Source organism: Pleuronectes platessa, chromosome 19 (genome assembly GCF_947347685.1).
Source record: "Pleuronectes platessa chromosome 19, fPlePla1.1, whole genome shotgun sequence".
In the NCBI taxonomy this organism is placed as follows: Eukaryota; Metazoa; Chordata; class Actinopteri; order Pleuronectiformes; family Pleuronectidae; genus Pleuronectes; species Pleuronectes platessa.
This window is the reverse complement of record NC_070644.1, coordinates 12,369,320-12,657,677: the sequence shown is the minus strand read 5'-3', so window position 1 is coordinate 12,657,677 and position 288,358 is coordinate 12,369,320. Positions and strand designations below refer to the sequence as shown.

The following is a 288,358-nucleotide window of genomic DNA, read 5'->3' as shown; positions in this document are numbered from 1 at the left end:
TCTGGTGAGAGTCGTCAGCCCTAACACGACGTGATAGGGAAAGGAAACATCACAAGATTCGTATATTCAACTAATGACTCCAGACTTCATTATGGACATCTCCACAGAAGGGGGAGATGTTCAATAACGACTTTCTAAATGCAAACCGTTTACGTCAAGGACTTAGGTGGGGCTAAAAGTGATCGGCTACAGTTATATTGCCCGAAAAAGGGTGCGGATTTTAAAATGCACTTTTCAGAATCACACGCATGTTTTAGTCAATTGGCTGCAGGAATGATAAAAGTCTTTACCTGTTGATGAATTGTCCCTGTCAGGCATTCTTAGTCAAGTCAACCCTTGCTCTCATCAATTCCTGCAGCGGCAAGTTATAGGTATTGATGAAAAACAATTTTAGTTAATTAGGGGATGTGCTTATTGACGGCGGCCCATTGACTACAGATTGACAAGGAAAGTGGCAGCGTGCTGGGGGGACATTTGCTCCCGTGGTTGAGGTTGTTCATCAGCAGTGATGCAAGCTCATGGCTTTTAACTTAGCAGTTAAAGGAAGAGGGAAATTAAAAGGTGAAGAATGGCATGTTTAGCTTTTGATCCATTATCTAAATAAGGAAACATAGTTGCTAAGAGGCTTTATCTCTGTGAACAACACGCAGAGATATGATACAGTTTAAAAACAAGTTGATTCATTCATAAAATTCTATTCGAAATGAGTGTCACAGATATAAACTCAGAATATTTTGAAAATGTACCATGATCATAAACCTGACCCAAAATGTAATTATTTTATATATGCACAAGGTTATATACATTAAGTTATTTTACAAAACAGGTTTTTTAAATTGGAAGAGTTGTTGATGAAATGAAGCTGTTGTTGTTGCATTGTCAGGAGCAGAGGCCCAGTAAACACCTGCCTAATCGTCCCTGTTAAAACAGGCTCTGCTCATTATCGCCTGTTGCCGCAGAATAGACTGAGGGCCGAACAGCTGCTTTACAAAGGTGGATTTGCACGCAGCACTTCTAGGCCGGTGTACAGGCATGCATCACCTGTAGAGCACAATGCAGAGGATTCGTCTGCTCGGCCCCGTAAACAGCCGCCCGGCTTTCACGGCAGCTACGAGCTGTGCGATCAAGATGCTCGTGGTAAATGCCTCAGATGTGGACCATGTGTCAGAAGTCTTTAGCTTGCCTTACGTGCCACCACTCGGCCACACGAGAGATAAGCATCTCTCCCCTTTTCTATTCTGAGCACTTGCGAATCTTCCAGAGAACCGTTTTGCATGCAAAAAAGCAAACAACAGAAAATGGGAAGCAGAAGAATCCTCAGGTTATTTGTCATCAAGTTAGCGCAGTATAAATACGTTCCTGCCCTGGTTGGAAGAAGGCACTGGTGAGGGATAATTTGGGGTTTGAATCAAAAAGGGGTTTGGGTTTGCAGAGTGCAGTGGGCATACAGGGAGGTGCCCTAATGTGGGTATCTGCTGTCCATTTAGCTTCCCCGCCATTGGCACCGGCTTTGCACTGCTTCAACTTTACGGTCTCGCAAAGTAACAAGGTTTTGCCACTGAGCCCAAACTCAAGACCCAGTGCTTTTAAGAGGAGCATGGTATAAAGCGGTGCATTCCTCCACCGAGGGAATCTTGGGCTAAGGGGTTAGGGTGGCTTCTCTCCAGAGGTTAAGTGGGATAAGTGTGTGGCTCATGTCAACCCCACTACCCCCCCAATAGTTTCTGGAAAATTTGCAATGGGGTCAGATTGGATTACTTGTGTTTTGGTATTTACATGGAGACAGAGGGCTTTGAAATGGAAAACCATAGGCGGAAAAGCAAGTGCCACGCAGTCTGAGAGGCTGGGTAAGAGAAACCAGTGCTGATTTCCACTGATGGGACGGTTGAATACATGTCTTTTATGTCTCTCCGCCCCCACAATCCCAGTTTGTACCGGGGAGTGGTGATTGGGGTAAATGGATCAAGTGCAATGCCAATCTTTAAAAGTAAATCCACGCTAAGAGCCATGATAGACATTCGGTAGGAAATAAGGAGGTTTCAAGGCTTTGTGCTTATACGCTCACAGAGCTTGGCCTGTGGGGACTGTGGCTTCAAGGGAGCTCCTTAAATGCAGTTAAGGAATTTTGCAGCACAGTTATGCTACATAAACAGCAGTACACCCATCCCCAAATGACCTTGTAAAAAGTCACTGAGGTGTCAGATCCCCTCGGGGTATAGCAGCCAGGTCCTTCTGGATTAGTGCCTCGGGTAGGCCCTCATTTTTCTTGTTGGACCTCATCGCAGACCTGCTTGGAGAAGTGATTTCAGCAGCATACTCCAGCCACTCCCTACAGGTGCTGTGTGCAGGTCTGAGCCCATAATCCACCTATTCCAGTGCGGATTTCACTGAACCTTGTCCCAGTAGGTTTCTGTTTGACTGTGTTCAGGTGAAGCAGCGGAGGAATAAAAGAGAAGCAAACCCTAATGAAGCAAGAATCTTTTCTTTGTTTTACATATTTCATCACCTATGACAGTAGCTGTAAACATGTGCTGGACTTTATCAAGAGGTACCTAATAATTTGAGCACCTTCAGAAAACTTTGAGGAATTAAATTCTTCTTTACTAATTTAACATTTGATGGAAAATCCAAGTTACTTTTAAATACAGCAATCCCAGCATGTGCTATATATAAGGGAGTGTAGGTGAATGTTTATTCTGCATGGGGGAAAAATTCTTAAAACTTAATTCACGTAATTGTCATATTCTTCTCACTGTTTCTGTTAAAACAGAAAAAAAAGTGTATTTTCTGGTCCTTTTTGATGGACTCCAAAACATTTTAAATGTGAATTGTCTCACTTGCGCAGATGCTGCTTGAAGCTTAAAATCTGTATTTAATTTTTTTCCCATGCACACTAATAAATACGTGCAACAGGTGTTAAATGTTTATGGCGAATACTTTCGTAGAGGATTCTCTTCATGTGCGTAAAACCTTTGCGCCCTGTCACAAATGTTTCTGTAACTTCTCCGGGCTCCTGTTCCGCCCCCCCCTCTCTGCTCCTGCTGAAACTTGACCTCCAGTTTCTGGGTGAATTAACGGTTTTGTCAGTAGCGAGAACAACAATTTGAAGTGTATGCGGCAAGCTCAAGCGGCGGCAAAGTTGAGTGCGGTCAATTGAATCTCCCACATGCTTCTCTGTCTGCGCAAAAGATGGACCCCTCTATTAAGAGTTAAAGCCATTACGCCTTGTTAATGTTTGCACAAAACTCGTGAGTCCTACGTGAAGATGTTTGGAGAAGGTTTTTACATTTTTTTTCCAGGAATAGAATAACCAAAAAAAAAGAAGATAATTGAATGAATGCTGTTTTTTGGAAATACTTTTACACTTTTAAGAATAATTCATTAACCTTTTTCTCTGCAGACACTTTTTCACTTACAAAATTAAAGTATAATTTAATTTTGCAACTTTGAGGAAAAATATATTTGAATCTATCCATTTGTTGCAGAAATGTAAATTTCAATGCTGGACTTAAATCTGAATTTGAACCAGCAAATTAATAATGTTTGAATTGCCTTTGTGTTTACACTGGAGGCAGATTAACTTGAAGTTAAGTCTCTTTGCTTTGTGTTGTGCGTCAACAGGTTTATGTGGGTTGGTGCACACATATATGAATGGGGTGTGTTCATTTAAAAAAAAAATAATAAAAAAAATACTCTACTGTATTTCCAGTTCGCCTAATAGTCTATTATGTTTGACATAAAACTACCAGTTCGCCATTTTATACTCTGCACTCAGCTATGTCCGCAGAAGTGGAATAAAAAACCTCTTTCTTTAGATCCATTATGAGTTAAAGACAGATTTGAACCCACCTTTTTTCCTTTCATTTTTTATTAACTGTTTGCCCTCTCTGGTTTTTTTTAATGTTTAAATTGCAAGTCATCAGAGACTTGTGACATTTTGAAATACGAGAGCACGGTCGCATTTACTAAGTCAGACAATACACGAAAACCACATGAAAATCAAAATAAGTATGATGCGGTTAGGAGCCGTGCTTTCATTTGCTGAAGTACAGATGTTTTGCATAAGAGACATTTTTGGAAGGGGGTAATGATGGGGAGTATTTGAACGTAAGTTGAACCTGGTTGGCTTAACTCAGCCTATAGGATTTTACAGTAAACTGGAATAAAGCACGAAAGAGGCGGAATCTGTGCAACAGTTGCTTGAAGTAGTCCACGCATGTTTTCCGACGTAAAAAAAAAGAGGCCTGTGTCCCGTTGAAGGTCATATATGTTTATAGGCGCCTTCTTAACTTAATTTTAATCCGGTGTAACATTTAAAAGTGGATTAAGCAGGTTATTTCCACAGTAGTCGTGTGAGGATGTAGTTAAAACTCTGCGTAAAATCGCGTAAAATGAGGATTTATTTGTCAAACCTGCAGTAGATGCGCTTAACACCTGTTGCGTTTACCTCTATATGTTAATTCAATATTGGTTTTAAAGTTTGTTAATTGTGACTCATTATAAATGTTCCATTTGTGTGACTGCGCGCTGAAATCCCAACACATCCCTGCAGTGCACACCGAGTGGACACAAGCACCCACCACGCAACCAACCAATTAAAATACGATTAGGAAACATCTTAGTTTTCCAACCGAGGGCAGTGAAAAAGCCTGTAACCTTTCCTCGCTGAGGTCATCCACCTAATAAGATCCATTGCCTATAGTGAAGCCGCAGACCTTCACAAATGCTCCTGGCGACCGAGTGTGGCCCCAGAGACCTTTGGCATACATGGCGGTTTAATTGGTCACTGTATTTATGAATAAGGTGGGATTCCAGTTAATTAGTGGAGAAGTGAATATGATTGAACATTATACGATTTGCTCCCGGCCCCCGGTTTGTTAGCGCGGATTTGGGATGGATCAGCTTTTGTGCGCGACAAATGAGAAGTGAGTAGCGTGGTGCCGATGCACAGTGTCGTTTTGTGGACTGGCGACAGTCTCGATTCATGGGAAAAACTTAAAGGAGACCCGCGTTATCACAGGACCTCATTATCTCATGTCTGCAACCATCCTTTGGGAGCAATCCCTAATCAAGAGTGGCACAGACCTACTTTGTGGAACTCTGGTATAATAGCCCCTCTCTCTCTCTCCCTCGCTCGCGCTCTCACTACAAACACACACACACACACACTTTGCGTGACGTGGGGTGCCGCATGACAATGTGGCAATGTGATCGTGGAATGGGTCTATATTCGAATCACCTTTTTGGCATGGAAAAAATGTTTGCAATAATTGCACCCGCGAGTTTTCACACATGGATGCCCAAACACTGCCATAGCTCATAGACCTACACATGAAGCGGGATTAATATGGTTATTTATTATTAATAGCAACGCTAAATGCTATATATTCTTCATAGGAATAAGGAGTTTTCCAAAAGCTTCAATGTGCCCTTTTTTTTATTATAATAAGTTTTTTAAGTTTCTTGGAAATAAGTTAAATTACTGGTTAAGTAATACAAATAGTTTTTTCATTTTACGCACGGGGCTTCACTTCTTGCTTTTCTTATTTAGTTAAATCAAATTGTTTTTTTTACTCCCCAAACCGTCACTTTTATATTGTCTGTTGTCTTTTCCTGCACAATTTAAGTGCATGACAGTGACAACACACACACATGCACACACAGACACACACACACACACACACACACACACACATACACACACACACACACACACACCTCCGGGGGGAGTTCCCTTGCCTCGCGCACACAGCCCACGAGACGGGAGAAGTGGTTCATTTACTTGACCATAAACCATTTATTTACCTTCAGGTGAGTGTCGCGGTGAGTGCGCGTGTAAAGATCGCAGGAGAGATTTACACCTGTCTCTCGTGCTCAAATAGAAGCAGCAGCCTGCAGCCTGCAGAGATGGCCGCTGGAGCCAGCTTGTCTGGGGCTCTGCTAGACAACCCCCCTCCCCTCACCACACCACCTTCACCCCCAACCCCCTCCTCCTCTTCCTCCTCCTCCTCCTCCTCCTCCTCCTCCTCCACCACCACCACTGTGGATTAAAACAACATCATAAAAAATGACCATCAACGTGCGCACTGTAAACAGATTATTCTCCTCGGCGCCTGGCGCACAAACTCAACGCTGCAAGGGCGAGACGCGCGTCCTGCAGCAGCAGCAGCAGCCATGTGTTTCCAGCAGCTACACGGTGGCTGCAGTGCTCGGTCATCCTTCTTTCTCCCCCCCAGACATTTACGCACACACACACATCTCAGGACACTTCCCGGTCATGTAAATACTGACTTCTTACAGGGAGGCTGCACAGGGAGAAGAGGAGTCACAGTCCCCACAGAGCTTATATGCGCCAGGAAAGTTTTTGTACTCTGATTCTTTAGAAAACCTAATTGGTACTAAATCTCACATGCAAGCGTGAACTTGAAAACGCCGAATGTATTCTCTCTGCGTGACCTACATTATAAATAAACTGCACACGCGCATATGGACGAGACCAACTTCACGTGACCCCTATTTTACCTGCCGCTGCGTTCCTTCTCACAACTGATGAGCGTTGTCCATTAGAAACTCTGCTTTTATGACAGTCGTTACAGTTAAGGAGGCCCATGGCTGTTTCAACATGTTGAAGTGGCCTCGCACCACTGTTGTCTCTCATTTCCCCCCCGGAGTAAGGTGCGTGCGTAAAGTCTGCTCCAGAGCCTCTCAACCTGGTGAAATCAATTCATCACATTAGGAGCAGAGACGCGTGTCATCATTTCTTCATTGCTCCATGATAATCAGCCCGGAGATCTCAATTTTCGGTCTTGTCCTGCAGCATTCTCCACGCGCTCCAGGGCCCCCCTCTCCTAACGTGGATGTGTCTACTTTCTCCTGCGTTTAAAGCGCCTGGTGGCTGTTTTCACATGCAGATAGGAGCAGGTATTAAAGCCTGTGGGTTTCAACAAGTTACCCTTTAATTAAAAGTGTTTTCATGATTTTATTCGGAGGTCATCAAGGTCCTTTTGATTTACTAAAGGTGGATTAATTAAAGTGTTGGCCACTTATATTTACAAACAGTAGTATAATAGTTAAAATACTCCCGTTTACCTATGTTGAGATAAAAATAACTCAAATTCAAAATAATACAAAGATTTCAGGGTCAAAATGTTTTGGGGGAACAAAATCAACAGGAGACCGACAAGAACAACAGCACACAATTAAAAATGTCTACTCAAAATAGAAACTCTACAAAAGCCCATGTCAGTTGCAAGGACACACAAACACACACACACACACACACACACACACACACACACACACACATTGGTAACTCTGTTGGCCTGAGAACAGTCAGGGTGTCTAGTGGTCAGCCAGTGAATTTCATGCCCTATTGATGAGAGTAAGCCCCCCGAGGGAGTTCACTCTCACACTGTTACATCGGCAGTGTGGAGGGTTCTGCCTGATTCCTACAAATTAAAGGCTGTCAACGTCCACATTAAACTCGGCTCTTCCGCCACTATCCCCGGATTTTATGTAGAATTTTCTAGTTTGTTCAATTGAGTTGTAGCTTATCTGTGTAACCTCTTTTTCTGGCCTGTCTTTTCTTGTTTTATGTGGTGACTGCTCGCACTCACAGATAGAAACGTTTGCCCCCGATGCTTTATTTTTGAAATATGGGCCTAGACACAAAATGGGTCACGGGCCCCCTTTTTAGTGGCTCTTTGTGTGACAGCGTTTGGATGAGCCTGGGTCACGGAGGCCAGAGTGATTTCATTCAAATTTGGTCTGAGGTTTACAATCGTGACTTATTGTGACCCATACAATCGTTTATTTCACTTAACGTCATTTAGATAATTTAGCTCTGGTTTGTGCCCCTCAAACGTAAAACAATGGTTTGCTTGGCTTACATTGAATCCAAAGAAAAAACTCCCGGTTCAAACACACTGAATAAGCATGATTGATTATTTGCTGAGTGAGCAGGCATAGGTCACGATTATTAGTCTCCTCTGGTAATGGAGGAGCTTTTAGCTTAAATACCGATATGTGGACCTCGCAAACTGTAAATTATCCTGGGAGCTTCAAACTTGGGTTTTGTTGTGAAATCTTCAATAACGGTTTAATAGTTCTATCAATACAAATGCATCCCTCTGTCTACTGACAGCTAATGGATAAATTCAGAAAGTACGCCCCTTCTCATTTTCTTTTTTACTTCTATCAGTGACTCATTCAATCATGCAACTCAGCCTTTGACATGTGTATGTTATTCTGAGAGGGGGAGGTTGGTGGCCCGCGTGCAGCTCAGAAAATTGTAAAAGGAAGCCTCCCATCTAGTGCGGCCATAAGGGAATACAGAGAGGGAGGCGGCAGGAGCAAATCGAGAGCGGTGATTTCCAAAATGGCTCAGCCATTGAATGACAATAGCCAGGCCCCTCGGCTTGTCTCTTTTTTTTCTTTCACAGCCGCAGACTACAAAAAAACTAACATAATAAAAGGGGGCATTGAAAATTACCAAATGTGATTTATTCTGATTTGAACAAATCACTTGTGATGTAAATATGGCAGGAGGGGGGATATCAATAGTAACCGTATTTTCTAGTTGTCTGAATTGGTGCCTTCTTTGTTCTTTGCGTTTCCTTGTGGCCAAAAACAGGGGTTTGGGGGGGGCGGGCATCCTTGAATATTGCTTCTTCCCTGTGGAATCCCTGACATTTTTGTCAGTGAGCGTATACACTGAAGTTCATATTTATTCTGGTAGATGGCATTTGTTAAAATACATCATTCAAGCTTTTTAAGGAGGAACTGAGAGAATGACACAGTTTTGGTAGAGTTTTGAAGAAATGAACTGTGTGAAATGGCCCAGAAGATGACATATAAAGACCTGGGTAACTTTAATATACTTAATTATTGTATAATTGAATATTAGTCAATGTAAATAATTTAAACACGTGTCTTAACGTTGATTATTGTCACTGAATTAGATTAATATGCTAAACAATTTAGAGCAGAAGAGAGTTTTCTCCACGTCACGTAATTTCTTCACTGGCAGTACTTTTTTAAATGCTACACGACATTTTGTCCAATTTCTTATTTTCGGTGAATCCAGTGTCGGTGTTTCCACTTCAACAATGTTTTCATCATTCCTCTAATATACGGCAGAGTCGGTGAGCAGCCCTACATATTCTCTCATCCGTCAAGGAAGATGGGAGGGGGGGGGAGAGATTTTTTCAATAAATAATTCACCACTGATAGCCAGCCCTAATGCTTACATGAACAAATCTCTCAGTTACAGCCATCTTGGGAGTAAGCCAGTCCGAGAGCATACTTAATAAACAAATACAGGGCCTGACAGGCTCTGGTTTCACCGATGTCTCTCTGAGAGGAGAGTATTTGAAGACAGTCGGTGAAAGGACATCCTTTCCGCGGGTGAAGGTTTAGGGGTCAGGTGTGGGTTATTGCTGCAGTGGTCTCGTTGTATTGTTACGGCTGATCCTCTGGATGGATTTATTGTCTGTTTTACACGAGGCGTAATTTCAATCCCCCAAAATGTTTACGATCTGTCACCGTTTAGCAGGAGTTAAATTACAAAGGATTGTGTTGAAACAATGCTTAAAATACTAATGAAGAAATAATCTCATTAATGGACACGGGAATATCTCATCTGTGCGGAGGTATCAGCTCTTTGATCATTTTTGCCCTTTGTGTCCACTGCTCAGACCAGGGCTGAGTCAGTATATCACAGCCTTATATCGACCACATGTTTGCTGGGACTAGAAACACGATCCAGACATGACTCCTCCAACCCAGCCCTTTGGGTAAAGTATGTGTGTGTGTGTGTGTCTGTGTGTGTGTGTGTGTGTGTCTGTGCAACATCTTCTCACGGAAGTGTTCTTGTCATACATTACAAGCAGACACCACCTTATTTTTTTTGTAGCACTACAATGGATTTGTTTTCAGTATTTGGGGCTTATGGTTATCATCATTTTTTTTTTTTTGGCCCATGGGTTAATTTCCGCTACATCCTGCTTGAGCCAACATGGTCCACAACAGTTTGTTCATTAGGTATAGACAGAAAACATGGCATTTATGATTTTTTTTTACAAATAGGTACAAATTTGCTGTGTGTGTGTGTGTGTGTGCACATCAGGTCTGTGAGTGGACATGGTCGTTGGCCAGCTATGTTGCTTCTCTGTGCGTCTGCTTCAAGAGTATCTCCATGAAATATTCAAGGTCCAGTGAAAATTGATCTGCTCCTCCGAAGTCTGTTTCTCTTTCCCTCTCTCTCTCCCTCGTTCTCTCTCTCTCTCTGACCAGATCCCCGTGGAGCTGCCTCGAAGAAGGATGCTAATATCACATATCAGTTAGATGACCAAGTTCAGGGCCTGCACAACTGCTGCAGCTCCAGCGCCGGAGCTTGGATCAATGGAATACTGCTGGGGATACACTGGACCACACCCACATACTGATTAGTCCCTCTGATTGGATATCACATGGATGTCTTGACCACTGCCATGGCTTTCATGCAAATTGATAAAGGTAATTTAAGTCCCTTAAAGAGAAATTTGATTTGCGTTAAGAGGCTCTGCTACTTTTCCCTTAATGTAAAAATGGTTGTGATTAATAGCCTGGGAGAAATATTATCAAGTGTAACGGTTTAATGTATCTCCTCAACTCAATTAGTGGTGCTGCTGTTTGTCATCTGAGTTTATTTTAGGCAAGGGAAAGCTGATGTCTTCCATATACCCTCCACTAGAAATTGAAAGCTCTCCTTGACTTTAGTCTTTTACCATGAATCTGAAAATACAGCCTCAAAATACACACACACAGAAACTAAAATGTTATCAGCAAACAATCCCCGCTATACCATTGTGTCCACCTACCCTGGCTGTGGCTGTTACGAGCTCCCCTAAATGTCTGCGACACTCCACCTCACCTTCTCTAGAGCGGCACAGCTCTGCAACCTGACTAAAGGAAAAACAATCTGCGGAAGCGGGGAACAATCCTAGTCAGGCTCCAGCAGGCTGCCATAAAACCGAGGGGCTGCCTCTCCAGCCTCTCCCTCATGCCTTCAGCTCTAAGTCTATGGGCTGATGAAAGATCAATGGGCCGACCGGGCAGCCGCTGCTGTGCCTGCTGTCCGCCACTGCACCGGGAAGCGAGCCAATTACAAAACACCAGAGGAAAAAAATGGGAAAAGCCTCAGTCTTTATGAATGCAAACTGACTGATTAGTGAAATTGTTGTGTGTGTGAGTGTGAGTGTGTGTGTGTGAGTGTGTGGGTGTGTGTGTGTGTGTGTGTGTGTGTGTGTGTGTGTGTGTGTGTGTGTGTGTGTGTGTGTGTGTGCGTATTCCCTTTATCTCATCTGTGCTGTGTCCAGCCTCGTTGCAGCACCTAGACTTACTGTTTGAGAAATGTTGAACGTTTCCAGCCCGTGGATCATATTCCAAACTCATTTTAACCCCGATCTCTCCCTACACCCCCCCACCTTCCCTATACCTCACCCTCTTAAACACCCCTTTAACCCTTCGCCCCCCGCCTCCAGGAGCCTCGCTCCAGATCTGTACCAGCTAACCAGCCCTCTGGATCTCCAGCCGGAGTAATGGGGGTTGGCGCTGGGGCTTGGTGCAAACACGCAGCAGCAGACAAACAAATCATGTTAAGTCTCTGCTGCCACGGCTGGCAACACACTCAAAGGGGAGCCGGTGCCCTGCCAGGGAGGAGGGTGCACCCATTTTCCCAGGGAGGGGGTGAGGGCGAGGGTGAACACGAGGGAGGGCGGCGTGGAGGGGGAGGCCTGGTCCTTATCGAGCCCGGATCACAGACACCTCTGCCCCTCCTGGTAGGAATGCACACGGGCCCTGTGGGAGGAGAGAGGGAGAAGAGAGAAGGAGGAGGAAACGAGCAGACATGAAGAGGGGAAGTAAAAAAAGGAGAAGAAAAGGGCGAGCGAGGGAAAGTGAGAGACCAAATGAAGGCAGGAGACGGAAGCCAGGAGAGAGAGAGGGAGAGAGAGGGAGAGAAAGACCTGCCCGGCTTAACAGAGCACACCGACAAAAACACAGCAATCGCAGCACTCAACACACTCTCACTGGGTTGAGAGCACCAGTGGGAGAGCACATAGGAAAACAAACTGGGGCATTAGGCCGCTCACCATCCTCACCATGCTGCTGTGGGTCTCATTACCTCGGTTCAATCACAGCTCTAATGCAACGTGTGTCACTGATGACGGACAACCAGACATCAGCAAGCCAGCGATGTGGTCACACCTTACAGACGTGTTAAACTCCAGAGTCATTCAGACGTCCTCGTTCTCAGGTTGATCTTTTTGTACTTTGTCGTTTTTCAAAATTAAACTCTTGCTCCGTTTCAAATCGTCAACGCTTACCGAGGAGGCCTTAGTGTGTGTTCCCCCCCCCCCCCCGCGAAGACAATCATAGAAAGCGAGCTGATAAAATATCGAGATCCTCAATTATCGGATTGTGTGATATTTCCGCAGCGTCTCCTGGGACGGAGACATTTCCCCTTAAAGCCCATGGAGAGTTACTGTAATTGTGATCTTAACGTGACATTCCTTCCTGCTGGCTGCGAGCTCTCTGCGGTCGTGTGTCGGGAGGCAAAGAACAGCTCCTGTCAGGTGCAGATTGGGGTTCAGGGGTTCATTCGCAGTTCACGCCATAGCATTCCATGCGATCTTTGCATTTCCATACACCCTCACTCTCGTCCCCCTCCTTTGCTTTATCGTACAGTTCCGAAATATCTACAAACAGTTGTTCCTTCCCTGTTGACATAATTTGCCCTTCAGTTAGAAATGTGGGGAGCTTTGACATGCTGTATACTCTGCATGCTTTGCCGAGCACCCGGGAGCCATGACGGAGATCTGAGCCACAGCACAATGTATGCACTGTAACTCCTGTGTGCTGCTCCCCAAGTGTCTCTGAAAAGCTGCGATGTGCAAGAAAAACATACAAACACAAACTCCTCCGACAAACGTGAGACCAGAGCAGCTCGGAAATCAGCCTTTTTCAGACTCGAGTGAGTTGAGCGTTGCAGAAAGCCTGGTTTTATGAGCAGGTTCTTACAAAGAGACGAGACACACAGACAGACAAGTCCTTTATTCATCCAGCCAGAAAGTCAATTAAGGGATCAACACAATAATGGAATTGAATCCTGTCACATAAAGGTGCCACTCATGAATGACAGGAAAATTAGCCTATGACAATGGGTAGTTGTATCAACAAGATTAGATAAAGAACGAGAGGATTACGTTAATGGTATATTAAAAACATAGAATACTGTGCTGGAGTGATATAAATAATTGTTTTACGCGGTCAAATGGCAAAATACATTTTGAATCGGCCAAAATGTTCATGAAAATAGCTTTATGGTTTAATGTGCTCTACTTAACAAACGGTAAATATTAAATATGATAGATTTCCAATAGTCTGAATTATTCTCTGAATTACATTGAATTAAACAAGATAAATTAATAACTGTAGAATTCTATACATGTGTTTAATATATATTTTGTGTGTGTGTGTGTGTGTGCATGTGTGTGTGTGAGTATGTATATATATTTGAATTATATATATAATTATTCTAATCCTCTTGTTAAAACTGTAGTAATTCTTAAAACTGAATATATACATATGTTTGTGTGTGTATTATATTAACAAGGTACAATTGTTTTGGAACAACCTATAACAATGCTTGTACTTGTTTAGGTTTGATATCCATTGAAATCTGCTCTGTTGCTGATAGAGTTATAAAAAGCATCTCGGTGTAATCCAATAGAAGAAAATGTTTCTTTTCTCAGGCTTTTTATTCTATTCCCCGTCTCAGTAAAAGTGCCCGAGCCCAGTTCCATGTGTTTGTCTGATCGGAGTAGCAGCGAGGCTAACTTATTGCTAGCACATGTGACCGGGTGAGCGTGGGTTTGGGCCACGGCCTATCACACAGTATCCCCTTGCCTATCACGGTCAGCCCCCCTCAGATGGATCTCAACCTTCATTAATGCAGGCCCACGGCAAACGCTTGTCTCCACATGTTACCACACATCTGGCCTATTTTGAATGTTGTTGTTCCCCCTTCCCTCTCTTAAACCTTCTCTTCTCGTTTACCTTTTTTTTTCTTCTTTTTCTCTCCTGGTTTCCGAAAAGGGGGCGACTCACCGTCGAGTCATTTCTGGAGCAGAGGAAGTGGTGCCGGTGTTGTTGTGGCGAGGGGACTTCAAAGAGGCTGGGACATCAGTCACGAGCGAGCAGAGGGCAGAACCTGGTCATTGGCAGGGATTTGTCGTCTAATAACCCCTCTGGGGGACTTCAGGTCTAATTTCAGAGGCGCTGAAAGTAGGAGTTTGTGAACTATGCCATATCCTCAAGTCTTTGCTCTCACATGTTTTTTCCATTACACAGAAGCTAATTGTGATGATAATGGGAGAGAGTGAATAAATTCGTGTTTTTTTAAAGTTGTCATTTTTCTCCAGATTTGAATCTCCCTGAACATTAGCGGATTCTGACGTGCTGTAAGTAAACATTGTTCAGCTACGTCCTTACTTTCATAAATTAAACCACACGACTTAGTCTAACCTGGTGATGATGTCATCCAGGGATAACCCATCGGGTAATACAGCTGGGCAGTAACTCCAGTTCACTTACATATTGATGTCTCCCTCTCCTTGTCTCTCCATCAGCAATATATTTAATGGTCACATTCGGTGCTTATTCAGCACAAGAAAACCGAGAGCAAGGTAAACATGCCAACTTGAGAGCGCAAGACATTAGTCTCGTAGCTTGAAATAACTGGCCTGCATTTAATGAGACGTACGTAAGCTGAGGGGGGGGGGGGGGGGGGGGGGGACATTTGTTTTGTTCCTGACCGCATGTGCCGCATTAACTGGGAGAACGGTGAAGTTCCCTGACGTCGGGGCGGCGCCGTGTTCCAACAGCCATCGATACAAGCTCGTGATCTGTAGCCGTTGTCAGTCGGGAGGTCGTTAAAAGAAAATGCACATTTAATGGCTTGATCCATTGTGATTGGAGTGGTTAACTGATGATCTGGTTGTAAATTTCTGTCTCATGGCTGTCACTGTCCCTCCTCCCCTCCTTTCATCGTTCTCTCCGTTTATCCTGTCTGCCCTCGCTCAACCCTTCGCTCTCCGTGTTCTCTAACTAGAATTTGTGTCTCTCGCTCCCCGTGATCCGTCCCCTCTCTTATCGATTGGAAAGTGAAACGCAGTGGCGATCTTGAAACGTTCACAGTTGAAACCCATCTAATTGCCCAGTTGAAATCCATCTCGTGAAATTATTCACAGTGATTTGCGGGGAACCGTTTGTACTGGCTGCCAACCAACACCCCAGCCTCGGAGAACGCCAGATTGACGTGACGCTGGGATGCCGCCGCTGGGGCAGATGTGCCGCCTAATCGCAGCTCCCGCCATGCGGAAACTATTCTTTTCAGACCATTTCAAAGCATCTGTGATAGGTGTCAGTGCGAGGTTAAACCAACTTGGAAATGCAAGTCCTGCTTCCAGTCCTCACCGCTGAATGGATCGCAGAGGGCAGTGTGCCCTCGGAGGAGAAGAGGTGAAAAGTATCAAGAGTATCACAAGCATACTCATGGCTCACAATGGTTCGCTAGTGTCTGCTTCACCTTTGACATGACGGAAAGAATTAAGAAAACTAGGTTGTATTCCAAATTGTGAAAATCATTTTGACCTCAGTGGTTCTTGGTAAAAGACTCTAGCTTGAAACCATATGCCAGTAGTTCATTTTTTAAATTGCAAAATGGGTCTAATCCTGTTAACGGTTAAACGTAGGCGAGGACAGAAAACAGAGAACAGAGCGTATTACTCTGTCTTGAGCCGATTTGAATGCTTTCTGGGAAGGTATTGATTTAGTCAATTGCAGTAGTTAATGGTGTCTGTAGATGCTAATTGAAACCTAGAAAAGAAAGTATAAGGTTTCATGCAGCAATAACAGAGTAAGCTAAACAGCGGTGAATGATGTGCTTCTAGTAAAACAGCAGCTGCAGTTTAAAGGCTGAAATCAATGGTGTCTTCACAGAGACACCGAATCGGTGAGTGGTGAGAGAAGAGCACAGGGGCTTCATCAGTGGACAGACCCGATTGTCCATTTCTGGAAAGTTTTCTGTCTCTGGCCACATTACATCTGTTCCTTTTAGCAGCGGTAAGCTTATTAAGATAAGAGCCTTGTCTTGCATGTGTGGTGAACACAAGCTGCACAGTGAGTTGGTAAACAATCTCCTCAGTCCCTAAATCTGTCGGTAATGAGCTCTAATGATCTGTGAGAATTTGTTTTGGACAATTGAAGCAGTTTTGGCTCAGGTCCTGCTGAATTTCTTGCTAATGTTGTCCCCCTTGTTTGACTGTAAGCAAGATTACGTATTAACCTTTGGATGGATGGAAGCTCGGCGAAGGGATGAGGTTTGTGTCAGGGAAGAACCCATTTAATTTTGGAGAGGATCTGGATCAGGGGGCTTTCTTCTTCAGTCTTTAACGTTGTGAGATTTTCAACATTTTCCTCAATTCCTCAGAGAACAATGTATCTTGATGAATACATTTAGAGGGACTGATATTTATGAGTGTGTACAATTTGGTGTGGATCCAAGTAAAAGAGAAAATCTGGATCTACTAAATTTAAACTCTATTCTAGTCTTTGTCTTTTTCAATGTTTTTGTTCTATCCTGTCACATTTGTCTTCCATAGTTTGTCATAATTAATACGACAATATTATTTATGCTTATTCAACCCAATTATAGTTTTGTTGCTTTTTGTGAGAAGACCCATAAGACTCGTACTTGCATTGAGTGTTGCGTGTTGTCCTTTTTTTGTGTATGTGTATTCATACATATACTGTATAGGTGTGTGTGTGTGTGTTGGTGTGTGTGTGTGAGGCGGCGTGCAGCCCTGTCTGGCCGGCCATGGCCACATCTGTTTGTCATGTTAGCACTTAAGCGCCTGCTGGAGCCACGATCCTAAGTGGAGACAGAGTCCTCTCTCCCACTCTCTCCATCCTCCCTTTCTCCTAATTACATTTGTTCATTAATCCATTTTCTGCCCACTTCTCTTTCTTGTTTATGTTCTTGCTCCGCTGGGCTTTTGCCTCCTCGGACCGGCAGACAGTGACCTTTAAGGAGATGCCAAAAGACTCTGTAAGACAATGTTACCCCTTCACCCTTTCACCACACGTGCACATAGACTTGTGCACACACACACACACACACACACACACACACACTTCCACCCACCCACGCACCCAGTCCCGTCTTGGCCCCTCAGTATCCCCTCAGGCCATCTCCTTCAGAGAGGCTAATGGAGTTAGCCTAATGTCTGCACAGCGCCAGTCATAAAACTGATTTGAGGCTAAAGGCTTGGTGCCGAGACCACCACTCTGCCTACAAAAAGGAGAGATGTGAGTGAGATGTTAAAAGAGAGCGAGTGTATCTTTAGAGGCAGAGAGGTTGGGGTGGCGGTGGCGGCAGTACGGGGCAGGCTGGCGTAACTAAGGCAACTGCAGACAATCTAATTGGTATTGACATCCTTGTCTCGGAGGAAATTTGACATCTAAGGGCAAATCATTCTATTTAGTCTGTTTAGTCGCCTGAATAGTCTCCAAGGCGGGGCCTGAGGAGCACAATCACGCTGGAGCGTTGTTCTGGTCCTCATATCTGGGCCAGCTCTGCCACGCAGCAATCGATCCTAATCCGATCGGGGGAGGGGAGCAGGATAAGCGGCACGGGGAGAAAAAAATGAAAATAAAATCAAAAGCTCTGTTGGGGTAATATTTAACAAGAGGGAGTACAATTGGTCTGTGCCGGGGCGGCAGGCTGTAATGCACTTGTGCTGCTGTAGCATGGTTAATGTATAGAAAAGCTCGGGAGTAATGGCTCTTCAGCCAAGGTGGCCGGGCTTCAAAGAAATCTGCTTGTTTAGCTAAAAGACCGGCAGGCTGGGCCGCCAAAGACCTTCATTCTGTTAGAGCATCAAATATGGCCCCCGCTCAGGACACACAGACACCCTGATTTTATTATCCTCACTCCCCTGAGAAACTCATCTCATCCCTCTTTTTGTTTGTGTGACTGACCATCAACGTGAGAGGCTGAAGTGGTGCTGTCCATCAGACGGCACACACGCTGCCTTTTCCCAGGTCAAAGAGGGGAAAAGGTATCTGTGGTGTCTTCACACTCCGACAGCAGTGGCAGTGGTGGTGGAGGCAACATTTAATAATGCACCAAACTCACCGGACAAGTTATATAATAGCTTATTTGTTAAAACAACTTTTTTATTGTATCTCAAGCTGTTTTTTGGAGATCACATCCCTTCTGTTTACAGCTCATCCACAAACTCTCTCGAGATCTTTATCGGTGTCTTCTTTGTGTATAGCATCGCTTTTTTCCCCCTGAGATATTTGTTTTTATTTAGTTTCAAATTTTTTTTTTTACATCTGTCATGTGTTAGAAGCATCATCAATCCCCTGCTCTGTTCTCTCATCGGATTCTACCGTCTTTATGCAGACGCTTTACTGAAGGGCCAGGCGGAGAAAGTCTTCAGATAATTCGGAGCCTCTCACTCAGACATTTGCGTCCACACGTGCACTTCCTCTGGAGAATGTATGTAAAATCTCTTGAGTTCAGTGCATTTCTGAAAGCAGCTTTATTGTGTTCTGTTCTGTGTCTGTATCCCTAAAAGCAAAGCCTTTTCTAAAACAACATTCATACAATAAACTCCACATCAGAAATGTGTACAAGATGAAAGTATAGGTTCAGGGTTATCTTTATGGCATCTGAAGTACAAAGTCCTTTCCCCAGAATACAGTCCCCATATAATCTTTACATTCTCACTTTATTCTTTGGCCTTGTTGCATGCGTATGTGACTGCCAGCAAAGTGTGCGTCTGACATGTGTATGTACCAGGGAGGACTCGTACATCCAGGTAATGCATCTTTTCATCATCTTCCGATCGCATCAAGATGCTTCTCCTCTCAGCAGAGGCTCAAAGGAAGGTCGACACATTGCTAATAAGCTCCACACAAGTTCACTGAAGAAGCCCATGGTCGATATAGACCGAAAAATCTGGTAAATGGACCTTGAGATTTGAATATTTTATTACTTCACATTGAATATAAGTCAATCTGACGTTATCTGTCACGGCGACACAGCGACAGGACTGTGTGTGTGTCTACAAAGATGAGAAGATGGAGAAGCATTTTCCTTTTTTAAATTTAAATGTCTCTTTTTCTTATATTGACAAATATATCTGAGTTAGGTTTAGGGTTACTGGGTTTAAATTTCTTAAAGGTCTACCATTACAGTTGGTCAGAGTTTAAGTGAGGTTGATAATTAGATTGAAACAATATGGTTAGGTTTAAGTGGGTAATTTAGCAGTTTGGGACTAATGAAGTACAAGTTGCCTGAAGATTAAATTCATTCAAAGAATGTAGAAGTTAAGTTGTGCATGTGCGTGTCCTGCTCAGCCTAAACAGTAATGGAGGTTAGGCTACAGTTGGAGTGAATCTGTGTCCACGTGCACGTGTGTATGTGTGTCTCGGTGAGACAGAGAGTGTCTGAGTGTCTGTGTAAGTATGTGATGAGGGCGTATTGAGCTGATGGCTCCAGATATCAGTCCCAGATACTTAAGTCGTAAAAGTGTGTCTCTGAGCCCCGTGGCTGTGCAGACCCTGGTGCCTGATGTTATCAGAGTGAAACAGTGGCCACTCTATCAGGACAGAGGAGTACAGAGGCATTCCTGTATTACTGCAGCTTTTGTCGGCCCCGCTGCGGTGATTGGGGGCTGGAATGGAGCGCGCTGCAGGAGTGCACTTACAGGGGAGTCGGGGAGTGGTGTGGGAAGTTGCCACATTACAGGACCGGGTGCTGGATTATTTACAGCGGGGTGTTTTTTAGGGCTTTGCCTTGCTGGCTTGTCAATAGCTTAACTAGACCGACGGGGTAACCAAAGGAAGCACAGAAGTCCAAATTAAGTTTTGTATTTCGATACAGCCTGATAAATCTGCAGGGCCATAACAAAGGCATCATTCACTTCTTGCAAGCTCTGTATTTCATGAATCACTGCTCACCACTGGGGTTATTCATATTATGTTGCACAAATCAAATGATATTTCTTTCCCCTGGTTCCATTTTCTGTGCAGGGCTTTGAGAGAACCTGAATTATGTGTGTGAATTGGTGGAAGACATTTATATTCTTCAAGCAAGTGAGGCTAAATCCTCATCACTTAGAGTAGCCCTCGTCAGTGTAATTCTATTGTATATATTACATTATTGGATGGACATCTGCAATAAAGCAAGGTTAGGTGGAGGTCATTGTAACAACTTTAGTTAAGGTTATTTCAGTGGAAATTTCATAGATCATATTTTTGGTTTAATAATCCTTATTAGAAAAATAACTAAAAACAATAAGAATTGAATAAATAAAGTAAAATGTAGTAAAAAGTACAATATCTCCTGAAATTTGGTGGAGAGGCAAAAAGTCAATTTGGACAGAAATACTAAAGTGCACTCCAGTGTGTGGAAGGGGAAAATGACAAAAAGCTAAATAAATAGTTTTGTAACGTCTCCATTATACCTGAGAGACTGAGGGCTGGGGGCGTTGACAAGTTCATAGACACAGATGACGAGACAAACAGTGAAGGGCGACTCGACGTCTTATGTCGTCATCACCTCCTTTCCCCCCCGTGTCCTCACTTATTCCCACTGTCTGTCTCCTCTCTGACCAGTAGCACCTTGCAGGCCTGTGTGGCTCCAGCGCCGGAGTCAAAGGTCTCGTGACAGAGACGGCGTATCGTTACAGGGGGGTATCAGCACCTCCGGGGCCTCTGTATGCCAGCAATTGTCTGTGGCCTGGATTAGTTTTTGTATCCAGTTACGGACTTTTATTCCCGTGGAGTCAAGTTCAGCATGGCACTGAGGGCCAGCAGCGCTGCTGAGAGCCCAGTGATTTATGTGTTGCTGAGTGAGAGCAGCAGGTTCAAGTCAGAGGTCTCCGGGCAGGGTAACGTGCTGTATATGTTTGTCTGTGTGTGTTTGGATTTGTGCATGAGAAAGTGCGTATGAGTCACCGCTGCCCTTTTCCAAACATAAATGGGTGTGTATGACTGAGAGGCTGCGTGAGGGCCGACCCCAAACTCTCGGCAGGGTGCCTTGGTGTGTTTGCCTTGGACAGGTTCCACTGGTGTGACTGCGAGCGTGCCGGGGAGGGTTTGGGTTCTGTCAAAATAATGACTGGCACTGAGGGGTGGGATCATCTGCGGACTGACCGCGCTGATTGGTCGAAGGGGGACACCGAATATGGCATTTTGATGATTGACTAACTTTGCGAAATTTGGAAAAATGATTCCAAATGACTGGATTAAATTTCAGTTTTTAACTCAAGCGGTCCACTTTTTAATCATGTGTTTGACTATCATGTGACTTATTCACACAAATAGTGGAAGAATACCATGTATGTGCACCAAGACCTTCAATTTCTGAAGTGAGGTCACTGCCTCCTGGTGAGGTCAGCGTTTGTTGTCTTTTTCTGAACATGGACGGGGGTCTTGTGCCAACAACAACAACCTGGTCCAATTAGTCCCATTTCAACAGTGCTGCAGTGTTATGTCCAACATTTGTTCATTGTTCGATGACCTCAGTAAAGTTAAGACATCGATTATTGTGCTTTGATTCTGACTTTAGGTTTATTTCTGTAAAAAAACGTTGGAGCATGTCACACATTTTTCTTAGATGTGTTTCAAACTTAATGATTTTCCACTTGTTGCAGGATTCCTCATTATATCTACTCTTTAGAAAAGTGAATGAAATCAAATGGTTGAAGCACAATCCGTGAGGAGGAAGCTCCTGCAACTGGACCATGAATCAATTAAGGCATGCTTAACACAGCCTGGGCTTATGCACCCTCCACCCTTCACCCCCCACCTCCCATATCCATATTCCTTTGAAATATGATGTCCCGAAGATGGAGCCATATTTATTCTCGATGGTGCGTTTTGGATCCCTGAGATATTTTAAAATGGGGGGCATCTGTCCCGTGGCCTGCTCCGCCATCTGGATGAGACTGGACAGGGAGAAGATGTTAATGCACTTCATGATGAGAAAGGAGGATGACACCTTTGACCTTCCCTAGCCTTTGACCTCTGCACCCGATATGGAGCCACTGACGCTATGGGTTTCCTATATCTAGCATATGTTGGCCAGGCCGATATGTTAAAAGAAATTCCTCATTTGCCACACAGTGTTTATATAGCCGCTCCCTCATGTTGTAAACAGCCGGGCTGCAAGAAAATAGATATTTACTTCACAGGCTTTCTATTTGATTAGAGAAAGGAAAAAATTGACATGCATATTGGATATGTTGCCGTGCTTATTGCCACAAATGCTAATGAAGAAGGAGCTGCAGATACCTGAAGTGTACACAGTGTATACAACCTAGGCTCGGAGTTGATATTTGTATGTATACAGTAGTAACTTCTGCAGTCATTCCCTTGCATGCATGCAGCAGAGATTGGGTGTGCACATTTTCTCAACCCAAAAGAGTTTCGGTTACACATCGTAGAAGCTCAGGTCCACTGCTATGTAAGGAGAGCTCGCCCTAAATCACTGCTGCATTTCCAGGAACCACCACTAGAGTTAGACGAAAGAGGAAAACGAGCCGCAGCGGTCCCCCCCTCTTGTCTGATGGTGGCTGAGACTCCTTCAGTAGTAGTTTCTCAGTACGCTGACATTTATATAGTGTTTCCCCTGGGGTGCAGCCAGGGAGCCCAAGGTGGCTGGAGTCCAGGGGCAGTGACTGGTAGAGAAGTTGAGGTGGGGGGGGGGGGGGGGGGGGGGTCGATCCCTTTTACGTGTGAAGCCAGTGTAGCTGAGCCCTTGTCAGGAGAGGACTGTGGTCAATGACAGATCACTTTTCCACACTGTGATTTAATTAGAAATTAGAGTGCACATCACCTCTGACCTCTAATCCCGCGACGCTCTTGTCATGGGAAGGAATTCTTAGCATATTTATTTGTGAATTGGGACCCGACAGTCCCCATCTAATGTAAAATAATAATACTCCAATGAAGCTGTTGTTTTGATGAGAAAATCCATGGGAATGTCAAAGAGTGGTAAGAATCGATCAATCCTGGGTGCAGCGGAGTTTATGCAGAATGTCGTTAAAAGTTTAATTAAAAAAAACAAACTGTAAATGGCATAACTTTAATGAGTTACACAGTAAGATTGAATCAAGGTCACAAGACAATTGTAAAGTGCCTGTATTTAAAAAAAGAACCCCACTTAATTATGTCTTGAATCAAATGGAAAAAGTGTGATAACAAGACGCTGTGGACGACACAAACAGATTGGAGTGGGCAGCTGAAGCCTGTGAGGAGTATTTGTCATTATTTAGTGTGTCGATGACTCAATTCAGATGAGCTGTTAAGACAAAGATGTAATAAAAGGTAGCTTTCAATCAACAACAGTAGCTCCTTCACTTCCTGCACACGTCCATCCATCGCCGAACTGATGGCTGCCTGTCCAGGATGCATTTCCAGTCATCTGGCCGGTCCTGTGTGCTAAACATTGACCTTGTGACCTCTGCTCATGACCCCTGACCTGTGATGTTGACCCCTTGTCCAGGGGGATGGGTCTCTTATATATCTCAACTGGCTGTCTGCATTGACTACCTGCCAGGCACCTGCTCTGAGAAATGAAGCCAAGGCGAATGCCTCTCTTGGGAGCCTTTTGGGCTCAGCAGACAACAAGGCCTGGCCTCAGCCCTGCATTTGAATAGGCTTTGAGTGGCCCTGGTAAACCAATCTCCCTAATTATCTATTGAAAGAACATTCTTTTTCCCTGCCCAGTCATTACCTTGATTTCAATTGCTGAAAAGTAACATGGAAGATCTAAAAAACACAGAGAGAGGGAGGGAGAGGATGTGGAGAAACATACATGCAGGCTCAAGAGACGTCTAGAATCACACAAGAAGATGTCTTCCCAATTTCATTAAGGTTAATTGTAGGTCAGAGGGAGCAGATTCCGGATGTAAAGCCACAGTACGGGTGCAGGTCAAGGCAATAAAGAGAAATTAAACATGAAAATATGACCTTATGATGCAGCAACAAAAACTGCAGTGAGGGCCGGCTCCTGTGATTGGTTTGTCCCCAAATTAATCACAATTCCCCCCCCCCCCCCCCCCCCGATGCAAATCTTGTTTTACAAACTATTTGCTTTGGTGCTCAGTAGATTTCAAGAGGGCCTTCAGTTACTTCATTAAAACACTCGCTTGAAACTTACTCAGCATTAGCTTGGGAAATGACGAATAACTTAACTGTAATAAAACCATGCAACAGGACAATGTTACACAGTGTGACTGGGTATAACCAGGCTACGATTAAAGACAAAAGACTTTGAGCATTTGGCCGTGCAGGAAGGGGTCAAAAGGTTTCTTGAGGACACCTCAGTGGCGATCACGTCATTATTGACCTTGGGGACAGCAGATGATGTAAAAATAAAGAAAAAAAAAATACATCTGGACAATGGATTCAATGTTTGTATATGTGCATGAAACAGAAACTGTGATATTCTCGGTGCTTCAGACGGGGTCATGATCCTCCTGTTTCCTCACACTGAGTTACAGGGCTGAAGTATCCTCCATAGTTCACGCATCATCCGAGATATCATGTGATCCTTGAATGATTCATGAGCCTCGCAAGATGCACATGATTGGCATGTTTTCGGCCGAGAGTTGGGTTTCCTGGTGTTATGCACCCCTGAAATGACATAGTGGAATCATTGGCGATACACACAGAGAGAGCCTGATGCCAGCGGTGTTTAATAGAGTCCTGTTATCATGGAGAGTCGCACTGGCCATGTCACAGTGGAGGGCAGGGTCTAAATATAAGGGTTATTACAGGATATACTGTATCTGATCATCGGCGGCAACGCAAGATGAATTTTGAGCCGTACGTATTTTGCTACCTCCTTATTTAACCGATCTAAATATCGGCAGAAGCAAAACAAACCACTTGAAATGGAAAAAGGAACCATTCACACTACTCTGTGAAGAGTTTTTTTTAAAACAATGAATTAAGTCTCTTTGCATCAGTTACCATGGTTAATGCTATCTACACGCTGTACCACTGGGTCAAGAGCACGGAGATAGTCACTCAAGAGGAGGCTCTTGGGGCTCTCGGGCTGTTCTCAGAAAGCACTCAAGACTTGCATGCAGTCACCATGTAGAGGAGGAGATAAGAGGGGACAGAGTTTCCCTTTGAATCTAAATTTAGGTCATGACAAGCCGCATTTGTGTTCTCACCCAGCCCCTAACGTATATATGTCTCCTGTTTTACCTATAATTCTTCTAGTGTTTGATCAACCTGCTGTATGACGCTTTGTTGGTTGAAGTGTTTTAACGTCTACTTTTGAACATAACAAGATGAAGAGGTCCAACAGTTTGACCCCTGTGGCTTCAGAGAGTCAGGAACAGATAGAACGTGATATTTACCGCAGTAACTTTCATGTTGTTTGTCGAATGCAAGTTTCTCCTTTTCGTAATTATTGCATTATTTCAGTTAAATTAATATATTTACCTTACAAAGTATAAAGTCTTTCGGCTTCTTTTCTGAGCCGTACATGTCATGACGAGCTTGTGCTGCGGCGGTTGGCAATCTCCACAAATCCTCTCAGGAAAGTCTTTGAACTCCTCGGGATGTCGGTCCATCTTAAGTTCTTTAATCTCCACTGGTCTGTCTGCTCCAGCCGCAGCACCTCTAAATCTCCTCCCATCCTCAGACTGTGAGTGGAGCCTCGACTGTCCGCACTCTGTGATCTCACCACACACACACACACACACACACACACACACACACACACACACACACACACACACACACACACATACACAACACACATACACACACACACACACACACACACACGTACACAACACACATCAAGTCCACTTTATAAGCATACGTGTCCTCTTCCGGAAAAAACTCTGAGGTTAAACTCAGATCTTTTCTTTGTGCATGTGACTGTTTGGCTTGATGAACTTTTTTTTTTAATTGTGTGTTAGATTTCATCACGTCACATGAACTCTGGAAAAAATTACCAGAAAATTTGACCTTGACATTTTCCAGAATTTGCTTTCTCACATGAGAACAATTTAGCAGGAGATTGAATGTCCGGGTCGGACGCGTTCACAACAACAGGAAGTTTTCGTGAGTTAATTAGATGTGGGGTGGCACCATGGTAGAGCATGCAGGAGGACATGATGGAAAAATTGCACTTTGGAAATCCCGGCGTTTTAACACTTTACATGGAAATAATAAGAGTTTGGACTGTACATTGGGACTTATGGTCTGCACACACTCATCTCGTGCTGCTCAGAGTTTACAGATTAGATTTTAATCCTCATCTTGCCGCTCTTATCTGAGCTCCTGTGATCTTACTGTATCAAACACCTGGTCCCACAGTGTGAATTTTAGAGGATTACTGAATCGGACCCATACTGGGAACCATCAGAGTAACACGTTCTTACTGTGGTGAGGCCTGATGGATGTTTTAATGTTCCTGGATTATTGAAATCTTTATGGAGTTTTCATCATATCCTTACTATGTATTAACTCACTAAGGTCCAACGTAAACCCTGTTTCATTGTGTATCCGTTTAATCTTCTATTCTCTGTAGACGTATCACAGATTCACATGTTCCTTTTTTTCCTGGATCTTCTTCCCCGACGCTCACACTTGAACGCGTCGCTCCGTGTCTCCTCCAAGCAAAGCTGTTGCCATATTCATATGACCACGACTCTCTTATGAACGCCTACAGTCACAGTTGATCCATAGTTACCTCTGACATCCGGTCAAGGCCCCTGACCCCCACGAGGCTGCCGGGCTTCACCAGCTGGTTGCAGTGGTCAAAATACCGAAAGCCCATCGCGACGTGGCGATGTTCTCGGCAGCTGTGACCAAACTCACAGCCCCAGTGTGGCTGCTGTCAGGAACAATAAGCACTGTGGGTTTCAGCTCTTTGCCCCTCACAGCTTCCTCTTATGGAGCCTCTGGGCCGCTGTCCTCTTCACCAACACCACTCGGCTGACATCAAACCGCTCAGGCCGAGCACACCACCCCGGCACATATAAATATTTCCTCACATTTGTACTAGCATCGTTTTTTGTGTAAAATACTCATATATGCACGCACGCATTTGGTGGTTCCAGCCGTCTCGTGCTTGAGAGTGCTTTGACTCTGCACCAGCTCCAGTAAATTCTCTGTGCAGCTTCTTCAGTCACATCATTTATCTTCCAGACCAGAACCACTTCAAGGCCCTGAGAGGGGCATGGTGCTGAGGTCAGCGGTGGGGGTGGGTTTGTGGACACGAGGGTAAAGATGAAGGGACGTGAGAGAGTGATGCGCTCACGGCCTCGAAGTTAGCAACTGCACAGGAGCGTTTCCAGGGACTTTGGGGGCCCCAGGAAAAATGAAAAGAAATTATCACAAGATATTGATGAAAGAAAAGTTCAAGTCTTAGACTTTTACTTTAAAGGACACGGAAACTAAGTTGCTATAGTTCTAACTGGTTCATAATTAGTGGCTTGACACTGTGAGAACTCTTACCATCGGCAGTGTGACAGGATTAAATACAGTGGTGGGATCTAAGAAAGTATATTTACTTAGATACTGTACTTAAGTAAATGTTTCATGTATCTGTGCTTTACTGAAGTATGGTTATTTCCAGGTACTTTCCCCTTTACTCCACTACATATCAAGAAAAAGACATGTTCATATTGGTCTTTAATTATTTTGAAAAGTAATGACTACAGAGAGTGGAATTGGTCCCCTGATCCAATCACAGCAGGTAACATTAGACTCCGCCTCCTTCAGCAACATCACTGGTGAAGAAACACATGAAACGGTTTTGACTCAGCCATAATGAGGTATTATTGTATTAGGAAATAGGGAACACTTTTACTTTCAATACTTTAGGTATATTTAAAAGTAAGTATACTTTTACTCAAGTGGAAAAGTTAATGTGGAACTTTAACTTTTACTTGAGTACATTCTTGTCTATCAATTCGCACTTATACTTTATTTAAATGCTTGAGAACTTCCTCCATCACGAGTTCGGTTTGATAATTAATCATATGATTCCTTTTGTTTTGGCTATGTGTTGATCTGTGAATCTTGTGAATGTCTTTAAAACATAGCCATGTGTCTCGGTTAGTTTGCTTTTGACATCTTGGGCAAGAGACTTGAATCCTGTTTTTACAAAATAATGAAATGATCCTGTGTCATTCAGGGAGGAAGTGTTTGGTTTAGTTGGATCTAGGAACGGATCATGTAGGCGTTTGGTTTGGTGAATTTGGATCCTTTCATTCATGAACTCGACTCCCCTCCTTCATGCCAGACTCCCAGAGGAATACAAAAAAAAAAACAGCTTCATCTTTTCCATGCTTTGTCAGAGTTCTTAGGAAATTTACTCCACCCTGGCAATATTTCAAACTGATCCACCAGGAAAAAAAAGCAAGAGAAAATCTACAAATCTAGATTAAGATTAACTTTCATGGAGCAATAAGTCAGCATTCGCCGGCTAAACACTTCCACGTACATCGCATTCCAGCAGCTGCCTCATAATAAATACATTCCAGCGGTCCCTTCAGGAGCCTGGTGTGCGAGTGTGCATGTTTCCTCTTCTCTCTCTGTGGTTTGTTCATGTTTTAGAATCGATGTGATTTATGTGAAGGAAAAAGTTTCGATCGAAAAAGCTTCTTGAGGAATCTGTGATCGTGAGATTTCCATGCTCGGTATATTTTCATACGATTCACCTTTCATGAAATATAGGGTAATTTAACTGTGGCTTCACATCAGTCACTGATGATCCTTGGACGTCTTGTAACTGTGTGGACTGTTGAGAGCGCTGTGAAACTTTTCTTACTCTCTCTCTCTCTCTGTGTGTGTGTGTGTGTGTGTACTATAAGTATGTATGGATGGAGGTGGGGCTGTGGGGTGAGTGATGACACTGGCGGTGTAATCCCACCAACATCTGCTTCTAATCTGCAACATGAAAAAGACACTCTTGTGACCCCATACCTGCCCCCAACCATCCTCCTACCCCCACCCCTCTCCCGCTGCCCGATGTTGCTCTCTCTCATTTGAGCCCAAATCAAACGGCGTGTCGGGTTACCAGAGATTTCCACCGCAACTCGCAATCAAACGTACAGAGAGCGGGAGTATTTATTCGTTTTATGTGCTCTCATTCATCCCTCCGTAGCTCGGAGATTTCCCTCGGTATGGAACAAAACCGCATGTTTTGCTGTGGCACCCCCCCACCCCCCCCCCCCTCTCTTCCCTTTTTGAAAGACGAGCTGCAGATAATTCAAACCAACCTGTTGGTTTCTCAAGCTGCACAATGATGACAAAAATTAAGGAAAAATCAAAAGTGCCAACAGCTTCTCACAACAGCTTCCATTTCCTCTTTGCGTCAGTCCCCGTCCAGGATCGAGTTGACCTGAGAGGAAGAGAAGGGAGCTGGGAGAGAGAGAGAGAGAGTAAGAGAGAGGGAGCACTCGGGGCTGGGGAGAGTGTGGGTGGATGTATGTGCAGCGTGTGGGGACTTTCCAGTGGATGAAGATTTCCTCACTGGAGGAAAGTATTTGTTCAGGAGTAATTGAGAGAGGAATAACACAGCAGCCAAGAGCCCGGTCGGGGCGGATGAGCAAGCAAGAGGATGTGGGCGATTGAAACATGGCTGCAATTTGTTTTAACTGGCTGTAGAAATAAGCATGGCAGAGCTCTCAGGGCTCGGTAGCTGTAAATCTGGAGCCATTGCAGGAGTATTGTTGGTTCATAACCTCTCTCTGTTTCTTGCTCTGTCTCCCTCCCTTACGCCTCCCAAGGGAACATTTAGCTGCGGAAATGGAGCCTTTCTTCCCTTTATTTGACTTCCTTGTCACTGGCAAACTCCCTCTCTCCCTCTCTCTCCTCCCTCTCTCTCTTTCTTATTGTCTCACACACACACACACACGCGCACACTCGCCTTGACCCCTGTTTTGCAGGACCCCTAACTGGTTGGTGTGCAGGCCAGCCGTGGGAGGACAAAGACACAACACAGAGATACATTAGAGAAAATCACTTCCCCCCTTCGGCCAACAGTGGTTCTGGGAAGTCGGGTAATTCTTCCGTGATCTGCGTGCTCTCTGGCTTCCGATAAATGCTTATTTAAATACATTATGCTGGGTTCAGTCTGCGCGTATAGAATACGTATGTTGTACTGTCTGTGTGTGTGTGTGTGTGTGTGTGTGTGTGTGTGTGTGTGTGTCCGCTTCTATTTGAGATACATGTTTTATATGCCAAATTACAAACCCTGCAAAGTTACAGTTAAAATCCATGCAGATTTTTTGACATTTTTTGGAAGGTTTTAATAACTTTATATCATGTTTTTTTTTTATCATCGTGCTTTTATTTAATTAAAAAAATAAATCAACAGTTTCAATCAACACTCTTTAGTAAAAAATGTCTCAAAATTAGACAATTTCTAATGTGTATGATTTAATATTTTGTATTTTTTTCAAACAGATATCTCCAATAAAAACGTATACCCCAGTTATACCAGGACTCTGTTACTGCTGATTGTTCGTTTTATTTATTTTGTAACTGCAGCGCAGAAAACTGTATTAAATCGCAACTGTTCTGAGAAGGTGCCAGATATCTCACAGACAAAGATCTAAAAAAGTGGGAGAATAAAACCATCCAAAAATGAAAAGTAAGTCACGTGCCAAACGTGTTGGTGGATTCCTCTGTTCACACCTCTGGTTCAAGGCCTCTGCCTGACGGCCTCCTGCCCCCTGGTATCCCCTTCCCCGATTCCTTCCTTCCTACCCCAGCTTTGACCAGAAAGCGCTGCCCTGGCGGTGCACTCAAATCAAGGCCCGTGGGTGACACGCCGCCGCCGTGTCCCAAAGAGCTGTGTACTTCTCACTCTCCGCCGTGGATCAGTGCTCAGGGTTTACACAGGGGGCGGAGGTGTTAATGCTACATGCTTTAAAGAAGTACAAGATGTCTTCACTTCAGCTCTAACAGGCACCCTGGGTAAAAGCTGGAACTAATCTGAGGTGTGTGTGTGTGAGTGTGTGAGTGTGAGTGTGTGTGTGTGTAAAAGAGAGAGGGAGAGAGAGAACCAAGACGGAAAGCAGGGACATGAATTTGTCCAGATTGACGTCGGGAGGTGCACTCACAGCTTGACAATAGTAAATATGGCTGACATTATTCCTGTAGTGTTGAGGTCTCTCGCTGTGTTTACAGAGGAGAGGAGCCTCCACTTCCTTGCTTTCTCTGTGATTCTATTCGGTGCCTCCATGTTATAAATAAAACCGATTCTTCTGCATCTTCTGCTTCCACGGAGACTGAAATAGCACAGGTTGATATTTAGCTGCTGCTTAAATTGTCAGAAGTAAATTTGCACCTTGATTCTCATAGTATAGTTTTTATTTAACATACTTAACATTCACTCTGCTCCACTGAGCTTCATTACTTACACGAACAGAGCTCTCTCATTGTTTCCAAGCCGAGTCATTTTTCAAAGCCTATTTGATTATATGCTTGTGATCAGCTGCTGTGAATGTGGGGGTTTGTCGGGATGTATGGAAAACATTTGTTTTATTTATTTAATTTTTTCAGGTTGTTAATATAAACCAACCGAAGTAAGACTGGTCATACGGTTCGTTCAGCAAAACTTGGCTTAGGTCACAGCATCGGTAATGAATGAAAACACATTTGTGAGCGAATCAATTTTTATAACCTTTGTGTGTTTATTAGATATTCTGAGGCAAATGCAATAAAACGGCCAAAGCCAATATTGTACGCCACGAGGGCTGGTGGAACAACTCCAAACAGTAATGTCACCTCCACAGACCCAGCAGCAAGTATTATACACGGCCGGAGGTTTGAAATCGAAGTGGTGTGTTTACAAGTGAATATGTTTGATTAAACCCACACAGCACTGACAAAATGTCCATTTGTTTCTGTGCGGTGCATTTGTTTTTTCTTTTCTTGCAGGGATGGAAGCAGACGCAGACGTGCAGCCTCTAGTACAAACATACATGCACACAAACACGGTCGCACACCCGTCGTCCTGCCCTTCTACAGCCAAGGGAAGTAATGAAAACAAATGGCAGAGTTCTATTCCCGCCGGGACCCGAGGAGGAACTTAGTCATCAAGCTAATTTTATTCTTGTCTGGCCCAGAGACTCCATTTCCTCTGGGTGTTTTTACAAACGCCGGGCTGCACCACGCCATCGGCCAGTGATGGATATGAGGGCCTGATGGCCGGATGGCAGATGCTGGCCCTGTAACTCAAGCTCCAAACACTCGCTGATGACCCCCCGTGCACCCCGTGCGTCTCTCACTCAACCTAATGTCACCGCGTTGGCGTGCATATGCAAACTTGTACTTTCCAAGCATAGTGTACTTTCATTTTCTAGATGTAGAAATGCACAAACGGGCTTATTATTAAGTGATGCAGTGTTGGTATGGGGAGCAAAAGCAAAAAAAAAAAAACATACAATACAGAACCAATACATAATTCAGATAAGTGCCATCATTTATTATAAAATATAATTTTCTCATCTGTTATGTTCATTTTTAATATATCTTTTTAATAATTACAGTTGTTTTCATAAAAATCTCTACACTCTTTCTCTTAAAAAAAAAACACATTTGCTGTTTTGTAAAAATAAAGATTAAAGTAATACTCGGCCCAGTCAGGGTTTTGAATTTCATTGTATCAAAGACACGCTTGCAGCCAGTAGGAGTCAACTACACCCTAAACAAATCACAGATATAGTCGAATGTGTAATGTCATTAGTTACAGTAAGCCTGCTAATCACGCACTTACAGGCTGTGACCTCCTCCGTATTACAGAATTGTGAGTACGTCTGATTACCTCCGCCTTCGCTTCCCTTCGTATGTTGTGAGCCAGAATCATGTTACCAGCGGTGGCAAATTGTAGGTTATAGCAGCTTAAGCAGCCAGAGCTCTTGTTTCGGCTGCAGGCTACCGAGCAGACGTTTCAAACGGCCGCTTGAGCCTGCAACAAATTAATCTATCACATCATTTGTTGCTAAACTTATTTTTTTTGTAATCACGACCCCGTGAGGCAGACATAGTCTAGTTTCCCAGAAAGCAGATCATAATCATGAAAAAAAAAAAAAAAATACAATTAAATCCAATCGCACTTTATCTCACTTTGTATATAGCTGCTAAACTTTTTCAGAAAACTTTGTTGTTTAGTGTTAAGTGTTTATGATTGAGCAGTAAACATCTCTCCTCTTCCTCTTTAGAATACAATGCTCAACAACATATGGCACAATTTGCCCCATTTCCCTGAGATTCTCCCGTAATGGATTGTTACACTTCAACTGGAAGGCAGTGCAGAACAGAGGGCCTCTTCTTTATAACTGTGTAGATTAATAATGAATGCTAAAAACTCTAATTTTGCCCGAAGTTGTGGCTCAAGAGGGAGAGGGCATGTCACAACGCGTAATTGGGTTAGCTGGATCAGTTGGATCAGTGTTACATCTTCCCATCCCCGCTTGCACCAGAGTCCCACTCTGCAACATGTGCACAGCTGGGAGCAGAGGACACTTGGGAAAAAAAATCTGAAAGAAGCCAAATGGGCTCCCGCTGCAACTCCTCTGTAACCGGCTTGAGTCCTTCGTTCCAGTGCACCCTGCATGGATTATTCAGTGACTGCACCCTTTTAGTCTCGGCCGTGGCCCGCAACAGCGAAAAAAGAACCTTATTGTTGTTGATTTGTAAGTATGCAACAACTTTCAGGAAAGAAGGGAAACATTAAAAAGCAATTAATATACGGGAGTGTGAAGGGAGAGAGGAGCCGCCCGGGCCTCCAGAGGGACCGGCGCTATCCGCGGTACGACCTGGGAACGCAGGAAACATGGAAAAGATGGCTTTTAGTGTGACTTCTGCTCGTCCCCACAGACGGATGACTGACAGGAGGGAGCGGGGGACAAACAAAGGCAGTTTACGATCAGCATAATCAATGTGACATCAGCACAGCCACATAATGCGCAGGGGGTTGGAGCAGAGCAGGGCTGGAGCACAAGATGCTCCTTTTTATTAGAACTACAACATGTTCCTTAGCGATTACACCTTCCCCATCTTTTCCAGAGAGACGTCTGTTTTTTTTCTCAGGCTTTTACCGCCCGTCAGAAAAGCCTTAAAGTAATGGCAGGGTATTGGTGGCACCCACTTAAAAAGCAATCAAGTATGCTCACAGGCTCAGCACAGGTTGTGTTATTTGCGGTTATTTATTGTGAAGAAAGTGCAGCTCTCTGTTTCTCTGCTTGTGTATTACCCACAACAGTGAGATTTAAAGGTTTCTCGCGCCACTTGAAGACGGAGCAGCTGATAAAGATGAATTATGTTTTCTGTAAAGAGCACGTGAGCCTCTTTACATTCATTACTGTTTTTATTTTCGTATATTTTTTCATGGACGGCTTCATTAAGATTCACCCACTTTCAACACTTGTTCGATAGGTGGGTGATCCGCTGTGTGTAGCGCTTGCACCATGTTTTCTAATTTGACAGAGTAACCCCCCTTGTTATTTGCAATCCTTCGACATGATGAGCTTTTTCCAGTATTTTTTTTCTTATTGGCCATTGAAACGGTCCATGACCACCACCACTCCATCTGACACGCGCACATGTTCGCACAGGCAGACAGACGGAGATGTTTACGAAACAAGGCCCCTACCCCCCCAACCCCCCCGCGCCCCCGCCTCTCAGCATTCATTTGGTCCAAGGATAAAAAGAGGACGAGGGCGTCACTTTTAGTGGGAACCACTCAAACCTTGTATACTTCCTCCATCGCAATAAAGGAAAAGGAAATCAATTTCGTCTGTGTCTCCTTCTGTAGTGGTTGTGGATTATTTGAGAACAGCCGTGCTAAATGTGCCCGGCAACAGTGGAGGGCCTGAAGAAAAAAAGACACATTGTGAGAAACAGAATGGTTAACCTTGGTCCGAACACCATGGTAACAGGGCCCATAGAGCTGATAGCGAGATTTAAAGATGAAACCCCTGGAAAAATGTGATAATTATGAAAATTGGTAACTGAATGAGTGAAGTCAAACAAAGTTGTGTTGCAAAAATACCAATAAATCCTACAGCGAATATACATTTCCGTACACTCGATACTGGTTCAAGCTACACGGGTATCCACCACTGCCTTAATCCAAACATCCAACTAAGCCGCCCGACTCGTTTCTTCTCTTCCTGGTCGAGCTACACGATGAGACATGTGTTGGGCCTGTGCACCAAAGCCGAGGTGTCATGGTAGCTACACGATGGCTTCTTTTTTTTTTTGCCTGCTACAAAACTCGTTCATCATCCAAGGGGGCCTGTTGGGTTTTTATCTCTGCCCGGCTTACTTTGAAGCACTTGATCCTCCGTCATGTCTGGCATTTGGGGCTCATTGTGTCATGGACGAGGTCACGGCGGGGGCAGCGTCACTGGCTGCTCTTCCTCCTCCAATCCATTCATCTTAGTCTGTCTAGACTCCTTATTCCCTGTGATATTAGATAGATGCAGAGATAGAGGAACGGAACCATGGATAGAAATATGGATAGATGGAGGGAGGAAGGGGGGAGGGTGGTGGTGGGGTTGGGGGGGGGGGGGGGGGGGTGCATGCAGGCAGACAGACAGTGCCAGGCAGAGCTGAATCAATTAAGGCACATCAAATCAAGAATTCATGCACGCTGAAAGTGACAAATATTGGCTGAGGCGGTCAAAGCTGTCAGGGCCTTGACATAGCTTACCCCCCATCATCATCATCACGACTGTCATCATCGTCTCTCTTTCTCTCTCTCTCCTTCCTGCTCGCCCCCTCTCTCCTGCTGGAAACATGTTTGTGTTGTCGCTTTCCCCAATGAACGTACATATTCACAGATATATCTAAAAAAGCATGCATTTGCACAATATGCTGCTGCCGGACCTAAAACTGAGATCTTAAACCCAAGTAAAAATTCCAGACATGATCTCTAAATGCGATCCCAAGTCTTGAAGCTATATTTTTGGTTTGTTTTATCCATTAGTGACAGTTAACTAATAAAACCTAATGCAACAAATGCTTTATTCCTGTTTCATCTTATCTCTGCGGAGGAGAATTGTACTTTGCAATTTATTACACGTGCAGTCAGAAAGAAGGAAATATAAGAAGCCCAATACTTAAGTCTACCCATACACTCACTTTCCCACACAAAATCCTGACCATACCTCTTGCTTTATTTGAAGAATCTAATGTAAATCTGCTTATTATTAATAAAAAGATTTTCTATTTGGCATCTTATGAGCTTAAATGACATTAAATACACAGGATTTGGAGAAATTGGATATATTTCAAATACTTTACCCTATAATTTACATAGTTTGGACTCTTCCAGCAAGTGAGGCCCTTGTCCCTTTCTATAAAAGCTGCTTTTACAGTGGCTCCTCTAAAAGCCTTCCTCGACACTTGTTGGATCGCTCAGCACTGAATCAAAAGAGCATGTACAGGGAAGATTTCGTGTAAAACGGAAAGGATACAATAAATCAGTGCAGACGCTCAGATCCCGGCAAACTGTTGAACTCGGAGTATCGCCCATTACAACATTTGTGGGAGTTATCAACTCCTCTCTGCCCCCGATCTCCCCTTACTCCTCCGGGTCATCCCAGTGTCGTCAGCTGGCGTGAGCATATGTCTTACATCTCTGTCCGTCTGTCTGTCGGCTTCTCTCTCCCCTGTCCTCCTTGTCTTAGCCCGCAAACCCCCAACCCACCGTCCCTGTCACTTCTGTCGGCCATGGTCCGCGTAAACATGTAGTGTCCACTCGATATGTTTGTGTGGGGATTTTGGGGATGAGCGTTACCGTGTTTTGAGAGGGGAACATCTGGCGGGGGGAAAAGGTTACAGTATAGGGATACCACCAGAGCCAGAGCCCTGTGCAGAATTCCTTCCATCAGATAAATCAAGCCAGCAAGTCACTGCGAAACGGGAGGGGCAGGGGAGGGATGAGAGGGCGAGCGGGGGGGGGGGGGGGGGGGTTAACTCAATCCTGCCTGAGAGGAATCGAGTGCTTCGTAAAAGATGAGCTTCTGTAAAATGGCCATCCCGCTCTTTCGGTGTGTGCTCATGGATCTGTCTCTCACCCTGTTCTCTTTTTATTTAAAGTTCAATGATTTCCCAAACTACCCAAAAAATATAATAAAAGACAATATCTTCCTGTTTGTGTGCTCGTGTGATCGATTTCCCTTAAATCAAATGTGTTGGCAATCCTGTTTCACTCATCATCTAACCCTGCTCTTCATTCACTTTCAGTTTTGCACTACGGGAAAGGAATTGGACACATAAGGAACATTTTAACTCATTTATAAAAATATAATGTTTGGTTTACCTGCTTGTATTCTCTTCATTATGCTTTCTATGTATTCTTATTACTTCATCATAATCTGTGGCTTTATTATTAAAAAAATTCAAGCTGTCAATTCCATCAACTTTGTTCTCTCAATAAAAACGTATAAGAACATTTGCCGACTGGTTTTCTTCCCTTCTCGGGCCGATGACAAGTGTTTCCGCCGACTCCTCTTCTTTGATCGCTGAGACCAACAAGCACTGGCCATCATAAAAATCCCTCCATCCATCTCCCTCCCACCATCCCTCTCCTTCCCGTCATGTCGAGGCAACGGCGAAGCGGGGCAGGCATGAGTAAAGCACATGTCAGGAGACGTAAGGGCCTCTGTGGTGGCCGACGAGATGAAGCTGTCAGAGGAAATGCTGTCAGCGCCGACACCCAAGTATCAAGGGCATCTTTCTGTCTTCTCCTCCTCTGTGCCTGTCCTCTGTTGCCTTGCTTAATTACGCCGCATGTGCACTACTACCGCTATTGTCAGGGGCTTTGACGTGGCCGCACTGTTGGCATGCACAGAGCCAAGTTTTGACACAGTGCCCTGCAGACTGTGCTGTGTTGTTGTGATGTGCTGTTGAAGGCTTGTGTGCCGAGGCAAGCCGAGTGGAGATCAAGAAAAGGGGGTCGTGTGGTCTCTCTGTGATCGGAAGATACTTAAAGATTGGTCCGGGTTTTTTTTATGCGTGTGCATGAATTTCTTTGTATGTTCTTGCATGTCAAAGTGTTTGCTTTTCCCAGCATGCTTGTGCACACGGCTGTCAGATTAAGATACAGTCGCTTGGTGTTTACTCGCTCCTAAATCAAGCGGCTCTGCTTGAGTTTCAGATTGGACGGGTCGGTTTGTGCTCAGGTTTCGCGGTCGTGTAATTCTGTAAATGCGCGCGCGTCGTGCTCAATGCAAAAAACCCTGCTATGAATGTGTGTATGCTATTTTCAAACATGTGCATGCCTTTGTGCAAATCTGCACCAGGGCGCGCGGTGCAGGGGGGCTGGCAGTGGGCGAATACTTCACACCCCAGATTGACCAGGAAGTAGTTGACAGCTCTCAGTGCCCTGGCCCGCCGCTAAACTCTCCACTTCCTTCCCGCTAGCCTAGCTTAGCATCAATCACCTCTCTGCACTCGCAGCGCTGGTGCAAACCAATTTCCTTAATGCTGATTGCACTGTAAACTAACTCTCCTCACCCGCTCTGGCTCTCGTTCCGCTCTGCTCCTTCATTCTTTCTTTCTTTCTTTCTTTCCTTCCCCGGCTTCCTCCCGACTTGACAAAGCAATGATTCAAGCCCTAAAAGCTCGCTTAGCTGAACGGATGAATGAAAACGTCTTCCACCATAGACTTTTATAAATTACACATATTGCTCAGCGTCTGTCAATGTCACATAGTGTTCAGCTAAAGGCCATAAACATTTAGGACACGTTTTAATCAACCTCCTCTTAAATCCTGCGTACACTCCACGATATCTAAATCCAAGAGCCGTAAGATTTTTCATTGGCAGAACTGGACTTCTAAAATGATCGGTGTGGAATGGACAGGGTTCAGTGAGCGAGGGCTGCGGGGAATCCGTGCTTCCCACCGAGGCATGAGAAATTCCCTGCATGTTTCTCAAGTTTTGGAGTCATCATCAACACAAGGGGAGGCTCGCTATTTCTCACCTTCGCAGAATCTGTACACCGGGCCCCCGTTTGAGGTCAGGACCTGTGCCAGAGCATGTGCATTGAGCATTTGCCTACGTGTGTGTCCCTGTTTCCTTTTAACTCTGTCTGCAAGGCGAAGGCAGAGCAAAGTCCCCCGGCGCTGAGGCCCGACCGGATTCCTCCAGCTGCAGCATAACAAGCGATGACAAGGAAACCAGACCACATTTTAAATGTCTCTTAATCCTTTTTAATTTATTGTGTTAGCAGCGTGTGGGCTGTGACCGCTAAGATCGTGACAGTTTTTTTTTTTTGTGTCAGTGCTAAAAGAAGGCAAACGTATATTTGGCCGTGAGAAGAGTGGAGTCTGAGAACAGCAGCGATCACCTCTCACCTCATCATTGTCATTCCAACCAATTATGGGATCCAGTGCCAGGTTCTCTCACCACACCCTCGCTCATAGCGTGGCCTCTCCGACCGACTGTGGGAGAATTAACACCACATCAGTCTATCAAAAAATAAATCAGCAATTTGAGGAATTTCCATGTTCTTCTTTTTAAATCTTTAGAGAGGCCTAACAACAGTGTAATCCTAAATCAGGGGACGAGTACTCACGTGGTAATCTTTAACTTCTTTCTTTTAAGTGATATATCTAACATGAGAACGTGTCCCGTGTAGTGTCTGTCAACTGTCACTCACGAGGAGATTATTGGCTCCCTCGCCTTAAGGAAGATTTGTTTTTAACCAATTCTTCACTAATGTGTACAAATCACAGCGAGTTCTTTCCACTGTGAATAAATAAAAGGTTTTCAAAGGAGATGGAGGAAAACTAAAAGTCTAAATCTAAAACTATTTAGAACTCAGGTACACATGAGAGCACATACCTCTGCCAAGGCTCTCTCACCCCCTCTAAATTCAATCAAGCTGCACCAAATTTCACACACTCAGTATGTATATCAGTTCCCTAAATGTTCCTGTTTTTTATTCATCAATACTAAATTATTCCCTGGGAAAATGGGAAAACGTGCATCGTTAAAGAAAGTGAAAACAAATTTCTGGAGCCTCATCTGCAACAACATTTAATGGGTTCTTTCCCTTGGTGGAGATTATAAAAGGATAAATATTGCATTTAAGAATTTAAATAAACTCTAAAACTCTCAGGTAACTCAGTCACTACACGCTGATGAGATGATACCTCGGTGATCGTTGCTTTGAAAGACCTCTGAATGGAAAAAAAACAATAATGTTAAACTAAATTTCCTAAACACTCCATCATATCCCTCAGATTATGTATACTTCAGTTGGTCTGGTTTTCCTTCCTCTCTCTCTGAGCGAATGCAATCGCGTGTGTGTGTGTGTGTTTGAAACTCCTGCGTTCCTGTAGCGGGCCTTCCCAGTGGAGAGATTGATGAAGTGCAGTGGCCTCGGGGCCAAGGGAGAAGTAGTCCCCTGCTGGGACTTCTCTCTGGCCCACTGTGCACACCACAGCCACACAGGATACATCACTCAATCTGCTGCTGGCACCAGTGCATACACACACACACACACACACACACACACACACACACACACACACACACACACACACTGCACTGGGCAACATAAGGGCTGGATGGCTAAGAAGAAATCGTAGCTGCGTTTACTCTTGTCCTAATGGCTGGTACAGAGTGGTTCATGTTTCAGTCTTGCTCCAGGGCCCACCACTGACATGCTGCTACGTTATGTTAGCCTGTGTTTTATTTGGCTGTGTTTGGTAAAGTGTAGTAGGATAGGAAGTGGGGTGAGGGGGGGTTGTTACAATTGGAGGCCCAGCAGGAGGGCCACTCCAACACAAACAGTAGGAGGCTGAGGCCTGGTGTGTTTTGCTGCACTCAAACTGCTGTGCTATGTGCGGTCCCGGCTGCAGACGGAGCAGTTCTGTCACTGTGTTCCTGTGCCTGGTTGGATTTGCATTGGAAATGTCAACAGGTTCAGCTTCCAAATCATCCGGGTGGTACAGTCCATTGTATACTTTGTGCATGAAATGTATAAGTGTTTGGTGTAGGGGAGAACAAATGCTGCGTGGTGTTGGGTGGCGTGCGCGTCACATAGGGCTGACGGATGGCTCGGATTGCCGTGACCAGGATGCCCCAGCTCCCAACACGCGCCCACTAGCGTGAGCACTGCTCATGCCTCCACTGACTTGTCTGGGACCGCCTGGGCTGGCGACAAAGTCTAAGAGATTCGTGGAGAAAGCCCCTCGTGCATACTTGCCTGATGACACACACAAGCACGAAAAAGAAAAGAGGGGGTTGCGTTGCCCCTGTCAAATTACCCACATCCCCGGCACTCCGGTGTCTCAGCATGGGGGAAACTCGATGGCCTGGTAGGAGGTGGGTGGATAAGTGGAAGGTCAGGGAATTGAGTGGCGAGGGCGCCCGGAGCCCAGGGTTTCTCTACGCAAGGAAGAGGAGGAGGACTTGGGGCCGGGAGGCATGCATTTATTTTAAGTCTCTTTATCCAATCTATCACCACAACCTGTGCTCATTGGTGCATGAGGGACACAGACTCAGTATGTGAGAGTTGTACATGTCTGTGTGTGTGTGTGTGCGTGTGTGTGTGAGAGAGTGTGTGTGGACATGCATGTATGAAGCAGTGAAGGCCGGCGTTCCAGACTGCAGGGAGAGGATTAGGAGTCTGGAATGCAAGACACTCCTTGACCCCAGTGCGACCTTTCAGGCTAAATCCCTTGCCCATATCTGTCCCTCATGGGTCATGATCCGATTGGTCGCCCCTTTAGAATGCTGACCCCTTGTGCACCTTGTCACTCAGTCTGCTCGAAACATCTCCATTCACAGACAGCGGTCCCTCGGCCGTCCCGCCAGGATAACAACTGGGGGGACATTCTAGTCGTGGACGAGTTCCTCAAGGTACGGCAGTGACATTTCCGAGCGGAAATCCAGGGACATGTCCGTTAATGCAAGCCTACTTAAGGAAATAAAAAAAAGATACGACTCTTGCTCTGCCTTTCGAGTGTCCATGTACACCTAAAACATAAATGAAGTGTTTTTCCTTCCCCCCCCACCCTATTTCGGAGGCCTGTACAGCTTTCCATTTGCGAGCGTGTCGACCGGGAGTGACGTTAATGGAGGTGGAGAGGAACGAACACATCAGAACGGCGAGTGAGTGGCAGTGACACTGAGCAGCAGCAAAGAGCTGGGTGGCGGGCGATCAGAGGGGGCTCTCTTTCACCTCGGTCCCACATGACATGGCTGGCTAGAGAGATGAGAGACAGATGGGTGCCCCGCTCGCGACTGAGGGCCCCTGAATAAAATATCACACTTCTGATTAATTCATATTTCATCTGCATCGAGAAAAGCGATATTGTCTTTAGACGCTATTCAGAGACTCCGGCTATTGTTTACGCAGCTTCTTTCAATGCATTGTGTGTGTTTCTTTTGAATGAGTGCCCTTTAGAAAGTAAATGTATTGGTTTACTAATCAATTCAAGTGAGGCATTGTGATGACCCTCTCAAAGCAGGCCTCTCCCTGTTTGATTTAATAATTGGTGGAGGCTTCCTTCAGACTCAAGTTTAAGTAATTTATGTTAAGTTAAATTAGGGTTCATCAGTCAATATCACACTTATTTTTTTTTTAAACGAATGGCAGAAATTAAAAATGTATCTCTACTTACTTTCCTGTCACTCTCTCTTTCTTTCAACCATGCTAATTTGTAGTGTACACAATTACTGCTTTTATCCTTAACCTAATAGAGGTCGTTTTTCTCTGTTGTAGGAGCCATGAGTGTATTCACAAGGGAGTTCATTGTTTTTGTAAAATTATAATGTTTGTTATACTTTGGTTTTGTTATCTGTTAAACATTTTTGATATTTTATTATCGTGTGATCGCCATTGAAAAAGTTGATGTCTTGTGGATATGGGTGATAATAAAAGCACCTGGATTGGGTTGCCACATTTTTTGTTGATCCCCACTTGTTTTGACTGTTTGTTTTGATTAAAAGCTGCGTACCTTAAAGTATGCCACTTAAAGAAAACCAGGCCTGAATTCAGCCTCTCAGTAAGTTTCCTAAAGTCGCTACATCTGTGGTACATTTTCTGTCTCAAATGTTAATTTAGCTCAAATTGACCAGACAAACACTTCTTGAGCCGTAGGAAATAACCTATCTTCAAAGCATCACAGAAATTCCTTATCTTGGCTATTTGCCGGCTCCTCATAAGTCAGAAGCAGGATGGTGGCTAGCATCTACCGCTAACGTTAGGGGCTATCTGGGGTTAAATGAATTCAAGTTAAATTAATAACAATGGTAGAAGGCTGAGAGTATGGACGTCTAGAAAGAAATGAGAGTGTGACAGTGATGGAAGGTGCATCAATCTCCTGGTATGGAGTTCTGGCAGCAAGGGTTGAAGTAAGTTGGAGGTTAAGGAAGACAAACAGTGGAAGACACTGATCAATAGCTTTTGATTTTAGTTGAATCTAAAATATACATTTTCCACCATGACAGCAGCTAAATGAAAGCCCTGGCCTCCAGTGGTAGTGTTGTATTAGGAGATGAATTATTCAGTTCCTGAAGAACAATCAGAAAAGCCTGAATTAAACTTCTGCTCTGACCCGTCTCGGCCATGAGTGTGAGCATGATTGCGCAAATGAACACACATGATTGCGTCTGGAGCGTGCAGCGGCGTCTCTGGGCATCTGTCCGACACGGGCAGAGAAGCAGCTGTGAGGAGCCTGGAAGGTGCCACAACTCTGCCCTTCACCTGTGTCACGTCTGCCTGCCAGTGCCATCAAGGTGCGTCAATCTTCCACCTTGGCATCTCTTTACCTGTGGCACTACGCTTCACCTCGCCCGCTAACGCGCCCCTGCCGCCCCCCCCACCCTTTCATCCCTCCCGCTTCTTCAACCTCAAGGCGCCTGTCACTCACCTGTCATTTCTTTCATCAACTCCTGTGTTGCTGCGGCTTCTTGTGCCGGGGCCTTGGCGAAAAGCGGGAAGGGAACCATCGGAGCGCAAATGGTGACCACTTTGTCCTAGTTTTGGGTTTAGCTTCTGTGAGGAATGACGCACCAGTGAGGTGTTGACTGACGGCAGCTTCAAACTACAGCAGGTTACGGAAACACTGGAGTTTTGCATCATTGAAATGTTTGGTCCCCTTGGGGAAATACATTCTAATATATAACCGAAATTCACAGCTTTGTTTTGCATGAGAATATTGAGGGATTAAGGTTAAAAAGTTTGCATTTTTGTTGGACTCCCAAATTCGGTCCTGAGATCAACAGACTGTATCAATCCAATCTCCAAATCAAAAATAAGAACAATAATTGATCAAGGTTGAGGAATTGTTATTGTTACACACACATGCACATCCTTGTGGCAGCTGAAGACAAACACAGTTTTTCTGAAATCTGTTGGTGGCCTTAGGCTCTTTGACCCTTCTTACTAATCTGAGGAAACTGATCAAAGCAGTGCTGCTCCTCAAAGGTTAAAAAGCATCACCAGCAACAAATTTGCCTCTGCTAAGCTTGTAAACAAGTCAATTCCACATCTACTGACAGCTTCACTGGAATTCCTTGTCCTCGTGCTGTTTGGACAGACCCCACAGACTAAACCTATCTTGAGGCGAATGGAAGGAGGTGATACTTCCACACATATAGGTTTTTCTATTTGAAGTGTCCTCTGTCGTGTGAATCTCACATGAGCAGGGGGGGGGGGAGGCTATGTCAGCGATCAGTGGCCGATCGTCAGTACTTTGTGAGATATTGCATAAATAACGATCAAAGCTCCATGCATTGGCTGGGCCCAGGTCAGTAAATCCAGCCCGGTGAGGGCCAGACGGTGATTCTGTTTCGCGTTCCTGCTTAAGACACAGGCACATGCAAGGAAGAAGAGAATAAAATAGATTTTTTTAAAAGAGCCCTTGGCTGTGGCCCAAACTCCGGCCGTATCAGTTAGGCTTTGCTGCCACGTGGCATATGGTACAAGACAAACTGTCAGCCTTTTTCCCTCCTGTCTGTGCTTGCTTAGAGATGACAGGAGCAAGAGCACGTTTGTGTCCCGGCAGCAGGCATCAGGCAGGCTTAGCGGTGATTTGGGGGGAAAAGGGGAGAAAGGCAGAGCATCTTGCTGTGGCGAGCGGTGATGCGTCTGCATGGCTGGGCGTGGGGGGCTACACAGTAGCTGGGGGGGACAGCGCGGTAGCTGCGATTGTGAGGAAACTGCAAATTGATCAAATTGTGGAGGCAAGACTTTGGGCCTATTATCTGGGTCATGTCAATGTCTCTCTGGTCTCCAGTTGGTCACAGGGGCAAATAAAGTGTGTGTGTTTGTGTGCGAAGAGTCGGAGATTTAAGAGCCAAAACTGGATTTTTAAGTGTGTGTGTGTGTTTATGCGTGTGTGTGTGTGTGTTTGTTTAGTCACAGCCTTCATGCACGTGTTATTTACACCAAGACTCTGCAATAGGGCACACAAACACCAACGCACAGTCTCCATTAACACCAGAGTGACACTGACCAACACTTTGTGGTGAAGGTGAATCTGAGGTCAAATCCTGCAGAGCACCGAAACCAAACCGTGACTGCTCCTTTTCATTTGAACTCACTGGGGAGTTTTTTTTTTACATTTCTTTTCAAGTTTTCATCGCCTGGCACAGAAACCGTCCGCCAGACAAGTGAAGCTGCCATTTCCTCATATGCAGTCCGACATCTCCGAGTCACATTGCTCGCCTCTCAGCAGTGATCACAGAGCCGGCTCTCTATCGGAGTTGACTTCAGCCGAGCGTATCGTGGCTATTAGCCTAGCATGGTGCGTGATCTCCGTCTTGTCTTGTTGCTGAGGGTGCTGTCCTGTGCAGTATGCTGAAAACATGCATGAGGGGGGGGGGGGGGGCATTGTCGTCACTTGTCACCACGCTTCTGTCATAGTCCCCGGAGTTTCAGTGGCTCCCTCCGGTCCCTTGTCACTCTGCCTGGCTGCAAACAGCTGGTTACCAGAGTCAGTGGCATGCTTCTCAACATGCAGGAGCGTATGGTACATGCTGGTATGAAATCTACTACTCGGAACAGATTATTCATTTTTTCTACCATTTCTTTATCATAATATTGTTTGGTAAAGTACATGTTGATTTACATTGATGTTTTGTGCTGGATGTTCGTACCAGCTAATGTCAAACAGGTTGGATGAAAGCAGCTCCAGAGTCCACAGACCAAACAGCCTGAATCCTTGTAAATCAGCAGTGCAGATATTAGCTGTTGAAGGCTAAATGGCCATTATGCATCCCCAACACTCTGACACGTTGTGACCTGCCTCCTCTGGCGAGGTATGTAGCGCTGTGTGTGGGACACGCATACGCACACATATACATGCATAGCTGCTCACGGCGCCGTGTGTGGGCCATGTTTGCCACCACTTAGTGACAGGTCAGACTCCCATGGTGTGATCAAACAGCAGCCACAACTCTCTGGAGTTCCCACAACACTCTGCTTGGTGGAGAGTGGACAATAAAAACAAGAGTGGTGGGCTTTCATCACAGGCTTTACCAAAGCCCGGCCTATTCTTTCTCACTCGTCTGGCCTAGGTTTGTCAAGGTCGACTTAAAAAAATTTAATTACATTTTACTTTGCGCTGGGAGGGGCTCTGAAGAGAATGTACAATATATATTTATGCTTTAAAGTAAATAAATGAGGAAAACTATGATCTGTTACAAAAGGCAAAACCAAAAGTGGGAATTGCTGAGTTAGAAATAATAATCCACAAAATAAAACGGTCTCCCTATTGAGGTAAATACCAGTTTAAAGGTGAACCAAAGAGTCAGCTATTAATTTAACTGTTTGCTTGTGTGCTTTTCTCTAAAGATGGGATCCTGCTTATCTGCTCACCGGTGACATTTCTGCCCTCCCAGATCTCAGCTACTGACCTCACTCTGAAAACAGGAGCCAGGTATTTACCTCATGATGACAAAACACTGTCGCAGATCTATCCCTCAGGTGCACACTGCCCCATTTATTCCGACTTGTGCAAACAGCGCTGATTAGCTCTAATAAACTTCAGGATAAACAGGTTGAGGTATTGTTGTAAGGGAGAAAGGGGGGGGGGGGGGTCTATCTGTAGTGCTATCTGCCCCAGCCCCTGTCCTCCACTAATGGAATTGTCCTCCACCCCAGGTTGTGTATTACCATAGATCTGTGGGATAGTCTCACTCCAGCGAGGGAGCCCAGTGATTTAATAAAGGGCCCCTTTCTGACTCACTTACAACACGACAGCATCAAGGCCGGCAAGTTCAGACATCTAGCAAATAAATAAACGGAGGCTTCCTTCGGACATGGGATGTGCAACTCAATCACCGTGTGTGTGCATGTGTGTGTTTGTGTGTGTGTGTGTGTGTGTCAGTCAGTGACTACTTGGATTATTCAAACGAGCTGTACCTTTTAGTCCACAGGAGAAAGCAGAATTGACAAGCAGCTCATTGTTGAATGGGCCGTGTCAGCTCTCAATCCACAATGAACGTTCATTTGCATTAGCGGCTCATGCTTTACATATGAGATGATGAAGCACTTTGAATGCAATTATAGTTTCACTTGTTCTAAAGCAGTTTTGGATTTATTAGTTCTGGTCTTTTGGAATTAAATGACACAAAACAACGAGTTAGGGAAATTGTGAATATTCAAAAGGATCCCCACCTCACAGTTTTTAGTGAAAATTATGCAAAACCTCTCGATCCCTTTTAGTCAAGATACAAGCCAAAATTAGAGGCATTAAAAATCCTACCTCTCTATGTACTCACATTTAAACCAACTACATCTAAATGTTTATGTGGATCTGCACCAAATTGCTCATATTCATAGATATATCAGTCTCCTGAACTTGCCAAGATCTAAGAATATTTGATGGAAAAATGTGTTTTGGACATTTTGTCAATTTTAAAGAAAGCAAACAAAACCACAATCTTCTCCTTTCTTTCAGATCCACGCCCAAATCCTATAGGTCCTCCCTTGATCCATCCTTCCACCAAGTTTCATGGAAATCCTTTCAGCAATTTTTGTGTAATCCTGCTGCCACACATGCAAACAAATGGACAGGAGTAGAAACAAAAGAAAACTGAAACACCTTCATAACTGTATTTTCTGCGGCGTATCCGTAAATTAGCATCTCGGTTTGTAGAAACTCTTTCTTCTTCTTCTCTGACTTTGTGTTCAGCTGGCTGGCTGCCAAGGGTGAGTGACAACTAACCAAACAATGGGCTGCAGACAATGACATAATGCAATTTAATCCTTTCCACTTGGAATCGATTGTTACACCTTAGGGTGCAACATTTTAAGATTATGTTGCTTTATCCTGGAGTTTAATATATTATTTCTGAAGAAGCAGCATTATTTTTGCCGCAGTCTCTCATTGACTCCGCGGAAGATGCAACCACAATCGGGCTGTCAGCAGAATTTGGACTGTGTTCGAACCGGCTTTATTACATCAGTGGTGTGAAAGATATGGATCGTCGAGAAGTGAAGAATCAATTACTTTTTTTTCTGTCTACATTTGCTGTAAGTCTTTATTCACATTATTCATGTCCGCTGGAAATTAATCTACTTATCTAATCCCCGTGTTGTTCAAGAATTCCACTCACTTCAAGTTACACCAACACAGTGTCATATTAAGTTACAGTGGCGTCTGGCTAAACGCTACTTCTGCCCATACAACCCAAGCGTACACAGAGTATACAGTGCAGTATCTGTGTGGGCCGGGGTGGCGAGCAGCCGATGAGCCTCTGGCTCCATGTTACGAGCTCCTGGACCATGGTGCCATTACCTCCACACACACCTAATGAAGTTATAGCAGGACTGGGGCTATAGGGCAACGACTCCCCATAGATTGCTGGGTCTGGGACCGCCGTGGCCCACACACAGACGTGCATGCATACATAAGTATACACACATAGACACACACACACACATTTTGTCAGTGGGTAGTTGAGGTGTGTGCAGCCGCAAAACCGCTGGTGGATGGTGCCAGCAACACTCATTCGTCAAGCAGCCCCTCCTCCACTTCCTCCATCTCGTCTTCCCTTCTTCCCTAAATTGGAGAGGTGGGGTGGATAGTTGTCTTATCTGCTGTCTAATGGGCGGTTACACAGAGTCTCACTGTCTCTGTGTCATGGTAAACACACCTTTACACACATTAAGTCCCCTTGACCACCCTGGAGCACTCGTTGGCCGACTCTTAAAAATCCCACACAACGCAGTTATCTTTTATGACCTGCCAGAAAACGCTGGCTGTGGGGAGGCCACAGTGGAGCCTCATGGAGGAGGGACACAAGTTGTCACCCGACTGCGTCTGTCCTGCTGGAACAGGACCGACATATTTACAGTAAAGTCTTAAACACCCGACTTTAATTAAAAAGACCTTGTTTCTCTTTCTTTTAGTCGCTGTGTTTTTCTTTCATACATTTGGTTTTGATGAATATTACATTTATTGGTTCATGCACCAAGTCAGCAGTGACTCTTGAACATATTGAATTGAATTACTTATTTCCCCCAATTTCAGAGGTTTTACTACAGATGTTCTCATTCTCATCTTTGATTTTGGAATTTAACTGCATTTGGATCCACATGTTGGAATAAGTTAGGATCCATTTTTTCTTCTGACCAAACACTTATACTGACTGTTTGTCTGTTGCCCTGCCTGGTGGTGTGGAGGTATGTAATGGTAGGGGGCAGTAATATGCAGATACACAAGAGGGGGAAGAAGCAGCTCCGAGAATACATGTTTTTTTAATCAATATTTAAAGGCTGGTTATGCCCTTATTGGAGCGTGGACAGAGGCGATAGGACGGGGAATGATGGGACGTCTAAGGTCTTCAGCCTGATGCAAACTGGGGCCATTGTGGTACATGGACAGACAGAGCTTTAACCCCTGAGCAAAAATAGGCCATGCCTGTTTGTGATACATAAAAAAACTTCCATTTTATATATAAGAAATGGGTTAATTAACGTAGTATTAAGGTATTCAGATACTTCAAAAGCACAGTTTGAGACTTTATTGCAGTTTTTCCTGATTTTGATCCTGTTTTTTTTTTATGCGCAATAATCATTTGTTTTTCTTCTCTAACTAACTCAGTTTGATCAAATTTGTGTTAGGAAAGGACAATTCTCTTATCCATCGGTCCTCTTACAGAGATGGCAACTTCGTTGCCCCTAGAGGGATAGTGCCTCTGCAGTCAGGGCGTGCCGTGGGTCAGCACTGTAAATCAGTACGCAAGGGTTGGTCATTATATACGGCCTTCACTCCCCTAACTGGTGTACAGAGGCAGGAGCAGGAGGGAACCTACAAGAATGTCAGCTATCAATTCCTGAAGCCCTCCCTCCTGCTCATCTCATTAAAGTGCAGATGGATGGATCTGGCTCCAGCATGTCCATCACAGAAGCACCATCAGGAAACTACACAGACTTACCGAGGGGTCAGGATGAGACGGTAAAGTTTTAGGTTTAGTTTTGATGCTGATGTTGGATTTTTTTCAGGTTAAGTTTAACCAGTCGTTTGGTCCCACAAGATAAATCAGGAAAGCATTACATCAGGTGCAAATTTCCACATGGGCTCAAAGATGGTGATTTGATTATCAAACGTCAAGATCACTGACACCTTGCAAATAAATATGGTTGGGCATAACTCAAGAGCCCACTTGCTATTTATGAAATGATTTAAGCAACCCAACATCCAATGGGATGACACAATAAAACTGGGACATTTATATTCTAAAGGTCAAAGGTCAATCTCTGACTCTGACCATATACAGTAAATACAGAGCTATATAACGGCGAGGTGCTGTATCTGGGATTTTATTTAGGGTGTTTTTATAACTCACTCAAGGATGGCTCAGTTAAGTCAGAAATTATGAATGTTATTTTGAATTGCTGTCATAATCATGTGTTTAACATTATTTGAATGTAAGATAAGGAAATCTGTCATTAAAGGTAATCTCAGTTGTTGATGATGTTGGTCAAGCAATGCCGAATAGTTGCTTTATAGATCTCACGGTAATAAAAATAATATTAATACATTTTATATACATGATTTTTTTTATATTGACATTGAGTTATTTTGTGTTGCAACAAATGATTTCATTATATTTTTGTCCCATATTGTCTGGAATGCTTTTCACTCAGGAGGAAAAGCACTCGACACGTTCTAGTTGATGAATGTACTGCATGTTTTCTATTTCATTATTGTACTACAAGGATTACTCAGAAACTCAGAAACCCCAGAAACCTGTGTTGAGCCACAGATTTATATTTTATTATTTTAAATGTTTCAATCCCTATGTGACAAAGCAATTCTCGACCCACACATCTTTTATTTCCCAGTATTTTTTATTATTATTTTGGACTTGATTATTGAATAGTCCTTTGACCTTTTTGATGCTTGTCCACTGGCAACAATCTTTCCAGATAATAACCCGATATCCGTAAAGCTGGGGCCTTCACTGAAGGACCCTCATTGTAGTGATGTGTGCATATGGATGCCGTACAACCGCGGGGAAGAGTGGAGTGCCTGTGTTGGTGTATCATATGGGACAGGCGGTGTCATACCAGGGCCCTAACAGGCCTTCTGATCGTCCCTGTAGAGAATAAGAATAAGGGGAAGGTCTGACTTCAACATGTCCCCAGGCCCTGAATATAACTGGGAAGCCTGCTAGCAGAAGCTGGTGTGCCTGTTTACCATCTTACCAGGGGTCGCCGCGGTTGGCGGCAGCGCCTCGTCTGCACGGACTAGAAATGTCTTGTGAGTACGGGCAAACACGCTGTGAAGACAAGAATATGGAAGCTGACAGAAATAAACGCGGGTTGGGGGAGAGGCGAGAGGCAGAGAGGCGCAGGGAGAGGCAGCGAGCGACGGGGGTCCCAAAGTGCTGCAGAGATTGTGCTGGCATGGTGGCCAGAGGCCTTTCAGTGGAGTGGGCACCACTAGCTCTCCCCTCTCCCTCTGAGGAGCTGCATGCTGGTGCTCAGATGCCGGGAAGTGTGTCAGACACACACATACACACAAACGCACAGGCAGACGCTAGTGTGGCGTCATCGCCTGCATTCGCTCGCCATTGTGTTTGTATCCAGCTGCGTGTGCCAGTGTCTGTGTGTGTGTGTGCACTTTAAATCACAGAGAGGATTTTATGTATTTAGTGGTGTGCTTGTTTGTGTGTACAGTCACTTATTATTGTGTTACCTCAGATCGTGGGACCACAACATCACTTAACTGATGAGATTTCTGAAAGTACCAGCAGGGCAACCTGTGCAGGATACATAACAGACATGATGTATGTGTGTGTTGGTAAAGCTAGATGTGGACTGTATGTTGACATAAGCTAAATACAGGAGCACAGAGATACTGCAGCAAATACCAATGCTTTGTCCAGAGTCAAAACTTTAAATATAATTGAGTATGAAGGATAATTTCTGTCTAATTATTTCAAACTTAAAAACAAATGTAATTCTCTATAAATCAGTTAAAGGAATAGTGTTTGAGCAGATCAGCCTCAATTAGTCACGTTGTAAAATGTTTTCACTTCTGGGTGGAGATGTAAGTGCATCAAGCTAAAGAAATGTCAGCACATCCTGGATTAACTAGTTTATTTCCCCCGGGGGCTAATCCATTCCAGTAGCACGGCGGCTCCTTCTGGAAGAATTAAGGAGTTTGCTCAGTGTCTTTACAATTCTGTCTTGTTTTGCTCTTTTGTTGTCTTAACTCTTGCACTTCACCTCATTCTTCATCCCTCCTAATTCTTTTTCTTCTGCCACTCCCTTCTACCTTGAAGAGCAACCTCGTTTGAACCTTAAACAGTAAGACAAATAAAGAGAAAATCTCTTGCAGGTAAACGAAAAGAAACAAAGAAGTGTGAGACAAGTGCTGATTAAAAAAGAGAGTTACGTGGGGACGACTGCTGAGAAGTTCAGGACACATTTAAACTCAGAAATACAATTCCTCTGTACCTCGCATTCTGTTTCTTCCTCTTTCCTCCAACCTTGGTTTTCCTCCCTGCTTCCCCCTCAGTTTGGGGGGGATAGAGCAGGTCAGAGGTTTGGGGCTAGGGTTATGGAGAGCGTAGCGGCGCCTGGGTGCTGCAGATGCAGTAAAGCGATTCTGATTTGTGCCCACAGCCATCAGCGTCACTCTGCTCGGCTTGTCAGTCTGTAGGAGCATCAAAGCGCGCTGTCCGGGACTGCTGTCACTAGCAGTAATAGATATCATTTCAAAAACCATTGGACCTGCCCATTGTGTCTGGCTCGAGCCAGTGGCTGGGGCCCACCTTGGCCACGGTTGGATGGGCCTACTCCGCATGCCGCACACAGAGGCCCCGGCGCCGGGCTTAACTGTTGGGTCACGGTCTGATATGTAGACATTCATGGATGGTTAACTCAGTAAATGTGTTGATATGGCCGGGGAGCAGCAGTGAGTGGATGGTTAAGAATATGTTCGGGCATAAGCACGGTCATGTGAGGTGGGTTTTACAAGTGGAGGAACGATTTAGGAAATGAATGCACTGATGTTTGATTTGGCTTGTGTCTGGTCGGGTTGGGTCGCGGCTTCGACTGGGACGGCGTCACTGGCGAGCGCACATTCCGGGTCACGTTGTCCTCCTGCACCAATCAGAGTCTCTGCACAGCCTCTAATGGCCATTAACTACCCAGCTGGTGGTGCAAATAATCTGACATCACAAGTGTCACTCTGCATTAGACCCACTTTACGTCAAGACTCCCTCCGAGATAGTTAGACTCTCTGTCGCTATGTGAGTGTGTGTGAGTGTGCACGTGAGATTTAGTGCGTGTGCATTTTTGAACATGCATGTGTAGTCATGTGCCTCTGTGTGTGTCAATGCTCTTATTTGAGAGAACCATGTTTTGCCATTGAGGATGTTCTGTGCACGTGTGCCAATTGCCACTGCTTTTGTGCACCTGCACCTGCACAGTGTATGCTTGTGAGTGTATACATGTGTGTATTTGTATTTATTTAGATTGCATGTGAACTGTGTGCCTGTTCACTCTCATCTTTTCTTTCTCATTGTAGCATTGTTCCGTCATTCACGTCCAGTGCGAGCACCTGTCAAACACACATCCATTCATACAGCGGACGCAAAGATCCAACCCTTTGAGAAGCCTGTTGTGGTCGCGTATGATTCTTACCTTGATGGACTACAACACCATTAGCCTCATCTGCCCTCTTTACACGACACGGTTACAATGGCCACCGTAGACTCCCCAAAGAACTAGGGCATCCAAACAGCACATGACACCGTCTGCTTACAGAATACTGCCTCGTGACAACATGCCCCGAGCAAATAACAGGGTCATTCATTGCATTAGCCAACTTTATAATTAATGGAGCACTTACATGTTGATAAGCATTCTCGGACGCTCAGAGTGTCCAGTTTCACCCTGGTGCTAGTGTGCACACCAACCCCGTCTATGAGAAGTGCTCTCAGGGCAACATATGTGCTTGCCCGGACTTTGCTCTCCAGCTTTGATTCCAAGAAAAATGCCATTCTTCAATTGCACAGAAGTCCCAGAGAGCTGATGGATGATGAGCAGAGAAAGAGTTGAAATTCATACCAGCTTCGTTTGCTTCGTCTGGATATTATAGGATAGTAAAAACTGACAAATGGTCATGAAATATTATCAACAAGAGCTCATAGGTCTCTATCCAAATATAAGGCCAGGCTCTAAACAGATCTGAGAACATTTATTTAATTTAATTTAATTAATTAATGCATATTTCTTTCCACTGCTGTTATGTGAATATTTGTTCACTATGTTATATTTATTTTAAGTCAATCAGCTGGTGATGCTGAGTCTCTAGTTGTCTGCCAGAAAATGTCCTTTCGTCATTGTCAGTATAGATGCATGTTTCGTGTACAGATTCACATCATTTTTTTAATGATGGCATAAGCTAAATACAATGATATATTTCAAATATGGGTCCTAATAATATATTCAGCACATAGCCTAATGCTAGAAAGCTGAGATTTTTTAAGATTATCTCGGGCCACGTTTTTATGAGGTCATTGGTTTTACATGAGGAGGACGTGTCTCATAGCCGGTCCCTGGTGAGCGATGTGTGAAGCAGTTCCAGTGAAGCAGAGAATGACAACAAGACAGACAGAGACAGGGATGGACGGCGGAGGGAGAGAATAGCAGAGAGAGAATGGAGATCAACAGTAAGTTGACAGAAAGTGCTTACGACGCACTGCCACTTTGCCTCATCCCTCCCCCCCCTCATCCCCCCCCCCCCCCCCCCCCCCCCCCCCCGACCCCCGCCCTCCTCAGCCCCTCCCTCGTGCTCTCGTCAGCTAATTATCAGGAATTAGAATCTTCGTTCACACCAGTGGTGTCAGGTTGCCTTAGCCTGATCTGTCAAGGCCCCTCATGACTGGGTGCTAAACTCACGACAGTTGATGAGTGCGAAGCCCGCCACAGCTAATTGTAAGTGAAAAGCTGGACAGGACTGACAGTGCAGACGGAGAGAAAAAAAACGAGAGGAGAGACGATGGAGGGAGGTTGTCTTTGTTTGAGGACGGATGAAGGAGGGAGGTTTTGTTTGTGTTTTGCAGGTGGGAAGAGGGTGGCATGGGGAGCTGGTGCCGGTGGTTGATGAGCGGCTGGGGGTGTGGGAGGGGGGGGGGGGGGGGGGGGGGGGGGGGGGGAAGACACAGAGGGTCCTGAGGGCACTGAAATATCTGCTCAGCAAAGGGGGAGGGGGAAAAAAAGATGACCGAGAGGGAGGAAAAGAGTAGAATGAAGCCAAGTGTGAAAAAAACAGGTAGGTGCGATGGAGGAGGACAACAAATCCTTTCTTCCAGGGCATGTCGACCAAGATCTTGCTCATCAGCCCTCATGGCCTGTCACCACCATCGGTATGACAACATGGAGGCTGTGTGTGTGTGTGTGTGTATACATATTATACAGTTAAATTTTTCAGTACATGCAGGTACCACATGCTCCAGCAGAGAGGCCTGTGACATATGTGTCAAGGACATCATTTGCATTTTAGTGTGGGTGTGTGTCAAAGTATGTATAAATCAATGAATTCATTTATTCATTTATTCTATAACATCAACATTACATCTCCTTACATTTAAAGAATTATATAAAACATTATAAAGGTGCATCAAAAGCATATTTAGAAATTGTCATCATCCGTTGGACTTTTTTTTTTATTCCTTTGGTGTATTTCTCTGCAGATGTGACGGTGTGCGAGTGCATCCACGTCTTTGTGTGCCAGTTGGCCTGCTTTGAATGTCTCCGAATGTAATCTTAGGTTAAATGCTAACTTGCCACGCCAAATTAAGTGTGTCACCAGCAGAGAGAGGGCGTGATGTGGCATGATGGGAGGTTGTCACCTGTCTCCTCGGGGCATCTGAGTGTCTGACGGTGGCAGAATCCACTCTCCTCCCACTGTCAGTCGACGAATAAATAAATAAATAGTTTAAAAAAAAAAAATCCTTAAACGCAGAATTTGTTCAGGATTTTTATGTGAATATTTCATCTGTTATTTTCCATCCCTGAAATAAAGATAAAACGATAGATTGCAATTTATCATTGAAATATATTTGTCCAGAAGCGTTTCAGGGACATTTTGATTAAGCCAACATATTAGACTTTAAAATTGTATCTAATTCAAAAATGCCTATTTTTATTTAGTTACTCTGCTTTCTGTTTTTAGATTCCTGAAATTCCTGATGCACAATCTGGAAACTTACCTCATCCGAATCATAACATTTCAGGACAAACAAGCTGTCTGTAAACAAAGAGACGACCAGGTATGTGCTCCTCAAAAACAAAAACAAATTCTCTCGCTCTCGGAAAAAGTACGTGAAGACACTTTGTAAAAAAGATAATTTTTCAAATTCAACAATATTTCTTTTTTATTTTCAAAATGTATTTGAATCCTCCACAGAATTGAAGAGTGTCAATTGTTATGATAATTCATTGTTGTGTTAATGATTACACCCATTATCTTATGAATCCGGAGGAGCTGTTGACCTTCCGTTTATGTGTTTGCTCGAAAGCTAAACAGGCAGCCACCGGGATTCAGCAGTCGGCCAACAGCCTCCACTCCAACAGCGCTTTCACCCACTTGAAGGCTGGAAACAGCTTCTTTTTTTCCAGCTCGTGTAGATTTGTGTGGATTAGGCCGCGGCTCTACGGCTGAGGGGCTGGAGGGACTCCGCCGAATAGGCCAGGAAGCTGTTTGGAATTGGATGTTGTTCCTCCCCTCTCATCATTACCGTCAAACCCTCACAAAGGCCCCAAATCTCCCAGAACCTTTGAACCTGTGTTCGGAACTGAAAGACACGTCCACTGAAGGGTCTTTCCTTAGTCTCCTTTTTACTGAAAGGAGGAGAGAGAGAGGGAGAAACAGAGGGCGAAAGGAGCTTTAGAGCCTAATTTTCCTTCCAGCTCTCCCTCCTCGGTTTTCTTCCGGCCCTGAGCCACTTGTTGGAGGAAAAGGCAAATTTCTGGAAAAATTCCTAGAGTTCCCCCCCCTCCCAATCAACCAGAGCCCTCATCCCCTATTTCATGGCAGAGAAGGAGAGAGCCAAAGAGCGGAGGGGACGCATGGTTAGAGGAGGGGACAAGAAAGAGGGGTCTCTGGAGACAGCTGCTGGAGAGGTTAGTTAGAGATTTCCAGCCATTAACTTCAGTCCGAGCCAGTTCGCCCACTTGAGGCAGACAAGGGCCGGGGTAAGCCAGAGGCCCAGAATGAAAGGGGACGGGACCCAGCTTGATCTTGTGGGGAAATTGTTTACAAGTGGAACCCTCAAATCCACAATGGAGCGGAGTGCAAGAAAGAGGGACGGGAAGAGGAATGAAAAGAAAGGGTGGAGGGACAAAGGAAATAGTTTATTGAAAGAGTGAAACAAATCTGCCAAAGGACAGGAGCAAAAGTGAAAGAGCATGGAGCGAGAGTGATTAAGGATGGACCAATGCGGGCCTCAGACGGGCGTTGTCTGTGGTTGTGACACAATAAGTGGAGGACCTATGGAGGGGAGGGTGGGGGTGTGGGGGGGGGGAGGGGGGTCTCTTTCTCTTTTCAAAAGCAGGATAAACACGGAAATGAGTCTGTAATCATTTGCAGAAATTGCCTTCCTCTTCGCGTCTCCTTCCCGGGGCCGTCGACTCGCCTCCGTTCATTAGCGGCCAATGGGCCTGATTAAAGATAGTTCAATGTCCCATAGAGAGATACAGGCAGAGGATCTTCAGGTCAGTCTGCTGTGAACCCAGAGCAATACATCGGGTATGGTCTGTGTTTTTACTGCCATCCTGGTTTACAAGTGACAATCAGATGCTACAATTGCACTGTACTGGAAGAGCACTAGTAAGATCCTCACGCAAAATGCGTATATGACATATATATGTTTTTTTTAAATGCAAATTTCAGATTAAAATTATTATCCAATTGAATAATTCCAGAAATATCTGTATGTCACAAATCATGAGAACAGTTCATCTGATCTTATCTGCTCCACAGGTTGAAATGTGGATTGTTAAGGGCCCAAGGACATGCAGTATTTCATTTGTTAAATCTGGGGCATGCAATAAGTTTAATATTTATAAACTTATATTTATATACAAGTGGTAAAGGACTTTTCAGTGTAAGTGAAGTTATTGATCACGACAATGGCACATCCACAGCAGCTGATTCTCCACTTCTGGGTTCCTCATACTGAGTCAAGTTTCACAGAACTTTGAATCAACACTGCACACGTTCCTTCTAATGAAATACATTTATCATGAATCAGAAAAAGATGTCATGAACATGCATGTTTTAAATGGTATCGTGACACTGAAATAGAGATACTGACATAACCTTGATCTCCTGTGTGTGCGGAACATTTCCATTCAAGCCTGACTGGACATTCGTGGAAACGATGAACTCACCACACGGACGTCTGAATTGTATAATCCATTAATGAACTATCATATCCTTCCCTCCCTCTCTCTGCCCTGCAATGCTCTGCAGCTATTCAGGCTTTAAGGATTCCAGTGCTCGCTGCAAATCTCACTGAGTAAAACTTAATGAGCTTTTTGCTCAGTCAGACGTCCCAGTGGAGAATCTCTGACCTTGTCGAGATGAGCCAGATATTGTCTTTGCAGCGTTTAAGTGGTTTGTTTTTAATGGCGCAAACAGTCAAGTGCAAATATGATTGTGTGTCCTCACATATAAGGGTGCACACCACTAATCACATTCAGAGGAAGCTTGGATGGTTTCCATTTCGTAAAAGTCATTTTAAACGCAGGGAATTTGAAACATTTTTAGAAATTTAGATTAGTACCATCGAGAGTCTATTATTTACTTGCGTTCCATTCTGGTAAAAGGTTGTTATGTTTTTCACACCATTATTGCATGGACATGTTAAAGTAATATAATATATTTAAGATTTACAATGATTTTTGTAATAACCTGGTATCATCCACATGCAGTCTTTTTTAAATAATCTACATACGTCCTTTGTAAAAGGTTGCATTTAAGATCATTGCGTGCCAATGTTACATTTCATTGTTAGGTGACCTAACGTAACCCTCAGAGTTTCGGTAATGATGACGGGGAACAAACAAGGAAGTCAGGCGACGTGATGCAAATTGTGAAAACGTCTTCATACGAGGACGATGCGTCAGATGGATCGATTGATAAAGAGACTGCTGTTCTCATTTTTTTTTAATCCAAGACTTTTTGCGCAACTTTAACGTCATGTTTACTATTGTAACCAAGATCATAGCTCGTCCTCTAACCGTGAGGAAGTACATATCTCAAATGAAACCACAATCTTTCCCCATGCCAGTTTTAGTGCGGCGACATAACCAAACTGTTCCGTGAGCTCTAACCACATGTTTATTCATGTAATGATACCCCTAGCGATGAAGGCACGGTTTCAGGAGACAGGACTTGTTGATACAGAATCATTTCACACGTCTAATCATGGGAACCAGTCGTGCAGGCTCTCTGATTGTATGCGTGAGCTCTAAGTGCTGATCAATGACATCAGCAGAAAAAACAAAATGTTGGGGAAAGGGTAGGGTGTGAGTACGGAGGTCAGGGAACAGTAGCTCAGTAGCTTCTACGTGGTTTGTTTGTCTGGTTTCTTGCGGCCTCACAGTGTATTTTTTTCATTTATATGAACTCTTACGGAGTGCTGGTCGTTCCTGTAAGTTTAAATCCTCTAAAACCATGAATCTGCATCAATTTCCTATGGAAAGGGAATGAAAAACAGCATTGAGGAAAAGGTAGAAAGAGGAATAAATCAACGCCATGGTGAGAAATGGTGCCAAGTACAAAAAAAAAGATAAAAAAGAATGAACGTAGCCTAAAAGCAAAAGTCTGGTCTGGTCCAGGCAGATGGTGAGTTGTGGTAGCCTTTCCATGCCCGGGGAGGAAGTGTTTGGGTTTTATTGGTTTCATATGACACGACAGAACCTTTTTAAGATGTTGTAGACGCGCTGGTAAAAGAGCAGTCTGCCCACCCCTGCATTAAGTGCCCCTGTGATCTCGGCCATATTTATAGGCACTGTCTTGTGTCACATGGCTTCCATTTCTTCACTTGTTGGGACCCCCTGTGGCTGCTTTTACAAGCACAGGTATGAAGAGGTCAAGAGCAGTGGCCTGGTCAGAGAGGAGATGAGGGTGAAGTCCACATCTTTCTCTTTTCTTTACTTAATATATATGTCTGTGATTTTCCATGAAAGGACATGTTGGTTTTAAATCTAGAAACTTTATTTAAGATATTTTTTAAGTTAATTATTCCATAAACTGAATGAAATGGGCTTTCAATTTCCCAAGATAAATGCTTTAAGTCTCAAAAACGTTCAAGTTGTTTGTTTTTCCATTTCCCAAAGAACGTTGTTTCTCACTCTTGTGCCTCCATGACATCGCTGGAGGATGAACAGACGTGTTTGTAATTCTTTAACAGTAATTCTTCTTCTGTCATAATGTTAGTATAAGGGGTGTCGAGTAGCTACAGGTTTGGTTTATCCGATCTGCAAGACAAAGGCAGCTTTCATCTTCAGATCACCTGACAGTTTTTTTCTAAATTAATTGGTTTGACTCCTGGACGGAGAAAAAAGAGGTTCAGTGAATTGACTGATGTTTTCTCACCTCTGCGGAGGAAGACGTGCTGGCGGGCGAAGGTGCCGACAGTTAACAGCCATCAAAAGACTTGATGTGATTTATGACCTTCATTGTTCTATCAATAACATTCTGAGTCCATGATGTCACTGAATAGACAACAGTCGCACCCTGGAATGCTTCTGTGATCGGAGGCAGGAGTGTGAAGTTTATAGATATAATTACTGTGCAGTGAGGCGGAACTAAATACTTTTTTATTCATGTCATATAGTGGTGACGAGGTGACTGAGCTTTGTTCAGTAAGGTGAACATTTAATTCATTTCTTATTTACGGTTAGCTCTATCTTTGAGCAAAGCTGTCATTGAATTTATTTTGAAAATTAGACGACTGATAGGACAGGGACACTTCAGGGGCCAATCAGATTTCAGCAAGGGCCACAGCCAAGAATAAAGAACAACACATAGAAAAAAAAAAATTCTAAAACAAACCGAAGAGACTGAAAGACAGAACGGACACAGAAACATAAAAGCAGTGAGGTGAGGATAATGACTCCAAGCCACAATTTTAGAGCAATCTGACTGGTAGTTGTTTCGATATCCACCAGAAAAGGAGATATTGATCAGTGACTGAGAAATCAACGTTGTCATTCTTGTCGTTAACCAAACAAATCCTTGTCTGGCCCTGCTCGTCTCTGTCTCTCTCTCCTCTCATCTTTCTCCCACTCTCTCGGATGCCGCATCTCTCTCCGTCTTGGCCATGTGGCGCGGTGTGTTAGTTTTAGTGGGCACTAAAAACACACTGTTAAACACAGTTTTAAAAGTTCCTAAAAGCATTTTTCCCTCTCTGGGGCTGGCACTTTAATCTACTCTCAGGTTTCACATGCTGTACGGGCACACCTGGGGAGAGGAATGAAATAAACCGGCTTCGAGCGCTCCCACGCATCGGAGACTCCTTGTAAAATAACTAAGAAGGAGAAGACTAATCAGATTTATTGTTTTAATCATAGAGGGCGGTGTCTCTCTCTCTCTCTCTCTTTCTCTCTCTCGCTCTCTCTCTTTGTGCACAGGACTTTATGACCTCTGAACTATCCGGGCTAAGAGTCCTGAGTGCAGCTCAGATCTGAGAGACAGAGATAAAATGGTTCATCTCAGTGGCTGCTGCTTGTTCTTCAATTCATTGCTTCGTGATGACCGATACCCGACAGATAAAGAGAATTGGATGTTCTTTTGAAGTCACGTCATCAAATCCAGCTTGTTTCTTTGACTTGGTCATAATTTAATGGATGTGGTTCGGAGGGAATGAGGTCAGATATAAATGTGAGGCGGCTCACAGAGAGGAGGCTCTCTCCTCTTTCTACTGTCCCATAAAAACTATTTTATTTGCACTTGTTCCACTTTTACAGTCAGATGTGTGTTCTGGCAAACATTTGAAAGGAGGAGGAAGGAGTGAAAGATGCCCCCCCCTCTCCCTCTCTCTCTCTCTCTCTCTCTCTCTCTCTCTCTCTCTCTCTCTCTCTCTCTCTCTCTCTCGTGGTTCCAAGAGTACGAGGCTGTGGGTCAGTTCACAGGAGTTCAGATTCTTCATAAGGTCAAAGGTCATGTTCAGGAGGGATAGAGGTGAGTTGTGTGGAGTTTTAAGAACTTCTTTTTATCTGGTGTCACTGTTGAAGTGTTGGGGGGGGGGGGGGGGGGCAGTCCCTTTAAACTAAGGGGTCTCCCAACAGAGCAGCTGTGAAGAAATATACTCATCAATATTCATGGGGAGGAATGGGGATCTGGCTTTGAACTGCACTTGGCTGTGAAACTTTCAGAGAGACTCTTCAGATTGCTTTCAGACAAGCAATGAACTTTTTCTTATAATTTTCCACATTGCCTGTTGGTGAGACTTCAGACCTTTTCCGTTACTTTTCCCATCAGCCCCCTTATAACGTATTCGGAAAATGTCCTGATGAGCTCATTAGAAAATACAGCAGGAAAATAGTGGGAGAATTCGAATTTCTTTCACTCACCAGACGTATGCAAAACTGAAACAAACAAATATCTTTGATTGATAAGAGCCAGCGCCAGTGTGGATGTGCTGAAGACAAAAACAAGAGATTTCCATTCATTCTCTGTGTCGGGCCTCATTCATGATCCACCTTGGCACCACACCTCGCCTGCATGTTCAGGACATTTTCCCTGTTGTTGTGAATGTATCTGACCTGGACAATCTCCTGCTGCGTTCTTCATATGTGAAAGACAAACTCCCATTTCCCAAATTTCATGTCTGAAAACGGCTTGAGCAAAGTCTTGACTTGTTAACTTCCGTTCATAAATCCCCAACCCTTTGCCACACAAACCACGTTTTGCACTCGCCCTCTTCATGGCCGGATTAAGAGATGAAACATTAGTCATGAAAAGCCACCGACAATTTTAATTTCTGGTGCACAGATCTCCAGACAGGCTTGATTGGATTATAGATATATCTTGCTCGACATGTAAAAGTCCCTCACTGGTGCTATAGCAACAAAGGTTTTTATTTACTATTTCGGTAATTGTAATCGGGACCAATCCAATCAAAGCCATGAGCCATACCGCTGCTTTAATTTTCTTTTTTGGGGAGTTGATTGTCTTAAATTTTTCGAGGACAGGTTGATCATCCCTGTGGCCGAGAATGGCAACATCTGTGTAATGAATAGCATTTCTGCTAAGCTTTTATGATTGGATCTGGGAATCAAAGACTGGGCACTTCACCAGTCGCTAGCAGCTGTGCATACTGTACCGCACAGTGAGGACAAGTCCTACATTTGGGGGAAAAAAGGGGATTAGAACTCAAAACGATTAGTTTGTAAGGCTGAGTGGAAAACGACTCTTTAGCCAGGGCAGTGGATTTTCCAAGGCAACAACTTCTTCTGCCTTAAATATCTGAGAGAATGCTTGTATGAATGTGTATTATGCCACATCGGATTAGTGGGATGAATTCACCCAAAACAGTTAAACTGCACAACTAGTTTCCGATAAAATGGTACCTCTCTGAGCTTTACCCCCTAACCACATCCCTTGGTGAAAATAAAAGAGTAATTTGTGGAACCCTTTCTGTGAAGTCAAATGACTGAACAGTTCTTCTTCAAGTCCTGGTACCAGCCTTTGTTGTTGAATCTGTGAGAATGGCACATTGTTCCGCAGAATCTGATCCATATTTATCAAGCAGTTTTTCCATGTTTTGGGGGATAATGGTTTTAATGTGATGGAAGATGGTGGTTTCTGATCCTTTCGAAGGAATTTAAACAGAAATGTTATTTCAGAAACAAGAACACTAATGTTTTGACTGAACCCGAGCTAAGCAGCAATAACGAAAAAAATGTCCAAAACTGACCCTCCTAACCTCTCTGCAGTGTGCAGGGGTGGGAGTGACAGTGAGGACGGGTGTGTAAAGAGGTGATCCCCCTGTCACTGATCACTGCAGATAGGATTAGTTCAGGATAGATCAGATTAGGGATTGTTTGGGAATAAACATTCAATATGAAACTAATCCTCGCAGATTTCTGTGTGTAACATAATGGGAGGCTCGCTGAGGAGAGGAGAGGAGAGGAGAGGAGAGGAGATGTGTGGGTGATATGATGACTGTGTAAGGAGAGGAACACAGGTGCCATCCTGTGTCATTCCTTGAGTCACTGTCTCAAGTATGAATTATTATCAAAAATACTATAATTTATTTCTTTTCTTTTCTTTTCCTTTATAATTTCTTTTTGATAAAATAAAGTATGGTATATTTGATCATAATTCATACTTGAGACAGTGACTCAAGTATGACTCACTGTCAGCAGATATGTGTCCTCATCACCGACAATTTTCTAAAACAGTCTTGAGTACAACAAACACACACACACACACACACACACACACACACACACACACACACACACACACACACACACACACACACACACACACACACACACACAGACACAGGTAATGTCCACTGGAGACAGAAAAGATCTCCTCTTGGCCTGAGGTCCAGCATTTCATCCAGTTCTTCTATTGATGGAGTACTAAGCCTCTCAATCCCAGATAATTATTGAAACACATAACACCTATTGATTGTTAATGGAGAGGAAGAGTCGAAAAACCAAAGGAAATCATGCATAAAATGACAGAAACAACCTCTGAGAATAAACTAATGTGTACTTAGACTTTTTAGTTTGGTCCATGTCCTATCCACCAACATGGAGGAGGCAAAGGTCAAGATGCTTTGGCCTCACTTCTGGTGAGCCCACATGTCGTCCATCTGTATATGCAGTCTGAGGTTTGAAGCAATTGGAAGATGAGGTGATAATGAAAAGACTGAGGTGGTACGAGAGAGAAAAAGTCGAGCCATGCCCTCGGGAAGAAAACATAGATTTTTATTTTATGAGTGGCATAAAATCATGCCAGCAGCAGTGTCCTTTGCTCCACAAGCTTTTCCAATGATTTGTCATTATTTGCACGAACAGACGACACAAAGAGTAAAAAGATTGACAAGTCGATCGCAAACTGTGATGTCATTTACAGTCTTTCATGGTCACACTTTATAAGCTGGCTGGGATCCAGGTCCAGCTCAATCAAAAAAAGTGTTGGCTCTCAGGCTGTTGCAACGGCCTCTGTAACCTAAACACTCGGAAATGAAATTTGTAACTTGCTGAATTAAAATGGACCGGCCAGCTCACATTCTGAGGCTACCGTCACACGCACAAACACACACACACACACACACACACACACACACACACACACACACACACACACATACACACACACACACACACACCCTTTGAATCAATTCCTGTCTCCGCTATCAATCCATATCTCGATCGTTGGGCCTCCTGATGTGAATAAACTAGGATATAAGCCCAACAGCAACCCAATACTTTATATATTTCACCGATGTCAAAGTGTCAGAGAGAAGTGCTGCTCGCCGGCACTTGGCAAACCTCTCCTCTCCTTCCAGGCCAAGGCTGTCTCACGTTTCCGTCGTCTATCGATGTACGAATGTGTGAGGATGAAAAGTTTTGCGACCTGTCAAACGCGATGCTATTTTCATTCCATGATCGTGCATTTTCCGCAAAATAAATTCCCTGGAAAGACGGCTGAAACTATCCGTTTCCCTGCGAATCACCTTTTTCGGTGCCATCACAGCAGGGACGTGCTCATTCAGTGGGAAATGGAGCAGGGCTCTTGTTCAACAGGCAACATTAGCGGTGGTATAGCGTCAGGTATCCAGCAAGTGTAATTACGAGTTTGTCCGATCTGTGTGAAAGCTCTTCCCGGCCACTTTCTCCCCCTGTACCGAAGGCTTTGGCACAAGTGGCAGAGCGGGTCACTGTTTAATAATGAACAGGTCGAGCCGGCTGTAACGGATACATGCACCTGCTTTATACATCAGTCAATTACCTAATTAGAACTCTCCCTCAGGGGAAAGCTAATACCTCATCCTAGAGTGGGAGGACAACCCCTTCCTTGTGAACAGAGAGGCGCTCGCAAGACGAACGGATACCTGAACATGTGTGCGTGCATGTGCGTGTGAGTGTGAGTGTGCGCATTGGCATGTAGTGGTTAGGAACAATAGAGAGTGGGGTCCAGTATTTCTTAGCACAGATCAGGTACCAAGGACACTCATGGGAAATGGCGCTCTACGCGACCGTGATCCAGTAACAGCCCATCCTCTGCCCAGCTCCTTGCACACGCTGCCCTCTGCCCCTCGCCATTCATCCGGCCATGAGAAAGTGATCTATGCAAAGTTTACATTGTAAACCTGTATGATGGGTCGGTCCTGCTTCTTTCCAGAGGGCACAGATTAAATGGTAGGTTAATAGTCAGCACCTTGCATGACGACCACTTCTCCAGTAGCTGCAGAGAAGATGTTTAGAAATCTATGGGTTGTCCTCGATCCACCTGGAGTCTGTTTATGGAGAATGATGCCACTGATGAATTTTCAAATGTAATTTTTCAACATTTTCCATCAGTGTGACTGATATTGAGGGAAAGCTTTGGATATTTCAAAACAAATACAGCAGAAATGGGGCTACTCTGTGGGTAACGGGGAAATGCATGTATCTTGCAATCAAAGAATCATGACATAATTCCCATTAAACAGTAGCCAGGTTACTCTACTCAGCAGCAAAAGTATGCGATTGTTGCTCATGGCGCAAATAAGACGGCTTTGGTTGGACCAGTCGCTGCATGTTTACGTGGCAGATCTGGGATTTTTCAAAAACAGAGGAAATAAATCCCTGTTTACTGTTAGCTCTAAAGTTTTGAGCAAAGTCAAACGTCAATGAAAATCATTATTATTAGAAATAAGAAATAGAAATAGAAATCTTGACCAATACCATATTTATTGTTCGTATTATTAGTAAGTGAATAGTTTATAAAAAAGGACTAACAGGACAGGGACACTTCAGGGGCCAATCAGACCTCAGCTGTGGCCAGTGCCCCCTTAGCCCCACCCCTGGATCCGCCCCTTGCATTTCTTCTCCTTTGGGAAAGAAGAACCATTTCAAACCACACCTCCAACCCCTGCTTGCAACTGACATGCCCCTGGACCAATGTGTCCGGGTACAGGAAGCAAGTCGACCCCCCAAAATGTTTTCAACTGTAATATGTAGATTTCACATTGCTGCAAAAGTAATCACATTACTTTCATGCTTTGCTTCTCAACTCTAAAGGTGACTGCGCAAATGCAAGTTTTTAAAAGATCTTTCAAATGACAATAGGTGCCATATCTGAGGTGTGGGTGTTTTCCTAATATGATCACACTGTCTGCTTCTATGGACACTAGGTTTTGCGTCGGCCACCAGCAGCTCGGAGGCAATCAGGGCCACTTCAGCTGTGATTAAGTCACATACTTAAGGCCCTGAAGGGGGGAGAGAAAGGAAAGAGGGAATGAGTGATGAAGCTCTCACTTCATGAAGAGGGAGTGTACAAGGGTTGACCGTTCAGGATCACTAATGTTAGTCTATACATCCTCATATAGGTTTCCCTCGTGACCTCTGCCCCACCCGTTCCTATCAATCAGGCAAATGTAAAACTGGCACGCACTTCCCCGTCCTGAAGCCAACAGGGCTCCGTAAACCAACACCAACTCGCCCTCCTCACGTGATGTTCCTACTGCACAGCGAAATCAATCTTTGCTTATTAATAACAGCTACGGTGTAAATATCCGTTCTGCGAGGGAGATGGATGGAATTGAAAGAAGGAAAAGAGGACTGAGATTGTGATGGTGGTGCCGGGAGCAGGCGGGGTCACGGAACATGCTCCTGAAAATCAATTTTCACACAGGAGGACTATTAGGTTATTGAGAAGTGGGATGACTGGGTGTGTGCGTGCATGCTCATGTGTGTGCATGTCAGTGTATGTGCGTGTGTGTGTGTGTCATTACTGTAAATTACCTCACTGTGTGTGTGTGTGTATATCTGTGTGTTTGTGTTTGTGTTTGTGTGTGTGTGTGTGTGTGTGTGTGTATGTGAGTGTGTGTGTACTTAGTACAAATTACCTCACAAGTTTCAAGATGTGAGACTCAGGACTTTTGAGTTATTCTTCACACCAAAACTTGACAAATGATGACTGTTACCTTGCAACCTATTCATATTCAAGGCACCAATTACTTAAAATTCAAGTTTTAGACATAGAATACACATTAAATGAAATAAATGATCCTATCTGTCTCTGTTTGACTGTTCCTTCCTCCTTCTGCTCTCTCTCTCTCTTTTTTGAGATACCATGCCCAATCCGGTGCGGTTGTACCAGAAGGGGAAAGCGCGGAATGTGTCCTGCCTCAGCAAGAAATTCCAAAGTGCTTGCCGACTCCATAGCTGCTAATACAACTAATGCAGTAATGTAAGGGCCAAGGCGATTAATGAGAGCGCTCTGCCCCTGACATCTCAGACACCCTAATGTTGCTGCAGTGTCTCCCTAGCCGTGCTTTAATCCATCACTGGTCCCTGTAACCCAATTATGGCCTGACACTTTACTTTTAGCTCCTCTGCCGGGTCCTTCACACACATCTGTAAAAGGGCAAACACGGACACACGCGTGCACACACACACACACACACACACACACACAAATGCACGTATGCACACGCGCTTAGACAAGGGTGTTTGAGCATCATCATACAAGCACATTTTACAAAAAACAAAAATAGACCTGCTGGGACTTGACGCGCCCTCACATATTGACAAACTTATCCACTTGGGGCGTCAGGTGAGCTCACAGGAGAGGCCACTTCTGTATATTTAGCTTGAACTGTATTTTTATTGCATTTGGAAAAATAATTAACTTCCACTCTTGAAATCAGGACTTGCTCTTCTAAATCCAACTCCACCCCATTTTCACACGTTCGATTCCCTGTTGCGTTCCGTGATGCTGCTCTGAGGCTCTCGGCTCATCGTGACGAACTCTGATTACCGAGATTAACTAACTTCCTGTGTTTCTGTTGTCATCTCCATAAAGCCCCTTTCTTGTTATGATTGTAATCGGAGCATGATGCTACACTAACATGCTCGGTTCCCAGAGGTCCATCAGTGCTCTGTTTTAGCTAAGGGGGGCGTACATATTGAATTTTTCATGAGGTCCCCCGTGCAACATTTATGATTCACCCTCAAGGCTTTAAAACAACACTTAACTCCCTATCCCACTAGCATAAGCCCCAACATCTGGAACCTACTGTACATGAGGGCATCTTGATACGACGCAGGAACTGGAGGAGCAGCGCTGGTCCTCCCGAAACCCCTCCCTCCCTCCCTCCCTGCCTCCATGCTTTCTCCCTGTCTGTCAGTCATGTCACATGTAGAGTAACAGCCCTGTCAATCAAGAGATCTATGCGCTCGCTTCCTCTAAATCAGGTGGATTGACTCTTTAAGAGTTACTGGAGGAGCCTACTTCCATTAGCCACTCCCAACGGCAAATTAACTTAAATGTACCCGCTCAATAAAGTTCAAGACAATCATTTGCATGTCAGTGTCCTTTTTTTTCTCTGAAGGCTTTTCCCAAACATACAGCTGACTCGTGCAAATCCCAAGATTGCTGTGATTCCATTGCACTAATAACAATTAGCTAGAAAGCCAATCGCAAAGAGGAATTGGTTAATTGGGAGAGAAATGCATATGATGTAAAGAAAAACAAATAGACCTGAGAGAAAATGAACTCCTTTACGTTATACAGACATAATCATAGGCTACCTGGTTACTTCCTACTGCTCTAGTTCTGTATATCCATGCACTGAAAAAAATGAAATTAATGGACTTGTTGGAGAAACAGATTAAGTTAAACAATTGTTAACATTAAGTTCCAAAGGTCCATTACTCATGCAGATAATTATTTAAATTGTTCGATCAAACTTCTTTTCAGCGTGTACTTTTCAAATATACCAGACCAAAAACTGCTTTTTGTGTCAAATACCTGAAAACTGACAGAAAGCAAGATGCGGACATTAATGTTATTATGCATTCGTCAGGAAAATTATATTGTTGCTGTCAATCACGTCCTGCACCTGTTTTTCTAGACTTCAAGTTTTCCCCTTTTACTCCTCGGAGAAGGAGAGGTGTCACCGCTGGGATATCTCACAACATAATTCATCATGTCCATATAGTTATAGGAAGGGTTGCAATGTAATTAATTATTCAAAATCAACCTAGAGATGGAGGTCAGAGCGCTTCAGAATAATATGAAGGATCAGTGTATGCACACGTGAGGCTGATGCGGGTCAGAGTAAGCTGACCAGGCCGATGTGATGACAACAGGAATCCTAACCTGTCTGGTTGAATAATGAAAAGACTGGGAATTATATCTATTTGTGTATCATGGTATTGGACAAAGAGATTAACGCTGCTCCTCCTCAGTGCCGGGGAATCTGCTTATGAAGGATTTGGATGAACACGGGGACTCGGTTTCTTCCGCTTCCTTCTCTCCTATCGTGTCTTTTTAATATACAGCCCAGGATCTCTGCCCAGTTCACTCCTCTCCAGCCCCTGGGCGTCTTCAGCATCAGATGTCATGCTGCCAGAGACAAAGTAAGTCAGACAAACACGTAGGCCGGACCTCTGAGGAGAACCTTGCCGAATGCTCAAGTGCTGTAAGTGCCCCGGAGTCGTCTTACAAGAAACACTTATTGCATTTTGTATTGAGCATGATGTTATGAAAAATTAATACCAGGGTGGTGTGCCTTCCTCTGCTTAGCGTCTCTGTGTGAGTCTCAGTGTCCATTTGTTTGCATGTAAATGCACATGCAGTAGTCTTAGTGCCTATATTTATGTTTTGGAATATGCATCCACTTGAATGCAAGAATGTGGTTCCATATACAGTATATATGATCTTGACATCAGCTGCAATGGTTAATTGCAGTCATATGCGTATCATAGAGGTTTCCATCTCCAGAGACCTGGTGTTTTGGTGAAAGAGTTTATGATTCCCAACTGCACTATTGACAATAGTTGCTGTACAGACCTCCTTCCATTTGGAGCATTTAGTGCATATATTGACTCGACTATTGGCAAAACAACAGTGAAAAATACTACCTTAAAGTAAATTGATATGTATACGAAAACAAATGGCTGAAACTAGCAGATACACTGCCCGAAATCGAATTTCTTTACAGTAATGAATGTGAAACATATTGTGATATGTTACATATACCATAAACTCAACAGGATATCATGTTGCTCACCCATTTCATGAGAGACCTTTAGCAATAAGTACGAGTCCTTTGAACTGAGCTCTTGTCAGTTTCCAGAGGAAAGCTCCCACTCATTTATTCCCTTTTTCTATCCCATCTTTATTTCATTTCATTTTGGAAATTGACGCAGCTAACCTGTACTCTTTAAATCATGGTGGATTATTTTGAGGAGATCAAAGGAAATCTCATAAAAACGGATTGCACATGAAAACAATGTTAAATGCAATATTCCTAAATTTCCAAATCTATGGTATTGAATGGGATTAGGGGATTTTTTTAAAACAACCTTTTCCCCCGAAAGAACTTCTGCTGCTTAATTTTGTGGCATTAAACTCTTCATGCTTTCATGCAGAACACCGTCTTTCCCAAGCCTTTGTGTGGAAACGCAAGAATTACCGAAGTGCATTTACTAGAGCTCCTGCCTATGAAAAATGTCACTAAGCTCTTCATAATTTATCAATATTTAAGGATAGTATTGAAGCCAAAGTAATAAACACTGAGTGCATTCTGCACTGAGTGGCTGCTGTAATCAAAAGTTCATGTTTTCGATCATTAGCAGCTGAGAGGATGTTGCTCTGACCCTGGTGGAGCAGTGGTTTGCAGCCCCTCAGGTGGGACACCAACACTTAAAAGAGTGCGTGCCATTCGGTCAGCTGGTTCCAGTAGAAAAGGCCACAATATGATTTGCAGAAAGCAGATTTAGGCAACCAGGGAGTGATTGAATAATAAATCTCCCAGCTGTTTATGACAACAGCACTGGTTCTCTTCTCTTCTCTTCTCTTCTCTTCTCTTCTCTTCTCTTCTCTTCTCTTCTCTTCTCTTCTCTTCTCTTCTCTTCTCTTCTCTTCTCTTCTCATCACTCCGGTCTTTCTAAAAATAGCCATCAACTCTCTCTGGACATTGATAGATGGACTGTGAACTCTTGACCCAGTGAAATGTAACAAGAAGGACTCGTAGCGCCACATGGAGTGTGTCAAAGGTCACAATGTTGTGTTAACAGCCTGCCTTGGCATTGTAGCGCTGAATGACACACAGAGGAGTTTACTCATGAATGTGCACATACAGCCACAGAAAACTAGATACCATACAAATATATTACCCAGAGTCAGTTCATTGTATAGGCGACCAAGGTAGCTGGTTGCAGGATGTAATTTTTTTATAAACATAATCAACAAAACAACATGTTAAATATGATAATAAAAAACATACGTTGCCCCCTGGACACTCTTTCTTTCCACATTTTGACAACATGACGTGTTTCCGTGGGTATTGCACTTTATTGAATGATAAGATGCCTATGGTTATTATCATTAATAATTGGTATTTCCCCCCCTGTTGTATGTAGGTCTTGTTCAAATGAAGATTGTTTGTTTAGTTCTACCTTAAATCTAGTAGAATAATGTGCTTATGGCATTGATGTAACAGTATGGATTTACTGTATGTTATATATGAAATAGCTAAAGGTCACCTAGCACTGCAGCTGCCTCCAGTGACACACAGCCTGCAGGTGAAGCAACATCAAATTTCCGTCCATATGTATGATTACATTATTCTAATTTAGAAAAATAAAGGTTCTATGTTTTGCCCTGAAACCATTGTATCGTCTGATGTTTGTTGTTCTTATCTTCACGTTTCAGTGAGTGGGTGGTGACGAGACAGCAGTGCGGGGGTGATGTTGTGGTGGGGTAGGGGGACATTTGATTGTGATCTCACTCAGGGAACCAAAATGTCGAGGGATGCCCCCGATGAAGCCTGTTTGTGACGCAGACAGACAGCTAGCCATCGATCCACAGACAGGAAGTCAGCTGTCTCACAAAGCTGGAGGTTAGAGCGGCCGAACTGCTGATCAGCAGATGTTGCATCTGGAAGCGGTCTGCGAGTATTAGAAGAAGCCTCAGCATCAGCCCTTAACCTCGAAAATCTCATCTTAACCTCTGCATAACCTGGCGTGTACCAAGAAACAGCACTGCTTCGAGCTTAATATCAACATCCCTCTGCTAAACACATTACAAATACAAATGCTAACATGCTTGTGTTCAGCAGGTATCATGTGCACCCTGTTCACAGCATATTTGCATGTTAGCATGAGGACACTTCCAAATAAGCACCAGTACAAAGTACAGCTGAGGTTAATGGATGTTAGTAGTTTTAAGCCATAAACCAAAGTATTGGACAAGATGCATCAGGGGAGCTTGAAAGTCAGAGGTATACTGGGAACCATAAAATATCCATACAAAGTTTCATGGCCGGCCGTCAAAGGTCCAGATATTTCACTAAAACCCTCACATATAAACCCACTAGTGCTGGTCAGTGATCGGCAATCTAAGTAAGGTTAATTCTCTGGTAACCATGAATGTCAAGTGGTGGTTTGACCCACTCCAATCCCACCATCATGGATTCAAAACATGTAGAATCACAATTAGTTTAAAAATTCGACTCACTAAGTTTGGTTTAGCCGACTTGCTGTGGCAATGATTTATGCTTTTTGTATTGCTTTACTGTGAAAGCCATAAGGGTCGGTTTTCCCCAGAGGAGGAAGAAAGGATGGACCGACATGGAGCTCGTTGGATGGAGCTGAGGTTCTCTCATCACTCTGCCCCCGAGGTAAAGTGTAATAAAAATATGACATGTCAAAGACACATAGTTAAATGCTGAGATAAGCCTCTGTCTCTCCTTTGTGGTGTAATGCTCCACATTTAATTTATTATCTGTTTTCAGAAAATAACCAAAGGCTTGAGGCACTGGTAACCTCGCCTCCCCAGCTCCCACCACTACACACTCTACAGCAATAATCTTAATGACCCTCTCCTCTGCGTTTCCTCGCTTCCTCCACCCCTGACCCCCTCCCCTCTTTCCGTCCATTCCCTCTCCCAGGTTACTTCCACCACAACGGAGACGACCAAACACACCCCCTTTTCACTCCCAAACCACACACACTCATACACACCCCGAGGCTGAACCCAGTAGGTCCACCGCGTGTGACTCGTAGCGTCCCCCCGTCTCAACTCCCCACCTCGCCGTGTTTCTTTCTCCTGCCTCTGGGGCTTGAACACGGACACCGCTCTCCTTCCCTTCTTTATCCGGTCTAGATAACCTTATGTGTTGGACAGGACGGAAGGACGCCCACTGATACAGTAATAAGCATGTTTGCTGTCACTGAGGAGGCGATGGGCATCATCTCAGGGTCTTACTCCGGGCCAAAGTGACGATGAGGTGCTGGGGCAGTCCGCTGGGGCTGGCGTCAAGGTGGACCGGGAATAATGGAGGATGTATTATATCTTCATATATTGCGTTCAAGTTAAGCACTAGACTGCTGGAAGGCAAAAAAGGCCAGGGCATAGGGAAGATACACAACACAGAGCAAGGCCAGATCTTGTTTGCCATGTCTCAATAACATGGAGAAGTTTTTTTCAAATTTGTGTAATTTAGAATATGGAAATCATACGGTCAGTGCTGTGTCAAACTTTTGAGAATATATTTTTTAAAGAGTATTTTAGCCTCCTCAGATGAAATACACACAAGGAGAATATGGTTTCTTATGCTATCGATTCCACGTCTATACCCACTCAAGCCTCTCAAGGCCAACATTAAAATGTCTTGCTTCCTATCTCCATCCTTAATTGATGGTGGATATGACTCTCATCCACACACTCAATTCTCTGCTCTTCACTCCTTGATATTAAGTGTGTGTGAATGTGCATGGACTGTTAAGGTTGCTTTTGTACACTTTACTGGTTATGGCGGCCTTAAGAGCTTATGGATTAAAAGAAGGATGTGCACCATCAGTGCAAGACGAGACATTAGGAGCTCTTTATTAGCTAATCACACAGACAATGGGCTTCAAGCACTTCGATAAAACATAATGACAAAGGCAGAGGATTATTTGCGAGACTCAGACCTTGCTCTCTGTTTGCATTAATTAAGGGGGAGCCGGTCTGTATCGCAGCAGTTAAGAAAGTGCGGCTTATAAACTGAGGGTAGAGTTTGAATGACTCCAGGTAACTTATACATGTGCAAAAAGAGGCAGGCCTAAAATGGATGTGGCCGGTCAAATGATTGAAAGAAAAAGCTAGAGTTGATGTGTATTACTTATCATCTTTTTGACTTTTTTATACACACTAATGTCAGTGGTCAGTGTTGCCTGGTCAGTCAACTAACTTGGTCCAGACTGAAAACCCTCAGCTGTCAGATGGATATTTATGGTCCTATGTGGATGAATTGAGTCTGAGGATCCCCTGACTCTTTATGTAGTATCTACCACATGTTAGAATGCATATAATGTACTTAGCTAGGATGTTTAACATAACACTAGAATTTAGGTCAATGTATAGCTACTCTGTTGTACATCTCATTGATATGATAGGGGAGTTGCATATGGCATCACCTGTCAGCCTGGCAGCTGTACTGCAACAAAATATTTTGTGTCGGCAATAAACTTTTTTATAATGGTAAAAGTATCTGTGTCAAAGTCTCACTGATACACATGCTCGACCAACTGCAGGTCAGTTTCAACTGTCAATCATGATGTTTCACCCGATTTTTATAGCATCAAATAACAAATGACCCCCCCTCCCTTACAAAAGTGATAAGAAACACTTGGACATACATCAGCGTGATAAGAGCTACCTAAAATGACAGAAAACATCCATGAGTTTGACCCATGTCCCATCCGCTAACATGGAGGCACCAGGGTTTATGACCGTTATTATAGCCAGCCACAAAAGGGCGATTGAGAAGCTTTGGCTTCACTCTTGGGGAGTTGTCAGGTTTTCCATATTAATTATCTAGTCTATGATTTCATATGATTTATCTTATGATTATTTCTGTTTTGCACATGGAGATGTTAAATGTTAAAAACACGGTGCTTATGTTTATTCGCCGAGCAGAGTCAAGGGGGACGACACCATTACACACAATACAAACCTGGTACAACCACATTTATTTTTGGCCTGTAGAGAGCAGTGATTCAAATGATTGGGCATAATCGTGGAGCTTGGTTTTCGGTTCTCATAGAAGTCACACGGATCTTCTTGCATAGCTTCTTTAAATATCACAACAAAAAACAGTATTCCAGATGATAAGTTCCATAACTAGGCATGATGATTTACATGTATACAAGTGTATTTCTACTAACAGATAAATCTCAGTCAAAATTTTAATCCTGTTTTGAATGTTATTGCTAAATTTAAATGGACATTTAAAATGTGAGAAAGCTCCCTCAGTCACCTGTCAATCTCTCAAAAAGCTGTCTCCCCATCAACTGTCCGTCAGCCGTTGACAGCGTGTGGATGGGAGGAGATGAGAGGCGAGCAGACAGATGTGTGGCCATTATATCGCTTGGGTTTTTATAATCTTCATCCCCCCCCACGCCCTGCAATGATTAGAGAGCTAGGAGGGAGTTTAGCACACATCTGTGATGTGTGAAAGCCTGACAGGGTCTGCATGGACAGACAGGCCCAGACAACACGTGCATAAAGATCACTTGACGTCTTTATTTAAACACCTTTATGGAATTTACTATACCAGTATAAATGGTGGCCAGTTATCAAGAAGAAAAAAAGCTTTTCTTTGAAGGATATTGTATACAATGTAATTCAGTGTTTTTCCTTTTAATGAAAAATAAATTAAAAAAATCACTTATGGCTTTTGACAATCAGATTTATAAAATTACAGGACGCTCAAGGGGCTTTGACAACACACCTCTCGATGGATGTGTCATAATTTGGGCAAAGGGATGAAATCAGGTCACCTAACTTGTTATTAAACACTTTTCATCATCATCAAGGGTGTATGTATGTATGCATGTACATACATGGCACATTTTTATATTGTGTGTGTGAGTGTGTATGATCCTTGAGGGCATGACTGAAGTAATGATTTACTAAATGTCAAATGAACAGTAGTGAGGAGAAAACACCATGCAGGCGTGTTGGCTGGAAGCTCTTTAGCATTTCACGCCCTGATTGTGAGACAGCTCCTTTGGTCTGCCCACATCACTGAGGCAGCAGCATGTCCTGAGAATTAATGCCCAAGGATTATATGCACACACTCTTGGTCACTTTAAGCACCATACTCTGCTCTTAATATGGAGGCAGAGCACACACACACACACACACACACACACACACACACACACACACACATACACACACACACTCTGTGTGAGCAGCGTGACATGATGAGGTCAGGATGAGCCTTGTTCTCTGCTTCTTACTCCAGCTCCTGAGATTTCTCTCGATTGTTGCCACCAAATTCTGAGCTCTATCACCGACAGCTTTTGAGCAGAAAAGAGCACATTCCATCTGCACAATAATAGCTTTTATGAGTTTGTTCCCTCTCATGGAGAGCACACTGTGGTCTCCTGGGTGGACATCGCAGCAGGCGACAGCGTGATGTGGGCTGAGAGGTTGCCATGTCGGCTGTCTACCCCCTCTCAGGCTCATCTCCAGGGTCCACAGAGACGGTGAAGAGAGGCCTATCACCAACGCTGCTGTTGCCTAATCACTGTCTTTCTCTCTCCTCCTCTTCCCTGTAGCATTTCCTGTTGCCACTCGCATTTGCACTCTTTCTGCACAGCATCATTTATTTATTTATCCATTTCCCGAGTGTTGTTTTCCTCTCAGCACTCTGATTTTGCCCGATTTGTGAGGAAAAGGACACAGATGGCACCGCAGGCGAGGTCTCCCACACGCAAAATGGAAATGCACGCAAACAAACAAACGGCACATTCAAAGCCAATGGTCATCCTGTCTGTAGTCACACCGCATCTTTGACCGCTAATGCTCCGCTTACTGTTAGCGCTCCTGACAGGTGTGTTTGTTGACCACCAGGCTAAGAATAGTGGATGACCAATGACCAATCTAATCTGCCAACAGAGACTTTATGCAAATGTAGGTCATCATGCTTGGTGCAGTTGGTGTGAAGGGGCAATATGACAAGGGAGCAAGCAGTGAGGGTGGTGGTGGTCGTGGTGTGGGGGGGGGTGGTGGATGTTGGTATGTTGGAGGAATTGAGTTGTCGCTTCACTCTGCTAATCTGGAGAATGTTTGCCATCCTGAAGTGACAGTGACTCTCACTAATGAGAGTGACCTCTTACCTTTGCATCTTCCTCTGCCCTTGACACACAAGCACACACACGGAGACGTGCGCGTCGTTTTGGCCTCATGCTTGATGCGCACGGACAGCTCATCTGACGGGTGGGTCTGGTGGTTAATGGGATTCGAGGTTGGTATGTTGGGGAGGGTGGTGGCGGGTTGTAATGTGGGTGTGGGCAGGGATGGATGAAAGCTCATCAAAGCCAGAGATTGTTAATGTACTGTGCCAGAACAGGCCCACGCATCTACCTGGGTTACAGCTGTATGTTGTATATGTAGATGGATGGTGTGTTTCTACTTCAACACTCTATGCAGGAATGAAGAAAAGAATATACAAACACTGATATCTCGCACGTTTTGGAGAAAGCGACGGGAAGGTAGCAATTGGGGGATGGTGCCGCGGTATCGAGGTTCCACCGAAGTGCTCGACCAATTGGGAATCACTCCCATCTACCAATCATAATATTTCACCCCATTTTTGAGGCATTAAATAACTGAAACCAAACTTACCGAAATAATATACACTTGTGCATATAATGGCCCAATTCCCATTTTTTTAGATGATCTTTGTTGCAATAACAACTTCATATGTTGTTCTTTACTAAATCAATGTGTTACTGCATCAGCGACCGAATCTCCAGTGCTTGCGGTAATTTATTTCATCAAGTTATGTCAGGTTCAGGTTAACAAGTCGGCCGATGAAATCGGGTACATTCTCTCTATATTTTTACCACATACTGCATGTCATGAAATAGCCCGATCATAAATTTTTATGAGAAAATGTCCTCGAGCATAAAAGACTGAGACAAGACTTCTGAGCGAGCCTACCTGACAGGAAGCAGATGCTGCCACATTAGACATGCTACTAAATATGTCTGCGTTCAATTTCCCCGAAAGAATAGCGTTGCTGTTTTGTTCCTACCGACCACTGGTCCGAACACGGGACATCACGTTCAGGACAAATCAATGCCTGAAGACAGCCGTCCACATTTGCATGGCAGATAGCAGGTTATCAGATACGGGCTATGAACAGGTAAATACAATATATACGCCTGTGTTTTAAAGGCATCATTTTGTTGGAGCTGTGTTTGTTTTGCCTCTTCGTTGAGAGTCAGATGAGAAAATTGAAAATCTAATTTCTGCCAGATGAATTTGAAGCTATAGCCAGCAGCGAGTTAGTGCAAAGACGGCAAACCGGGGGAAACGAGGGCGCAGGAAGCCACTGCGGCCAAGAAATTGGGCGCCACATAACTCCCCTTTAACCACAAATTGATGTTTTGCATTTAGAATTTTGTATAAGCAAGAAAACAAGATATAACATAATAAATAGTGAGCGTGGGAGTTGATAATAGAGAAATTGTTACTTTTCTACCTTTAATTCTGCTACTTAGCTATACAGCGCAGGCGAATGACCCTTTGGACCGTTGCACAGAGCCAGACGAGCTGTTTCCTCCTGGTTTGAGTCTTTGAGTCTGGTTTGAGGTAATCCAAACAACTGCTGCCCGTAGCTTCCTGTTTATGGCTATATTTATCTGTCTATCAACACACTGTCTGCGTCCATACTTTTTGGGCTTGTATCATTTCTATATCCGTGTGTGTGTGTCTGTGTGTTTGTGTATGTGTGTGTGTGAGAGAGAGAGAGCTTTAACCCAATTTCCTTAACACACTTGCTCATTTCTTCTCTTTTGTCACCTCTCTCTTATCTTGATTTCTGTGCACAGAAGCAGACAGGTGTTTCTGATCGGTGTTGCTTTCCATCACCGAGAGTGGTAAGGCAACACCTTCGACCCAACTTTTATCCGTCTACCCTACACAACTGTGGTATAGTAACATAACCACTGTGTGTGCGTGTGTGCATATGTTTGTGTGTGTCTGTCGGTGTAAGTGTGTCCCGTTCTTGCGTTTGCGGGGCGGGGGGTTAGATTTCATCCCGATAGCGGGGGCAGCCATGGAGGAGGGCCAAACATATGTTCCGAGGGCCAGGAACAAAAGCACTGACACGTTAGCCTTTTCACGGAGATGACCTTTCCGCCGCTCCCTATCCGAGCCTCTCCGCCTGCCGCTGTCCTTTTGTCTGCCAGCTTGCCCCAGGCCCAGCTCAAGCCTAGCGCTAGAATTTCTCCTCGTCTCCCCAAATCTCCCTTGACTAAATGTCAGGATTACATATTTGCCTGCTCACACCGAGGGCTTTAATTAGCACTGTACTGTGTGTGAGTTTGTGTTTGTGTGCTTGTGCATGAGAGGGTGAATAAATGTGCGTTAAGAGGTGTGTGTCACGTATATACTCTTGTGTAACCATGGGCACTTCGCGGCGCCGCCCGGGTCCTGAGCAGATTCCTCCGTTCGGTACCCGCGGTCCTCTCTCACTCCGGGCCAGAGCGGCTGACAGGATGAGGGAGGGGAAGAGGGAGGGTGAGAAAAAAGATGAGGAATCACACTTAACGGTGGCAGCAGATCTGCTAATGTGCAAAAAAAGCTTCACCACAAACACACGCACACCCGTACACAGAGGTGGACACGCGAAACACTGAAACCTGAGGCCACCGGAGGGATTCTCATACAGATGTCATCATTAATCCTTGTCGAGAATTTCCAAATATCTTAATATAGGCTCAGAATAATAGGTTTTTATAATATCAATTAAGCATAAATTCTTCCACGGTGAGAAACGGTTATGAAGCTGGCTTTAATGTTTTAGCCACGGAGTAACAATCTGCATGGAAGGATGAATTATTAAAGGGATTGTATGGCGATAAGGACAGGCTGCATGAACTGCACCATCAGCGGCCGGCTACCTAAGTTGCTAACCTCTTTACTAAAAGTCCACCGTGATGTCCCAGAGGACCATTATGAGCCTGCATAAAAACAGCTGTGGCTGAAAAGGTCTCAGGGTTCAGCAGCTGTAGGATAATGTACGTGTGTTAATATGAAGTCAGCCACTGGTGAATGTGATGTAGCAGAGAAGTCCTTCCTGAGGAAATCTCCATGCACCTCCAGAGATTTCCTTTTCACTGGCTCTTACATATTGTTGTTGCAGCTCCTCGTCTGCGTACGAATACAATAGATATTGAAAGTTTAAGAGACACCATTGTTTGTTTCATATCCTGAAATTATTCATTTTAATATATTTAGACCAATTTCAATTGCTCTCAGCTCGAGAGGCTATTTTGTGTCTTGGGCCTGATGTTAATTAGGGAACAATGATTTAATAATTCACGCTCTTCTACCCTGCCCACTGACACTGTTCTCAGAACCCCCACCCCCACCACCCCCACCCCCCACCCAAGCACCTCAGCTTCACAGCATGATAACAAATCAACGGAAAAAAAATTCACACTACTCTGGCAATACATAACACCACTGAGACAACGGATTTCCATTGTTCCAGGGCTCCTATAAATATCTGGGGTTATGCTAATAGATGTGGGACATAGCAGAATTATTAGTGTTTGTTTGTGTGTGTGTGTGTGTGTGTGTCTGAGAGCGAGATAGAGAGAGAGTGCAGGCAAGTCACATCACACTGTCAAGACAGGCCCTTCCTCTCCCCCGTGCACTTGGAGAGGCTGGCAGTTACCCAGTCCTCCATGAGCGCACGCCGCGGACTGGTTCTGAACTGGTTCCCTCACTTGGGGCTAGCCTGGGACCAAACCCTGCGTCGCCTCTAATTAGGAGAGGCGCCCAGGCTCGGGCATAACGAGCTGATGAATAATTAGAATTGGAGGAAATTGTGCAGCCAGGGTGGCAAATCTGGAGGGACAAGTGCTGAAAACAAGGCAAGCGGCATTAAGTCCACAGTCAGTCAAATCTGTGAACTTGGCCAGCGGCGTTAACACTAGGCCTGTGTGAAGAGGAATAAAGCTCCAGCACTGGTGGCCAGCCAAGGCCATAGTCAGACCCCGAGGGTCGATTAAGAGAAACAAATAAGATGTGGGTGATAAATGAATCCATAAATTGCAAGCGCTGAATATTAATTCCGCAGCTCTCTGGCATCGGGAGGATGCTAAACCATGTGCAAAGGGACGCAGTGTCGATAGTGTGATAGTATCTCAATGTTTTCGAGGCAGCGTGACATGATGATTGACAGACATGTTTGGCTGCAAGTACTGTTCTCACTTCCAACCACCATGCTGAGGAGAAAGTAGCCCAGCCACTCTAATGTGTATAGGAGAGTGTCAAAATGTTGGCCACATGGCTGTAAATTGTCACGTGGGATGCCTCAGCATGTAAACATGTTTTATAATAAACTGGATGAATGTTGCAGCCCCTCCGCTGCAAGTTTTCAAGGTGTGAATTTTCCAAAAGTAGAACAATGAATCATCGATGGAGTGGTGGTAAAGTGAAGTGACAGTAATGATGATGGGGTGTTTGCGGGCTAGCATTTGACTGACACACTTTGGGTCGGCCCTTTCCTCCGCAAACATCCCCCTCATTAACATGCAAGGGGTCGAGGCTGGCGTGAGAGGGGGGGGGCGGGCGGCCCTCTCCGGGGTCTTGATTGGGGTATGGTGGCGGGGGGGGTGTGACGAGGACATCCATGGGGGAGAATCCAAGGACTGTGCCCCTCCGATGATGTTCTGACAGTCAACGCGGCTGCCCAGCGTTAATTAGTGCTGGCCTTCCCCAGTCACCAAGGTTGTCCACGTCCGTGGGTCATCTAACACGCTGCCTGCTTTCCTCTTGCTCTTTTCTCTGCCAGCTGTGCCACTTTTGTCTGGCAGAGTGGAATCACGCCTGGTGATGCAGGGCATTAGACGTGTGACTTTCATGTTTCCACCTCGCGTCTGGTGGCCTGTTTGTTTTCGCCGAGCGCACCACGCTGATACGGGCGACATGTTTGCAGTCGCCCGAGAGACGTGACGTTCGTTTCAAGGCCTAAAATGACTTCGGACCTCGTTTTTATGTTATGACAATGTGGTTTTCTTTCATTGAGGTTTTTGCCCTTGACAACACCTCGTTCACAGTAGCTGTTAGGGGGGTCATAAAGCTGTAGGCAAGGCAATCATAAAGTACGCCACGGGGAATGTGCTCTATAATATTACAACTGTGAATTTGTGTCCATGAGGAGACAGGATTATAATAACAAAGGGCTACACAGACTGAGACAACTCTGGAATGATTCTTAAAAACGACATAATGATCACTGAAAACATTACTGATAAGAGTGTGTGTGTGTGTGTGTGTGTGTGTGTGTTTGTAAAAGGTCAAAGAAGGGACACTATTCCCTAAATTGGGTTTATCTAAGTGAAGAGCTCTGTTCGAAATGTATGATTTATCTTTTCAGAGCTTGGATCTTCCTTTTTCCGGGTAATCACCATTGTTTCCCCTGTTCTCTGTGCATCTGTCTCTCTCTAAATGATTTCTTTCCCTCCATTTGCCAGAGCATCCACGTGAGGCTACAGCCTGTTTTCTTGCATATTATATTCTTATTTCAGGGATTGTTGATATCTGAAAACATGTGGTTAAAATAATAAGCAGCCTCCGTGCAATGTGAAGCAGAAAACAGGGTCCAATCATGCAATGATAAACACGACTTCTTTCCCAATCTTCCAACTCATTTGAACTTAATGCTGCATTCATCATTTTGATAAGCATCAGCATGCGGCCGATGGAGTAGTTGAGGGACGCAGATAGGCGAGCGAGGCCAAAGCTCGTTAGAGCCACCTATTATAACATTTAGGAGTGTTCTTAATGGAAACATGCCTCAGAGCCGATGGCTTTTAAAAGGAGAGGAGTTTTTGGTTGCCGTGCAGCACGTCATATCATTAACTGCGAAAGGAGGAGTGCAGAGTGTCTCACATCCCGGCTCTCCGTCCCTTTTCCACATACATTAGTGTCCTCATGTCACATTTCATGTGTAGCGGAAGGGAAAACGCGTTGGTTCTCTGGCCGAATGTGGGCTAAGGGGAAAAAGCCAAGCCTTGGGCAATCAGAGCAGGGGAGATTCTTGGCATTAATGGTGATGAGTAGTGATCACAGACTCTGGTCATTAGACTAATAAGACTGTATTTAAATTAGCCAGGGATGTTTTTTTCCTTTCTCTTTTTCCTCCCCCCTTCCTGTTATTTTCATGGTCATGCATTGGAAAACACATCCACATATTACGATCAGAGTCCCCCCCCCCCCCTCATTTCCTTAATGAAAGAACTAATTATATGATGGCGCTCCATCTTAATTCATAATTATTTTTCCTCTGTCAAGCGGAAGAATCTTATTTTTCTCCCCCACATTTAACATCTCAACTTTGTTGTAAAGTGTGTTTTATTTTATTGATTTTGTAATGTTTTTTACATGGTTTGGAAATACTCAAGTCAAAACAATTTAGGGAAATCTGAAATGGAACAAATGACCATTACTGACACCAAGTATTATAGATTTCATGGTAAGTCTCTTAGTTTCACTTGTTTCTTTCTTATCTAAGATTTAATAACCCTAAAACTTCCTCACAGTCACTGAGATAAGAAAATTGATGTGTGTGCATTAGGTTATTTAAAATGATTCATCTTGGTGTTCTGTGTGTAAAGTGCAGGTGAGACCTCATGCATGTAAACCTCACGTATTACACGATTAAACATGCTCTAATTTAATCATTCATTTGCTGTTGTTTTAGAGCAGTAATTCAATATTGGCTTTAAAATGCACTGGTGAATATGAAGCGTATGCTCCCCCAAAAATCAATTATATGCACATTTTAATACTCCTATTGCGTAAGCTTCAAAAAGACAATAAGTCCGAAGTGATCTTTATCTCCTCTGTAAGCCCATCGGTTTCTATTATGGCTCGTAATGCCACACATGCGTCGCCTTCCTGCAGGTGAAGGCAGAATAAAGGTCCTTGCGGTCGCTCTGCGTTTAAGCTGCACTCGCCCTCTGTGTAGAGTGATCATGGCCGACAGTACCACAGGCTACGGTGTGATCAACAGGAAGCCTCCAGTGATAGCGGGCTGCGTATTTTTCCGAGGCAAACCGCTCTCCTTTAGCTTTCAACCTGCTCACACGGATCAAAAGCCATTTGGGCAAAGGCACGAGCTTCACCCCGCAGCTCGCCCGCCGCGCTCCCTCTAGCCCGGTGCTGCAGGCGCTGGTGTGATTTTGCAGGCTGACAGTGACCCCGGCAGCGCTGGGGTAGGACCTCTCTGTCCTCCTCCCTTTGGAAATGTCCAGGGGAGTGGGGGGGGGGGGTCAGTTTATATTCCGCGCCCCTACGTGCCCCACTCAGCTCGGTGCTGACCTTGCAGGGCCACTCTGCCCAGTGGGGAGAGCAAGGGGAGGGGAAGCGGAAGGTCACGATCCCTGCGGTGCACGTGTTGGACGCAGATGCTAACGCAGCCTGACGAGGGTCTATTGGAAACATATTCTCCGGGCTCTCACCACTTTAGCCGGCTTTTTTCTTCCCTTTCTGTGTTTTCGTCTGACCTGACGGAGCTGAGTAGCGATAGCTGACCTTTTCCCTGACACTGAATTGTTCCGCCCTGCGCCATAGGATCACTGTTTACGCACCCGCGGCTAAGCCCTCGGGGAGGAAAGTGTGATGCCTTCACCGCATAAGCACACGCACACAGACACACACACACACACACGTGCACGTAGGTCTAACCAAAGTGCCGTGTCTCACTAGGAGCGCTCTCTTCCTCTGTGTGAGTCTTTTGTTTCTGCAAATAGTTATCACGCAAGTTTACCCGGGAGACGACTATGGAGAAACGTCTGAATGCATAATCAACAATGTCTTATTGTGCCGAACCAATGGGGAATCCTCATATATCCTAAATCCGACACATGCTCAGGGTTTCATGTGCTGCAGTTTTTTTGTTTTTTGTAAGTTTACATCAGGACCAGATACAGCGTCTCGCCAAAATGTGTTTCTTTGTTCACACCGTACCTCCCCGAAAGCCAGCATTCAAATTTCTTTTTGTGCTTTTTGTTTGTTTGTCAGAAAGCTCATAACGTTAACCGCCGAGACGAGAGGGAGCTCCATCAAAGGGGAGCGGGGCGGTGGACGGACCGAGTCGAGTGTGTGTGATGCTCCAGTGCCTCACCACGGTCCTGTAATCTCCCATCTGGAACGTGTAAATCAGGACTCTGTATACGCTCAACTCCGCAGCCCTGACAGATTTATACAGCACAAGCTTGTGTTTCTAGGGCTCCAGAGGCAAAGAAAATGTAAACTTTTTGAAAAGGTTTATCACACGGACCACTGTTGTTTCAAAGGCTGAAGATCCCCACCGCTTCGGGTGAGAAATTGATCACTTCCAGGATACGTAGTAGTGATCTTTAAATACTATACAAACAAGAGCATTAGTTAAGACTTGGACGAAAACGATCTCACTTCTTCTAGCTTCCAAAACACTGGACTGAAATATTTAAATGGTTTTCTGGGTTTTTCAGTCACCGTTTACCTTCTCTTCCCCCTCCAGAGTTTTGGGGGTCACAACTTTACACAGTGCGTGCGTCGTGTTCGGTGTCAGGGCCGGGGCCGATTGAACGGCGGCGGCAGGGGAGCTGACATCTAACATGAAGGTTAAGTGACAGGCGGGGCACAGTGAGGTCAGCGTCGGCGTGTCACACTTCCAGACCTCTCAGGGAACAGAGCGGCAGGAAAAGGCCCGAGTCAACTGCTTGCAGATGTGTCCGGACGCATGTTTCACTGACAAACACGAGGCAGGCGCCGCTCTCTGATGGTACCACCGGTCACTTCTAATCTGCATCTCCCCGCAGACGAAGCTGCAACACTCCAGTCGGGGTTAGTGTTTGTAACCTCAGACCTCCGATCGGCCGACTTTGGCCCTCGACGGGATATTTTGACCGTTCTCCTGATAGCTCACACATTGAGCCGGCTGAGGGGCTCCAGCCCTGTGACATTTTATTGGAAGTGTTTACGTTTACGCGGCCGCTGAAAAGTTTTGGCTCTTTTCGAACTTTTCTTTTGTTTGTTCCCTGTTGATTCATCCATCTTTCTTTAATGTAAATGACAAAAAACAAACGTATTTATTTCCCTTTGCCGTCAACAAAAGAAGCTATACAGTGCATGTTGTCTTCAAAGCACCAGTGATGCATGTGTGACAGCTGTTTCTAATGGATTTTTACAAACACTGGGAATCTACAGTGACTTCCCTGAGGAGAGGCAATCCTTCAAAACATAAGGCGCCCTCCGCTCCTGGCTCTGGGGGAAGGCTCGGATGTTTTCTTGAGTGTTACCATGATGACAGCAAAACCTAAACATCTTTTCAGCTAATTATTTAATGTAGCTGATATGTTGTAATAACATGTTGTCAACACTATATATATTTACATGCCACTTTTAAGGAGTCGGCCTGCATAAGGAGAACCTTAGCTTTTAACACTTTATTTTGTAAAACTTTTAAAATGTAAAACTTTGTATTAGTGTTGTAAATAATATGAATTTACCATTATTTATCATTATAGTGAAATACTGGGTCCCAGTTGAATGGTATCACAGAGGCCATTTCACCAATTTCTTCAGCCCTCTCATGGAAATCTATGACACAGCATCACTTCTGACTCAGTAAATGGACTCTTATTGAATGAAGCTAATGAAAAACATGGGATAGAAATATAGATATTGCTTTTATATTTGATGAAGTGGAAAGATGCAGTGTCACACTCAAAGATTCCTTTCATCCTCACAATAAGACCATTGATCTATGTTGGTAGCGGAGGATGTTGTGATAATGTAGCTCTCACAGATGCCTGCAGTTTCTTACCAACTTGCAAAGTCTGTCCTCCGAAGGTTTCCCCATCGTTGAAATCTCTTCGTCTCGCTTAAACTATTGGCCTCCCCACGATTTCAAATGGTATCTATAAGCTTTCATCATCCGTGCATTTATACGGACAAAGGGAACGCAGAGTATGGACAGAGGGCTCCATCCGTGTCCACATACGTCTCTAATGGTGAGGACAACTGAGTCCTTACAGGGCCTGTGTGATGAGAGGGCTCAGTGAAGACATGATGATGACCAAAAAACTGACGGCAGGAGTATTAAGCGGTTTTATTTGAGATAAGAGAAAAAAACATAGGGAGGCACTGGGAAAAGTTCAAAAAGGGATCAGTTAAGTGATTACTTAATTAAAGGGGGGGGGGGGGGGGGGGCTAAAGTGCTCATGCAGAACACACTGGGGGCATCTGGTAGACAGGTAGGACAACACAGTGATCGGCCCTCAAGACAGAGGGGAGCACGTAGAGCTCAGCAGAGGAAGCGGCCCGGCTTCATCCGCCACGGTGCCACAGGCAGGTATAATGGGTCTTTTGCATGGGTAATTGCAGAGTGTCATTCCATGCAGACAGGTCCTGATTTTCAAGAGCGGCAGCATCAAACCGTTCGCTTTTCCCCTCAGATGTCTGCGAGGTGTCAGAGGAGAGCAGGGAGAAGGAGACAGGCTCTTTCCTTCCTGACACAATGATGCAAGTGTTCGTGAGAGGAGGAGGGACCCCGGCTCTGCTGCAGTTGACGTCTGGGGTATGTGTGTTTACACATTTGTACACAAACACGCAATAACACACATCCAGCAGCAGTGGCCTAGAATGAGGGACAGCATAACGCTGTGTATTAATGAATCACCTGCACACACACACACACACACACACACACAGCTTCTCCACCTCACCCCTTTTCAAGCCACTTTAGACAATGAAGACCTCAGTGTGGAAGCAGCAACCTTGGCCTGGAAAGAGTAGGGTGAATCTATTTGTGTGTCTGTGTGTGTGTGTGTGTGTGTTGTTTTGTGGTGTGCATGAAAAGACTCGAAGGTGAACCTAAAGATTGCCTCACTGAAAAGGAAAAGCACAAAATATCTGTCAATACTTTCTGTTCTCTGTCATCGTCTCATTTCTTTCTTCCGCCTTTTCCCCGTCTTGTTTCTGCCTGATTGTGTGCACCTATTGATTGACAACTGGCTCCAGAGCCACTCAGGCCTCTTAAAATACCAGGCCGGGGCTTCAGGTTTCAGGCCCCGGCCTCGGGCCCTGCTATTGTCTGCGTCTGGAAGGCTGGCTCCATTAGAGCCAAGCCCAGTCAGTCCCCATTCAGCCGGCCTGCTTTGTGTACCTCCACCTCGGCCGCCTGCCTGCTACCCACAGGGCCTCGGCTAGGTGGGGCTGACAGGGTGTCAACACTGACAAGAACATGGCAGTTAGGAAGAGAGACAGGTAGACGGCACACAGGGCCAGGCGCCTGTCGTGGCAGCCATTCTCAAGAGTCTTCCCTTTCTGACGCCGTTCACTCGTCTTTTGTCCCCCATGGTGTTGGCATTCTGTTCTGCTTGTTAGGGCTTCACAACTTCTCCCGCTGGGTTCACTGCAGAGAGTACCGCAGTGTGAAAAGGAGGGAGCTCGCGTTACATATATATCCCACAAGTTAAATGGCCTTTTTTGTCTGATGCAACTGAATCTCCAGGATTGTTAAATCGTTATTTACACTGCGGTTTTCTTTTTTTAACAATTGAAATTCTGTGCAATATTTATGTTGACGCAGCAGATAAGAACCTTCACTCATCTCGAGTTACTCTGCTTTTATTGTGTTGAGCATCGTGGATCAACAACGGGGGGAGAACACACACACTTTCTTTTCTTCCTCATGAACTGAACATGTCATCTCAGCTGTCGGCTCTACCTGACATTTTAATCAGGCTGAGTTGTTGCAGTGCCACATCCTCTTAGCCCACAGTCTCATCCGGAGAATGCATGTAATGAAATTTGCCCTAAATCACGGACATCGGGCTGCAGGTCCAAAAGGTTAAGAGGAGCACAGGGTCAGGTCCCATATAACGCTCCCTGGGCAGAATTAAAAGGGAAAGGCTTCCTTTGTCCAAGCTGCCCCACATGTCAAGGAGGTCAGGAGGTCAGTGTCAGAGGGAAGTGCCGGCTCCTCCGCCCTCAAAAGCAACAACCAGCCCCCCCCCCAAAGAATCGAACACACCTCCCCAAAAATTAGCGTTGTTTTTATGGGCAGGGTTCAGCTCGGGGCACGCTGACATGATTCGTCGTGCCTTAATCGGGAGAAGAGGAAGTCTGTCTCCGCGAATCCACACACTTCTGAGGTCAGAGGACAGCGCCAGCACCTGTGACATTGTTGCACGTGTTTGCGTATGAATGCAGACGACATAGGGACAAGAGGTTTCAGGGAGCAAATTGGATTTACGTCAGACCCTCTGCTTATTGATAAAGATGACAGATGCTCGCATAGGCACGGCGGGGCCAGATTCAGACGTTAACGCAGTTAACTGCTATTTGGTCACAGTGCTGTTATTCTAAATAGCATTACGGTGAGATGTGAGGCGGCGTGGCCCGCTGGTGTCCTGCTAGGGGTGTGTGTGTTTGCTAGTGTGTGCACAAGTGGCTGCTGGTTTCAATATTGAATGGGTACACAGGGCCAAATGGAAGCAGTGGCAGCTTATTGAGACAAATGGTGTTGAGGCCTGGTGTCTCGACTAGGAGAGACAAAGAGCAAAAGATGGACACGTTCTGTGTAATGATATCATCCTGGATAAATGGCACATTAGTGCTTTTGCTGGACATAGTGACACACTTAAAATAGATGTCTAAAGCCGCCTTCAATGATGGTGAATGTGTTTGAAAATGCAAAATATAAACCCTGAGCGTTCACTGATATAAATCCTCAGACAAACAACAGAGGGATCAGATAAAATAGTTTGTGTCTGGCTTTGTGTCTTCGGGGCAGATCAAGAGATGTCTGCCATGTTTACGTGGACTGACCCTCATTCTTCTCGTCCATCCCAAGGGCTCTCCCTCTCCGTCTCCCTCTTTGTGTCTGCCTCGGCCTCGCTCGCTCTTATCTGGCCGTCTGTGCTTGTTGACCCTACCTGAGTTGGTTAGTCATCCTCTCCAGGCGTCACTAAGGCAATTTCAGGGATGACCATAAATCAGCTGACAGGCTCCGCTATCAGTGAGTGTCACATTCAACATCTAAGCAAAGTTTAATGGCGAGCTGTAAACATTTATGAGTATACCTTTAGTGTGCAACTCTCTGCTCGAGTGTCTCTCCTGAACTCTATCGGTGCCTCCTTATCAGGCCCGCCGTGTCACAGGTAGGAGTGGATGGAGACGAAATTGGCCTTTTTCTTCACCTGAATGCTTAATATATAACCTGTTAAGATCACCATCTCAACAGCGGGTATTGATTGTGTCGACCTGGGTGATTGAATTGTTGAAAAGTTCAGGGTTTAACGGCTCTGTTAAGCACACACAGAGAGGTGTGAAAAGCCAGCTTATGTAAAAGAAAGCTGCAACGTGGAGGTGCGTTCATTCTGGAGGAAGAGGAATATAAAATAATCCAAGGAGATCTGTGTTTACAGCACTCCCGCTGTGCAAACACTTAAATCAGATAAGAGTAAGGAAGATAATGTCAAGTGGCATTGACTCCTCTGTGATCGCGACTATTTACCAGAACTGTCAAAGGCATTTCTTACTGTAATACGCATCCTGATCAGCAATATGTCAAGCTCCACTAAGTAAATAGAGAAGGGAGGGAAATGCAAGGGCAAGAAAAAGCTTGTCACAATTGTATACATCCACAATATCCACTATGAGTCTATTGATACAAAATGTCATCCTCACATTTTAGATGAAGCGGGTAATTTTTTGTTCTCCCTACTTGTGCCAATTACCATGTGTTTTTTTTTTAATGAAACTAACACATAAACATCCTCTGTAAACATCTTTTAAAATGTAAATTACACATGTACAAGCTGTACAACATTTTGCACACTAGGGTTAGGGTTAATGTATGGTTCCACAAATTATTCCCTGGGAGATTAATGAAAATGTCAATCTCGCAATGTTTGAGGAACTGAAGGAATAATAAATCCTAACTCCGAACCACAAAGAGTTCTTCCCTGACCCATACCACATCATTCCACCAAGTTTCCTGGAAATCCAGCCGGTTGTTTTTTTGTGGGATCCTGCTTACAATTAAAGAAACAAACAAAGTGGACAGGGGTGAAAACATAAACCACAACATAGTTAATGACTCAGTTGTTATAAATCTAATATCACTACATTTTTTCATTTGACACAGACGGGGACATTTTGGACAAGTCATCAGAAGGCTACAGATCGGCTGACAAACACGCTCACACCTAGGGGGCAAGGGCGGCACACCACTGAGTCTCCAGCTGCAGTTTATTTTTCCATTTTCTGAACATTCTGAGTGTATTTTAATGAAATGGTGCTAGTGCACAGCATGTCTGTCCTGCTTGAGTTACTTCCCTCTCAATGTGATCTATTGTTTTATTGACATTTTGTACAGTTCACTGCACCAAATTGTATGCAATTACAGTGATACGGTGCAATTTTCTGTTACAATAAATCATAAAGGAAAATATTTCTCCACTCCCTGAGAGTGCAAGACAAGATGTTCTAGTATTTTTCTCTACTGTGGAGATTTGATACCGTGCATCCATAGCTGGTACAGCGGGCAGTTGGGGGCAAGTGTGACCACGTGAGTTTAATTAGAGCGTCAACACCAGCGCACTGCGCCGGCCAGCTGATAAGGAGGGCAGACAGATGACAGGAGGTGTGCGAGGCCGATTGGAGACAGGCTTATCTCAGGGCGGAGAGAGACTGCAGCCGCCCAGGCTTCCTCACGCAACGGAGGGAGGGGTGGAGGAGGAAGATGGGGGAGAGGGTGCGATAGGCGAATTACCTGTGAGTCATCCATCTCTTCCTCCCCTGCTGCGCAGATTGTGGAGGTAAGCTGGCAACAGGTCGTGCCTGTGTCAAAGGTTTACCCGGTTGCAGAAGCCACGAGATCTCAGTGCCACCTTGTGTTGCCAGGGTGTCTCTCTCTGTGCTCATTGAGGATCAGCTGGAATCCACTGAAGTGTCACGTAACCTTGAATCTGAAGGTGAAACCCAGCGAGCACAAGGTTGAGCTCTGTGGCTTCACAAGGTCATCTATTGAATCCTATTGGTGCTGAATCCACGTGTTGGCTACCCCTTTAACAAAGAGTCCATTGGATTCAAAATGTGTCATAACAGTTTCTGGTTTTCAGCCTGGTATTAGAGCTGTGAGTGGGTTAAGACGGGAGAGTGGACTGAGGAGAACTAGTGAAAAGAGAAGGGTGAGACAGATGTTCAGTTAAATTTCTTTTATCTATTCTGGAAGAAAGACACGAGATGAAGTGTGAGTACGACCGTGTCTTTCTGTTTGTGTACTTATATGGTTATTTAGTCGCTGAATGAGATATATGTACAAGAGGAGAAAATCCTTATAGCTGGGCTGAAAGAGAATGTGTGTGTGTGTGTGTGTGTGTGTGTGTGTGTGTGTGTGTGTGTCTGTGTGTGTGCGTGTGTGTGTGTGTGTGTCGCTCTGGCTCCTAGCTGTCTGCGCCTCGCTCCCCGCCGCTCACTGCACACCACATTATTTTTAACCCACTGCCTCCGAGAGGAAGCAGGAGACGCTTGGGCCTCTGAAGTCCAGCACAATGAGGAATAAGATCACACACACACACAGACACACAGACACACACACACACACACACACAGTCACTGAGTCGCGCACGTGTGCCTAAACACCAAGACACACACACACACCAGCTTTTGTCATGTGCCGACAGACACTATTGGACAGCGCCGTACCTGCACACACACACGTACACACGGGCAGAAATGCACACTCACTCACTCTCTCGGCACCAGACGTCCATCCACAGCTCCTCGCAGACACACACAGAGGAGCGACACACACACACTCTCACGCGGCCGGCCCCCCCGCCTCACCTTGGGCCCCGCCCGTCTCCACGGCGGCGCTGTCTGTCCCCGCTGACCCAGATCCGAGGAGGTCACCCTGGGTCAGTGGGCTGCAAATGACCTGATGCTAATTGCGGTAAACAGCAGCACATCAGAACGTGCGCGCCTGCATGTTTGTTTGCATGCAAGTGGTGAGACGGGACAGGCTTAATTCACGGAAAAGGGAGGTCCGCACTGCAGCCCCGAGCGGCAATCAGGAGTGTTTAATTGTTCATGCAGAAGTTCTCGGGCTTGGGAGGGGGGGGGGGGGGGGGGGGGCTGTTTAGCTTTTAGGCTGAGGCCTCTCATCTATTTTCTCACTTCCTCTTGTGAACACTTCATCATCAGCACGGTGATTGGTATTTGGATTTGGGTGCCATGAGCCGAGATACAGTTTTTCGACACTGTATTCTCTCCGTTACTCATTGGAGTGTGATGTCACTTTGAATATTTTTGGGACGAAAGCAGCGAGCCACCTGTTGATGTGGTCTGTGATTCCTTCTCCCCTTCACCCGTCATCTCACATGACTCCACGTTGTCTAATTGACTCCACTCTGTGTAACTCACCCAATCAAACGCTCCCATGACGCCCTCCCCGGGAAAGCGACTGGCTGACTGAGTGGTGCCTTGTAAGTGTTTAACCTCCTGCAGTGGAGACACACACGTACACACACACACACGTACGCACACACACACGTACACACCCACACTCAGCCCAGTCACTCAGTCAAGGCAGAAAATCAGATTGACTCGGCCTCCAAAGGCAGAGCCATTGAAATCAGATTACAGACGAGGGAGCCCACGATTTCCAGAGCACCACATCCACCGCAAACGCTTTGGCCTTGAAAACATACACCTCTTCCCTTTCGCTCTCTCTTCCCCTGACAGACGCACGTTCGCGCACGGTACCCGCACAGGCACGTTTACTTGAGGGGGGGGGGGGGGGGGGGGGGGGTCAACGAGGAAAGTGATGGCTGGGGGGGAAACCGAAGGTAATTAGGTCCAGCCCTCCCTGTCTGAATCGATGAGATGAGGGGTCGCAGGCCCATCTCACGTTGCACCTTTCCGGTTTCTCTGTCCCTCTCACTGGTTTTCTACCCCTTATGTCTTTTATACGAACGCATGACTATGTTTGTGGAGGAGTTCATTAAGTGTTCATCAAGGAGTATTACTCAAAGAACCCAAATGACTCTCCCTCCACTCCTGCTTTCAATGCGTCACTGTAGCAGCCCTCAGTTCTCTCCATGAGGGCTGATGTTGACATCCTGCTTCACAGCCTGTCCAGCCGCCACAGTGTGTAGCCAAACGCCCTGAGAGTGTCTGCCACATTGTTCTCCCACTTGAAAGTCAGCAAAGCTTTGTCAGCGCCCTCTCATGTAGCCCTTTATCGTATTCACACGCTGCGCTGTATTTTTAGCCCATCCAAGTTCGCTCCCTTTGTTCCGGCAATTCTTGAGCAATCTTTCAGACACCCCCCCGCCCCTTCACCTCCTCCATTGTATTTTTAGACAAAGGTGAAAAATGGCAGACCTGACAGGGAATTATGAAGGAGCCTCCCCTTGATGAGGGCTGGCTTCGGAGAGGGAGGGAGTGAGACTAGACAAGCTGTGTCAGAGGACACTCAACCAGTCTTGGACCACCATGAATCCAAATATTAAGATAGTTCCATTTACTTCAAAAAATGACTTGCATATAATCAATTTGTCACTGGTAATATACCTCGATGACTGGGGTTCCTTTTATTTTTTGAGTTGTTTTAGCGTTTTGGAAACTTGCTTATCTGCTTTTTTGAGTTGGATGAAACTGAAACCGTAACTCTTCATGAAAATCAAAGTGTCATAGGCCAGTTATGTGTTTCTTGGTTGGCCATTAGCTGTGACTGCAGATTTTACACAACACATTTGCACAGATTAAACTATACATTTTTTGAGAAAGGCAGTTTTCATACTTTTAAGCATAAGTATATGTTTCCAACATTTTAAGTCTAGGCTAAGTGAGTCGGCTCCTGGCCTCAGCTTCATCTTTACAATACATTCATGAGAAATACATCTTGAATTCAAGAAATCCTGTTTAATTTTCACTGAAGATGCTACTGATGAAAAAAACAAATCCAAGGAGTTGGGATGTGAGCACCCTGCCCTGCCGCCGGCCCCCGTGACCAGAAACTATGACTTGGGATGGTGCCAACGTGTTTCTTCATGTAGCCAAGGAATGCCATAGTAGACAGCCGATGCTTCAAACAATCACATGATAGTGTCACACGTCTGAGGTTCACCCACGAGTCGCCTGAACCTTTTCATCAAATGAGAAATATTTTTTTCTGATCCAACCGAAAAGTGATTAAAATGTCTGGCATATGTAGAGTTCATTTGTACAGTTCATTAACAAATACTTAGCAGTCAGAAACTATAACTTATTGTATGTCATAAAAATTTGATTCAAGTTCCTTCACAATAAAAGCCTTCAAATCGATTACTTGTGGAAATGCAGCCTCAGGAAAGGCTGAGTGGATGAACAAGCAGGATAAAAACTATTTCGAAATTTGATGATCTGTTATTTTAGACCAAAACTGAAAAGCTTACACCCAACATAACAACGCAGCCTGCCTCCAGCTGCCTGCATCACTATTGGTTGATACCATCAGTTGTTGACAGCCTGGTTGAGGTTGGGGCCAAACATAAAGTCATAAAGATGTGAAATATTAACAAACGCGTACCATAAATAAAACATGAAATGATGCATATGTTAATGGAGAAAGACATCCTATGCAAGAAACTGTGCAAAACAATTATTTTGATAACTATGTTGTACACTTTCAGGAGGTTTTCAAAAGGTATGGCCTCCATGCTTAAGAACCATGGCACCGCGGTACATTTGTGCAGCCCCTTTCCAAGGCTTATTTTTAAGGAGCAGTTTAAATAGGATGTATTTACTATCACGCTAATAGTAAAAGTGCATTAGTAAACTGAAGCCTGACATATTCACATCATTGCTAATGTGTCCATGTCAGATCTTGACTTATGAAACAACTTGCTTAGATGTAGCCATAAGAAAACGGCTATATAATAAAATCGCAACCAATGATGTGGCAAAACCTGGCGGTCAAGAGGTAATGGGGCCCTATATGAAGAGGGCTGCAGCCGGCCCAATTAGAGAATATGTATGTGCTGTTAGGAAGTCGGTGCAGTATTTGTGTGTGTGTGTGTGTGTGTGTGTGTGTGTGTATTTGTGTGTGTATGAGTAGTTGTGCATGTGGATGTAAGTGTGCCGGTCTGCTCCAAGTTCAGGTCTCACGGTAACAGATACGGCCAGATACGTTCCATAGAGAGCGTTTTATTCCAAGACTTAATTGTTTTTTTCTAGTTAGCCTTGGTTCTGACTATAGGCCTGAACGTGGGAGGAGGGGGAGTGTGGGGTACAGAGGGGGAGAGTCGAGCTACTACTTCAACAATCCATGTTAAGGCGACCGTGTTTCATTTCCTGGTGCCTGCCTTAGTTCCCCTTAAATAGCATTACCTGTTGAAGCCAGTTAAATCACCGACAGCATGATTAGAAGGCCACTGAGGACCCAGAGTCTGGGCAACAAAGCACAGACTAGCCTTTAATTCAATTTATCTTTATAAACATACACATCTGCCTCTGATTTACCACAAATTTTCAAGATGTCTTTTGCTGCTTTGACAGAAAAAGTTTGGGCTCAATTTACTTCCTAACGAAAAAACACTCTCTCCTTCCCGAACCACATTTATCTGGATATTGATCATTTTGCTCATAATAAGGCCAAAGGTAGTGAGTGCTGCATAAAACAGTACATAAAATATAGTCGTAATGGCGCATAAATGACTAGGATCAAAAGACAACTGTATTAGCCGGGATGATATAAATTTCCTGGGTCAGTTCATGATTAATGAGGATATATGTTTTCTGTATCAGAGCAGATAGAGTGAAATGTAACCCCGATGAAGGAGTGCATTTGTGCTCTTTGTTAGTTCGTGATATTTAGGAGAAAATCCCAGGAGCAATGGATTTTTATGTCACTGTAGGTAAATGTTATTGTTTGGTTATTGTGTCCACTTCTCCACATGCATGGGTTAGGGTTAGGGTTGAAATCTGCCTTATGATTATATCTTTAATATAAAAAAGACCCTCACACACTCCTGATCCTAACAGTGTATAAAGGGCAAATAATACCTGTAGTCTGACCTTGTTGCTCCATCCAAACATCTTCACCGCTGGGGACTGGAGGCGGGGGAGGGGACAGATGGGTGCTGGAGGACATCAGCTGTGGCCTGTTAGCCAGGTCACCACGCTCGCCATTGTCACAAGCAGACTCGAGCCCCATGTCTACATTCCCAGGTCATGTTCTGGAAGTGCGGGGTCATGCCCCTTCACCTCCAGCCCCCCACCGAAGAGTTAGGAGCCAAACACGATGTAATTACACCCATTTGGCTGGGGACTGGTCGCCGCACTGGCAAGTGGTCTGCAGGCTCCTGTGCCTGTCTCCACGGACGAGGCCACTCAGAACAAGGGCCATGACCTGCCTCTGTGAGCCTCAGACCTCTGAGACGATTGGGTTGATCCTCAGACATTTGGAGCAGACAGTGGAGACAGCGCTATGAGGCTCTGCTAAACAATGTGATTTGATTAACCATTTTGTGCTTTTATTTTGTAAAAAGAATGTATTCAAAGGCTCGATAACTCAATTTCCAATTGTTGTGCATCAACTCAAATGTATTTCTAGGGAGTGAGAGAAGTGGGAAACCAGTTTCCTGATATGACACCGTGTTACACCATGTATGGTAAGCCACAGACGTGCCACAGATCATTATGGTGTTATCAGTGGCTGCATCAAAGAATGGGCAGAGGGAGAAGTGTAACAAATCCTCGGTGCTTTGGGTATGATAAGCATCATTTATCACTGAGAGTGCTGCTGGCCCATTAACAACCACGGCTCCATTAGCACTATCTACAAGGCTTTTATAATGCCTTGTCTGTCCACATCTTTATGTTTGTATGAGGAAATCATTAAACATTGTTTGTGTGAGACGGATGCAGCTTTTAGTCTATCTAGCAGCCAGGCCGCGTTCTCTGGGGTCCTGGGAGGTGGAGATATGGAAACTGTTTTGATTTCCATTCGTAAAATAAGTTTTGAAGTGTTGCTAACCGCCCGTCTCCTCATGTGTCTGTTGCTTCTTCTCTGCACAACCCAGTCCTAAGATGTGCAAGTCAGATGATCTATAAGTGGATTATCTAGGATCTGAAACCCAGTAGAGGATGATTGCATTTACATCTGCATTTCGGATGATTCATGGATGTGTTTTTGAGAAGATTGTGTCGTTGCTCTTTGTGGCAGCGTGCGTTGATGATCACGCAGCTGCAGTCTCTTTAACACAGGAAATGACACTTTCCATTGTTGTGTCACACGCTGAAGTCATGGAGTTACTTCCTGTTGCCTGCACATTTCTATATGTGCTTGTGTCCTCTGTGTTGCAGGCAGTTGTGGATCTGAGATTTGCTTTAAATCAGGGGCCATGAAAGGGCCACAATTAAAATTGTACAATTCCTTAATCAGTAATTATTGAATATATGTTCTTTTTACTTGTTAAAACACATTGAGTAGGCTACATCAAAAAAGCTTAACAAATTAAAATTCTTCACAAATTGTCATATTTGTTGGTAGTTTTTGTTAATAAAGATATTTTCAGACATGACCTGCGGATAAAGACGAAAGAATTGGGTCCGGACTTTACCCACAGTTTGCCTTTTGCACATGCAGAGCACAGCTGAAGATTCTCTGGACAGACGCGTTCACAACAGGAAGGAAGTGACGTATTAATCCGCCGCCGAGGTCACGTGATGTTATTTACAGCACGTCGACACTAGCATCGGCTCTTGTCACCAGCAACTCTCCTTACGTCTTGTGTCTTGCGTCTCTAATGTTAAGTCAAATGAATGATTTGCTTGTAAATTTGCACGTTTACTCTTAAAATGAAATATGGCAACATTTGTTCAGATGCCTTTTCACAATAAAAAAACAATTAAATGAGTAAAGATTATTTCAGATGCAGATTGAAACATTTAAAGAGCTCGTAAGGAGTCAAAGTTAAACAGTGTTTCACATAATTATTCAGCAAGAGAGCTGTTTGCATCTCACACGAGAATGCTGAAGCTATTAACCGTAGAAGGAGACATCTAATAAATAAATGTATGTATTTCGCTTTAGAAGGAAGGTACCTGTTGCCCGACAGCCTATCAGAACTAAAGGTTTGCTGGACGAGCCCCTGTGGTCTGTAATCAGGTCTTGTTCACGTCCTGAAGGGGCTGAAAAGGTTTTAAGGGGAAAGGCTGAACAGTAATTACTATCTGACCCCTGCGCTGGCTGATGGGGAGGTGGGGTTTATAGTAATGGGTGAGGGGTTGGGATTAAGAACAGGGTAGAGGAGGCCTCTCGCTCAGGGAGAAGATGAAGACAGTCATGTTTGTATGAACAGACACTGGAGTTCATTGTCCTCTAGCTTCCTGTGACCCCCCCCCCTCCCCTCCTCTCCAACATAAAATGACCCCAGACTCAATCTGGTGAGGTATCTTCATCCACCAATATACACACACACACACACACACACACACACACAGACCGTACTTTGAACGCGCAAATGCACACACACACACACACACACACACACACACACACAACACACACACACACACACACACACACACACACACACACACACATCCTCCTCTCCTGATCAGATGACATCATTAACAATCATTAGTGGGACACCAGGAAGTGCAGAGATCTCCGGCTCAGAGTCTGGCTGCACAGGATCAGGTTAGCCTGTTAGAGATGAGAGATTTGAAAAGGAAAGCAGCCACCAAAGCTATTTTACCTCTGGATTTCATCAATGCCTCGGTGCTAAGAGAAGGCACGAAGGGAAGAGGGCAGAGAGAAATTCCAAGCCACCTCAATGTTTTGTATACTTTGTATGTCTGGATATCCGTAAACATGTTTATTTAAATTCTTCCTTAATACAGTAACTTGATTTTTCCCTTGTTCGCTGTGTGAAAATCAAAAACATCCTTCGAGCTGTTTGTTTCCAATGGTTTTAAACATGTAAGAAAGGCATCCAGATGCCGCCTTGATCAGATATATTAAAGCCTATTTACACTACTGCACAGGCAGACAGTCGATGTGCAGTCCATTATGTTTAGGGCGCCTCTGATGTTGAATATTTAATTAGAGTTGGATGATCTGTGTTGTCTTATCCCGTCAATTTAAACTGGATACAGGGCTTTGGGGTTTCTGTGGCCAGGTTAGAGATTTGGGCTGGGGCCTGATGCGTGCTGTGTGCTGGAGCCATGGCTCCTCAGAGTGAACGGCCTTCCCCTTTGGGCCCGGGGAAAGCTGACACACCAGGCCTGGGTTAGTCAGTGACAGGCCCCTGGCAGGAAGCTCCTCCGAGTCCACAGGCGTCTCAGTAGCTGCTCTTGTATGACACTAACCACAGCTACCACAAGACAGGGAATACTGCTCTCGCTGTCGGAGGCTATGTTACTGTGATACGATGCATGCAGACCTTTCCGTGGGACAAGGGAGAGCAGGCCAGTGCATGTGGCGCACGTGCATGTGTGCATGCGTGCACGCCATGCTGCAAACACATGCACGGGCGTGTGATTGAATCTTGGCCTGTCAATGCATTTGTGTGTGTCAGGATATTCTGATCCACTGTGAAAGCTTCAGGAGGCAGGAGAGAAGAGTGACCCCTACTGTTAAGAAGAAACACACTAGCTCTGTACCAAGTGGACACAGGACGCCGCGACTGAATCAATTAATTTCCTCCAAAATAATCAGCTCAGATCATCATCTAACACACGTACTGTTGCAGTATTATTAGTATTAACTGTGCGCAAGATGAATCCCTGGCAGTATTTCACAAAGAACACAGTATTTTTCATGTGGGTTGTCTTCCCAGGAGCCTTCACCGCAGGCAACAATCATCAGTTAACATCACAGCCAGGGCAGTACTTTTATATGTTCCATCACCGTCCACTTGAGCTTTCTGTTTTTTTTCTATGAATAGGGGCTGTGATTGGAGCAGGGAGTGCTGGAAATCCTTTGAAAGAGAAAAACAAAAGGTCTCCTCTGCTGCGATGAAGCAGACCTCTCAAGAGACTGGGGCTGGGCCTGACTCAACCTTTCACACAATCGAAAGCCAACAATACAACAAACCCTGCCCTCGCCGAGCTTCTATTGTCCTGGAGCACGCCACAGCTGTGGAGAATCACATTTAGGTGTCAGAGGCAACAAATGTTTCTTTAATTGGAATAGTGGTATTAGCTCATGTTTCCTCCTCGTGCTTTATGAATCCCCAGTGCCTATTGTTTGGAAGTTCGCGTTGACGTCGCCTTGGCGGCCCCGGCTAATTGAGAGAGTGTGTGTTTGGACCAGGTTCAAAAGGAACTAGTCTCTGTGTGTGTGTGTGTGTGTGTCTGTGTGTGTTTTAATTTCCAAGGTTGTGTCTGGGACTGTAAGTCTGCAGGATCCTGGCGCTGTGTGTGTCTACTCTGTATGTCTCTAGTATTTTATCTCACTTACAGTAAGTCTTTATTCTATTTATTGTAAATGGGAGTAGACACACACCCACATACACACACACACACACACATACACACAGCCTCCACTCTCAGACGGATTAAATCAACACGAAAAAGTGACATTCGCTAAATAAATAAAAAATCATAAACAATAACCCAAAACAATATGTATTCATAAGAATTAATCGGATTCCCAGATTCACTTGCTTAATATCCAATATTAATATTTGATCTGATTTTGAATAAACACTCAAAATATTTTGTTTTTCACTCCCTGAGATTTGTGGAACGTAAGCAGCTTTTGATCAGCTGTCTTCACAGATGAGAAGTAGAAAACTTAGTACATGAATTAATTAAATATTCTAAATCCATTATAATTAGTAAAGTTGCACTTTGTCTTTCTTTCAGTGCCAAAATCAACAAGAAGTGTTTATTATTTCTTACTCGATTTAAAGTCTGAAGTGAATCCCTATTGGCCCGATTAGTACCAGATTTTTTGCACTCTCCTAATCTTTCCTAATCTGAGGAGATAAGATTACTGATAATCTAGGGCATCAAAGACACACCAATCCCTTTCTTAATATGGGATCTTAACACTGGATCAAGACAACTCACCGCAATCCAGGTCACAAGCCCGGATAAGAAAGATTAAGGAGAGGAAGAACTCCTTATTTTCTCACTTTCACTCAATCATGAAGTGTATTGTTTATCTAATGTAGAATATAAACAGTATGTAAATCAGTTTTCTATCTTTTGACTCACTCATACGTATTTCGACAATCACTGCCATGCAGGTAGAAAACACATGTATATATATACATATTATTTTATTAGCATCATTATGATAGAGGATCTATTCAAAGACTAAGATTTATGAAAACTTGTATTTTCCTGCATCAAGGAGAGGCTCACATTTTCTCAAATACACAATCAATGGTATCAACTGTCGACTCCGGGGGTGTGAGCAGCAGCTACTAATGCTCTCATGTTTTGATATTGTTAGAAAAATAATAATAATAGACGATTATATTACCACTGACAAAAATACTGCATTGACCTTGCGATTAATTTACTCATTTTATGTTTAGTTTCAAACTGGACAAATCAAATAATCCACGTGTTTATTCCCAACAACCTGTTTACAGTACGACTGCTTTGATCCGATGAACAATAACATGGGAAATCTACAAAGGACAAGGGTGGCGTGTTGTCTCCCATCTTGAGACAGAACAGGTGCTGTGGCCTCCAAGATCAGTGTCAGCTGCGGATTACAGCATGTGTCGCTGAGGGATTGTGAACGCAACTCAAGAATTACTGTTATAGGAACTGAGATTACAAATATGGATTATATGGCGAGGGATAAGACGCAGATAGTGATAAATTCACCAGATAATCTGTCAGCATGCCCTGATGAAAATATTCCTTATTTGAAAACAGAATTAAGATGGCTTTAGAGGGGTGTGTGTGGGGGTGTGTGTGTGCAGGAGGGACTTTTTCATATGTTTGAGTGTGTTGCAGAGGACATACTGGGATTATTTCAGTAGAGCGCGCTCTGGGCATCATATCTGTATCCATAACATGAAAATAACTTCATCAAAACAATGGCAGGATTTATACTGATATAAACGCGTTATTGATAATATTTTACCTTTAATATTAGATCATTCACTTTTCATTTAACCTGTAGTCATAGGTCCTGACAAACTATGTGAATCTCATCTCCACGTTATGTGTGTGTTTGTGTTTCACACATTTATTCGACTGTGACCAGTCTTGCTAAAACTGATCTGATAAGAGCATCGAGAGTGTGATGGAGTGTGTGTGTGTGTGTGTGTGTGTCTGTGTGTGTGTGTGTGTGCAGCGGTGGGCTCAGAAGTGAGTGGTTTGGAGAGAATTCATTAGCGTGTAGACAGGTGGCTAATGTTACACTCTACTGGTGAAAGTCAGAAGCCCGAGGGGTCCTGCACTCTTCTCTCTCGCTCTCTCTCTCTCCCTCCCTCACCCTCCTTCTCTCTCTTCCTCTCCCTCTGTCTGTCTCTGTCTCTCTCTCTCGCTCGCTGTGTGATCGGTAAAGCTACACCGGCCTGGATGACATTTCCAAAGACAACAGGCCACTGATTAGAAAATGGTCTGCACTGAAGCGACAGCCTCAGATCTTTATCAAAGTTTAACATCTCTCTGCCTCTCTCGCTCGGCCTCTCCCTCCCTCTCTCCCCAACCTTGCTATCTATCCGTCTCGAAGGCCTGTCTCTCTTGGGAGCCAACTATAAGTACTCCATCAGGCAAACCGCATTAGTGTAATTTCGTCCCAGGAAATTAGCAGAGCAGAGCGGCGCCAATTAGAAGTCAATAGCTGGCTTTATTAATCGAGCTAGCCATCGCACTTGATTAGATTAAGCTGGGGCTGAGCTCTGTTTGTGTGTATGTGCGAGGGTCCCTGTGTTTATTCATCTGTGTTCCTGCCTGTCAGTGTATTGCTTTTGCATCCTTGGCTCCCTCACTCTCTCTCTCTCTCTCTCTCTCTCTCTCTCTCTCTCTCTCTCTCTCTCTCTCTCTCTCTCTCTCTGTCTGTGTGTGTGTGGGTGTGTGTGCGTGCAGGCCTCATGCAGCGAGCGGCAGGTGCTGCTGACTTGCTGATCCTGTCTCATTGGGACTGTCTGCGACTCCGTCAGAGCTCAGTAATATGTTGATATTGACCCTCTTCCACTGTTCTCCGGAGCCGCGCTGCAGAGGGAGCGAGGGGGCCGCGGCTAGAGGCATCGGTTAATACAGAGACGGCTCGGGCCAATCGGATGAATTAAACTGACATCATTACATTAGACCACTGTAATCGTATAGATGCAATTAGCGTGCCACATGCGGAGCGTAATATCATACGATCACAGTGTGAATCATAACACACAGATGGATATTATGGGTAAAACAGCTTCGCAGGTTATTCAATATGCGTGTGTGCCTAGTGTGAAAAGCTGTTTGCAGTCACCTACAGTGGATCAACATACTTCAGTGGATTGGACAGCTTAGGTGGTGTTATTCACTGATACGCCCGAGCGCACACACACGTATCCTGAAAATATGGACATATCTTCCCCGTTTTATCCCCGGAAGATCCTCCACATGCAGATTAAAGTGTGAATTTCCTGTGTTATTACTGCCCCTGCCCATATGTGTAATCTCCAGATCTCGGCCCTCGCTGGCAATCCCTCGCGAACTTGTTTTAATCCATCTGGGATATCGGCCGGCTAACACCTGTTCCTAGAGGAGCGCGGAGCAGAGGAGATGCTGGAGGAGACTCGGGGAAATAAGCATGTACTGAAGGTTCTCAAAGAAGCACAGGTTTTTGTGTCATTTCTGTCGATCTGTTTATAGATCCGGTTGTGCTCGTGCGTTTTGTTTCTGTCAGTGTGTTTGCATATCTGTCCGTCTTTTGTCACTCGGCTCCTTTTCTCCCTCACTCCTGAAATAAATCTTTTCAATCTGCATCCTGAACAGCGCTGGAGACGAGCCTGTAGCATTTCAAACAAACACACTTCAAAGGCGTGCGGTGCAGTGGCGTGTATACAAATTACGCACACAGAGAAGGAACGGAAACCTACATTAGAGTGACAAGGTTATAATTTTCCTTTTTCAGCACCAGTCCCTTTGCTGAGGTAAGAGATCTAATCACAGTTCACCGCCGCCGGAGCGCAGAGCTGCGAGTGTTAAATTTCCTGCTAAAAACACTGGAAATCCAAGGCCCCCGTGTGTCTTTAAAACATGGAGTTAGAGAACCACACAACGGTCAACACAACCAAACCACAGAAACCCCACTCCCTCTACGCACACACACACACACACACACACACCAGTATTACTGCTGCCAGCGGTGGCAGCTCAATCTGTGGAAAAGCACCATCAGATTTCCAACACAGCTGGCACCCTTAGCTTAGCATTCATTTCAATCTGCGTCGATAGAAGATAAAAATGTTTCTTTCTACACCCGGTACGACCCGTCATTCCATCCAGCCACAGACATGCTACCATAGCCGAGGCCCCAAAACAGCATCGGGCTTCACTGGCCCAGAAAGGACAGCTCCCCCTGGGCTGCATCTGAGAGGCTGGTGGCTAAGTTGCTCTGACAGCTACATGCTTTAACAGATGCAGTTCCCATCCAGTGAAACAGCCTCTTTGGGGGCAGATAAGCTAAAGAGAGTCGCTATGGCTTCAGCGGCACTGTGTCGCGGGAGTTGATGGAGGGGAGCCGGTTGATATCCGTAGCTGCTGGACAGACCTTGTCCACTGTGATTGAGCTCATGAATATTGCGACTCGTGACCTCATGGCCGACATCGTGTCAGCAGAGTGGACGGCTGCGAGCGGGGTTATCAGTGAGTTCAGAAAGTTCACTGATTTGAGAAGACGTGGGTATCACTGCGACAGAACTTTAAATGAAAACTATATTTTGTACTTGTTACAGAATTTATGAGCATAGTTTCAACTTATTATCAAAAAAGTTGAGTGGACAGAATGGCATTTCAACCACCTCAGTTCTACTTCCAATGTGTTTTTGATTAAATGGTCCACTTCCGCATAGCTGTTTTCGGTGATGCAGTGAAGTCCGGACATTTTAATGACATTTTTTAAGAAAAAAGCAGGAAAATACTGTAAAGTTCACAGCGAGCGAGTGTCAGATGCAAAACTAGTAGAATACTTATGCCTCAGGATGAAAAATCTGTGCCATACACAAAGACACCGCTAAACATGTGATTTCTGCAGTAGAATATGCATCGTGTCCTTCCTCCTGCGTGCTCGACCCAGTCGCTATCCCTCCCAATTATCCTGTTTATGTGAACGCGTCTGACTCTGACAATCCTCTGCTGCATTTTTCATACTAGAAGGACAAACTCTGGAGAGTGTCCGGACCCGGTTTTCTAAACATTCTCTGGAGTTCATCTGAACGGCTTATGAATACCAGCTTGGTCCAAGGACAACACGTGCCATGGAGCCGTGCGATTTAATACAGCAGCGATCAACTGTGCATCACGCCAGGGGTGGCAGCCTTACACCCCAGCAGCTTACCGGGCACTTCAGTCTCAAATCTAATCACAGAGGCAACAATATCTGTGAAGGGAAACAAAGCGAGAGGCATTTCATATTCATCTCCCCTGTGTCAGGTGGACTGAGTGCCAGCTGGACTGTAAGGGCCCGCGAGGAAGCAGGTAATGTTCCCGACTGCAAAACAGTCTTAGGTTACCGAGTAAAACTGGAATCATTGATCTGTGCCACCACGGGGGAATTGTAACTGCGCTGTCTGAAGATATAGGATTTAAATGTTTCTGACAAGGGGAAGTGAAAGAATGTGGAAGGGTTTTCAAAAAGGTCTGTGGTGAATAATTAAAAAGCTGAATTATTACTGTAAAGCAACAAATCTGGTGATGTTTCACGTAGACTTTAAAAGACGTGGGACAGACATTTTATTTCTCATTGTGAAATATTTCTCATCTGCAGTCTGCAGAGGATGTTCATAGAGCCAACAGAGGGGGTGTGAGGTATAATTGTACAAGAGTTAAATGTGCAATATGTATACAAAGTGCTCGGGGGTCTCAGACTAAAAAATAACTAAGACCTAGTTTGGTGACTTCTTAGAGCAGTGTGGGATCATGGGATTTGCAGATGAAATGATGTGACTATGACTCAGGCGCAAATCAGTTTCATAAATGTATTAAAGTTTTAATCATGGTACCCTGGAAAAAGGCAATTAATCATCCATTATGAGTGACCAGTACAAACAGTGGAAGGCAAAAAAATGACTGTGTGTTTTTCCATCGACAGAGCAGACGTGAATTAAAAGGCGAACAAAATGTTGCTACTTAGAATAAAATTGGGTAGTTGTCTGGGTTTTACTATTGTTGGAAAACTTCTGATAATGTAAGTACACAGTCAACAAAATATATAACAAAGGTCTAATTGTTCAAATTTTAATGAAAAATGTGTTAGATATTATATTTTTTAATGTGTAAAATAGCAAGGGCATACATTTTAAATGTTTGCAAAGAGCCATTCTCTGCCTTTCAACCTGAATGAACTCTCAAACCCAAAAAATAACATCCAATTAAATTCTTAAATTATTTGCTGTTCCCTCTCAAAATTGTAAAATTATGGTGGAACATCTGAGCTTGTGCCCTCGTCTCAAAAATTCCCCAGATTTGACAATGGGCCCATTCCCTACCCATTTCCAACAAACGGCGCCATTCACATTGGCTAAATCATGTGAAGTATTACAGAGCCATGACCAGCTGCTAACCTCGCTGTCGCAGACTCGACTGTGCCCCGGGAAAACAATGTAAATGAGTTAAAAACGCAGCATAAACAAACAAAAACCATAATCTGGGGGTTTTTAACACGATACTCACAGAGATGTTGATGTTTCCAATTCTTTCCTTTCGTTTCTGAGCCTCGGTGAGGACACGTAAACACGGAATCAAAGAGTGGAAAGTCTGAGAAAATAAAAATTATCTGTCAGTGCTGCTGAATGTTTAAAATACCATGCAAACAAAATGAGAAAAGCTAAAACTATTTCCATTCTATTCGAAACATTACATTAGGGACGTCCGTGGAGGCAAAACTTTCTGAGGGGCTTTCATTTCAGTTTTTTCATCTACTTACACGAAAAACTCTCCTCTCTTTTATTATTTTGAGAGCCTCCTGGCGCCATGTTCGTGTGTGTGTGTGTGTGTGTGTGTGTGTGTGTGTGTGTGTGTGTGTGTGTGTGTGTGTGTTCTGGAAGAAAGACACCACTTATTAGGTGTCATGTCGTGTTAGAAGCTGTGACCTGTCAGGGCTCGTCTCGCTACTTATCTGTCACCACTCGCCTGCTCTGTGTCTGCGGGTGGCTTGGAACACTGCACCTCAATACACATATTTGCTGTTCGAGCACGGCCCGAACAACAGAGAGGTCAGCCATCAAGATGACCCTGATTGTCAAACACAACAAAATACAAAGATGTTTTAGAAGCCTTCCAACCCTCGGGCAGGGAGGGCCAGACTTTCATTCTCGGCAATTATCGTGTAGCTGAAAAAAAGCCAGCGAGAGTGATTTTACACCTAATTACAAACACGGAGTTAGTTTAGGAATCCGTGATATTTCAGGGAAGCCATTAATGTTGGCACGCATCAGCTGCAAAGAGAACAAAGACAGACGTGAAGACAAAGTTCTGAAGCGTTGCCCCGGCGTTCACCATTTTTCCAAGGCTATAAATCATGCTCGCGATGGGGCCTCGAGAAACTGGAATGTGAGCGCATGACAGTGATGGAGGTGAACTGCCAGACAGGGCGTCAGGTAGCTGCCACACAGGGTTGATCAGCCCCGTGACACGCCAAGAGGCCCAGCCTGTGACATGCAGTGCTGTCCAACAGGTTATAAAGGTAGGCAGGACGGCGTTGGGGCGACAAGAACCAGGGGCTGTCAAGAGGAAAACGCGAGGACAAGATGTACTATCCGCCACGTCAACCGGGCACCACCATCTTTGATTTTGCTCCACTTGGACAGCAGTGAATATGGTGTCCGCATGGCACTGACAGATGCGTGTGTGTCTGTTTGTGTGTGTATTGCGTCTGAAGGATGAGGGGTCCCTGTATGCCCATTTGTACAAATACTGAGTGTTTAATATCCTTTAGCAGGAAACAGCTGATCCAAACTTTTCTCACACATAAAAACTGATTTAATGACCCTTGGATTTTGAATTCCTCTGCAAGACAGTGGCTTTGCTGTTCCATCCAGATAGATGATAAATTATTCAATAGAAATCACATTGCTGGCCATCGGTTTATTCATAGCATAGGTGAAGGGAGCCTCTGACGTTCAGTTTAGCTCCGAGCTCAGTTTATTCTGTCATCCGTCCCCGACAACGCCGGAGGTACCAACTGTCCTCAGCAGATGGATTTGGTGGTGAACTCCTCTCCACGGTTGTTAGCTCAACATTTAACCGAGCTGTTGGGAATAAATCGACAATTGTGAAACAGAAGAAATGCGGCCGGGTTGTGCAATGGTTTACTTTTAAGGGATTCTCATGATGTTGTGAGAGGGAACAAGACAGCTTTTCTTTATGCGAATTGCCATTGAAAGGCAGCATTGAGGGTCTGTTTTCGACATCCCCGGGGGCTAACCAAAATCCCTGTCATGGTACTCAGTGGTCGGGAAATGGGGAAAGCAAACTCATGCTGCTCTCTGTCTGATAGTGTGTCAAGATTATGACCTGGGCTTTGTGGGTCCCAACCCGTAGACAGAGTGACAGGCCAGCGAAGGGTTTGAGCTACAGCGCTTTGTGTTTCGAAGCAAATTAAAATGATTTAAATGTATTATCTGATTATTACCTTAAATATGGACGCCCAGAGAGGACATGTCATTGTGCATACCAGCAACCTCATTTCCTAGTGTTGAAAATCTGGTTTTTATTTTATGTTCCCAACGAAATTGAATTATCAAATTTTATCCAGCAATAAAAGTCTATTTGCTCATGATCACAGAACTATCAACATTTCAACTTTACATGGCTTTTTATTCAATGAATTTTAAAAATCATATAACGAATTATTTAGAAAATATTAAAGAACCAATTATGTGCATAGAGAGCGGTTGGAATTTACCCTTTCACGATGTCAAAAAGTCAATTTGGCTGCCTCAGCCTACCTCAGGCCTCTAAACAACACAAAACAATGCAGTGCTTTGCAAAAGACAACCGTTATCGGGAACATCAGTTGGACATATTCCAGACACAGCAGAAGTTAAGTGATCAAGGTCTGCAGCTGATCACAGCACCTCGGGCCATGTTTAAGGTGCCGTGAACTCAGCGATGAGGGCGTCCCCTTCCAGACACGCACGTATTCCAGCAAAAGGCCACACACACTTAATAACCATACACACTGACACCAGGCCATGTTCACACACAGACTTAACCTCACCCTGCCCCATCATTTCATGCTCTGCATCAGAGTTTACCTGAAGAAAAAAAGGGCATCCCTTGTTCAATCATGGCCTGTTGTTGACTGAGAAGTTTAATGATAGCTCTAGGGCCTCCTTATGGGCTAGAATCTACCATCGGCAGTCAGTCATTTTTGTCCCTCAATCATTCCTCCTGCTGTCTCTGAAGGACAAGGGTTGAAGTCACGGTCAGGACCCCTAAAAGGGGCCGTCTTTCCTGTCATTCCACCAATCACAAGACCTGCCTCTTAGAAGCATTGGTGCTAGGTCAGATGACATTCACTGTTCTGTGCCAGCAGCGAACACACACACACACAAACACACACAAAGACACACAAACAATGGGCTCTGCATATTTGCTAAATTTTAAGTGTTACAACATCATGTCATGTGAATCGCCATATCTGATTTCTCATTAATCTACTCACTGACAGCTCCTTGTATCCAAATCTGAACACACACACCAGTTATGCAAGTTCATCCAAAAAAAACTCTGAATGATTTCATTGACTACTAGAACGGGAATGTTCACTTTAATGAAGGAGGACGATTTTTACAGTCCAGTGAGGCTCTTTGTTATCATTTGTGTGGGAGCGACTTCTCCTTGTATTGAAATATCCTTTGGATCTTTAAAAGAGCACGGCATACTGTATGTCTCATCATGTAATATTTGAACTGTTGTATCCATGTCAAACAAGCCGGAGAATAGAATGAGAGACGAACTGGGAAAAAGCTTTAGGGTGAATTAGTCTGCGGCAGAGTGCCTTATGCAGTAACAGACAGGAGATCAATATTTACAGACACTCCCTTGCTTTAGACAGCATTCATGTCAGGACGAACAAACAAGGCCTCGCTGCAAACGAAATGTCCAGCCCACACACACTGCACTACACACTCAGCAAGACAAAAGTACACACGCTTTCTCCTACCTCGTCCCAATCCCACGCCTCCGCACAGAGGCACTCCGCCATGAGACAAAAGCGCAGGCAAAGGTTGACAAAAGGTGTCTATGGATCTTCTGTGTCACACACGGCAACCGCTGTCTACATTCACCCTGCAATTATCTCCTTACAGAACTAATACCGGCAGTTAAGTGGCTGGCTAAAAGCATGTGCACACAACCGGGGCCAGAGAGCAAGGTGGTGCACTTTGTTTATCTGCCGGCTCCATCACATACCTGATATACTGCTATCATCACCGCGCCTGACAGGAAACTACTCAATCTGACCATACGGGAGAGTTGAACAACAAATGTGATGCATCACAAACCATCATATTTTCACATGCACATACAAAAGAAGAGTGAAACATGTGAGGAGGCCAATTACGGATGATTCCAGGAAGCTAATGGCAAATGTGCAAGCTATAATTCAGCAACATTAGGCCAGTATGAGTGTTTCTGCATTGTTTAATCACTTAACACATAAATAACGAATTGGGCACCAAGATTTTATGGTTTCTCTCCTGATTCCTACGTTTCCTTCCACCAAGTTTCAGGGAAATCTGTCTTGGTGTTTTGCTCTCTAACTGACAAACTACCGCAGATGATTGGCTCTCTGGAGGAAGGGATAACATAGATAATTAATCTTAAATTTATGAGTTCATGAGACCAAAATATTATTCATGCAGCTGGTAAATGAGGATGCATGGAAGACAGTACAAGAGATGCGTCATGGTAATGTAATAGCTTTCAAATGTCCAGCCTCCGATCTGTCCATGAGCCAGGAGCCAGTGAGCTAAAATGAGCAAAACCGGCTCTAAAGGGAGCGGTGACAGAGGTAACTTGAGCCAGTGTGAATGGACTCATTGTTGCATTGGCTTAATTAGGCGTGACAAGCGAGGCGTGAACAGATTCCCATCATTAGGCCCCCTAAAAAGCCCATTAGAATCAATGGGCCACACTCCGGTCAGACTTTCTGTCTGCCAGCCAGCCAGCCTCCTGCCCCTTCAGCAGGACACTGGATATAGTTACAACCACCCAGCCACAGCTAACTCAAACAAGGCAACTCTATCGCTGCAGCCTTAACACCCGGGGTAATGCAATTGACGCCATGTTCGAGGGAAAAGTGGAGCTTGATAAGAAAGGTAGGGACGTGTGTGTGTATATGTGTGTGAGGGGTGGCTCGGTGCGAGGAGCTGTGTGTAAAGGAGAGTGTATGTTTGCGCGAGTGAGAGTCCACAAGCATCAGCCTGTCTGCTCGACAGAGAACCGTAGCAGACAACGCATCCAGGCAGCCAGTGTGGCTGATGAACTGCATGGATTAGCAGGCACTTCTGGAGCCCAAGTGGCCCTATCAATACAGGACCGGGCCCATTGATCTGTTGTCTGGCAGGGTGCTGGGGCTAATTCCTGGACCTTGGCTCTGAGTGCTCCTCGCTTGGGAGGTAGGAGGAGGGCGGAGGTGAGGAAGAGACGGGTGGCGCCATCCACAGACCCTACTGGGTTTGAGGGCTCAGCGCTGTACATGTACCAACTCAATAGACTCATTACCGCAGCGCGGCCGATTAGGCCTCAGCAGGAGTTGTAATTTTTTTAAATCGATAATTATTCATGTTAAACAGAGACATGGCTGTGAGTGGGAAGTGCGATCACAGAAGAAGTTGACTAAGCCTATGCCGTAGATATGGCAGAGTTTAATTTGTCACATGACTTGTAACATCCGAAATAGACTATAAATCAAAAGTATTTCAGAAATTACAGATGAAGAATGGTCAGTCGATTAATGTATAATCTCCTTATTTATATATAGTTTCTGTTGAGAGTTGTATAGTTAAAAGACAAAATCCCCTCAAAAAAGCTCCAATTACCAGGTCACCAAAACTTCACTTAACTTTAATTAGACTTTACTGTAAACCAATGCCTCTCTCTAACATTTGTCACTGTCTGGTATGTAAATTGCAGTGTGTTGACAAATGGAGCTTATCTAGAGTAGAGTAGCCTGCATTAGCACCTCCATGTAATCCCTGTCCGTCAAAGATACGGCCGGTGGACAAAGTGCTCAGAGGAGTTAAAGGGATGGTGTGATAAGAGGGGAGTTAACAGGGGCCAAGGTACCTGTTGAAGAAAGGGAGAGAATAACCAGCAGAAGAAGAGAGAATGTAAGAATGTATACAAAAAAAATTGGAAGGAAAGAAAAAAGGACATTAAGATGTAAAGAGAAGGAGGAGTGAATTGTTATTTTTGCAGGGCAATTGAGCAGCAGCCTTTTTCCCCCCTACCGACCCGAGGCTGTTGTTTTAGTTACATGTACACACTGCTACTGCAACTGATATTGTTAAACACACACATGCACAGCACATAAATCTGCGGAGCCATGCCCTGCGGCAGTGAGCTGCAGTAGGATCTTGTTGTTGCAACATGGAGTTGGACATTTGCAGAAGAGAAGAAACCGTGAAGCAGACCGTGTGGAAATGGAGAAATGGAGAAATGGAGAGGAGTGAGTGATAGACTGCTTCTACCTTAATCAGTGGTGAAGACAGAGGATAAACACCTACTGCTGAATATTTGATGACTGAACCTGATTGACTGTCTGTCTGAGTGACTCCTTGTGGCGCTGAGGTGCACGACATCTTTTACAGAGCCTGGAGATTCTTGAGGATTCACACAAACTGTACACAAGTAGGAAATATGTCAGAGCAAAGATGTTATGCATTGTGCTTTTTAAGATTTCTGCAAACATTTGAACTCGATGCTAACGTCAGTATGCTAAATGGCTAATAACATAGATTGCACATAAAAATGGAGGACATGGCTCCACTTTCTCCTGTTGTACAAATATGAAGCTAAAATATCCTTGATATTTGGATGCTGGAGTCGAGGTATATATGAGTCAGTCTCAATCATGACATAACACAGAATTAATAAAGCATCAGATAACTAATTCAAATCTATATAACGTTTATTTCAGTTTTAGTTTGGTTCATGTCCCATCTACTAACATGGAGGAGGTGGGGTTTATGACCTATATTGCAGCCAGCCATAGGGGGGCAATGTTGACATGTTGACGTTGAGCTCGTCGAACTATGTTCGTCATTTTAGTTCATAATGTTAGCATGATGACATTTTCTTATGGGCACTAAATACAAAGCTGATGTAAACAAAAGTCTTGGATAAACCATAGACCGTATATAAAGGATAAACTGAACTTTTCATATGATAATGTTGGGTTGGATTAAGAGGTAATGTGTTGACAAAGTTTCATGGAAAAATACTAACTCACTGTCCAAGTCAACTTTATTATCCCAGATGAGAAACTTGGGGCGACACTCAGGTGCACAGGACCCACAAATCACCCTGAAATGTCATGTGCTACTTCAAAAAGTCAGAAATATATAAAGGAACTAAAGTTTAGGCGTTTCCCTCAAAATCAAAAATTTTAGCCTCATTGTTGCTCCAGAGAAGAAAAAAAAACCTACGATACCTTCTGGAGACCATGAATGTCTAAACGCAATAGTTTTGGTCAGTCTACACCACAGAGAGCCATTCCACTAGCATGGCTAAAAGACAGATTATGGTGAAGTATTATTGCACGTGAGAATTCATTCTGCACAAGTTACAAAGAATCCTGCAGTTGATAAAGAAATGTTCAGTTGGCTCATAGAAAACAGCAATACACCAAAAACTCATCGCTGCCTCTGTGTCCAGTATCCTGTGCAGTACAGAATGTCCGATTAATAAGGTGACACCGGCCCGTGTCAGCATGTGATCGTTTCAAACATTTTGACCGTTATTTACGTGATCTGTGGCCGACCTGCTCCTCAGTAACTACACTCTATGCACAGCTGCAGTAATTTCAACTCATTTTATGAAGTGCAAAGTTTTGAAGGAGAAAATTCGTCGAAACTACTCAGACCTTAACAAATACATCTGAGTATGTATACTCTGATATATTGGCTGTTTGAGGACTAACACTTTAAGGATATATGGTTTGAAAAGAAGTATCTTTACTGGAAAACAAATGTCCTCATTAGTGGAGCAGAGTGCTACATGTAGCACTACATTACTCCAAGATCAAATATTTAGGTTTAGAATTTGTGGAACTATTTCTGCAGCATGGAGAAAGAAGCTTTAATGTGTTATTCTGAATTATGATGTTCAGATTTCCTTGTTTAATATTTAGCATGCAAAAAAGATGAGGAAATCCTTTGTGGTTTGAAATGTCAGGACTGAATTTAACAGTTAAATTGGTGACAAACGACAACAGGTGGAGTTGTGATGATAAAATACACAATTATATTACTGTATAAATGGCCTATGGTAAGAAGTAAAGTATGTGTTCTCCGTTTATTCCAGCCGCCATTCCACCTTGTCACCACTTTCCCTCATTTCCCCCTCTCAGCCCTTACCGGGTCATCTCCGTCTCTCCATCGATTCTCATCTTTCAGTCAAACTGTCTCCCTAAAATCAACTCGGAATAACTTTTCACCTCCAAATTCCTTCCAGAGACATACGTTACCTCTCGGCGCCCTTTAGAGAGAAAACCCGCTCATATTTGATTTATGTCTGAGCAGAAAAGGCAGTAATGTCTCCTGTAAACGCGCCGTGTGTAATCAGGCAGGCTTTTGTTGGGCTAACGGTCGGACGTGCACTCCACTTGTGTATCGAGAGCGATATTATATTTGGCAGCTGTGTCACTTTTTGTTTTTTCTTGTAAAAAGCTTTTCTTTGATTTCCAGAGAAAAGGGATTTCGAGATTCCACTGACATTTAGAACAATTTCTTCTAGTGTCTTTACTTTTTTTGTCAGACAAGGAAAGATAATGAATTTTAGGGTTAGAGTGAGGTGTTTTCACTTTTTTCTTTTTAGTTGTTTGCAGTACAAAGCTTAAATGAGAGAATGGATTACATTTTGTTTTTACTAAGTATTATTGGCGGGTTGTTTGTTAACCTAGTCTCACTTTCCCTGGTTTTGTTGGCTGGAGCCTCTTACCGACACGGTGTACTGCAACAGTCTATTAATAAAAGGAGACATTCCTACAGGTGAAAAAGGGTCTGTGATGACTGAGGGGAAATTGGGGGGAAAATGTTGGCACAGAAACTGCTTTAATGTGTCATGTAATCGCAACAAGTGTGAGATCAAGCGGCTTTTGATGGGCTAACTGTTCAAGTGCTCTCCACTCACATGTCAGGAGGGATATTACCTTTGGCAGCCTTGTCACGTTTTTCCGTTAAAAAGCTTCCCTCTGATTTGCCGACAAAAAAGCTGCTCTGGCGACATTTACATCCATTTCCCTTCCCCACATGTGCCGGGGAGGGAGGGGAGCCGTCACAGGCTTCAGCCGAGGAAATCCTCAGACAAGACCGGTGTTGAATGGGGATCTACGGTAGATCAGTGAGAATTCCTTCATTAGCCTGGCTGGTGCTGCGTCACCTTCCTCAAAATGGATGATACTACACTATTCTTTATAGATAGTTTCTCCATGCATAGTGTTTTGGCATCAGGTTCTGTATGTATAAGCACATGACCGTTCACGCACATTTGCTGCTGTTTGCGTCGTGTCAGGGGCTCAGGATCCCCGTAATCATGCCTGACACCAGACCAGAGGCCCCATCTGCTCCGCACTACCCCTCACTAATTTCAACCTCACCGGCAACCTCTCTCCCCTATCCCTGCACCGGGCTGACAGGGGCCAGACTGTGGCTCCAATCAATCCACGCTGATGGCAAATAGCTTCCAGAGCCGTGCCAGGCTTATTATTTCCCACCCAGAACCTGCACAGGCTCAGGTGAAATTGGCCAAGCTGAAAAAAGGACGGAGGGAGGGGTCATCGTGGGGCTGACGCACACAAACACACGCACACCTACACACACACACACACACACACAGACACACACACATCAGAGCAATCACCCCACCATTTGCGGAGATTCTGACAGCATAAGTGCCGTCATAACCATACACGCTAATACTATCATGTGTATTTAAATTTACACACACACACACACACACCAGCAGGAAGTTAGGATTCTGGCCTAAACAAACTCAGGATGCCAGGGCGTGTGGGTCTTAAAACGCACTTCCACAAGGGATCAGGTGGCTTCTGATGAGCGCTAGTTAAAGTCTTGAATGTCCTCCACAAGTGCATCCACATTGCCCAGATAATCACGCAGGGCCCTCAGACTCCGAGGGCGTATCATGTCAATTTTGAGTGATTATTATCAATACAAAAAATTAATTCTTCTGTCAATCAGTGATGAATTCTACCTTCGAAATCCTTAATACTGCGTTTTGGTTCACAAACAGCGAAAACAGAATTTCCAAGCGAAAACGATCACTGTCGACGTGACTGTCCACACTTATGCGCTTACCAGACATGCGCATGGTGGTGTACACAGGCAGTGCTTCAGTAATAGCTGGTGTCCTACACATTTAAGCAGCTGTATCATCACACACAGCAGCTGTTAGCAATGGCAACATGGTCAGCGACTCTTCCAATTGATTATCCAGGTTGCGTGCGACCCCTTCCGGAAGGGGGTCATGTGCTAGGAGCCGGGTAAATCAACGAAGGCTCCATCATGAGGGAAATCAGCAAGAGGTTGTAAGTATCTACATCATTATTATCATATTGGGCCAGCAGCTTTTCCAAAACTCCTGAGTAGTGTGGACGCCAGGTCCATGGCAGAGTTGTTGCGTTTTTTTCAACTAAACATAGTATTATGGATGTGGCCCAAGATTGCCACAACCCATCATTAGACACACGACCTGCTCTCCTTTGAAATGTTAGCTGCCAAACTCCGAGCCAGTAGTGCTATTACTGAGCTTCCTGTCTTTTTTTGCCAAGCAACACACAGACAGGAGAGAATGGCATGTTTACACAAAAAGTGAATGAACTCGTTTTTAAGCCGCTTGTGATCCTCTAAATCATCCCTGTGACTGACGCATGGGTAACACCTCCAGTGACAGCGCCCCAACCACCGAAGCGAGGCTTGTTCCCCGTTGAGGAAGATGCTGATGCAGAATTATGTTTTGTTTGTTTTAGTTGGAGGTGAGAACATATTTCACAGAGCTGAAGGTCACAGGGCAAGTCGACTTCTACGTGACGAGGGGAGGAAATATGAGCCTTTAAAGCCCTTTAAGTGATTCCCTCACTGTCTTGGCCTGAGGGCGAGGCCAGGCTTGTTTCAACACACCCAAACAGAGCAAGGCCCCAAGCTGTACGTGGACAGGGGAGTGATTTGCGAGGTTGTTGGGGGGCATCATGTGGTCACAAACAGGAGGAGGGAACCATTATCTCTTTTTCAGTATTTCACCCCCACGAACACACAGTCACCTGCTCCCGCCTGATCACTCTGCCCGGATACGAGCGCTGCACCTAGACTGCAGGTCACGTCTCCACTTGTCAGATGCCAAGTACAGGATGCTCTTCAGCAACGGCTGTTTGGCTTCTGAATGGCTCCCTTTCTTTTTCCGCTAATGAGAAGTTCATTTTCGGGACGTGACCTTTTCAGAGATAAACCGCAACTATCAACATAACGGGAAATTTGGAAAAAAAGACACATGGGAAAACACATTTGGGGCTTTCCTGTTGCGTGAAGCGCAAAAACAGCTTCTGGTTGGCTGCAGCAGTGAAAGGAAGAAAAAAAAAATACAGAAACAAATACCCAGGGATGTGATAAAGAGCAAATAAATGACTGTAGTGTTGTGACTGTAGTGTGTGTGTGTGTGTGTGTGTGTGTGTGTGTGTGTGTGTGTGTGTGTGTGTGTGTGTATTTGCAGCCAGCCTTGTGCTCATTTTGGTAACCCGCCAGTTCAACTCAGCTGAGGGAAATAACTGTGATCGCTGTATGAGAGAGATTCAGTGTTGCTAAGAACCGACAGAAATCAAAACAAGCACTGATCAATACAACTCATCACTTGTTCCTTCTGTAATCTCAATTCGGAGCACTCTACTCAGCTCGTTAAGGGATTTCACACGCTACATGTATGAGTGTTATGAGTATAAGCACAAAGGAGTTGCTCTCTCTCTCCGTCTCTCTCTCTCTTTCCCTCCCGTCTCTGCTCTCTGTCTCCTTCACCTCATCACCTCGCCGTGTCTCCACCGTGAGGACGGGAAGCCACGGAGAGCATCGCAGCCTGATTTGTTTAACGGGCCGAGTTGGTGTATGAGGTGTGTCTTTGTGCGTGTGTGTGTGTGTATGTACACACGTGGGAGACAATGAATCAGTCAATGAGGGGGGAAAAAAAGAGGAGAGATAAGACGAGGTATATTTAATAGCACCGTGTATTTGACATGAGGTCTGGGTGAAGAGGTGGGTAAGCTGGATGAGATCCATGGCAGACATATTGCACACATGCACAAACACATATACACACACTTATCCCTGGAGTGTGCACCTCCTTGTCAGCCAAGTGGTGCTATGCTTTGATCTTGACACTGTGGGTCAACCCGAGCCCCCATCTCTCTCTCTCTCTCTCTCTCTCTCTCTCTCTCTCTTTCTCTCTTTCTCTCTCCCTTTCCTTTGCTCTCTGTCTCCCCGCTCTCTCGCCCTGGCTCCCTCCCTCCCTCCAGCCGTCTGCGTGGCTGGCCCGACAGCCTTGGGGTGTTTAGGTTCTGGAGGGATCCCAATTTCCTCTTCTAATCATGACATCATCCTGCCTCGATGGGTTAAAGATGTGGCCAGCATATTCCCCGCTTCCTTGTTCTGCAGCTTCCCATCAAATTACACACATTACATGTTGCCAGCCACGCCAGCAAACTCCATTAGTTGCTAAAAAGCAGCAGGAACTGGCACAAACATGGAGGGGATGCATGTAAATGCTGCTCGTTCGAAGGATAAAATCATGTGTAGCCGTGCAAAGCATGTGAACGCATTTGTGCGTTTAGTTTGTCGATGTGGAGAACACAAGTCAAAACCATGTCCAGGTCATGAGGTAATCCAATAGTGCTGTTCATCAGTAGTTTGGAGATTGTGCCCCAGCCTCAGACTTGATTAAAGGCTAAGGCTGATTAGAGGTGAAGAGTAGCCGTGGCCTGCCTGGCCTGTCAATAGCTGTTAACTTCACCTCCACCAGCTTGACTAATCACACCGAGAGTGGCTCATCTGACCTGCTTCTTCTCCTCTCTTCTCCTCTCCTCTCTTCTCTTCTCTTCTCTTCTCTTCTCTTCTCTTCTCTTCTCTCCTCTTCTCTTCTTTTCTCTTCTTCTCCTCTGTTGGGTTTCCCCTCTTTACCACCACACTTTCACCGTGTTAAATGAGTAATGAGAGAAGTCCAGTTAACAATCGAACTCTTCATTTTTCTGTCAGGCCGACTTCTGTGCTCAGCCATCAAGCAAATAATGATGCATTGTTACTGGAACAATTCAGGCCAATATCAGCATTGCCATCACAGGGGTAGTTCTTGTCATAGCAAAATAAAAATGGACTAAAAACCTTTTTACATGTAGCATAGTATTGTATACGATAGCATTAAAAAGTCCTACACAGAATTTACAGTGCTGAAGTAATTTTTCTAAATGTAGAGTGTAAGTTACATTATATAAGGGTTTCTATATATGCACCTTAGGTCTTTACAAGCATAATAATGAGGAAACCGTCCCAGTATATCTCATTTAATGTACCCTGTCTAATAAGGTTGTATTTGTCCAGGAGCTAATTTATTAATAAATATTTGCACGATTTTTTTTTAAAGATGTTACGTTCTGATTTGTTTTCTCAGCATATTTACGCACACGCTCTTGTGTTTATATTGTGGAGGCAGCAACAGCAAACACACACTTGTTCGCAGGTATGAATTCACTCCACAGGTAATTGAAGTGAATGTTATTCACTGATCTAAACCAATCGAAGGGCTGAATGAGGAATAATGGCCTGCTGCCAGTTAGCATGAGCCAGGCGTGGTTTTCAAAGTAAATGAAACCCCACGTGCGCCAACAGCATCATAAATAAAGTGAGGATTTTTATGTGACCTGTCATGTTCGACTCCAAACAGAAAAGGTTCTGCGGCGTCGTTGCCAAAATGCACAACGTGTACAAAAATAAAAAGAAGATGAAAATCAAGTTTATCCTAGCGTCTTCGCCGCCGGCTGCCCTTTGATGATCAGCTGATTGAGCTTCAATGTCATCCCTCAAATGACACCTGCTCTTTGACTGGGTTCCCTCACTAGTTCCACTGCATTAAATCGGGCATGATCAAAAGGAGCGGAACACGTGCAAAAACAACAGAGTTCTGCCAGTGATCAGAGGTGAGACATGTTAAAGGTGTTTGAACTCACCGATGGAAGCGACAGCAGTTTTCTGTGTGTTGTGATTTTTATTGTGGCTTGTGAATTTAAAGTCCCATGTGTGGATATCATCGACTGTATATATAACGATGAACGACAAGTCTCCACTTCTTCCCACCATCTAGAAACCAAGCCAAAATATTCCCCTTATGAACGCTTCCATCTTGGGCCAGTGACATTATTTGAATCGAGAGTCGCGATATTGAGGTCCAGCTGAAACACGTGCTTGACCAATTGTGAGCCTGTCTCAGCTGTCAGTCATTTTTTTCATTTCACCCAGGTTTTATATAACCAAATAAAAGCGGAAATGAAGAGATTGGAGAGTTAAGAAATAGCTTAAATAACAGGAACCACAAATTATTTGATGAGTATTTTGACTTTTTAGCGCAACCCACGTCCCATCCACTAACATGGACCAATCAAGATGTATAACCTTCATTGCAGCCAGCCACTAGGGGGCAATGAAGCCACTCTTTGGCTCCACTTTTTGGAAGCTATAATGTCATCCATCTTCATATACAGACCATGGTGAATATGTAAAGCTGAATAGTTGCACATGGCTTGTATATTAGTTATATAATTGTGTTGGGGGGTGGGGCATTTCTCAAGATATGATAATTGCTATTACTGTGCTCTATTTCAAAAGGAAACTTAAATGTGGAGGCCAAAAACACTTCTGTTTCAGTTTGAATCAAAATATTGCTACAGATTCTGGGTCACATTTCAAGTGTAAATCAGATTAAAGAGGATAAACAGTAGCGTGTATCATATCTTTCTTCCCTCAAACCCACCATCCAGTGGAATAGCTCCATCATTGCGGGCAGTTAACGTTCCCGTCCACCTGTTACTGAATCTGCTCCTGACAAGGTCTCATGGGCTCGACTTAGGGAAAGGTTCATTCTGCACCCTCTGCCCAGAAACCCGAGCCCTGGATTTCAATTCCACAGAGAAGAGCTTTCAACCCAAGGCGAGCCAACAGGGATCTACCGCTCTTAGACAGATTTCAAGTATAGGCCCTGACATCCTCACCAGCCATTAACATTTCCACTTCCCACTGGCTTCTCTTGTGGTCAACATGGTCAATAGTTGGTATATTATACACACGGAGTCTGCAAAAACATACATTTTGGCCACAGAGGAACGAATCATAACTTCCTTTTCCTTTGGAACTGATATCAGAATTTTCAACCTAATGATGATACTCTACTCAGTTAAATGTGTTTTTAGAGTATGCCACTACTAGTTTTACTAGCTGATGTATATTTTGCATTGTGTTGTTATTTTCTTTGTATTTATTACTTCTAAAATAACTTTTTTATTTGAATTGTGGCTATAAACATGTTGGTGTTTAGGTTTAAGCTCCTTTGAAAGTCTAGGCTGTAAATCTGATGTGACGTTTTCCAAAGCCGGTTATTGGCAAACCACAGTGGAATTAATTTCAGACCATTTTCCAGACTTTAAATCGAACAAATTTAGTTTCTGTGGTCACGACTTTGAGAATTTTGTACTTAACGTTGACTCCTTTGTACTTTCATCGTCTACGTTGTTTTAAATTAACACATTTAAGACAAATATAACAAGTAATAATTTGTCAACCATAGGAAAAGCACATCAGCAGAAGATCTGAAGATCCCTCGAGAAAAAAACCTATCCATGCAAAGTTAGCACTTTTAACATTTACTGTAGGCTGGCCCGCGCACAGCCAAAAGTGTGTTTCACATTAAGGAAATAAGAGAGTGATACTGTGCTTGAACCTGGCATGTAGCAACCTTTATGGTGGCATGAGAGGCGGTTGAAGTCAAACTCACACAGCCGTTTTTCATTCCTTTCTACTTTTTCATCTTCCACTCAAGCTCGCTCTCGGGAGATCGGACTTTTCTCACAGTGGAGATGACGAACAACGTTTGTTAATGTTACGGCAACACCTCTCTGGGATCTACAGAGGGGGGGGGGACACAGCAGATGCAGGTCTAGCAAATGAGTTCACCTGACGTTTATGAAAGAGATATTACCCTGGCAGTATCCCAGTCCGACAAAACAACATACCGCGGGCCTGATGACCGGCGTTCACATGTGTACCCGTGCACTTACGAGCGTATCTCCTCTTTTATTTGCAAAATGAGAAAGGTGGGAGAGGCAGGGAATTGGATTCCTCCGAGCCTGCTGTTCCTTGTCAGTGCGGCTGCAGACAGCTGGGCGCCCACTACAGTTAAGATCAGAGGCCTTGATAACCTGGGCCCTGATTTATGGAGAGCAAACGGCCTCTGCAATCACCTAATGAGGTAGAGAACGCAGAGTGTTTACATGTTTATTAGATAGCCCGAACCAGCTGGGGACAATGTTTTCCTCCACGGCTCCCTTTGTCTCAACACTCAGAGGGTTCGCTCTCATTTCACTGCCGTCACATCAAAGGAATTAATAGCATATGAAATCCATCTATACATCCATCCATCCATCCGTCTCAGTTCTCTTTTGCCATTTTGCCCTGAAAAATTATACAATTATTTTCATTAGCAGGCCGTTGCTGAAGAGCGTCATTAGGTCTTAACGTGTAACACTGATCCAACAAAGGAGAAAGCACCGACACTGACAACCCGGGGAAAACAAACACCCCATTTTACATTCTGTTGCCAGTAAATAGCCAGTTAATGGTGATACACCCATGAGCATGTAACAATGAATATTTGCTTTCTTCCTAATCAGTCTGGCGTAGGTACTTTACGATCCCCAGCAGACCCTATTGTCTGCCTACGCAACCAAACTTCACCACATACTTTGCTGTTCTCATTACGGGAGGTCATGGAAAGTGTCCTCTGTAGGGGCTCGTCTACCTCTGGGCTTTTTTCTCAGCGGGGAGGAGACTGGAAGTTACATGGCACTGCAGCTTCACGGCTTCATGCACTGCAGCTTTTAACGGTTTAACATCCATCGACATAAACAAACAACTAACCTATCTTCGTGCTGGTAATTCAGTTGCGTGCATCCTTATATAGAGTTTTTTAGTAACCAGATTTCACTGGAAACCTGATCTTCTAATCCCTGCTGCTGGCTATAGTCTGCAAGGTTTATTGGTACTTGTATCATGCCTCTGTATCATGTGCGTTTGTACACACGCGGACGACCTTTGAGGGAACATTGTTCTCTAGGTCAGATTAATAAATTACAGAAAAACACGTGTGTGTGAACACACAAACACAAGCAGAACCCGACACATCAGCATCTCTGGAATCCCTCAGCACCTGGGAAAAAGTCTTTGCTGTCCAAAAAAAGTTAATCTACAACAGACCGCCTTCTCGATCTCACCCGCTCTTTCTCCGTTTGGCCTTGTAAAACCTTCGCAAATCAAATCCGCTCTCCATCAGGGTTCTGTAATTGTCGTGTTTGTTAGAGGAACAGTGGTTCTGAGGCTTTTCAGAGCTTGTTTTGTTGCCTAGACAAGATCTACGCCACGGCTTGCTTCTTGTTATCTACCGCTGTGCACGAGTGGTGAGCAGATTGTGTCAGAATACAAGCTGAATAAAGGAGCTCTTCTGACTTGTTTTGAAGGCTATGTGACTTATGCAGTGTAAACTAAAAAGTTTCCGCTTATTATTCATTCGGTTTCATTCGGTTTCCTGTTTATTCTACTAAATATGCATGATCCGACATAGAGGGACTTGATAATGAAATTTAGTCAAATCCAAACGTCTGTATTCTCCTTTGTTAAATTGCAGTAAAAAAAAATACAGATGCAAATGCACATTCATATATTCATATGTGTATTTTTTATATTTTCAGATAGAATCCAATGTCATTTAACATTCAAAACAATTAAGCGAATTAATAACCATGAAATTGTATTATTATTTCCTGTTAAATTTTGTGTTCATTTATGGATTCCAACTCTGGGGGAGACAAGGATCAACCTCCTGAGCCACAGCCACCCCTCTATTTTTACTTTCGATGTTGTATTACTCAAATTCAGTACTCTCCTAATGCTGCTGTGAGAATGACTCCTTATGCCCTTGACCTTCTCTTTGTTTCCTCTGGATTTGCACTGTACCTATGATACATGGAAAACACAAAGAAGTGATTCCCCCAACAGCCCCTGTTAGCAGCAGCAGATTTACGCACCTACTGGTGTTACAGTAATTCCGTCGTCTTAACTTCTGTATATATTCCCCTCCTTTGCCCTTAGAAGCCGACCGGCCGGCGCTCCTGACCAGCCCCGACCCTAACAAATCACTCATTTTTATACAATTACCTCCCGCTCCCTTCCTGCGCATGGCTGGGTGCAAGTGTCGCCCGCCTGCCTGCCATTGTGTGCTAATTTTAGGCCCATTATTTGCTGTAACAAACGTGTAATGGGCAGAGTCACTTTCACATTAATAGTTTGCACCCAGAGGGGAAGTCTTCCCCCTCATCATGGATCAAAGGTCTCCTCTATTGTATCTGACTTCCTGTTTCCCTTTTTAGCCACCGCGTGTTGTTTTTTCTCACTCTCTCAACCTGGACCAAAGTGCTCGGGCCGTCCGCGGCTTCAAAAATTGGACACTGCTGTGACTGACAAGCATGAAGAGATGCCCTGTGACCCCGGGGGTGGTTGCCGCAGAGCTGACTCGTGATTTGTGGAACCAGCAGGAGATGAGAGGATATGCATGAAGTGAAAGCTCACGCTCCCGATATCATGTGTCGGCAGATGGGAGGAGAAATCTGGATTCCATTGTTGCACTGTCAGCAGAGGTGTCCGGATTTGATAAAATGCCTCGTCACCTCTCTCGGGGTTCAACTCCCACAGATGGTAACTGGTAGACGCAGAGCAGCTGAGATTACTGCGACCTTGGTGCCCAAAATAAGTCTTTTCAGAGTAAAAGGGGGCAAGTGTGCGCTCTTGACCGTGCTCTGATAATCTTACCACGTCCCACTGAGAGGTTAATGCCACTCGTTGCCTTCAGAAGACCGATGTGTCACAGGAAGCGGTTCAGTGTAGCCCACTGTGAAGGCCCTTACGTCACAAAGCTAAACAAACCTCCTCACACAATTGTGCTGAGAACAACCGACCCAACACATGCCTGCTATGACTCACATGGACACATCTGTGGGGGAGATAAAGGACAGTAAATAATCAGGCGGAGAAAAGTTGCCATTAGTGTCCGAGTAAAGCGATAAATGCATCCTGTGTTAAACCTGAACCTTAAATGAGGTAAACGTTTACATTGATGGTGGCGATGAATGATTTCTTTCACGTTAGTCGTTCTAAATGTTGTACTTTTCTTTGTGTGAAAAGAGTGAGGATACTGTAAGCTCACTCCCCGGAGGAGGACCCATCGATACCTGTTTACACTATACTTTCACCAGGCTTACTCCAACAGATGCCGGCCAATAAACAGAAACTGTGGATGAGCAAACTCGTAATTACATGAAACTGCAAATATTTCAAAACACACGGCCATCTCTGCCCACACAGCACACAGCAAAACAGTCACGCTTTCTGATTCTGTGATAAACAACCATCAGAATACGAGGAGGACCGGGAGGCTCCAGCACGACACGGCGTGGAGGCGTCTCTCCGAGCCCAGTGATCCTGTAATTAGGGCCACACAGAAGGTGAAAGGGATTGCTGATTGCCCAGGGGACGGCCTCTCGGGCGATGATGGGGGGACGGAGGAATATGGGAGCTGTGTGGCCAGTGCTGCAGCCACGAGAGTGTGTCATCCTCCGCCAAGTGACGTGTCCATGTTAATGCAGAACGTCCCCTGTGGGGCGGGGAAGGGGCCGAGCCCTGCAGACCTGCAGAATGAGCTGCTTGTTCATGATACTGTAGGTCAAACATTCTCCACCCTGAAGTCAAGGCTGATGATTTCACAGAAACTGTGTAGAGAGCCACAGCTAACTCTCGGCAAGTGGAAATTCAAAGAATGTCTGCAGAGTATGAAACACTGAAAATGATTCATATTATTAGTGCTGTGTACATGTAAAGCATCAAACAGAATATAGCTTACATGGAATAACTAGAATGGCACATTCCTCCACCAAGGCCCAACAGTCCCCTTATATTCAATCACCAAGTTTCACACACTCATAGATATCAGGCCTGATATGTGTGTGTCAAATTGGTTAAAATGTCCTAATATTAAAGAAAGTGAAAATAGAATTCCTGGATCCGGCCCCTGGTCCAGATCACCCTATAATTGAATGGGTTCTCCCCTGATCAAAAAATCACATCTGTCCACTAGGTTGATGTTGATCCATCCAGTAGTTTCTGTGACTCTACTAAATAACAGACAAACACACAAATGCAGATCAAAACAAATCAATTATCCCCAAAAAACCTTCTTCATTACCATTGTCACAAATTTACATTTAATAATATGGTTATTATTTTTTTACCTGCATCTTTAACATGAAGAGAGAATAGAAAAGACAAGAGAAAGTGAAAGCAGGAATCTGGAGAGGAACATGGTCACTCACCATGAGACTTAAACTGATAGCAGACAATCAAACTGACTTTGCTGCCTCTGCTCTATTGCCATTAAGGTAGCAAAATGTATGTGGAATATGATAATCACTAACATATAAATCTAAAAACAACACAACTGCATTATGGGAGCTTGTAAAAGATTGTGCACAAAAAAAAAAACTGGCCACTGGTTTGTATTTCTGTGACTCTGACATAACAATCCAGCTCTTCACCAGATGTGTTTCAGTACTATTAAACTTCTGACTGATTTTAAAATCATTATTTCCAAGAGGAGAGTTCTCTGTTTGCATGCAGGCACACAGGGATGGACAGGAGATCAGTATCCAGCTCAGTATCCCCAGGAAGGAATTTCTCATTTACCACTTGCCCACTGAAAATAATCAAGCCTTTTGTACATAAGCTAAACAGAATCACTTATTCATATAGGACACGTCTTCTAAGGCCTCTGTGCCAGAGCCAGCAGGTCTTTTTTCTGTTTCCCCCCGGATGATAAGTTGTTAAAGCCACACTGGACTCTGCCTGGAATGAGCACAGACAAATTTACTTTATCCTCTATCGTGAAGTTCAGGGGTCTGACAGACGCACGAAGCCGCACAGATGGGGAGGAATATCTCCAAGCATCTGTATGTCACGGAGTCACAGGGCATCTCATGGGGCATGTTAGTATAGTGCGCGGTGAGGGCGGAGAGACGGCGGGGCTGGCGTTGTGTGGAATGGAGCAGACCAAGGGTTGGGGGAGGCGGGTCACTGTGCCTTCGGGCAGGTGGGGGTATAGGCTCAGGAGTTAATTGGTAGTTTGGGGTTTGACGGTGAATGTTGGTGACAAGCCTGTGTGGCCGGACCCAGGGAGCCCCGGCTGCATATTCACTGTGTCGCCGGGCATCGCGGCAACTGTCACAGCTCGCCAAGCCAGAGAGATGGAGGAAAGAGAGAGGGGACAGCGAGGCAAAGGAGAAGGATGGATGGAGGGAGGAGTGACAGGAAATGATAGGTTTACCGGTCTTCAATCTTTTCTCTCTTATTACTGTTTTATTTGCACCTCCAGGGAAACTAAACTCAAAAAGTGTTTCTCTTTTCCCCCAAATGTTTCTTCTCGTTCAACAACCGTCCAAAGCTATAGTTGCGTTTCCTGGTGAGAGTGAAGAGATGTGAGTGTTTCAGAGGCACCTACTGGCTGGAGAGGGGGGGGGGGGGGAAGCGATGGGGCCAGATTGAGGCTCCGTGGAAGCATGACGCTGGGGTGACTCAGTGAAGCCCTGGTCCTAATTGTGGCCCAGGGAAACTACTGTAGCCGGGTTGTAGGTCACCCCGGGCCCCAGGAAGGTTACACTGGCCCTCTTAAACCTGTTGTTGCCTGGCGCTCACATAAAAATTACACCTCGTAAATATGGACGGCTGGGGAGTGTGTGCGGCAGGACGGGGCCGCTTACTTCTCTGAACCCTGCCCTTTAAACTCGCAGTCACCTTGGCCCCGCTGCCGACTGCCTGTTAGGTGGGTCGCTCTCGGCCTGCGTGGCAAAATCAGAGACAGGCAGCGGCGCATTTACTGGCTCGTCCTGGTGCCGGGTTCAGGTTTTTTGGCACCTCGTGCTCTCTAGCAGAGCAGCGGTGATTTATATCCCATGTGTTCTCATCTGCTTATTGCATTGACTTTGATGGGTTCTCATACACACCTGCTGAGCAAAATTACACTTTGATTTATTGTCAGGTCGCGATAGCTGTCATTTGATTACTATTTTCTGCATCTAATGTTGTTGAATTTTTATTACATTGTTGATGTTACTCCTGCACAGGCAAACATTAAATTATATGTGATTATGATCTAGTTCAATAATTTCCTATAATTCAGTAACTCCTGAGGCAATAACCACAAGCCACACAAAATACAACCTCAATCATTCAGCAAATACTCAAAAAATATTTATTCTACCTTCCAGTAATTAGGATTCTTATCTGCTGGGAGTAATTAGGAAAGGTGTGGTGGATTCGGGGGGCAAACAAAATGCAAGAATGCAATCAATATTCACTTAACGAGTGATTATCATTGTAACCATGACAAGAAAGGTTTCCTAACCTTAACAAAGCAGAATTGTTTGCCTTAAAGGGATAATTCACTCATTATCTACTCATCACTGTGCTGATGGAGGAGTGGGTGAAGGGTTTGAGTCACCAAAACAGTTTTTGAGTTTCAGGGATAAACAGCGTTGCAGCCAAATCCAATACAATAGAAGTAAATGGTGACCAAGTCTTCAAATGTAAAAAAAACAACACAAAAATGCCTCCACACTGCTCGTGTGGTGTCATCCATCAGAATTTGGACACATTTACAGAGCACCTCTCTAAATTTTCTCTGGTCCGCTCCATAAGGCATATGCATGAGGTGTACGATATGGTGTACGTAGGTAGCTTGGGGCGTGTTATTTTTCAGGCGAGTGTCGGGGATATGGGCTGAAGAGAGCTGAGGAGAAGGCATAGGAAGCTTTGTCGGTCGCATATTGTTCTTAAACGTATTTATTCAGCTTCATCTCTCCCGCTCTCTCTCCCTCCCTCTAACTCCCTCTCTCCTCGCTAGGCCCATTTTCTCCGTCTTTGGTTTCCCAGGGACCTATGTGGGAACAATAGATGTGCAATTAATGTGGGCCAGGCACGAGAGAGTGAGCGTTTGATGTTCCCGTTGAGTGGGCTCCTCGCAGAGGGTAGGAAACCAATGTTCGGCCGTACTCAAGCTTTACTGTGCGCTTCCCTTCCTTCTGAAGCATATTAGCTCCCAGATTATTAAAATTCAGGCCATAAATAAGCTGATGGCAGCTGCAATATGCCAGAAATAATGTTTACAAAGCCAAGGCCCTCATTATCTCCGCAAGGCTTGAAGTAGGAAGACAAGGAGTGGGGGGAAATAAAGGAAAAATGCTTTTAGCCTCCTCCATGCTCACTTTCACCCTGCTCTTCTTGACTCTCAGTTCCTCCTGTGCCACTTATTGGGAGGAGCAACAAAGGGAAAGATGCAATCATGCAAATACTGGACTGATGATAAAGAGAGGCTCTCCACTAGTTTGTAATGATGAAGACAAAAAACTAAATATATACAGTACTTTGCTCCGAGGAAAGGTTTTACTGCCCTTCATTTACTGCGTGTAAGTTTCCAAGGCAGCATTCCCACAATACAGGTTAATTCCTCCAATGGTTATCATGCTGTTCGCATTGTGGTGAGCTTCTGTCTTTTGAAAAGGAGAAAAAACATCATCAAGAAGTAGAAACTCCTTTATTTTGTGTGTCCTCACATCGTCCAGTGGCTTGATTCCTGACAACAAGACAACCCCTCTACTACCTGTCCTCATCAGATTTGCTGGGCTCAGGTGTTTGACGGTTATCCAGAGTCATCAGGAAAGAGCGAGACAATTAGTGCCAAAGGGGAACTGTCCACTGGAGTGGTGCAGCCAGATACAACCCACGCACCTGAGGAATACAGCCAATTCATCCTTAAATGTGAAAGGGCAGCTGATTGCCTGCATCTTTTGTGACGGCACAATGGCCACCTTTGGGGAGGGGAAATAGAGGGAGTCTTGAATTGGTTTTCTTTGGCAACATGAGACCAAGTTCATATAGAGCCTCCGTCATGAAAAGTGTCCCCGGGTGAAGGGACACCTCCGCAAACACAGACGCACTCTTTTGTGACTCATTTATTTGGCTGCAGGTGATCCTGGATAAAACATGAATCACAAAACCATAATTCTTGTCACAGACAGTTATACGAGCAAAGTTACGCAAATACAAAAACATGAAGGAGATCTATCACTCATATTTACATACAGGCGTTGGTGGCAACAATGACAGGCTGCAATGTGGGTCACACAAAGAAAACACAATCCCTGTGTGTGTGTGTATGTGTGTGTGTGTGTGTGTGTGTGTGTGTGTGTGTGTGTGTGTGTGTGTGTGTGTGTGTGTGTGTGCATTATTGCATGACCGTGTGAAGTAATGAGTTCTCAAACATTCAAACACAAAGGACACATACTGTTGACACACACACACACACACACGCACACACACACACGGACAAACTAGTCGCAACCACACCCGCATACACACTCGCTCGCACACAAATCAAGAAACACACCTAATGCATACAGGTTGCGCAGAGAGTCGCGGCAGGTGCTCGCTCTAAATTTAGTTGTAATGTCAGAGTCTTTGATCAGCAGTGCTGCTGATGGAGGGCAGTGAGGGTCAGAGTGTGTTTTCATAAGAGACGAGGGGAGAAGGCGGACAGAGTGTGTCACATGAAAGCCTGCTGCTTTGTTGGGAAAGCAAACCGGAGGAAGTGTATTCTGAAGTGTGAAGTAATGAGGGGGTGGTGAATCTTCTCAGGCAAAGTGTAAAGCAAATGTGCATCCTCACAACGTCACGTGTTCTCTCACGACCGCACACAGTGGATGCAAAGAGTCGAATAATATTAGTGATTCCGCAGATTAAGAAACCTTATAAAATATATTGTAGTGTTATATATTCATAACCTTCCTCTTCTTTTCTCCTAGAGTTGGTTGCGTGTTGAAAGCAAAACCTTGGACCTCGGAGATGGAAGTTTGCTCGGTTTTTGGCAGGATGTCGTCATCTGTCAGGCAGGAAAAGGATTTGGTTAGGGTTTGGAAACCATCATTGTTTCACCTTGAAGATCTACAGTGATATCAGCAAAAATAATCGGTTTGATTTGGCCAAGTGAGTTATAGGACACACTGTACAGGACACATAGCAGTCTGTGTAAAAGTCAAACAATATAGGAGAAGTGCATAAGAATTGAATGTGAGGCACCAGTAACTGTGGGTTATCCTCAAGTGTGAGCCTGGAGGAGAACACTGGGTTTGTGGTGTCGTGAATGCCACTGTCGTCTTTTCATGAGGCTGATTGCAAAAGGAGAAAGTCTGATGTTTTGTTGACTGTTTTCACAAAGACCACAAATCCGTCCCCAATCAAGTGCAATGAGTTTTCTTTAAAAACAGCCATATAGCACGGGGCTACGTGGAAGCATGAGTCATCCTGCTGCGGCCCAAGCTTTTGTTTGGTCCTGGCACTTTGCTGCATGTCTCCCTGGCACAGACTCAAACTGTGAGCGGGTGCCGCGGGTGAAAGTCATTTTGTCAGAGACAGGGACAACAATAAGACAAAAGAAAGAAATTACATCTTTTTTTAAGCTCCACATGGAGCGGAAGGATGATTAGAGGTGGAACTTTCTTTTTTTCTTCATGTCATTGTTTTTCCACCTTTTCTTCTGCTGAGGCCCGTCTCTCTTGGAGTGTGTCTAAGACTTTCCACTTGGCTGTCACAGAGGATCTGTTTCTAATCTGCTGAGAACTCATCTGCTGCTCTCGCCAGCTAATGGAAGTGGTGTAGAGGTGTGGCATTAGGGGATGGCACACAGGCAGAGCTGCTGCAGTGTCCTTGTGTATGGCTTTCCCTATCACAGGCATGAAAGGGGAGGATGAGGTGGTGAAAGAGAAAAATCACGTCCTTAATTTAGGGACTCTGCAGCCATTTGGGTCACAAGACACAGCAAAGTTATTAAAGCCTTTTAGTTTGTAAACAATGACCTCTATACGTCAACACCAGACAGTGTTTTGCAGCGAGCAGGCCATTAGAGATAATGTAGTTTGCTCCTTTCAAACAAAACAGTTCAATAAACCCATGACAACGGCACCAAAGAGTGGTGAAATTTATCGGCGGCACCTAAACGAATTGGCGAGATGGAAAAAACTTCAATATACTCTGCATAGGCTTTAATGAAACGGATACTACTCATGCAATTGCTGCCAGCTGCAGAGCTCCATTTGAGGCGGAGAGGCAGAGAGGATAAATCAGAAGTCAAATGCCAATACGCCATCGGCCAAATCTCTCAACCTGATGAAACACAAGAATAATCAGATTTGGAGACGCTTTTTTTTAGGAGTGGAAGTTCTGGGGGAGCGGGGGTGTTGGGTGATGAGCAGAATGGACAGAACAAGGAGTGCTTTTACCTGACTGACAGGCGGTCCCCAAACAAGGCCCGTTGTCTCGGAGGAGGGGGAGACGCACCGGGTCCTGTCCTCGGACTCCATCCCAGCAGCTTAGAGAAGAAAAAAACGCCGAGGAGGAAATGAAGTTCTTTGTGAAGGACTGAGGATGCATTGGTTGATTTGTGGGTCAGATAAGGAGAGAGAAACTGAGAGGTTGACGGATGAATTAGTGTTGGCACTTTTTCCTATGTGTTTTTTTTTTGTTGTGCTTGCGTATTTGTTTGTTGGTTTCAACTGAACACGTGTTTGTATGTACGATCTTCGTAGATAGTATTTTTATTTACATGCACGATGCAGGATTTTGGTAATGCACAGATGAGTTTGTGCATTTTGTGTGTAGCTGTAAACACTCTCACACACACACACACAAACAAACTTAATTCTCGAGACATTTAGAACAAATTCTTATTTACAATTGCAGCCTGGCGAACGGCAACACTTTTTGTGGAAAGGTGTAAGAGATAAAACAAAAGACAGGACGACCACGGTGACAAATGTGTGTGTCTGTGTTGCCTGTCACAGGTATTTCATCTCCTTGTTCATCAGTTAACACAGCCGCCGACAGAACAGCCTGAAAACAACAGAAACATAGCCGCTTCTCTGTCAAGCTGAACACGAGACACCTCGGCTGTCATTACACGCGCACACAGCCCGGGCCCCGGACTTTATCACACTCTCGCCATCGCTGAGTCTGCCGCCGACTGTTTGCAAACATTTTGCAATGACATGCATGTGTCTGTGAAGACTTAATGAAACGTGAGATTCCTCCTGAACGGGGGTATGTAAGAGTTTCGAGAGCGATTCATCCATCACAGGCAGAACATGTTTGGACAGGGGAGTTTGTCACAGTAGTCATAACACTCTTCAGCTCAGTTCAATGCAGTCGGAACTTTACGACTGGATAGAGGAAGAAAGGAGAAACGGTTCAATGATGAAAATTACTCTGCAACATCTGCCGTAATTTATAGATTCAAAGGAAAATTAAACAAATAATCTCACATAGAACATTTTAAACTATACATCTCTATCACAGTACATCCTGTCTTTACTGAATTTAACTTCTATTCAACCACATAGGAAATTATTTGCAGGAATAAGCTGGTTTACATCTGTTTGTTTTTGAAAAAACATGAACAAGACCCCCACCAACCATAGGTCACCAAATAAATAGACCAACAACCCATTAACCCATAACACAACATTGAGTTACAATATTGTTTTGTGATTTTAATAAACTTGAGCAAAAGTATAATATTTAAAGTGAAAATAGATATCTATGATCAATTTGATCATTTTTATTTAATAATTATGTTGACCAAATTATTTTAAGCCTGCAAAGGGTCAGAAGTTGGACAATAATATTACTTTAAATACATTGCATCCATTGTCTGTCACAAGTTGTCCACTCAAGCAGTCATTTTAACTGATCTTGTTTTTAAAGTGTTTTCCTTGGAATTATGAATGGTTCTGCAGAAGTCGGAGAAAAGCTGCTGAGCCTCACGTGTTCCCGTGTGCTGCTCGGTGCTCCTGATTGTGTCTGTTGTTATTTCCAGCCACTGGAAACGAGCAAACACACTGTCCACACAGTGACAATGTCAAACTGAGGAGAGGCTTTTCACATGATGTCAGAGGGCCAGCTGTGTGTGTGTGTGACTCTGGCTGATCCATATACTGTTCATCGCTCTCAGTGAGGGAGCAGCAGCAGGGGAGAGAGAGAGGAAGAGGGAGAGAGAGAAAGAGAGAGGGCGGAGGACAGCAGGCTACTGTAACGTGAACTAAAAGAAAACACTGGGTGTATTTGTATTAAGGGACATGTCCGCTTGTTGGGAAGATTCTTCTGTCTCTTAGCCTCAAGATGGAGCAGCACGAGGCATGAGGTCTTATGTATTTTGTCCTGGTGTCTGGAGCTGTGTGTGTGTGTGTGTGTGTGTGTGTGTGTGTGTGTGTGTGTGTGCGTGTGCCAAACGCCAGCCATTGCAGTAGTGCCAGGTAGGAAGCCTGAGCACACAGTGTGCATTGTGTTTCCTTTGAGCAGAGGCCGGCAGAGAACGAGAGCATCACCCGTTTATTTTGTCATGGTTTGAAAGACTAACAAAAAGTGAGTTATTTAATGTGAGTTTATAACCTCAGAAGTTGCCTATACTGTCATTTGTTGCATGTATATGTAAAAGGGCCCTTTTTTTATTTTCCTCCCCAAATGTTAAACTCTAAATGTATACAGTCATAAATACAGTGATATTTATTTCCGTAATTTAAAGGTCCAGTTACACATTTGGCTTAGCATGGGTGTAAATTAACAAATGTATTATACATATATATTATTATTGTTATGTTTAATTTATTTTTAAGGAAGAAATCCAAGACAGGTGTATAATATCACATAGCCTAGGGGTAATCAGTTTAGTATTATTTACTACTTTAAATACTTTTATTTATTTTAATTCAATTGTCAAAATGGTTGCATTTAAAGGAAGTTCAGGGCTACATATGAAATTGTCAGTATTCTTACGTTCAAAATGCATCCTCTTTATTATTATTGTTATTATTATTATTATTATTATTATTATTATTATTATTATTATTATTATTATTATTATTAAATACAGTATCCCTTGTGTCCTGTACAGTTCCCTAGCGCCATGCAGTGGCAGGAGACAAAGGCTGTTTTCAATCTGGTGTCCAAACTGTCCAGCAGTGATTTATTCTCCACGTGTGTCGCTTCTTTTTTTACAAGCTGAACTATAACTCCTTCTCGGTTAAAGCCCATTGATAATTCTCACGGTATTAATCCAGCCAATTGATTCGATTGTTAGACAATAATGAAATATGGCCTGCGCAGTAAATAAGAGAATTACCCTCTGACTCGCACGCGGCCTGGATGTGTGGTTTGTCGAAGCCCAAATACACTTTTGTCCGAGTCAACTTTGATGTGAAGTATCAGAGGCGCTTCAGCAGAACCTCTGCACCAGGAGCAGAGAGACATAATCACCTAATTGGCTCCATCAATTCAAATTGGTGCAATAACATCCTGTCGCTCGGTTCAGGGAATGCGCAAAGAAAACGGTGACACTTTTTCTTTCTCCTTCTATTTTCTTTTTCTATTATTTTTCTTGTGGTCTAATGACTCCTGCAATTTTCCCTCAGCCGGACCCATTTGGAGACGAGGGAGTATTACGCGGGACCGTTAGAGGAGGGGGGGGGGGGGGGGGGGGGGGGGGGTCTCTGCTGAGGGGAACCTGGAAACACGTCGGCCTTCATTAGCGCTTTAGACGTCACACACCGTTTCACCAGCTTCTCTGTCACCGGACAGTATAAATAAATTACTTTTTTAAATTCTGTTTTATTATGATTTAATTATTATCATTATTATTTCTTATTCCTTATTATTTCTAATTGCTTATTATTTCTAATGTTTTGTAAATAATACTAGACTATTTAAATATTTATTTTTATTATCTTTATGTAGGACTAAGAATATATATATTGTGTGTGTGGGTGTGTGTATGTGCACGTTATTATTTTTAAAGAGAACACAACATGTCAGAAGAAAACGTCCTGAGAAATAATTCACATTGAAGAAGTTGCACTGTAAAATATTTCCCCGCTGAATATCTTAGAAGTGAAAAAATATCTCAACTATTTCTTTTTGTTTAGCAGTTTTTACTCAGGAAACACAACTTATAATTAATAATGATAATCATTAATCAAAGTCATTTGTAACTTAAAAAGTCTGATGGATTAACATAAATATGATTTCTTATTTATCCAGAGACATGTTTAACATTAATTCACTCCCAACATTAGTTTTACCAGCTTTGGATCTTGAATAAATAAAAAGATACAGTCATAATTTCTGCCTGTTTTGCTCTCTTCCTTTTTACCCACAGACAAAATGACTTAAGCAGAATCAATCACATTACAGCAGTGATGATACCAGTATCATAGCAGTCATTTACCCCAGTTGCCTATTAATCACCTTCCATTAGTGTCTTTGACCAGGCTTTCACAGAGGTTCCAGGATCCCCGTCCATGTTTCAAGATAAATGAGTCATCAGGCCGACCGCAAAAATACAATAACCAACTGCCTTTTGTCCCCCGTGTGTCACGCCAGCCTCCTTTTTCATTTGGGTCCGGCACACAATTAAAATATGTTTTCCCACCATCGGGCCTGGACTCGAAGCGGCGTCCCCCCGGGACCCAGAACGTAAGTGTGGGCAGAGGGAAGGAAAGGGGAGAAGGGGAGACTCATGTGCAACACTTTAAAGGAGGAGGGTTCTCCATCTTGCTTTGTCAGGGGGCCTGCTGACATGGGGAAACATCTGCTGCGTAGAAATAGAGACTGATGACTGGAATTATATGCAGTCAGAGGGCCTGCCAGCTTAGATGGGAAACGTAATGGCGGAGAACAAGATAGACAGCATCCGCTCGACCCCGTGGCCCAAAAAGGTACGGGCCCAAAACACGCTAGATCTAACTTTTCCTCTTTCATAAAAAAAAAAACAATCTGGCTTTTGTGGGTGTTGAAGATGAGAGTTGGAAAGATAAGCTGTGTGTATGTTCACCCGAAGTGGATCCACACATGTCGGAGTGAACCTCACCTTACGTGCGCACAGGGACGACCACAACAAAACACACATCGCCGTGTTTGTTTGTAGTCTGTCTCCGGTGATCAAGCTCTCTGACATTGGATCCGGCAGCTGAGGAGTCTGTCTCTGTCCGTCTGCGTGTTCCTGGTTGCGTTGGTCCACTTGAGTGAAACTGGAATTTTTTAAGGGGCCGGTTTCACCTCTTGGTTTTACTCTGCGACAGGCAGCCCGCCGATGCTTTTATGATTAGGTCGACTAAATTAGAACCAGAGAGGAGCCGAGCAGGAGGAGAGACGGGGGGGGGGGGGGGGGGGGGGGGGATGGAGAAAGCACTCGTGCAGCCAAGCGAGGATCACTTCTGCCTGCTACCTTTTCTAGTATTTACACACAGAGGCAATAAACCTTTGTTTCAGGAGAGATGAATGTTGTCATTGTTACTGCAACGATGATCGACACATGCAGGGGCTCGTGGCACGAGGTAGCCCACTGTTCCTTGATAGCATGTCAGTTGCTGTGTTCATCAGGGCGGACGGGCACAACATCGGGCCCGAGAAGGCTTCATCAAATTTCTCCATCATAATAGTGTTGATTCACATGCAATTGTGAATCGTCCAAGTGACCGACAAAGGGAAGCCGGAGAGTGCGGAAAGGGGAACGTGTGCTCATGTTCTCGGTTTCAGTCCGGCCGGTAAGGCAGTTTATCTCACGGCGAGAGGCGGATCTGGAGAATATATGCAAGGGGAGAAAGCTAATGGATCATTATTGTGTGTTCTTCACTCCCCCTATCTCCCTAATAACGGAGGGGCTTTGTGATTCCAGCTTTGATTCGGAGACCGTTCTCCCAATGTGACCGGCGCGGACGAGCTGAGCTAAGACACAATTTCTGGGAGATTGCAGAGTAAGTGGCCCCCTGGCAAGACGTTTTTATTTATGTGGCACTTGACTTTTCCCTGTCTCTCGGTGCTGTTTCGAAGGAAGGGGAAACGAGCGAGGCCGAGAAAGAGAGGGAGCGCTTCAAACCGTTATTGATTGGATTTTAGAGGATGAGACTCACTATCAGACGCAGGTCAAAGCAAATATTAAGAGTAAAAGCAGTTATTTCTTTAATGGCCCTTTAAAAGAAGAAAGTTGATATTTAGTCTGGTGATTTCTGAATATGTTCACTTTCTTCCCTACAATACCATCACAAATCACCCAAAACAATCCAGTCTTTTTTATGTGATGACGCTCGAATACATTTCAATGTTATCAGGATCTGTATAGCAGAAGGACTTGAGAGGAAATAATTCTATCTGTGCAAGGAGACTTGAATTTACCAATTTTCACAGAAATTTTACATGGAAATAAAAAATGTTTGCATGAATATATTTACAACCGACACATTTGCATGTATTTGAGGAGAAAACAACAAACTCATGTGTCAGAGTTGACAAACGTTCTTCTGTCTGAAAAGCTTAGGGACTTTTCTAAGGATTAGGTTTCAGTGTAAGGGTTAGGGTTAGGGTTAGGGTTAGGTGTCTACATGAGGACACAGAGCTCTGCTGTTAATTTGCATATGTGTGTGTTACAAAAATACTTTAACACTTTTTAATTACTATCTTTAAATCCATTATCATGTGTTATAACTACCCTTGACCTTAACGTCTAATAACGCCTGTCCACGTCGGCGTGGATGTGTCACTCATTTATTCTCGTCCTTGAGTGTCAGCTATTTTATTCAAAGATTATTCCAGCAATTTTATTTCACTGGTCATAAGTTGATTGAATAAAGTGGTGAAAAATGAGTGTTGTGTTGAATTTACAGTAATACTGTATGGGCAGACCTTTTTTTCAAACAATTATTTCATTCAATGCAAAGTCCATCCGTTGACGAACAACTCTCCCTTGTGGGCATGAAGCACATTGCATGAGCAATACATAAAAGGACAGTTTGAAAATGTCCTGCGACCCTCCATCAAACCTCCTGTAACCTCACAGATTCTTCTCTGCCTCACATTTAAACTGTGGGAAACTGATAAACTGGGTGTTGTACATCAGGGAGGCAGCTGTGAGAAAAGAAAACAAAAACATTGCGTGAAGGCCAATCAAAATTACAATGTGCGATTGCACTTTCATCAAATAATGATTAATTGCAAACACGCACAAACAGCCGAGTGAAACAATAGGCTGTTGCTAAATAAAACAGTGCAGTTGCTAGGCGACCCACACAGGAGTGTATAATTACCAGTGTGAGTGGCAGTTTTCCATCGGCGTGTGTAGCATTAAAATTCACCGTGATTCAGTCACAGGTGTGCCGCTGCTGGGTGTTTTACAACCGCCTCCAACATGTCTCAGCCAGTCGCCGCTGCACACTGGAGCCTCCTCCTCACAATCAGGTCAAATGATGAATGAAACGATGAGAACAATGAGGCTGGAGAGGTCGTGTTTTACATGTCAGAGGCGTTGATAGGCCTCAGCGTGATGCCGAGCAGGGGCTGAAGTGGCCAGGGGCTCAAAGGTTTGAGGAAACAGCAGCAGAACTCCTTTTGTGTTGAGAAACATTTGTATGTTTTATCTTTCATTTATAATATTGTCATAGTCTGAGAACAATAGGCACTTTGATATTTATTTTGGTTTAGTTTTCATAGGCCTGTATGAATATGTATGTCTAAGAGGCAGCAGCAGCATGTTGCTATGTCACCAACACGACACAAGCTTGCAGTAACGACTGTCGGCTTCCAACAAGCGTACATGGAAAATGTGACTGAGTGAAAACATGGTGCCAAATATGCTGAGGCCACACCCACACAAATGCTCAATTAATTTTGATTGACTTAATAACGTGTGAAAAATGAAAAATAGATTGGCGTGACTTTAAAGTGCAGATCCGCCGTATAGACCAGGAGCAATCTTCATAAACGCTGACTCATCAGGAGGCAGGTGAACCAACACAGCAGCAGCTACAGTGTGAAAAACAACACACTTTGAAAACTGAATTCCATGTGTCCTACATCAATTCTATTTAATTTAGTTAAATCTGCAATTTAATTTCTTTCCACCTTTACTAACAAATTTCTATTTTCTTTGACATCATTTTTTTTTTTTAAATCAACTACAACCCTCGTACTTTTTCTACAATCTGGTTTGCCTCCGGTCTTCAGCCATTTGATCTTTCTACTTTACTGATTAATGTTCAGCTTGCAGTTTAAACTAGACAAGGTTGACATTTAATAAAAAAAATAGGAGTAAGGGGAGAATTCATGAGAACTTCCTGGTTTACGAGTGGTTACAGATCATCTTAAAAAAAACAACAGAAAAAGGGAAACTTGGAGCAAAACGCAAACAAACAAAACTGATTAAATAAAATCATAATTTTAAATGTCGGCGTGCCAAAATAATATGTGACAGGGATATTGTTAAACACATTCAAACGTGAAACATTAAAGTTAATCTTGATTCCAGTTGACTGTTAATGGTCACTAATTCTACTTAAGTGATTCCAGCTCTAGTGATAATTAGTATAAAGATGTTGGTTAGTTTTTTTATGGCTCTATGGCTTTATGACGTGGATTAACCTGCTGTGTACAGTCATCAAGGGGATTAATGTCCCCCAAACTTTTATATCCGACATAAATGGCAGTTTGTTTTCTCTGTGGCGTTTTGATGTGTGTGTGAGAGAGAGGGGCGCACAGCGGCCGCTTTGAAGTCTGCAGAGCTTTTATCTCTCTCTCTCTATTTACACTGACTAAAGTGTTAAGTGGACTTCTCTCTCGGTTTGAAGGATGCAATATGGCCGCAATGAGAGATTTACAGGAAGGGAAATTGCAAACTCTGCGTGGCCTTTTTGGCGGGGCCCCTATTAACAAAAACTATTTATGCAAATGCAAAGAATGGAGACGGGAAAACACTCCCAGACAAAATCAGATGTTTTCAAGCGGGCTGCCGTGCTGGGCTGGCAGATGTTCTGTCGCTTCAGCTGACACAAAAGCTGCTGATGGCTCTCGGCGTCGAGTGAGAGCTGCGTCGAGAGCCGCATTTCCCTGGAGCCATCTGGAAGATGGCCGTGGATGTGCTCGGCTGGGGCAGGCCAAGCACATGAGCACTGGGGAAGTGAGAGAACTTACGGAAATGACCTAATAGAAGAACCTGAGCTGTACTGCTGCTGCGAGGGGATGAGATATTGGTATTTGCACATATCTTAAATGTAGTAAATATGAATGGGTAGTAGCACTAGTTCAGATGGTGCCCTTGCTTGGTGCATTGATCGGTTTTTATTTTTGTTATGGGCAGCATGCGGTGCAGTTTTTAGCACAATAATAATAATAATAATACATTTTATTAGGAGGCGCCTTTCATGTCACCCAGGGTCACCTTACAATAAAATAATACAGGATAAAAGATAAAAGCATGGAGGATAGAAAACACATTTAGGACCTTTGAGACTAAATCAAACTTACTCTCATTAACTTACCCTTGACTTTCTATATTGATGCATATTTCCCTATGCAAAATCCATCTGGATGATTTTAACATCAACGTTCTGGGTTCAAACCTGTCTGCCAGCCCGGGCCTTTCTTGTACATTCTCCTTGTGCCTGCTTTTATGTTTCCTCCGGGCACAGTCCAAAACATGCAGGTTAGGTGAATTGGCGACTCTTAATCGCCCATCGCTATGAGAATCAGTGGTTGGCCTTGTGATGGACTGGCAGCGTGTCCGGGAGAAACTTCAGCGTAAAGAGGTTAACGCTTCAGCAGTGCCACGATGACTTACACATCTTCACCAAACTAGTCAAATTAGAGTTCAAGTCAAATCAAAGCAGGCACCGTCGGTCCTGCAGCCTCTGAAAGGCCTACCGCTACCTCACCCATCTCACTTTGGATGTTGAGGACCACGACCTGCACCACCCACAGCTCTCGCACGGCCATGAACCCTTCCTGACCCGGCTGGCACATCAGCGATCAGGCAGAGACACAGGACCCACCACATTGACCAACCCCCCACATGACCACTGACAGAAGACGACTGAGACTGTGTGTGTGTGTGTGTGTGTGTGTGTGTGAGAGTGTTTCTGTTTGTCCCTCTCTCTTCAAAGTTTAGATAAAGCAGCAGCCCTCACCACCATCTACAAAGCAGTGTGAAGCTACAGCCCCCAGCTGCCTCCACTTCAGAGGGAGAGGACATGTCAAAACAGCACATGGCTCTGCCCTGCCGAAGTGGAGCACTCTCACGGGTCATCTGGAGTGACAGAATGGCTGCGACCCTCTGCTCTGCTTTTCTGAGGCCCAGGAGACGGGACGGTCAAATCTGTGAAAGATCTGCACTCACAGCTAACATGTCAACTGTGTTTTGTGATTTGTCTACTAAGTTGTATACTATGATGATATTTGGTCTTATTCCATGGTACCAAGAAATGGTTCAGCAGTATTTGTAAATGGTGCGTGTTGTGAGACCACCCTTTTGTTGATCTATTATGTTGCTTGACTGCCTTTTTGTGTGTTTTTTTGTCTGCTCTTAGAATAGATTTACAAATACAACCATGACTCAATTCATGTAAATTAAAGTGGTTGTAAATATAATATAGGATCCTTGGATTCTATAGATATGAATCTAAAATACATTTCAATTACACATCAATATTCAGTCAAAAGCTCCATTAGTAGTGTTAAGTCAACCCATCTGTTCTCCTCACTGGGCTTCTTTGAACAACCTCGTTGCCTTCCTTCCCCGAGCACTGGAGGCTGAACAGCGACATCAAATGTCATTGATTTCTAATTGTGTTTGCGCTAATGCTATGTCAAACCGGCCCTGGCCTCCTTTGTCCAGTCTCTAGGCCATTTGGCTGCAGTGATGCACTTGGCAAGCCAGATAGCAGGTGAATGGCCATGGTCTAATAGGCCATCTGTGGAAAACACATTGCAGTCAATTAAGAGTCCACTTCCTCCAGTTGTGATGGCCATTAGACGGCCCCACCACGACAAGTGACTCTCCAGTTGCTTTTACTCCTTTTCATTCACAGCGTCCTCGAGCTGCCCAGTCCCTCAAACACTGACTCTCTATTTAGTTCTGTTGTCCACTCGGCTTTTCCAGATTAAACGCTGTTTTCCACGCAAGGATTTTGCATGACCCTGATGGTCAAATAGAGCTTCCCTCACTACCTTGTTTCTTCTCTTGTCCAAACATATTCTACCTGCCCCATTACATCACACAAAAGGACCATAAAGCTCTTAGCTCTCCTCAAGAGGACATCCTTGAGAATCATTACATGCACACAATGAACTAATTTAGGAGCACTTAACATTTGTTTGACAAATCTTCACTATTTTTCATATCGCGGCCCTCAAAACACACACACACACACACAGACACACACAAATACACCGTTGTGTCTCCATGGCTTCAGAGTACAAAGCATTGAATTACATTTGGAGTATAACATTTTTTATAATCATATAATAGAATCCCTAAAAAATTACTCTAAGCTTAACCATTGTTACTACTTTCCTAACCCTAACCCTAACTTTGACAAAACCCTAACCCTGACCTTAACTTATAGGTAACCTCAACATAACCATAACCATTTAGGTCCCCAAAAACATGACTACACACAAACACACACATTTTGGACTGAGACAGACAGCATGAGAAGCATCTTAAGGGACTTTGCGGCCTTTAGACGTTCTAACGAAACCCTAAAATGTTTAATCTTCCATTGGAAGTTTCGGACCGTGGTGTCCTTGCCTTCCGCGGTATTTCGCCAATCCTAGAATTTCAGGGGGTTCTCACGAAATGATCATTGCTGTGCATTAATGAGCCACTCTCATAGGGCCCCACTCAGCTCGGGGAACCCAGGTAAACACCTGCTTGGCCGACCCTGTTACAAGGCTCCTGAACATTACGTGAGTTTACAAAATTAGAAATCACTGTGTGACCCACATCTTCCTGCAGCCTTCAGTCCCGACACTGCCCCTCGTTGTGAGCGAATGGGTCACACCCTCCTCCGCCACCACTTCGCATTTCACTCTGACCAAGGCCAACTGACACAGGTAAGTGCAAGGGAAGCACGGTTTTCTGAGGAGATTCAAATGTTTGTTCATTCTAATCCCTCTCGTTTCTACTCTTTGTAAAGGGATTGAATCAGCTCTTATGTTCGCGCTGGTAAACTGATCACTAAGTGCAGACGTGATCCTGTTAAACCAGACGAACAACAGCTGGGTGACAGTCATTCATTATTTGCAATTGCTTCAATAAACTAGTCAGTAAACATTGCTCGTCTCCAAAAGAGGAGGATATCATGTTCCGTCTCATTTACAATGGAGGGTGTAATCGCTTATTGTCCTGACCAAGCAGGAGACGTAATCTCCGGATGATGCTAAATGGAAAACAGACGTTGGACGACAATTGTTCGCACCTTTTGACTGAACGGTGTAATTACAGGTGTGTCTTTCTCTTAACTCAGCTTGTTGTATGGCAAGTTGTGTTTGTTCCTGCTGCATCCCGTATTCACACCATCTAACGTCTGGGTTTATGTATTCCAGTGGTTCAGAATTTAGTGTCTCTGAAAAACATATATCTTAAGTTATATATCTTAGAATGAATTACTCTACCCTACAGGTGACTTGATTAATAATCTGATAATATTTTGTGTTACTACACGTGACCCCTGTTTCAAGCCTCGTGCATAACACAGACCCTTTTCCATCTTTAACAGCTTTTAGACTTTTTACAGCCACCATATACTGTACATGCTTCATAGTGAGGGATGTGTTCAGATAAGTAAAAGTAGGAATACCACAGTGTGGAATGACTGCCTTTAAAGTAAAGGCCTTGCATTTACGGTAAAGGGAACAGAAGTATTGTAGTAAAAGGGAGCAAGTTTTCATATTTTAAATTCATCATGTGTTTTCAGCAAAAACCTTTAACCTGGAACTTAAAGCAACACATTGAAACCTAAAATAGCAGCTTCGAATTGATGGTACTCTGACTTGGAACAAGAAGAGTGGTCATTCTCACTCCAACTGCTGACATCAGGCCCGGCAAGTTTAGGAGCAATGTTGAGCTGTCGATCAGTTAAAAAGACTTACTGCTCTTGTGTCATCCATCGCTGTGATCCACGCATGAACGAGGAGGATAACAGCGATAAACATGGTGGAAGTGAAGCAGTTCATAGTAGAATTTGAATGTCGGGGTTACGGAGACTTGGATGACACCAGAGGAGCAGTATGGAGGCCTTTTATGTTCTTTTCTGTTGTTTCTTTACGTTTGAAGAATTGGCCACCAGTAACTTTGATTGTATTGGATTCGGCTGAATCACTGTTTAACCCTGAAACTCCAGAAGAGTTTTGTGAACTCAGACACTTCACCCACCACCTCCATCGGCGCAGTGGCCAGTAGATAGAGTGAATTTTCATTTTTGGGTGAACTGTACCTTTAAGGCATTGTCTTGTTTCTCTACGTGACACCTTATAACAGGGTGAGTCCCCATGTGTTGCTGCAGAGGGCGCTGTTGCTAACTTAAAGTTGCAATTTGTTGTTGTATCTGGCGTTACCTGTTCAGATAAAGTATTTTTAGGCAAATATAGAGCAGTATTAAAACCGTCTGTATTAAAAGAGGAAACCAAGAACAACATCATTTTAAAGAGTTTTAATAATTTACTAAAAAAGAGTGTAAAAGTAACAGATCTCTCCCAGTAAAGTGGATCTGTCTGATATTCAAAGTGATGAGAGATGTAACAATTGTTTTTGCAAACTTGCCCTTGTCTGTACATTTGTGTACACTTTACTTGGCAATTCAACCTCTTGGCTGTAATCAAATGGGTTTTGCGCTGTATACTATATATATATAGATATATAGATATATATATTTATATATATATCAAAAGCTCACAGCAAAAAAATACTTTGATATGAATCACTTGAAAGTAAACCAACCAGCATGAAATGTACAGCTTTAAGAAATTCCAAAAAACACAGCTGAAAAGTGTATATACAAACATGCTAGGAATCTAACAAAGAGCAGACCGGGTGGAGCTGGAGAGACGGGCCTTTCTAATGGTTTGCTTGACATCATTTCGGAGAGCCAATGAAATAAAGCATCATTTTTAAATATTTAATTTCCTTGCAACGTTCAAATACCATGTTTTTTTCTATTGCCTATTTCAAGTCTTTTAGCAGAAGAGGAACACTTTATAAATATACAGTATACTGTATCTCCTGCATCAGTTCGTTTAATTTAAACATTTAAATAAAAAGATGTTCAGTATCTGTAGAAAATAAAAAAGACAGAACAACTCCAATGCATTTTCTTTGATAAATGTTCATACTGTGTGTAGGGAGATGGTTGTGTCCCCCAGCCTTATCATTAAGTGCCTGCTTGGAAGAGGTAATATATATTTATGTATATACATATAGCATATCAAATTCTATGACATGATATAATTTGTATAAATATGGCATCTTTACAATTGCATTAAAATGACAAATTTTTATTTCAGATCCCAAGACAATTAACTGTCGACCGGGAAAAAAGGCCTTGTTTAAGTTTCTCGTTTTCTCATTTTAAATATTAAAAATAAGTCTCAATTCTTTGCAAATGTATGTCATACATTATAAACAACACATCTGCGCCTTAGCTGATCAAATATTTCCCATCGTGTTTCGCATCTACAACACTTTGGAAGGTGAGGAAAAAAGTGCCATTATCAAATGCTCCCTCTTTGGAGTAAATGAGGACGTTTGCCCTGTTCAGAGTAAAGGTAAGAGGTTCATCGACCGACTGCAAGTCCCAAGAAGCTCAACAGTGCAGCTCTGTACAAAAACATGTAAAAACATTAATGCGACATCGATGTAACAAAGCCATGGGCGTGTGTTGTCATGCCATTTTGCTGGTTGTACAACATGGAGTTAATGTGGCCCTGCACAGACGTCCCCTTTGAACAGGTGAGAATCAGACGCTGTCGCCCCTTGTCATCCACAGATTCTTCAAAATGCCACTGAGACGTGTCGCCCTTGTGGGACCTGGCGCTGCTTTGATCAGCAGAGAGTTAACGTTGTGATGTGTCAGTACAACGAGCACAGTTGGACAAACACATTTCTTCCTCAGAAAGCACCAGAACTGGCACATTGTCAGTTTTGAGGGTACGAACTGGATTTCCACCGAAGCCGCGTTGAACCCAAACTTATTGTCCGAAGCATTTCACTTTCCTTTGTCATCACATGCCAGCCCCTGGAGAGTCCGACGTGCCCTGTCCTTTTTTTGGCCATTAGAAATGTATTTCTACCCACAAGCAACAGAAGAGTTCTGGCGCTCTCTGGTGCCTGGTGGGAGGAAGTGTAGGCACGGAGGGAATAAAACCGTCTGTCCCCTACAGATGTCCTTCAAGTCTCCACTGGCTAAAGCATGTTCAGGATGGCATTGTACATTTGGATCAGCACAGCCAGGTGGACAGGCAGGCAGGACTGGCGGTCTTGGGTGGCAGGGGTGCACGTCAGCCAGGAGAGGGCGTTGTACTGTTCCAATACAAACCTGTGTTTGGAAAAAATATACAATTGAATCAAGGACAAATATTTATATTATAAAGTATAAGTATAATACATCTATTCCATATTCATTTAGCAGAGGTATGACATTTTCTTGGCTTATAATTATAAAGTAATAATTTTATGTCATTGTATGTATTTATACAGGATAAGGAGATGAGCCAAAGGGCTTTACAAACACAGCAAATGACAAACAATGCAAGTATGGATAGAAAGAAAGTAAAAAGGAGTGAATCAGGTGAATCAGGCTGAATTCAGATCTCTCACAATCCACTGCCCATTCACCAGCAGGGCTGTACAGTCTGAGGGGGTAATATGTGTAAAATATTTACCTGAGCACATCAGAGGTGGTCTTTGAGTCTAATGGGTGAGGGGTCCTCTTACTCTTGTCTGACACCAGCTCATCTGACTGGGTGATGGAGATATGGTGGTGGAGCGACGCCTGAAGTGAAGAGGAACAATGTAATGTTACATTTTAAAGCAAATGTTTCCCTATAAAAGTTTTTCTTATCCCTTCCAGCACACACACACACACACACACACACACACACACACGCAGCACTGCAAGTACCTTGAGGAAGAGCGGACACTGACTCTCAGCCTGAGGGCAAGAGGCCCAGAACCAGTGAGGGAGTCCGTTTGCTTGTGCAGTGGAGACGTAGTAACCCAGAGCCAGTGGCTGCTGCTTCAGCTCCTCCGGTGGATTGTCCCTGGACAGCAGGCGCTCTCCCTGGCTCTGTAAACACACAGGAATGAATTCACTGAAGTTTCACCAGAACTACCTGCGGTCTGAGCTGAACCTTAGAATTATGCTACGTCATATATATTCCTCGGTTAAAGTATGCAATCCTAGTAAATCCCAAAAGAAATATAGCGTCATACTGTAAAGTATAATTTTTAAATTATACATACAGCTACAGCCCCCTCATTTAAACAAAAAGTAATGGTTTGGACTGTCAAATTTCTATTATTTTTTTATGTAATTTTCTGCCTGCAGCTCAATGTGATAATGACACATACAGCACAAGGAGCTCACATGTTCGACCTATAAGTTGCTGATGTACAACTACACTTCGTCAGAGCCGTATCAAACCTGGTGTATTACAGGTTGTCAGCAAAGCGCCGTCTTCCCTTCGTGCCTCCGAGACAAATTCCTCTGCATCTATTATACTTGTCACGGCTCAAACTGTGATTCTTGATTTGATGAAGTGAAGTGTTGAGTGGCAATAAAGACCGCAGAGAAGTATGCATTGTTGTTGCACCAGATTACACCTATAATAAGCAACGAGGAGGCCAAAAAGGTCTAAACGTCAAATCATGACGTCTGAGCTCCAATAAAAAGTGTGATTATAGTATATGCTATTATTATTCTTATAATCAAACTCTGTGAAATCTGTGTTATTAAGTAAGACAACCAGGTCTTATGAAAACAGTATCTCACTTCTCTACTGTTCAGAGACAGAGCAGCTGAAAATCCCACAATTGTTAAAAGCAACGAATTATGGGTGAAATGCATAAATACACTAGTTTTTTCCCCCGTATGAAATGTATGAGTGTGGACATGCCATCCTTGTTTCTTTGTTACACGGTGTCATTTGCTACAACTGCAGGACGATTTCTTAGTTTATACCAATCACTGACTCACCCTGGTGTGATTGAAGTTGGATCCCATTCCCATCCCGGACGGAGAACCGGGCGAGGGCACAGGGGAGGTGTTGGGGGAAGGGTGGAGGTTCCCTGTGATCAGCATCATGTCGTGGCCGATGTCGTTCTCCAGCTCGTCGGGGAAAGGCAGATCAAACATGTCATCTGAGGGACGGAACACAGAAAGAACAGTGTCAGCACAGTCCCAGACGTTAATGCTGGTCATTTCTCACTGATACAATTAATACTACATCTTTAGTTCACTGCAAAATGGAACAAATGGCACAAAGATGCCCCCTGCTGGTACAAAATAATATCCAAACCATTCTCCAGCCAGGATCTCAAGTGACAACCACCGTTTGACTATGATCCTGCTAAACCTTACCATTATTGTCCTCTGTGGGGTAGGAGCTGGGTGCCAGCTGGGTGGTGGAAGAAGTAGGGAAGACGAGGATGTGAGTACAGGAAGCATCCTGAGGTGTGTTCAGCTGCGACGTCTGCAGGTTCAGAGCTGTGCTGCGTCCAAACACTGAGCCCATGGTCACTGCGTCTACACACACACACACAGAAACACAGCACAGGTCAGGTTACTGTGTTACTGTTGTGTTAACGTGATACTTAACTAGTGCACAGTAAGATCTAATATTAATATCAACCTAATTATGACCACAAAGATCACAGTTATAATCGTCTTTTAAGACAGACTAAGTGGACGGATTACTAACCAGGCATGATGACAAAGGAGCCCTGTGGCTCCATGGCTACCAGGCAGGCGCTGAGAATGCTGGGAGATTCGGCAGCTGAGATCCCGCACATGCGACAAGCCTCCCTCAGCTGGCGCCCTATTGAATGGAGGGAGTGTTCCCCGAGCAGCGAGCTCCAGTCTGATAGAGAAAGAGAGAGGGAGGTGAAAAGTCTTTTAGTGAATATTTCCCCAGTTAATTCCACCTGTTAAGAGACATCAATACATTAAATGAGAATACAAAAGTGGATAGAACAACTATAAAACACTTTAAAATAAGATAATAAACTAATAATTTGATTATATGATAATCAGTTTGAGGTCTTCTCAAAAAAGTAGGTCACTCACCTTTTAGCTCCCCATGCCCGAGTCTGCCTAATCGACCAATCACAATCCTCCATGGCAGTGAGGTCATCTGGATGATGCCAATACACCACTCCCACAGCTTCTGCAGTCCCATCTTCCTCGCTGAAACCTTTGGTCGCCGCGCTCTGAGGAGAAACACGTTACGATGTGAGATATAAGGGGTCATAACATTAAACCGCATGTCGTGCAAGAACAGCAAAAGTTGCACACAACTAAGATGGTAAACGACCCTAACTCACCTATTGGGTACATCAATGTTGATGATACAGGACTCCAGGAGCTCCCCCTGCCGGTCGGTGCAGGAGACCAGGATCCAGCGCTGGTCATGTGATAGGCAGTATCCTACATAGAGGACGTTGTATCTGGGAGGGATCTCTGCCCATATCTCTCCTTGCTCTGGCTGCTTGGGACGAGCTGGAGTAAGGATGAACGGGGCCGTGTAGAGCTGCAGCGGGCTCGGATGCTGGAGGAGGAAAAGAACAAAGTGTGAGCAAGGATTTTTAGTTTATACGCATACAATGATGTGACATATGCACTTTTTGTTATACTCGCCTCTGGACCTTTAAGCACAGAGTTGACAGTGGACACTGGTCCAAAGCCAGTGAGGGACTTGATGGGTGTTTGCTGGGGCAGCAGACGTCTGCACTGGGAGTAACAAGAGAAGGCCATGGAGCGCAGGTGCTGCAGGTACAGGTGACTCTCCCCGCTGGCTGGCTGCAGAAGATACTGGCATGGCACCACCTGCATAAAGTAAAGACAGAAGACGTAAAGAAAAGATTGTGATGATCTCAAGAGCGAGAGCAACTTCTGTTCAACGCAATCCGTAGTGGACCTAAGAGCGTTCGTACCTGTAGCACCAGTGCAGGTCTCATCACCTCAGGCAAAGTCTGGAGCATCTCTGTGTAACAGCGAAGGAGCCCAAGCAGCCAAATGCTACCGGCCTCTACCTCGTCGCCCTCCTCTTCCTCGCCGCCTTCGCCTCTCGCTGCACTTGAGCTGAGAAAAGCATCCACTATGTAAATGACAACCGCTGGTGGGTTGGAGTGGCTGTCCACTGAGTCAGCCAGGGTTGGGATGCCGATTCGAGCCTGCTCTGCAGTTCTGGAAGAGAGCAAGAGAAGAGAGAAGTCGTACTAGCTCAGACGTGAGGAGCAGTCAGTGAGATCAGGTCAGTTCCAGCGATAACTCAGGTCTTACAGCTCAGGGGGTTCTGCTGGTGTGTTAGCTGGTGGCGTGGCGCTAGAAGACCCCTTAGAGTCGCTGGTTCCTCCTTGAGTCGTCTCCCCTGCTGGGCCTGAGGTCGCTCCCGTTGGGGTCGGAGCGCTTGATGAGCTGACAGGACCTTGGGCTTGCTCTCCTTCAGGAGCCCAGGCTTGAGTCGGGCCAGACGAGGCCGGCTGGACTGAGGACGTGTTGTTAACGGGAGGCAGCAGGAGACTGCTGTCCAGAGGCAGAGCTGAGAGCTGGGGACCTGAGAGAAGGAAAACATCTCTCTCAGCAATTTACATGTAACAGAAGTGGGTTGGGCACGAAGGACGACAACACAATACACAGTTTTCTAGTATTAAGTTGCTCCTGCGGAAACACAATAATGCAATGCAAAACAACACTTTGAGGGGCAGACGGGCAAAGCTACGGAAGCCCAGGAGGCAAAATAATTCCATAAACTAAGAACATAATACAAATCTAAAAGGATTACTTATTAAATGCATTTCATATATGCTATTATCTGTTAACTACAAATGAAAAAAAAATTAATATTCTCACCTAGCTGCTGCTTGCAGGCGTAAGCATAGAGTTTAAGTTTGCTGAGGTTATCATTGTGCTGCTGTCCAGCCCAGGGTCCAGTCAGCCACTGCTCCACATCGAGCTCCTCCAGCTTCTCCGGCTCCACGTCCTCCCCCACACGCACAAGACCCTCCCTGGAAACCTTGGCCAGAGGACGGTGCTTCCCAAGGCGGCAGGTCTGGGAACGAAGTCAAGATAACAGTTCATTCTCTCATTAGAGACGTCAATCACAATAAACCTTCATCGGGATGTTCCAAATGTGTGTTCCCGAAATGACCTACCTCGTAAACAGCGCTGAGCTCCTGGAAGAAGGCCCGGGCCGCCGCCAGCAAGGAGGGGCTGTTGGGGCACAGCACCAGATAGGCCACGTCCCGCTGCCCGCCGTACGGCTCCAGTAGCAGCTTCTCCCAGAATGGTAACGCTAAAGGGGACAACGCTAAAAACTCCTTCTCTCGGTCGTAGCCCAGTAACACCGTAGGGATGGGTAAGGGCTCCGGGGACTCTTCCGAACCTTTGACAAGTAGAAATAAGGATATATTCAGTTTGCTGCAACCTGACAACGTCCCTGAGACTGTAGGGAAGTGTGTGTGCTGGCTCACCATAGGAGCCTCTCCCAGCCATCTTATGGAACTGCTGCCAGGTGAGCGGGCCTTGAACGTGTTGGATGTTTTCCCAGGTCCGTCCTGTTCTCTTCTTCTGGATGGCGTCCTGTAGGAAAGGCTGCAGGGACAGCAGCATACGAACCATATCCTGGGAGGACAACTTGCTCATGTCCACCACTGTGGAGACACACACACACAAGCATCAAACAGTTTATGATCAGTAAATCATTGGTTGACTTATGGTAGTTTGTCGCAGATGTTATTCAGATCCCTTCCATGGCAGCTGAGCCTCTTACCATTAGTGTGCGGCCAGGAGTGAAGAGCTGTACTTCTGACAACAGCTGGATCTACTTTCCCTCCTGTGGAGTTATCCACATACTGCAGCCCCTGTTCCAAGGCATTGTAACACTCCACGCAGGCATCACTCCCGTCTGCCCACTGCTTCTCAGACATCCAGCTCTGCAGCAGTGCCCCCTTGCGGCCGTGACAGGAACAGCTGAGAGGGAGGTGCAGTGCTGTCAGGGAGGAAATGGGCTGGGAGCACTGCTCCTGCAGAAGAATCATGACCGCTGGCGATGCCGGCGCCGCGTCCTGAGGCCGCTTGGCCCTGGGGTCTCTCATCGTTGGGTCCCGCCGGCAAAGAGCCAGCCTCCTCTCGGCTGCCCGGCCCACCTCAGAAGTCCGACCGTATATATCCAGCTCGTCCTCCAGGAAGAGGCCCGTGCCGTGGGCCAGCCGCCTGTTCACGATGGCACTGAAGCCACACATACAACGGTACTGATCTTCGCAGGTGGAATCGGGGATGTACACCCCCACATCTGCTCCTTTGACATTCATATTGCAGGCACAGATACAGCAGCTGTCAAAGTTGCGATCCTTGAAGACATTGAGGACGGAGTCTGACAGGAGCAAGATAGAGTACAGGCTGTGGGCCTCGGGCAGGGAGGGTCCTGGCCGGGCTTGGGGCTCGACAGAGCTGAGAGGCATGCTGCTGGAGGCAGGTGAGCTGAGCTCGGTACCGTCCTGCTTCACCGAGCCATGCCCAGAGCTTGCAGCGTTGATACCCCGCGGCGTGCGAGGGGTGCGTGGCGTGGGCACGGAGAAGCGGGGAGTGGCAGGAGACGGGAGGATGCCAACCGTGGTGCCCACAGAAGCAGAGTTGCCGCTCATCTGGCCATACTCCTGGTCTGTGACGCTGGGGACGTTTCTGGAAAACGCACAATAAATGAAAAAAACACAAATGGTCAGATAGAGAAATAAGATTATTGTAAGTCTCTGGTGATTGGTTATTCTGCTCTTTAAAAGGTCACGATGCTGCTTCACACCTGAACAGCGCAAAATCCTCAGAGCACTGCAACTCTCAATAGAGGCTAAAAAGTCACACATTCATCCTTCAGACACCACATAGTCCTGCACAACATTTATAAAAGGTTTAAAGATATTGACATGATGAGATTATGAGATGTTGTGCTTGTGATCGCTGACAACTCACGTGTATCCATCCTTGATGAAAGGGTTATTCTGGGGATGCATGACTGCAGGGAAATGCTCCATTTTGGGCATGAGGGCCCAGGATGGACGGTAGTAACACTGGTCAGGAAGCTTGAGTGGCGGTAGAGTCTGGCTGGGTAGGCAGGACAGTGGAGCAAACATGGAGGAACCTATCTGTGGCTGGATTAGAGGGAAAAAATATAAGATTGTGTTGCAGTTACAAAGAAACATGATGCATGATACAGAACCGAGCACGAGTCGAGTTGTGTGCCAGAGGCCGTTTAGTACTAATCTCGCTGTCACTGTCACAAATCAAAATAAAGTTGTGACATCATTTTTTTTGTGGGGACTATTTTCAGCAGCAGATTATTGCATTTGTAGCTCTAGTTACTATTTACACTAGCAGGGGTGTGTATGGAATATCAGTACGATAAACAACAAGAAAATAAACAGCACCCAGTGCAGCACTGAAGCTCACTGGTGCACATGGAGCTTTAAGGCAGAGTAATAAGCAGCTCATGGCTTGATTACAAAAGCGATAAATCCAATGTTGTAGTTTTCTTTTCAAGCTGAACTCCTCAGTCATTTATTTATTTTGGTTATTCTGTTCAATTTGTTCAAGTCTGTTAAATCCAAAAACAAATTACACACTAAAGACACATTCTAAGAACAGAAAATCAGAAGGAAGAAACATCTTATATTACCTTTCCCTTTCATATAAATAACATAGCCTTAATACAGATGGTCATTCCTTTTCATTCACTTCATTTTCACATCAATTATACATTAATGAATAGCCTTCATCATAATATAAATAATACTCAATAAGTTCATTGTCGCATTATTTGTTCTTAAAAAAGTCTTGAATTGAATAATATTTTAGAAAAATGTTAAATCATTTCACTGAGAAATTCAATGTTTCTCTAAAATGTTGTCAATTCGAATTTCAAACCAAGATCAAATCCTGTTTGCATGTTTCACATGATGAGTTAAAGATGCCTGTTGTTTGGAGGAGCTTGTTTTCCGTGCACAGATGCACCTAATGCTGTCCACTAAGTGCAGTCCACTATAATTAGCATCTCCCAGCTCACAGAGCCTGCAGTCAGTGCAGATGTCTGACTCACACCACACAGAGAGTTAATTAGCCAGGTTCAGGTATCAGTGAAACAATTCCAACATGAAGAGCCTGACCAGTCGCTCGGTCAACAAGTACTTGTACTGACTTTCCCTTCATGACATACATCTATGGATTTTCTCTCAAAACGTGTGATGCACAAAGCTCAGTCTGCTGCTTTATGTGTTTATAATTCGCCCCTCCTCACCTTGAGCTCCTCCTGCCTGGGGCTGGCCATGCCCTCATCCATCTCCATCCTGTACTCATTGAGGTGCATGGCGGCTAAAGTCGCCATGTGGTCGGCTGCTCCGCTGGGTGCGGGGGGCTCTTGGCTGGGGATGTCACGATACGTCGTGATGGGGGAGAAGGCCGGGTGCTGCTCGAGAGAGGGCGGGGTGGGAAACATCCGCTGGAGGTCTGCTACTGCTGAAAGGAGAGAGACGAGGAGGTGAGGAGACGGGGAGGAGAGACAAAAAGAAAGGAAGAGATTCACAGAGGTTTAATAGGATAAAGAGTTTGTAACTTCTATTTCCCAATAAATATTACCCCACATGGAAGTATGAATAGAGTTGTTGTGAATAAAAACTGTGACTAAAATGTATTTAATCAAGAGCAACTGAATATGCATCAGTGTGACTCACTTGATGGATAAGGTACTGCAACTCTCCCTTCCTTCCCATGGGGGCGATCTTCAGTCGACAGCGGCTGCTTCGTTGAGTGCTGGTTGGGGTAAACAGTCGACAAATTATGACACACAAAATCAGAGGATCTTCACTGCTTCAGAATATTAAACTCTAAATGGTACTTAGACCTGATATTAGTGCAGCCGCTCATATTTAAGTCATGCGGGTCTATAATATACATAAACTCTGATGTCTCACCCCCAGCTCGTCCTCGTCTTCATCAAAGATGTTGTCGAGATCAGAGATGTTCACCACCAGATCCTTTTCTCTGGTCAGAGAAGGATTCGCTTTGGCAGCTGCGTCGTCCTGACCCGATTCATCTCCAGCCGCACAAACATCTTCAGACAAACAGTTTAATGTGAAACATCCCACTCTGAAATATGGGTTTCATTTAGTTTCCTGTTGGCAATGTACACGATGACTGTGCCTCACCTGATTTTGGTGCCGAGTTAAAAATGGACATAGCGTCTTTCCCATCGGGCAGCACTCCATTGCTGGTGATTTCTTCTCCCTGGTGAGAAAAGAAAAAGGAATATTATCAGTTCAGTTCAATACTTTTTTTTGTAGAATCTTAAATGTGTCATGAGCATTAAAATTTAAAGTTGTGATATATGATGTTTTCAGCCACTTGAGGGCAGCAGAAATAAACGGTGAACACAACTCTGACACACTATCATCACTTTCTAAGTTAAGCTGGCGAATGTGTTATCATATAGTTGTTGGTTTCTACATCAAGCAGATATACAGCAGCATTAGCATTCATCTGCTGTGTGCATGGGCAGCTGGCTAACATTAAATCCAATATTCAGTGTCTTTTAGTTTCTCGTTTTTTGTCGTGAAAAATGAGAGAAATGCCGGTGATACTTCTCTGTGGGTTCATCACTATAACACTCCACCCTCACATTAAAATAATCATCTGATCCATACTAAAATAAAAGATTCTTTTCTGAATCTCTGTGACTGCGTGTGTATTTCTACCTTGGCCTTCTTGCTGGGTTCTCGTCCTTGGCCCTTTAACCGTTTGGAGGAGGAGAAAGTGTACTCGATGTCTCCTTCCTTAAAGTCGTAGGGATCCTCCCCGGCCTCGCGCAGTGTCTCCACACCCGGCTGCTGGAACAGCCCCAACGTGTGGATGTGTTCCTTCACCCTGTCCTCTGAGATTTTAAACCTTTTGAGAGTCTGGGTGTATAGTCTGGAGAAAACAAAGAGACAAATGTGATCACTCAGTGATAGTAGTAGGAATTCATTCTATCTGTATGGTCTTCTTTAATATTTTTCTCAAGTATAATGTCATATTTCTAGAATAACTTCATTGATTGAGTCTTAGCTCCGTATTTCTAGAAGCCTTGGACCTCGATACACACTTCTGTCATTTCTCTCTCCTACCTCTTTAGCGGAGCTCCTTCCATGAACGCCTCCGTCTTCACTTCCTCTAATTTATCAGCAGGGAGTTCGGGGGGTCTGAAGTCAGTCTTATCAGTTCTGGGCGTCCTGAAGCCTCTCCACCAGACGGCTCCACTCTCCCTCTGCCTCAGGAGAGCTGTATACACAGCTGTCTCGCTGCTAATCAGCCCCAGACCTGACACTCCGTCTGGACACATAGGCATATCCACAGGCCCGTCCAGAACCTCTGGGTCCTGCACCCGGGGGTGCGGGCTGAGCGTGGGTGGTAGCGGAGACATCGGTGAATGGAGGAGGGACTCGCCAGCTTTCCTGGAGAGCGTTTTGGGATACTTGCAAGTCGGCAGCGCGGCCAGAGGCTCCATGGATGGATCCAGCGCCACAAGACCCCCGAGCTGGGGCCCTCCTGGCGAGTCCTGTTCCAGAGGTGAGTCCTGCGTGACGGATAGACGGTGGTGGAAGGAGATCATGGCTGGCCTCTTTGACTGTTTGTCCGCCTTCTCTGTCTTCTCACTTGTCTTGTGTTTGGGCAGGGAGGGAGAGTATATTGACGGGCCGGAGGACTGAGTGGTGTTGGCACTGGTCTGGGTGTTGGCACTGGATGTGTTGGTCAGGTTTAGCTTCTGCTGCCTCACCCTGTAGCAAAGTCAAGAAAATACACAAGATTACAATCAAACTGAAGAGTCTTGTTTTAAACAAATGTATTATTTATGTTTTTAATGAGCCCTCTTCTAAGCATAAAAGTCTTCAAAAAGATTAACTATTAGAAGCGTTTTTGCTTCACTATCAGAGTAATGGGAGACCTTGATCTGCAAAATCTCCCACTTCCATGTTTTACAGGTCATTCAAAAAAAATAACAGGTTGAGCTCATCTTTCTTATAGCAAATTCATTTTCATAATACAGTTTTTTTTGTCTTTTGTGCAGAACATTGACAGACTTTGATTTTAATTAATCTCAGTGATCCTATGTTTGAAGATGCTCAAACATGCTGGAGGCCATTCAAACTTATCAATTACTCTGCTATCATCAAAAATATGACTAATCTTGAACTCCACATACTTGTGAATACTGTATGGTATGTTGTCATTGCTGGAAAAAGTTAAAATCCTTGAACATCTCTTTATTGGAGCATCCGGGATTTGAAAGGCCTTCTATCAAAACCTATTTCTTTTGTGACGAACATGAAATCCGAGCTCAGATACTGTACACGTGACGCTGATATCGAACAGCTCGGCTGCCGCTCTGTTCTACCTGGAGCAGCTGCAGGGCGCTCTCGCTCCCAGATCATTGAAGTCCCATGTGGTAACTCCATTTGGCACTTCCTTCTTAGGCGTTGAGTCAGATGGTGGATTCGGTCTGCGGGGAACAAACAGATCCATGAGGGCTGCGGCTCGACTGAAATCGCCGCACTTCAGCGATAAACGCACCGAACAGAGTCGACAAACTTGGTAATGGTTCAACGTACACATGCTGAGGCTGGCTGAGGTAGCACTCCCTCCAGGCCTGGTGCACCACCTGACACGTGAGTTTCTTCCCAGAATGCTTTGGGCTGACGCTAGCGACCCCCATGCTGCTGTCCATCGTGGGAACACTGGAGACAGAGGTCACAAAGCCACTGTCCGCTGCAACGATAAAAGGTGGAACACACATTAAAATACTGGACTTGACGTACTTCAGCCATGATGTTTAATGTGATTTTCCTTTACTGGTTTTGAAAATTTTGGGGAACATTCTGGATTATGTAACTACACAAAACAACACAACATATATAGCAATATCTTCAAATCCATGCATTTCAGGTACCCTTTTCTGTGATGTGTCTAAACGTCAATAAATCTGCATAATGTGGTATCTAATGTTATAAGTGTGGGTCTCTGTTACCGGAGCAGGGCTGTTCCGGGGACGTTGGCGGTGTGAGCGGCACGCTGCAGTGGTTCGATTCCCTGCTGAGGCCCTGAGCCGCAGGAACAGGTGGAGGCTGCTCCACCGGTAGGTCCCCCTGGGCAAGCAGCACAAAAGCAGCTGGGTAGGTCATCCTCACTCCACCTAGGAAGATAGAAGAGAAGAGATTTATTTGTGATTATGATACAAGAGGATTGGTCGCTGCTCACTTTTAACGCCAAGATTTATTCAAACTGTAAAAAATAAGTTGTTTTTATTGCGCTTTAAGATATCAACACCCTCCCCAATGTTTCTATTCATATATATTTTGCTGAAGAAATGATATGTGAACCAGACACTCCTGATATTGGGTGGCAGCAGCTATATAATTACGTATATCCTATGGATTAGCTCCTTATCCACTGATGTGATCACACACTTACTGCTCATATAAAACATATGATCTTAAATCCCTTTGCACTCACAGCTCGACTCCAGTTTCAGGCAGCACATCCAGACAGGCTTTCCTCTTTAGATGTAAAAGCCACTGGTATCCATGGGAGTTTTGATTATAATCAGGTCAAACCAATGCTCTGGGATCAGACTGATTAGACAAAGCTGTTAAAGTAACTCCCTGCGGCTTCTGCAACGACTTCCCTATCGCTCCTCTCCGCCTCTCCTCTCCTCCCCTCCCCTCCCCTCCCCTCTCCTCTCCTCTCCTCTCCTCTCCCCCTGTGCAGTCATTTCCTCCTTTCCTCTCCGAGACGTGCTAAAAGGATCACTGCAGCAGAGGGACATTTCAATAGCTGCCCATACACTGCTACATCAGCTCAATCTGCCAGAGTCCACATGGAGACCGAGGGTTATCCATGCGATGTTGATCCCTTAGTGTTTGCTTTAGCAGAGCAGCATCACCGTGGTCTAATGGGCTTTTATTACTCTGCAACTGCTGTGCAATCACACAGTGTAACGTTCAGAGCATTATTCTGCTACTGGAGATGTTGACTTTGTCCTCACCTACGATGACCTCCACAGCCACGTGACTGTTGGGACCGTAGGCCTGACTTGCTTCCTCTTTCTCCTTCTCTCCGCCCCCCTCTTTCTGCTGGAGCACCATGGGGTAGAAGTAGCTCCAGTCCTCCATCAGCTTCCGTACGGCCGGGTCACTCATCTTGTAGGCCTGACCGGTGAGAGTGCCACTCAGACCGTATGGACTCAGGATCACTGCAGAGGGAGAAAACACACTTGAAAAGGGGTTTCTGGTGCTGGCTCACCTTAAAGCATTCATTACACCTAGACAAGCATCTGAAAAGTACAGTCCGTTTTCAGAGGGCTCCTTTAACTTTTCAATAAACTTACATTATTTAAAATGTTTGTTATTAAGTAGCCAAATCAAAATAAAAGATAAGCTTATTTACTCTTAAATATATTTTTCTATTCTTGCTCCACTCTATTAAATACTTTTGTTTTGTTTGATCTTGTTTGGTTCATGTAACCTTGTAACCCTTATGAGTATCATTATTATCATTATCATTACACTCCACTACAGTTCAAACTGAAATATTATACTTTACAAGCACATAAAACATGAAGATTTTTAATTAATCAAACCTTTCTAGAGGTAAAGATATCCTCACTTTGACCAACTTTAAGAGTTTACTAACATACATATGCATAGTAATAATAATCTGTATCTTTCTCAATGCATTTACTGCCATGAATTCATCCTCCACTACTGCTAATTTGTTAAATACACGTCATGTTTGGACAATGCAACACTTGTTCATCACTAGTGTAACACATATCTGCTTGTACTTCATTGCAGTGCATTCTCACTGAACATCGTTCACAGTTTTGTTGCTGTGCACATAAAGCCCCTAGAGGAAAACAATGGCTTTTGTGGTGTTACCTTGCACTGGCGTAATGGAGGTCTGCACAAGACGGATGTGGTGTTCTGTGATGTGGTACGCGGGCTGGTGCTGGGCGATCTCCACGCTCGTGCACACGTTGCTCTCCCCGTGGAGGAAGAAGGTGAAGGAACATGACAGGTGTTCACTGGGGACAGAGGACGGCAACGGTTTAAATCAGGAGAGCACAGAGAGAAGGAAGCAGCGCAGGGAGTTTATATCTCCTGTGTGTCGGCTGTGAGCTGATCATGATCATCTCTGGGTATCATAAAAACAAATCAAATGGCAACATGAACACGCACTGTAAAAACAATCTGTATGAGAATCAACCTTCAGACAACCGTTTACATATTTAAACTGACACTTGAATTGAAACACAATTCCATTTATTTATGTAAACCTTCAGATGAAATAAACTAATAATCAAAATCTATTGGAAAAACAAATGTACAATGTGAATGTAGTCTTTCAGGAAGTGCCGTGACAGACGAAAAGTACAATTCTCCAAACACCAATTAAGAGGCCGCGCTAAAAATGTGACTTGTAAAAGCCTTGCGTTGATCATCTTCATCATTTCCCATGTAGGCTCCTTATTGCAGATATAAATCCTCATTTGTCTATGACTGATTGTGGTGACTGCATGTTTACATATGCACAGCCCTCTTTATTACACAGCTCAGGCATTCTTCTTTTTTTTTTAATCATAGAGGAGTAATTGTTGGGGCGTTATTGCAATCTATATACCAGTGGGCGGGCTGGACATCATTAACTACCAACACGGCTTCACTGATGTATATTTTTAATCTATAAAGCTCCTTACCACCTTGGTTTATATATATCAGACTGACAATAAAGTCAGCAGGTACCGTAATCTCCTTGTGATTGCCCTGCTGCCTATGCAATATCTCCTTTGCCCTGAGGGAGCCGGACCTCCATTTGAGCCGTAATGGATCATCAAATTCAATAAAATGGTCAGTTCCACAGTTACTCATGGGCAGAGCTAAACAGTCATGAGGGAGCCAAAAAATCTTGTGGCGCCAACCGCGGCGGCCTGCAGGTGGCGCTGAGCGCACCTGAAGCAAGAGGAGGCCAGTTTCTCTGCTTCATCAACATTCCTGATGCTGGCAGAGAAAAGCATATCCTCCTAACAGCAGGTGGTTCCAACACAGGTCTGCACAATTACAGGAGGAAGAGCAGAGCTGAGGCACATACGTATGCATGCACAAGCCTGCAACACACACCAGGCGCACCAGCACATGTCGCCCTCACACCTACAGGCGCACACAGACACACACACAGACACAAACACAGCAGCAGCAGCAGTTCATCGTCTCCACAATTCACATCTCTGCAAAACATGAGTCAAAATGCTTTCAATGTCACTGCCCTCCAACCTCGTCCTCAGTGCATCATTACACCATAAGAAGAGCTATATATAGCTGCATAGGGAAGCTCAGGGGAGCAGCTGCGAGTGAAGAGTACCAGTCGAACTCAGTGCCACGCACACGTGCACAAACAACCACAGTTTACATTCAAGCATCATTAGGATCTGGCATGCAAAATGACCCAATTATCCTCCCAGTGTAAGACATACGCGGACAGATGCAACATTTCGGTAACAAATTTTCCTTTGTTGCATTTACTGAATGATTTTCTTTATCTTTTACACTTTGTGTTATACTTACATTACTGACAGCCCTGCACAGTTTTCAAATAAAGCACCCATTAGAATGTTTGTCCCTCTCCTGTTGATTATTCTGTTTATATTGCTATCATGCTGCATATTCTTTGAGGGCTGTGCGACGCTGATGGGGACGGATGTGTGTAGAACAACACTATACCTTTAAGACCCCTCATAAAACTGCAGCCTTCACAGGGAATCACAGCTTTATCTCTCTGTCGCTGCTTTCAAAACAGGCAATGATCCAACAGAATTAGGAGCTGGTTCCCTCTGTGTTTCAGCAGAGCAACCAGTTATTCTACCGCTGTACTTTTAATTGACCTGATACACATCCTGTATTCTGTTCCAAAGACTAACAAAGGCTACTGAATAAAATAATTGATATAATTCAATATTGTGTGGAGAGGGAAACGGTACATTTGATAAACTACCCAAGAAATCGGTATAACCAGCAACGAATGTGCTGGAATTATGACCTAAGATTAATTATGAGTGCAATAAAGTGCAATTAAATGTGGCGGGAAAAGCAGAAGTAGAAAAAGAGCATTAAACTGTAGGCTGACGCAGCTGGGAGATTGATGCTCCCTGTCCTTTTACAAAGGGCATTTTCCTGCACAGTAAGCTGGTGTGAGTGTGTGGACACACTGGGCTTCTTGCATCCTCCGGGACATTTGTGCAGTCGGCAAGTGGACGCGCTTGTGTGTGTGTGTGTGTGTGTGTGTGTGTGTGTGTGTGTGTGTGTGTGTGTGTGTGTGTGTGTGTGTGTAAGCGTGTGAGAACAGCGGACAGAGATGTGAGGCAGCTGTGTGTGATGGGCTGTATGAGTACAGGTATTAATAAATGAAGAGGAGTGATGGCTGAGACTCGCCTCAGGGCTGACAGTCCTGTTGAGAGATAGAGAGAGGAAAGAAGAGAGGGAAGGGGAGAGTGGGGGGTGGTTGAGAGAAAGAAGTGAGAGTGGGAGTGAGACGAGGAAGAAGGGAGGGAGGAGAGAATGGAAAGGAAAGACAGCGATGGAGACAGAGTGAGTAGCAGAGGTTAGGAAGGAAATGCTGGGATGAGACGGAGACAAAAAGGGGAAATAGAGGATTAGAGAGGAAATGAGGAGAACAAGGAAAGAAGGATACAGTATAAAGAGCAAGATGAGTGTGAGAAAAGAAGAGGAGGTGAATAATTCAGTGCCACGCACTGCAATTGCTGCACACATATCGATGAGATCAGAGTTTTAATGGGTGGCTACTGAGCACAATTTTATGGTGAAATCAATCAGGGAATGTAGAGCTTGAGAACACAGAGACATCACATGCTGCCCTTGGGTGTGTGTGTGAGATTGTGAGTGTGTGTCTATTTCATTTGGCTATATATTTAGAGAACAGCCTACGCTTGTACTGTGCCACACAGTTATCAGCACAAATTCAAGTACATTTAGGGTATCATGTAAGCAAATGTGCAAATACCGTGTGCATGTGAGTGTATATATCTGCAAGGCACTGCATGCACATTAACTTACATATGTATCCTATAATAACACGTGAACATACATATGTATACAGGATATGCATGCATAAATGCCACTGGAGTAAAATGCATTGTGTGTCTGGTTCATGTGTCTTTTCACCCCATCACCATGCTGCCAGCCACCAAGCATGAAGAGCTTGTTAAGGTCTGAAATTCACCATGGATTTCACACACACACACACACACACACAAACACACGCGCACATGTGTCACACACTAAATAACAATGGTTGTCTTGCCTGTCAGGCTGCTCTCTTGTCAAACCCAGTGAGAAAAAAAAAGGATAAAGCAGGATTACATAAAAGAAGATGGAAAAGAACAAACACTAAAACACACACAACGCTTCTGTTTCCACTGTCACACGCACCTAAAGATTACAATCTGAAAAATGTGTTTAGAAATCATTAACTACCATCACATGCGCTAAGCAGGCATGATAGCATATTGTTAGATTATCTCAGATAAGGGGATTAATCTGCTTAGGTTGCACCTTAAATTCTCTGTCTGTCAACACAGCAGCGCTATTATGACTTATCTTCATCCTTCATCGCCTCTCGTCTTCTAACCCTTCCTACACAATCTCAACGCATCTCCCGGAGACACAAGAGCGTATCTGCTATTCCGGTGTGTGTGGACAGATGTAGACGCTGTTTATCCTCTTGTAAGCTCTTGTGAGCGGCATGTATACACTTCTTCCCCGTGCACTACTGGCACAATAACTTCACTCCATACAAACAAAATCCCACCCAACATTCATAATACACTCAGGCTTATGCAGGTGTGTGCTTATGCCTCTGCATGCATACATAACGCGCGGCCACACGCCACTATTAACACGAGCATGAGGGGGATTCAGTCAGCTTGATGTATTATTCAGTTGCCCCCACTGGGCGGCTTTAGCCAGTGTTACTATCACAATGTTTGTGCTCAAACACAACTCAATCCGGCTATCTATATGGATTCACGATGAAAAGGTGCCACGCTCAGGGGACGCACACTGTGCACACTCATTGCCCTCTGTACGGGCTCAAGAGCCACAGAGGAATAAAAGTCTGCCGCGGTTAAAATTAGATTAGAGCTGAAAAATCGCATAGAGGAACTGTGAATACTTTGTCAGTGGGTTCTTCCCGCACAGACGCTGCCAAGAGGAAAACTCGCTAACGTCAGTGGGAGCACCAACGCTACCTCGGGCTTCTACCTTCATATCTCTGGCCCTAATTAAAAAAAAGAGGATCTCTTGGTGAGGCCACTGCTGTGATGTATCACCCCGGTGTCTATTGATCTATGTGTTTTTTCTCTTCCTTCCCTCGCTGTGTGTGTGTGTGTGTGTGTGTGTGTGTGTGTGTGTGTGTGTTTCTACCTTGTGGATCTGGGTGAGAGTGTATCACGTGTGCTCTTTTGTCTCTAGGGAGGCTCGACACACACGTTCAACAACACGTTTCAAAGGAGAAAATGGAAATATTCCACTAAATCAAATACTTAACGGATGCGTTTACATTAAAGTGGCTGACCTGAGCTTGTATTTTTTTTCTAATTCTCTTATAGTATTTTAATATTGTCAATCAATGAGCCACGGTGTAGACCTAAAAACTGCTTTATAAATACAGTATCATTTCCAGTGACTTCTCTGTAAAGGCTATTCTGCTGCTAATGAGCTGAAGCACATACAATTATAAAAATAGTGAATGACTGCTAAAGTGTTGTAATGATGAGGTTTCCTGCACACACACACGCTGTACATTTCAGTCTCATTTATATGATACCGGCTTTGAGTTGGACACATTAATTATGTAGCCAGCAAACCTCAGCATATGCAGCAGTGCAGTCGTGAGGCTTAAGAGTAATTAAATGAATCCACTGTTAAATATAAGGGAACCGACACAACGGTGACAAAAAAGGAGATAAAGAATAAAACTGAAAAACAAGTTTCCAGTAGATGGTGTTGAAAGAGAAGATGTTCTGAAAGCAGGAGCTGTCAGTTTCATTCAATTGACTAACTGATTGATCTCCATAAGTGAGCTCAACCACTTTGCCGAATTATAAAGACTTCCATGAATCAATGGGATGTCTTCTACGTAATGATGGTCAGGAAGTCCAGAACTAATCGTATGAGGAATCCTCATTCAAATCACTATAACAAGTCTCTCTATTCTGAATCCTGAATTCAAACACCTAACACTCGCCATTCATTCACTCAGTATAACTCAATTAACCTTCTCAACCTGGTCGGCCAACCTGTGCCAAAGCTGTCACCATTGAGAATGTTTTCTTGTCAGTCACTTTTACAAGCAGTCAAATAATCAGCTGGACACTTAATAAAGAGAAATCATTTTTTTATCTGATTAACAGGATTGTTCAGTTTCTGGTAATTTAAACATGTTTGTTTTTACAGTTTAATGTACTAGAATTGGGTTGGGTCTAAAACTTTGAACCGTAAACTGAATATTTTCCTCTTTTACACAATGTATATTGCATGAATGCAAATGAGGAACAAAGTCTGAATGAGGGGGGGATTCTGGGAGTTTCACATTCATTCATCACGACTGGGAGTTGAGAGTTTTTCGAAGCCCTGAAGGGCCAAAGAGAAAATGACAAAACATTATGTGTATATTTGTTTTCCTCTCACAGTTGTGTTTAATTATTTTCCACCTAATGTTCATGATTAAATGTTGCTCTGCTGCACACATCCTCTTAACGCGACACTTACATGGTGAAAACAAATAAAAACAAACAATGTTTAAGTCAGTGAAGAGGAGGGCTGAGGTAGGATGGGAATGCTTTTCATACTTTTTTTTTGTTCCTACAGTGGTTTTTATTTCTGGTGATGCTATGACCTTCGTCTTTTGACCTAACACTGAATGTCTGTTGCCTAGGCGATGGCTTATATCTCCCTGTCCCTGAGAGAAGAAGAGAGGAGACAACTTGAAGTGCATTAAAAAATCGATTCACTCAGGTCAAGTAAGGATTTCTGAGATTTGGAAAGTATTTAAACAGGCAGCGCAGCTTGTTTTTGTTTCATGGTCAAGCACCAGAGGAGAACTCTGTTACGCTGCAAAATGTGAACATTATTTATGCATATGGGTGTGAATGCAGATGAGAGCACCTCGACGAACAAATATACAGTGTACAGTACTTGGCATGCATAGACCTGACTGAACTAATGAGAGAGACAGACTAATACATCCATTCACCCGTCTATAGCAATGATTAATTTATGACCCCCTGCCTCCTCTGATCCCCACCTCCCTACCACACACACACACACACACACAGTCACACTCACACACACACACAAACACACAGCGCCTCCTCGCTGCTCTTCCTCTCTCACACAGACACTCTCTCTGCATCCCTGCAACTCTCCCTCTCTCTCTCTCGCTCCCATCAGTGTCTGATGCAATCCGTTACCAACCCAGAGTGCTTTCCTCCCATTCAGACACAAAGAGAGCGGGAGAGGAGGGATGAGGAGGGATGGGGGGGATGAGGAGGGATGAGGAGAGGGGAGAGGGGAGGGGGGTGAGCTGAGTGGAGGTGGTGGGGGGGGGGGGGGGGTTTGGGAATCTTCTCCTGGATGTGCCAATCCTCGCCGTGCTCGGGGAACACATACAAGATAAACACCAGATAAGCCTGACAAAGGCAGCGGTGCCAAGGAGCAGCAATTGGCACGGGCAGGGGGGGGGGGGGGGGGCATTGCATGGCATGGACGTAAGTGCCGAAGCACCCCCTGTTGGGGATAAAAGGCAAGGTGTGAGGAGTGAAGAAGAAGACAAAGGAGCTGGCTACAGCTGAGGCAGGAGGTCAGTGTACGTCCAACTGAGCAATGATTCCCTCGTGGCAGGAAAACACTGATGGCCGGGGATCTGCAGGGGTGCTGGGGTCTCACACTGTCAATTGTGAGGCAGCACTGCTATTCTGGGAACAAGGGACCGAGTGTGTGTGTGCGCGAGCGTGTGTGAGTCTTTACGACTGCTGTTGGCACATGTGCTGGAAGCCAGTATAGTGGAGATATGCAAAAAGATACTCATGCTTCACTCACACACCGTGACACAGGCAACAGCTGCAGAGTGTAAGCATGAAAAAAAAAATACAATATGAGCTGTGCAGCATCTACATACGATTTTGATTCGCGTCTGTCTGTGTGTTCATATTTTTCCCTGTTTCTCTTCCTCCTCCTCCGTCTTTCCTTCCAGGATGTTCAATAATTCACAGACAGTTCAAGTCAGGATTGGCTCAGCAGGGGGCGTACCAGCTGACAACATATTCATGGAGCAGACTAAATGATAAGAAAATGTAGGAATCACTGCGCACACTCACACACTGGGTGTAATTCTCTCTGCACTGATCATATGTCTGTATGCATGTACACACACACAGACACATCCTAGTCCTGAATTTCTTCTTCTCCAGTGGCCCTCTCTTCAATTTTGAAATCAGCGCTCCCAGCAACTTGTAACGTTTCATTATTTACTTGGTCGTATTTTGCATTTATTTATTTCATTATTCTCATTAAAGTAAAATCATGGCATTTCAAATGGGCTAATTAATGAGCGGCCTTCACAGGATAAATGCACTGAGAATCTGTAACAGTGTCACAACCTCTCAAATAAAACGCAGAAGGAAAATACTTAGCTTGATTGTACATGTAGAATATGAAGTGTATAGAATATATCAGTGTGTATACACCCACACTTAGTGACTGTAAGCTAATGTCCAAGCTAAGAACTCAAGGAGAGTCGCCTGAGAACTGTTCAATTTACTGTTTAAAATCATGTTGGTCTTTCTATACACTCTTCCTGAGTGTTACTGTATATACAGGTTTACTCAGAGCAGCTGTGACTCAGGAAGGTCGAGCGGGTCGTCCACTAAATAGTGGGTCAGTGGTTCAATCCCAGTCTCCTAGAGGATACTGAACCCCAACTGCAATAATGTGCGTGTTTTAGTGGCAGATCTATACTTCTATAAATCAAGACTTGAAAAGCTACTTAAGAAATACAGACCATTTACTTTTGGTACAAAAAATGCATCCTATACAGCAGCAGCAGCGGTTAAGAAAAGAACGGAAGTACTACTGGCATGTGCAATGTAACTCGTCTTTGAACACAAGTTAACTCTGTCTACAACAGTGTCTCAGAAGGGTCCTGTCATCTCCCCCCAACACACAACAATACCACCACTGGATTGCACCACTGAGCTCTCACTCACCCCAGAAACTCAAGTCCATCATCCTCCATACTTAAGTGAACCTAGTTTTATACCTGTCTCATGCTAAATAAAGTCAATCACTCACATTACATGAGTTGAACCGGATACTGGGAAATAAGTTAAGAACACTAAGTATTAGTATATGAAGCCTGTCTACTCTGATTATAACACATTAATCACACATATAACATTCATCATAATTTATATCAATCACTTTCCCATTTCTATTACACACTTTAACCGCATTCTCTTATTCTTATTCATCAATCCTGACACAGGTAATAATGGATAAAGAAAAAAAGTGTGTAAATAAGATAAACAAGACACTGAAAAAGATGAACGACTAGTGTGATAGTATTTTCTACACTTATTAAAACATAAATTTCACCCTTTAAAAAGCCACCAGCATTCTTTAAGCATCTCCACAACTTTCTCCTCTAATATATTACCAGTAAGAACAGTATATTTCATATTAAAATGCTTTTAGGTATGAAAAAGAAATAGCTATATAATTTTTCTTGTCAGAACACTATTAAGAATGCAATACCAGCGACACACGCTGTGGAGCCTCACTGAGGGACTTCCACCTGCTTGGAGCAGCTGAACCTGAGCACAGCACACTGCACTTGCATCAGCAACTTTCTGCAGCCAGAGTTTCCTGCTCGCCGCCTAATTCGCTCCAAATTTGAATGACAATGCAATTTACGGCTTTCACAGTTCAAAAGCGGCAACACAAATATAAATAAATGGTTGATCTTTCTGTTTGCTGCCTCTAAGCAATAGTGAAACAGATTCCGAAAATGAGCCACTTGACAGCCGTGAGTGGTTTCCTATTTCTTTTTGAATACTCAGCATTTGGGGATCGAGACGTGAGCGGCGCTGCGTCGTCACCTGCAGGAGGAGAAGGAGGAGCGGGCCGGGCTGAGCTGTGTGACGGGGCTGTAATGGCTGGAGCAACAAGTTGAGCTACTGTCATCACACCCACCCCTCCTATTTACTCAGTTTCAGGCTCTCCCACACCGCCTCCACAGTTACACAGCGTGACACTGACACACACAGCCGCCCTCCCCTCAGAGAGAGAGAGAGAGCCAGTGAGAGTGAGTGGTGAGAGCTCGACTCAGCTCATCTCTCACCTCTCCCCACCGCTCACTGTCCGGCTTTTTAATGGTCTCATACCATGAGCCGGCCACTGGAACATCAAGGAGAAACACTGCCGAGCGGTGTCACACTCGCACACACATGGTCACACACGTGTTCACCGATCAGCCACAACATTTATACAGCTGACAACATCTCGTGTGTGTGTGTGTGTGTGTGTGTGTGTGTGTGTGTGTGTGTGTGTGTGTGTGTCTGGGTTGAGGGGGTTCATCTGAACGCTCACTCACTTGTTGCCAAGAGTCTTCTCTTCCAGGTCGTGTGGCTTGAAGAACCACTTCCCGAGTCGCACAAATCCTTTATCCATCAAACACCTGCAGCAGCGAAGAGAACGGGGGAGAAAGAAAATCAGTCAAATAAAAAAACAAAGACAGACAGGAAACCATTTAATCTCTCTCTGTGCATCTGATTTATCTTCATCGTTCGCTCACAGGAGGAGAGTTCAACACAGTACAGGAGCCTGACATAATTAAAACTTCAGTAATGCAACAGGTAGCAATGCCCGTGAAGAGGTTTTCACTCAACTCACTGCTGGTTTCTGAAGCCGACAGAGAAAAACAACCACTCACACTCACATTCACACCTTTTGACAGTTTAGAGTCTCTAACTGCAATCTGCATGTGTTTGGACTGTGGGAGGAATCCAGAGTATCAGAGAAAAACCCACGCAGACATGTTGGAAAACATGAAAACACCAAACAGAAAAACCCTTGAAACCTCCTGGGTGTAGGACCACAGTAGGCTGACAGAAGGGTGACAGTTGGGCGACACGGGGGCGATAGTGGGGCGACAGTAGGGAGACAGTAGAGAGACAGTAGGGTGACAGTAGGTTGATAGTAGGGCAACAGAAGGGGAACAGTAGGTTGATAGTAGGGAGAGGGTAGTGCGATAGTAGGGCAACAGTAGGGAGACAGTAGGTTGACAGCAGGTTGACCATAGGGGGAGACAGTAGGATGACCGTAGGGAGACAGTAGGGAGACAGTAGGTTGACAGTAGGTTGACAGTAGGGAGACAGTAGGTTGACAGTAGGTTGACAGTAGGGAGACAGTATAGGGAGACAGTAGGTTGACCATAGGGAGACAGTAGGTTGACAGTAGGTTGACAGTAGGTTGACAGTAGGGAGACAGTAGGATGACCGTAGGGAGACAGTAGGGAGACAGTAGGTTGACAGTAGGTTGACAGTAGGGAGACAGTATAGGGAGACAGTAGGTTGACCATAGGGAGACAGTAGGTTGACAGTAGGTTGACAGCAGGTTGATCATAGGGGGAGACGGTAGGATGACAGTAGGGAGACAGTAGGTTGACAGTAGGTTGACAGTAGGGAGACAGTATAGGGAGACAGTAGGTTGACCATAGGGAGACAGAAGGGCGACAGTAGGTTGAAAGTAGGTTGACAGTAGGGAGACAGTATAGGGAGACAGTAGGGAGACAGTAGGTTGATAGTAGGGCAACAGTAGGGAGACAGTAGGTTGACTGTAGGTTGAAAGTAGGGAGACAGTATAGGGAGACAGTAGGTTGGCCGTAGGGAGACAGTAGGGAGACAGAAGGGCGACAGTAGGTTGACAGTAGGTTGAAAGTAGGTAGACAGTATAGGGAGACAGTAGGTTGACCATAGGGAGACAGAAGGGCGACAGTAGGTTGAAAGTAGGTTGACAGTAGGGAGACAGTATAGGGAGACAGTAGGGAGACAGTAGGTTGATAGTAGGGCAAAAGTAGGGAGACAGATGGGGGAGACAGTAGGGAGACAGTATAGGGAGACAGTATAGGGAGACAGTATAGGGAGACAGTAGGTTGACAGTAGGGAGACAGAAGGGCGACAGTAGGTTGAAAGTAGGGAGACAGTAGGAAGACAGTAGGGAGAAACTAGGGAGACAGAAGGGCGACAGTAGGTTGACCGTAGGGAAACAGTAGGGGGACAGTATAGGGAGACAGTATAGGGAGACAGTATAGGGAGACAGTAGGGGGACAGAAGAGGGGCAGTAGGTTGATAGTAGGGTTAAAGAAGGGTGACAGTCAGTAAGGCAACACTGCTAACACCACGGCGCCCTGTAAAGAAACAGTTAGATGTATTTTATATGGAGTGTAGTAAGTTTTAGTATCTCTCTTAAGACAAATTGAGCAGAAAGAGATGCAGGAAAGAAATGTTGACTCTCTGACTGCTAGAATTGTTTTATGATTTTAGTTATAGCTCATAAACTGCAGGAGCGACGGTCCCTGAGCTGCAAAGTTTGAAATGTGGAGTTTGTGACAAGTGCAGAGGATGCGTTTAAAGGTATATTTAATTTGCCTGCCCTATAGGGATGTGCGCTACACACACATGCACTCTTTTCTCATTTCTTTAATTAGATCAAAATTTGATCACATCAAACAGTTCAGTCATCGTGCTCCCTATTTGGCGATCCCTCCAGCTGTGCTCTTCCCTCACATCACTTCTGCCTCCTTACACCGACAAGACTCAGCGGTCAACGCCCTCGTCTCTGTGTGCAGGTGCCAGAGAACTCCCCGCTAGATCCTCTGACCCCGGTCAAGGAATTACAAAATGATTTCATGGCCTCCTCTCCACTCAGCCAGACTCCAGCCAGCTATCCGACTCGCTCAGCCTCCAGCTCTCCCATCTTTGGTACGTTCTTATCACAGTATCGCTTCCTTCTCTAAACCACGGCTGCTCACTTCACACATGATCCCTCTCTCTCTCTCTCTCTCTCTGAAACTTTTACTTCTATCATGAGATTTACAAAGAACGTGTCTCAGGCGAGAGGTGGAGCAGCCGAGTGCAGCAGACAGTCACAGGGAATCCAGCGGGGGGGGGGATCCCCTTGTGTGTTCACTCATCTAGTTCTCCTGTATTTCCACAGACATGACACTAGGAGGCCAGGAAGAGAAAGTCCAAAGAGACTACAGAGCGTCTCATTCTTACAGTTGCGTTAACTCATGCACCTCATTCAGAGAAAATACAGAGTTCAGTGCATGTCCGAAATCAGACCCAGGGTGAAGTTCCTTAAAGCTCCACTATGCAGCAATTGCTACACACACCATTAAACATTCACAACAGCTTTACTTGTCATTAGCATCTGAAGCGGGTCTGAACAATGATAAGAAAAATACAAGCGGCCCGACACAGAGGTCAGTTTCCCCTGTATCCTCTGACAGAGGAAGTGGAAGTGATCCCCGCTGTGTTGAAATAGTGAGTTATAAAAGGAGTTAGCTTCAAGGTTAATTCAACCTGCCCCCTATGATGATCACTGATGCTTAACTTAATAGAGAGCAAATATGTGCTGCTTCATTTAGCAGATGGCTCTGACTCAGAAAGGAGAGCTTTGGGTACTTGAGCAAGTGATTCAGTGCTCAGGTTATAATTTCATTAAGGTGAAGCTTCTGGAAGGAACTGCAGCCGCCTATCATTTAGACCTTAAGTTGTTTTGTTTGCTGAATCAAGCGTTTGTATCACATATCTTTCTTGTGCATTTTTTTTTAATAGGAGAAAGATTATATTTAACGTTTTGAGGACAGTTAAATGTTTGAGAGTTATTTTTATTATACTGTAGTCAACCACAATAATATAGTATTCTAGTTAATGCATGATGGGACATTTTAACTGAAGTTTGTCTTATCTGCTAAACTCTGTAAATACAACAGAGGCCATATGTCGGCTGATGTATGTAATTACAACCTGTATTACAAAGAAATGTAATTGAGGTTTGATATTTCACAGTTAAACCATGAACTTTATTATAAATAGCACCAAAAAAAATCTATGAAATGTAAATATTAATGCACATCCTTTTTTCATTCTGGCAGATTTAGATGCCAATATGTCTATGAAAGGCTCATGTTGTTGTAGTTGTAATTATTATTATTATTGTATTATTGGTGTACAATGATATAATGCAATGTTTTCACGTTATTATGTTATTATGACATTCAAACACATCAAGGTATAATGTAAAACATCATATGTCCAACGCTCTAAAGGTAGCATCCTTTCTCAGTGACCAGCTAAAGTGGAAAATATCAGAAAATATCTTGTTATAATAAATGTTTGACCTTATGCCATAACACTAATATTGTCATTGCAGGTGTAGATGCATAAAGAAGCCTTGAAGGAAAATAACCTTAAAAAAACAGCAGTTCCCAACAGGTCTTAAGTCAATGTTTTCTGTTACATTCCCAGTTAAACTGTGGAAAAACTCAAAAATGCCTCTGCATGATATTCCTCATTAAAAATGTATGACATTACAATGTGACTGTTCCTGTTATGTAACATGTTTTCATATACTGTGTGTGTCATTCACGTCCTGACTGCAGTCTCCTCACTGTGCGGCTAATGAAGTGCCTGTGGAAGACGATGATGGTTTTACCTTTCCAGCAGGTTGTGAATGGCCTTGAACAGGAGAGTCCTGCACTCGTAGGACAGTCCGCACTCCCACAGTCCCTCCTCGGCCACTGAAACACAGGCGGGGGAAAAACACAACCATCAAATTATGAATCCCAATATGTTATTTAAAATAAGAATAAAGTGACAGGCAAACATCTACATTCACTTGCTTGAAGGCAATAAACAGCACATAATTCAGCAGCGTGTGTTTATAGCTCACTCGGTAAAAACATGTGCTGATGAGAAAACCTGCACATCACATCAGATATTACCCTTGAAGTATTGTGTGCACGTTTGTGTGTGTTTGTGTGCGTGCTTGATGCCTGTCTGTGTGTGTGTGTGTGCAGAGGATGCCTGGCTGTACAGCTGTCAAGTTGGCTGCAGCGACAGCCCAGTCAAACCCCATGCAGTTGTCAAGCCCAGTTAGGAGGAGAATGAAAGTGTGCCTGTATCCGTGCAGGCTGACACACATGCTTGCGTGCTCAGGTCCGTACACGCAAACAAGAGTTTCAGATCAACTGTTTTTTTCCACGCGTTTGAAATCTAAGAAATCAGCACAGTTTGGTTCGAGCCTCTGACGCACCAGCAGCCAGTTCACATGTGTGTCAAACAACTCTCCTCATGTCTTTTACCCTGCAACCTTATACCACGACACCCCCCCTCCTGTCGCCCTTCTCCCAAAAAGCAGGAACACACACACGTGCGCGCACACACACACACACACACACACACACACACACACACGGCAGCCAGTTAACAGTGTTCCTCTTTGTTCTTTGCCATATACCTGCAGGGCTGCTGGGAGAACTGGATGATTGTGGGTGGGTGTTTGCTTATAGGGTGGTGGCAAACAAACCAGGCATCACAGAAATACACAAGAAAAAGAATGAGAGGCAGTGGCAGATCGCCTGGGGGATGGGTGGCACACGAGGTTCTCTCTTTCCTCCACCTTCTCCTATTTCTCTTTTCCTGATTTTCTTTGCTCTCCCTGTTCTGCCCGTGTATTCCTTTCTCCTCCTTGGTTGCTTTGTTGATATTTCCCTCCTGGTTTTTTTTCCCTTCTTCCTCCTCATACCACAGTGAATGAAATTTCCTTACTCGCCAGAATTACCCCTGTAACCATGGAAACGCTGGCGGTGAGAACATGGCGCCCTGGCATTCAATTTCAACACTGGTCCCTCCCGCCCCTCTCCCTCCTCCTTCTCCTCCTTCCTCTGTTCTATTGCTTCCAACGCCCCTCCACCACCACCGACGCCACCCGCCCCCCCACCCCTCATTTACTCCTGCTTCAGGGCTCAGACAGGAAGCTCGCTCGAGCCAGCTCCTCCACAGAGGAGAGAGATAGAGCAGGCACCATGAGCAGAATGCCAAGTCTCCAGCAAATCCAGCTCATTAGCTCTCGCCGTCTCTCTACCTCTCTCACTCTCCCCCGCTCTTAAAAATCCCCCCAAACTTTTCTCCTTTCTCCCCAAGTCTGCCATTTCTCCGCCACTCATCTTCATTTACTTGTCATGACCGGCTCCCACAGCAGGCTCCTGACCCCCACCCCCCTCAGAAACGGTGTCACCCACTCCGCAAACCTCACGTCCTCCCAGCGCCTCCCATCCAAAAGTTGACAAAACCGAACCGCAAGCCCCCTGATAAAGACGTTAAGGGGAAAAAAAACGAACATGTTCCACACATCCTAACAGCGGCGGCAGCACAAACATGCATTCTGGAACAACGCAATCCACATTAGACACTCCTGTTTATACTGTAGTTGTCAAAGAGCCAGCTCACTGCACCATATCAACCCGAGGTGTGACAAATCACTTCTGCAGGCAAACAAGGTCGAGCATCCACACGAGCACACATACATTATAAATACAGGAGAAGGAGTGTGAGATACACTATGATCTGATATATTAAAAACTGGGATGTGAGAGGCATGTACTCGGAGGAAACGCCATGAAACTGTCATTTCACCGACACTCAGTCAGCGACCAACATCATTTGAGTTTTTTGCTGGCTGTTAATCAGAGGAGGAACACAGATGGCCCAGGGGAGAAGCGTGCTGCAGACACTAAATGCACAGCTAAGTGCAATAGGGCTTTAAAGCATCGCGATCCATCATTCATCACAGCCTGAGCTACAGGGAACTGCATCATGCCTGAAAGACTTTGAAAGAAGTGCATGTAGTCAACCTCGCTCTCAATTAGATTAAACTGTAGGCTCATCATTTCTGTGTGTTTTTACTGAGAACCACTGATAAACAGCCTGACGTCCTTTTTTTAAGAAGATGCAGAGACATTTAAAAGTTGCTTACATCAGGATTTCTGTCCCAAATAAACACAAATGTGATGTTTGATTCCAATGAAAGAAAAATGGATTAAGCTCCAGATTATGCAAGTTACATTTTAAATTATATTGTTTTATTAATTAATTAGTCTATAAAATGTTTTAAAAAACGTTTTAAAAAAAAGGTATTTATCATCTCTCCGTGTGAATCTTCTGTAAAAAGCAAAGATATTTAAAATACTTTTGATGGCTAATCATCCTATTCGAAAAGCAGACTTATTTTTTCTCTAAAAACATAATCAGACAACAATGTCACTCAGACAGCCTCCTCCGAGGCTCACTATGAAACCACAATTAAATTAACTAGATTGAAATTTTTTTTTTATTATTTATTTATTTATTTATTTAAAATTTCCCACACTCATAAATATCATGCCTGAGTTTTTTTAGCATGATATATTAATCATTCTTACAAAAAAAAAAATCTATGTAAATGTTATTAAATGCCCTATATTGCAATGTTAAAGAAGGGGGAGAAAAAAATCCTGGATCCCACAAGAATAAATGGGTTCTTTCTCGGGTCATGTACCGCCCTCCTACAAAAACTGACATACAAACGCAGGGAAACACATGTTGCAGTAGTTTTTTTATAATCATTTTTGTTAGAGTTAAACCCAAATGATCACACAAAAATGTACAGATGTGCATGAGTGTATTTGTGCTTGTGGCGTGTACATGGATTCGTTTTCCCTCACTGTCACAGAAAGATCAGGGATTTAAATTATCAGCATCATGACCAAACGACCTGTGCACTTATGTGTTCATGTTCATTTATGCAGTGTGTGTGAGAAGTGGCTTCCAAAGTGCCCCAGTGCACATGCAACCCCTGTGCCCGACTTTGCATGCGTCTGCCTGCGTACTGTACGTGCGTGCGGTTGTGTATGAGCGTGTGTGTGTGTCCACGGTGAGGTAACGTCCTGACAAATTCATGTTTATTCCACACAACCCCCCCCCGTCCCCATCCCCGTGCCACAATGCTCTTAACTGCAGCACCACCCCAAACACAAACAGGCAGTGATGGAACTGGGTCGCCTCCACCACTCCTCTCTCTCTGCAGCTTCCACCTCTCCTTCCCGTCCTCTGTATCCAAACCCCGTCTCTCCATCTCTAGCTGCATGTTTCTCTCTGTCTCTCATCTTCTCTGAGCACGTCTCCCGCCTCTTTCTCCCCCCCCCAACTGTGCCGGTCTCGCACCGCTAGGGGGAGTGACCACTCACAACTACAATGCTGTGCTAACAGACACAAAGATGGTATTGATCTGAGAGGGAGAGGAGGCGGGAGTTGAGGTGTGACAACACTCTGTCTCGCGCACGATGACACTTCTCCACACATTTCCTTCCTTCTCCCCCCCCCACCTATGTCTCCCTCTCATTTGCTCATTTGTCCTGGATCAATAGCACCAGCAAACTTTGCGTCCAGTGGTGTCTCTGGACTGTGCCGGCTGTGGACTCTCACTGGGCAGTTTGTGTGCCTGTAACATTGTGTGTATGTGATTTCACACAAAACCCCAGCGCCACTTTACTAATTAGCTACCCTGCTGCATGTCTGAGCAGAAGTGGGTCTCTGCTGCATGTGTGTGTGTGTGTGTGTGTGTGTGTGTGTGTGTGTGTGTGTGTGTGTGTGTGTGTGTGTGCATGTGTGTAAACATAACTTACTATATGTGCTTTTCCGATAAGAGTGACTGATTACAAGGTTGCGCAAATGGACAGAAAGTGAAGGGGGAAATAAAGGGAGGAGAAAAGAGGAATAATATTGATGATGGTGATGATCCGTCTCTATTGTTTTTGTTTGTCTGTGGCTGTGAGAGTTAGTGGCATTTTTTTGCCTTTTCATAATTGAATAGTAATTAATTATTTAAATCTAAGCTCTAGCATTTGTTTATTCTTCAGGAACATGATCATGTGGGGTAAGACAATGAAATAAGAATTGGGGCGAGGGCACTTGATCCTCCTATATAAGAATAAGAATAAGATCCAAGCCTGCACAGACTGTATATTATTTTTGCCTTAGTGCTACAAAATTTAGTTTTGTTTTTAAAGTATTTAATTGATTGGCACGTTTAGACAGTTATCCACTACCTCCTCTGTTCTTGTTTCTTGCTCCTCTACACTCAGTTGTATTTTCCAAAAACAAATGGGGGGAAATTCCCACTGAGAAAGGATGTGAAGCAGTTTGCTGAAATAAGCAAGCAGGGCCAATTTCTCATTTAACACTCACACAAACATTACAGTATCATAAAGTTATACAGTTATTCGTGTAGAGGGAGACACACAAAGCCCAGAAGGAGCTATTTAGAAATCTTTGCGTATACAATAACAGCGGTTCATTGTCTTCGTGCCGGCTGTTAATACGGCAATAATATGCTGTGTTGTGCTGGCACTGAGCAGAAGACAGGTACAGTAGAAGTTCATTCATGGAAAGAAGAAGAACAGCTTGTCAGTACGGCTCATTTACCAGTGTGGGAAGTTTTTCTAGAAGGATATTAGGAGAACTTTTCCAGGAGTTGTTAATCAGGAACTTTACTTCCATGTCCACTGGACAAACCTGCTTCCGCATGAGCTCCAGTTTGAGGTGTGGCAGGTAAATATGAACATGTTCATTTATTTGTAGGTTTGTAAAACATAATGTTTTGAGTTTGGCTGTTTTTTCTATTTTTCAACAAAAGGTCAAAACTTTGCTATATGTTTACTTTAATTCGGTTATTGTCCCTCACTTAAAGTTTAAGACTCAAGAAAACTGTGCTAGAAACGCGCCCACTCACTCGCTATGAGTCACACGTTTTAATGGTGTATTCTCACATGGGCGCTCTCAACTATTTTTCCCGAAAATGTTACAAAATTCAGGGAAATATCCAGACTAGTCTGAAAACAGCTTTAATCTTATTTCCTCACATCTGGACGACGATGCTCTGTCCACTTTCCTTCACTTTGTCAAACTTTTCCTCATTTCCCACTTTCTAGCTCTTCCCCCCAACCACAGATGTCTAGACGCTGGGGCCGTCCTATCTTCATAAACCTTCACTTAATGAAGATGCCTCATGTTGGTGGAGACCTGCTCCTCTGCCTGCTCTATAATCCAATCACATTCCTAAAATGGGATTAGAGTCGATGGCTAATGAAGCTGAAAACAGCAACCTGCAGTGAGAGGGAGACAGAATCCTGCACATGTCGCTCTATCAGAGACTGAGATGCTCAGAGACACCTTCAGGGGAGGACCCTGACCTGTGCTCCATGCAGCCGATGGGTTACATCATAGCACAGTCGATCCAGTTAGGGACTTTTCCGATGTCTCAGCCGGTCATTGTTGACTCAATCCAAACTGTAACATCTCAGATTGTTATCTTCTGGGGTGAAGCAAGGATTAATCTCTGTGTTTGCTACCATAACAGAATACGGACACTTCCAACCTTTGTGTTGAAAAATAAGCGTGTTTGACATCAGACGTAAATTTCCATGGAATTTAGAAACATTCTCCATCCATCAGTCTCAAAAGATTAAAAGATAATGCAGGCTTTTATGTGCACCTGTCAAATTTGTTCAGCTTTGTCAATTTGTCCTGATCACAGACACATGGGTATCTTATATAACTGCGGGGAGTTTTGTGCTCTCTAACAGCAGCTAATTCTTTGCTCGAGCCCACTCTCTCTGGCTTAGGAGGAAGACTGTGGAGCGAGAGCAGAAAGAAAATCTGAGCACCATTTTGTCTGTGTGCTACATCGAGGAAAGGAGCCGCTCTGCAGACCCAGGTGGTCTGTTATTGCTCCGGTGTTTTTTCTCTGGTTTGAGTCACAAGAGCATCAAGCTGGCAGGTGAGGAAGAATAACTTCACACTCGAGAGCAATTTACAGGACCAGGCGAGGTCAATTAAACAGCTGGCACTGATGGTAAAAGGAGGACATGGCCTCCGATCCAGCGTTTTGTGAATGCATGTGATTTGTATTGTATGCTGGATTAAACCTACTGAGGTTATACTTGTTGAAACACAATGCATGACATGTAACAGGTTCTGATTTCAGCCTCAACATTTTCATTTTGCATCAAAACAATGACAAGGACACACTATCTCACCTCATCTCTATCTACTCTTCAGATCATTACCCCTGTCCGTGTCGCCCTCATGTTCTGTAGTGACGTGATCTCCCAAAACTTTTATCAACACCCTTTAACTCAACACATCAGTGTGTGTCTGTCGCGCTTGTAGTCACAATTTGAAATATTCAGACGGCAGTGAACCGGCACCTCTGCTGGCTTTTGAACAGGAAAATACATATTTTAGCTTTTTCGGTAAATGTCAGGTTAGATTTACAACTTCTGGTTAAATCCAGTGTGCTTTTCAAATTCTTAGAGTCTCTCTGGCTGTCCTCCTGTACTGCTTATCCTTTTAAGAGTCACGGCGGGCTGAAGCCAATCCTACAGCTGGCATTGAGCAAGAGGCACGGTTCACCCTGGACGGGTCGCCAACGTGTCGCCGGGCTCAAACATACACAAAAGCAAACACCACACAGAAAGGCCCCGGGCCAAGCTGGGATTCAAACCCGAAACCATCTTGCTGTTCTGTTGCCATTATCCATATAGTCTAACAAACATACACTGAGTACATATATGTAATGTCAAACAAGCTGAACGCACACATGGCAGGCACTGAGACCCAGGAAGCCCAGAGAGGTGGACAGAACGAGGGGCAGCAGTGACAGCGAGGAGGAGGAGGAGGAGGAGGGGGAGGAGGTTCAGAGAGAGTGAAGGGATGAGGGGGAAATCTGGAATCAATTAGGTGACTGAGATGGAGTTGCTTGCATAGTTGTGGGAGTGAGTCAGACGGAGAGGCAAAAGAAGGGTGTGAGTGTTGTGCCATGGGTGTATGTATCTGTATAAGCACGAGCTCACAAAAGGCAACTGCGCCATATCCCAGCTTAGTATTTAAGAAAGTAACGGTCCACACGTCTATTCTGCCCATCTCCATGTTTTTGTCCATCTTATTTCCCCCCCCCGACAGCAGCACTCTGGAGTCGAGTTGCAGCCAGAGAAGCCCCACCTCTCCCGAGCTAAGGTCAAAGTGGAGGGTAAGAATGACTGGCTGGCAGCGACCGAGGCCATGTCAACACAGCGGCTCTGAATAATCCCTTACACAACTTCCCCTCATTACTTCTACGCACACCGAACTCACTGCTAAATGTTTTCTTTCCCCCCACCATCGCTGGCTATGACGACAGGGGAATTTGACTTACAAAAAAAACTTTTTAGAGCAGACGCAGAAAGAGCAGTGAGGCTCTGGCTGTGCGTGCAGCTGAGGTTTGCAGAAAGAAAAATCGGAACATGCAGACATGTGCATAGAATATATCATGTCACACGTTGAAGGAGTCACACACAGATTGTGGTTTATTCACATGGGCTCTGCTGCACGGCAAGTCACACTGCTTCCAGCAATGTGAATATACTTGGAGCCTGGAGCACCTCTGCTGGCATGCAAGAGGAGGAAGAGGAGGAGGAGGAGAGGACAGAGAGCTGAAAACAAGGGAGTGCGAGTGTTACTGTGAGTGTGTGTGTGTGCTTCTTTAAAACAGCATGAATAACAGGAGGTATGGAGAAGAGAAGCAGACGGACAGAGGGACAAAGTGACCAGGTGTTATTCTCTGAGGGCTCATTCTCTCCAGGCGCAAACAGGGACCTTTTCCACAGACAAACATTTTAAGCACTCCAGAGTGAGGGAATCGTCATGGCAATGTGCAGGAAACAGGGTGGAAGATAAATAATTGAACAACAAAGAGGGCTGATCCCAGGCATGATGTTACAGCGCCACGCAAACACGAGCGCACACCAGTCGCTCACAGCTCAGACGTTCTCATCATGTAATTGAGGAAAGGAGGAACGTCAGTCCTGCCCTTTCACTTTATGAGAGATTGAAAAGGTTTTGTTTGTATTTCTACAGAATATTGTTCATTTGTCTTTCATTTAATAAACAGAAATAGAAACAGAAAAGATTCAGTTCCTGCAGTTGCTCTCCAGTGTGATGCTGCTCGTGACTCCACAGAGACTGTCATTAGTAAAAGAGCATGTTGACGGTGTAATTCATAATTGACAAGATATTGATGGAATAAGCGCAGAATCAATGTTGTAATAAATAAAGTGACCGTAATACGTGTAGAGGTGAAGATTAGAGGCTCAGGCCGTGTGCAGGAACGTCACGGAGAGAGGAATAAAAAGAACGTTAGAGTAAAAGAGGAGAGGAGAAAAGATAAGATGGGGAACTATGGCAGGAGAGTCCTAACAGATGAGGGTTAGAGATATAAACGGGCTCTGTATGATGTGTGTAGGCCTCTCGCCAGCCCTGACAATCAAATAAAGAGCCAACTGTGCAAAGAAAAGCCAGCAACAGTATTATCCCACATTCTTATGTCATTTGACAGTCACTTAGCTCATTCACTGCAACACACAAAAACACACACACACACACACAAACACACACAAACACACACATCTTGTGATGTTTGGCTTGCTGCAGACGAATGGATGCTAAGTGATAAGTGCCAAATGTTTTCCCATAAGTCAGTGGGAAATAAATAAATGAATGGCACTTGGTGTCTAAACTGTTTTGCACGTTTATATGAAGACACATTTTTTTATTGTGCTCTCGTGGAATCACAATTAGAATATTGGATTTAATCACAGAATTAAAAGTAAAAAAAAAAAAATAGATTAATTCAAATCTGTAAGCACATTTGTATATTTCGATTTTTTTATTCGTGTTTTCAGTTGATTGTGGTGAGGACAACATGTATTTATAGTTTGTGTATGCAGATGTTTCTAAGTGGTGATGGTCCGCTTGACGGCATTAATAATCCACGCACCTGGGCCCTTTTAAAACCTGTATTTGATCACTTTGTGCTTCATCTGAATTATATCATGTGACCCTGGGTGGATGTCATATTCTCAGATATAGTGTAAATGGGCCATAAGGGGATTAAACGAAGTGAGTGCAGGAGAGTAGATGACAGGCCACCTGATTTTATATATTCATGCATTAACAGACCTTAACAAGTTTATTTCAATGTACCCAGACCCTAAAACATCTCTATATAGACAGATGTGAATGTGAATATGTAGAATAGATGAGGTCTAGTTGCCCGCAGGTTAACAGTCCGTGTGGAGAGACACAGAGGCGCATCGATCGAAAAGGAATCGGCTAGCTGCTTTTTAACGTATCTGCATTCATAGGTAGATAGCTGATTATAGAGATGAGCCAAAGTAACGTCTGGATCTAAAACACCTATTACCTAAGGATCGCTGTTTGGGTTTTGTGTGGAGAAACATGTGGAGTCGACTGGAAACTGTGTACGACAAACTGAATGCAGAGTCTTGGCCCAAAATATGCTGAGCACACAAGAAGTCCCAAAATATTGGCCGTTACCCCCAGAGGCTCAGAGACTCCTCAGCAGCTGACGGGCTCTGAAGACAGTTGTGGAGTGGAAGAGTACACACACAACAACCCGGGTTGTGCAGCAGCGAGTGGGTGACGCAAACTCGAAAATGCCACCCTCAGAAAATATCAAATTAACATCAAAAGAGAAACAGCCCTTAAACCTTCACCTCTCCATAAAAACACAGCGCCTGCTCCTTTCTTCTGACTTCCACCTCGTGTGAGTCGTTTCTCTTTCCCTAACCGTGTCATCGACTTGACACTGAACTCTCCCCGTGCCTGCTCAGACCAAATCCAGCGACTGACTCCCTTCGGGGCCACACAGCCTGCTCGCGCTCGGCTCACACCACGGCACCGCATCAGGGCGGGTTATTGACGGAAAGAGACGCGTTCGACTCGTCGCTCCAGCAGACGAGGCGCTTGGGAAGTGGGAGACGAGAGATCGACTGCGACCAAAGTGGCCTTTTGTCTGTCGTGTGCGGAGCCGCCTCCGGGGCACGAGGTCAGGTCAGGACCTTGATGTTTGGATTCAGGTGGAGCGAAGCGAGTGCACCTGCAGCTGTCAAAATAATCTGTCACGTGTCAAACAGCTAGCGAAAGTCGGTACATCCATGTAACAAGTGTTTGATACATTTCAAAACAGAGAAGAAGAGAACACCTTTCTGATTATCACGTGAGAATTAAATAAATGGAAATGTTCTGAATAATGCAACTATAACACGGTGTAAGTGATTAATATTCACGGTGACGTTGTTGCACGTTCAAACCAAAGAGGCTAAATTAAAATATAAGAGCACAATATTATTAATCACTGCGGCATTCGCCAGGGATGCCGGAGCTAGCCGCGTAAAAAAGGGCCGGTTTCTGTGGTGTTGACCCTCATGTTAAGCCACAGACACTTGAGCACCTCATTAGAAGTGAATGGGCCTCGAGGTGGGAGGCAGGGCGGCTATTGAGAGGCTTAGCGGGACTCCACAGGGCTTCCTAACTGCCACTAGAGGGGGAGAGGAGGGAGACGGAGAGAGAGAGAGAGAGAGAGACTGATTGACAGCGAAGCCCCCCCCCCCCTGCAAGGATTGTGAGAGAGATGGAGCTCTCACCCCGCTGCAGGCAGCAGCAGTTCATTCACTCATTCACAGCAGTGCCTGCATGGTGTGTCTGCTCCATTGAGAAGTTAATGTAAAGAATGAGGACACATTTCTCAGTCAGGTCCTCAATAGTTGTGGAACAATTTAAACTGCGGAGATGCCTCACGTCCCCTGTGAGGACGTGTTGAATTCAATCTTTTCAGAGCAGCAACAGTTTCACAGCCGCGGTGTTGCATGTTGTGGCCACAGTTCGAACAATTTTGTCCCAGCTGCACCGGCACCACACGGTGTTACGTTACCGTTTATTTGTTTACAGCTGCAGGAACGAGACGGCAGCAAATTAGATAAAGTAGAACTTGATCTTCTTTTTCTTTCATTTTCAACCACATTGAATGCATGTATCGTTTTGGACATAATATGATGTATGATGTGCTTTTTACATCGAAGCCGCTTGAAGTGATGTGGTGATGAGTTTAATATCACAAGGGTAAAGTCACGATTTTATTTTCATGAGTAAAAGTCATAATATTTAACTTAAAATTGAGTTGTAATTATAGAGTCCATGTCATTTTACAGGTGGGATATCAGAAGATTAGCTTGTCGCCTGTTGTTCAATTGAGGGATGTGGAGCATCGTGTCAAATTGTATTTTAATAAATGTTAAAAAAAATAACAAAATACTTGATTTGGCTCATGAGCACCACAATATCATAAGTATCAGGACATTGCCCAATAACTTTCTGATCTGAAGAAAGAACCTCACTGACCTCTAAACCATTGTTATTTTCTAGTATTATGACTTTTGTTTATTCTTGTAATATTACGACTCTCAATAACAACCTTATTCTCAATAAAATGTTCCTCAATTACATCACTAATACTCAGAAAAGGGTGAAAATTCAACCAATCCAAAGAGAGAAACATCCAGACCTACAGTATTTAGAGGGTTGTGTGGGAAATTCTCAGAAATGATCGCTGCTGCCGGGATCTCATTATCACCGTTTTTTTAACACTAGATTCTAGTACTCTGTCTTTTCATCCAGATGTGTGGTTAAACAATATTAAAGATACATATATGAAGAGGGCGTCTTTTAGTTTCACTGGTATCACCAAGCAGTGATTTTCATTCCAAATGGAAGAAATGAAAAAGGGGGAAAAAACAGGAACTTCAAAATAAAATATAAAACTGAAAACCAAACAGCTATTATTGTCTTTTCAGGCCTGTGTTTAACTTCTTTCACTGCTTTAAGTGGTTCAAAATGTGACTGAGCTCATTCCTGACAGACAGCCGAGGCTAAGAGTCAACATGTGGAAGCTTTCAGTCTCCCAAAAAAAACTCTAAAGTAATTTTCATAATTGCTTATTGTTTTACCAAACAGCTGTGGCCCCTATAGGAGAACTAGCAGCCATTGTGGAGGCATTGATTGAATGGTTACTGCAACAAAATCAGCATTTCTATGCTGGTCATAAAAAACACCCGGGGAGAAAATCAATCTGTCCGTTGTGGTCACCTGATGCAGACGGAGAGGCCTCGATAGCTGCAGAAATCAAAGGCTGCTGGCGCGTTTTCAAACGGGAGGAAGGAAGGAGACAACAGCCATATTCATCCCACTTACACTTTAAAAAATATTTACATCATATGGCTTCAGTTTTTGGTGTTAAACGAATTTTGCTTTAGTCGGCGTACATGTCCTGAAGCGACATAAACTTAATGTTCGAGTCAGACTGAAACAAGATGAAGAGGAGGGCTATTTTTAAAAAGAGCTAACATGGGGGGTTTTTGTTCTCAAAGTATTTCATTATTGTTGAGGTTTTTGCCATGTACTTTAACTGCTGAAAGCTACTGAAGAACATTTTTAGTAGTTATGCTGCTTTGTATCATGTGATGAGATATGATGACACACGGTCAGGCCAAGTAAATTTGATGCAGTTTTTCCCTTCCCAATAACGATTATCTAATACCATTACATTTATGAAAAATAACTTATGCAACATATTTTTACAGTTGTCTGCTACTAACCCTGAATGGAAGAGATGATTGCCATCATTGTTTTGTGTCTCGGCTGAGATTAAACAACTTGAAAAACTAATGCATGCAGATTATGAATGCCATTTCACTATCTAGTTTGACAATCGTAACTGAAACATAACACAAATACATAAATCGAGGGGAAACACAACAATAACTTCCTTTAAATAGCTGTTAATGTGCACTTCCAGCGTGAAACATTACCAAGTTGCAGATATTTTAGCTACCTCTGGCTAAACGTTACACAACCGGGAATTACTTCTGCATCGCTGCTCGTAAAACAATGCTCTCCAATGGCAGTTCAGCGCAGCTTCTGTTCTGGTGCGGTGAAGAAGAAGTGACTGATAGGAAAAGCAAACCGCAGTTTTATCCGGGTGAAACTAATTTAAAGGATCGGGTCATAGAATTTGCGCACTCTCTGATGCCCAACATCGCAGATGACTGACCCGACGTTTTTGGTATTTCAGAGGGATTTCCAGTGCTGGTATCATTATCGGAACATCTTTGATTAAATCTAAAAAGACAAGATAGGACTCTATAGTGCACCAGGTGTAAAACAGAGTCTATGTTTCAATGATATGAGTGTACAATACAGAATTTGTGGATGGTGAGGCAGCTACTAACTACTATCTGAAGAAAGAACTAAACTATGACTGATCAGATGCTGGATCTACTGTCTGCTGCCTATGAGGGCGATGGCGTGAGAAAAGAAGTGGATCCTGTGTTTGGTCATTTGGCTGCACAGGCCCCTGCTGGAGGGGAGGGGCTGGAAAAGGTTGTGACCACGCTGAGTGTGAGACGCCTGTAATGACTTTTCCTGTTTCCTGTGCTCTTGAAGAGTCCAGGAGGAGGAGGGGGGAGCTGTTTTCTCACTGTGCGCTGCATGTTACACTATATGTTATACATGTGTCTCTCTCACGAATCCTCTGTGCAGACATATCAAAGGACAGAGTTGACTGATTCTTGTGAGCCGCACATTTCTGTTTCTTGTGTTTCCAAAGGGCCGCCGCAGTTCAGGCCTGAGAAACACGTCTCCTCTTTTCTAACTTAAACATGACTCACGGCACTAGAACACAGGCGCCTTTGTAACGAGCTGCAGAGGCAACACACAGGAGCAAAAACAAATACATAAACAGACTCTATTTGTATTTGGGGATTCCAATAACGGATATTATACACAAGCACTGGATTGTTAATCTTTCCGAACACTAAAGCAAAAGTGTCACACTTTATTTCCTCCCTTTCCCTCGTGCTGCCCTCCAACTTCCAACTCAGGCTTTGCCCCCCCGCCCCCACTGTTATTTCCCATATTTTCCCAGTTTCACCATCTCATACTCTACCCAAATATAATTTCCTCACAAACTCTCTTCCTTCTGTCCTCATCTTTTCCTTCTCTCAGTTTCTCCACCTCTTTCTGGCGCTCTCTCTCTCTCTCCCTAACACACACACACACACACGCACGCACGCACACACACACACACACACAAACACACACAAAGCTCTCATTCTTTCAGTGTGTGGCTTTTCTTTCAAAACTGAAAGCTTGCAAAGGAAAAACGTTCACCCCCACCCTTGCTCTGGGCAGCTGGGAAACTTCACCCCTACCATCTCATTTCTCTCTCTCTCTCTCTCTCTCTCTCTTTCTATCTCACACACACACACACACACACACACACACACACACACACACACGACACGGGGTCAGGAGGTCACAGGCCACGCCCTGACGGCCCACAAGGGGTGGAGAGACGAAGGAGGAGGGAAGGTAATCAGAGATTCTCCGTCCTTCCCCGCAAATTTGCAGACAAGTAAACATGACTGAGGCGATTCTTTCCTCACGCCTCGCTCCGCTTCCTTCCCTCCTCGTTTCCTCTCGACACGTGCGTTTTGCCCCCCCCCCCCGAGGGAAAGCCATCCCGCCGCCGCCCCCAGAGGAAGCTTTTCATCTCCGCACCATGAATTTTAAAAGTGCATATGTGACAGCGCTTTGTCCACCCCTGTCAGGAACAGCCAGAGCCGCAGAGCAGACTGAGAGTTTCTCGCACGCAGATATGAGACGAGGGAAAGATGTGAACAGGAGGTGCGAAGTGGCCGGTTTTTCAAAATAAGTGTTGTTTTTTCTGGCAGGGAGGCACACGAGAAAATAAGAGAAACATGTGCGGAGCAACTCGCCAAATGCATATCTGAGTGCCCGAAGAGAAATCGCAGATGTTCTCCTCTCACTCTGCACAAAACCACTTCTTTTATTCTTTTTTTGAAGCACGAATTCCCATCACACACACACCCCCCCACCCTATTCCCCCTGTCTCAATATATGTATCTCTCCCTTGTCCTTCCCCTCCCACTTCTTCTTCCCACTCTTCCCGCCCCTCCTCCCCTCTTTCTCATGTTTTCTTTTTCTTCTTGCTATCATGGAATCACCGCTTTCCACATGTGACTCACTTTTTCACCAGCCGAAGCCAGACAGGGAGAAAAAAGTCAAACGCTTGTGTCCTCTCTCTCGCTCTCTCTCTCTGCCTCTCTGACTCGGCAATGCTGAATTCCTTCAGGGTGAGGGGGGGAGCTCTTATAACCTCCATAGGTCTCCCTCCTTTTCAGCGAGGTTGTTTCCTATTGAACACATGTGTCAGCCAGTGACCTAGTTCCTGAATCAAGCGCAAAAAAAAAAAAAAAAAAAGATTGGGAGGCTAATTATTCATTCCCTCTGTTTGAGCTTTGCTTTGGAGAGCTGTTCCTATAAGACAAACCCTGGAGGAATAAAGGAGGAGGCCTTGATTGGCAACCGCACACCACCCCTCCCACCTTTTATTTGCCAAGGAACCAAGTGTGGTCGCGGGCATTCGCCACCCCTAACATCACAGAGAGCAACCCCGAAAACAAGGGAGGAGAGGGGGGAAGAAGAAAAAGCACAACAAAGCCTGAAAAGAGGAGGTGGGGGGGGGGGGGGGGGGGGGGGGTGGAGACAGGGCTGGAAGAGGCGAGCGTTAGAGGAAAGAATGAATGAACTTGTTGACGCAGGAAAAAGAGCTTGAGAGTCATTTTAGATCAGCGCCGGATTTCTTTTTTTTAATTAGAACAGCTCAGCAGTAAAAGCACCTGTAACATTTCTCTGTTTAAAAAGGTGTCACCGACGCTCGGCTCGTTCTCTGAGCTCATAGCTTCTCACTTTTTGTTTGCCTTTCAAAAGTAGAGGGATTCATTTCAGCAGGGTGATATTAATGCCACTGTGTAGAAGGCTGCTGATGAAGAATGTAAGCTTTTCACTATGAAAACGGTTTTGTTCTTCGCTCATCTTCATTGACTCTTTTATCCACTTCCTTAACTCCTTTACTTTACCCTAATTGACCCGTGTGGCCCTCGTCTTGTTAATCATTAACAGCTTTCATCTCCTTCCTATTCACTAATTCACGAGAAGTCATAACCTTAAAAGGCTTTATAACAAAACCTTAGAGAAATTTGTACTTTCAGCCACATTATCTGGTCTCCTGTCTGCACCATGGAACCCTTTTCTCTACCGACAGCGTTCGACACGTATAGTGGTCGATTCTGCCGGGCAGAGGATATAGGGATCATATCGGCACAGTTCAGTGTTGTGAAAGCCTCTCCTCTTCACAAGACCCTAACCCTCATGTCTGCTCTGATCATCGAGGAGTGAACACCGCAACCAGCTCAAACTGCACGGCCAACTTTCAGGGGTTGTTTTGGCCCCAGACACATTTTATTTTAATCAGATTGTGTGCCAAGCCAACTTTTTATTATCTAAGCCACTTATCTTCAAAGGTCAAGGGGACTATGACTGGACGCGACCCAAGCTGACACTGGCCAAGAGGCAGGTTACATCTTAGACAGGTCAGGCTTTTTATATTTTATTAATTTTATTTGGAACTTATCATTTCATTTTTAGTTAACCTAATTTCCTTCCATCTATCCGTCCATCCTTCAACTCATAATCTATACCACTTATCAGACACAGGTTACAGACACAGGGTGAACATTAAATAAGTTAATTAAGTCAATCACAACTTATTTTTGAAGACAATTGATGGACCACTGGATTGACCATTGGAGTGAATGAAAGCTGCACCAAATTGCACAAACTTAAAGATATCAGATATAAATTTAATGTGTTCTTTCCTGACCCAGTTTTTGTGCAATCTTGTTGAAAAACTAAAATACAAACCAGCCAATAAACAAACAGACAGAGGTGAAAACACAACCTGCTTGACAGAGGTAAATGTGGTTCTGAAATATCAGAACGAGCAGTAAAGTGGAGAGCTGAGGGGAACGACGGATTATAAAACACACCCTGACGCCGACTATTTTAGAAGAGCTTAAGATTTTTACATAATTCGATGGACCTGAGGAGGTGTCAGCCCCAATATAATCTTAAAGGTTAGATTTCACAGTATATTCAGCTCCTCGCCCTCGCCATCCAAACGATCAGGAGGTGCCAGCTCGCAGTAAATCATGAGGAGCCGGCACTTCAGGATCACCAGTTTGAATCCAGGCTGCGATAATCAAGGAGGCGAAATGGACACCGGCCTCCATTCACTTAACAACTGCTGCTGAGATGCACTTCAGCAAAACACTTAACCCGTCACTGATTCGAGGAGGCCCATAAGAAGAAAATTGTGGATGTACTGAGCTGGATGCGATATGTGCTATTAGCTGGACGGTTGTAAATCTCTGTCTTTGTATGAGTGGGTTTATAAGGTGTACATGTACTCTGAACATCTACACTGGTAAAGTAGAGTTTTACAAAAAAAATGGTACATCACATTTAAATGAGGTAATTTAAAGTACTAATGTTTTGCATTGTGAAGACTAAGATGTTACGAGAGAGTTTCAGGGTCATATCTAAGAAGATTTCAACAATAATGTTGTGATGTTAGACTAAAGCCGTAATATTTTGAGAATCAAATCTTAATTTAATCAGAGCAAATTTGTGATATTAGAAGAATAAAGTCACTGTTGTGAAGTTGTCATGATATCACTGAATAACGGTGTAATTTAAAGAGAAGAAAGTCTTGATTTTACGAGGATAGATTCATAATTTAATGAGAAAATAGTTCAAATACAGATAAAGTATTTTTTCAGGAAATAAGCAGCAAGTAGAACCTATGTTCTCCAGCGTTTGACTCTTTCAAGATCAAAAACCTTAAACCAATCTCATTGAAAAACTACAAAACCCCTTTGGATATCATGCAGATATAACCCATGATAACCTCAGTCGACCACAACCAAACATTTCCCGCACCACAAAAGAGGAAATTATTCTTTCCTTCCAAAAATAAATTTTAAAACACGCTCTATTTCAACGCAGGTGATAGATAGATCATCAAATATCCCCCCTCAAACAGGAAATGAAGTCTAAAATTATTCTCCAAATGTTACAACTTCATTTATTGATATCTCAGATATTTCAACCCCTTTAAGAAGCCCCTAATCCTCCACCATACGATATAGATCCCTAAAATAAATAAGACAATTCTGAACAGCCCATTAATACATGAGCATCCTCGCCAGCGGATGCATAACACTAATAACCTCAATCTAACCTGTATTTCTGAAGCAGGTGGCAAGTGGTGAAGAGGGTTTGTCTCCACAGGCCAGATTATGAGTTCACAGCCAGACGTGGACAGATGGAGGCAGAGGTTAGCCCTCCCTCCCACGCTCTCATACACACACACACACATTTGGCTTTTTTTTTCACAGGACAATTACCTTGCGACCTCTGCCAGCACGCACACACACACACATTCTCGGCCAATTACACACACACACACACACACAATGATAACGGTCACAGTTGAGCCCCACACAAACCTGTCATGATGTGGACATAGACACTCAACATCCCCTCCAGTCGCACAAAAGATGGCAACCAGCTCCGGTCGTGAAGGGCACAGCACCCAGCTGCAGCTTTCCAACGCGGGAGACAGACGAGCGGAGACTCTCCCCACATGTTTGGCACAGATTTGATTTTTCGCCTTGTTTAAACCCGGTGCCTGAAGTCATGTCCAATTAAATCTGGTTCTCTGTGCTGTTAATTCCATTATCTCTGATTATTTTCTCATAAGCATTGCGGCTCTAATCCACTTGTTGGTCACATATCTTTGTTGCACCAGCCAACCATTCAGCCGATAATGGATATGCACGACCCCGGTTTTTAATTCACCTCCTATCTCACTTTGCTCGCTCATCCACTGGTAAGTGTGATGACTCGGAACATCATTTTAAAGAAAGATAATAGTCCCCCCTCCCCCAAAACAAAAAAACTCTGAATTTGTTCTGCTAATGTGAAATGATGTGTCCAAGATATAATGTTTATTTGTCTCTCTGCTGCCTTGTATACCTGGGCTGTTTAGGTTGCAGTCTTTAAGATAATTTCTTAATTAAATATGCACATAATTTGTCATCTCTGGAACAACATTCACCCCAAGCAAGGATTTATTCTAGTCAGACTGTTTTTTTTTTCCTGCTGGATTTCCCCTTCTTTGTATTCTTCTCAGCTTCACTACAGTTTCAAGAAAGAAAAAGGAAAACTCTGGGGGGTGAAAAGCTCGCTCTTGGTAAAGTAAAACTAAAAACACAGATGATTTTTATATTAATTCCCAATAGCAGACTTAATATGAAGCAAATATCTCAAATACCCTTAAGAAAAAAAAACATTTAGGTGGCAGGGATCTGATTAATGATTCAGCAGCCGGAGATGATCTGATAACTACGCCAGCAGCTGCGACGCATCGTTACGTGAACGGCCCGCTAACTCGTCCTCCTGCTCCCGCGTTCACCTTGACCACACGCTGGTTTGGTGGCACACGGGTGCACCGCCTATGGTGTTATCAAAGTCATCAGCACTTAGTTTCCTGCCGTAGAATTTCTCCTATAGAACATCCACAGTCTCTTCAGCAAATCCATAGATCAATCCTACTACAATACTCCTGTGGCATCAAAACAAACTGCCATTTCCATTTCAGTGATCAAAGCCGATTGTTTTTTTTTATCAGAGCAATTTATGACAAGGGCAACGACAGAATATCTTAAAATTCAGAACTCATCAACCCAGAGGAAAGGCTGCAAGGCTCAGTGGCCACACAAGCACATGTAGCACTTATTACCGAGTCTTCATTTGTGTTGAAGGGCATCTGCAAATTTAATGGAAGCTGTGTTTGAGATGTTATCATGTTTTTGTAGTACTAGAATGGAAAATAACATAAAATGTGCAAATTGAATATACGTAAAATGAAATAAATATGATTCAATGACAAAAGCCCCTGGAAAAATAACACGCTGAGAGACAGGAACACTTAAGAGGCATCGTAACTATCCCATTCTTTGAGCCTGAATATCATTCGAGGATATATGAATCTGAAAATCCTGAATGATGGATTGGATGAAGGAAAAAGGTTTATTAAAAAAGGACAATTTTGTAAACAATAGAGAGATAGAGACTGAAATATGACTCAGATGTAAATTTTGAAGCTGCTATGGAGGAGGAGTAATGGCTCATCTCACTCAGGTGGGAAAGTCATTCCTCCACAGCGAATAAAGGAGACTGCAAGGCCACTGCAGGGGAAGAGATAAATAATTGGACAATTGTACCAGAACAGAGAGAGCATGGCCAGGAGTCTAGGTCGTGACATGAAAGTATGAGTTTCGTTTTGTTAAGTCAAAGCCACAGGAGAAATTCAGGAGCTTTAGGACGACTTCTGGCGGCAGCTTCACGGACGAGATGCAGACGGAGATGTGGCAGTAATATGTTTGTGGATATACTCCGATTTGGGAGATGTGGTGGGTTTAGATTACTACTCTGATGCGGGGCTCCCACAGCAGTGTGTTATCTGAGTCACTGCAGTGTTGTCAGTATTGATGGGGAGGTCTTGCCAAAAGAAAAACACCGGCAGAGTCTTGTAAAGGTTGAGGTTAAGGTGGCGGACAAGTATTAGACCGGAGGTGTCAGGGCGGCAAGAACAGATGATAACCGCTCAGCTCGGCTGAAGCTTTATCAGTCCCCATGTGTCATATAGAACAGACTGTTGAAAGTAAAGTGTTGTTGGTCTCAGAGCAGCAAGGAAAAAAAAAAAGGTGTGTGAAAACAGGGCCAAGGACTCGAGTCTAAAGAAAAGAGGGGGGGCCCCAATAACCAACCATGGGGAACCCCAGAGGAGACAGTGTGCACTTACGTTTACTTATGTTTTTATATATCATGTTGCTTATTTCTGTCTGAAAAACTGACAGGAAATGAACATTTTGATGTCATGTTGTTAATATAAAGTCCACAACAGAACAGCTGCCGACAGTGATTTTTGTTTTACATACGATTGAACATAAACTGCTATTTCTGTCTAAACTGACAGTGCAGTACAGCAACTACAAAGTAAGATGAGAAAATCGAGACAGGGATATAAACAGATTTCATTAACAGACAGTAAACCGCAACATTTAGGCATTAATCCAAATGTCCTCTTCTTTTTGTATTAGGATATGTTTCAATAAAAACAGCCAACCCACATCTCATCCCAGACAAATCCCATATGACACCCTAATGCAACACAGATGATGCCTTTTGTACCAGCAAATTCATACCGAGGTATTCTTGGTACTTTCCAAAAGTGGAGTCAGGTGCTGTTGCATTATGTTTTCTGTGATTTCATCAACTCTCTTCCTCATTTCAGCGTCTCTACGTTGTCCAGTGTGATCTGGAAACAAAAGTGCTACCCCTGCGCCAGCACATTTCCATTCTGTCAGATAGATTAAATACAAATTATAAAAGAACCTTAACATTCTCCATATGCCTCTGTCTCCACGCCACCAATTTTTGTTTTCCAAAAGAATATACAATGCCTTTGATTAGAAGGCTGTGAGGGCTTTCATTTGGTCTCTGGGTGCTTGCCTGTGGTCGGTATGATGTGGCTGCTGAGTCTGACTTTGAGTCTGTTTGCAGCCGGCCATGTTTTTACCGGACAAAACTCAGACACGTTTATTAGTCATTCATTCTCTAAGAGCAGAAACATCTCAGCTTGAACCGACGTCGACTGCCGCCCCTCACCGGCCCCTGCAGCCGCGCCCTCGCACACGCACCACACTGATCCAGAGCATCTGTTTGCTCTTCATGTACACTTCAATTATTTATCGGCCTCAACAAGCCGATAAATAATTCACCACCGTCTTACATCACTGTTGTCACAGTAACGCGATAAAATGACCCTTGGAGTAGAATGTGGTGGTTTCGGTGCAGCGGGTATTTCCAGTAATTACATCATAACAGGCAAAATATAATGATAGAATGACAGAAAGTGAGCAGTCCTGTAGCAGCACTCAGGTGTACAGTTCTGGCCATACTCTGAAATACATTGACTTTACTTATTAAATGATGTTTAATTCAATAAGCTTGGAATATTGCAGCGATTGTGTTTTTCATGAGAAGCTTGTTGTGCTGTTTAAATGATGAATAAATCAAAATAATAACAATATTATCTTCCAACTGGTGATGTCACAATACCACAAATTTGATATCTTGTGACCATTACCATTTAAATGATATGAGACTGAATACCGAAACCAATAACAGCAAAAACAAGAATACAAATAAAATATAGAGGCTGCTATAAACACCGCACACAAATGCATGTGCCTTTGGTCAAATATCCAAATTTATTATTGTATTGCTAACGCTGAAATCTCTGTCAGACAGGCACTGGAGAACCTCCAGACTTTCAGCCGACGTGCTGTATGTGTGAAGAGAAATGTCTGAGTGAGAGCCTCTGGATATTCTGCAAACTTTCTCCAGCCAGTCCACAAGTACAAAGTCTGCAGAAAGACCGATGTGAGAACACAGCATCCTCTGCAGGATTCACCTCAAGTGAGTGGGGGGGGGGGGGGGGGGTTGTTGATGTTTCTAACGCGCGACGGAAGCAAAAATTAGAAATTGCTAAAAAAAAGTGGAACACATGTAGGAGACACTGAAGTCTATGGAACCTCCATAGAAGATCCAGACCCTGTTCTCCAGACTTCTCCCGGAGGCCATGTCTGAAAACGGCTTAACTGATGCGATGACATATTCATTGTGTGTGTGTGTGTTTGTTTTTGTGTGTGTGTGTGTGTGTGTGTGTGTGTGTGTGTGTGTGTATGATGACATTGCACTATAAATGACTTCACTGCCTGAGCGTGTGTCGGTGCAAATGCAAATCTGCTATGACGCCGGGGTTGCGTAACCACAAGGTTCAGATCATATTTTCATTTGTATATGTATATGTGCCCTACGTCCGTGTGTGTGTGTGCGTGTGTGTGTGTGTGTGTGTGTGTCTGTTTATGTGTGTGTGTGTGTGTGTTTATGTGTGTGTGTGTGTGTGTGCATTCATATTTATGAGGTCCAAAACATGTCACTTTCTCTGGGGCTGTGCTGGCAACATGCTGATGACTCAGACCATTCAACCCATTAATCCTGTTTGCTCGCAAACTGTACCCTACTCTGGCTCTGATTAAATATGCTCTATACATTACAGGCCAATGTCATTTGATTTTAAAGAAAGTGAGGTGCCATGTGTTGAACATCATGTTCAAACACTTGTCATTGAACCAAAGACAATATTAGAGAGTGCTGGAGTCGAGTGTGAGAGCAGCAGAGAGGTAACACTAGATCATCGCTGCTCACGCTGCTGGCACCATCTCAAAGGCATGATTTATTTAGACGTAACTTCTGCTACGATGATTCATCACCTTCTAACAATATCAAGACGTTCAACAGTTCTACACTGCGATCGCACTGCAGGATTCATGGCTTCTTCTCCACCACACTCTGAAGAGAGAGAACACCAGATTCAGGTTTTTCTTTACTTAATAATCCTTTGCTCATTAAAAAAAAAAAAAAAAAACTCAGAGAGGTCAGCCAAACCTAAATGCAGCTAATTTAAATAATATATCAAAACTCTAATCAAATGCAACTGTGTGCACACTTTGGTTGACTGACAACATAAGTGTCCTGTGAGGTTTATCTGCCATTTCTGAGCAGGTTTAATTTTAACCAGGAAAAAAAAAGGCATGCGTCATTGAACTTCCTGACAACTTCAGAGTTCATAACAACAAAGAATTGAAATTATAGACCAATTTATGAGGATTTAAAGGAGCAGTTTAACAGTTTAGGATGTCATTCTAAAATACATTTGTAATAACTGCCAATGGGGATGTTGAAAAAAAGGCAATGTAAAAATATTGAATGAAGTGTGAATATGATTAGGCCCCACATTGCCAGTATGCCCGGAAACTGTGGTTAAAGATTTTTTTTTTTTAACTGAACTGTAAAACTGTATACAGCCTTTTCTTGTTGTTGTGTAAGACATGTTATGCAACATCCTAGTCTTACACCAAAAACACACCCTCTGAAAATGAATCCATTCACTGCTCTGCTAGCAGGCTGTGAATTAGCCGGCTAATTCAACATCATGTCAATACACACTGCTTTGATATCTGTCAATTCAAATAATGAATTACATGCTTTGAAATTAATTGCTCTGAATGTTATAATGTACAAGTTAAATACTTCACGTAATAATACATTCAGAAAATGTAAATGTAATGTATGCAGGGCTGCACTTCCCTTCTTATGCCTCAGGCTGCTGCTCTGCTTGTTTCACTGTTTATTTAGGTTTCCTTTCAACTGTTGGGCCACACCAAGGGCAGGGCACAAACACAGTGCTGCTTTCCTTCCAATATCTAAGCCACATAACCTGTATGAGCCATATCTGTCATAGAGAGAGGATCTTTGTGGCTTTGTGCTCAACACAGCTCGCCCCGCGTCAGAAATGTGTGACTGTCACGTCGCAGGAGGGTCTGAATGATCTTCCTTTGAAATGTTAATGGTGGGTTTGTTTCATCGTCGCCAAAGGGGGAAGTGGGAGTGAGAGTATTTATGGATCGGACACAGAGAGATGACGTCCTGTACGGGGTCAGGGAGTCCACTGCTGTGGTCTTTTTTAATGCAAGCGTCTCGATACATGAAACCATGTGTCCCCGAGGTAGCAGCACATGACACATGACACATAATATCAATATATTTTATTTTTTATGGTAATGATCAGGTCAGGAAGAGAACGAGAAGAGAAGTCAACCAACCGGGAATCTCACGAAGAACAGACTGACACATGTGAGAGACCAAAAAGGAGAAGTTGCGGCGACACGACAGAGAGAACTGCAGGGGAGAGAAATCTAACACATAAGACTTTCCCACAGCAGACAGGAAGTCAGTCGAGTAGCTCTTTAACACGTTGGTAAAACACTGATATTCCCCGTGTTACAACCGATTCTAATTTGGGGGAAATCCAGCTTAGGTCTAATGAACGATTCTTAACTCCTTCTCACACCCAGACTGCTATTTCCACTGCCTAATAGGAATTGTGCAGGGAGACCTGTGAGGTTTTTGTATGAGTAAAGAAGTCTTATTATCATAATTGCAGGCGGCATGTGTGTGAGAGTCTGTGCATCTGTCGAGTTGGAGAGTAATCCTCCTCGAGAGCACAGGCTCGCTACAGCTGAACTATGACCTTAAATTAATACTGGCGGCAGAACACACAACCCAAATTCACGAGCCGCTGATTGAATTTATTCTGAGCTTGTTTTTGAGAACGTTATCCCCTGAAAATGCTCCACTTGACTTGAATTAACCAAATATTTTCCGCATTCTACATTTGTTGTATTGAGCCATTAATTCGTTTGTCATTAGCAGGCTGCATCTCCACGTTGTGCAATCAGAAAAAGAATGGATAACAAAATCTTTACGCTACTCACACAAGCAATCCAAAAGAATCAATAGCTATAAAGTGTAATTAAACAGGCTGAGATTATTATTAACTGTATTAAACCTCAGTGTGCTTCTCTAAGGGAGCCATAATTAACGGTTGAGGCAGCCATTAGCAGCTTGCAAATGGGTGAAGTAATGCTAAACTGTCACACAGCTACATACTTGTTATATGGCCTCAAGTGACACATTTGTGCTCTGAATGCCGCCACACATTCACCACACTGACTCTGCATTTGTGTGATTTCACACAAAATGATCTTTTAAAGGAGACGTGTTGTGCTTCTTTTTTTCTTTTTTTTTTAATTTAAAAAGTAAAAGGCTGCAATTTCTGTCCGAGGCCCGACTGAGCTGAGAGGAAATGAACCGAGCCCGATCGGAACATGACGAGAATTCTGTTTCTGGGTCTGAACCCCGACCTGAACCTCATGGTTCCCCGACAGCAGCCACATGCAGCGTAAAAGAGTCAAGTAGATCAAACTTACCTGAAAATAATTTCAACATTTTTGTCCCAACAGAAAACACTGCTCCTGAAACGGCTCGTCAGTGATCCGCCCAATACACCCGGGGCATAGTAATGTAATGTGACATCATAATGCCCCTGGTTTGCATAATGCATGGCTAACAGCTATAGGTCCACCTCCTAACAAAGCCAGGTAAAGTGAGTGTGGCAGCTGACATTTCCTACACGCACTGGATGCGATCGACCAATCACAGATCAAAGGTTTGTTCATGTAAAGTATCAGCAAAACACGCAGTAGTACACAAAAAAACACAGAAAGGCTCTGGAGATTAAATGTAAAATGTTACGTTGGCCCATGTGCATGGTGTATTTTCTCTTTTACAAATGCCTGCACAGTGCGAGTATAGGACTCTCCCACAGCAGCAGCGAGAACATCTGCCCAATATCTGCTGCAGTGCCTGAAAGGCCTATTCACATCAAGTCAGCTTTAATAGGTAACTGAAGACTGGAATTCTCACTATCGCTCCAGCCTCTCCATCCAATACTCCTGCTTCTCTCCTCCTGCCTGTTGTTCAGAGACACCGAACCTGATATAATCCCTCTCCCGTTTCCTCCTCTCCCTGTCTTCCCGAGGCTTAGTCGATATGTTAGACTGCTACACACGTGCGCAGCCAGATAATGCAAATGTTTCTATAAATAGGGACAATAGTGCTGACAGTAGCACTCTCTCAAGTGAGATATCTCAGTGTAATGTTCAACCACACGCACACACACACACACACACACGCACACGCACACACGCACACACGCACACGCACACACGCACACACACACACACACACACACAATTGCTGTGAGCTTCATCACAGTGATGGTCCCGAAGCAAATAAACACTGGAGCTGCAAAGCAAACACATTTCAAATATGTGCTATATGAGGCTCACGTATAGGACTATACATACACACAAACACACACACACAAACACACAACAAATCAATGTACCCGACACATCTTAAACAAAGAGCACACAGCTTGAATCCGCAGCAGACCAAACAGCTTGAATCTACATAATACTTTAGCCAACACAGCTCATGTACAACACACACACACACACAGGTATTATGCTTCACTATAAAACGTCATTCGCACAACTCAAATTCATGTCTTACATCTCATTGTTACACACAACACAAAATTCACTACTTCTCAGTAAGTTTCACATTAAATCCGCTAAAAACCATAGACAACCATATTCCACATAATCATTACCCGGTCTCTAAAATCTGATGCAGTATTAAAAAAATCTGCCATAAAACTATATAGCCTGTAGAAGCCTCTAACCTGAACTTTCAGTGCATAAACAGAGGCTGAGGTGAAGCCTGATGAGATGGGAAAATAATTGAGATGGATAGAAGCGAGGCCACACTCATCCTTCATCTCCTCTGTCTTTTTCTCACCTTCCAGCTCATGATGGATGACGTCAGAGAGGTTGGGCTCCTCGCCCCACCAGAAGATCCACAGCTCCTTGGCGTCGGGCTTGATCTTGCGCCGCCACACGCACAGCAGGTTGGCCTGCACGCAGCGCATGAAGCTGCGCAGCACCGGGTCGTCCTGGGCCGGGGCCGAGATCACCGGCCCGTACTCCCCGCTGCCGCGGAAGCTGTAGCAGCGCCATTTAATGCCCGTCAACTCCGCCTAGGAGAGAGAAGGGTAATGATTAGAAATTGTCACTGAACGCAGACCATTACACAAAATGAAAAATGAGTAATACAGCAGTGTTGTCAGGTGCAATCACTAATAAACAAATTTCCCTAAATCCTCAGTTCCAATGTGATTATATTTAACCTCAATGCCAAACAATTTGTTGATTCAATCAGACAATCAGAAAATTGACCTGCAATAATTTCAATAACACAGTAATTGATTGATTTTTCAAGCATAACGGCCCAATTGTTTTTTTAATGTTAGGGGATTGTTTGTTGTTTTCAGTTTATATTATTGTAAATTTAATATCTTTGGGCTTTATACAATTTTATGAAATAATCCAATATAATTCAAGTCACCATCTCGGGCTAAGAACAGCATATTCCTCATTTTCTTCTACATTTATAATATCATTGTGCAATTATAAATAGTTTTCACTAAAGAAGCATATCACACATTTGTAAATTCATTTTTTGCAGAACTACGTGGTTCATATCGTGTTTCACATGAAAGAGACCACTAGACAATGCCGATTCAATCAATAACTGCAAAGACGCTTGTGCAATGAAGCTATATCTCCATTGGCTTCCTGTTTGCACAGCTTTGATCCTTGTGTAAAGGTTTAAGTACATTTAACGTCTCTCTGTTGTGTCATTATAACCTTATTTAACTGATACCATCACCCGCTGCCGGTGTAAAGGTACAATCAAGGTGTAACTGTGGCAGAGAGGGGGGGGGGGGGGGGGGGGAGTCACAGCGAGACATAAAGGATGGCCTTGAGTGAAATACAGGGAATGAACTACTACAGCCGAGACAGCATTGAAATATAGAGGGAGCTACAAAGAGCGAGAGAGACATAAGAGGAGGAAATACTGTCGGGGTCAGTGGCTGGAGTCCGGCCCGGCTACTGACTTCTTCCCCAGTTAATCTGATGGGATGATAGGTGTTTATGTTTTGCCGGTTGCAGACATGGGCGTGGAGGCTGTGTGCCACCAAACTTTAGGTGATGAACCATAAATATATGGCTTTTTGTCTACTTCTCCAACAGAGGCTGAGGTGCCAGTGAACATGCGTGTTGAAAATGAACACACCTGTAAACGTCAGTGACACTGGGATGCTCGTACAAAATATGCTTGAGAAACTTTTTTCATGCTTGTTTGTGTGTTTGTGTTTGTGCACGAATGAGTGGAGTTGACAAAGGCGGAGTCGAACAGGACGGACATTTGGCAGAGCTCTGTGAGGATCATGTCTGGGACACTGGCCCTGGCACCGAGCTTTAAAAGAGCAGCTAAGAGAAGAGAAACACTGACACACAGGTAGAGAGGAGCTGCTGGCAGAAAACATTTTTTACGAGTCTTTATCCGCCTTTCAAACCAGGAACGTTTGAAGGAACTTCTTGAATTCCAATCGCAGGGACAAGGGTCTAAATAAGGTTAATAAGGTTAACCCCCAAAAAGTCCCTTGTCGGGGGGGGGTACTTAACAAAAGTACCAGAGCCTCAGGGATGGGGCTATGCAGTGCTGCACATACCTGATTGGTGGACTACTCCATCATTTTATTTCAGCTATTATCTTTTAAAAACTGTTTTTAATCTATAATGTTCTCTTGAGTGGACGAAGCAAAGGAAGCTCCACAGCTCTGATGACAGGTAGATGGCAGAGAGCAGGAGCCGAGGATGCTAGCATGTCTTTTCAGTGTGTGCACGGGAGTGTGGCAGGGACGCGTCCACGTCACAACACGAGTCAATCCAAATGCATTTGAGGGAGTCTGTGTATGCACCACAAGAAAAATGTTATGACCAAAACATAAAGTGCAGCGTCTCTTTATAAGCGAGTGCACACCGGGATACAAACGCGACCCCCGGGAGCATCCTGGCTGCAGAACGCCGCCATAATTACATGCATACAGGCAGTGTGTGTAATGGGAGATATAAACATTGGTGCTGTGATAAGCCGAGCCCTAAAAATAGCGACGACAAGGTCAAGGATGCCGCTTCTCCCAAAGCAAAGAGGAAGACATCTGCTTGCGCTGCCTCGTCACTCCCAGTCAATGTCAAGAGTTCCCTCACTGTTTGACACAGCTGTCTGCTGCTACTGAACCGGGAGCAGAGACGAGGAGGAGATGATGGGGCGGAATAAGACGTCAGAAAGTATTTTCACGATAAAGGCAGCTGTTTGTTTTGTAAGAGAGGGCACGCTCTCTGGTGAATCGATTGCAGACACGTTGTAAGACATATTTTAAATACTCTGCTCAGAACAATAACTTGACGGTTGTGTTATTTCCAGGGGTCAAACTAATACCAGCTGCTTACAAACAGGCAATTTTCATAGTTACATGACTGAGCTAACGCTTGTTACAGGTAAGGGAAAGTGGAAAAGGCCTGTCAAGCGTGTGAATAACAGCAACAACTCTAGGGACGAATTAAATCCTGTAGTGTAAATAACAACCCATAATTATTTCAGCTATAATTCAATTAGTGTTAGTCTTAAAAGACAAAAAATAAAGGAGAAAAGTGGAGACTTCACATTTACAATAGAAATGTTAGATTTGACCCTGTGTTAGAGTTTGGGTAAGTGGACAGGGCAGGGGGTTAAGATTTCAAAAAGTGAGAGAGAAAACAAATGAATGGATTCATAAGCATGGGTTGGTCTTAAGGTAAGGGTTAGGATTAGGATTGTATACAGTATATTATTTAAGTCTTTCTTAGGCAGAAAGGCAGGATTCTTCCACCGACTGAAAGATACACTCAAGGAACAACATGTAAAAACAAATGGATACCACCGGTATTCATTATGACATTAACTCATCCAGGAATAAAACATATTAAAAACAAAAACAGACATAAAACTATATATTCTGCATAGATAAAGTAGACCACAGATAAATATACCATGCAATGGCTGGATCCAGCAGTTTCTAGCAGTTATTCTAGGAGGTAAATTATTTTTATATTGTAAAACCGGGGTTTGTAAACAGCAATGATGGTGGGAGGTATTTGAATTTACCACGCAAAGAGCAAATCAGATACGTATCCAAAGCAGCAAATTCCTCCTGATAAGTGTGAGACCGAAAGAGCAAATCAACCATTATTCTAGCCAGCGACCTAAGTCTCCCTTAAAATCTACCGTGGGGGCTAAAAAGGCGAGAGGGGTCAAGGAAAAGCCGGCGGATTTGGTTTCACTGTCAATAAAGCCGGCGCTCCACCCAGCCCCTTGTTCTGTAGGTTGGCTGGTTCAATTTCTGATTGAGTGCAGGAGGAGAAACAAAAGTTTTCCCTTCCATTCCTAAGACGGACCAAAGCTTTGACCTTACCCTCACCTCTATTATCTTTCTCGTCTCCGCTCTCCGTCTCATCTCTCAGCGCTCTCTCACTGTCACGGACGCCTGCTGAATACACCCAGGACTATCTCACACGCTCCCTCTCTCTCCCTCTCATTCATTTTTTTCTATTCCCCTCTTCATGTCTTTTTGTGTAGTAAACAGAGAAAAGATAATGGCTAACCATATGTTTCCAGAATTGTTTGGTGTCAGCCCAGAGGATGCGGGAGATTGTGCTCTTTTTCTTGTGTTCCATTAAAATCCCTCTATTCTGCTGCTATGAAAATCGGTGTTTCATCCGCTGGGATTGATTCCTTATTATTTTATTCGAATATTGATTTTTTCTTTTTTTTAAAACATGCAGCTGAAGAGTTAAAACACCATTTCCCGTATTTAAGGTGCACTGAGCCCAGGCTTGGCAAAACACAATCTGTATCCAAAACCAAAGGTCGGCTTCAGTGCACCAGACATGTGCTAACAATCAAAAGAAAATATGGAAGTCAGAACATTCATCTTTAGCACACATTGCTCAAAACAAACAGGAGTGGATAAAGACTGAGAACGAGTGATTTACACAGAAAAGAGGATACCGTTTCCAGGGATTGAAAAGGTTTGTCACTCTGCAGGTCCGGCAGACAGACACATACATACAAGAGTATTCTGTATATTGTTAAGAGCCCAGGAGCTTTACAATGCAGAGGAAGCTTCCATTACTTAGATAGCAGAACTGAGAGGGAAACACATGACATGCACTTTGCAGGCTTCTGCAGACTGAAAATATTTTGATCCTGCTGCCCTGTCTCCAAAAACTTTTAAAAGAACCTTTTGAACTTCCCAACATGCAGCTGCATGTGTGTTTGTGTTGTATTTCCCTTTGGAAAACACATACACCCACACACAGACACACAGACAAACACACTCTACGTCCTTTTTCCAAGCATAAACCCAGACGAGACTTGGCTCCTGCCTTGGAGAGAAGTATGTATATTTCTACTTTCAAGGCCGATGAGAAGTGAATGAAAAACTACATTAGCAATATTTAGTCTACTTCCACATCTTGCACTGAATAATGTGTATATGCAGGTTCTTTAAATGCATGTAAACCCACTTAAAATGGCAGAGAGTCCTTTCCCATTGCCAGCAGCGGCACTTGCCTTTCTGTTTTCCCCCCGGGAGCCATATTCCACGTCACTAATGTTCTGCACACAACGCTTCGGAAACGGGAAACACATCACACAACACAAGAAACCACCGTGACGACTAGTGACAGTGTTAAACTTGTATATATTTTACTTCAATCCCGCCTCCAAACTCTATGCTGTCTGCATGTCTTGCCAGTGATGCTTTTTGCACGATGTGAAGGAAACTATATTTCTGAGATGTAAAAAGTGAATAAGAACACAAACAGGCCATTTACGCGCCAACGCCTGGAAGTCGAATCCGAGTCCTAACGTCTCGGCTGCCAAAATAAAGACAAAGAAGAAGAAATGAGCGCGTTTACCCAGGTGTCACGTTTCCATCACTGCCGATCGGAGCTGTAGCCAATAAACACACTTGTCTACTTCCGAGTCATTTGACCTGGGAGTGAATACTGCTTCATTTGATTCCCATTGCAGAGGGATCCAGATGTCCACTGGTGTGTATTTAGACCAGTGGAAACTGGGCTTTACATGCGGAAGCTTCCAGCTGCATTAAGGCCACATTTCTATCAGAACTGCAGCTGATGTGAAGGTTTGAGTTTCCACCTAAGTGGAGAGGTGCCTGGTGCTCTATCAAAGCAGATGTTTTTGTATTAAAGCGTACGAGGAGCAGGATGCCATCTCTTTAGGAATCTCACAACAGCGTGAGGGGCCCGCAGTCAGATAGTCTGACAAAGGAGGCACTTTAGGCAATTGAGAGACAGCTTGTATCAGCAGTTTTACCTACTCTGGCACAAGTGAAACACTTATTCTGTCGGAGTGGCATGGCTTTCTCATCAACGTCAAATCGGTTTAGACACTTGACAAACTGCCAATATTTGGGTTGTGCTCCGATCGCCGGCGACGCCTGTGAGTCTCGAGATAAGGCTCGTCTTCATCAGACACATGTAACACTATCTGTCTCCCTTTGATTCAATGTCAAAGACCAGTGAAATTTAATTATTTCTAACAGGCTCTGTGAGAGAATCGACTCAGAACAACTTATTTGAAGCTTCAGCAGAATGTCTCTTTATCTAAGTTATAATCCCAAATACTTTAATGAAATCAAACCCTGTTCTTTATACCCCTTCGTGGTCAGCGTTTTTTGACCGACGGCCATTAAATGCATTTCCTACTTTATTTATTAATTCTTTCACTCAATTAAAATTATGCAACTACACACTGGAAACAGTGCACATATTTTATGTGGCTTTTTGATATCTTATCTCATTAATCTCAGCCTCACTGTTTATTGTTCATTTGTCAAAGTCATATCAGAGCCTTTTCACATTAAAAGCATTGGGCTGTCAAATCACCGCGTGGCTTTGATGGTGAGGCCGCCTCAGAAAACTACACGTACCTGTCCCTGTGGTTTGCAGTGACCTCGATGGTTCTTCAAAAATACATCAACAAAACAAGACTACAGTCATTTGGAGTATTGTCTGACAGCAGATCAGTTTTAAATAAACAATTAACGCTGTACACAGCATGAGATCACGGTGCATGATGGGAAAAGGCGAAATATCGACCGACTTCGCTTTGTTCAAACGACACGCGCGAGCTCGGCTATAAACAGATGAACCAGTTGCTCCTCTGTTGTGTCTCTGACAACGTAGCTGCTCAGCAAGTGTTTGTTGCAGCACTTGATGTTACCACAGTAACCACGGTATCACCAGATCAGCCAAGAGTGAAACATAACTTTAATGGAGTGGGCTTTTTAAATGCACCAGAGCCACCCGGGATAAATGTGGACAAAAACGGTGTAGGTTGGACGGTTGTGCTGCTATAGCCGGCTGCTGAGAAGTCACCAGTTAGAGGAGCCGGTAGCAGAAATCAAAACTGGCAACGACTCCCCCTTCATCAATTAACCCACCAAAATCAAATTAACCCACAAGGAGTCGTGCTCCCCTCTGGCATTTTACGCCTCAAATGAAGAGCGCTGCACGTTACTACACTTGTGAGGGAGCGGGCGCGAAAACACAAAAGCACTAAACAGGTGTGGAGAGACGGCCTCTGGGGCTGCAGACACCAAACAGATGCTTTTCCTCTGCCGTCTGCCGCCACCTCTGCGAGTCCCACCAAAACAAGGGACCGTCATTTGATCTGTGTTTCCGCTGCAGCATCCGGCCCTGGGAGGTGAGCAAGCCAAGCGACCTAATTAGAGCAGCGAGAGTCCCCAGGGCTGAGTGACGGATGGACCTGCCAATCACACCGCGGAGAGCCTCCATCAAGCCGTGACTTCTTCTCACCTGACAAAGAGAAGTTGGGGGGGGGGGCGGGAGGCGGTAGCGGCAGCAGAAGACCAATAAGGACAACGAGACATTGTGTACAGTCAGACTGCCGCATATAAAAGGAGCGGACGAGATCTCCTGCAATTCGGCAAATAAAACAACCGAAAGCTGCACCGTCAGGCTGCTCTTCAAGCGTCAGGGGACAGGCTACAGCAGTGGCCCTGCTTAGCCTGAATTATTAACGTGCAAATAAATAAACCAGTCTCTGCTTTACTAGTGTCTCTGATGTAATTTAATTAAACTGTGACAACCCACGGGGAGTGAGACATGAGAGAGAGACACAGACAAAGACCTGAGCGAGAGAGAAAGACCTGAGAGTCACAAAGACGGGAAAACAGGAAACAGAGGGAGAAGTAAAAACAGTTGCTAGGCAACATACAACATCTGTAGGAATTCGGCAAGGTATTCAATTTTTGAGATTTCCGTCTCCAGGGTTACAGTGGAAATATAACATTTCAAGCATTTCTGGTTCCCCAGACTTTACTCTAAAAATCACAAAGGAGGGTAGACCGTGTCTTTGTCTCTGCAGGTCGTCCGTCCTCGGCTGCAGCACGTCTCACTTTGTGCCCCAACAGCTGGAAGTCATCAGCTCAAATTTGGCTTAAGATATTATCGAGCGTGTAATACATGCGTCACCAGAGTCCCGGGGTTCCCAGAAGGCTATCTCTATCTGTGCCAATTATCAATCTGCTGTAGGAGACAAACGCACGGCGGATTGTTTGCATTTCTTTAACCAATCCCAATCGTCCTGGGCGTTGTTGAGCCCACGAGGCAGCGACAGTGCTGCTGTGAAAATGTGTCAGGGGAGAGTTCTGCACTTGGGGAAGCAAATAAGTGATTCGCCGCAAAGAAAATGCCACAAGATAAACAGAGGGGAAGAGACACATGTCGAAATCCTGTAGGTTACAAACTCAGAGGGTTGCCCTCAGTGGTTCTAATATAGCAAGCACATGAAATACCTGACAGACTTAATCAGCAACCGTTGATTCAGATGACCAGAAGCAAGATGTAAACATAGCTGAATAGGATTAGTTTCTCCAATAAGGGTTTTATTAAAAAATTAATCAGTGCAATAATTGTACAATTAGCTCTGCATGGAGGCTTCTGAAACGCCTACAAGTATTTAATAGTCTGATTGTTCCTGAAATTGTGCAAATGGAGCATTAGCTCTGTTAGAAAATAATATCTCATTCAGCTTGTAATTTCTTGCACTGATTTCTTTTTCACAGGGATGTTATTTTAGATGAAATGAAAACCTGCCATTAGTTAGTAGGACTTCTTCTTTCTCCATTATACAATAGATAATTAATATGTAAAGGACACAAACTAGAAGGGCAGCAGGCAGGTCACCGTAGGTCACACCTGAACAGGTTTCAACCTGCAGCTCACCTGGCTGCAGACTCTAATGTCTAATCTAAAGTTGTCTGCTTGCTAAGTGGGAGTGGCAGCAAATCAGATCTCTGACACTCAAAGTCCTCTGCACTTCTGCTCACACGTCCAACGCACGCACACACACACAGTCTGATGTTATCCCTCTCAAGTCCTCCTCTGCTGGCCATTCACTCAACAGATACAGTTGCACCATTGAAAGTTCATATCTTTCCCAACATTTGCTTGGTCATGTAAACTCTCCATCAAAACATTTTGCATCTCGCTATTATGCAGCAAACGCCAATTATTCCAAAAAGCAAGCCAGGAATGAAATTGAGCTGTACACATCCGAAAAAATCACGGGTATTTGCCTAATTCAAGATGAGAGAGAGAGAGAGAAAGAGCGAAAGTGCAAGAAAGAGAGAGCGAGAAAGAAAGAGAGAGAGAGAGAGAGAGAGAAAGAAGCGCTTGGCAGCACTGGGAGAATCAATGCACCACAAACGCCTGTGAATCAACAGTCTGCACATAATGTGCTTGTTCTCATCAAGTACCCGTCTGATTGGTCACAGATAATCTCTCAATGGAACATGAACACATGATAATTAGAATTTGAAACAGCACGGCAGACAACATCCCTGTTTCCCCTCTCTCCCCTTGTTTTGCGGCTCTAAAAAGACGCCCCTTTAACCTAAGTGTGCTCTAACTGCAATTGAATCCCAGCCAACCATGATATTGGCAAAGCTGTCTGGCTGGCAGAAAATATTTGCCCGGGTTACAAGCGAGGCGATATCTCCCTTTAAAGAAATTCTCTTTGTCGAGGTGTCTGCGGTCAGGTGAGGAGAACGCACACAGGAGCCCGGGACTCCGGTGTGATGGCACAGAGACGCCCGCAGCGTCCCCCAACGCTTTGTTTTGTTTCCAATCTGGTTTTCTGCTTTTTATCTCGCAATCAGACAACAAGCCTCAGAGATTGTGTTTGAATCAGAGGATCTGTAGCAACACACATACAACAACTATTAGTTTGGGAGGCACAAGCCTGAGCCAGATGTCTGTCGAAAAGATAAGGAAATAAACAAAACAACAAAATTCAGCAAAGTTACTCAAGCCCTGAACTGTACACTTTTACCTGTACAAGTAATCCACTATAATTCAGGGGAAACTAAGGCCCAACAGGCCCCTTGTGAAACCACAGTACCGCCATCTACTCTATCCTTTTTTAGGTCAATGGCATGCCCTTCCCTAAAGATGTCAGATTTCATTCATCAAGATCCATGAATTATTCTTGGAGAAATCAAGGAAAATGTTGATAAGCGCAATGTAAGAGAAAGTGAAGAAATTAATTCATGCATCGGCCCTCTGATCCAGATCTGCAACATCCGTTTAAGTTTCGTCAAAATCCTCAATCAACAATTTTGCGTAATCCAGCTGAATAAACAGAGGCAGATAAAAGAACCTAACCTCATAACCTCATTGTTCTTTTATCTACACTTCAATCGATTAAAAGCTGTACCTGTACTTTCTTAATTGTAGTTTTCACACAGGCTACAGCCCCCAGCAAAAATCCCACTATCTATTTGTCTGTGTGTGTGTCCATCGCTATGCCAGTTAACTGGCCCACTGTCCAGCCATCACAGGCACTTGATGGTACCAGCTCCCACCCATTCCTGCCAATCCTTTTCCCACTCAGCCTTCTGTCGCCCTGCACACATGCAAAATCACCAGCGGGCGCTAAGAATAGAACACAGCTGGTACTGCGGGGCTAACATATTTCACACTCGAGCCACCGTGCTTCAAAATACTCCTGCCCATCCCGTCCCATTTCCATCTCCAGGACCAGCGGTGCTTCCCACCCCCCCCCCCCCCTCCCCATTCGTCTTTGAACTGCTCTTCACCTCTGTGACAGGGCCCTGACAGGCCTACTGCTCGGATGAGATACATGACGACGCTCGGGAGAATTTACCAGAAAAAAAAAACAGAGATCAGAAGCACGAGCAGAGGCGAACTCATGTCTTCCTGTACCCGACCAATGCACCGCCCTATTTCTGTCAGCGGCCAGCCCCACGCTTATTCATGAATCGTTTTGTTGAAAGGCCTGCACGCGCGTGTGTGTGTGTCACTACATGCAGGATGCCATGTTCACACAGGTGGGCCACTGCCTGGTCGAGTCCTATTGCGATGACAAGGGATTCCCACAGCAGTGACAGGAGCAGATTAGTGGGCGGCGCCGTGCACAGACTCAAGGTGAAGTCGGTGCTGGCTGTCAGGGTTGCAAACGAGCGCAGCCAAAAGCACCGGTTGGGCGTAGGGGGGGGCACTGTTTAGTGAGGAGTAACCAGATGGAGCCGCTTCATAGGGCAGGGAGCAGAGGACCGGGGCTACTGCATTGGAAACCTGGACCGATCCTCCCCTTGTGTGAGAGGACACTGCAGTGGCTTCAATGTCATCCTCACATATCTCAATATAAACACACACTCGTAGTTTTTACTGTTGAACACAGTTGATACAACGTGAGGTGGCTGCAGCTGTATTCAGTCCTTTTCATCTGTTTCTGATCTGAGGGATCGATCTGGGTGAGAATCCATCCGTTAAAATTACAATTAATAGATTAAAACTGATAAAAGCCTGCATGTGCGGCCAGAACATGATATGAGACTATTAACTATATTTTATAAACATTTTTATTTCAGTTAATAGACTATTACATTCATTTTTATAACCGTTTTATTTAGTTTTACAGACTCTTACCTGTACAATCTTTTTTTTATTTTAAAAACTCTAGCCTGTACGTTTACAAACATTTCATTTGATTTGACAGGCTCTTCCCTATAGGCTATTTTTTTAAATGTTACTTTATTTTACAGACTCACACCCAAACTTTCACAAAATTGTATTAATTATTTTACAAACTTTTACCTAAACATTTATTTTACAGACTATTACCTATATTTTTACAACCGTTCTTTATTATTCAGACTCTTACATATATTCATACAACTTTTCTATTATTTAACAGACTCTAAATTATTTGTTTTTTTCTATCTATTTTAAATCTCATGGTCTGTATATATTTCTATTCTCAGCTGGAGCAATTGTAAAATATTGGAGGCATTTCTGTTCCGTGACTTCTTGTTTCTCATATATCGACATAGCATCAATACATGGGATAGAGTGTGTGTGATTTATCAGCTGTTATTGTCTTTCTGTCAAGTTACCACACAGGTTCTGACCACATTATTTGATAACTGAACATATGTTGTTAAATGAAAACGGGGCTTCGAAAATATGGCAAGAAAGTGACATTGCTTCATTATCACTACCGACACAGATATCACATAAACACTGTAGCACCGAACAAATCCATGCGATCCACAGCCTCACTCGACTCCAACTTGACCAGCTCCTCAGCTCGGCGGATCGTGACGCACGCCCTCTAACCGCCCCTCTTCTTCATCCCGAGCGCCCTCGCAATATCCACCCCCATTAATAACCAGGAAATGCAAACAGTCCGTATTAAAAAGGCACCAGACCTGATTACCTGCTTCTCCTTACAAGCCTCGGCCATTCACCTGCCATAAATCAGGTCACCGCTGTTAATGGTATTCCCTCAGCCACATCTCTTAGCACTTTATTTCCATGCCAGACACTGGTATCATTATCATACATGCAAGATCTCTATTGGAATACAGTTTGGCTAATGAGCACCTCTTAGTTGATCACATTAGACCTTCACTTGAGGACACTTAATTACCAGTGTTGCACTCTGAGCGTGTGTGTCGAGGGGGACAGGAGGAGCCCTTTAATTAAGGCCTCTGCAATCTACCTGTGTTTGTACAAGTCTATATCCTTGGGATATATGATATGTTCGCGGCCCGAACATGGAGATAAAACATGTGGTGTGTGCGCGCATGGGGATGGGTGGAAGATTTAGCTTGTGCATGTGTGTTGCGTGGTTGTTGGTTTTTTTTCTCCTGTCTCAATGCTGGTTTGTGAATGCATCGGTGTGTGTGAGTGTGTGTATAATAAGATGGGTGTTTGAAGTTTGTCTCCTGAGCCTGGATGGTTTACAGTGTGCACAGGACACACACACACACACACACACACACAGGCTTCCTGTGTCATGAGGCTCTTAACTGTCTCCTCCTTGTGTTTCACATTCAGGCTGGGACTTGGTGTTATAAGAACCTGCCCAGTCCACAGAAAGATGACTGTTTTCTCTCTCCCTCTCTCTCATTGCGTTCCTCCCCCTTTAATTTTCTCCTTTTCGCTCTGTCTCACTCTTTCACTCTCAGTTTCTCTCTCAAACAGGCTGAGGCTAGCAGTCAGGAAATGCACATCAGTTATAATACTTTCCTAAAATGAAAACAGATATTCTCTCTCTCTCTCTCTCTCTCTCTCGTCATCCGCCCGTCCTCTCCTCCGTTGCCACTTCAACCTGAATCCCCAGCCCGGGTCTTTCCTACTCACATAGGGTCTCGTTTGCTCTCTGCCCCAGATGGATGATCACCACCACACAAGACAGTTGTTTTGTGGGCCGTGTGATCGCAGCGATCTCAAGCGTCTGACACCGGCCTCACAGAAGGCATGACAGTAATCTGCTGCGCCCCCATATAGCCCCACAGTACGGTCGCTTGTGCTTTCTAAGGTTGGTTTTATTGATGCCGGTTGCAATAACAGCCAGTAAATCAGTGTGAGGGATGAAGTTAGTGCATGTTGGAATGCTGTTTAACAGTCTGGCAGACCAGAGCGCTCACGAGTCGCCTACACGACCTTTACATAAGAGCAGAGATATGACTTAAAAGAAAAGGATAAGATGGATCCGACCACAGAGGCTGTTTCTTCTCCTCTCTGGAACCCTGAATGACCGAGACAACTAACTGGATAAAAGACAACCAAAAGGCTTTTCTTTCAGAGCAAAAACGGCACCTGCCGAGGCAGCACAATCCTACACGTGAAGTTCTAGGTCTTATAGTAGAAATGTAAAAGAAACAGGAAGTGGTCTGATGAACTAAATTATTTATTTGTCGTCAAACCAAGTAAAAGAAAGTTATCTGCACCATAATTTAATGTTTTTTCCCAGATTCAATCTAACAAGTTGGTGAAAATGGGTTATCACTATGAACCGGCTAACAATAAAGCAACAAAACAGATAAACCAACACACAGACTGTGGTGAAAACAGAATCTCCATGTAGATGTTTGCCATTCTTCAAGGACAACTATCTCCAATGAATGATCGATCTTCAGCCAATCATCTGATTGATTAATCAACTGGTTAAAGAATAAACTAAATATAATATTCATATTTCTTAAATAGTAGAATATGTAACTTCAGCCGCCAGGGGTCACTCAGTCAAAACAATAACGAAAGACTTTGATGATGTTGTGAAGCAGCGCGGGATCATGGGAGTTTTCACCGGCGTTGCAGTTGAAAATCGACCTGACGCAACTCGGGCTCAAATCATGTTGACGTATGAGGTCATGGAGTAAAGTTTTAATCACATTACACAGCGAATGAAAATGAAATACGAGTACGAATCCATTAAGAGGGACAAATACACACAGTGGAAGGAGAAAACAGACGACTGGCTAACGGGCACACAGGCTAACTGGGGTTTCTTCTTCATGTTAGAAGTTATAGCACCCCCGACAGAAGAAAAAGGCGATTTCTCCGTGTTTGAGAATTGGAAACATTCTGGATAATTTCAGTGCAAGTAAACAAACTATTTAACTCGGTCTAGTCATTTTGAGATATTTTAAAGAACTGTTACTTATTATATGTTTAAGTCTTAAGCTGGATCAATAGTCGGACCTGATCTGATTCATTCTTGATAATCAATGCTTCAGCCTCCACTTGTTAAGCTTACAGCACACACGTGTCTGGCTCTCAACATCAGGATGCAATCTGCGTCCCTCCGTCTCTTTGTCTTGGCGGTGCCCTCTAACCAGGACAGTCGGCGTGTCATTAGCGTTTCTGTTCTTTCCTGGACTTCCCTGCAGGAGCCCTGCCAGTGAGTAACCGCTGTGGCACCAGGCAGCCAGTCATAAATATTCTCAACAAGCCGGCTGATGGATGGTCTCCTTCTCCCCTCCGTTTGAAAGGGATGTTCCATGGGCCGGCAACAACGCCACGGCGGGTGAATGAAAGCTTTTTTTTCCACGAGGGGAATAGCCTCGACTTGAGATGTTGACAGAAACTTAATCGCTGTTTTCGGCTGTGGGATGACAGGCTGAGGATTTAGGCCGTCTGATAGGTGTGCTGGAGTGCTGCTGCATTTGCTTCCGTGTTAGTGCACAGACATTCAAACAAGATGCTTTTAAATAGATTAGGATACCATTTCAAATCCCCCCTCTTTCTTAATAGCCACAAAAATGAGTAAATACACTCAGAAGGAAAAAACCTCAGGGGCTTTTTAGATTTTTTGCAGGCTGTGTGAAAACTTCAGACTACAGTTACTCCCCTGCATTCCCCAATAAGTCATTAAAATCCGTGCCATGTGACACTTGTTTATGTGTCACTTGTGGAGTGTAACTGGTCCCATCTGCTGCTGCTGCAGTTGCTGCTGCTGATGGACAACCTGCATGATCACCTAAAAGGCCCTCAGGACCCCTATGTTGTTGTGGTTCTCAACAGCCTGTGCCCGAGTTCAGTCTACCGCATGCCTTTCCACTTGGCTGCCTGTTGTAGTAGGGGAGTTAACTCGCTGATTGCAGGATGAGAACTGTGAAAACACACTGCTCAATCTTTTTCACCCTCAAAAACCAGCCAGTTCTGCAAAAAGGAAGCAAAAGAAAACACCGCCTGCCCGCACAGACTCACAAAACACCTTGACTCAAGACAAACAGAGTGTGAAAGTGTCGTTTCCTCTGCGTGCCAGATACATGTTGTTGCTATCTGTCAGAATCTTATTGACCTGCTTTCCTCTGTGAGACATATTCCTCGGTTCACATTCACACTCCTCCGATTCATAAGCTGAAGTGAACAGCGTTTGTGGCTCAGCACATCACACTGCTGTTTTCCCTGAGATCAGAAAACCGCTTTTCTTTTCTATATCCTCTCAGGCTGCAGGAGTATTAGACAGAAGCAGCCTTCTTTCCAAGTTAGTTGCTTGGCAATGCAACAGCTAGATTTCCAGTGATGTGATTATTTAAAAAAAAAAAAAAAAAAAAAAAGGGGGAGGAGGATAATGACCAAAGCTGCCTGTGCTTTTGATGGGAAAAATTTGTGTTTGTGTAGCCTATTGTCTGAATGCCAAAACTTCCAACACATCAGTTTGTTTTAGAGGCATTTTGTGGTTTTATTTTAATCATTGGAAGATATGTTTTGGATTAAAAACGGGACAGTAAAGTGGAGCAGGCTTTAAGCCTCTGGACTCAGATATTATTGTTAGTATAACAGGCTTTTTTCATAAATTATGAAGTGTTCTTGTCCTTCCTCCTCTGGACCACTAACCCGTGTTAATGATTGCCCAATAACAACATCAGCGAACGGTTCACCTTTGCACGGCAGAGAGCAGACACATTTACGCGTGCCTCCCACGGTCTTATGACCAGAGAGAGCGGGCTATGATCGATAAGGACGCGGGGGGTACTGTACCAGAGAGAAGATGTTGGAGTGGCAGTCCTCAAGGCTTGCCCCGTTAGCCACCCAATTCGCCGATGTAGTCATAATCGTCCGCCGTTGTTGGGGTCGTCAGCGCTGGGCATGTCGAAATCCTACATCGGTATCCAGCACCGAGCAGGGCTGACGAATCCGTCCCTCCTTGATTTCACGCGTCCGTTGCCACAAATTAGAAAAAGGAGGTCCAGATAATAAGATAGATGTCGGGTAGAGGATTTGGGCGTATTGGTAAAAATAAAAAAATAAAAAAATAAGTGCTAGAATGCATCCATGAAGATCCCCACCTCCTCCTCCTCCTCCTGTCCTCCTCCTCCTCCTCCCCAGCAGATCTAGAATGTTGTAATGTTTGTAAATCCGAGCGTGTGCGCGGATCAAAACATTGTTCCAGCCACAATCCAGGTCAAGCGATTCCAAATGTGGCCACTGTCCGAGGCGCAGGACGCAGGAGCGGTATCCATTTCAATCCACACAGACAAACACACAAACACACAGGGAGGGAGACGAGGAGGGTCAGCCTGTTTCCATATCAGTCCATCCGCTCATAGTTTGAATTGTTAAAAAAATAAAAAATAAAATAAAGAGCATAATCCATTGGAAGGCGACTCCCGGGGGGAAAAAAATCCTCTACCTTTTCCCCCAAAAATGTTAGAGCCAGAACTTCTTTTTTAAAAAGAAAAATTACGCACAGGCAGCTCTGCAAAACAATTAACTTAAGAGAGGAGGCGGCATCGGTGCTTCATGCAGGATATCTGATTCCGTCGGCTCCACACGCTGATGCACCACTTGTGATAGTTTTCGAGAATTGCATGCGCTATTTATAGCCTCCTTTCTTACCACAACCTCACAATGTAGCCCCGACTGGCTCGCACACACGCACACACACTCACACGCAAACAGGATTGTTTAATCCCTCTGTTGCGAGAGAGGGGGGATCTCTGAGGGAGTGGGGAGGGGGGGGTCCAACGAACAAGCTCCCCCAGTCCAGTGCTCCTCCGTGGCGGGGAGGACCGAGTCGGGTTCCCGGTACTAACCCCCAAAACCATGCGCCAAGACGCGTCCACAAGGGGGGAGAAAAAAAACTCTTCTTGCTCCTCCACCACCACCAGCGCCAGGGAAAAAGACGACAAGCAGGCTCCTGTAGACGGACGTGAGAGGAAGAAAAAAAAAAAGCCCCTTCCTTCCTTTTCAGTTTTTATATCATTACGAAACGTCCTCTCGCCAGCGCGCACCTCGTGGTTTCTCTAAATGAAAACGCACATTTTACGCAGGAGTGTCAGAGTCCTGGCGCGGATCGGCTGCACGCCGCGGAGTGTTTCCTTCATTAAAAGAAGCAGCTCGACATTTAAAAGCGTGTCCTCCTCCCTGCTCCTGCTCCTGCTGCTGCTGCTCCTGCTCCTGCTGCCACTGTGTCGACAAACGCTGTGATTATTGAATTAAAATCCTCGGCGTGTGCACATGATGTCAGCGGCGGCTACTTCCCCTCGGTGCTGGTCGTGTCCCGTGGCGCGCGTCGCTATATTGGCAAATAAGTGGAAGTGTGCGTGTATCCGGACTGTGTCATGTCTGTTTGTCTTTTTTTTTCTCTACGCGAAGCTCCGCCGCTGTAGCGTTGTTTCCCTCCCTCTCTCTCGCTCTCCCTCCCTCTCTCTCTCTCTCTCGCTCTGCCTCTTGCGTGCACGATCGTCCAGCCCACCACGCATGGTAATGTAATGGCGGTCGGAAGCGTACACTACCCGAAACTCTGCCTTCCTATTCGGCCAAGTTTGCGCCCACGTGACCAAAGTCTGGGATTACAGTACTGTTTTTTTTTTGTGTCTTTTGATGCGAGGCTGGATCTGGATGCGGCGCCGGGGACACGGCTTGCCACTCGTGCCCGCGTGCGCGCTCTGACTGCCAGTGGACATGTTTCGTCTTTTTATCGTCACACCGCTTGTTGTTGTGGTGGTTTGCTGCTTCTGCTCCCACACGTCTGTTTAAAGTGCCCGAAGAAAGATCGCATTCGTATTGTGTATTGTCTTTTTTCTGTTTGTTTCCCCCTCATCACTGCAGGGTGTCATTGTGTGATGCATCGGTTACATAATGAAACTGTGTTCTCACAACAGAGGATGTGACAGACTAGAGGTCAGAATGACTTACTGAGCTCATACTGTGTCATAAGACACATCTATGTGGGTTATAGTCTTAACACTTTAATATTTACAGAGACAAAATAATAGTAATCACTATGAATCTTATTTAAATTATATATATATATATTTGCAGTTATGTAGATAGAGACTGACTGGTTTGTCTTGATTTTTTAGGCCGATACCGATATTAGGAAGAAACAATATTCTGATACCAATACATCCGATGATGTCATTATCAAACTCTTATGTAATAGAGGCTTGACATGCTGTCTATTCCTCATCATAAATAAATAAAAATACATTCATAATAGTTAATACATTTATTATAAATAATAACAAATAAAAAGAGCACACAATTACAATCAACAAGGAAATAAACATGAAAACACATCTTCCCTGGATTGTTTATTTTTTAAACTAGAAGCTATATCTGTACCAGTCTGTCTGTAAACGGGTGGTGTCGGCTGTTTTTTATCCTCCTATCGATTGGTGATATCCAGGGCCGTAGTCAGGATTTTAGTGATACTGAGTTCATTATAAGGTGATGTCCCCTAACAACCCCTCACCACCCTACACCGAGAAGAAGGTCTCTAGTGTTTTCATATTATATTAGCATAGAATTAAATTTGTTTGGTTAATCATGTTTTTCATGTGATGACCCTGAAGAGGATTGTCTCCTGTACTTTGTAGCTCTGCAGAGCCTTGTCACATTGTTCAGCTCTGTGTTTTGACAGCTTTCCTGCTTTAGTTCACTCTCACTGTTCTCACCAATCTTGTTTTACTGCAGCTCCTGGCAGTTCTCAGCAACAACTAAAAAATGCTAAACCGGCTGTATTCTGTAACCAGCCTGCCCAATAACCTGCCCAGCACTAAACAACAGAAAGACAATGTTATAAACTGGCTGATGCAAGATGGTGCATTTGGTAGGAGAGGCAGACCTTTCCCTCTGGAGTTGGTGGAGAACAAAACAGAGCTAAAAGTAGAGTGAGTCCTGGAATTACATTTCAAATGAACTTCCATTTAATTTATGTCAGTGTTATAGTTACAGTACATTTAAAGTGGCCCTGAAAAGAAAGTCCAGCAGTGCAGTTATTTAAGTCAATTGTTAATCTTTAAATCAATAAGTGCTTACAAACCCAACACATTGATTGCACTTGTTCCAGTAGTTTATTTTAATTTTAAACATGACTTAGTTATTTCCAGGAACTTATTACATCCAGTGAAATAGAAGTACTGGATTATTTTGCTTGTAAAATGTAGACGTTCTTGAATCTACATGTGAGGGTTACCTTCCTACATGGTTACTACACCACACAAATATTCAGAAAACTCCATGGTATAGCTATGAAGCTGGATATAGGCTACCATAACATTATATTTATTCAATTTGAATCATCAAAGGAAAATTCGGGCTAATCTTTCGTACTTTCCAGTCAAATAAACCACATCAGTGTTGTTACAGGTACACAGTTGGAGGTTTTGCTTACACTGTCTGTAAAAGTGCTTCCTCTTCGTTCTGAGGGGAGATTGCAGGTGGTGCCCTTCAAGGCCGTAGAGCAAAAGATTCTGAATATAACCACAGTTTCCTGCAGTAGACGGAAGATGCCAGAGTCAGAGAAAGAGCATCAAATATTTGTGTTGTTATCAGTCATTTATCAGCCATTATATGCACTTTACTGTGTTGTGTTTGTGTTTTCTTAACGTCTGGATTTACCAAGGTTATAGATTGAAAGATCATCTTACATTTCATTACATTTGTCAACTCGATTTTGACCTGTGAGAGAATGTTTTCCTCACATCGTGCAAACAGAAAAGCAACAGCTCTGAATGCCTCTCATATAATTTTAATCATGAATAAACAGGAAAATGAACAGTCAATAGCTGCAGACCTTTACACATGGATTCCCCTCGAGGTTTGTAAAAAGATTCAATAGTGAATTTATTGAATCTTTTTCAGTTCATATTTATTCATCAATAACCTTTTTATCCTTCAGTCACATTGTCCCTCACAAATGATTAAACGTATCACACCGAACTGAATAAACCTTTTTCCTTTTAAGTCATGAAGCTGCAATGATTTGAAAAAATAACATTTATACTATAATCAGGTTCTCTTTCCAAGGTTTTGCTCTGCATGAACATTCAGCTGAGACTAGAATATAATCACTGACACACAGTTATTAATATAAAATCATCTCCCAGTCAAGATTTATATTGACTTCAGTTACCATCTGTACAAATAAATAAATAATAACAATCTGAGAGACGTCGTCATTTCAGTAGCAACAGTAGGGGTAGTTGTGCAGAACTGCTCAATCTGAGGATGCAGACTGGTAGTTCATCGCTGCAATTTACATGAAAAGTGAAAAATTATATTAAAAAACGCTGGATATTATGGATTTGTGATAATTGGATATTTCCTGTTTCTGTCTATTGTTTCTATGAGAAATACACAAAGTAAAATACAGGGTATACAGCAACGTGGAAGTTGAAGAATAAGAATTTCATTTAGATAAAAACATATGGGAGGGGACAGTGGTGGCACAGCAAGAAGGACGTTGGTTCGAATCCCAGTTGTTTGATCTAAGTACTAGAATCATTATATCAAGTAAATATACATGATGTATTGCTTTTATTTTTATGTTGTTGTTCTGGGAGCCTCACATTTTCCCAGGCAGACATGTGAACATCAACCCGCCATCATGGGAAGTGTACAAACGGATGCACACTGGCAGTAGTTGCATTTCTACTGTATAATTCATAGGTTGTTCCAGGAGGACTGCAGGATCGTTTCTAAACGTAAGATATGGTGCCATGTAAGTGTAAATCCAGCTATTTATAGACAACTGTTCCTTTATATCCTCATAGAATGACATATCCAATCCATTATGACATAAGTCTCACATTAATCACTCGGCACAGCTTTATGAATGTGAGGAAACAGCTCGCAGCTGGTACATATCGCCACAGAGAGGGAGCCTTCAGTCCTGTGATTCCTCTTATATCTGAGAAACGGGAGTGAGGGAGGGTATGAATCAGATGGATGAGCGAGGGCTTAGCCTGGCAGTTATTGATCCTTTGGCTCCTGGAATGATCCACACCTCATTTGAAGACTCTCCCCCCCCTCGCTTTTGTTCGATACCTCCTTAAAGAGTTTGAAAAGACTCTCGCACACAGTTTGGCACGCTCGGTGCCGAGCTGATAGGATGCGATACCATCAGTTGGAATAAATCTATTTCAATATGGCACGAATTTCCCCTCGTCAGGCCCCCACTGGCTTGATGTGTGTGTGAGGAGAGAAGATGCTCTGATTAAAGATAATACTGCGTGTCAGACAATCTGTTTAGACATGTTCAGAATGGAGGCATTTATGTGTGAGTTTAATGGATGGGTAGTGTGGCTCTCTGTAAGTATTTGTCAACCTTTCATTAGGGCTCCGATCAAAGTGCCACAAACTATGAACACATGCTCACATGAACCGGCCGCGTGCAGTCGTATGCGCAGCACATCATTGTTGTTCACAGTTTTAGCAAATGTTTTACCTCGTCAAAATAATGTTTTTAAAAAAATTGTTGGCTATGCAATAAACCTACAAGTCAGAATAGAGGTTATAATAAGCAGGTCATTTGTATACAGCTTTTAAAAGTGGATCTTTATTCAAATCAGGACAGTATAACAGGTCTTACTGCTCAAACTAGTTTATACAGTGACATTTTATTGGACAAGTTTTTACACCCAGCAACTATGTAGTTAACTGACAGGGCTAATGGTAGCTAATTTATTACACCTTTGGAGTCAAGAGTAAAACACGTTAGACTGGACACTATTATTTACACAAGTAAACTGTTGCATCAGTAACTCAACTTGTATGTAATTTGTACTTTTCAGACCAAGTGATTGAAAGTTGAGTTCAATATGACATCTTACAGCTCTTATTCTTTAAAGTGGCATCATAATTTATGATGTTACAGCGACTTCCTGTTTAAATATTTGGTTATTTTTTCATTTGACACGGCCACAGATGTTTCCTGTACAGTCATTTACACACTGAATGTGACAGTCTACTCATGAGCTCACCAGTAAGTTTGAATGGTGCAACCACGTTTAGTTTAATTACTCGTCTCAACTAGCTTGTAGCTGCTTCTTGGTTCTCTTCCTTGGTACATTAGAAGACCCTTCCACCAAGTTTCAAGACAATTGTTACGGTTTTGCTTAATCCTGTTAGCAAACAGACAAATGCTACTAAAAACAGAATCTCTTTAGAAGGGGAAATTATGCTAAACCCTGAATAGACCACAGACATATCCGACGGCACCTTTTTTCTAACCTTAAAACCCGAGTTGTTCCAAAGTTGGCAGAAAACTGTGGGTACTTGTTGGGTCCCATTGCTCATTGTCAGAATTTGATTTCAGGGCCTTTAAAACATTGCAAGATTGCCGTGATGATAAACATCCTTTCTACATGTCTCTCCACATGTTTTGCATATGGCTAACTGTTGGAGTGCTCATTATTAATTTAGGATGAGTATATTGCAGGGGATTATGCTCGCACAGGCACTGAAGGGTGTTTATCGCTCATACCCACAGTGGAAGGTGTTTTTCTTAAGAACAAGCAGTAGCTCGCAGTATCTTCATTAGTGATTGATGGATCACCGTGCGCTAAGTTAACACACACCTAGCAGCAAATTCTCTCCATAAAATCAGATGAGAGTTTCTCCTCTGTTCGCGGCTCCAATACCTCTCTGGCATTTCCTGGAGCGCGGAGAGTCTGGCTGAGAAGAATAGATGGTGTGCATTATAATGAACATGGGCTGACACCGCCTCATCCATCATTCCACCCAGGAAAATTATAGCCGTGCCAGAGAGGGAGAGAGGGAGAGAGAGAGACTTTAAATCACAGCATGTCTCCAGGTCCTCTCCGACTGTCATCAGCTCATTGTTGTTGCTTTTTTAACGGCCCGGTCCACTTCTACTTCTGCTCATATAAGATACCGTCTGAGTCTCGCTGTCACTTCACTGTATCTCCACTGTAACTCTCTTTGTGTTTGTTGCCATGAATATGCTTCTGCCTGTCTGCACTTATCCGCTTTCTTTGTCCCCGACTGGATCATTTTCTTTTTCCTGAAATCGGAGCCTCAACTGACGGTTTAATTTTTTTCTTATAGACTAAATCTGTTCATTATGTTTACAGGTAATCAATCAGTCTATATTATAGCAGAAGATAATGGAAATATTACAATCACAAGTTTGCAGAGCCCAGGACGGGGTCAGTAAAATTCAGTCCAACATCATATTTTCTTTTCCAATGATAAAAACCAACTAATGATGATGTTGTTCAAGACAAGGAGGTTTTTAGCAATGACAGTGTCGGCCTGTCAGTCAGTCGGTCGGTCCATGACGGCAATATCGAGAAAATCTAGACAATTATCAGATGGACCAATTATTAAGTGTACACAGACATTCATGATCCCCATTGGATGAACAAGAGTGACAATGGCAATCCCCTTATTATGCTTTTATAGTCCCATCAACATTTGTATTCATCACTGATACATCTCAACAAATACTGGATGGATTTAGACATTTCATTTATTCTTGGTCTGCAGAGGATTCATTGTAGCCATTTAATCTTAATGATTCACGTCGCACCACCACCACCACCATCACTTTGGTTTATGACCAGCTACCTGAAAAACCAAGAACTCACACAAGCAACCTCTCAATCAATATACAGTCATTGCAAAACATCTTGATCATCCTCTGGTGGTTGGCTGCAGTAAAGGACATAGATTTTGCCTCCTCCATGTTAATAGACAGGACATGGACCAAACTAAAAAGTCAAAATATATAAGTTACAAATGTCCCACAAAGATGATTTCTGTCATTTTCGGTATAGTTTTTTTATACTGATGTTTGTTCAAGTGTGCCATGTTCCATGAGTTTGATTATTTGATGCTATAAGACCAAGTGGCCCTCATCACCACTGCACAGACTCCGGCGGATGTCCCCAGTGCAGGTCAGCGGCGTGTGGACAGGGAATATTCTTCTTTCTAAAATGAATAATTTGGTGTTGATTAACTAAACACATTGACTCAACAGTAAATTCAGATTTGCTCATTTACTCTAAAATCTGGTATCATACATTTGAATATCTCGATAACCTTGTCAAGCCGCTGTACTTGGCTACAAATGGCCTGTCTGTCTGCAGGCAGAGACGTTGCACCGAGCATGATTCTCTCTCCCCTGTGAGCCCACTACACCCAGTATTATTCATCCTGATACTGGTTTTGCTCCTGTGTGAAGTATAATTTAATCACGCTGAGTACTCTTTTTGGGGCGCCTTGTTATAACGAAGGACACGCTGGAGGTGACAGTTTGTTTGTGTGTACCTCTGTGTGTGTGTGTGTGTGTGTGTGTGTGTGTGTGTGTGTGTGTGTGTGTGTGAGCCTGAGAATGCTAGTGATTCACTCCAGCACCGTGAGGACTGTTGTAATGGTGTTTCCACAGCATATTGATTTCACAATGAGCAGACAATGTCTTTGTAAGATGACTTGAGAGATGGGAAATTAGATGTTATCTCATAACAACCGAGGATGAGGGATCATTAGGTGGGTTATCTGATTGTGGAATTATGTCAAGCTGTCAAACTCGCAGATGATGTGTCTGCTGCCAGCCTCCTCTAACGCCGCAGACAGGGATGATTACCACAGATACACTGTGACCAGTAAATCAAGTGCAAGTTGGTAAACAAAATATGGATTTTAATTTAAATTGCAAATGGAAGCTTAAAGTTATGCAGCGTAGGAGACAGCCTGAAGGTTAGAGCGAGGCCTTTAATCCCCCGTTGCCCCAGTAAACCTCCTCAGTGGCCACTATGGAAACATGGTTGAGTTGCACATTTCAACCTGCGAGTGGAAGAATATAGCCCGAGCCGTGTGCGGCGCTTTCATGTAGAAAGATTACCACAGATAGTGTGCTTTAAGTGACCAGCCAGCATTTCCACTTGGCTGCACCCTCTGATGCCACCTGAACAGAATTCACTAGGAGCCTTCAAGCTCCTCATGCATAATGTATCGCTGAAGGTCTGCTCAGTTTTCACATTCTCTTAATTCATTTTCACAAAGAGAGAGAGAGAGAGAGAGAGCGCTCTGCCCCTCATTCAGAACACACAGCCTCTATCACTGTACACTGTCAAATCAGGAATCACCGCTTCACCGCTGACACTTTCTTGGTGGGATCTAACACCAGTGTCTTTCTATCGGTTTGCCTTCAATCTTTAAAGAGGATTATTAAAGCTGATACATATTGACCCACATGCATCACAATCCTGGCATTATGTCATCAATATAAAGGATCTTATTTCTTAAACTCAGAGGATTGAGGTTCTGACTATAATAGGGTATATTGTAATTGATCAATCTATTAAACCAAATTGTTTGTATCTTTTGACGTTTTTCATTGGCATTTTTTACCTTTAAAATTGTGTTCTATGTGGCGCAGCACTGTTTCCTCGGAGCAAGGAGGTTTCAGGTTCCAATCTCAGCTTGAGGGGCGTCGTTTGTCTCTTTAGGTTGGCCAGGGGATTCTCTGGCAACTTGTCCAGGGTGTACCCCCCCCCCCCCTTCTCTCTCCCAGTGTCTGCTGGGATTGGCTCCAGACCCTGCTGGGAAAGTCAAAGGTTAAGCGGATTAGAAAATGGAATGGATATCGTATTTATCATCCTTTTCTTTTAACAAGTTTTGAATCATTGAATGGATATAACGCTTGCCTTTATTTCCTAAATCTAGTATTTCAAATTAAATCTCCAACTGTACAACAACAATTACGTGCTAATTTTACCCCCTGTCAACAGTAAAGAGCTTGATCAGATCAACATCAGAGAATAATCCAGCAGAATTCTCCACGCTCTTTGTTTTCATGTCTCGGAGAGACAGAAACTGATATTTATTAGTCTAATGCTCAGTGACACAGCTCCGGCTTTGCCCTTCATTTTTTTTCCAGTTTTTTGTTTCCTTGCCTTATTTCTTTTGTGGCATGATTTGATGTGCCCCGATTGTCTTTTGTTTCCCCGCCTGCTCACACATCACAAAACCATTCATGAAAATCAATCTAAACATAGCCCCGCTCGTCTGTGCTCTCACAACGTAGCCTCGTGCTGACCTCAATAAATCGACCGGTGAGCGTTAAACATTTCTGTTAGTGCCCTTAAAGTGGCCTTTCCAGAGACATAGTCCTCCATGAAGGAGGGAGTGCGGGTCTGTCAGTGTGTGTGTGTGTGTGTGTGAGAGAGATAGAGAAAGAGAGAGATGGCAGTTTAGTCACCACTATTACTATAATAAATTTAATAACATTATAGCCTTTGCCTGTTGCTAAAGACAGTTTCTGATCATTTCCTGGTATTTGTTTCATTACTGGGGCGGGTTTGCCCAGTCTTCCATCTTATCTTATGTAAAAACAGGATCAAATCTGTACTTTTTTAAGAGGAAAGTGCACGTTTATAAATCAATAGTTGAAGTTTTTAGGCTTTTACTCGTAGGAAGTCAAAGTACAGATTGGTGGGGATAGATGGATTCTATCCCAGCATGCACCTCAGGCCCAGAGGACCTCTGGCCCAAATCAGTCTGGTGTGCAGCCCTCACCCAGACAGTATTCACCGGGGACACTTACTTTTCTCCTCTTCACCTGCCGTAGTTTTCATAAAGTCACTTCCAGTTTTCTTGCAGATCTCGTGCAGCATGTGTTACATAGTCAAGTAGAGTAGGGGAGTTACTAAGTAGGTTGTTTGTTTGTGTGTAAACAGGATTACGCAAAAACAACAAAACAGATTCCCATGACATTTTTTGGAGGGATGAGGTGATAGTTATTAAATAACTAATTATAATTAATGGATCCTGGTGATTAAAATCCAGCATGTTTTGGGGATTGAAATGTCTGACTACACCATAGAGTGGTGTTCTTACTTAATCGACTTTAAGCCACGTTTCCTTCAGGTGTGTTTTAAGGAACAGGTGCTTGAGACCAAAGAAGAAGAAGCAAGATGAAAACAGAAGAAGAATCATAAAATGAAGCGGCCCTTGTTGCCAACAATGGATTACAGTTTGTTTGTTATTATTAGATGTTGGGCTGCAGAAGGGTTCACATGTTAATCTATGACAGAACGAACAAGGTCAAATCAAATAATATTTGCAAGAATTGAGACCAAACAAGGAAACTCAAGTGAGAGGTCTATATAGAAAAAACAAGCTTGTTCACTTTGTACTTATATGGACCGGACAGTTGAAGAAATGTGGATTAGAGGAGACATTATGAAAATAAATTTCAGATTGCATGGCTCTTCTCTGTGTTCTGGGGGTCACAATTAAATGGAACAGAATAACACATGCGCTCAAATTATTTCAATATTGCCTCGAACTGCTTGAACTATACTTTTTTTCCTTTTGATTAAACTTTTATTAAATGAATGTGTTATCATTATAGTTAAAAATTCCCATTTTTATTACATGGAAAACATAATTCCATGTTATATTAGAGCAAATACATAACCAGTTTTATTTTAGTATGTTTTGTTATGTAATCACACACACACACACACACACACATTGTCAACAGTTGAGTTGCAGTGTGTGCGCAGTGAAGCCAATAAGCCTACGTGCACTTATGTGGATATATGACAGGATTTGAGTCTAAATTCTATCTGAAATACAAACATTGAATGTTGCCATGCAGCTCAAACTGTAGATAAACCTATTTTTTTTCATGTTTGCTCCTCCTGAGTGAGGGCTTGTTTTTCTTTGCATCTGGTTGTATGGATATGAGCGAGGGCCATGGGGGTGGGAGCAACTCAATGGCTGGGAATTCCTTGGAAAAAAAAAAAAGAAGAAGCAAAGCACTGAGACAAGTGAGAAGGAGAGAGGGAGGTCTTTTGGCCACTTGTGGCCTTCACAACCCGGGCACAAATCATAGGGAGACATGGCAATCGGAGTGACAGATGAACAATGCTCCCATTTTCCAACCCCCTGTGAACAGGCCCATCCATCATGGGAGGGGAGATTAATTCAATTCATCAGCTTTTTGTCTCCTTGGGCCCCCTAATGCCACCTGATATTGCTCGAGGGGGACTTATAAATGTTTGTTGGTTGAGCCCAGCCCGCTTGCTTGACTCTGAAATTAAAACATTACTCTTTACAGTAGGCCCCGGTATCGCCAACAGTCTGGCGGCCATGCCATGATTCTGATGAAGATGACGTCTTGTGAAGAGGAAAATGTTTGCTGAAGGCAGCAAAAACAACAGCACGTCCTTGAGATGGCAAAGTGAGGAGAGCTTCAGTGAGGACGACTCAGTGCAAGTCCTTGTAAGTGTTTGAATGAAAAAGCTGATTCATCACTGAAAGAATGTATCAATGCATGACGTAAACTACCTTCAGGCATATTATTTAAACAATGAGCTGTCTATATCCTCAACAAGTTTGGGCAACTTAACTCCAACAAACAATGTGCCTCTTCTAAAACCCACACACACATTACTGAGGCCAGACATCCACTCATTGTCTTAAATGACTAAAGTGTCACTTTCACAAATTTATCACTGTTAAAGTTATGCTCTCAGATAAAAACTAATGAACTGGGGCCTGAAGTTTGAGTGATTGACATATTACTCAATGAGTGAGTCAGAGAATTTGCTGGTAACACAGAGAAATAGTGAACCTGCTGTAGAGTGCAATATGCGGCTCACTACTGAGCATAGCTGTAGTGTTGCAAATGTGAAGCATGGCACGAAAACGATGTTAGGGACGACCTCTAGTGGCCATAAGAGCAACCGACTAAAAGTGATTACATAGTGTGGATCAAACGGCAGCAGCATCCACCTCTTTTCATTTTGAAAAGCATATATACATCAATGACAAAACAAATTAAAAATTACCATCTGTTTGCCAAATCATGCAATAAAACCAAATATATATCACATATCAAACCTGTGTACAGTATAACTTGTTTTATTTTATACACAAGTAGGAGGCGACGAACTTAAACTACTAATCAGAGAACCTGCACACACATTTCTTAACCAAATTTAAGCTCTTGTAAAAAAAAATCTATTTGACATCAAGACTTTTATTTGGAATTCAGTGTCTATCTAAACAAAAAGTCTGTATCCATTTAAAATCGGTAACAGCCAAAACTGAAACAGATGTTATGAGGCAAATGGTTTTAACAATTTAGACATGGTCTTCTCAAATCAAAAATAAATTACAGAAGGACTTGCCGCACTTATCATACACATCTATTCTAACAGCTGATTTTTATGACTGCAAAAGCAAGCAACTGTCACATTTATTTATTCGCGCACTACTGTTGAGAATAATATTTTCCTTTGTTAAAATAATCTATTGTAACATTGAATAGTGTTTCCAACCAAGGTCCTGTAGTCCCCCTAATCAAACAAGCTTTAATAAATTGCACACACTCAAATATCAATCTCCTGACTATTCCCTTGGCGCAGGTTATAAATTGAGAAATGACCAGTGTTGTGTAAGTTCGCACCTGAACTCATGAACTAGTTCAAAGTTCAGTTCATACAAGTAATCATGAATAGTTCACATTCATGGTTCACCATTTAAATTCTGAACTAGTTCATAGTTCAGTTCATTTCATAGTTTTAAGGTGGAAAGTGAGAATGAAAGACTTAACTTGTTAAATAAAACCTTATCACTACCCCTTGCCTTTACTGTCGGAATCTTTATCAGACAGTGTGTAAAAATCCCTCTCTGCTTTCTCTTGCCATCTGTACATGAGACCGAGAGCTGTTGTGTTGCAGGTGTGGCCTGCCCCTTTAAGGAAAGTTATTAGTGTGTGACGTAGTGCACCTAGGTATTGTGGGAAAAGACGCTAAAAGTGTGTATATAACGAGTGACGGACCACTTAGAGGTGATGCGAGTGTTGCTCCTGCTGTATATCTGAGAAATAACGTGGCCGCATTCCAAGTAAAGAAACATCTCCTCCTCCTTCTTCACGGAGCGGTCCGGACGGCTGGTTCCTGCGCAGAAGTCCACTGCGCACATCCTGCGCAGAAGCCCAATGCGCAGGAATTGCCAGCGCATTATATATATATATATATATATATATTTTTTTTTTTATTATAAATTAAATTTTTTCTTGTTTTTATATTTCATTCATTTTAATTTACATAGTGTAATATTAATATAAGTTATCCTGCCAATTTTAAGAGTTCTGTATTTCACCAGTTTTAAAGATAGGACAGAATGGGATTCAAACCCATGTCCTTTACTTAGAGCACGAACACTTTACCAACTAGGCCACGCCACCTGATGATTTCTATGAGGAACTAAGCAGTATAAGAAGATGGACAAATTATCGTGTTTGTGTGTCATTTTATGCTGCTTTTGATAAACACTTCAGAGAAAATATTTTTCTGGTTTACTACATATATTTGACAGCCTTACTTAACAGTTACTTTTATATTTGTGGCTTTTAGATACTGGATGATTTAACATACTTTAAAAACCTATTGTTAGAGAATAACCAAGTACTTTTCCAACCTTGTCTTCGGACGCCTTACAAGAATCATAGTCTGCTGTGATATTCTGAGGCTGCCCCCTGCTGGATGCCGGCTTCCTCTGCTACTCTAGCTTGGTTTGTGCAGCTTGTGACTAACTATAGTTGTCCATAAAAGAAAATCTTTAATATCCTTCAAGGGCAATTTGATGTACAACCAGCAATCAGTGCACAACAAAAATAAACCAATATATACAATCTAAATAAAACACAATATAAAAACCCTATAGAATAAGTAGCAGGGGAAAATTAGCTTTTAATAAATGAATTGATAAGTCGACCAACAGAAAATTACCAGTCAACTATTTAGATATTCTCGAAACATTTCATTCTACTTTTAATTTCCTGTGGTGTTTCTAATAATTATTAATGTTGGTGACATCTCCTTGATAAATGGGTGGAGGTTTTATTACCTCTGCTAAGGAGGTTATGTTTTCATCTCTGATTTGTCCGTCAACAGGTTTATGTAATAAACTACTGGACCAATAACCACACAACTTGGTAGAAGGAAGCTGCATGGATCAGAGATGAACCTATACGGCTCTGTTGAGCTCTACTGAGTGCCAGTCTAGGGAATGAATCTGGAATCTTCTCTCAAAAAACATTTCCCTCCCCATAGGGTTTGTGAAAGATGTGATCGAAAACGTCAGACCAAGTGAATCCACTTTTTTTCAGCATGAACAGGAAAAAAAAGAAGGGAGTTTCAGTTCACTTCACAACAGTTCCTCTTAGCAGCATGATGCATACAAAGAGATGTATAAAAACCAACTCATTTTGGCAGCATAGTAGGGACATTTGCTGATGTCACCACCCGTGGCTCCGTGGACAGGCAAGCCAGCATCTAAAACCTCCTCCTGGATGGCTCCCTGTGTGAACAGTCAGGCAGCGGCTCGCACAGAATTTGGGCTTAGGCCTCAGGTGGGTCCCTGACGTACACCCTGCGGGGATAGACTGCGGTTAGAGTCAAATATTAAATTATCAGGTGCACAATTCAGAAAGCACCGCAAAGTAGAGGAGGAGAAGAAAGAACAATATAGAGGTAAGAATCACCCCAATTGTGGACATCATTAATGTTTATTTGTGTCGACATGACATCAGTACAGGACTCTTGATATTTTTTATTATACATTTTTATAGCTTACAAATTTGTCTGCCTGTGTGTGCATCTGTTTACAGTCCAAAAGTTATTGGGTAGGAGTGTCGGAGTTACGAACAAGAAGTGTGTCGTGTTCGCTGGACTTAAATTAAGTTACACATAAGAGAATTTCCTGTCGTCTATACGCGAGGACGCTACAATATGAACGTGTTCACCGTTCAAATTCATTATTTGTCATTGAGTTGAGTCCAGTTCATCGTTCTCATAAAAGTGAACGTGTTCAATGAACGCGTTCTTTTGCGTTCGTTCATGCAAATCACTGGAAATGAGACACCTTAAAGCTTACTTCTCCACAAAAGTTAACTTTTATTTGTATTTACACGACGAGCTGCTTCTGCCGCTGGTAGTAGATCCGGCCTCCTCTCCAGACGCACAGGTAATAGGCCGTGCTCAGACATCCCACGACGGACACCAGCAGGACGGTGACCACCAGGCCGATTTTCCACACCACAGACTCGTCTTCATCCGGGGCTAACGAGAAACAAAACAGTGCTCAGTGCGTGTAGTCAGCGAGTGTCATTCATGGTCCGATCAAGCACGATGCCCACCTGGTTCCTCGACAGCATGCGGCTCTGGATTAGTGAGCAAGGCTGGGTCCTCCACCAGGATTTGGTCAGCCACTCCTGCTGGTACGTCAGGCCATGACCCCTCCTCCGTTGACCTAGGCGGTACAGCTGCGTAGTCAAACTGTGGAGGGTCATCCGCGCTTATCCATATGTCCGGGTAGTATGGATGAGCACCTGGAAACGTTTATATATGTCAGGAGGATGATACAAAGGGAACCGTGTGCAGTGTGTTCAGCCACAATGATCTAACACGTGATAAACATGCTTTTCTTACCTGACTGACCAGACGATGCAGCCAGAAGCGACAAGAACACAAGGTAAAGCACCAACATGACTGCAGCCACTGACAGGGTGACTCTCCCTTCTTTTATGTGGGCCCCTCATCTGTAGAAGTGAGATCAGCTGTGGCCTCCTGACTCAATCAGGATCGATGACGGGACTCGACTCTGGAGGATCTCAAGGCCCAGGCCCGGTTTGAGTGCTTCCATTTCATTGGTTTAACCTTCCAGAGAATTACACCTTTCGTCTTAAAGTGGCGGAGTGTGTGGCGCTCAGGGAGATGGAAGCTGTGGCTGTGCCTTTGAAATCACACTAAAGTGAGGTGCTTCATTTGGAGTGCTTCGTGCAGACGGTGTTGACGAGAAAAACGTTGCTGAATTGGGGTTGTCACTCATGGTTTCCCAAATCTACAAAGTAACTCGGACTTACAGGTTGTCAGAAGTTGTACTGTAACAGCAAGAAGATATAAAAAAAAGTCATAAAAAGCACAGAGAAATCTACTTTACAGGAAATTGAATTGCTGCTGATTAATGACGCATACATCAGGATGTTTCTGTCATTCATTGCATCATTTATTACATGACAAATTAACAAGTTGTTTTTCTCCAGTGTCTAAGAAGTTACTACAGGATATGTGGATTGCTGAATATTTTGGTGTCGGCTGTAGAGAACGAAGCATTTATCAGCAGCTTTCGCATTAGAGAAAAAAAACATTACTGAGCTTGAGTTTAGATACTTTTTACCCAGGTGAGAATGAAAATGTGATTCATAAAAACCCACTTCCAAACACACGACCACATATGAAAATGCCCAAAATAAAACCGTTCTTTTTCTTTTGCAGCACGCAACAATACAAAAACACAGGGAAGTTGTGTGTAAAATCTGAAATGTTAAAAATGATCTGAGTTTTCACAATGTGCTTTTCTTCAGTGGAGTGTTGACATATCGCAGCAGAAAAAGCAAATGTTCAACTAATAAGCAATAATCCACTGAAGGTTCAGTGTGTAGAATATAGTGACATCTAGTGGTGAAGTTGCAGCTGGACAACCCTCACCTCACCCTCCCCTTCAAGGCCTTCAGTTGTTATAAGAACGCAACAAAAGGTGTTTAGTTTGTAGTTTGTAAAATGTTAAAAAAAAACAGACTTACAGACGACCTGCTCCCGATGTAAATATAAAGTATTTAAATATAAAGGGCCCATTCTAGGGTTAAGGAAACGATCGTAAAATTTTGATGAAACACACTGATAAAAACATCACTAGGGTTAATTAATGTTCAATTTCTGCCAATAGATCCCTGTCACCTTAATCTTTAGCACTGAACCTTGAAGGTGTTGATACTGGAGCCTTTAGTACACAAATCTGTGCTTTTTCTGCTAAGACAAATCTAATTGACATGACAAAGGTTAAGTGGGTGATAATATTCAATGCTACATAAACTGGAACCCTGAGGACACGTGTTTCAATCACAAAAAAAGCCAATAAAAAAAGCATAATCACTGTTTAAATGGCCTTGTGGCCTGATGTGATTATTAAATCCGGTTAAATAGGTTACAAGAGTGAACAGTACCAGCATGTAGAAATTATGGCAACTGGTGCATCCCCAGTTTTCACAATCATCTCTTCAGCATATCTCCCTCCATGACAGACAACCACATCCTTCATAGCAAAGAGAATATGGTGCAACACAACAAACTAAGGTTATTGCTTAAATGGTACACTAGTGTATACTGACACAAAAAGAAAATGAATAACAGCGGTTCCCAATATGTTCCTCTTTTGTCTCAAATCGACAGCTCATTTAAACGTTATGAAACTAATTTACCAAATCCCTTTTAATTTGCACACTAATGCCTTATTTCTTGTTGCATAGTTCAGCATGAGATACAGTTTATTATCTGGCTCCTCGAAGAAAAGCAGTGGCAATAATATACATACAGTATCTTTTTATTACTAAAGAACCCCCTTAAACCATCCCCTGCATAGAAATACACTGACCTTCACAGTGTGCAACGCTAAATTTAATGTGCTTATACAAGATGAGTTTTCTGCATCAAGGCAGAAAAGCTATTCAGATTATTTGTATGACACTTAAACAGCTCCTGGGTTAAAGGTAGGGTTGGTAAGTTGTTTCTGAAACACTTCATCGTGTATGTTGAAATCCTCTTAACGTCCCGATGGCCATCAACAAATAAAGAAGTATCTATAAAGCTTGTGTCTGTGGCGCTCGCCTAACTGTAATAAAGACGACTGCTCATTTCACTCTGACGGCATGAAATGAACGGCTGGCGTTCTTTATCACTGACCGACCCGCCTGCCAGCTTGCACCCTGACCTGAGTCTTCAGCAGTAGGGACACATGTCCATGAAGTAATTCAAAAGCCAGACGTTAGTGGGCGATTCATGGAAAAGTTGTCTTCCAGCAGTCGTCAGGCAGTGAGCTTCCATGTGTTTTTTTTTTTTGGGGGGGGGGGTTACCTTTGACGAGAAGGCCGATTAGAGCGGCTGGGGTGTATCGGTTCAATTTTGTGTGGCCTGCTCTTTTGCGAGTATTTCAAGAATTACCAACCCTAGATTTAATCTTTTTCTCTGATGTAATTAATCCCAACTGTGTACTCAACACCATATTGTCTAACAATAATCTGCAGCCAGCTGGCCCAAACTGTGTCATGGTGCATGTCAGAGTAAATCTAACATAAACCAATCTGTGATTACTACTGTTTTCACACAATAACATGTCACAGTATCAATACACCAGGAGAATCCGATAACAAACTTTCTAAATGAATGGTTTCATCATTACTACCTGATGGTAAGTATTCTTACCTTAATATAACCATATATTGCACTATTCTACTATATATAGAATCATATGGACCGTAATCATGGTGTAAAACAATGTTCCCAGTGCAAATCTTGGCTCCTGTGACCAACAATGTGGTAGAATCAAACAATGGAAAAGTGCATCGGAAAAACAACAATTCCAAAAAACACAAAGAAGAAAAATAAACTGTGACAAGGTTATACTGGGAGAGGATATAGAGGGACATCATTGCTAACTGGCTGTTTGGCCGGTTGTTTACAGTATCACTGAATATGGCTGGTTTGTAATTAATCTCATGAGGTGAGGCTCTGCCAGGCAGAGAAACAGCTGAGGGCAACCCCGGAGGCAGTTTTCACGATGATAGGAATATAACGGTACACTGTAACACTGCTGAAGAATGTTCATATAAGCAGTTCCTCTCTTTCCTCTGTCAAGCAGAATAATAATTCATTTTTTTATTTGTACATTCCTTTTAAAACTTTTTTTAGGTGTTGCTACCCAGATTGCCCTGAGAGGTTGAAGTTAAGGATCCCTTGAAGGACATTTCACAAAGCAGGATTTCACTTTTAACAACTAAACTGCTACAACTTTTTTAATATAATTCAGAAATATATTTATTTTATGTCTTTGACTAACTGTGAAATCTCCCTCCATGAAATCCTTCTGTACACATCTTCACAGCGGTGGATAATCAGAACAGGTCTGTGTGAACACTGGACCGGTCTCCGCTCAGGAAGGGGACAGTGTCTCCAGCGAGGTTCCTTCCTCATTCGTGTTTCTCTCCCGCATTGTAGACTTTCCGGAGGCTGGCATCCAGCAGGAAATCCACTGACCTGCAGGGTACAGAGTGGAAATATAGTGATGACACAGAGGTTTCAAAACTTCCAGCAATGTTACAATATATGTAAGATATATTTAATTTAATCCAGCTCTATAATTAAACAAATCTCAAAAGTGGTTGCACTAACATTGATTACAACAAATTAAAAACTTATAGAGTTTCTGGTAGATAAAGTATTGAAAAGCCCTAATATATATTTCCTGTACATATAAATGTATATAACATACTTTATATAGCAATACAATTAATACCACAGTTAAACATTAGAATGTGCTGCAATTTCAGCTCAAACTGTTCACCATCTGCAAGCAGCCTCACCCTTAAAGTTAAAGCTTCCATCCAACTACATAATCCATGTACACTCAACATATACAAGCAGAAACACAGACACAACTTGTGCCAACCTGTCTATGGGAGTGATGATGAAGGGGATGGTGGAGAGGCCGATAGCTGTGGTGGTCCACTTGCGGACTGACAGAGGCAACTTGGTGGTTCTGCCCAGCACGTAGAGCGACGTGGCACACACGCGGTTAATGGTGAAGCCCGGGATGATCACAGAGGCGAGGGCCTGCCACACAAACGTGTCCACCACCGCTGCGGCTATCCGTGTCGTCTTCCCTGGGTTCTCCCCGTGGGCCTGTAGGAACAGATGGAGGATCAGTAATGAGAGTAGAAATAGCTCCTACAATCAGGTCCGATAACAACGCTCACTTCTGAAACTGTATCAGTAACAAACAACCCACTGGCAGAGGATCACAACTGAAAGATATTTATAACAAATGTCATATTGATCTCATCTGATCTGAAGCCTGGTTTCTGTTTGTTTGATACTAATCTATTTTCAGCTAAATTAAACATAGTGGATACACAGATTAATGTTAAAATTTAATACTGATTTGGACAAAAGTTGCTTCTTTCTTTGCCTCAGCCTGTTTATTTAGGGACCCGGTTTCTATTTCATCTACACACAGTAGCAGTTCAACCAAAGATAGTTTTTTTAACTTAAATTCTTATTTCATTTGAATGAACATAATGAAAAAGATTAGACTATGCTCTCTCTTTAATGTTTCCAATTCGTTCATCGTACAACTCGGGCTGAATGTCATGAAAAAACCTTGAGATCTTACATTTTCTACCATAGATGACAAAAACAAATGTTAAATCCTGACATTTGAGAAGCTGGAACTAGAAACAGTTTGGCACTTCTACAGAAAATTCACAAAAATCATTCACTATTAACAAACCAATGAATCTAATTTTTGTGGAAGCTCAACTTGTAGGAGCCAGTCAACAAAGATGATGTTGACAAAAGCTTTATTTATAACAGCAATACAAATTTGACCATACCGGTCAGTAACACAAACAGTCCTATCTTACCAGAGCTGCTTTCTTCCCTTTGTCCACAGCATCAGCAGTAACGTACACAGTGGCCACAGCATAGGTGCCCCGCACCACACTCACTGGCACCAGGGCCCGAAAGGCCTCCCCAACCTCATTGGCATAACCTGTGGACATAGATCCAGAAATGAAGGTGAGAATTGAACCCTCTTAGTGTCCTGTAAATGCATCATACCCGTAGTTAGCCTCACTGCTGACACATGCTAAGGCTTGGGTCTCTAAAAATAATCATTAGTATTGAGTTTTTCTGTCATTTTCAGTTTGGGGAAGTGCCAGAACTATTTAAAGAGCTCAGACGTCACATGTAAGGGAACTCAGACAAATAGATTGTTTTTCTGTTTAGTTGTATGGTCTGTATTTTCAGCATTACATTCCCCAGCTTCCAGCACATGTATCCTGAAATATACAAGAGACCTATAAACCTTTGGAAAATGAAGCTATAGCCATTCGACGGTGGGACAACCTAAATGTCCTCGATCTCTAATAACAAAATCACCTGTGCCATACTCCACAGTACGTATGTAAATCACAGATAAAATGAACTGCAGTGACACAGGGTTCATTATCTTTGGTTCACTGGTGACAGAACCAGCAGAGCCTGGTGGTGTCAGATTCTGCTGCTGTCGAGCATCTCTCTATATTGGTTCTGCAGGATGCAAACACAGCACTTTACTGGTCTACCTGTCCTGAGGAAAACACTTGTGTGACAGGCAAGAACACCTCAGTCAATTAAATGAAGCCAGGTGACAATTCATCATCTCAATCACTGGATGTCAAAGAGCAGCTTCTCGGTTTGGAGTTGGCCTTGTATAATAAAAACGTCACATACATCATCTTTATTCTCCACTTACGGCAATCAAATGGAGATTTAGTACATGAATCCTCTTTATTACTTTATTACTCCTCTTTATTACTGGATTAGGTAACACTGACTACTTTAAGTCCCGCTTTTATGGGCAGCGATATTTAAAAGATTGAATAAAAAAGAATTCGCTGTTGGAAACAAACAAATGGTTGTAGGACAAATGAAGTAAGAATTCAGCTTGAAAAACATTAGCTGTTGATCATATCTCTAAAAACTGATAAATACTGAAAAGCTGGCAGAGGATTTAATACTTAAACCATGACATGAACAGTGAACTCTTGGATCAGGAGCAAAAGAAGCACTGGTGATTCGAAGGTGATAAAAGTTAAATTTGTATGATGGTGTGACAGCAGGGGAAGTTTAGATAAGATTATGTTCCAGCTGGGCATTTAGTCGATCATAAATGACACCTTGCCCTGGCATAAGACAATGTTAGCATACGTGAGCAAAGGTTTCAGATTAGTTAGTTAGTCAACATTTACCGAGTGGACAGTGAGACGTGCAGGGTGTTAGGATGAGACATTGTTCACAGAAAGTGACAGAATAGCCGGATTTAGATGGTGAGGAAATCTCACAATAACAGCGACTGTAATCCAGGAAATAACAGACAACTGTGCTCAGCAGCTAAATCCAGTCTCTGATCTACAGCTCACATTTTCTGCTGTAGCATTTAGCAACATGGGATTTGAAGTGTAACCTGGTGAGCTTGAAAGAAGCTGTCATCTACGAGGACATCACACATTCCTATCTCTGCTCTAATGTTAATCCAATCACAATCACCCTACTGTATATTACCACTAAAACACTTTGATCTACAAATGTGCACCATTGAGCCAGCGGAACCACTAATATACTATGTTAGGTTGCTAAAAAATACTTAAAGGGTCAATGCCTGAGCCGTCGCATGAAAAGTAGTAAACGCATCAGGAACAGGACAGATGGTACAGAAATCAAAGCGGCCACATTTCTGGTTAAATCCTGTCTTTATTGCGTAACCACTATTACAGTTTCTCCATGTTGGTAAAAATAATCTAATTTGTGTGACTTGCAGAGACATCAAGGGAATCGACTATATCCAAAATATGCAGACTTGTTGTAGTTGTATGAAGTAATCGTGTCTGAAACTAAGAAGTAAAAGTACACTGCAGCCCCCACAGATACAATGGGACAGCGGATGAAAAACATTGGCTCATATTAACACCTAAATTATTCAAGTAGCACACACACAACGATTGTAGGGAAATTCTTCTGCTCTCCTGGTGGCTGGGCAAGAAAACAATCAATGATTATCGCTATATATCTATCATCAATGGGATTATAACAAAAGTCCAATATATTTTCTTATACACAATGGAGGAGGTATGATTGTTAAATATAAGATAAGATAATAAGATAATAGATCTGATCCTTATGGAAGAATAACAACGTTGACTCAGGAGCAAAAATATGTCTTAAAAGCACAATAACAGTAACGTCAGTAAACTTTATTAGTTTACTTTATCTAGATGTCATTTTAAGTAGTGAACACTGTTGTATGAGTTCTGCTCTTGTGCATGGCTCATATTCACACCGACATCATTCAAATAACACAAAACAACAACAGGAAGATGTTTTATGATTGCAGCACACATACAGGATTAATGGTGGCAGCTTCTGATTTTATGAGGGATATAAAGTGACTGTAAAGTATCAGAGGTGATGGGGGGTGGATGGAAGCCCTGTACAGTGCTGCAGCGTGTCTGATGCCCTTCACTGTACAGACAGGAGGTCGTTGATTCACCAGCGAGAGGAGAACCGCTCTGAAACCTACAGACACTGAGCTGGATCACTGAGGTGTTGAGTTTTCAGTCTCATATCTACGGGCGTTCCTTCGAGGTTTTGTGAGTCACTGCGACGACTTGCTCAACAACTACCTGCAAACGAGACAAGACTGGAGCCAGCCACACACACACACACACACACACACACACACACACACACACACACACACACACACACACACACACACACACACACACACACACACACACACACACACACACACACACACACACACACACACACACACCACTCAGCCGGTGTAAGGAAACACAGCAAGACATTTAAGACTATTCTTGGACGACGGTTGTGTCCTGGGGAGACTAAATGTCCTTCAGGCTCGGCTATAAATAGAAGTTTAAAAGAGTGGTTAGCCTGTGTCAGCTAGCTAGCTAGCGCTCGGCTCCAGGGTCACGCCGCGATGTAGCCTCTGCGGTCTGTTCAGGTTCACTCAGAGATAACTCAATGTTAAATTCAAACATACCGAGGAAGCGGACCCATGTGTCGCGGTAGATATCGACCGCTTTGCTCGTCTTTTCTTCTGCGGGATCCATGTTTATTTGCTTTTACTCCATCCCCTCTAGTTCGGCACTACTACTGCTTACTTCCCGTAGGTAGTGGAGTGTCAGAGCAGGAAAAGCCAACACGGAGCAGGGGCAGTGAAGGGGGCGTGATTTCACCCACAGCATCCAACTGGCTGCAGATGCGAAAAGGATCCGGAGTGATGTAGTGACTGATGATGTAGAAATCACACACAATAAACTATCATGTGGTGATTTAAATTGTTATTTCATGTCATCACAACTTTGAGTTTTATTTGGCTTATTCAATTAGAAAGTAAAAAGGGTAACAGAATGTTTAAAAACGCTCCAAACATGGACAGCTGAGTGGTCATAAAGAGATCAGGGTCCCTAAAGGTCATTCAAATTAGATTCAAGATCATTACTATTACAGCATGATATGAACAGAGTTCGTACACTGATTCCAAAGGCCCTTGCCTTTAGTGATGTCTTGTGTCAAAAAAGATCAGATCAGATAAGTTAAGATAAGGTTAGATAAGATAAGATAAGGGGAAATGTTACAGCAGCAAGAGTCAAAAGAGAAGAGATCACGAGGGTCACGGGATATTTTTTCCAAGAAACTGTTTTTAAAAAATGCAATGTTACTGAAAACTTTTAGCCTTGCATAGAAAAAAAAAGCTGATTGGAGCATAGATGTTTCAGAAACTTACAAAAAAGCTGCAATTGGATCAAATGAATGGAATAGAATAGAAATGACGATCATAGTATAATACAAAACACGAGATTTTATAAATTCTAATCGTGTTATATATGACTAATTATTAACAAGGCCTGCTCTGTTTTGACTTCATGAAGAATAACCAGATTAGCGTCGGGAATTTAATAAGATTCTACTGAATTTTTCAAACTGCTGGATTTTTCCCAATCACCTTCAACTACAACAGCCAATAGGAGGAGTGCCTCGTGATCGACGCTCCAAAGGACCAATGGAGACGAGCCAGGCAACACGCTGACCCAATCAGAACCAAGCTGTCGGCGGAATGGTAGGAGTTTTTCCCTGTACAATGGCCGCCGCCTGCAGCAGGAATCATCACAGGGAGTCTCGGCATTCAGCGCTCGGTCTCTTCTCCGCAGGGAACAACATGTCGTGTAAATCGCTCTGGACTCTGGCTCTTCTCGCTCTGACACTGAGCCGGTGTGTTGCTGACGATGACCACGAAATGGAGGAGTTCCTGAAGCGGGAGTATTCCCTCTCCAAGCCGTACCAAGGTACCCGACCCGTTAGGAGTGCATCCGCCGGTTCACAGGCTGGGGGGGGAGATGTTTCTAGAACAACTCGATTAGCGATGAAATAACAACAGTCTTCCATCTCATTAATGTACATTTGAAGGTTTGTATTCCTCTGATCGACCTCATCGCTGTGACATTCAGAGAAACGAGGCGTTTTACTTTTATTCCCACTTATACACCGAGCACTGTGCTAAAGCTTCTCCTTCTACTGACCGTAATGTTTCAAGTCATGACAAAGCAGTTTCATTCTGCTGGGTCAGCTTCTGTCATGATGATTGTGTGTGTGTTTGTGCGCGTGTGTGTGCGCGCCCACTCAGGTGTGGGATCCCTGGGCTCCTCCCACTGGGAGCTGATGGGGGACGCCATGGTCACCACCGAGCAGGTGCGCCTCACACCTGACATGCAGAGCAGACAGGGGGCGGTGTGGGGCCGCATGGTGAGTACACACTGTGCATCCACTGGTTCAGGTACTATCACATTATACTGCATGTTGTGTGTTGTGGTCTGGGATGAAACTGAGGATAAGTTTTCATATTTCGTTGTTCATTTTGTCCCATTTTAGAATAAAGGACAAGATGGTGAATATCCTTTGTACGTTCGCATGTCTATTGCACAATTTACAACTACCAGTAGATGTTAGCAGGTGTTAGCGGCCCCCAGAGGATGTTGGGATCAGTTGTGCACCTTAACGTTAAGAAGTGTTTTGACCTTGTGATCAACGATACAGGCAGAGCTTGAGGGTCGGCTGAGGCCAAAGGGAAATCTGACTGGCTACTGGCTTGTGTTGCAGCGCTATGAGTCATAGGAGTCTTTGCCAAATCAAGTTCAAGACATCGTTTTCATACTCTTGTGAAAAAGATGGCTTGATATTTTACCGTTGTATTTCTAGCCTTGCCACCTGAAGGACTGGGAGATGCAGGTTCACTTTAAGATTCACGGGAAAGGAAAGAAGAACCTGAACGGTGACGGGCTGGCCATTTGGTACACGAAGGAACGCACGCAGAAAGGTAAAAGCTCTACTTACCCCACCACACTCCCTATTCAAGAAGAAAACTACTTTAATATATCATTCACACTCTGTCTTCCTATTGTCTCACAGGTCCTGTGTTTGGAAATATGGACAACTTCACTGGCCTGGGTGTGTTTGTGGACACGTATCCCAACGAGGAGAAGCAGCTTGAGGTACGCCACAGATATCACCTGTTCTGTGAAAGTAAAACTGGGATGAATGTACAAGGGCTCTTGCAGATTTGTGTAAAGGGGCTTTATTTGTGTTCTTTTGTGCGACCATTTGGAGACAGGCACAGAAGAAGAGATACAGTCCTCGCACACAGGTAACTATGTCTTTGGAACATTTCCTTTCATCAGTGTGTTTTACCTCTGTCTACAACCTCTACTCACCCTCACCCTTCTGTGTCTAAATGAAAACATTGAGACAATACTGAACTTCTGTGTCTGTGTGTGTGTTTTGTTGTGTTTTTGTCCCTGCATTTATGCTGTGTGTTTATTTGTTTTTTAATTAGAGTAACCGATCACCTCTCAGTGCTGTCAGAAGGAATATGCTAATGACCTCTCTCCTTTCCCCCTCTGTGACCTCAAGAGGATCTTCCCCTTCGTTCTGGCCATGGTGGGGAACGGCAGCATCAGCTACGACCACGAGCGGGACGGTCGGCCCACCGAGCTGGGCGGCTGTAACGCCATGGTGCGCAACCTCAAACACGACACCTTCCTCTTCATCAGATACGTGCGCCGCAGGCTGACGGTGAGAGACACATTTCTAACTCTTGTCTATGTGCTCAACTGTCCAACATGTTAATATTAGGGACCGGGTGGGCTTAACTATAATTTGAGTAGGTTTGTTGAGTGTACCACCCTGTTTGGTAAAATAATGTATCACTAATAGACTCAACATATCAGAGTAATAAACACTATGCAAGCAGCTACAGACACCCATTGAGAAAATGTAATTTTCTTGATTTTACTTTCCAAACTATTCAGATAACTTAATAAACCTGCTTTGGGGGAACAGTATATTTGGACTCTGACCCTCTGAGAGTCCCTGCTGCCTCCTGACGGCCTCTGTTCCTCAGGTGATGATAGATATCGACGGGCAGCACGAGTGGAGGGACTGCCTAGACATCCCCGGGGTGCGGCTGCCAGAAGGATATTACTTTGGAGCGACCGCCGTCACCGGAGACCTCTCAGGTAAACAGCGTTCCAACATCGCATGCAGCTGTGTGGTAACAGTCACTTCAAATACCACTCTGTCTATTTTTAGCATTGTCAATGATGTAAACAGACTGATCTACACATTACCAGTGTTAGGTATGAGGGGGAAATTACTATTTGTAAGCAAAGTTATCAGAAATGTTTAAGTATGATGTGTGAATTTGATGAATCTGCTGTTGTGTAGATGTGAATCAAACGGACAATATGAAAAATAAAGTTTTTACCTAAACAGGTTTAGTGCTAATATTGTTTAAAAATCTGAATTGAAGGCTCTGGTCCTGAATTATTTTTGATCTATATTTACCAGCATTGGTATTGTATATAGGGAACATTATACTTCTCAATAACTCAATGAGTCGTTTCCTTCCTCTAACGCCTCATTGATAGTTTATTTTCTTCCTTCTTTCAAAATCAGCTTAGTCGACATTTAAAACACCGGCGAAAAAAGAGCTGCTGATTAATGGAAATAAAATGTTTTACATGTAACACACAATAACCCTTCAGTCAGAGACACACAAGGACTAATTGTTCCTAGAGAATGTTTGCACAGTTCAGTTTATTGTTCCTCTGTGAACATGTGAAGTGAAAACGAGTCACGTGGAATAACCTCTGAAGCCATGAGACGTTTGTCTTGTTCTCTTAATGTAATCGTATTTCCTGCTTCTCTGTGTGCGCAGACAACCATGATATCATTTCCCTGAAGCTCTACCAGCTGACTGTGTTGAGGAGTAAAAAGGAAGAGCAAGAGGAAGAGGAAGACCAAATAACCATACCCAGTGTTGATAACATGGACCTGCTCAGATGTAAGGCTCACACACACACACACACACACACACATACCAAAACACCATCATCATCATCATCATCATGACAAACGCTGACAAACCAATTGTTGAATTACAATGATTCCGTTGTCTCTCTCTTCTGTTCTCTGTCACCATCATGTTACTGTGCCTTCTCCCTCTGTTCCCTCCCCTCCAGTGGAACTGGTTGAAGAGAGGATGAGTGGGGTCGCCATTTTCTTCACAGTGCTCTTCTCCATGCTGGGCTTTATCTTCCTCATCGTCATCGGCCTGGTGGTGTACAGCCACTGGAACGAGAGCCGCCGCAAGCGGTTCTACTGAGGAGAGAGCGGAGACGGGGAAAACAAAAAGTAGGTGACGTGACGACTGTACTGTGGTCCTCGGACCCCGACCCGCACAGAAGCGAGACGCTACTGTCGGCCAGCAGAGCGCAGCAGCTTGTTGTATCCTGGCAGGAGATGGAGTATCACCTGCTTCAAAAAGCCATTCTTCCGCTCTGCTACAGATTGTCATGAAGCAGCAGGAGGACTTGATTTGACACTTTGTCCTCATCTCTGGCTGACACACACCCACTCGGCCTTATCGTCCCCGTCCTCTGGTTTTGTTACACGCAGGACATTAAATGACTTTTGTGAGCGAAAAAAAGACACAATTTAAACCAATTTCTACTTCACCACTTTTTGGTTTTAAGGCTTTCAGAGTTATGAATGAATATAAATACCTGGAGATTTGTTGTTTGACCCATGTGGGAACCAAATAATACTGATGTCATCTTTACTGCAGCTCCCTGCTAAGTAAACACGCATCTATTAATTCAACTGTGTATTAACTATAATTAGCTGTATATTCTGACCCTGTAGTTGCTGTAGTTTGCATGACATTCTGAGGTAATGTTTTTTTTATGAATTGTCCAGACTGCCACACTTGTACTTTGTTTACACTGTGCTTCATTGTTTTGTGTTTGTGTGCAGCCTATGGAAACTTGACTTCTGCCTCATTGGTGCATGTGCTGATAAAGATTTGAGTGTGTCTAGGAAATATTTAGCGCCAATTAAATTTATATCAATATTGTTTAAAGACTATATATATAAATTTCAGCAGGGCTCATTTCTGATGATTTAATAAGTTTACATGAGCAAATTTGATCAAAGTCCTGATCAGTTTACAGTAAATTCTTCCAAATATATTTAAAATAACATTTTAGACCTACTGTGATTTTTAGAAATGTATCTTTGCACTGAAGAGAGAATTGGAGGTTATTAAATGAATACATTTTTACCAGCTGTCTTTTTACCCTGCAACAGATGCTTCTTTTCTCTGCACATTGAACACTACAGTGACCTTTTGTTTGTGCTTTTTGTGTTGCATGTATAAACATCACCCGTTTCCTGTGAAGTGCGTCATACAATGAATGTTTCTGCAGTGGAGCCAACAAACTCGCTGGTTTGGCCACAGGCTGCCTCTGATAGATATATATATATATATATATATACTGTACTTTAAGACTGAGCCGGTGGTTGTTGGCTCTTCTATACGTTCTGGAAATGATTCCAAGCCTCATGTCAACATCAATTATGTTTTATGTGGTGCTTTGTTTTTGATTGTGCAATGTAGGTGGACTCACTCATCTCCTGTAGCCACTTTGACAAGACACCCTACCTTATCTAGGTATCTGCTCTATTGACTGCCATTCTAGTTGTATTGTATTGTTTGTTGTTCCCATGAACACTGTGCCTCATGCATCCATTTTATTTTAGAAACATTTCATCCTGTTGCTTTGTCCAAAACTATTTGCGTTGCCTCATTAAAAACCAAACAGACCTTGCCTTACTTCCTTTACTGAGTTTTTCGGTGGATTTTGTTATAACATACAGGTTGTACTTAATATAACCACAGTTAATCAACCTTTTCATATATATTCTTACAAAGTGAGACCTCATGATCAAAAGTAACTTCCAGTGGGTTTGGGTTGTGTCACACTTTTCCAAATGACATAACAGTCGTACAGTCAATATGATAGTGACCGCCTGAGGTGCCTCTCACTCAGCCATGTGACCGTCCTCCGGATCAATTTCACAGCTTTGTCACATGTGTTGCTGGGGGAAGCCTTTGCACTCTCGCAGGCTGAAGATCCATTTCATTCTGGGCACATAAGTGAGATTCTTTATGGTCAAACTTATCAAATGTTTAAAATAAAATCCCTGGATCCTGTAAGAGGCTAATTGAGGTGAATGAAGAGGACTTTGAGTGAAGGAATGTCAAAGAGTCAAGTCAGCTGAGTGCCAATGTTTGTTTTATTAAAAAAATAAAATACAAATGACCCAGAGAGTACACAGCATACTTCTTTACTAAAACCAAAGCATTTTTTTTTCATCTGTAATTCAGTGCTTTCATTATTTTTCTGTTTTTTTTTTCTTCCACTTTACTCATTTTGGCTTGTTTAAAGTTATTAGGAAAACAATGTAGAAAGAGTCTGATGTGTGTTTGGAGATGCCTGCTTCCTTCTCAAACCAGGGTGTTTCTCACTTTGGTTATAAAAACAAAACAAAACAGAACCTGCTTCTGTTTGGTATCATCTAGAAAAAATTAAGTTTCCCTGTTGCATGACAGAAACATGAGGGTGTGGTTCATTCTTTTATAAATTCAGAATTCAGGGGTCCACATGTCATTCCTGTATCAGTCTCATATGTGCTGGTCTAACGTGATCTGACTGTGGTTCATGTCGAGGTCTGTCATATGCATAATCTATAAAAATGTAGAAACTGATCAGTATCGTTATTTCTGTGGATTAAAAGGCAACAGTTAAATATTCAATGACAATTCATGAAGATGGCAAACAAAATAAGCAGGCTGTTGTTTAAACTGAGATGCACTGAATTAGTGCATCGAATGTGACGGATGGGAACGTTTCAAACAGACCAAAGATAACCCATAAGAATTTATCCAACAAAAAAACAATATGTTCAACTTTTCTTTCACTTATACAACTTAATAATGTGGTTTATTCATGAGTCAGGAGGAAAATGTTCTAATGGATTGAGAAAGCAGGCAAGAAAAAGCCAAACAGAGGAGAAGAAATAAAGTATTATGAAGAATGGATTTTAAACTCAAACTCCCTCAGCCGCCACTGAAGCATACATACGCACCACATCATTGTAGTAGCATTACAGGTATATTATATTACATGTACACAGACCAACCAGAAGTAGATTACAGTACAGTGAAGGGACACAAGTACTGAGAGTTATATTGCTTGTACTAGTGCCCACGGATACACAACGGAGAAAGTGAGACAGAGGGCGCAGCATATAACAGTAGGTTTATGATTTTGCATAGCCTAGTTGAGTAAAGTACGATACACTACAGAGATGCGTGATGCAGAAATAAAGACGGGCGACGACCAATGGAACAACCGCTTTGGCTTTATGACTGACGGGTCAAAAAATAAAAAAAGGGTTAATTTCATACTCAAGCACTGCTCGGTTAAAGATGACCCTGAGAGAGAGGGAAACCAAACACATCGTCGTTAGGCCAACACACACACACACACACACACACACACAACGGGGAAAACAAGCGTGGAGATGGCAACGACTTTGGTAAATTATTCTGTCGACTGCTGGAGCGTCGGCTGTTTTTTCTGTTACCAAGACGGAGCCTGGTGGAGGGGGGGGGGTCACGGTCCACAGAGAGCCGCCGGAGCGAAGCAAAAACTCTCCAGCACAACCGCACATGCTGTACTTACATTTGAAAGAATAGTTCTCATTAAGAGGAGGTGGGGGGTGTCGCATCACGCACCTCCGTTGAGGTCGACAAAAGCAAAAAAGGCAAAGTTAGAGCCTATAAAACCAACATATAGTCGTTTACAATCAGCTATTGGTAAATATGAGCTCTGCCATCAATTTTACAAGACGTCCAAAACCAAACACTGACCATGTTCAAAAATCGCAAATATCTGTTCAGACGCTGGAGCTCAGCAGCATGAGCAGCTCAGGGCAGATGAGCCGTTCAGTGACATGGATGCATGTGTGTATATAGCCCTTGTTCTCAGTAAACACGTGAAAAACCGTGGAGGCATAGTAGTTGTTTGGCAATGGGAAAACTATGCATCTCCAGTACACACGCAAAAAAGAACTATCACTCCCCCACTCCCCTCCGCTGTTATTCTGTCTACAAAGCTTGACAAATAAGCAAAACTCAACCTTAGCATGAACTCTCTTGCTGGAGTTAATATCTGTCCTCAGAATGCAAAACACAGATAGGATGGATAACAAAGAGACCAGAGGAAATCAAAATATTATTTTCTAATTTTCTTCATGCCTCAGAGTCGGTTCATTTCACAAACTAATCACGACCAGATCCTTGGAACAAAAAACAGAGCGAGCGCCAGCTCAACAAGACACAATATTGTAAATTCAATACAACCACCCCTCAGATGCAAAAATCAATGCTAGTCCAACTCTACTTGAGCATGTGACAGTTCCGGCTTTAAAATGTTGATAAACCACATCCTCTGCTAACAAAGCGAGCACACATTCTCAGAATAAGCTTTGATGTTATTCTCTGTTGTCACAGAGAAACTGAGCTGATCTAAAGCGATCATTCTCGGGGAAACAACAAACACCACCATCCAAAAGAAATCCAGAACAACCCCATAGGTATTTCTAATAAGGCTGTAGCACATCAGTACTGCATACAGAGGCTAGATTTTATTGTGCAGTATAATCAAGACATTTGCTCTCTGGAGATGCAGCAAGGCAGCTTGAGGTGTGTTGGTCAAAAAAAGGATTTAATGTTGCTTCAGCTAATCCGTGTGCAAGGACGCTCACAGTGTAACAGCTCCTCTGAAAAGGTCATGGTCATGTTAGCATGGCTTCGTATTTATGCACCTGCTCAACTACGCAACACAACGACTGCAGACTTTAACCTAATGCAGCAAGAGACTAACTTATCTTTCATTCTAAGCTTTAGGGAGCCGTGCATTCATTTTGTTTCACCCTATATTCAGATATTTGGTGCACTGGCCCTTTTATATTGTTCTCCCACAACAGTAAGTTCTCCAGCTCGAACAGTGGAACACAGACACAAGCAGAACCAGGACAGAGCTGCTGCTGGTTGGAGGAATGAGGAAACACTTTCTTAGGCCACTGAGCTGCATGTGTTTCGCAAACTTTACATACTTTAATGTGCAGAACCCAGAGTCAAGTCTTGTTAAGTGGCCAAGAATTTCCCTCACGTGTCCTTGTCATAGTACAATCAGCTATTTCTATGTTGGAATAAATATATATTACAAGCATGAAATGTCGACACTGTGTCCACATGTTGTCAGCTACAGCACGTTTGACCTAAAACGCTACAGGACATGTTTGGAGTCTGCTAAGTGACAAATGCAGTCATGTGAATGCTGGAGACTGTTCAGGGCATCTTTCACTAAATAAATCTAGATGATAAAATACTGCACAATGGAGCAGTATTTAGTGAGCGTGCTGCGTGAAGCGGAATGACCGACCTGAGTCTTTACACTTTGCCCATTTTCCCACACAGTTTCAGAGCTGACAAACAACAAATTAAATTTCTCAATTTAACAATCTCTGACTTATCAGTTACTTTTTTATTTTGCACAATGATTTTTTCAAAAATCTCCTAGCAAATAGCGGTTTGTTTTTACTGTCAGACAACACCCAGCTCGACTGCTATGCTCTGAATACACACAATGCACACAGCAAGGCCGAGCAGCGTGCAGTCGATCACAATAGATTCTGCAGCTGTGTCATCGCTGACCAAACCGCACATAGGAGCCTGCATCTGCCCTCTGCTGCCAGTGGAAAATACCACCGCAAAATCCCTCGCACTGCCAGGAGCTGTAGGGGCCGCAGCGCCCAAACAGCTCCGGCTGACTAGATAAACGCACAGCGTAGCACAACGCAGACGGCAGTAACAACACAATGAAACTAGATCTATTTCATCATGTGGCTGCTGTAGCCCACAATCAATTTGACTTACAGATGAGCAAAGCAAGTCGCATAGCGGCTAGAGAAACACTGATGAACTCAAATATAAACATCTATACTCATGCAAAAAAATAAAATAACAGTGCTTAAATTGTTAATCCACCTCAGTGCTGAGTAAATATTTCAAGCAGGTGCTACAGCACTTTACAGACTAACACACAAAAACCTTCCCTGCTGCACTAAAGCCCCCATACGAGTACGCACTGTTGCGGGCCCCCCGTCAGGAGCATTGTTGCAATTAATAGCAACCCCTGTAGCATCTACTGAAGCACAGCCGGTTATGTATAAAAAGTACATCCTTACATCCAAACAATATACTGAGAAATACATGTCTCTATTCTGGAGCCACCACAAGGCTTTTTATTTAGAAAAAAATTGGTGACATAACCCTCTTGTCAATTACTATCACTCAAATGCAGTCAGATACCAAAGAGGGGAAATCACATGCACACAATCAGTAAATCCCCAAAAAGCTGGTCGCACCTTATGTTAAGTCATGCTAACTGGTCATTTGAACACAATGTGGATATTAAAAAGAGAAAAAAAATGTGCTGAAGGGAAGATGTGACATTTAAAACGCAAAATGAAACCTCAGCTCTTTCCTGTCGCTGCCTCTGCTAATTGTTGCTGGTAAGTCCCCCCCCCCCCCACCCCTAATCTAGATGCAAAACCGCCCACAGACCCAGAGGGCACCAGACGGTGGTTGCTATGACCTCAGCGCTGACATCACCATGCAGCTGGCCACAGCGCGCATACACACACACACACACACAGACAGACACACAGACATACACTCTCAGGCACCATACACCTTCGGGGGAAAATGAAATGCGTGACGCTTGACAATTAATGCAGCTTTATCTTGAGTTATCAAGAAGTTTATTTTTGACTCCTCTGCCTGGTCGTAGTGAGGACGTGGGGAGAAATGTTGACCGTGCTGGTATGCTCTAGGATGATCATAAGGTCAAATGTCAGATGGAAGGAGGGCCGGAAAACTGTCTGACCGAGGGGAGTGACGACAAAGAAACGGAAACATGATGGCAGTGCTCAAGGATATTGCGGAGCAAGGGAAACAGTCAATTCTGATTTCAGTAACAATCAATTGCTGCCTTCTCACTGCCTAATGACAATCTCCTAACACTAAGGAGAAAAAACCCAAATTGTGTATCAACAAGTGTTCGCTGGTTTACCCACTACGGAAAAGCAAAGCAAAAAATGAAGCCTAATCTTTGTCCACATAATGTGTTATTCATCTTTCATTATCAGGCGCCAGTAAAGATTAGTTGTCATCATCATCTTAACGTCACGCCTGTGTGTTAGTTCAAAGAAGTAAAACACAGACGGTGTTTACGGTGATGATGATGGCAACAGCTTTATCATTTTCACTGTGTGTGAAGCAGAAAGCCGAATTGAATGGCTGGTTATTTATGCCGCGGATCACACCATGTGGTCTCCAGCGCTGGTGCTGGCGGTCTGGCTGGGCAGCTCAGGGCTGTGCTCCTTCTGTCTGAAGGTTTGCTGATGACGCCCAGAGCAGCAGTCCCCACCGGTGACCTTGCACATCCGGTGCTCTTCGTCGCTCTCCTCCTCAAGCCCTGAGCCCTCGTCTACGTCTAGCTGGCAAACGCACACTTCAATCCCTGAGTCGCCGGTCACATGCCGACGCCGAGTGATGAGCTCCTCGTCCTCCTCTGCGGCCACCAGAGAAGCCGCTGCGTTCTCCTCCTCCTGACACTGTGCCTGGATTGGCACCGACACAGCTTCCTGTTCTAACGACGAGCTCGCCGCCTCGCAATTCGGTTCTGCGTGGGTCGGGGGTTGTGGCACTGCGGCAGCGTCTGGCTGGCATAGTTGTGGAGGGAGTGCTGGAACGGTCTCAGGGGGGTTTTCAGAGTAAGGGGGGGGCGGCGTTGGGGGATGGCCCACCACCTCCTCATAGTCCGGAAGTTTGCAGTCGTTCCAAAACCCTGTAGGAAAGCAAATAAACACACTTTAGCTTTCCAACCACCATCCCTGAAATGAGCCATTGTCTAATTGTTTAGTCAATCAACAAAAAAATTACTATTCTGATTAGAGATTTTTTTCTAGTTTCTTTGCTGTGTTTTTTCTATTAAACCAAATATCTGTCGGCATTGAGCAAAAGGCAAAATTTGAGGTCATGAAAGATCAAATGAAAAAATTCCGGAAATACCTGGAAAATATTTGGAAATCACTGACTATTGTCTGAAACCGCGAGCACAGTTCATGTTGCCAGGGATTCTGTGAGTCGTTGTCTGTGTGGGCTCTCGGGCAGATTCACATTTTTCACAGCGAGTTAAGCATGTTCACTGTGAGCCTGAGACTCCGACAAGTGTACACCATGTTCCACTCCTGTTTGTGATATTAGTGGACATGATATCAAGTTGCAAAGAAGGTCTGGAGTGACCACTGACATTAGCGCGGCATCTCCGCTGTCTGCTGTCCCTCGAGTAACATTCGGACAACCCTGTGATCTCTTATATAAAGTACATGAAGGAAAATGTGCAGCCGAGTATGATGGGGTTAGGGACAAGAAATCCACACCACCAAATCTATTTTGGCTAGCTCTTGTCTGTCAAAGTGATGTAACGCAGATGTTTTATAGGACATCGACGATTGGTGGAAAGGGAGCAAAGTTCAAATATCTGACCCATACATGTCTGATACGTAGAGGAATAAAGTTATACACGATGACCTTAGTATTAAGCTGCAGCCCTGCTTTGAATCAAGGGAGAAACTGAAACTCTCAGCAGCTCCAGCAGCACACGAGGGACCCAAAGGAAGCACTAGAGGAAGTCACTGTAGGAAAGATTATCTAGGCTTCCATGTTCTTTCTTTATCAGTGTCCCCTCCCTCTGAATGCATGGGAACCCAACAACAAACATAAACTAACAGCCTGCACATAAAACTGCAAGATGACAGAGAACATGAAATTGCAAATTTGTAGAAAAGTGAAATCACTGTTGAATGCTGGAGGGAATCTGTCACGGTACCATAGCAAAGAGGACAACTCACTTAGATTAAGTGGTGGAGGGGAGATGAATGAGCTGGAGGCTCCTTGGTAGGCCATGAGGCTGATCTCACGTTGACGTTGCTCCTGCTGCAGGCGCATCTTGACCCTCCGGTGTCGGTAAGCACAGCAGCAACTCAGCATGATGATCAAGGTCCACACTAACCAGAACCCTAGAAGGAGAGAAAGATTCAATGGAATGTTATCGTCATTTCATTGTAATTGATCTGAATAACGTTAGGTTTGCAGTTAGATCTTATCAAGATAAATATTATTTTAAGTATAATCATTATTAAAATCCTTAGCCCAAGTGAAGGAGTTCAAGTACCTCGGGGTCTTGTTCGCGAGTGAGGGTACTATGGAGCGTGAGATTGGCCGGAGAATCGGAGCAGCGGGGGCGGTATTGCGTTCGCTTTACCGCACCGTTGTAACGAAAAGAGAGCTGAGCCGCAAGGCAAAGCTCTCGATCTACCGGTCGATCTTCGTTCCTATCCTCACCTATGGTCATGAGGGCTGGGTGATGACCGAAAGGACGAGATCGCGGGTACAAGCGGCCGAGATGAGTTTTCTCAGAAGGGTGGCTGGCGTCTCCCTTAGGGATAGGGTGAGAAGCTCAGCCATCCGTGAGGAACTCGGATTAGAGCCGCTGCTCCTTTACTTAGAAAGGAGTCAGCTGAGGTGGTTCGGGCATCTGGTAAGGATGCCCATTGGGCGCCTTCCTTGGGAGGTGTTTCAGGCACGTCCAGTGGGGAGGAGACCTCGGGGAAGACCCAGGACTAGGTGGAGAGATTATATCTCAACACTGGCCTGGGAACGCCTCGGGATCCCCCCGTCAGAGTTGGTCAATGTGGCCAGGGAAAGGGAAGTCTGGGGCCCCCTGCTTGAGCTGCTCCCCCCGCGACCCGACCCCAGATAAGTGGACGAAAATGAGATGAGAATGAGATTATTAAAATGAGGGCTAGACAGTGTGGCCAAAAATGATAAAGATAAAATGTAAATTATAATGGTAAATGTCAAATTAACATTTCCCTTTAAATTCATAGACTGATTTTTCCTCCCGAGTGAAGTTGTAGTTTTAAAATCTTCCTTAAGAGCAGAGAATGATTAACACTTATCTGAGGTAGATTACTTATTTTTGTATGATTCCTCACCGGGCAAGCACAATGTATAAGCAACATATCTATGTATTTAAATACAAATATATATAGTACATATTTAAATTTTAAGTACACAGTAGCTAACACACAAAGTGATACTAACTTGACGGTCACACAAAACACAAACAAAACAAATTCTTGAGACTTAAATCTCCAAAATGAGAAATAAACTAACAACATGGAGGCGTGGAGGCTGCGCAAATACACAGTACATGATTTGTCCAGAATAAAGACTGGGTTAAAAAGAGAGAAAATATCATTGGTACTTACACCAGAGCTCATAGTAGTAGGTGCAGCATTCAGTCTCTCCACAGCAGTACCCCATCTCACAGCGATACTTTTCATTGTTGACCCCAGAACAGAACTCCTTTGCCTATAACACACAAAGGAGGTACACAAAGTCACTGTCTGTGTCAACACTCAATCACAGGAGCAAACGTGGAAAGGAATAGCAAGCTCCTGATAAACTGACCTATTTCTAGGATCTATTTAGTGTCTGTCATTGTCACTCCAGTGGCATTTCAGTGTGCACTCGTATTTGCTAATTCAAGATAAGATAAGATAAGATGGACTTTATTTCCCCAATGGGATATTTTCCCTGTACATCCCTGTCTGCAGGAAGAAATATATGCATGTTTTTATATCAGTATCTCCATACACTAGATCCTTACAATTCACCAGTTCATTACATTTTATCTTATAAAAAACACTGTCAAATGCATTCACCCATTACACATTCATGTACATGGATTAAATTTACATATAGATCCATATAAAACATTGATCAATGACAATATACACACATTTTCAGCCCAGGAGGTGTCAAGGCCCTTCGATACTGTAGTGAAACCCTGTATTTAGGTTAATAGTAATAAAAAAAATGTTAATTCTCTTTTGCAAGGTTCAACTGAGGGGACAGGAAATTAACACAACAACACACACGTCCCGTCAGTGAGCCAAACAAGTCCAACAGCATTTCTATCATCACATGTTTTAAAGATAATATCATCACATATTTTAAAGATAATAGATTTAGACAGGAATTCGTATTAAAAGAACATTGTCAAACGATGGCGGTGTAATTAAACTACAACAAATCTATCTAGACTGTTTTATATTATAGTTAATGTTGTTATTTGACTAAGTTAAAGTAGTGATTCTATTTGAAAAGCCAAATGTACCGACTGGCCCTGGCCGCCCTGCCCGGGGACTCTCTATCAACAACTGGGAATAAACACGTCAATTTGCCGGTTGCCAGCTAGCTCCGGCTAATGTTAATCTCCACACGCTCGGCTCAAACTCTCGAATTGTGTCGATAAAACAAACCCAGGTTTTTCGACTCACAACTCGAACTTCCCATCAAGTCCACTGTGGAAATAAAGATGAAAACTTTAACCGACTGACGTCACCCCTGGGTGCTACAGTAGCGAGCCGCGCAGCTTCCTTTGTGGGGGAGACAAAAGGGCTCGACACCGAGGCCCTCGCCCAGCCCGGGAGCCGCGGCCTCGCCTGCAACAGCCGCGCCGACCCCGGGAGCTCGAGCGCGGACTTACCTGCACCAGACAGGCCCCGGTACAAAGCAGAGCTACAAGGGATCCCAGTGCTTTCGGCGGCATCGTTCTGGGTTGTCGGCCCTGAACTCGACCGGAAACATATAGCAGTCGTTGGAACCGCAGCCGTGTCAATGCAGGTGGCCGCTGCGGGTTTGACGCTTCAGTCCGCGGCGCTCGAACATGTTTTTGTTGTTTCCTGGAACCAGAAACACCAACAGCCCCGGTAGTAACATGAACCAGAGGCGGCGGCGGGCCTGTAGGGGGCGCTGTGCGAGCGTGCTACAGAGGCTGACACAACCGACACAGGATTTCACTTTAGTTCCTCGAGAGAAAATGTACTTTTTCAAAACCTTAAAGTACAAAATGATCTTTAGAATAAATAATTACATTCGTCTTTATCTCATTAATTCAAGATCATGGAGCAGCAGTTCTCACATGTATTACAACACTCAAAATGTACTGACCTCAATTAATTACTAAGTAAACTAACACATAGAATATAGGTCAGTGTGGCTTTTATCAACAGATGTTAATGTCAAATGCATTTTAACAAGCATCTAATTATAATCATTTAGTCATTTTTCCTCTTCATCAACCACTTGTTGCTTTCATCACACTGACATAGGTAATAGCAGATTTTATTTAAGAATATAGGACTAGATGGTGAATACTAGTTGTTGGTTAAAAGGTCTTGTGCTCGAAACAAGTGACTCACTTCTGGTGGATGTCAGCAGGTACCTGCATCACTGACATTAGTAACCACCAGCAGCTGTAGGGACATATCTTCAGTTGTGTACATTAACTTAATTAACAATGTATATTTAACCATATTTAATACTTGACACAATAAATGATAAAGTGTTTAAAAAACTAAAATAAACATTAATCCAGACAAGAAACCAATTTATTTGTGAAAACTTTCCTTAGAGCTGCATAATTTAGTCAATCAATTTATTAGGCCATCAACAAAAAATTTCAAAAATAAAATTGAACTTATTTCAATCAAAAACTTCACATATAAGTGTTTGTAGCTGCTGAAAGATTTAATGTTTTTTTTTAATGTAAATTGAATATGTGTCTGTTGGTCAGGTGAAAAAAGACAATTGCAAACAGCAGTGGTAAATTTCAACAATCATTTTTACTATTTTCTACCCTTTCTCAGATATTTAGTCAAATAATTGAATAAAAAAAATCTGTGTTATTAAACAATGCAATTTTGCAGTTCTGAATGTAGTTTACATAAACAGAACATGGCACTTATTTCTATTGTTTTGTGAAAATCATACAAATGCCACTATAATACTGATATTTCTCGACCTCCTGTTTTCTCCTGGTGTCATGCCAGGGCAGCTCACAGGTTGTTTACGTTGACGTCACGGGTCTCCCTGGCAACTGAGCTTGACAGCTGTTCAACAAAGGAACATGGTCAGGGAAGATGTTAATCCACTCAGACTGACCGAGGACCTCAACAGCAACCAGGGAAACATGGTGAGTTATGAGGATTCACATTACAATATGAAACACAGATAGCTACTGTGATGCTGGGAACTGTGAGGCAAGTGTGAATTACAGGGAATGGTCCTGCTAGGATCGGATAACAAACGGATTTAGGTTTGATTTAGCTTTTTAAAGTCTCAGAAATGTAAACAATGGGTCATACTGAGGTAGATGATGATAATATGTGTTATTGCTAACATATCTATATGTATTTCTGCATATGATCAACGCTTTAATGTCTTTTATTGTACAATTGCAACAGGTTTATTCATTTTAAGTGCCGGTGAGCGATTTATTTAGGCCTATATAACCATTTATTTATTTATTTGAAAACGAGGCAAGGAAGAGGATTCATAAAACATAATAACAAATATATAAACCACATATGATAATGTTAAAAAATCAAGATAAATAGAACAAGTGAGTTATTTGTTTTTGAGGATGTGCACTAGAATGAGCTGAAAACATTACTATCATGCATGGATTTTTTGCTATTGATAGGGAGTCGATTGAAAATAATTTATCATGATCATTAATCCCATTTGATTCCAGTTTGGACACAGTTAATAAATGTTGGAGGTGATAGAGTGCAGAGTTTTCAATCTTAAAATAAATAGCTTGAGCCAAAGCCTTCCTGACCACTTTTGGACACGAGCCAATCAATGTGCTCATGCCTAATCGTGGCCTACCAATGAGAGCCTTTGGCCTGCTGCATGTGTCGGTCACTGCAAGCGGCTGATTCTTGCGTAGGGTGGGTGTTAACCTCCTGCTTGGCACGCTCCCTATTTTTCCCTTTACCTGATATAGATGAGGCTGAAACTCTGTTGAAAATCAATCATGGTGACAATGTAGTTATCTAGGAGCCTGTTGTTGAAATTCATCACCTCTCACTTTGTACTGGGATCCACCTGCAGGGCCTGTTGTCCATTCTACGGAGGCTGAAACAGTCCCCAGACCAGGAGGTGCGCTTACTCTTGTTAGGTCTCGACAATGCTGGGAAGACCACTCTGCTGAAACAGCTGGCAGCTGAAGATATCAGCCACATCACCCCAACTCAAGTATGAAAACACACGCTCTGATGCGTCTTTGACAGACACCGTGAAGAACTGTAGTTTTTTAGATAAACACATGTCTTTTTCCACATTCATTTTCAACAGGGCTTCAATATAAAGTGTGTTCAGTCCTCTGGCTTCAAGTTGAATGTTTGGGACATTGGAGGTCAGCGCAATATCCGTCCTTACTGGAGGAACTACTTTGAGAACACAGATGTGCTGGTGGGTTCAGTTTGATTTGTTGGACCTGCTCGTTACAATCTCCGGATTCAAAAGATATCTCTCCTCATTATGTTTTTTATATGTTAATGTATTCTCTGCAGATGTATGTGATTGACAGCTCGGACAAGAAAAGGTTTGAAGAGACAAGCCTGGTGAGATCTCATTTTTCTGTAGAGAAGAAAAAGTGATCTTGAAATACTTGTGATGCGATTACTTTTACATAACCAACTCCAGTCTATTTTTATAATATTTTCTGAGGATATCAGGTGCAATCCAAGTGTTAGACAGTTGATTATGTCACTGATTCCTTGTTTGTGTCTGAAGGAGCTGGCTGAGCTGCTGGATGAGGAGATGCTTGCTGCCGTGCCACTGCTAATCTTTGCTAACAAGCAGGACCTGATGACAGCCACCGCCGCCTCGGAGCTGGCAGAGAGTCTCGATCTGCACACGATCCGCGATCGCATGTGGCAGGTCCAGGCCTGCTCAGCAGTCACAGCTGAGGGAATTCAGGTGAGGACACTGCACCCCCTCGGCAAATACACAACATCCACTGACTTGTTAAGGTTTGAGAAAACACAGCATCATTTAAAAGACTACTTTACTCAGATTTGCATTGTGACCCTTCTTCAAATTGACAAATGCCTTTTAACCTATCAGTATTTCAGTATATCCTCATTTGCATTAAAGTCCATGAAGTTATAAATAAAGTAGATTGCAGTAGAAGAGGAAGTTCAAACAGTAACAAATGTTATGGACATATTTGTAATTCATATTAATTTCTTTCTTCCAGGATGGGATGACCTGGGTTTGCAGAAATATAAAGTTCCGGAAGAAATAATCGAAGTAGCAAAGGATCGACGAAGATTTGCAGCTGCACTTTACACATTACGCAGTCATTTTTACATCAGGACGAGAAGCCCACAGATTGGGTTATTTTTGTAACAACGATCATTTACCCTATTCTGTCTTCACTTAGCATCATGAAATATATAATTAAGTCTTTACAGTGATTCCACGCGTTAGCTTCTAAGCCCTGTCAATGCACATCTCTCAAATGTAAATACTGTATAAAGGATGTTTTGTTCAAACTGCTGACTCTGCATGCATTGTGTGTAATGTGTTGTTTATGTTGTTGGTATGGAGACAGTTGGGAGTTGCTTGCCTGTAATTCACACTAGTTGAAGCTAGAGGGCGGTCTTGTGCTGGCTTTGTCTCGCACTGCCTGATGCTCAATTATTAACATTATCTGCTTCCCGTCAGTGATGTGGCTTCCTGTGCCATATTTGATATGTTCATTCACAATCACCGAATATTCCTGAACTCAACGATGTATGTTCATCTGCCAACAGAGCTGTCCAAATGGATTATAAACCATCTACAAAGACATTAATCAACAGTCATTTGTTTGCTCATAATTTGTTTTAAAGGTCTAACCCTTTGTTGATTTTGACTTCTGTAAGGAACAAGCAATGCAGGAATGAAACATTAAAAGAAACAAATAGAAAGAAAAAGCACTGTGCCTCCGTGACCTCACTCTGTTCTGCTGAAAGAAAATCTGTATCCAAAGTGACCGTAAAACGTGAACACTTGCACCTCCACTCAAAAAACACACCTCAACACATCTCGCTTAACACACGCACCAAACAGTAAAGAAACACTTTGGCCATTCAATTACTCAACTTCTCACCTTGTTCACAACGCTTTACCACAAGCCAATTGCAGTTTCCATCCATTTTTCTATTTTGTCTTTTGCAGCACATTTGCCACAAACCCCACTAATCTGCACTGGCCGAGTGATCCGCAGTGGTCCTATAGGGAATTTACATACAAACCTTTTCCAGGACTAATAGCTCTCCAATAGGATTTGCATTTATATAGCCCCCTTCATACTAACATGATTTGGAGCCTTTGCCCATGATAAAAATAAACCTTCTCTTTTGGCCTTGAGTTACTGCCCTGCTGCTGCTGCTGTGTGCACATGTGTGTCCCTCTCCGCGTGCAAGGTTGGCTGATTTTAATATGTCAGAGCTGCTTGATCCTCCGATAGAGGCTGAAACAAGTGCAGAAAGCCTCAGAGTGGACCTCATAATGGTTCAGCTGTCAGTGTGGGCTCTGGTCTCATGCAGGAGTGTGTTTTTATGCATACGGGACATTTGAATAATGTTGAAACAGCACTAAGGGACACTTGATCGGGGCAAAGAGGTAAACGATAAGCTCTAAACGGACGGGGGGAAAAAGGGAGACCCACATTTTTCTGTTAAAGCCGCTTTCAATTTGCTTGTGCAAATGCATCCGATAGTTTTACAAGGCTCCGTGGAGCTAAAGAGGAAAAATTAATGAATGAAGAAATGAAAGTCTACCATGTGAGACAGACAATAAAAGGCCTCCCCTCTCCCCGTGGATTGTCTAATCATTAACATCTAATCCACGTGATAATCACCCAACCTGTGAAAAAAAATATATCCCCAATTACACATCGAAGTAGCCTGATAAATCTTTACAATTGTGTCTCCCAGTAGCACGAGAATCAGATGGCGAAGGCTGTGATGTGCGTTTAAATCCTAAATGATGGAAATTGGATTCGCCATATATAGAGGAGTGGATTGGAGCGACCACTCCTCGTTACCTCTGGCTCTATCATCAGAGAGGTGAAAGGCAATCAGGCCTGCAAAAGGCCATAAATCATGGGACTTTCCCAGCTACTCAGGCCTGCACAGCGGCCTCCCACACAGGGGAAACGAAGGGCAGAGAGTCTGATTGACTCACAGGGGCAGAGAGAGGGCGCGAAAAAGGGTGGAGAGAGAGAGAAAGAGAGAGAGAGAGAGATCCTGTGACTTAATTAAAGTGTTGTGTATCTCACACACACTGTAACTACGGTTCAGTCGCTTCGATGACAGAGCAGCGGTGTGGGATTCGTTATTGTTGTAACTGTACATGTCAATGAAAAATATTCGGGTTGCAACCATTACAGAAGAAATATAGATTTAAGGGACATGGAGTACATCTAGAAACATTAACGCTACAATGGCCCTTAGTAGAACACATACCTCTCTCAATACACAATCATATATTTATATCAGTTCGCTAAACATGTAATTTTTTTCATCAAGATCCATGAATTAGTCACAGAGAAATTGGTGAAATTTGGCAAAGGAAAAATGTTCCTTCTCACATTGTTGAAGAAATGAGAAACAAAAATTCTGGATCCACCTCTTTGTACAGACCATTGACTAAATGGAATGGGTTCGTTCTTGGCCCATGTGCCGGCCCTCCACCAAGTTTTGTGGAAATCTATCGACAAACAAGCAAATAAAAGAAACCAACACACAGGGGCGAATACATAAACCTCCTTGGTGGAAGTAACATGTAACTGAGCCAGAAAAACAACAAAAAAAAAGAGTATCTTCACTTCACTCATAATGTTTTGAGTTGAGAACCAATTTAAAGAAATATAAGGTCTTCACACTATCTGACACATCACAGCGACTCATAACTGTTCTAGAAAAGTAGCAAAATGTTGCAGAGACTGAAAATAAAACTGTTCATCATGCACCTGTAACACAGAGGGAATATTTAATTTGAGCTCCACTAATATGAGAACTTCATCACCTCGCCTTTATTTCATTGAAAATTCAATATCTTTTGTTCAAAGAATAGAAATCTTTACTGTCCACATGCGCGGAAATTAGTTTTTGGGAGCAAAGCCGAGCACATGGTTTATTAAAAAAGGCAAAAGAAATCCCAATGCAAACATAAAAATTGAAATTCAGATGTGTGCAATAAATAAAATAAACTATCTTACATATAACATCTTTTCTCTGTTCATGCAAGATAGAAATCATCATTTTAGCAATTTTCTGACAATTTATAGCCCACACAATTATTTGAATAATCATGAAAATAATTGGCAGATTAAACAAAAGTGGAAAAACATCATTAACTGCTTTAAATCTCAACGATGTGTTAAATGGAAACAATGATACTTAGTGAAGTATTAAAATGTAGTTTTATCAATATCTTCCTACAGATACCTACATGCAAACCAAAGTACAGTCTGAACAGTGATGCTACGGAACATATATAGAGTTCAGTCAGATGCATCTTTACAGTCACATCCCACACATCGGCCTCTTTCCGTTCTGTTCTCTTCACATAAAACTCCAATGTAGCTATTACGCTGCTGTAACTGCACTGGATCTGGCCCGTCCCTCTATTACAGTGTTGGGGGGTCGTTTGTTTGGCCAGCACAGAGTCCCTCCTGCCTCGTTCCCAGGCCAATCCTTTATGATTAAGCAGATAAGTGCTGGTACTGGATGATAAAACAAACAACAAATGTCCACATTCCTCTCATAGCTGCTTTGATGCATGTGTATGTTTGTGTGTGAGTCACTGTGAGTTTGTGTGTGTGTGTGTGTGCCTCTCTGAGTCTCTTACCTCTCCAAGCCCCCTTTGCTATAATCAAACTGCAGAGTCATAAACAGGGAGGGGACGGGGACTATAAAATTTATCGGGGGGGGCTCTATCAGCTGAGGGACAGGAGTTCACACCTCGGAGCGCTGGGGTCTCAAAGCGTGGAGGGGGTCAGCACGGGGGTCGGCCTGCTGAGGGGGTCCGAGGCTCCGTTTGATGTCCCTAAGACAGAAAGCAGAGAGGGAGAGACGGTGCTGTGCTGACACAGTGGGAAGCTAACAGAACATTTCACTGACTTTCCAAGGGTGGAATTTGTGTTTTCGCTTGTTATGAGCAAATTCCAGCTATATTAGGATCTTGTTTATCATGTGTAAGACTATTATTTTTATTAAAAAAACTCTACTTGTTTATAATTATTATTAAGATGGGAATTAGTGATTACAAACTTGAATTAAATGATCAACATCTCACTGGAAAGACCTTTAACAAGGACATTTTGAATTGAAACTTTTATTGTGAAGAACTTATTGTTTTTCATTTGTTAAAACAGGTCACAGACACAGTGTCTGTTGATTTTTTTTTTTTACAGACCTGTGAAAAACACACAAAATGAAACATTTTACATAACAGAAACATGCTTGAAACACCTCACACAGCATTTTAAAAAATGCTGTGTGAGGTGTTTCAAGCATGTTTCTGTTACTCTCCACTTTTTAAAAAAATTATAAACCTTTCCAGACCCTTATTCTCCTTTTGTTTGGATAATTCTCTACAAAAATGGAAGGAATCTTGTCTCCCTATACAGTAGATGAAGAATTTAAAGTAGTATATTACACAAAGTATATTCTTTATGTATATTATTACTGTATCATAACTCAAAACTAGTTTTTACAGTCTAATCAAGTCCTATTATCAGTCTTATCTCTGTGTAGAGCCAATCACTACAATCGGAAACCAATCACGTCCAATAGATAATAACATGAGTAAACTGTGAAGACCAATAACTGACCGAGTGTTGTCTCACTCTGCAGCAGCCGGGGGTCAGAGGTCATACTCTTGACCCCTCACCGACCCTTGACTCAGAACTGCACTGGGAGGAAATAGCACTTTCCACCGTGCAAAGCGTTTCCAGATTGACTGATAGCCCTTATCATTTGACGGATCTGGTCCAATTCTCTTTTCTCTGTCTCTGCTCCCCCCCCACACTCCCTTGTCCCTCCCCGGCACTCATAATTTGACTTTTTATCACCTCTCGCTGAAAGAGAGACCCAGCCCCATCTGTCATTACAGCACGCGCTGACAGCTCCTCACACATGCATGGATTTTTACATTTGACTCAATCCAGGGGCTTACTTTGCTGTAACCGATTCAATATTCCTCAAATGAGCCGACCGATCTATATACACGCCACAGTGGATGGGATGATCTATAGCATCACCTTAATAGATTTCCCACGCCTCAGAGCCTGGCTAGTTTAGGGGAAATGGCATAATTTGTGCAATAAAAACCTAATTATTCATTTGACTTGCTTGATAATTTATGTTACTCACATTTTCAAGTGTGTGTATGTGTGTGTGTCGAAGGGTGGGTGTTTTTAATAAACCTCTATCATCAATCTATTACTGTCAGTGAGTTTAAGACTAGTAACCAACATTCAAACGTAAGGAGCTAGTTGAGCCTTTAGTAATGTGAAATTCATTTGCTAGTAAGCGTGTAAACAGGCAGCGCTAGTCTCATCAGTTATGGCATAACTAAAAATAGTGTTGGCTCACAAAGAGAACACAATCCTTCATCAATGTGGGTATGAAGTCTGTTTTGAACAGTATTCATGTTATAAAGCTCACATCACATATGACGACCATTTTATCCATTTTACTCGTCAATTGCAACCTAACTTGGTTGTGTTCGCTACATCCAGCAGTTACAGTATTAGTTGAAAACAAATCCAGTGTCATAGCCTAAAATTTCTTATAAATTAGCATAAATAGCTTTTTGGTTATACTTTAAGTGATTTTTTTAGATCATATATACTGTGTTGTTCCTTATGTACATTTCTTTGTTTTCCTTGGTTTTGGTGCCATCAAACAGTTTGTTGTGATAAGAGAAGTAGCAGTAGACAATGGACTTCTCCTGTTTACAAAGTACTACTGAATAGTGTGGAAGTCTTAATGACAGTTTACCATAAGAGCAGGGAGTAAAACCAATGAAATGCTAAGTAGAGTCCTCTCAACCACTAACTAGCACTTTCAAAATCTGGTGGCACCATTAAAACTGTGTAAAGCAATGGTAAATGTAACACCTTCCATCCAAAAGCTATGTATATCATATTTATAATATTTATCTATTTGTATTAACCTTGTCAGAACCATCTGTCATAAAAACAACCGTTTTGGGGGCAAGATGCTCAATTTACCAAGTATACTTTGGATTAATTCCTATTAATTTCGCCAGATTGAGTGTATGAATCTTAACACACAAACGTTTTATAAATGTGGTATGATTTTATTTTGCTTATATATTCATACATGAAGAAATGCTGTGAGGTCTCAGTATTTAAACAGTATAAGAGACATATTCAATGACGTCATTTAACCGTTTGGGAAAACATTTTATCATTTCTAATTTAATAACTCTGACTTTACATCTTTATTAAACTGTATTTTGTCAAGTGTCAGATCAGATAAGTCAACAATATCATTTTATCTATTATTCTAAAAGGGGACATGTATAATTAGCCAACAATAGCTTGTCAGTTGGATCCATATTCACTTCTCCATACACAAGAATTAGTTTGTGTGTTGAAACCGGTTTTAATTTAGTGATAGACTGTAGAAACGCATCTGGAAAACAATAACACAACAATGCTAATGTATGAACAGCAGACGCAATTGGCCGGATGGAATTTAAAAAGCTTTTTTAAATTCAGGAATATCACAGCAAACAACACAGCCAGCTTTAATCTTTCCAAAGATACCTCATCTTTAAATAAAATCATGTACATTTCCTGCAGCAGGATAAATTAAATGTTTACGTTCACGATGTCGGCTTCATTTTATCCACATTAGGTGTATAATTTGGTGTATTTGCATGTTAATCTCTGCGGGGTTCAGTCGGAGGAAACTGTGGCAGAGAGGGAAAGGGAAATATTGTTTGTGTTTTTATTTTGTGTATATCTCCCTGCGTTTTATGGCCCCCGCGCTCGGAGCTTTGTGGTGCCAGAGTGTAAAAGAGCGGGGAGAGAAAGAGAGTATTCTCAATTTCCTTCTAAAAAGAAAATTCATTTGCAGTTGCTAATGTAATGTCATCGTTGTGTTTACTGAGCGTGGATGATGTATAGGGGATGTTGCATTGAGTGAGACTGCTTAATGATGCATAGAATTAAGTCTGTGGCTTTCAGCTGAGCTCCCCTCTCACTCTCCTGCACTCCTCTCCCTCCCCTCCTGTCTTCCACACACACCCTCAAAGTCCAACTCCCTATTCCCTTCCTCTTTCCTTCCCTTCTTCTCCTTTTTTTCTTACCTCTCTCTCTCCATTTAATCCCCAGCCTCCTCCTCTTTCTCCTCCTCCTCCTCCTCCTCTCTTTTTTCCTCGATGCAGGGCTGTCTTGGACTGTTGGCCACACGTTGCTCTGTGCTCTGTTGCCTCCCTCCATCAATCACTGCGAAGGGAGAGAAGAGAGAAGTGAGAGAGAGAGAGGGAGAGAGAGTCAGAGTGTGTGGGGGGCCTAAAAAGAATAAAAAATAAGATATGGTTGGGGGGGATGAAAACACACATGTTGTGTACAGACGTCGTACGGGATCTGTTTTAAAAAACCTGCAGGGAAGAGAACAAACGAGTGGGAAGAACACCTCTTACATTTAATGATCTGCTGTGCACGGTGCCAGGCCCGAATACTGGGAGAATATATGGATGCAGTTGTTTTATTTCTGGCTCTCGCTTTGATTGCAACTGTGCTTGAGCCAGGGACAATGACGATAATGATGATTGTTACTATGAGGGTGTGATTTTAGTGCTTATCTGAGCCATTATTTAGCTGCGTGAGATCAGTACCGAGCGGAATAAGAGCTGAGTGGGAGGGTTGTAGTTGTGGATGATTTGCAAGAGGAATAAATAAAGACGTCTTTCTAGGTTACGAGTTAAAAACACCTCACTTGATTCATAGATTTTTAATCTCACCTGTTTGTTTTTCCTCTGTGGGTTTCTGTGTCTGTTGATTGTTTAAAATCACTCATGTGTATGTCCTGGAATATTAGCACGGCCATGAAAATACTGTAGCTTGGCTTGATTAAGCGTCAGCAGCATTTTGTAACAAGCCACAAAAACCAAAATACCTGTGATTAATGTGGATATTAAATCTTGTGTAAAGATCCTGCAGACATCTATGAAATGTAAGGATCTCACAACAACCATCCAAACAAGTATGGATAGATAATAATAATTGTCTTTGCTGTTCATCTGTCTCAAATGTTATTGCCGTGTTTTTACAACTTACTTTCTTTTCAGAGGTTGTGTTTGTTGTGAATCCTCATAGGGAATGAGCATATGTGAAGCAGTATTTCTTTATTGCATATAAGTATGTTCAACTCGAGGGCCACTTGCTGGACTAACTGCAGATTGTTTTCTTCCAAAGGTGTGAGTATTTTGTTCTATATATTTTAAATTCATAAAACTCTTAAATAGCTATTTGCGAATTCAGGAGGATAAGATGAAAATAAAAAAAAAAAATTGCTTACATTACTATACATTGGACTGTGTAGTGTGTTGTCACGTATGTAACAATGTCCAAAGTGTGATTGAGTCATTAAGGGCTCGGTGGGATAGATATTTGCTGTAGAACTCAACAAACTCAGATGACCATGAAAAGTGAACTGATGAAAAATCATTTAAAAGTTTCATTAAAGCTACAGCGTCACAAAACTGATGAAAAGTTTTATTCGTAAAGAAATCTACCACAAAGAAGATCAACAACAAAGAAGAGACTGGGATTTGATTGTGCTGCCACTGGTCTGGTTCATAACAAACAGAAACTACTTTTACATTGTCTTCCAGTGATGAACTGAAAGTCCACTGACGGCTACATATATTCTTAATAGATCATCTAAATTCAAATACAGCTGAAAACGTCAAATATTCTGTTTCGCCAAAAAAATCGCGGACAAACTGCAAATGATGCAAAAATTACAAAAAGAGATTCTGTGATATGTTAATTGCTAATAGTAGAAAAATGCACTGATTTGTTCAAATAATTTGCACAAAAGGGGCAAATGTTTGTGAATACAAAGATTTACTTTCAACTTCATCGTCTTAAAACAGGCACGACCGACATTGTGTGGTTAGGGAAGGTTTGTCTTTCTCTGAACATGACAATTTGTCTCCATGCACAGAACCAGGTCCGTAAAGTAACAGTTACCGCAGTGTGCTGCACACCTCTGGAAGGAATTTCTCAAAACTCAAATACGGGCTGCAGGTTGTTATAGCATCATATTAACGCCCATGTTTTATGGACCGAGATGTTTCTACACATCACGTGTGGCTGTTGTGTTCAGGTGTCCAGACTCTGGTTTGGCCTGTTGAGACCACAGACGTGTCAGGAACACTCGGCCGTGTGACAGTGTTTTGTTTGCGTGTTGATTTTCCCACTTTTTTCACTCCCACACCCCACTTCTTCATCTCTCTCTCTCTTTCTCTCTCTCTCTCTCTCTCTCTCGCTCTCATACTCACTCACTCCATTGCTCCATTGTGATCCAGTTGTCCAGCCCATTCATCATCCCGCCACTCTTCCCCACACAGAATTATTATTTCTCTTGATGTGTTACTAGTTGAAAACAAATCCATTTCTCCGGCCATCAATTTATCATTTGGAATGGGGGGAGTCACACTTGAGTTGTAGGGGGCGACCACATTTTCCCAATTCCAGCTTGGTGTACATTGTGCGTGTGTGTGCGTGTGAGTGTGTGTTTGTGTGTTTGTGTGCGTGTGTATATGTTTGTTTCTGCATAATAAACACATCCTGTTGTGATCAGAGCTAGACTAAAATGTAGGATGAGAGAAATCAGAGGTAAATTAAAAAAGACAGTTTTTTTTAGGGAAAGAGTGAGGATATGTGTGTGTGTGTGTGAGTGTGTTTGTGTGTGTATGAGAGAGGGGAGGGGGGGGCTTTCCTCTCTCTTCCAGTCGCCCTCCTTCACCTAACGTCTGTGATAATTTATCACTCCTTCTAGCTTGGCTGACAAACTATTTGCAGGAAAATGAGTTTTTCCGCCACGGATTTGTCCTCTGGGAATAGAAAGGGGAGCTGCTGTGTTTTTATGCCATCGCACACCCACGCACACACACACACACACACACACACACACACACACACACACACACACACACACACACACACACACACACACACACACACACACACACACACAACACACACACACACACACACACAGATGTATGGTTGTATACATGCACGCACACTTACACACACTCCCCCTCACACACTTACACACACACACACACACTGAGGTCTACAGTATTTATTGGGGGGAGGAGGAGGTGGTTAAGATAAATGAGGTAAATTAATAGAGTCACTGAGGGAAGAGATCTGCTTCCGCACCAGCAGATCTGCAACTGACACACAAGAGATGAGCACATACACCCCCACCCCCCACCCCACACACACACACAACCACCCCCATCCCACCACCCCTTCTTATTCACTCTCTATCCCTCCCTTCCTCCCTCCCTCACCTGCCATCCCTCCATCCCTCCCTCCCTCCCTCCCTCCCTCCCTCACTTTGCTCTCCGGTCCCGCTGATCCCTCGTTTGCCCTCCCACAGATGACAAATGTAACACTCAGACAAACAGCGATCAGGGCCATACAGCATAATGTCAGCTTAGATCAACACTGGGACAAAAAGCAAATATCACAGCAGCGGCAACACTGCATTACAAGCACTCTGCCTGGGCATGTGTGTGTGTGTGTGTGTGTGTGTCTCTGTGTCTGTGTGTCGTTATTAAGGCGGCTGGCCCGGGTCACTGGATTCCAATCTCACTTTCAACCTCATCAACCAAGATATTGACAATGTGCTTGACGGAGAATTACACGACAGTAAAGGCCTAATTACGCCGCTATTACCCTGGGCCATCCGTAATCGTCAAACACGACGCATCAGTGGGACATCACAGCAGTAAATCTGCAGGCACCCGCTCTGCCCCCGCTAATGCCTGTTAGCATTACACTGTGGACATTTCCATCCACTTTATCAACTGCTGACAACACCCATAGTCAAACATCACTTGTCTAATAAATAGAAAATTGATTGTAGGAGAGTATATGTTTGTATAGGCTACAGGGGGGAAACTGCATGCCTAACTTTTTTTTTTTTTTATTCTCTCTCACCTCTTTACACGCAGCTTGACGGCAATAAGTGTCGATCAAGACGGTGAGAATTTGCCAAGGCCCATCAGTCCCCTTAAATCCAATCAAGCTGCACTGCATTTCACACACTCATAGATATCAGTCCACTTAATATGCCAGATTTATTTTATCAAGGTCCATGAGTTTTTCTCTGGGATAACTTTGAAAAATGTCCTATCTCGCAATGTTAAACAGGAGATATTAAAACTTCTTGGATCCCCCTCCTGAGACGTATTCATGGGAAAATGTCGTTTCCTGGTCAATGCCTCCAACCTTCTACCAAGTTGATACGTTTTGTGTATTTTGCTTAATCATGTTGACGATCGAACAAATGAGCAGAAGCCGCTTTCAGATATGAAAAGTGAGTGGTGAAGTCTGGGTAGAACATGCAAGAGGGAGGAAATAACATGTCAATTCAGCTGCAGTACTCTCTGATTTTTATTTACAGCCCTTATCACCAAATTTCAAATCTTTCCAAGACAATGGCTTCTTCTGCGTGAATGTCACCTCTTTTTTATCCTGAGATATTAGTTTTGTTGTTGTTGTTTTTTTTGTTTATCGTCTGACACGTGTTTGAAACGTCTTGAACATCCCCACTGGCTCACTGTGAAGCCTCCGGACATTTCCCTGCTGTGGACCTCTGATTCAGTGATTGGAGCTTCTCCGGATAATTTCAGGACAATATCCGGAGATCAGTGCATGTCTGGAAGCAGCTAGTCTGAAATCATGGCTCTTAGCAGTGATAACTACTCATTTTCACTTGTCAAATAACCCGATGAAACATGACCTTTGAGTTTGAGGCAAGAACCATCAAAACGTCACATGTCCGAGGCCTGACGTCAAGTGGATATTTCTCTGTGTCAAAGGACCAGTTTGGCCGAGTGACAACATGACTCCTCTACTCGGTGTAATCCACAGACCACACTGTGAACACGTCCCACTGGAAATGCCTCTGTCCCTTGGGCAAAGGGAGAAAAAGTGTTTGCTCTGGATTTGTTTTTGTAATTTGTTCCAATGGACACTTTAGATTCAGACAATTATAAGTGACGATCTTTCCTCAAGGACACTTGTGCGTCTCAGAATCTTGCTCACATGTAAACTGGCCCTATTCTGAGTCTATTTAGCAAATTAATTAGAAACAAGGCACTAATCCACTCACTTCGCTGACATTCACTCCAACTGCTAACAGAGTTGTGGCTTTTAAACATTTTCTGCGTTACAGCGACACACTGCTCTGTGGATAATGAGGCTCCTTTCGCTACTCATTTCATAACATGTGCCGCCCGCTGCTCGGCGTGTCAGAGGAGCACCTGAGTTCCCGCGAGGACACCCGCCTCCACGTCCCACGCAACACGGCAGCCAATTGCCAACTCTGGGATGCCCGTCTCCCTGGAAACCCCCCTTCTGACTGACAGGCATGAAGACAAGGTTCACCAGTCGCTCTGATCCTCAAAGTCTCCTGCAATTACTAGTGTGTGTCGATGGGGGTGCGTGCAAATGCGTTTGTGTGTTTGTGGCCTGTATCACTGAACCCATTCATGTAAATCATTAAGGTAAAGAGTGCACGTTTTGGTGCTTTCTGACACGTTTGCCCGCCTTCAGGAGAGAAGTTCAAATGGAGCGAGGGAGAGGGAAACAGAAACGGAGACAGATCGAGAACTGGTGGCTGATCGATTAAAGGTTGGAGGAGTTCACATCAGACCACCAGTCCAAATTGCACGTGGGCTAAACACAACTAAACACTGCTCGCAGGCCAGGCCCTTCTGTTGCTAATGGCCATTACGGCCTGTGTGCCATTGTGAGCCTCACAATAGCAATCACGCTGGGATTTTGTGTGGAGCTTGCTGGCAACAGTTATTAGCTACCCCCCCTCCCCTCCAAAAAAAACTTAAAGGGAGAGCAGTCAAGGGAAGAACAAGAAGATTTGGGGTCCCCGTCAGGGTGGGTTTTTTTTGGGGAGGAGGCATCAGCAGGAGGGACATGGGAGGGGGGCACAGAGCGCGGGGTCAGAGGGCAACACCAAAGCGGAAATGGGAGGCACAGGGGGGAACAATGGACGGGGCTGCACCAAGACAGACAAAGCTGGAGGGAGGGTGGACAGTGCACAAAACACAGGAAGATGGGGAGAAAAAGATGAGAGGACAGAATGGAGGGGAGCCAAAACAGATGGTAAAGGCTGGTCGGAGAGAAAGGGATGAAGAGGGGAGGGGAGGGGGCTGAAAAGCTATTGGCAACACATGCATCATGACAGTAGCAGCGAGGAGGAGCGGCTTGGAAACCTCAACACAACTGGGTCCCATATGGCAACGTATGGACAACACTGTAAACCCCTGTTCTACACAGGAGGTTGCGGCTCTCTAAGCTGTTACACACAACTCCTCATAGCAAAAGACATACTTTTACTTACTTAGCTCTATTTTGAGGGGGACATGTTGTGTTCCAGTCCCTCTAGTGACAAGCATGGTCGTCTGAAGGCCCTTAACTAAATGTCTGGTTCGATAATCCTGAATCTCTGTCCACGATCAGCGGGAGGTTCTGCTATTTACTATACAAGGAGCTCAGGGACGGACACAGAGACTCAAGCTCAAATTCTCCATCTCCTCCATCCTCCCATTGGCCTCTTTTCACTTGCCAAGTTTTCACGTTTAACTATCACACTAGTGATGTGCTATCTCCTGTGTGTGTCTGAGTGACCCAGATGCCTGTTAGAGCTTCTCACCGATATACTGACCATGGTGAAGCCATAACATGTGAAACTAGAGGATTCAAACCATGTTTCAGTCTGGGAGTAATACTGTATTAATGTTATTTACAAGTCTTGATCATGTGAATGGCTTTTTATTAATGAGTGAAAACTATGGTTGTATACTGGCAACATCATGATCCACCATCACCATAATGATCCACCATCACGATCCACCACCATGGTCCACCACCATGATCCACCATTACCATAATGATCCACCATCACGATCCACCACCACGCACCACAATCATGATTCTACATTATGATCCACCATCACCATCCACCACAACGATCCACCACAACGATCCACCATCACTATCCACCATCTTGATCCACCACCATGGTCCCCCATCATGATCCATCCCAACGATCCACCATCACCAACCACTACCAAGCACCGCGCTCATGATTCAACATCATGATCCACCACCACCATCCACCATCACGATCCAACATTATGATCCACCACCACCATCACGATCCACCATTATGATCCACCACCATGATTCACCACAATGATGCACCATCATGATCCACCACCATGATTTATCACCATGATACACCATAACCATGATCCAGCAATCACGATCCACCACCATGATTCGCCACCACGATTCAGCATCACAATCCACCATCATGATCCACCACCATGATTCACTACCATGATCCACCATCACCATGATTTATCACCATTATCCACCATCACCATGATCCACCCTCACGATCCACCATCATGATCCACCACCATGATTTATCACCATGATACACCACCACCATGATTCACCACCACGATTCAGCATCACAATCCATTACCATGATCCACCACCATGATTCACTACCATGATCCATCATCAGCATGATTTATCACCATTATCCACCATTACCAGGATCCACCCTCACGATCCACCATCATGATCCACCATCACCATAATTTATCACCATGATACACCATCACCATGATCCACCATCACGATCCACAACCATGATTCACCACCACGATTCACCATCACAATCCACCATCATGATCCTGCATGATTCACTACCATGATCCACCATCACCATGATTTATCCACCGTCACCATGAGCCAACATCACCATGATCCACCATCATGATCAACCATCATTATATCTGGTTTCAAGAGGTGGAAAAACAAACAGAAACATGAAACTAAAGTGAATAAAAATAAATCCTCACTTTCATCCTCCTTGTTTATTTTAAAAACAAATGTTAACACCCTCCATGTGAACATGCAGAAACCTTCTTTTACTAAAACCAGCACAGAAAAAAAAAACACGTTTCAGCACTTCACTTGAGCACTGCAGAAAAAAACCCATTGGCCTAATGTGATCATCAATACTGAGGTGTTTCTCCAGCTATTATGACCTAATTATCTGGCTCATCTCGACTGGCTGACCACAAAGAGACGTGCTGCCCGCTCGGCTAGATTTATAGAAGTTGTCATTAAGTGGCGGCTTCTCCCCGGGAACCATTCATCTTTTACTCGTGCGGGAGCGCGCAGTGGTGATGCATGGCTTCCAGGGAGCGCGCACCGAGAGTCCAGAGGCGGTGGCACCAAGAGTCCGGAGGCGGTGGCACCTCTGGATGCGAAGCCGGGCTCCAACCAGCTGCTGACATAGTTTGAATCCAACTTTAACGCAATGTTCCTGCACGTGTTAGGAGCCAAGTCTTTATTAGGTCTTATACTAATATGTATCCAATGGTGCGCACTGCTGCTGCGCCAAAGTGACTTTATTTGCGCCTGTTCCTCGTGCACTTTTCATGCAATAGCACAACTTTTTGTTTCTTCTGTCGTGTTTAATTACGACCCTGTCTAATATGCTCTTATAATTCATACATGTGCCTGAATCCACTTGATTTTACATCCGGAAAAAACAATGTTTTCATTTTAATTCGTGCGCTTTAAGGCACCGGGTACCTTAGATATGCTGTGTTATCAGGGTTGAAAAGTATCTGAATCATTTTAAACATCTCAGTGTCTGTGCGTGTTTCCTCTTATCACTGCAGTCGGAAGTGTGCGCTCTGACCTCTCGCCCTCACCTCTTGTTGCCACCTGTCGCCGCAGGTTACGCACCTTTTTTTTTTGGCGGACACACAAGCTTTGCTCGGGGAAATAAAGAGAAAAATCAACAAGACACACCCGGAGAGAAGAAAAAGACACAAAACACAGCTTGATTTAAAGCGACCCGCTCCTGACTTTTATCTTTCAGTCAGAGTCTGAGTGAAGGAGCGACGTCAGCTCAAGACGCAGCCTGAGATGAGAGACGCTCTGAAATAAGCTGCACCCTTCATCAGGCAGTTTTCACCTGTTTACTTTGATGTAAATACTCATTTAATATATAATATTTACGGTTTAATACAAAATCAGCAGCATTTATTTACAGAAAAAGAAAAATTACAGAACTGTAGATTTGAGAATATGAAAATGTGCGGGAGTCTTTCAATGGGTCACATTTGATGTGTCCTCTTACTTTGTTTATCTATGTAGACATAATTAACATGAAATAAATATATATAAAGTTAATACTTTAACTTTATTATAACTTTATTACAACATTCATTATCTGATTATACAGCAGATTCCTCTGAGGAAGTTTTATATTATGAGTTTATAACTACAATTCATCACATAAATAGACTATTTGCTATTGCTACCTCTATAAATAGGTCACTTAAAGTAAAGTGTTATCAAAGTGTGTTTAATAATTTTTTGATCTGTTGCTTCTCTTGTATAACGAGTTATAACGTTGGAAACTTTTGTAATAACTGAGCCCATTTGCAATTAAATTAAATATATTTATAAATATCACATATTAGCCAGTGTTCAAAATATATTTTATTATCAAATCTTTTGTTCTTTCTTTACAACCTATTAATTTCTCATTATTTTTCCAGAATTCGTTTCCTAGGTTGCACCTTGTCAGCATCAACCAAGCATTTTATTGGTTATTTATTGGTTATTCACTCATGCAAGTTGGCATAGACAAAACACGTTTTGGGAAAAAATCTGTCTGTTTGATATATACAATATTTGTTTAATGAGACGTGTAGCCTCATAATTACAATAGACTCGTGTGTCCTTTGTGTGTCATTAAACTGTCAGTTGTGTTTTAGGCGACTGGATTCTATTTTTGACGACAGAAAAGAACAATTCTGATCCTTACGAAATCCAGAATAACCTACTTATAATAAGAATGTGTGCGTTTTCAAATCCAGACTTTTTCGCCTAAATTGTGTCTCATAAATAAACTCAAATGAGGATTTGTGATGTCACCCAGGTTGAGAGCTTATCTAAAAACGAAAAGCAATAAAACATTTCAGTTAATTCGCAGTATGACGAACCCGCTACAGCTGCAGCTTCACATTTTCCACTGCACTTTTTCCTCTTTTCCTGCGTTACGCGCAACGAGAGCCTGGAGTTGAGGGCGTGTGCCTGTCTGCCCCTCGGCGACCGGACCCGTATAATTACGATCTATTTTAATTCACAGTATCATCGCGATAATAGATACCAATCTGTGAGTTTTAATCCCTTGTTAAACTCTCTGTAACCTCCCTCTCTCCCCTCTCCTCCGGGTCTTTCTCTCTGGTCACTTCACAGAGGGACCGTCTCTGTATCCATCTCATGTTATGATTCCCTTTAGTCTCTTCAGCATTTATTTATTTCAAAACACTCGTTCCATTGTTCTGCAGCGGGCACTGTTGTGGAGTCACAGCTTTTCTTGTCGAGGACTTCAATCACCGACTGACCAGAGAGGGACTGCAGGGAAACTGGATAAATGTTGCGTAAAATGTGATAATTGATTATCCAAGTTCTGCTGTCACCAGTTACTTCACATTACAAAATAGATCAGTTTCAATTTAAAACACACACACACGGACACACACGCGTCCATATGGCTGGATAGACGTGCAGGAGACGAGGTGCCCTGACTGAGTGTCATTAGAGGTGTTGTGTTTGTTTTACAGGTTGGTGAGAACAACATTAACAGCGTTTTAACTCGGGGGGGGATCCCGACACCCTGGTGTGACATCACGCACGCAGGGCCTGTTTCACGCAGCAGGGTCATGTCACAAACACAGCAGCACAGAAACCCCTCCACTCGCAGCCACAGTAACGCGCTTTAGTTTCCGGGAATGAGAAATGAAATCTATAGCATCCAGAAAAGCAGAGAACATCTGGAAGTTACACAACAAGAAGGAAAACACCATTTCCATCTCCTGGAGGGTTTTTATCCTCTTCTTTGATATCCCTTTGCTGCACATGCACTTTCCAAACGAGGCAGATCAGTCTCCATTTCTAAAATAATTTGGAGGAAAGGAGCAAAAAATTCAATTAAAAGTTTTGCGTTATTATCGTGATTATTTCCAGGCTACATTATTACGGTTATTAGAAATAAAGTGGGACAACTTTTACAAACAAAATGCCTCACTGGAGAAATCAGAGGAAACTCCAGAGTTTAGATTAAGTTTTGTTGTGATTCCAGATGTTTTATTGGAAAAATACGATGTATTTACATTTTGAACATGTAGCCCACAGGTAATAAATTATATTAAGATATTTATGGCATTTGTGGTCAAAGCTGATTTTATATAATAATCAAATTAATCAGTTTTAACCAGAGTTTGACAAAGTTGGAAAAGTTTATTGAGCAAGTTTGGATGTAAATCGGTTTAAAGACAGATTACATTTCACTTTTCTAATAATTTGCACCGTGTGTTCAGTAAAATAGAATAAAAACATGGAGCCAGACGTGCCTGCGTGTCTCCCTGGTCCAGGTGCTAGTGAACCTGTCAGGCTCAACCTGTGACGGATCGCAGCAAATCGAGCACTAAATTGTGTGTGAACGCCGCGCTCGGAACCGGCCGGAGACGCGCAGCCCACACACTCCTGCGCACGGTCTAATCAAAGCGGGGCTGTCGCTGGAGATGAATGGAAACAAGGCGTCTCCTTGACAAGTGTTTCCGTACAGACCGCTCAGTGCCATCAAAAAACATGGGTCAGTCATCCTCCTCTCTCCTCTCCGTACTGAACCACTCCTCCTCCTCCTCCTCCTCTTCCTCTTTCCTCCAATGGCTGCAGGGCGCCATCCTCTGCGCAACCCCGGTTGGATAAAAACTGGCTGAGTGTCGGCTGCGCACACCACAGCACAACACAACAGCCCCGGACGCGCGACTATACAGTGCCACAACAACAGAGACCAACCATATCGGATAATATCAGAACATCTGCAGGGGGACGATTTTCATTACATTTTTTCAGACCCAACGTGGAAAAGGTAAGCTCTCGTTTAAATTCCTCGTGGAGACGTATTTGTGTGAGAATGTGTGAATGACACAGATATGCAGTCCGTGTAGAAACGGCGAGCTGAAGCCCTTTCAGACTTAAATGATCCCAAACACTCTGCAGGACGCACCACAGACAGAGAGGGTATAAGATTATTCGGTTCGGAGACGCAGGGGGAAATCTACGCAATTTACTGTAATAATGGTGTAAAGACTTGAGTCAGGTCCAGATACGCGGAGAGTTTAGCAGCAGGAGTATTCATCCACACTCACCTCATGCTGACAGTCCTGGTTGTAAATAAAAGAACCGAATATTAAATTGTGCTGAGGGGATCTGACGCTGTAGATAAATAATAATCATGCGTAAACGTGCGTAATATTGGTTTAAAATACAGAACCTGTGTCTGGTCAGATTTAGGAGTTAACGTGCTACAGTTTGATGTATTACAACTTTTATCGGGTTCTCATTTAATTTGGTAAAATACTTAAATGCATTTCATGTGAAAATGAGAAGCAGACCATTCTCTGACACAAAACGCAGTCGAGACAAATGTGACCGACATGAACAATATAGAAGCAATTAAGTTACATCTTTTATTGTCAGAATAAAACAGAAAATGTTATTAAAACAGAAAAATCTAACAGAAACATATGGTGAGGTTTTATTTTGGTGAAATTTGGGCTACTTTTCCTAATATGACGTAGTAAATCACCTTTTAATGGAGTCTTTACTCTTTTCCTCCAATTAATCTTAGAAATTGATCTGATTGAATCATCTGTCCCTCTTGGCCATGAAATAAAGTCATAAAATATAAATAAACTCGTTTAGAGCAAGCAAGTGCAGCTATGAATACATAAATAGGGGGAATTTTAATCTCAAAGAAATTATTTTTTTATCTTACTCTGTGTGGAGAGTTAGATATTCTATAAACCAAAATCTTATAATGCGAAAAGTCTCAAGAGGCAGAAAACATTAGATGTTGAAAGATTTACACCGAGGCCAAAAGTCCAAATGTCCAAACCTGTAGCATAAATAGAACAACAGCTTTTATTAACAGTGGTTATTTTAGTTGAATATTAGTATGATTATTGAAAATGTTTTATGGTTACGTTATAGTCAGAGCAACACATTTTAAAATAATAAAAAAGTTTAAAAGTTTCCTTGTTGTCGACCCTTCAATCAGAACAAACTGCCATTAACTGGTTTCATCGATTAGTGATTTATTCATACCTGAAATATATATTGGATATTGGATTGCATATGATGGATGTGATTTTATAAATTGTGTTGTTGCAGCCAATTAAAACATTTTTATTAAAATGTAAAAATGTGAACATATGTAACTTTTTTAAATATATGATTTTCACTATCACTCCACAATTTCATTTTTTTTGTATCACATCACTGATTTAGGGTTTGAAATCAAAATATATATTTTTTTAGTTCACTTTAGTTTTGGGAGATATTTTTTTAAATCACGACTTGCATTCATGATATTCTAAAAACTTAAATATTCAGCTAAAACCTAAAGTTATATTTTACGTTACACTGCTTTCCATACGCGAGTTCAACCATATTTCAATTCAAGTTAAAGCACAGACATTAAACATCAAACGTCTAAACTTTATCAAATCAAGGCTTCATTTCTAATCTGAAGTCACAGTGTAAATGTTGCTTGCGAAATAAACAAAAAAAAGTGTGAATCAAATCCAACGATGCACTCTAACTTGTGTCGTCAGTCGTCCCTTGTAATAGACTGTGACACTGTGCTAATTATTTGGCTAAATGTTAGAGTGTCGCCCAGCAGGACACGACAACACCCGACACACACTCACATCACAGTTACAATGTGAACATTCGGCACAATTAACCAGGACTTTAATGACTTTAATAGGAATCTGACTGTTTCTCACTTGCGAAACCTTTTAAAACCCAACATCATATTGTCCCGGATTAACATTTGAGTCCAATGAATTCATTTGGTGGAGTTACTGTCTCATTTTATTATTATATTATTTATATATCCTGCTCGTATTGCTGTGATCTTCATGGAGCTGGACTTCTGTTAAGCTCCTTGTGCAGAGAGGAGAGATGTTACACAGCAGCAGCAGCTGAACAGATGGAGGCTGTATTCAATGTTCAACAACAACTGCCAGTCAACCCATTTACAACAGACGTCCCATGTTTTAGTTAAGAGTTAAGATTAGTTACCATTTCCTTTAAATCCATCGCTTTCTCTATTTAACGTAGCAAATCCAAGATGGAGTCACTTGATCTTTGGGGAATTATTATTTCATATGGGCTCATCTAATACCATAGTCATAGCTTTGATGCTATTTAAATGAAGGTTAATGTCGGGTTTTCTTCAAAATAATGTGAATCCGGAACAAAGACACCCACCATTCCTCAAACTCTCACTCCAACTTTA

The 288,358-nt window shown here is 43.6% G+C and overlaps 5 protein-coding genes across 7 annotated transcripts; 2 read left to right on the top strand and 3 right to left on the bottom strand.

Moving 5' to 3' along the window:
* Positions 1-149,183: 149,183 nt before the first annotated feature.
* LOC128424811 (mediator of RNA polymerase II transcription subunit 13-like) lies at positions 149,184-223,884 on the bottom strand. 2 transcript variants are annotated; one of them, XM_053411216.1, is made up of 31 exons: positions 222,225-223,884; positions 206,227-206,464; positions 178,628-178,712; positions 174,501-174,584; positions 164,717-164,862; positions 163,825-164,031; positions 162,808-162,972; positions 162,392-162,548; positions 162,178-162,282; positions 160,910-161,560; positions 160,502-160,715; positions 159,956-160,034; positions 159,722-159,861; positions 159,482-159,560; positions 159,049-159,266; positions 157,728-157,906; positions 156,532-157,442; positions 156,233-156,412; positions 155,915-156,144; positions 155,613-155,811; positions 155,043-155,316; positions 154,694-154,946; positions 154,398-154,586; positions 154,085-154,308; positions 153,828-153,970; positions 153,463-153,621; positions 153,123-153,287; positions 152,739-152,902; positions 151,665-151,829; positions 151,426-151,535; positions 149,184-151,079 (listed from the first exon to the last, which is right to left on the bottom strand). In XM_053411216.1, exons 1-31 carry the CDS (start codon positions 222,294-222,296, stop codon positions 150,947-150,949), a joined length of 6,318 nt encoding a protein of 2,105 aa, XP_053267191.1. In that variant the 5' UTR covers positions 222,297-223,884; the 3' UTR covers positions 149,184-150,946. The 2 variants fall into 2 exon arrangements, with proteins under 2 accessions (XP_053267191.1, XP_053267192.1); XM_053411217.1 differs by having other exon boundaries at positions 159,049-159,263.
* Positions 223,885-239,498: 15,614 nt separating this feature from the next.
* mtfp1 (mitochondrial fission process 1) lies at positions 239,499-247,333 on the bottom strand. Its single transcript, XM_053411660.1, has 4 exons — positions 247,179-247,333; positions 243,991-244,118; positions 243,018-243,250; positions 239,499-242,605 (listed from the first exon to the last, which is right to left on the bottom strand). Exons 1-4 carry the CDS (start codon positions 247,246-247,248, stop codon positions 242,539-242,541), a joined length of 498 nt encoding a protein of 165 aa, XP_053267635.1. The 5' UTR covers positions 247,249-247,333; the 3' UTR covers positions 239,499-242,538.
* A 939-nt stretch (positions 247,334-248,272) lies between these two features.
* Positions 248,273-253,367, top strand: lman2la (lectin, mannose-binding 2-like a). Its single transcript, XM_053411657.1, has 9 exons — positions 248,273-248,484; positions 248,823-248,941; positions 249,395-249,512; positions 249,605-249,687; positions 249,807-249,839; positions 250,106-250,267; positions 250,596-250,710; positions 251,412-251,537; positions 251,716-253,367. Exons 1-9 carry the CDS (start codon positions 248,280-248,282, stop codon positions 251,856-251,858), a joined length of 1,104 nt encoding a protein of 367 aa, XP_053267632.1. The 5' UTR covers positions 248,273-248,279; the 3' UTR covers positions 251,859-253,367.
* A 446-nt stretch (positions 253,368-253,813) lies between these two features.
* wbp1 (WW domain binding protein 1) lies at positions 253,814-263,535 on the bottom strand. Of its 2 annotated transcripts, XM_053411658.1 has the most exons (5): positions 263,287-263,535; positions 262,537-262,584; positions 262,004-262,106; positions 260,582-260,749; positions 253,814-259,515 (listed from the first exon to the last, which is right to left on the bottom strand). In XM_053411658.1, the coding sequence occupies exons 1-5, from the start codon at positions 263,347-263,349 to the stop codon at positions 258,986-258,988; spliced, it is 912 nt and encodes a 303-aa protein (XP_053267633.1). In that variant the 5' UTR covers positions 263,350-263,535; the 3' UTR covers positions 253,814-258,985. The 2 variants fall into 2 exon arrangements, with proteins under 2 accessions (XP_053267633.1, XP_053267634.1); XM_053411659.1 differs by lacking the exon at positions 262,537-262,584.
* Positions 263,536-264,657: 1,122 nt separating this feature from the next.
* LOC128425136 (ADP-ribosylation factor-like protein 3) lies at positions 264,658-267,463 on the top strand. The gene is made up of 6 exons (XM_053411656.1): positions 264,658-264,774; positions 265,698-265,841; positions 265,941-266,057; positions 266,159-266,209; positions 266,382-266,567; positions 266,848-267,463. Exons 1-6 carry the CDS (start codon positions 264,709-264,711, stop codon positions 266,893-266,895), a joined length of 612 nt encoding a protein of 203 aa, XP_053267631.1. The 5' UTR covers positions 264,658-264,708; the 3' UTR covers positions 266,896-267,463.
* Positions 267,464-288,358: the final 20,895 nt, after the last annotated feature.

Bases quoted from the DNA above. Each gene is read 5' to 3' on its own strand.
- LOC128425136 (XM_053411656.1), top strand. From the start codon at position 264,709: ATGGTCAGGGAAGATGTTAATCCACTCAGACTGACCGAGGACCTCAAC. The intron at 265,842-265,940 runs GTATGAAAACAC...CATTTTCAACAG, and splicing joins GCCACATCACCCCAACTCAA to GGCTTCAATATAAAGTGTGT. The intron at 266,568-266,847 runs GTGAGGACACTG...TCTTTCTTCCAG, and splicing joins TCACAGCTGAGGGAATTCAG to GATGGGATGACCTGGGTTTG.
- mtfp1 (XM_053411660.1), bottom strand. From the start codon at position 247,248: ATGGATCCCGCAGAAGAAAAGACGAGCAAAGCGGTCGATATCTACCGC. The intron at 244,119-247,178 runs GTATGTTTGAAT...CTATGTCCACAG, and splicing joins CACATGGGTCCGCTTCCTCG to GTTATGCCAATGAGGTTGGG. The intron at 242,606-243,017 runs GTTGGCACAAGT...TGTACCCTGCAG, and splicing joins ATCATCACTCCCATAGACAG to GTCAGTGGATTTCCTGCTGG.
- wbp1 (XM_053411658.1), bottom strand. From the start codon at position 263,349: ATGCCGCCGAAAGCACTGGGATCCCTTGTAGCTCTGCTTTGTACCGGG. The intron at 262,585-263,286 runs GTAAGTCCGCGC...ACCTAAATACAG, and splicing joins CCGGGGCCTGTCTGGTGCAG to GGTTTCACTACAGTATCGAA. The intron at 259,516-260,581 runs GTGAGTTGTCCT...GCTTTCCTACAG, and splicing joins CCCTCCACCACTTAATCTAA to GGTTTTGGAACGACTGCAAA.
- LOC128424811 (XM_053411216.1), bottom strand. From the start codon at position 222,296: ATGACTACATCGGCGAATTGGGTGGCTAACGGGGCAAGCCTTGAGGAC. The intron at 159,862-159,955 runs GTGAGGCACAGT...GTTTGTCTGAAG, and splicing joins TAACTCGGCACCAAAATCAG to ATGTTTGTGCGGCTGGAGAT. The intron at 159,267-159,481 runs GTGAGTCACACT...CTCTCCTTTCAG, and splicing joins TGCAGTACCTTATCCATCAA to CAGTAGCAGACCTCCAGCGG.
- lman2la (XM_053411657.1), top strand. From the start codon at position 248,280: ATGGCCGCCGCCTGCAGCAGGAATCATCACAGGGAGTCTCGGCATTCA. The intron at 249,513-249,604 runs GTAAAAGCTCTA...ATTGTCTCACAG, and splicing joins GAAGGAACGCACGCAGAAAG to GTCCTGTGTTTGGAAATATG. The intron at 249,688-249,806 runs GTACGCCACAGA...ATTTGGAGACAG, and splicing joins ACGAGGAGAAGCAGCTTGAG to GCACAGAAGAAGAGATACAG.